Source organism: Aythya fuligula, chromosome 23, assembly GCF_009819795.1.
Source record: "Aythya fuligula isolate bAytFul2 chromosome 23, bAytFul2.pri, whole genome shotgun sequence".
NCBI lineage: Eukaryota > Metazoa > Chordata > Aves > Anseriformes > Anatidae > Aythya > Aythya fuligula.
In genome coordinates, this window is record NC_045581.1 from 5313020 (window position 1) to 5590772 (window position 277753).

The window sequence follows — 277753 nt, forward strand, 5'->3', positions numbered from 1 at the left end:
AGCACTGCAGGGAGATGCCAGCACTTCTCTCCGCATCCCAGGAGAGCCAGGCTCATGATTTAAATATCCCTGACAAAACCCCTTCATCCAGGTCATGCTTAACACCCATCTGCCATAGGAACAGCCAACTGCAAGGTTTGCTAGCCGAAATGTCAGCACTTGTTCTTCCGATGACCCCAGCCTGGGCACTGGAGGAACCGTGTAGGGTTTGTCTCTGCCCATCTTCAAGGAAAATCTGTTTACTCATAGCATGTTTGGGGCCACAGAAAGTCAGCTGGAGGAGATCTGTGGAGCCCAGACAGTGAGATTAAGAACAAAGCTGTGTGTAAGCCTCATGGAGTTCATTTCGGGGTTGTGGGATCCAAACGGCACGCTCCAGCAGCTAGAGAGGAGCTCAGTGAATCAAAACGTTTCTATTCCTATCCAGCCCTGTGATCTCCACTAAATCAATTCTCCTCTCTGCGCCTTCATTTCCTGCACCTGAAATAGCAGGGACATGGGGCTCCTTTTCTCCTCAGGAAACCTCGTCCAGGCTTTTCAGTAATTGTAGCGTCATCTTCACTAATGCCACATTGAGACAGATGATAGCAAAGGGCAAAAGCTGGTGCAAACACTGGTCAGACAATCCCTAGAAAGAAAAACACCTCCCATGCCACAGGCATGCACCACATCAGGGTCCCATGGGCTGTCTGGTGAGCTGGGGACAGCAGGGAGCAGAAGGCAGGTGCCCAGCACAGCACCCAGCTTTGGGTTTGGACACAGCAGCAGCGATGCACCCGAGTGCCCATAGGAGCTCAGGAAAGTGCTGTGCTCTTTACGAATTAGAAGCACGGCCAGTTTGCCAAGAATTAAAAGGAAAACCCTGCACTCTAGGGGAGCAACTGCACCCAGGGCAGCCAGGTGCTGAATCTGGTTGGCACAGCACAGCCTGACCAGGTACAAGCGAACTCCTAGTGTAAAGGCAAAAATAACAACGGCATTGTCTCATGGACAACGTGCAAGGGGGTAAAAAAAACAGCGGGGAAGAAAATGAGCTGCTGAAAGGTTTGCAAAGGCAGCTTATGTCTTTGTGGACACGGCCGTTTTCCAACTGTTGATGTAATGACTTGTCTGCGTTTTCTGCTCAGCTCCGGGCTCTCTGCCGCAGCAATCAGCACCTAGTAAAAAGACTGTGATGTTTTCCCCTGTAAATATCATCTTAAATTAGGAAGTACCGGTCAGCCCGTGTCACTGGAGGAGATGAGCAATTACTGTCCAGGCCAGATCCACAGCTGGTGTCAGCCCCAGCAGCTCCAGCGCCTGTTCCAAGGCCTGGTGGATTTACAGTCAGCGCCGAGCTCTGGGCTGGCATGAGGACTTTGCTAATAACTGGATTGTTTTATAGGCTTTCCCATATGGCTCACTGCATGTCTTTGTATAAAAACGTGACAGCTGTTCATCCTCACCTGCTTTCTATCCACCTTCCAGCCCTTTCATTTTTCCTGTTCTCAGCTAGCCTGTCCTGGCTGGGTTTTCATCACATGTATCTCTGCATTAGTTTGATGCAGAGCAGTCCAGGCAGTTATGATGGGTTACATAATAAATTCAGGCTGCTTTCTCTTTTGTGGATGATTTTTATTTATTTTATTTTTTTCAATTTTTGGGTTCCTTACAATATCCACCTTCCTTTTTAAGCAGGCATCAAGCTTGCAGCTAAAGCACACTTTACTTGTTAGAAACCGTGATGGAAGTGCAAGCTCCCCTCTTTCACAGCCTGTTGCTCTCTGTAAAAAAGAGCTGTAAAGGCATTCCTGGGAGACACTGTGATGTTTCAGCTCCATAACTTATCTGCACATAGAGAGAAAAGATACTCTGAGAACCACAGTCTTTGGATATCTCACTCCACACACACAGGCACACATATATGTATAAATACATATAACTACAATATTTCTCTTGTAAATAAAAAAGCAAAAGCACATTGTATTTTAAGACATCCTGTAGCTTGAACAAGTCCCCTTTAATAGTGGAAAATATTCCCTGATTTCTGCTAGCCAGAGATGTCTTGCTCTCCTTCTTACACTGTTGTAATAATGTCGGAATAGCCTTCATCCTGGGAACAGAGGGTAGGTGTGTACTGTACGTATGCGTGCTTCCTAACCAGGGAAATTCAATCTGTCAAGAAAATTCAATAACAACCTTAACATTTAATTGTACCCCAGGGCCCAATAAAAATCAACAAGGATGGTAGTTGTTGATTTTTCATTAACCTTCTCTTAAAAAGGTCTCAAAAAATAACTGCTAAGTTAGACTGGCTGGTTGTACATGTGTTGTGTGTACAGAGATCTATAGGGGAAAATATGTTTAAAACAGTAGATTGGATCCCCACAGAAAATATTTAAGCACTGGCAAAGAGCTTGGCCATTGTTAGGTAAAAGAAAACATCCTGTTTTGATTTATGCACGCAGCACTCAATTTAACAAGTGTAGCTACAGGCAATTGGAAAACAGTCAAAATGGTGAATTTGCTGCTTGCACTCATTTATACTGTTTCCTGAAGACAATTTGCTGTTGCTTTTTGGCATGTTTAGTGTTTTTTAAACCACACAAAGGTTATGCCCAGTTCTCATAATTACACAGTGACTTTCTTGGTATAGGTGCAGTTGGGCATTTGCCATCTGCTGTAGCATCCAGAGTTTTATTGCCTGGGGCTGCCTCCTTTACAGCGACCGCCGTGGGGCTTTAATGCTTCGGTGGCCCCTTTCACTAGCTTGGGGCTGGGTCTTTGTGGAACTGCACTTAGCAAATGTGTTAGATGGGCTTGGGCAGAGTCTAATCAATAAACCAAGTGCCAGTTGGAGTTACTCCACTTGTCAGGATGGTGCCTGCAGTCAGGCAATGTCCAAGCAATTAGTGTATTTGTTTTGTTTCTCTTGTTATCAATTATCTATGTTACAGCCACACCTGGAAGCTACTGGGTGCTGCACAGCCACCTAAGACAAGACTTATATATTTATTTCTTTTTTTGCACTGAGGAATTAATATAGATTGGGAGGGGGGAAAAATAAAAGAAGGAAAGAGCAGAGGATAGCATTTGCTGACCAGCAGCTGTCAGAACCCTTGTCCAGCCAGGGGATGAAATGGAGATACCACCCAAGATCCCTGAGCTGAACTCACGGAGGACTTCTGAAGCCACCAACGGATCAGAAAAGCAGCAGGCACAGCTGCAGCTCGGGAGTTTTCCCTTGGTGTTTGGCACGGACACGTCAGGGAAAAGAAAAAAAGCCTGTATTGGCTTGGTAGGTGAGTCAGGCTAGGGCTTGCCCGTGTGGCTGCAGGGGATTTTGCGTGGGCTGGGGCTGGCAGCAGGAACCAGACAGGCTGAACGCGCTCTCGGTTATCGGCTGTGCAGCACCCGGTACTCGCTGCCGACCGCAGCGGGAGCCGCAGGGAGCCCACGCTGGGGCTCGGGCTTGGCTCCACGCTTGGCACCGCTTGGCCGTTCCTGACACAGAAAGATGGGCAGCGAATAAATCACTCCCTCGCTGCTGGAAGGATTTCACCATCTTTCTTCACAGTTCAGTTCCCTTTGAGTACGCAGATCAGAGGCTGCAGGAGTGCCAGCCTTTTATTTCCGAAAGAATTTGTGCCCAAGGAACTGTTGCCTCACAGGGCAGGGTTTGGAGTGTTTTCCTTTCCTACTGGACCTCCACAGAGCTTCAATATTAAGCAGAGCCCTCTGCTCTAGCAGACACACGAGGCAAGCCAGCTTGGTTTTATTCCACAAAGCGTGCAAGGCAGAAGCAGGACGTGCATTTACAGATGTTTTCTATGCTTCTCCTTTGAGCCATTGCCATGGAAATTTGCTCTGTAACAGCGAACAAGGCACATTTTGGCCGGCAGTGGTACCACAGACCCCTATTCATCAGATTTTTGTCCCAAACCCAAAATCCAGCACATGTGCTTGAGGGGAATGCCAGATTTCCCCCCAAACCTCCATCACCCCTAGGGTGCATGACCACCACGAGACCCTGTGAGTCTCTCCTGAGTGGCGCCAGCCCTGCAACAGGGGCAGGGGCCATAAAAATGGGGGCAAGGGCTACAAAATGGGGTAAAGGCTATAAGAAGGGGGCTGGGACTACAAAACACGGGGCAAAGGCTAAAAAAAGGGGGCAAGGGCTACAAAAAAGGGGATAGGGAATATAAAAAGGGGATAGGGAATACAAAAAAGGGGATAGGGAATACAAAAAAGAGGGCAGAGGCTACAAAAGCAGAACAGGGGCTACAAAAAAGGGGTCAGAAGTTATAAAAAATGGGGCAGGGGCTACATAAAACGGGACAGAGGCTACCCAAAGTGGAGCAGGGCCTACAATAAAGGGACAGACGCCTTAAAACGGGGCAGGAGCTACAAAAAAACGGGGTAAATACTACAAAAACGGGCCAGAAGCGATAAAAAACAAACGGGCTAAGTGCCCACCCTCCGGCCCCGCTCCCCTCAGGCGGCGCGCGCACCATGTGACCAATACCCCCCCCCACACTCCTCCACAGGCGCCTGTGGAGGGCGGTGACGTCATCGCGCTGCGCCGGCGCGTGCGCAGTGAGAGGCGGCGGCGTGAGGAGGAGGAGGAGGCGGCGGCGGCGGCGGCGCTGAGCTGTGTCACGGCGGGGCCGGAGGGGCGGCCATGGAGTACCTGATCGGCATCCAGGGCCCTGACTACGTCCTGGTGGCCGCGGACACGGTGGCGGCCTCCAGCATCGTTCAGATGAAGCACGGTGAGCGGCGAGGCCCGGTACCGGGGGGAGGCCGCAGTCGGGGCCCGGCCCGGCCTCGCCTCGGGGGGGGGGGGGGGGGGGCGCGGTGGGGCTGGGTCTGGGGAGAGCCCCCGGGGGGCTGAGGTCCTGTGAGGGGTTTGTGCTTTGTGATGAGTTAACTGAGCGGTCACGTTAATTTGCGGTTCGGGGAGGTGTTAGCTCGTTATGCCAGGCCTTGTCCTGTGCCGCTGTAGTGCTGCGGGGGGGGGTTCTGAAGGAATAAGCGGGGTGGAGTTAGTGCTTGGTGCTAGCTGTGCCCCTGGTAAAAGGTATTTCATGAAAAAAATTAAAAACTGGGAGTAAAGGCACTGTGGGATTCATAGCATGAGGTATATGAGCCACTAACATCTTGTTTTCTTCTTTACATAGAGAAAGAAATCTGGGGGTTTCTCAAGCCCTTGAAATTCAGGAAAATGATTTTTTCTGCTTCTGTTTATTGCAGTCCCAATAAGCTGGGCTAGAAGCATGGTTTTAAGGTGCAGTGACCTTAATACAAACACAGTGTTTTAGAAGCACTGTTTTTAAAAAAAAAAAGTGCTAAACTGTAATAATGATAAACTTTCTCTTAAATCTTCAGTGTTAGAGTTAGCAGTGCCTTTACCCATAACTGTATTTTACTTTGGGTCTGTAGAATTAAATTGGAGTAGTAAATAGATTGCAAGGACTGATTGCCCAGACTCTGGAGATAAGCAGGTTCTGCGCAGTCGTTAGGTACTTCAGGATCCCCTCGAATCACATCAGAGGATTGTGACACCGCCTGTGTATCTTGCAGCAGGGATTATTCAGCAGTATTTAGTAAACTGAAACCGAAAGGGAAGCTCAGGCATGGAGACGCAGTGATGTTCCCTAGAACTAACTGGTACAGAGCAGTGCTTTTCCTCGCATGCCAACTGTCTCATCAGAGCAGTAGCCTCTTAATGAGGTGAGGCCACGGTGCTAGAGTGAGTGCAGAATGGGCTTCGGTGGTGTTGTCATGACAACTTGGATTTCCTGTAGTACACTCTGGCAAGTTGTTGAAACTGCAGTTAAAAGTCTAGCTTACTGTTCCTTACGTTCCAGTTATTTGTGGACTGTCTTATAATTTGTAATCAGTGTTTACATGTGGTGATTTTGTCAAAAGCAATGACAAACAGAAACTTTTTAGCTTCATTCATGTAAATAGCTGTTTTTTTGAACAATTCTTGATATCAGAAGGAAAGGATGGAATTTGGTTCTGGATTCTCTAGTATTGTTTTGTGTTGTGCTGATAATTTAGTGTTTTTTTTTCTTTATGCGGTATATTTAGATAAAATCGAATGGTCACTGAAGCAGAGTTCTTATTCCTGAGTCAGAGAGGTACCATGTATAATGTTGAATTTCATCTGAACACAATATTTTGTGTGAAGTTTGTCATTTTTTTGTGACAAAGATCATACGTTTCTGCAATGTCTCCCTTCTGAAGGAAGCACTTCAGAAAAAATTCATTTTTATTTCTCTCAGTGATGTGCTTAACAGGCCTGGTGTACTACACCATCAACTGTGAGAAGCTGAGTGCTAGTGTCTGCTCGGGAAGACTTTTTTGGTAGTTTCAGGACATAGCTGAGTTCTCAGTCTGTGACTTATGTGTTTTTTGTGAAAGAAATCACTGTGCTATTAGCAAAATAATTCTTTCTTATGACCATGGCTCTTGATGTTGTTTTTCTTTACCTAGACCATGACAAAATGTTTAAGATGAGCGAAAAGATCTTACTCCTGTGTGTTGGGGAGGCTGGAGACACTGTACAGTTTGCAGAATACATCCAGAAAAATGTTCAGCTCTACAAAATGCGAAATGGTAAGTGAAAGATAACAGTGATTCACCGAGGGTTGGGAAGCAGAGAGTTAATGATGGGTGTAGCTTAGTCGAATGTTTGGGGGAAACTTCTGTTCTCAAAGCTTCTCTAGTTGTAAGGATTTCTGTACTTTAAGTGTTAAGTAAATGTGGTAATAAAGCAGGATGAAGTAAAGTTTGGAATATATTACATCAGACATGAAGTTTTTCCAAGCTGTACTAGCCTATTTGTTATATAAATAAAAGACAATAATAGTTCAAGTAAAATATTTCCCTTGATGTCTGTGGTGTGATAACTGTCCCTGGTTTTCCTGATATACCTGGCTGAAAAATTCAGGCTATGTACCTGTGGGGTATTTTACTTTTTTGGAGCTGTTTTATTTTAGTGTGATAATGAATGTGGGTTTGCCCTGTTACCAAATACACGCTTCTTCTGCAGGTTATGAACTGTCTCCTACTGCAGCTGCAAATTTTACACGACGAAACCTAGCTGACTATCTTCGAAGTCGAGTGAGTAATAGCTGAAAGAGCTTGGCAGAGGCTTACAGGGGAAAGCTTCTATTTTTAAGTAATGGAGTCTGATGAAAAGGTGCCGGCTTCTGTCTTTACTGGTGAAGCTGCTTTGAAGTGATATGTTTTTATTAAAATCTAAATTGCTTATTCAAAAAAGTTATCACATACCAATAAGTGTTACAACTTTAGTCTTGGAATTCCAGCTTTGGGTCCAGTAAACATTTTGTCGCAAACACTGCAGACAGCTAAGTCAACTAAGCCTTTTTAACACTGAGATTAGTTTTTATGCAAATGCACTGGATCCGTTTAATCTTATTGGAAAATGATTTAATACAGCAAAGCTGTTTGATGTACTTAGCAAAATAAGTCCCTTTTGTAAACAGAAACATGAGGCTTTCAGTAAAAGAAATCCAAGTTGGAGCTGTATTTTTTCAAGTTACCAAACTGCAATGACTGCTTTTTTTTTTCTTCATGGTAATTGCTCAAAGTACTGCTAATAAATGCATCCCACAAGTCACTTCCCAGCTGTCATGCTGGGATACCCTTTGAAGCATAGTGGAGAAGTCAGGACTTCTGTTTGTCTCTCATCTTGGCTGGATACAAGGTAGTATCCATGGACTTTTGCTTTCCAGGCTGGATAAATGTGTATAATGCGTGGTTAAATAAAACTGTTTCTTCCCCAGGAAAAAGGACTTGATTCTTTTTGTAAAATCCTGGGATGTTTTCAGGAGGGGCAAACAGACTTGTAAAGATCCAAGGTTAGGAATTGCTTCATTAGCATTCTTCCCAACACATCATACAAATCAAAACAAGAGCAAAGAGGATGTTGACAGTGAAGTTGAACAAATCTGTCAGGGATTGGACAGGTGATAATAGTTTGTTCCAACGGTATACATCACAGGCCCGAAATCATGTTTTACAGTAGCACGTGCAGGCCAGTATCAACCTCAGAGTTGTGTTGCTGGGAATTACACGTGTGTGGAGTGAGGTAAAGACCGTTCCTGAAGATCTCATAATCCACAGGAACAACCTAATGTCACTGTTCTCATATCTGACGTGGATGACAACCAAATGCAGCGGGTTTTCAAATTAATGAAGTTTGTGTAGAGCGAGTCAGTGAAATAATAGTGCTGAGGATTATTTAGGATATAAAATACCCCTAACAGGAGTAATGTAACGGGCTTTTTGGCAAGCTTGCCTGGCATGATGTGGTACTGTCTTTTCTGCCTTGTCCCCTGAGGCCTGATCCTCCCTGTGTCTCCCCTGCTTCCTGAGCCCACGCTTGCCTTCCAGCTCACCTGCTCCAGATGGGCAGCACAGTGGGGAGGACACTGGCACAGGCAGATGTGTTTATTTACCGGAGACAAAACGTTGTGCTGTTGCAGATGGCAGTGCCCTGGAGCAAGTGGTGCACTCTGACACTACTGTCACACTACAGCGATCTCTGCGCTGCAGGGAGAGCTCCTTTTCTTTAAACATAGCACATCGTGGTTTGTTTGTGGATTTAGAGCTTGATGATACAAACCTTGCCATCAGATTTTTTTTTCCCTGTGGATTATCTTACCTTTTTTACTCTAATTTGTGGATTGCAAGGATTAACGCTAGCTCTCCCTATCTATTTAAATTGCGTGTTGGATTCCTGGAGGCTATTAATTATGTGGTTGATAAAAACTTACAGGTGAAACTTGCCACCAGCTCCTGTTAGGAGCAGGAAAACAAGTTTAGAAGTAGAGAGTCTTATGGGGAAAAGGCACTTGGTTTGTTGCTGTATTGCCATCTTGCCATGTAGAGCAGTCCGTTATGAAGGGCTAGAAGGTACGTGAAGGGGACTGGCCATACTGAAACAGAAACTTTTAAGGCATTATAAAATTGTCATGGCCCAGCCCAAAACAGGGTTTGTTCTGCACTGTTAACCACCGTCTGAGTTCACACAGTCAGTGGCTTTGCTTGTGAGCCCTGTGTGCTGAGGAGAAACAGGGCTTTGGATTGGCATGAAAAATCAATGGGGAAAACAAATAGTGTTAGCCAGCTGGTACAGGAAGACATCTGTGAAATACTATATTTAAATTGTAATTAGAATGGTTTCAAAATTTATCAATATGGTTGCAGCTTCAGCAAGGCATGCAAACATAGAGCTGTTGCCAGAGTATAAATATGTGATGAGGTCAATAAAATGCTGGCTTCTTTCTGTTCAAATTGACAACGACCTTTCTCTGTTCTGAGGACGTTACTTTAGGTACCAGGCATGTCTCAGACCTGTGGTGTGCTTGCTAGGACTGGAGAGTTCAGCCTTAGTGCAATTTCATCAATTTGGGCTGTGCTAAGCTTTAGGATTTACCGTTCAGGCAAGTAAAACTTGATCTGCCAGGCACGATGAGTTCAGTTTGAAGTTTCTGAACGCCTGCCAAGATTGGGACAGACCGTGTGGATCAGACTGAGTGCTGCTTGTGTCCTGGGGATGGCTTTCCTTTTTGGCATTCACATGTAATGAGGTTGGGCTTGTAACTTAAGGCTGTTACCTTACTGTGCTCTTTTCTTTTACTAAATAGCCAGCGTGTTTTTTCAGAACACTTCTTTAAAGCGTGGGTTTATTCTCCAAAATAGTGTCTGAAAAGAATCTGACCTCAATTTATATCTTTTAAACGGGGCAAACCAAGAAACTGCCTTGCAGACAGTTGGCTTTTGAATAGGTGAGTGGTGCTATAGTTCCTCTTCCCTGTTGCCTTCTCCAGCATCATGCTTGATTCACCTGATGGATCAAGTGCCAGCGTTTGAACATTCAACATATTACAGAGTGTGCGGGGGGGGGGAATAGGAAAAACACCCTCCTGCCCCCCATACCCTTTAAAGTTCAGCTTCTCGTTGTGTTGTGATGCTATGTTTAATTATAGGTGACAGAGGCTGGCCTGAGTCCAAAGGAAGACTGTCAGTTCCTCTCTCCTTGTCCACGCTTGGCAGGATGCTTCCTCACGCCCACCTTTCTCCCCCTTGCTGTGACTTTGGCTTCCGCCAGATGTCACACCGCTGCTTGTCACCGCCCAGCCTCCCGTTGCTGATCTTGTTGTTTGAGTGTATTTATCACAACTGTGCTCTTCAGCTGTAAATTCTGAAGAATTTCACACATCCCTTAATTGCTGTAGTTATTTTAAATCAAACAGCATAAAGTGCAAAGCTACTTGCAATGAGAAATATTGCCTGTAATACAGCGGCGAGTTTGGGGGGAGAAAAAAAAATGAATCTCTTGTGGAGTGATAGCCCATCTGATGAGTTTGGTGGCCCTTTAATCACAGCAGCCCTCGTTAGAGCCTGCATCTCACTACACTCTGAGGATAAGTGTCAGTGTCTGAGGGTATGAGTCAGTCCTCTTGTGTAAACCCAACTGAAAAGTTTGAGGTGTACAATACCAGTCCTGGCACGCAGGATGCAGTGAAAGTTTTCTTTGTGGTCTTTGTTTCCCCTTGTTCTCACTGGGACTGATGGGTGTTAGGGATTTGGGATGTTAAATGCTGCAATGCTAGTGTTACCATTTTCATGGCAAATGCCCTCTGCTTCCTTTGGCAGATTTTTTTTTCCTGGCTAAAGATGCAGCCAGCTACAGGGAAACAACGAAGTTGAAGGCTTTAGGACTTGCCACGCAGCCTGAGGCATTACAGGAGTAGCATTTTTCTGTAACGGGCTATTGCCTTTTGCTTCAGGTACCATAGTTACTAAGATGCTGGGAGACTAACAGGGTTAGTTCTCAAGTTGGAAAACCTGCACAATTTTCATGTTTCTAGGAAGCTGCCTTGGCTCAGAAGCGTTGTAGCCTGGATGTTCCTTTAGATTCTGACCTTGAATTTGCTCCGTTGGAACAAGTCTTGGTGTACATGAATTCTGCCAGTAAATGGAGATTGTGGTGGTCTGGGCAAAGGGGAAATGCTGTTATCTATATTAACTATTATTTGAAGGGAGACTTTTTGCACTAGTGATAAATGTTAACCCGCCCCCCCCCCCAAGTGAATTACTCCTTTACATTAAGTGCCTGTTAGAGGTGCTGAAGTTGTCTCTCTGAAACTTTGAGTTAATCCTATATTAACATATCAAATTGCCTGTGATTTTCAATTGCAATCATGGCATCAGTAAATAGATTATGTTTATCTTCTAGAGTTTAGATCCTGCCTTTCCTGAATAAGAGGATGATAGGGTGACACTTTATTTGCATTTAAGAAGTTCTCATAGCCTGTTAGTGGGAGAACTCAAGACTGAAAAATAGCTTACAGATTTCAGTCTGTATAACACCACTTGTTTATTGTTGAGTACCAGTGTTGGTAATTCAGTCACACAGTAATTTGAGTGATCTTGTGTCATGTGTCATGGCTTTTAAAGATCAACTTGTGATATTTGAGAATAAATGAAATACAGACTAATTAAATGAATACAGCTGCGTAGTAACTTGGTTTCAAATATGCTGAAATGCTTTGAAGATTAATCACACAATTTAGTGACATGTCTGGTAGAACTGTAACACTGTAACCTGCTTTATTTTTTATCTGGTGAAAGTCAAAATACAGTATCTTGTGGTTTTTGAGTGGAAATTCGCTATGCTTACTATCAAAATGACCTTATTCCTCTGCAAAAGCTAATGTTTTGGCTTTATACTGAAATCATCTGCTTGTTCTAATAATGTCCTAATTTTGTTGCTTTGTTGGTCCAGATTTTTGAGCATTTTGAGAGATATCATGTTACTATAATTAATAAGAAATATATAAAAATATGGGAAATACCAGCATTGTATAAAGGTAGTTTTTGAAAAGGTATAAGGCTCATAAAAATCTGGAATTTACATTTAAAAATAATACAATATATACATGCCTCGTGATCTTAAAGTGTTTGTATTGGAAGACATGGGGACACCTGCTTTATCCATTATGGTAAAACACAGTAAGCCTAAAACATGAAGAAAACTGCTCAGGAATTGCTAAGCTTGCAAGTAAAGAACAATAAAAAGGCATGATTACATTAATGCAGTTCCGTGGTCTTTTGGGGTTAGAGAGAGCTATTTACTAATGTTACCTGATAGGGTGTTGCTGAAGTCATAAATAAGAATCAGAAGAGAGAATCTGAAGCAGACTGAATTTCTAGTGTAAAAAGTAAACAGTTTCCAACTAAACAAAAAGCTGTTGCTAAAGTAATGTTGTCGTATCTTAAGAGTCAGTTTTAAATGGAAAGGAACCAGTTCCTTAGATCTTCATGTGATCAGCTGAGCCAAATAGTAAAGATTAAATTTGGTACATGCAGTAAAAACCTAACTGCCAATTAACAAGACAGGGTAACACTGTATACAGCTGTTCACGCTGCACTGTATATGAGCTTTCATGTGCTAAAATGGTCAATGGTTAACAGTAGTGTGACTGAGAAAAGAGCATATTAAATTAACAAAGAAGTTCTTATAAAGCGCAGAATGTTCGTGTTGTGCTGCCATGCAGACAGTAAAAATTCTCAAGTTTTATGTTCAGATGAAAGAATCTTATGTGGAGACATAATTAAAGTTTTCATTTTAAGTTTGAATGTGCCATGAAAGCTTTTTTAAAAAAAAAAAAAAAAAGTCAGGGGAGTGGTACAGTTTTTGCTTCTGCATTCCATGTTACCAAAAGATTTGATTTGCTTTTAGATAGAAGCCCGGCATCTCCTGCAGACAGTGTTGATGTAGCTGCTAGCCATTTTATCACAAAGAATTGTGAAACAGCTATGTTGCAATTCTGGATATGGCATGGGTAATTAAGATTCAAAGACTTGTGTGTGTCTGCTTTAATGAAAACCTTGTTCCTGGTTGTAGACCCCTTACCATGTCAACCTTCTCCTGGCTGGCTATGACGACCATGAAGGTCCTGCCCTTTATTACATGGATTATCTGGCAGCTCTGGCTAAAGCTCCTTTTGCAGCACACGGATATGGTGCGTTCCTCACCCTCAGCATCCTCGACCGCTATTACAAGCCAGGTAAGTGGAGCCTGTGGAGAAGAAAATTCTCCTGTTGCTGATGAATAACGCAAAGGTTTGAAGTGTGAGTTTGACATTTGCTGAGTCAGGTGGTCCCGCACAATTGCTGTGGTGCTGCGGATTTGAACTTGACTTTGTTAGACTAAATGCAGCTTTAAAGATTGCCTTCTGTTTTTGCTGAAATGGTAATGTGAAACTGGACAACTCCTTGGTGTTTTCCTGTTCGAAGCATAACAGACTGGAAGCGAAGGAAGTTCCAATTTATTCTAGAACATGACTAGACTTTCCTGGACCGCTTGCTGCTAGTAGTCTGGTTTTAATAAATAGCAATTTGATAACTTTATCTTCTACTTGCTTGTCTGTACCTATGATAAAGATTTTCCCAGAGTATCAATCTTCAAAGTGCAGTCCCAGATCTTTTTGCTTCGTATCTTGAATTGGATATATCTGTTAATGCACAGATATCAGTGTATCTGTATGATACATAAAAAATATACAGGTGAAAAGTTATTTCTTCCTAGGAAGATTACCTCACAGCTCTGAAGCATTGATGAAGATCAATTGGTTTGTTTTACAGTTTTATCCATGTGGCAGCTGTTGGTCATAATTCCTGTATATTTGTAACTGTCTGAAGTCTTAATTTTACAATTGTGATCCAGTTCTTACATTGCCAAAGAATAAACGTGGCTCCATCCCCATTTTGCAGAAGAGGAAATGTACTAAGCTGGGACTATGGTTAATCTGACATCTTTGGCTTTAGCCACAAAACTGCTTTACTCCTTACTGTGTGCAAAGCCGAGTTTAATTTCACAGCAAAGACATTTACTTAGTAATCCTTTCATCTATCCACTGCAAGAAAAGAAGCTATGAACTGGCAGCTTTATTTTAATGGGAGTTCTTCCTGAACAATGAATGTGGGTCTGGAACAAACTTTAGAAATAAATTTTGAGATCCACAGAGCTTAACTGCCTCCTAGCCATGTCTCTAGAAAATGATAGTACTTCATTTTTACAACTTTTTTGTGAAAACAAAAGCAGTGAACCGCAATAGGTTGTCATGGCTTGCCATCCTTACCCAGTGCTGGCTTTTTTATCCTAATGTGTGAGAATAGCAGGGGCATCACACACGTGCCTTTCCCATTATTAAAACTAATACCCAGCAGGGAACGTAGCACCAAAACCGATCTCCGCCTACTGTCACTGACTTGCAGCCGGCTGTGGACAGATGGAGCTGATTTAAAACTGTAATAAACTCAAGGAGAGAGAGACGGCTGGACTTCTCCAAAGCCCGGTCCCTGGCCATGGGAGGCAAAATTCCGTCATGCTTCCCATTCAGTGTAACAAATTGATTCTCAATGGCTTGTTGCAGCGTGAGTGCTTCAGCGCAGGACGTCCTCAGTACATCTGGAAATTGTTTTCTGTGAGCTGGGAAGTAGAGTTTTTGGTGCTCAGCTGAAAAGTTGTTTAAATTTAATAAAGTTTCTGGTGAGAGAGATGGCCTCTAATTAAATCAATCTGTGGATGTTTTGTTTCAGGTATCACACGTGAGGAAGCTGTGGAGCTCCTAAAGAAATGTCTAGAGGAGGTGAGTTGCCAAACTTGGGCCCTTGTGAACCCGAGAAAGGAATGTTTGTTTGCATTCATTTGCTGATATTTTCCTGTTCTTGTCGCATTTTTGGCTGTCTTTGCCGGAAGGGATAATAAATGCATATTGACCAGATGTAGAATAGCTACTGAGGAAAAGGATTTGTGGGTGCTTGCATTGTCTTAGCATGGTTCGCATCCTCCAGAACATAAACTTTAAGCTTAATTGCTTTCTTTACTTCTGCTTCTTTCATGCTTAGCATAATATTGATACAGACTGTCTTTGACTTTCTTTTATGTTGCTTCTGAATGTAATGCAAGCATCCCTCTGTTACTTGTATTACACTTAACTAGTAGATACTTCCAAGTGTACTTCTCTTCCAGCTTGTGAAGTGATATCTAAGTCTAATTGGGGTGAAGATTTGACCTTAAAGTTCATAATCAATTTTAATGTAAACATACCCTTTCAGACTCCAAGGCTTTTATTGTAGGAAAACATTCTCTGTCCTTGTCTTTGAATTTAATATAATTGGGAAGAAAGTTCTAGGGAAACATTACAAAGAAGTATTCTAAAGAGGTTCTGTTTAAAGTATCTTTTTGATACATACCCTGTGCCTGAAGTTGTAGCCCACTCTGTTTGTCTTCCTCCTTAAATGCCTGTTGTGTTAAAAGACCTTTGTATTTTGTACCTCTAGCCTAGACTGGTCTAACAGGGCTAGTATTATAACAGAAACTTGTACTAAACACTTCCTGAGTTGTGAAAAACACCTTAGTTCAGGTCACCAGGACTGTTAGAAACAAGAACCAGGATGGAGATTTTGATGAGCAACAGCATATTCCTTAAATTATGCTCTCCTCTTTTAAGCTTTGAATGAATCTCATCTCCTTTGTCTTTTTGTCTTTTGAACAGCTTAAGAAACGCTTCATCTTAAACCTGACCTCTTTCAATGCCCGGTTCATTGACAAAGATGGCATCCATGAAGTAGACAATATACTCCTTCCAAAAGCAACGTCCTAACCCCTGAGATCTTCCTTCAGCAGTCTTCTTTTTATGTTCGGTTTTGTTTTTAATATTAATTTGAAGCACCCAAGTCATGTACTATGCTGGGAGATTGAATAAAGATTGACATTTATGTAGCCAGTTCCATCTTTTGATTTCACTTTGATTCCACTGGTCCTTCATGAGAGTATTTAAGTAAATCCTTCTGCAATGAAGATGAAACATGATTTATTGGTAATGGTGGCATGTTCAGATTACTTTCTTTGCTATTCTGAGATTTTTTTTTTACTTCCCCCTCTTGAGTTTTCTTACGGGTGGGGAAAGCTAGTATTATATTTTTCTAGAAGAGAACTTGCTGTCATCTGTTCTCACACTGGGTATTAAAGCTCAGCAAACAGCAGACAAGTGCTGTATGCTAAGCATAGCAACATCTATTTCATCTTTCCAAAGACTTCGCTACTGTTTGCGTTATAAAAATCTGATTTTCAAAGACTAAACTTTGCTTTTGTTATTCTTGGTTTCAATCTAATCCAAGTGGAAAGAAAGGTTGTTAATAAATAGAATGGATTTAAAGATACGAGTGTCACTTCTTACTCATGTGGCCATAGTTCTGTTACTGGGAAAATATTCTCCTTCTGGCACCATTAGGTCATAGCTGCATTAAGTATTTTAAATATAAACTGACTTACTGTGTTATGTAATCGTTTCTACAAGTTTAATGAAAAATATAGTTCCATTGCTTTTCATAAATCTTAGGATTATTCTCATCTAGCTAGAGCTTTTTCCTTGAGAATAATCACTGATCTTGTCTGTGGTCTAGATGATGCTTCCATATTAAAACTGCAGTCAGCAAACAGCCTTAAATGATTTTCCTGTGGCTGATACTTACAATGGGCACAGAAGTGATTCTTCTGGGAAGAATTTTCATTGAGACCAATTCCCTACTTGAAACTGTATCGAGTTAACCATTTAAAATGCTTTGTTTGGGTGCTTATTTTGTTTGGAAGAAGTTTGGAAAAATAATCCTGAATGCGCACAAGATTGTATGTGGACTGTTTTTTGTGGCATGGCATAACATCCAAGTTCTCATGCTTGGGAAAGGTAATGACAGACCTAACGGTTTCTTTGTCAGAACTTTTTTGGTCTTGCTCAGTAGTGCATCTTCAGGGCACTTCCATTTTTGTTTGTACAACTGAGACTAGGTGTGGCTGAGCACCACTGCTCCTGGTGCCATAGGGGTTTACCCTGAAATCCTGGCTCACTTGAAGGCAGTAGTGAGAACTCCATGATTTCAGTGGATACAGAAAGTTGGTCCCTTCAGAAAGCTGCCCGTCTTAAACCAAGTATTCCCATGTTACTGAACATCTGAGAACTGGATTAGAGACTGCTTAATGTCACAGAATAGATTTGTGACTCCGGTGCCTTAACTCATCCTGCCCCTTAAGACTGTGCTTACTTAAATTTAATTCTGAAACGAAGTCTCATCAGGCTTTGTAGTCTTTAATTGTTTTCAGAATGAGTAATTATTGGTTCTTTCTGTTTCAGTCCTGGCTGCAATTGCTTTTATTTAAAGCTGATGGTGTAACTGAAACATTTCTCTAAATCTGACTCTTAAAACCCATCTCAAACTTTTTTTTTTTTACGCTAAGGAAGTCCCTCACATGATTTTCTCCTGGCAGGTCACATTTAACATGAGTAGTGTCTTTGAGTGTTCTAGTTCTGTGATTGAAATCTCACCCTTTCATGTTGCATTAATGTATTTATTTAGCTTAATATGCAACATCTCTAATTTATTTTACCACTCATGTTGAATGTTTTTGCAGGTTTCTTGTCTCTCTTTTCAAAGTCATCATTGCAGAGTGACTGAGCTGATGTGATATTTTTGTCACTGCATAGCAAAGTAGCAATGCCTCCTTATTGGATGCATTCATTATTTCAGACACCAAAACTGGGGTGTGGTGCTAGAAGATCATGTTAGTCTGGCAGAGGAGCTGCCTGGAGTTTTTATTGGCACCTATTTGCATGCAGGTGATTAATAAACATAAAACAATTATTCCCTTGCAAACACCCCTGTTGGATTCAGGTTGGAGAGGAACATATGTTTTGCCTGAGGGCAGGGACCAGGATCTGAATCCTCCATTGAGTGAAAGATACCAGGGGTTGCATCAGAAGCCAACAGCAGCAACCCCTAGAAAGGAATAAATACAGCAAAGTAGCAGAACAAAAGAATTGGCCCACAGTAAAATTGATCTCTAGCCTCTAAAGAAGAATTCTCTAAAGGACTTTGCAAGAATTATGCTTTTTAAGGAAAGGTTAATGCTCGTGCTGTATAACTTTGTGGAATATTTTACGCGTCTATGGTGTGGATCTAAAATTCAGAAACATTCAACTTTCCATTTTCTGGTTGTAATACATGGAATCTCGTTTGGAAAAAAATATATAAGTTCTGCACTAAGGGGAAGAGAACCTCTCACCTGCTTCACCTTTAGGGCTAAAGCTTTTGGAAACAACATTTTTTCCTAAAATCCAGGAATCCCTTCTGGGGACAATCCATCATTCCGCTTGAAAAGCATTTGTTTATCATGACAGGCCTCTCGTTCTAAGAAACCTCTGAAAGAACTGAGCACTGCAGAAAGGTACTGCTTTCTGCTAATATGTTTTTGGTTCTTTATATTATATAAAAAAAAAAAAAAGTTGTAAACCAAGGTGACATTTGCAGGGTACTGTGTCCACAGTGAGCTGGACTGCTTTGCTTTGGCTGGTAATTCTCACCATATGTTTTCCTACCAAAGCCTCAGGGCCTAAAGAGTTAACAAGGCACTTTTTCTCCTTTTGGGTTTCCTGTTTAAAGACAGTCTTTTTTTTTCCTGAGCACTGTGCATGCAGCAGATCCTTGCACCAGCTCATCCCTTGAAGAGCTGGGAGGCTGCTGTAAGATCAGTTTACAAGGGAGCAGAGCCCGTGTGCCTTAGGCCATGCTGATGTTAGGAGTGCTTTGCTGAAAGAAGTACGTGAGGTAGGTGCAGTGCTCTGGGCCTGGTCTGTGCTGCAGGAGTTGGCTTGTATTGCTCACATGAGCTTGGCTTGTATCAGCAGACCCTAGCAGAGGTGTAGTTTATGCAGTCAAAAGGTGCCTTTTTTTTTTTTTTTTTTTTTGTCTTTTCCTGGTGTCAATTCTGCCTTTTCATGGAGGAAAATCTGCATTTCCTTGTGAAGCTTCACGCATACTAGACCCATGTTAGCACTGGGAGTTCATCTGTGCTCAGACAGCAGGCTGCTGTAGTTGTATTAGCCAGAGTTTGTAATGTCCTGAGGACTGGTCTGCAGCCCTAAAGCTGGCTAGGTGGCTAGAAGCCTTCCTGAGTGATGGAGCTTCTCCCCACAGGGGGTAGGGAGTGACAGCCAAGCACAGCCAAGCAATTAAAAGTAGAAATTGTTGAGAGGCAAAACTACCGCCCCCTCTTGCTGTATTTAGCCCTTATGTAGAACAACTGCTGGCAGGGAGTGCCCTGAAGTTGTTCACCAACAGTTTCCTAGATTGCTCCACTCCCCAAAATCTGTGACCCCATCCAGTTAACCAAGCAGAGAAGCTTCAGCCCTGGGTAGGTGAGATGCTTTGTACGGGGCCTGCCTTTTCTGTGCAAAACGTGTGTATGCTCAGCAGCTGTGCTTGTAGAAGCCAGTGAAGCCAATGTAGAAACCATGCAGCAATTGTATAACCAAAAAAATTAGAGCTAGGGCATGTCTGGAGCTATTCTGTCCACTATTCCCAAGCAGTCTTCTGAGTTTGACTTTTGTCCATAGCAAAATGATGAAATGGTCACTGGCAGGAGCTGTTTGCAACAAAATGGAGCTGCCAATGTTCAGAGTGAAGATGTAGGAGCAGAAGGGAGAGATCAGTTTAAATTCCCAAGGATGTTTTAATTTGCTTTTGTCTCCAGCTTTGGCAGTAGGTTCCCATAAGAAGTATTAGCAGATGCCAAGGCTGACATTATGGATTGTGTTTGTGGTACTTAGGATTTCTTTAATTCAGTTTTCCGAGCTGAAGCAGGGACAGAATATTTATTTTGTATAAAATAGTTTGAGCTCTAAGGATGGAAAAACTTCCTCTAATTTTGCTACCTGTCAAGCACTGTGTGAGGAAAAATGAATTTATCCTACCTGTAAAAAACTTATCCTTCAAGCCATTTCAAATTCTTCCGAGGTTTAACCTCATTCAGAGGTTCCATATGTTGTTATCAGGCTGCCATCAACAGCCACTAAGTGCAGGAAATTCTCACGTGAGCACTGATCAAACTAAACAGACTTAAGTTGTTCTAACAGATTTTTAAAAAAGCAAAATGGAAGCGGTGGAATTAAAACCCGTACAGCTTCTCTATTTTCCATGATCTTGGCTACGTTGGCTTGAACCTCTGCGTACTCCCAACCTGCAGAGGGCTATGTTAAAAAATAAATTAGTTGTCTTGAAAATGTAAAGTGACATTTTAAGTGTTTTGTTTCTGTGCTAATGTGCAATTAGGTAGTTATCCAATAAGCTTATTCATGTAGCCTAACTCAAGACAGCTGTGGGAGGAATAGAGAAACCCTTTACCGTTTAGGAACGGTAAGAAGGGAAGGGACGCTGAGAAGGATCTGTTGCAGAATCTCCAGTATGTTCTTTCTGTGTAGTATGGTAAAACATTAAAAGGTTAACACGTTTTAATAAAAATTAAACTCTGCTGATCAAATCCATAGAGATGAAACTAAAATGTGGATAATCTGAAAACCAGCAAGTGTGGTATGAGTTTGGTTCTATAACTGTCACCAGTACTTTGGTGTTTATGCACACACGTGAAAATAGTGCATCTCCTTCAGTTAATTTACAGGAATATGGACAACTCAGGCTCAGTCATAATTTGTGGAGAAAACCTGTGCCTCTCAAGAGCCTCTTCCATTCAGCAGAGGGCAGTGATCTTGCATCCACACCGTCTCCTCCTCACAGACTTGTTTGGCCGCTTCATCTCTGTGCAGATCATCAGGTGGTCACAGAAACTCAGCATTATGGAGAATGGTTAATACCTTGCACAGCAGTGGCAGGTGAGATGTAGGGGTTTCTCTTCCCTCAGAAGATGCACGTCTTTCACCGTGTTGGACAGTTGTCCTGTGGGACAGATGATACCTGTGTCTTCACAAGCAGGGAAATGAAAGCTAAGAGCTGGTGACTTGCCAGAATGACCTAGAAGAGGAGCTGGAATCCATCCACTATTAATTATTCCAAGCAGCAACGAGCAGAGAAATTAAGTACATCTTCAGTATTTTTTAAGACGATGCCAGTCTCTATTGCAGACTACTCTTGACGTTTACTACTAAGTGCTTGAAGTGAGGATACTTGCAGTGTGTTATTGTCAAGAGTGTGATGAGAAGGAAAAGCTATGGCAAGAGGTGATGCTATTTTCAAAGAACCTTCTGTAGTCCCATAGCCCACCCCCCAAAAAAAAAAAAGCCTGAAATGGCTCATTGGGATGTGGAATATTGTAACATTTATCTACTTTTACCCAACAAATGTGGTGTGTTGAGGCCATGGCTGAAAGATGCCATTGTAGTGCAGAATGAGTTTAGCAGCAAATGCACGTGTTTAAATAGTTAAATGTCCACGGTTGGGTTTTATGGGAATCAGAACCTTTGAAGTACACAACTGGCCTGTGGCATCGGGGAGTTGGGAAGACATTTCCTAAGCTGTCAGATCGTTTTGTGGGTGTACATTTTTTTGAACATTTTCTTGAATCTTTGAAGCTTCTGTCACTGGGCAAAGGCAAGTACAGGATTTAGAAGGATCTCCAGGAATAACTCATTTCTAATTTCATTTTAAAAAATGAAAGTTCAAACCTGTTTTACTTTATCATCATCCTTAAACTTGTGTAGCTCTCATTGGGTACCTTCAAGAAGAAAACAATTAAAAACAGGTTCTAAATTTATTTGTCTTGCAGTATTTGCTCACAGAACATGAGAAACCTACCCAAACCAGCACACTTGGGGCTTTGGCTGGGTACATCTGATATTCCTAGGTTTGTGTATTAGTATTTACTTCAGTGTTTATTGCCCATGCTTTGATGAAACATCAGGAAAGCTGGTTGTGTGAACACTGCCAGAGGTCAGCTTGCCTTCATCTCAGATGTTTACATAAGCTGGTTAAAGATTTGAGGTTAACCTCTGCTGATGTATTTAGGAGCTGTAAAGCCATAAGTTTTTGGTTTTGGTTTCTATGCTGGCTCCAAAATTTGCAGAGAACTAAACCAAAAGGTTCTTTATGTTCAAGAGCTGTGAAAAAGCTTATTAACACATGGCATTAATAGAAAAAAAAAATCTTTCCCCTGAACTGAAGAGCTTTTTTTCCCCTCATAGCTTTTGGATGAATTACTCCTTAACTCATTAGATTCAAAGGCACAACACGTTTATGTACACTTAAAGCAGGAATGTTCCTTTATTTTCTACCTTTTTCATCAGTCTTTGGATGTTACCAAACAAGACCTAGAGCTAGACCTAGTTTAGAGATTCTCTAAACTCTTCATATTCGTCTTTCTTCCTAATTTTGTGGAAGTTGCTCTGTAGGTTTCCTACCTCTTTTGCGATGCCCAGGCTGTGATGGGCTGCCTGTCCCATCAGGGTACAGATGTGCTTTGCTCCCATTTTGGCTCCAAAGATCAGTCCCAAACTGCCTCCTCTCAGGGAGATCCTGAATGTGGCGCAGTGGAAGTTATCTGTGCTGGAAGCCCAGGCTCATTTAGCATAGTAATTAGTGTTCTTTGGGAGGCTCTCAATGAGGACCGAATGAGCAGGAAATTTGGAGAGGTGTAATATGGTGTGTGACGAGGCTGGGGGGAGGAAATGAAATGAAAATGGGTCAGGAGTGGGAGGCCTGGACGGAAGCAATTCCCGGTGGTGCCAGGATCCATTTAAGATTCAAAGCAGCAGCACATTACAAGGAGGGAGTAAGAAAGGCTGGTTTCGTTGTCCGAACTAAGCAAACTGGCCTTTCCACTAGGCTCCTTGGCAGAGCCTATAGCACCTGCAGCACAGGAGCATTTGATATGTATTGCCTCCCTAGCTGGAATGCTTTTCTGCCTTTGTTTTTGCCATGAGCCAACAGACAGCAAAGTAGAATGGGGATTCCTAAAAGAGGCTTTTAAAATATAATTGGAAATAAAATAAGAAATGTAAAGTCTGTCTTTGAACCGCCGTTGAAATGTTTTTGTCGTTATGATGTTAGACTTGAATTAGCTTGAGTTTGGATCCCAGCTTTACCCCAGGCTCCCTGTGTCTCCCTCTGCAAATCACTTTAAGTGCACATCAGATCGCTGTTCTGTAAGGTGCAGGTAACCCCTTCTCTTTCAGTAGACAAGGTGACAAAGGAAATTTGGGGGTAAGATCTCATTGTACAGGACTTAATACAATGTGGATTTGCTTTCTGGTGGCACAGCAAGGTGCTACTGGAGCACAAATGTAAGCCTCCTGAAATATAAGTAGCCAGATATGCTGGTTGTATGAGATTGAATGAAACTCTTTCATAGGAGATGCTCCTTTTTGAAAATATTTACTGCATGCTGAGATGTAAAGCTGGGAGAAAAGAAATGTACCTGTGCAATGCAACCTGCATGGGAAATAGAGAAGTCCTCTCTTTACAGTTCCACATAAGTTTAAGAATGAGTGGGATCTCTAAGGTCTGATAAAAGTCTTGTGAAATACAGAATAAGAGCATACAATATTTCAGCCACTGGTGGTCTGCAGCTCATCCAGTAAAAAACAAACAAAAACAACAACAAAAATGATGATAATTAATAGAAAAAAGAAAAAAAAAAACTCCATTGATCCACTTTGACTAGGTCTGTAACAGAGTGCAAGTTTGCCTGTGGAAGAACATGGCTCGCTTCTTACAGCGCGTACTTGAGAATAAATAAATCCAAAATGACATTGCAGAATTAGCAGAAATTTATCTATTCTGTGAGATAAGGTGGAATCACACAGAATACAAGAAAACTTGAACACGGACAGAGGAGGATGGTGACTGGTTATCTTCTATGTTGAGTGCAGGTCATTCAGGAATGGAGTCATACCAAGAAAATGCTGCCTTGTGGGGATTCTTTAACCAATTTCAGGCTCTGTGTAGTGGAAAACCTCAGGAGGGGAACCCAAGACTGCACTGTCAGTCCAATCATCAGGTGAGAAGAATAGCATCCAGACACAGCTCGATGCTCAATGTGCTGCAGAACTTCTGAACTTGGAACAGGAGCTTGATCTTTCTCTGAATTCATTTCACACCTTAAAAAAGTTGAATTGTCTTCATTTAACAAATCTTTGGCTATAACCTTTGCTACTAAAATGAAGCTAACCCTAAGGGAAATACTTCTGAGTTTCAGGATACAATTTCAACCTTTTATTTTCTGAGAAGAATCAAATAGGAAGCACCTGAAGGTGTCAGGATAAAGCATACGGAGGAGCCATCCACAATAACACTCTCACCATTTTTCCCTGCCTGCTTCTGAGAGAGGTTACTGGGACACTTCAGCACTGCGATTATGGGGTCAAAGCTTGGGTGTGCATTCAATGTCAGGAATTATTATTGCTATTTATGATATCCTACTGAAAATGCAGTGATGCTCAGGTGGCCACAGTGGGAATTCTTTGCACTGCGAAGGAGGTCAGGCAGGAAGACCAAAATGATACCTTCTGGCTCAGCGTGTTTGGATTCTGTGTAATCACTGGGCTTAGACTGTTTCTCCTAAAGTCTGTTAGGATAATTAAAGCAATAGTGGTATGCTGCGCACAACATTGTCTAGGCTGCTAAATCAATAATCTCTAAAGCGAGCACTTTGTCTCCCTTGCAGATAGCATTTGTTTTACTGCCTGATTTGAAAACAGTCTCTCTCATTTTGGATGTCTCGATTCAATTGCATTCGTAGGAAAAACTTCCCTTGCTCACCGTGTGGATCCTTGGACTCTGTAAGTAAAGCTCAGAATCTAATGGACTCTCTCATATATGAAAGAATGCATTAACTACAGGTCAGCAAAATCTGTTTATTGTGTTGTTTTAGTATGGAGAGCTATTATTATTCTGTTGCTTTTAAGGCAGCCTGCTTAAAGGTAATTTAGCCTGTCCAAAGCCATGCAGAATGCCAACACGTAACTTCTGCTTGTTTACGTTAATGATACAGTACAGAGTCACAGTTCAGTGTTAACCTCAGTTTACCCTTGGGATAGCTGACTAGTAGGGAATGAAGAGTTTTTGTAAATGTTCTTTCTCTTTTTCACTTGTCAAGGATTGTCATGTGGTTTTCCTGGACTTGTCATCCATTCAAAATTAATTCAAAATAATCTTTTTTCTCAATTCCCCTTTAGGATTGAAATTCCACAGTGTTCTATAACGAGGGTAGAAACCATGAGCCCGAATCTATTTTTACTCCTTGACATAATCCTACGTCTTTTCCCACGATGATATTTGTAATCAGTGTGGGAATTTATACCAGGGTGGAGCCCTGAATTGTGTAAAAAGCCTTTTTCTCTTTTAGGATGGAAAGGCAAAGAACGCACCAGGGGATGGCTTTGTTTGACAGTGTCCCCAGGAGGGGAACTCCAGCACTAACATTTTACAAACAGGAATTGGACTGGCACAACCTCTGAATGTTATGCTCTTCTCAGGTGTCTCTGTGGGCATAAAAAGTCCAAGATTTCTAGTCCTTTGGGGAAGTGGAAGCCTCAGTGCCTTCAGAAAGGTGACCTCACATGGCATTTCTCCACTGTCAGTCTTGAGCATCTGTGGCAGAATCACCAAGTGAATCCAAATCATCAAACTTCCTCACAATTAAAAGGTAATTGGTGGCATCCCGGCCTTTCAGGCACCAGACTGTTAAACACCTCATAAAACATTCAGAAGACTTGCAGAACCCAAAGAGGAAAATGAGGAGGGAGGTATTTTTTCCACCTGATGGACATGGTATGTAATTACCTTAGGCATATCCTGATTCTCTCTCTCTATTGCTCATCGCTGCTATGTCTAAGAATTACTTGATATTCAAAGAGTGCCCTAACCAAGTCAGGTTTTCATAACATGATTACATTATGAAACATTTTGCTCCTGTATATTACAGTGTGCACACATACACTTTCATCATGTATTGGACTGCAGTTTGTTCTCTGATACCATGCACCACAGGATGTCTACAAATTGAATTATTTCAGGATAGTTATGCTAAGTAGCTCCATGCAGGGAAACCTGTATTCTAGCACAAAAGCACCTTGTTCTCCTTTATCGTAATCCACCTTTAAAATGGGTTATGATGCAGAACAGGCCACTCCTATTTTGGAATAATTTTATATAGGAAGAGCTTTTGTGCTTTTGGCTCACACCCTGCATTAGCCAACAGAGCTTTGAAGTGTAGACAAGCCTCTAATGTGTCTCTAGTATTTCCATCCTGCTCCCTGGCTCCTGCCTGTTCTTTGGCTCTTCCTTTGGGAAGGTCCAGAGCAAAACCAAACCTGCAGAGCCCGTCATTTAAGTCTTTGTTTTTATAAGCTTCATACCAAGGGACGTTTCCAATCTGATTCCCAATTTACGTGCATCCTTAAGCATTTGAAAGGAGTATTTAGACGCAAGCTTCTGACTCTGAGCCATCCCCACAAATTATGTTAGTACATAAAATGTTTCCTTTCACACTTGGCTGAAAGAGAGGTCCCTCTGGAAGCCTGCGGTTCCTTTGGGGACCATTTGGTTATTTCTCTATTACAATTTCTTCTAAAACCACCCATCTTCCATTTTGTCAAATGCCATTTATATGTTTGCTTTCATGGATTGCCATGGCTGCTTGCTTGTCCTCTCTTCATTTATTTGAGCCAGCTGCCTGTTTCGTTGGGTGTCCTGTCTCTAGTTTTATGTGGCTATTCCCTGTTTGTATTCTTCCAATCGTTTTCCATGCCTGTCCCTTACTGCTCTTGTCCTCTATAAGCAGCACAGCTCTGACCCATTTGATTTGTTCTTTCCTCCTGCAGGAGTCTGCTCCCATCTGCGATCACCCTGGCTGCTTTTCTCCATGGCTGGCCAGATGTGCAAATGGCATTCGAGACAGAGGACTACCGTGCAAGCACAGGTATGTGATGCAGTATCCATTTCCTGGCTTAGTAAACCTTCTCTAACAGTTCCCCTCATTTTATTTGTATTTCTGACCTCCTGTGAGTACATGACGTGGCTGCTTTTGGAGTCCTACCCATCATAACACAACAAACATGGAAGCTAATTTAGAGAGCTTGATCACATATAGATTAGGAGGGTTAGTTTATCTGCTAATTTATCACTCACTTTCTTGATACTATGAGGTCCTTCTATAGACAGGTTTAGATTTGACTATCCTGAGTAGTTCTGAAGTATCTGTAAACTCATCATTTCACTGCTCATCTCCAGCCCTACAGAGGCGCCAGTCTGCTCAGCTGCCGTGACTTGTGAGGTCAGGGCATGAACGCCAGCTCCTGTCATTCCCTGAACTTTCTATTTGTTGACTGCACAGCTCAGTCAAACATCAGCCATGGAACTGAAGGAATAGTTAAACAGATTTAAGAAACAATATCAAGTACAACCGCAGAGGCAAAAGGATCCTTGTTGACAAAAACGATGGAGGTGTTTTCTTCAAATAAAAAGAGGTTTATTAAGATAATGAGAATGACATTGTGGTGTGGGTGTTGTACATCTATTGCAGCATTAAGAGAAACAACAGCAAGTACAAAATCCTGCAGAACTTCTATAGTCATTATTATCACAGCCTATCTTGTCCATGCTACAGTTTTGTGTATCCAAAACTTCATTCCCATTTCTAATGGCAGAAAAACCAGAGACTTTCATCTTTCAAAAACAAAACAAAAATGAAACAAAATAAAACAACAAAAAAAAAAGATTCAATTCGATATAAATAACTCGCACTGGACATCTTAAAACTTTCAGATTTAATTACACATAAATAAATATATACAGATTTAGAACAGTTCAGTTTGGCCTGGTTCAAGTTCTGCTCCTTGTGCTTTATTAATTATAATTATTATTATTATTAATTTTAGAAACTTCTGTGCTGTTATCTGTAGGTTGTGGAGTTGTAATAAGTCCCGGGTATGACTTAACCTGCTTTATCCCCTGCAGTAGCAGTCGGAAGCTCTCCGTGGTCGGTTCCTGCCCTGGGAAGGACCAGGGTGAGGTTTGTTCTTCCCCTCGTGGCACAGCCCTGGGAAACCCACGTGGAGTCTGTCTGAAAACTGTAAACGAAGTCTGAAACTGCTTCAAATCCAAAGCAGTTCTGCTGGCAATTTTCTCCTGGCCTGGCTTTAGGGCTGGTGGGGAAATAGGAAGTTTTCCTCCATGTCTGCCTGTTGAAACCAGCTGATAAATCCAGGTAAAGCCAGCGACCCAACTCCCTGCCCTCTTCTGCTCGTTCCTCTGCTTCTTGCACTGAGGAGGCCTCTTCTCGCTCTTCTCAGAACAAATTCCTGGAGCATGTCAGGATTTCGTTATGGGCTTTCAAAAAAATAAAATAAAAAATGAAAAATTGCACATGACTTGGCTTCCTGCATCCACGATTTAAAAGAAAAAAAAAAAAAGGCAAAACCCAAAAGCCATAAAGCTGGCTTATTTTCTCATTCTCACTACGTCCATTAGAGTTGGTTTCTTCGTCTTAAATTCTTTAAATCTTTTCTCTCTTCTCTTTGTTCGCTTTACGAGTTTCATCCCGAGTTCAAATGTAGCAGTTCAGAAAAACGCTGCCCTGGGTCTTCGTCCCCCCGAGCAGCGTTTAACCTTCCTTTTGCTCCCAGGGAACGCTCCCGCCGGGCAGAGGGAGGGAGTCAGCGCGTTATTTCCGATGCTTCACTTCCTTTTCTGACGCTTTGGAGTCTCCAGCCGTGTGCCCGTTCCCCGTGCTGTTCATGAACATTTTATCCAGCCCCTTGAGGGACTCCACCAGGTAGTTCTGGAAGGCTGTGAGCGCCGCACAGATGGCCGGACCCCCAAAGCCGTGGGTTATCAAGCTGAAATGAGTCAAACAGCTCTGGACACCCGGCTCTAGGATGAGGGAGGGGCGGCTGTTCCCCAGCGGTGAGCGGTCCTGGGCTATCAAGTCTGCAAACTCTTTACAAATTTGCCTGCAAGAGAAAGGTTTGTGTTACTATAAATGCTGCTGGAAAGCTGCGGGGGTGTTTGGGGCTTCTTTTTCTGCTCCTTGCACAAGCTCCAGCCTGCAGAAAGCCCCTGCGTGCAGCCCAAAGGGCACGTCCAGCAGTGCCACGAGGTTCCCTGGGGTTAGGTTAACCTCTCCCGTGTAGGAACAAGCCCTTCAATCCATGCTAATTATTCATCTTTCTGCACGTTCTCCAGGTGTGGCTGTGCGCAGTTTATGAGGCCAGAAAAGGAAGCTTTCGGGGCAGAAGAGGAAGTTTTTGGGGCTAACGCCGCCCTTCCCTTGCAGGCTGCGTGTACCTGCCACGCCGTGGCCGGGTAAGTACTCACTTGGTAGCCAGCAGCATGTTTTTCCTGGTGTGGAGCTCGGTGGGGTCAGAGTGCTGTCGGCACAGGTACTCTGCTGCTGCTTTGGCTGGGAACTCCGTTTCGCACACGTAGCCGAAATCCCGGGCCAGGTGGACGGCTTCACCTACAAGCAGGACAGATTGACAAGCTGCATCAACACCTGTGTGAAAGGGAACATTTTTTATAGCAGCTTCAGACATCTCACTGACATGGCTCACGGGACTGCAGTGCTCTCCTTTCTCAATCACCACCCAAGAGCCCTCTCCACCTTTGGCTCTCGAGCTGGTGCAGAGACACCACTAAGAGTTTCTTGCACCCATCCGTAAAACAGGGAGTCCACACAGGTCCGACTGAACCATCACCACCTCTAAACAGAAGCTGGTCCCTTCTTTTGATAACTTAAAAGGCATCAAGCAGGTGGTGGCTGGCGTTGGGTTAGGATGTGTGGCTCACTAAGCTGCTCTCCTCCAAAAGAAAGAACAGCAGAGGTGGTTCTGACTTGGCCCCTTCCCTTGCTGTATCTCTCTCCCCACTTCTTCCAAAATTTCCTGCTGCCCTCTCCAAACTGAGCAAATCGTAGACTAGTCCTAGAATTTTAAACAGGCTGGAGGGTGCAAAGCAACCTTAGCCCTGTTACTGCCAGAAAAAAAACAAGGGTGTGAGGATGGAAGGAGCCGAAGGAAGGTGTTTACGTCCTCCCACAGCGAGCAGGGCCCTCGGGCTGGACGTGCAGGCAGCATATCCATCACCCCCTGGAAATGCCCACCCATTGATGAAATTGATCCATCTCCAGGCGTCCCCCTGGAAGTAATCAGAGCTGATGGCAATTGATCATGCCCAGCACCCGAAATCCTGGTCGGGCAGGCAGAGCTAATTTGACTTGCCCCCTGCTGCTCGCATGTATTAGGCCATCCATCCTGATAGCATTAACCTAGATCCCACCACAGCTTTCCCAGCTCCCAGAGCTGGCTCTGTGAAGCCGTGTCACGAGGAAAGTGTCTGTGCTTTCTACATACAGCTGATGCTTTCCACTTTCTTCTTCCAAAGAAGCGACGGATAAGGTAAACCTAGAGAATTGGAGCTGCAGTTGTTTGTATGTTAGGAAACAATCAAAACACACTGGCTGCTGAAAAACAGCTATTGTGGCAATAAAAAAGGACTGGATGTCCTCGTGGTGAGAGCCAAGGCTGGAGCCTGGATTTATTTCCTCCTATGAGTGTGTGGGAATGGCTCAATGTTTTAAAGGCAATTTTGATGCTGGCTTAGAGAGGCTTCAGCAGAGGGGACAAGTGGGCTTGGAGACAGGAGCCTGCATCCTGCCTGAACACATGCCTCTTTCTGAGAACTTGGGCATGCTTCTGAAGTTGAGATACAGCCTTACTGCCTGTCCAGACCCATGCTGGAGCTACCTGATGAGGCAGAGGCTCAAGAGAAGGCAAGAGTTCCCGAAGGAAGCTGTGCTACCTGCATGCTGCCCTTGTATTGCTCCCTGGAATCCCAAGACCCCACCCTCCCCCATCTATATGAACAGTTTTGGGTCTTCTGTGTAACAAAAAGTATATTATTAGCACTCAAAAAAAAAAAAAAAAAACACCTAGTATTTTTTAAAAATGAACAGACATTTGGGAAAACAGAGGGGAGAAAATATTAAAGCAAGGCAGCAAGCATCCAAGAAAATAAGTGCCTGGTGCATGGAGGGACAAGCCAGTTTCTGTGTGCTGGGTAATGACAAAGCACTGACACCTTCCTCTGCATGAAACATCTTCCAGTACCATAACACTTACGTGCAGGAGGAAATTATATCCATCAAGCACACATGGCGCCACTCTTTTATTTACTATGAGCTGGTAAGCAGCAACCAAAACATCGGCAGCCACCTGAAACCAAAATGTACATTTCTTCCTTCCTTTCTTTCTTTCACTCTTTTCTTTCTCCTCTTTTAATGGAAATCAGCCTTTCATTCAGCACAAACCAACTGCCCCCAGTAACAACCTCCGCCTAATGAAGCGGGTCATTTAATTTGCTGCCAACAATGGAAATGATTTTCTATTCAGAAACTGCAGGCAGCTGCCTCCAACACGCTGGGCTCGAGCACAATGGATTCCGGAGCTGGAAGGGAGTCGTAGCTGTCACTGCATTTGTTTGTGTCCCGTGCCCTTTTCTCCAAAGACCACATCGTCATTTCCATAGTGCGAAAAGTAGGAGGGGAGCAAACGACCAGGCGGCTCCGAGCACCTCAAGCTGCACAGCACCTTTGCTATAGCTGCTCTCAGCCCTTAGCACCATGGGCTGAGCCACCGCAAACTTTATCTCCACCTGCAAGCCCTCAGAGCCGCGTGGCATCTCCTCCGTGTCTCGTTTGTCCCCTGCTGTGCCAGCAGAGGAGAACCTGGCTCCCATATGGGGCATCTTTTAGGGGACACAAGGCATCAACCTGTGCTGTGCAGCCCCAACAGAACAGGTCGGTGCTGCCCAGGGACAGCCCAGCCCTTGGGCACGATCACAGCAGGCGATTTAGTGGCCCGAGAGGGCACGTGGTGCTACAGGACGACTGCCAGGCTGAAACCCCAGCAGCTTTATTCAGGCCTGTTTGAGTTTGGTTCCTCTGATCTTGATTAAGTTTTACCAAAACTAGTTCCCAGAAGTGGCTGGGAAATTTAGGCAGGGCCAAAAGGGAGCTTGCAGCTCTGATGTTCCACCCAGTTCAGGTCCTGTACACCTTTTCCAGCATGGGCTATGACTGGTCCGACAGAAATGTCTCAGTTTCAGAGGACAGACGTGTTTGAATCAGCAGGGAGACTTCCACAGGGATATTTCCAGTCTCGGTCGCAGTTAGTGGTGACCACTGCATACTTTGTTTTAAGTGTTCTCGGTTGTGGAAAGCTGCAAATGAAGGGTGTTGAAGTTTCGGCACTCCCGTCTTACGAGGGAGCGAAGAGGCTCTTACCTTCCACCAGCGAGGTCAGCAGGGTGACGTTTGCAGCTTTGCGCCTTCCCGCGGGTAGGTTTAGTCCGATTTTCTCTAGCCTTTCCCTTAAACACCGACCCCCGTTTTTTGATTTTGCCCTGAAGAGAAAGGAGGAAAAACAACTGTGATGTAATTAAGGTTTAAAATGATCATTATTCCAGTTTAAGCTTGTAGGTTGGAAGGGAAAGCAACAAAATCCTGTTCTCGGTAAGCCACACACCCCCAATTTCTCTTCTCCACTAACATGGGATGTAAACCCCGGTGCAGGACACCCAGCTGGCTTCGGAGGCATCCCCTGCACACAGCAGGGAGCTCCCGGGAGCGCCGTGCCCCTTACCTGCGCAGGACCCCGCCGAGGAGGGAGGCGTTGAGACACTCGGGGGGCGAGAGCCGTCTCTGCACCTCCCCGACCGTCACCTTGTACTTGGAGGTGGAGCTGAGCAGGGAGAGGCGGCCAGGCACCGAGCAGAAGACCTCGTTGGGATTCGTCACCCCTCCGATCAGGCCGTCTTTGTTCATGGACAGGGTGGGGATGGTGGTGCCGTTCGCCTTCGAGGGGATGGGCACTGGGAGACAAGGAGGGGAGAAAAGGGGAGACGGGGGCTGAGATGCCAGAGCTCGGGAAGCAGCTCGGTGGCTGCCGGCAGCTTTCTAGCAGCCAGCACGAGCGCTGCTAGCCGGAGGTGTAAGCGTGGCTGCCGGCGATAGCTCGGGTTCGTGTTCTCTTCAATGAAGGAAAAGAGAGAGGTGGGGTTGATGAAACTGAACTAAAAAAAAAAAAGAAAAAGAATGGAAGGAGCCCAGGCTCTGCTCTCGCCTGCTTTCCCACACCTCCCAGCTCTAGCGGAATTAATCCCGGGGTTTCGGGTTGGTCTCCTGGAAGGCTGAGGTCTGCCCACAGCATCGGGCTGTGCCTGCTGCCGTGTCCCCTGGTGTGGGTGGCAGCGAAGCGCTGGCCCTTCGCAGGGGTGCACGTTCCTCTCTCCTGGCCTGGGAAGCTGCTGCATCCCTCCAGCCTCCATCCCCAGGGCTCAGCTCCCACCTTCCTGCCCTGCAGAAAGCCAGGGAGGTGCCGGGAGGGCTGAGCACCGTGCCCGCAAACACCTGCCCGTAGGAACAGGGGAAAGGCTGCAGCTTTGGGATTAGCCCCACAACAAGCCGCAGCCCTAAAATCACATCAGGCCGGGCTGAAAGGAAGCTTGAGCCGATCGAATGCGATTAATCCAGCACAAACTTCCTTTTGCTCAATGGACAGGAGTCGGTTAGCAAAGAAATGAGGCAGGCAGTGGTGAACACAGCACCACGCTGGGCCCTGGCATGGCACCAGGCTGACACGGGCACGGTTTTCCCATACGTCACCCCACTGAGAAATGTTCTGAGACGCAGTAAAGGTTTATAGGTTCAAACTACAGCTGTTGCCCGTGCCAAATCTCTTCTGGCTTTTATGTTCTGAAATTAATCACCAATTTACCTCTGGAAAAAAAAAGCAAGTTTTCAAAGAATCCAAAGGGGACTGCAAACGCCGTCGCTCCAGATCATTTCAGCCCTGGCATTGCTTGTGGTGCCTTGGTAATGGAACAGCTCGCATTCGAGTAACGCAGCAGCGAATGCCAGGGTGAGATGTGGGTTTAATAAAGGAAATATGCATGCCCAAAATGAAACAGAAAACCCCCAAATTAATTGGGAAGGCTACGTAGACTGGACCTGTTAGTGGACTCTTACAATCAGCATATTGTAAATAGAGCTCAACAACTTGTTAGCGTGGCAATAAAAAGCAGCACATGGTACATAAAAATGGCTAATGTTGTAGGGCTGAGAGATGGATGGAAATGAGCTAAGGTACATTAAGTTCCCTCTAGCATGAAACGTGGGTAAAGTCAGGGGATTGAAGGGCAAGGTGCTGGAGTCGGTAACTGCGGGGCTGGCATGTGCCACGACTGTGGCTGGCTGAGGGATGTCAAGGGAGGAACAAACACAGGAACATCACCGCTGACGGAGGAAACCAGAGACATTTCCAGGAAGCAGTGACTTCAAAGTTTTCTCTCCCAGGCCCAGAACAGGTTATATTTGTCTCTAAATTACCCTTGAAATAAAAAGTCAGAGCATGTTTTACAAATACCCATGCAGTGCTGCGAAGGCGTGTGTCACGGTAGGGCCAGGCACCCCAGCACGTGTGGCTCCTGCTGCAGTGGAGCCACTCCATAACCAGACCCGTGGGGACCCCTGGGTTGCTTGCTGCACCAGGTATTTATCAGTGCCTGCAGTGCTCTGCATCCTTTATACACTCACACATCTGTGCATGCTTGGAGTCATGCAGTGGTGTTACCCGAGCCTGCATGCATGGCCGGGGACCTGCGGGCACACAGCGGGGACTGAGCAGTCATGCAGGAGAGGGGCTCATGCTGCACCACACGTTCCCATGAAATGTGGCAGCTGGGGAAGGAGGCAAACCTCGCTGGCACCAGCAGCAAACACCCGAACCTACGGAAAATTGGCCTGGAGATCAGCCAGGTGGCACAGCAGGCACGTGCTGCGAGAGGGTGGCCACGGGGACGGGACACCAGGCAGCACGGATGGGTTCTGGTGCACAGCAGGGTGATGGCAGGGGGACACGACACTTTGGAAACATACTGGCCTTTTTGGGGATGACCCTATGGTCAGACACAAATCCCCCTGGAGAGCTGTAACCCAGAGCCCTCCGTGGTGCAGGTGATGCCCTGAGCAGCCGGACCACCCTTGCTGTGTGCACCACGGAGCCACAGGAGCACCGGCACCGAGGCGCCCAGGCTGGACCGTGCGTATCAGCATCTCTCTTCTGCCTCGAGGCCAAGCTGAGAGCACGGCCCCATCGCCTTTGGCACGAGCATGCATGGATGGGACAAGGGCAGAGCTGGCAGCACGGCACACCAAATGGCAAGGGGGAACGGGGCGGGTGGCAGCCCAGCATCACGCAGGCGTTAGCAGCAGTGCTGGAAACCGAGCCCGGCCTCTTGAGTCCTGTAACAGTGCTTCAGCCATTAGACAGTGTTGCCTCAATACAACAAGAATAAACATAGCCACGTTCGCCATTAATTATTAATTATTGTTATTTGGCCTCACCTGCTGTTTGCCTGGTCTGATCTGCAGCTTGTTTGCCCATAAACATGCTGCAGGAGGGAGACAAGCTACCATTAAAGCCTGACAGCTTTGTTTCCTTGGCTTTGGGGGAACCAAAATTGTCTCTTGTCATCTGAGTAAACCAAAAGTCCCCCTCGATCTTCAGTTGCTGCTTTCCCGTTCCCGCAAGCAGCAGGTGATCGGAGCACCTGAGCCAGCCTGCAGACAAGAAGGAAGCATGAGACCGGTGCAGGCGCAGCACCCGGCGCAGCGCCCGAGCGCGCCTCCTGCCCCGGCGTCCTGCGGCTTCGGGCAGGAGCAGGGGACGCATCCAACCCACGGCGGGTGCATGCGGGAGGCTGAGCCCTGCGGGCAGCACCCCAGGGTGCCCGGCACGGCATCACCCCTAAGCTACGGTGCAGAAAAAGACACGGCTGGGGCAGGGAGGGGGTGCTCACCACTGTTTCTGGGCACCGCGCAGGCGGGATGTGAGGGGAAGCGCTCGGTGGTGCCGCCGTCTCCGAGAGGGGTCGCGGGGCAAAGCAAGGAGCTGAGCCCCCCGGGGGGTTTGCAGGCGGCACAGCTGGGAGCAGAAATGTCACATTGGTGTCACCGCACTGGATGCCCCCTCTAAGGTCTCCTGGGGTTGGGCCATGGAGATACCTGCCCTGGGCTCCAGGGACATCGCTCTTCCCTCTGGTCCCCATCACCACATGTGACCGGTCCCTGAAGCAGGCAGGTACCAGCTTCTGGCTCGGGCAGGCTGAGAGCACACCCACAGCCACAGAGGATGGAGTTTGGGACAGAAACGTGCCCCACAGGCTGCTCGATCCTACAGGGACGGGCCCACGCATCACACACAGACCAGCAAGGGAGGACTTGGGTGCTTGTGCCCCATCCATGGGAGTGCCACATGCTTGGCCCCCTCCAAGGGGCAGCTTGGGCACAGCTGAGCCCACCCCATCCCACCCGGGGCTTGGTTTTCAACAAGAAATGTTCAAATGTGTTGGGTTTTTGATAAAACGAGCCGCTGACTTGCCAGCGGGGTTGTTGCAGCCCAGGGAGCTGGGGAAGAAACCGAGAGCCAGGGGTGAGTTACGAGAGAGCCACAGGGACTTGTCTGCATGGGAGAAAGGAGGAAAAAATCCTTCTGCTCCCCAAAACCCCTGGGTCATTGAGGCTGGGCTGCTGCCCTGCATCCCCTTAAGCTTTGCTCGTCCTTTCCTGTAGCCACAGGTCTCTCCGCTCTCCATGGGAGGGTTTTTATTCTGCGTGTTGCTTAGCTCAGATTTAGGCTGTTCCTTCTAACCCAACAAATCCAAAAGGTCTTGCCCCCTGCTGCTGACCCTCAGCTCCTTACACGGAGGGGAGCTCAGCTGCTGGGGTCCCCCGACAAAGCCCCAGCGCCGCGCTTCACCCCAGTGAGCGCCCCGGACTGGGAATGCTGCTGCCGGGCTGGGGAGTGACAGAGCTGCAAGAAAACACTGCTGGGCTGTGCAGGAGCATCCCAGGGATCCAACCAGGAGGGAAAAACTGAGTTTGAAACACGGCTGTGCTGACAGGACCCTTTCCCCAAGACCTCAAAGAGTTTCCCGCGGCTAATCCCCAGCCCGGCGCTGATCCAGGACCTGCTGCTTGAGTCATTGCCTCGCTCCCGGTGCCTCGGTGAGCTGGCTAATTACTGCAGCCGGGGAAAACTGAGGCACAGAACAAGTTAAATCATTTACCAAAGAGCAGGCATACGAGCACGATCTGAATGCACGCATTTCTGGTCTGTGGGAATGCTTTTATAAGCAATCCGGGCTTTATGACACTTCCTAAAAGTTGGGCAATAGCTACAGAAAGCTGATTAGGTATGTCCCGGTATGTCCCCTGCTTCCATAGCACCCAAATCTTTTAAATGCCCTGGAATAATGCTGTGTTTGCCACTGCATCCTCTTGTCTCACGGTGCCCTCGCATTTTGAAGTCTGCTGTTGAGGACGTCCCAGTGCCAATAAAAGGTGTAGGAGTTCTTGCCGAACGTGGGAAGGGAAACGATCCTAATTTCTTCTGTGGATGGCCACAAGAAGCATTCCCACGAGGCTCACCACCTCGCTGCCTCCTTTCAGGTTGCAGGGGAGGTGCCACTTGCTCTGCATTGCGTGCACATCGCAGCGTGGCACTGGCCCTGCCGCAGCTCCGTGGGTAGACACGGCTTTGTCTTCCCTTCAAGCCCAAACAGCTTCTGATCTCCTGTCAGAGAGGCTTTTTTTATTTTTGTGCTGACTTGTTTCTAGTTTGTCTTTTAAGCACCCTTTGGGTGTAGCAGGCAGCGGCGATGAAACTCACACAGCTCAATTTGCTGTGGCGTGAAAACTCCTGATTCAGAGAGAGCGATTTCAGGGTAGCTCCTGGTTTCCAAGCACAGGGAAGGCTTCGTCCCTTCTCTTGCTGGGTGCATCCCGCTGCCCTGCAGTTGCCCTCCAGCCTCCTCTGCAGCCAAGGAGTCTCTCTGTGGCACCCACGGGTCACCTCCACAGCTGGGGCTCCACCGTCTCCATGAGCAAAAAGGAGATACCAACATCTACCTGGGACGGATGCTGGGATACACAATTAACACTGGCCAAGTGACCCCTGGGTGGAAGATTTCTCCTGACAAGAAGCCCTGGGGTGGGAAATGCAGCCAGCAAGAGGTGGTCCAGTGCCTGAGCACAGGACGTGGTGATGCTTCTTGGAGTAGGAAGGCAAGCACTATGGGCACAAGGCCCCAGCAGCTCCAGGGATGTAACTGGGGGCCAGCTCTGGCTGAGGTGTCCTGGGAGGAAGTTTCTGACAGTTCTGGTCTGGTTTGCAGAGGTGGGTCCTGTGGCTTTATCATTCCAGGTACAAAGAGGAAGGAGCAAAAGCAGCACGCTCTTCAGGGGCTTTTACCCAAGGAGCCCGAATTCCCTGCCTTTCCCTGGGGAGTTTGTGCCCAGCCAGACCCACAGCCTCATGTTCTGCTGCCTGCTCACCCCTCTCCTTCCCATCCACATTAACAAACTGAAACTACATCCCAACTCCTGAAAATGGCCACTTTTACCTGCAGACAGCCCCTTCCCACCCCATGCAGGGTCTGTGCCCGTGGGGACATCACCGGTCCCGCGGCTGCTCCGTGCCCCTACACCGATGCTGACTGCACCCCGCCAGCTTTTTTTGTTTTAAGGGAAAAGAGATTTTACCCACAAAAAGAGAAAAAAAAAAATGAAATACTGACTCATTCCCATTTGAGAAATGTGCTGTCTGCTTGCGAAATAGTTTGTAAGCAGGAGAATTTGTGGCGCTTGGAAATCAGATTGCTTTTCGCGCTATTATTTGCCCGGTTCCATTTCCAGCCAAAGCTCGGGGTGCTGTGAGGGGAAAAACAAGTCCAGAGGGAACATGCAAATCGCTGCCGTCTGACAAGGCTGTTGTCTTCCTTCCCGGGGTACATTACAGGTAAATCCTCCTCCTGAATCCCTGGATGTTGGCGCTTTTGTTGCGACACCTCTTTTAAAGGCGGGAGCGTGCTGGAGCTTAGATCTCATTTTAAAGCGCTATCAGGTAATGTCTCGGGAGCCCACCTTGTAACTCAATTTCACATCTCCAGCCCCAAAAGCATCTCAGCACCGCAGGACAGCTCCGTGCCAGGGACGCCAGCACCCCACGAACCAATTTTGGCTGCTCCTCGTTGCAGTTTCTGGCGTTTTGCCTCCCTGCCTCTCGCCGGCAGCAGGCGAGCCACGGGCATCGGTGCCCGGGGATGGCACTGAGAGCCCAGCCCAAATTTCAGTTCCCTGCGGCTCTGCCCAGCTCCAGGCGGTGTGGGGAAGCCTTGGCTGGCTGGGAAGCTGTGCTGGTGGGCAGCCCCTGATGAAAGGTGCTTCAAAAAAGGCACAGGGTTAGCGCCGTCTTTCAGGAAGAGCGCTCGGCGAACTCATCTAGCCTTACTTTGAATGTCTCTGATGTAAATTATCCGACCGAGATACATACATAAAGAAGTGGCTGCGTGTGGGTGTGAGCCAGAGGCGACTGCTCCTGCCGTGGCTTTAAAAGCCCTGTTTCGGCGAGGAGGTGCTGCAGAGTTCAGCTTCTTCAATTTCCTGGTGCTTCAGCGCAGAGGTATTTATTGATGGTCCGGGGAAGGAGGTCAGTGCCATCAGCTATATTTCAAGCCCGCAGTCTGTAATTATCCTTTCTTCCCAGAGGGGATTATACAGGTATTTTCTTTATCTTGAATGCACAACCCGAATCGAGTCCCCATGTCAAAGGGAGCCTCTCTAGGAAACGCTGTAATCGGCTCAAAGGCCTTTTCAAATGGAAGGATGGAAAGAATCTTGTTTTTTATCTCGGGGCTTTGCAGATTGCTCGGCCCCGATAGGGAAATGGGGCTGGGACCCTCGAGAGGTGAGGGAGCAGAGGTGCAAGTCAGCAGCCCCAAACCATTCCCACGAGAAAGGTAATCAGGAGAGGTCCCATGCCTATGCAAAGCTGCCCCACTTAACATTTTGTTTCCAATGCAAATCAATACATTAAGTTACGAACTAAATTTTAAGGTGCCGTGTGATATAAACTGCGATTTTTCTTTCTGTTACAGCCACTGAAGTGCCTGCTGTCTCTCACCGGGCACTTGTCTGTTTCTGGGGAGTTTCAGGCTGGATTGAGGAGGTTCAGCCTCCCTGGGGCTGGTTCAGCATCTCCATTAAAGACAGCACCTGGTTACACATCTTTAAAGAAACAGCCAATCCACAGAATAACCAAAATTATTCACACACACCTTTGCAAAAGCACCTTCAGGACTGGGGAGGGGATTAGTAACCGATTTGCAATTAATTATTCCAGCTCTTGCATTTCCCTGCTTTGCCATTTAGGCACAACTCAAGCTCAGATGCACTTGTTCAGAATCTTTCATGAATTTGGGAAGAGATCACAGTTTGTTGGGAGTGCCACAAGTTTCCCTGCTGGGCTTGGATTTGGGGACTGCGTCGTGCTGTCGGGGGAGCCCCAGCAAGCACCTGAGGAAGCAGCCTGGATAAAAACCTCAGGAAGCAGCATTAAAGATTAAAAATCCTCCTAACTCATCAAATCCAAGTGCCCCAAGCTTCCCAGAAATTAATGAAAAAGGATTTGGATGCTGCTTCTGAATGCTGAAACTTACTTGCAGATATTTTCTGCCCATGTTTTCTGTTGTTCACCGGCAGAAGTGCTCTGGCAGTGCCATGCCCTGACCCCTCCTGCACCTCTCCCTGCCACATTTACAACATGAAAAGTCAGTGCAGGGATTCAGATTATTTCACTTCCCCTCCCAATTCCGTATTTTTTTTCTGAATTTCCAGCTAAGCTCTTTGCCACCTGAGCAAGAAAAACAACTATTTAAAATTTGGTTCAATTATTAACTGCTCTGGCCAGATCTAAGACTCTGCCTCTTTTTGTATAGAAAAAGCACGTTTCACATCACAGAAATTACAAAGGTATCGGGTAGGCAGGAAAAAGAACTGGGAGGCTGGAGAGCTGTAGGATTTAAGTGAGAGGAACTGGAAATCTGCACGGCTCCATGCAGCCGACAAAGAAAGTTTCTCATCAAACGTCGCCCCAGCAGCGATCGCTCCCGCCTGCGCCCACTGCACCGCTCTGCCCCATAGCGTTCGGCATCACAGGTTTATTCATTTAGCTGCACAAACTCCCATTACATTTTGGCAACCGGTATATGGGATCTTTATGTGTTTAAACAGTATAATCCATTTTACAGTAACATGCTTGAGAGGTTTTCCCTGTATTCCCTATAGGAGCGCCTGAATTTGTGTGGCTTGGATCTACATAATCTAAAAAGGGAGAACAAAGATGCTGTGTCTCTTGCAAACGGCGGTGGATCCTGCGTAAGCCATGGTAATGTTGCTATCAATTTGTTAAAATGTATTTAGATTATTGAGGGGCATAAGACCCTTCAGCAAAGATTAGACATGAATAATAATAGGAAAATACTTCTCATACGGAACTCGCTGCCAATCCGCGGAGCATTTGGGGAGGTTTCCATTTGATTCCCAGAGCGCAGCAGCGCACAGAGGTCAGTTCACCTGCCCTTTTGGAGTCACCGGCTCACCTGGGGAGAGCTTTTGGGGGAGACACCACTTTGTGGTGTCACAGTGAAGCTGCTTTTACCTGCCCTGCTCAGGGATGCCCTGGGATCTGTAAAGCCATGCACTGGTGGCAGGTTGGGCCAAGTGACCGCATTGCAGCAACGTCGCTCCCGGGTGCCAGGACACGGCGTGGGGACACGTGTGTCAAGAGCCCTCTGCAGCAGTACGGGGACTACGACAGTGCCAGGGGGACCCAGGGGAAGGAGCAACACCAGAATCCTGCAGGGAAAACAGCTTCTGGCCACAGAAACGGCAGCAGGAGGAATCGAGCTGGCCATCGGGACGGCACACATCCATACCCAGGCTGCTGCAGTGCAGCCTTACGGTGCCTGCAAAGCCTCTGATGTTTCTCCAACAATTGCCCCAACCCTTGCTAGCCTGGATCTGCTTGAGCTGGGTGCTTGGAGCAACCTGGACACCTGTGCTCAGATCCCCCACTCACACCCCATCAGCCCCAAGACTTCAGCCCCACTCTGTCCCGGTGCGCGCCCCGGGGATGCGCCATCCCCACGCAGCCACCTTGAAGGGGACAGCACCAGGGACACGGCTCCTGTCCAACCAGTCCGGAGGGAACAGGGCCTGACCCGACCCCTCGCTGCCTGGCGCCTCGGCACTCGGGTGACTGATGCCAGATAAATGCCTGAGATAGAGGGCGGGGAGCCTTGGCCCCACTGGAATCCCAAGCACGCACCACGGACACTGCGGGAGCTGGGGAAGGTGAACCCGCACGCAGCTCCCCTCGTCCAGCTCCGGAGCCGCTGGCACAACCAAACGCTGCTGTATTTGATTGCAGAGGGTGGTTTGGGCTCATTTCTAGCAATTCTTCCTCATTCCCTACTGCTTCTCTGCTCTTCTCCTAGGAGCCCCAACATTTAACCTCTCCCTGAACCAAAGGCGATACCTGGACAGGGCAGAACTGGGCATGGAACAGGGCACGGAGCTGAGAGCCGAGCATGCAGCAGCTCCAAGCATTATATCCACACTTGCTAATTAGTTCCTCCATTAAGAATTAAAATAAACAAACACATGGAAGGACAGCAAGAATGAGTAATTCCCTAGGATCACACAGGAAAGGGTGGGATGATTTAGTGGTTACGGCACTAGTCTGGGACTTCAGAGAACCTCGTTTAGGCTCTTTAACTAATTAAGGCAGATTGCGCGCATTTTTTTTCCTGAGATCACATATCTCAGAACATTACTAAACAGGGAGGAATGGGCTGCCTTGGCCTCTGCTCCACCGTGGTTGTGGCGTGACCCCAGGCACGTCCCCGGCTGGCGGCACGGAGCCGGTCCCATGGGTCTGTGGCACCGTGGGTCTGTCCCACCGTGCCCCGTGGGCCGGTGTCCCGTGGGTGCTGGCCGGGCGCGTGCCTCCTGCACGGCCCCGGCTGCAGACCGAGGATCTCAGCACCACCTCCTCCGTGGGGTGTGCGTCACCGGGCCTGGCTTCCCAGCCAAGCAGCGCCCGGGCGGTGGCTTTTTGGAGCACGTTGCGAGCTGGAGGCATCTGCACCGTGGCTGGAGGGCTACGGGAATGGGAGCTGCTGAGCCCAGCAGCCAAAATGGGTGTTGGGGGGTCTTTGCCTGTCTCCCCCCAGAGTCTCATTGCTGTGGGACTGGGGGGACGCCCTGCTCTGGCCTCAGGCAGCATGCACAGCAGGCAGGAAGAGAAGATCCATAGGGTGAGACAAGCAGAAAGGGCTGGATCGCGATATTTGGGGTGCTGGGCACAAACCGGAGCACAGGAAGAGGTCGCCTTGGTCTTGGCTAGGACCAGCAACCTGAGCAAGGAGCAGAAAATCTTGATATTGCACTAAAACACCCCCGGGGAAGACCTTCCCAGAGGCACTGAGTTTTCCCCAGCGAAGCAGCTGGCGACTGACCGCGTCCCTGCCCAAAAGCAGCTCATGCGTGACCGACTACTGCCGTGTGCCACCGGCTCCCGAGGGCCCCTTGGCCCCTGAGCATGCCCGGCGGCTGCATCCTGCCCACCCTGACAAGCAGGGGCTGCAGCACCCGAGCTCGAGGCAAGCACTCGGGCTGCCAAAACATCCCGCAGCCCCCACAGCCGAGGCGTGCAGGAATCGCTCCTCCAGGGCCAGCCCAGCGCGGCGCCGTCCCATGGGGAAACCGCACCTGGAGTCCGGCTCCTCTTGGTTTGACTCCCCAGCCACATGCCAATAAAGCAACCCAAGCTGGCTTTTCTGAACCTACCCTTTCAGAGCTGCTCTTTACTTCCAACAAAGAAAAAAAAAAAAAAAAAAACTCATTTAGAAGCATCTAATTAAACAGTAAGTCATGACAAGGTACATGAAACTTGGAGATAACGCATGCCTGGGAGGCACCGGGAAGGTTGAGACAAAGCCCAGCGCCTCCACCGGTACCCGAGCGTGTTATCTCGCATGAACACACACCTGGTTTTATCCTGGTGCAATTATAGGACATTAAAAATATAATTTTAATGGAGGAACGGTGATCTGGCCGCAGTTCAGAGTGAAAACTTTCTTTCAAGTTTCTCTGTTTGATTAGCCGGGGCTCCTGCAGCGCGCGCATGTGTGCGCGAGGGAGCAGAGCCCGTGTCTGGGGGTGCGGCGGCGTTTTGATGAGCACCGCACCGCGCCGGCTGCGCGAGGGCTTGTCGAAACTTTAAAGCCTTTGCGAGCGGAGCTGAGGAAGGCAGCAAAGCCTCCCTCAAGCCCCGGCTTGTCCCGGGTGAGCCCCTTTTCCCACTCAGGACAACTCCCCCAGCAGATAAAGCTGCGGCGAGCAGGGGAGCTCTGCCAGCTCGGCGGGAGAAGCCCGAGCTCAGCACCGTACGTCTGACTGCCGTCCAAGCGCCTCCACCCACATTTTGTGGACAGCCTTATAAAAGACAAGTCTTCGCAGCCCCAGGTGTTTTATAGGATGACCTCATTTATTACCTTTCTCATCGCAGGAAATGATGTTTATCTAATCTGCTGCAAGTATCGTTCTTTGGGGAGGTTTTGTGTTGTTTTTTTTTTTTTTTTTTTCCCCTGCCACATCTGGCTTCACGCGACATTTCTTACAGCTCGGTTCTGCCCCGTGCCGAAGCGGAGGAGAAGCAGCATCGGTCCCACCAGCCCTGAGCCCACACCAAACCCCGTCCCTCTGGCAGCCCCACGGCGAGACCTGGCTTCAAAACCTGCCATAGCGAGTGGATCTAAGGAGCTCGGCCTTAGTCTCCCTCCTCTGCTGCATTCTTTAGGAGTGACAGCCACTTCTTGCAGTATTTCTAAATGTGGGCTCGGAGCACTCCGAGGCACAGCTTTCCATCTGTCCGTCCAGCATCCAGCCAAACAGGTCCGCATTCCTGAGCAGAAACGCTAGCACTGCCACTCCGGAGCAGCTAAAAAGCCTCGGATGGAAATTTAAACGAGTCACAAACACGAGGGAGAGCGCGGCGGCCAAACCCTGCTGCTTCAAAGAGAAGCCAGAGGAGCCAGGTCCCCATCGGCCAGGCAGCACCCGTGGGTGCCCGCACGTGCCCGTGTTGGCTGCGCCCTGCTCCGTTGGTGCTCCGGGAGCAGTTTCCCTGCGAGCAGGGTGCAGGGCGTTGGGATTTTCTCTGCTCCCACTGCTCGCAGGGCCCCGTCTTGCCCCAGACCACCGGTCTCCATGCTCTGGCATCATCACTAGCAGGACCCAGGGTGCGCTTTGGTGCTGGGGAGAGGGATTTTTGTTTTCCTTCCCAAAAGGAGGCTCTTCTGCTGAGCCTGGAAGGATGTCAAAGCGATGAAATCCCTCTTTATTTTATGACCAAGCTGCGGGGTTGGTTTCTTTTTTTTTTTTCGCTAAGAAGCGCAGTGGCGTAATGCTTGATTTCATAAATGGAAAATCCCTCTCTGCTCTCTCACACCAGGGCAGAAGCTGCACCAGGAGCTCCGGCGGCGGCTGGGGGCTTGCGGGTGGGTTCTCCCGTGCTGCAGTTTGTCTGTGGGGTTTTGCACCGGGACATGAGCAGCTGGCCCGGGCCTCTAACCACAGGGGCAGCAGGTGAACGCAGCAGAAAACGCCTCCAGCAGCCAGAGCCCGCAGCAGCCGGAGCCCCGGACCAAACTTTTTTCCGAGCTCGTTATAATGTTTTCAAGCCCAGGATAGTCCTGCTCTTACATAAATGCTTGGGGGGGGTGGGGGGAAGGAAAACCAAAACAAACCAACACCCACCAAAAAAAAAAAAAAAAAAAGAAAAAAGAAGAAAAAGGCAGAAAAACATTTCTGAAATACTTTTAAAAAAAGAGGGAGAAAAAACAAATGCACACACAAAAGATAATCAAAAAATCTCCACCGCCCCACGCAGGATTTTACCCAATTAATTCCCAAACCAAACTATGGGTTTGCCGTTTGCTGTCCCAGTGCTGGGGGCAGCTCACCCCATATTTTTTAGGATCCCAAAGCCCCCACTGTGGGGCTCCTGTCCCAGTGGCAGTGCTTGGTTTTTGCCGGCATCGCCAGATCTCTCCCCGTGCCCCCAGTGTCCCCTGCAGGAGGCCGGGGGGCACAAATCGGGTCCCCGGGCACCGAGCGCTCCCCACTCGCCCACGGGCACTGCCCCCGGTAATGGGGCCACCAGGGGGGCTTCAGGGACCGGGGGCAGGGGGGGACACATTTCGTTGAAGCAGGACCATGGCAGCTCGGCAGCTCGTTACGGCGAGATTTATCTGCCTGCACACGCACGGCTTTAGGTCGGGTTTCTGTCCCAGGGCCGTACGGGGAGGAATTCAAGGATTAAGCAGCCCGGGATTTGAGATCTCGGCGTGATTTATGATAAAAACGTCTTTTTTTTTCCACCATTCCCCCAGCTTGGGAAAGGGAGAAGTGTACCGAGAGGTGCCCGCTGTCCTCCCTGCCTGCCCAGCTGCGAGGCTCGGGCTTTGCCCCTGGTTTATTTTTTTTTATTTTCTTAATTTATTTATTTTTTTCCAAGGGGGCAATTCCCGATGGCCACGGTGCCCGGGGCCACAGCTCGGGGCAGACACAGCCAGCCCAAACAGCCCCGCTCTTCACTCAAAACTAAATTAAAGAAATCAGGCTGAGGATTAATTAATCCTCCCGCTCCGAGCACGGGGCTGCGGCGCTCGCAGCTCCTGAGCGCGGCTCCTGCGCGCAGCGGTGCCCTGGAAAACGGAGCAAAACCCCCGGTCCTGGGGGGGCCGAGGCGCTCAGCACCACTCCCGACCCCTCCCGGACCCCTCTACGGCTGCAGCCGCCGTTATTCCCGAGCTTTCCTTCGGGCTCCTCACTCACTCCTCACTCCAGTTTTTGGGACATCGCTCCCAGAGCAGCCTGGCTGGGGAAGGGGGGGTGCAGACATCGAAATTTCAGCCGGGGGAGGCACGGGGAGGCCGGGCAGGGCTCGCTCCGGGGGGGTTGTGGAGCGTGGTCCCGGGCACCGGTGCAGGATGCGGCCCCGCACCGGGCCGGGGGTCCCCGCGCTGCCGCCCCGCTGCGGGACCCCCCCCGCTCGCCACCGCCTCCCCGACCGTGCCGTGGCTCTGTCGGGGTCGCCGCTGGAGGCTGCGGGGAAAAGGAGCCGGGATCCCAAAAAATAATTCGGTTTTTGATGCGCTGAGCTCCCGTGGAGAGACGGGGAAACCCTGGCGGGACATGGCCCGAAGGCTGCAACCGAAATCTGATTGTTCTCCAAAACGCGCTTTATGTTTTGATTCAAACACGGCAGGCAGAAAAAAATAAAATAATAATAATAATTAAAAAAAAAAAAAAAAAAAAAAAGACCGGGAAAGACGAAGTATCCGCAGGCACAGAAGCTGCAGACGGCTGTACCACAACGCCCTACTTTTCAGCCGGGGTTATTTTCTATTTTCTATTTTCTTTTGTTGTTTTTTCTTTCGAAAGAGGGAGCCTACAGGACCTTTAGGTACAAATCTGGCACAACAGATTCCCCGCAACAACAATTCCTCCCGACGAAAGAGGGAAAATTTCTAATTAATCGCACGTTTCGAAAAACGGCTGGGTAATAAAATAATATTAAAACGAGACTATAATTTCAGCCGGACCCGCAGCCAAAGGCTCCCACCGAGACGCGTTTCTAAACGGGAATTTAATGCTGCCGGCACCCCAAAAAGCAGCCGCCCGGCGAGCACATCGGCGGCACGGCAGAGCACGCTGCAGCTTGTTGCGACCATCCCTCCTGCGAGGAGATTTGTTGAAATGCCTCTCGTGTGCTCTAATTAAAGCGCAAATAATTACCGCCCTGAACGCTCCGCCGAAACGCCGTGGGATGGAGCTGGGCGCACGGACCGGCAGCTCTCACCCAAACGGGGCCGCAACGCACCGGGAGAGCTTCTCCCCCGGTCCCAGGCCGGTCCCGGGAAATCTGCAGCCACCGGGCAAGGGGAAACGTCCCCGAGCCGAGCCGAGCCGGGCCGGGTCCCCCTGCCCCGGGCCACTCGCCCCCGGCACCCGGCGACCCCGCACCGCGCCGGGGCGAGCGGCTGCGGCTCCGTTTGCCCGCCCGTGCTCGGGTCCTGAGCAGGGGGGCAGCCGCTGAACCCGTCCCTTTCACCCCCCTAATTTTGTAAAAAAATCCCCGAGAGCGTTTCCCGATGGCTTTGCCCCACTTATTTGCCCTGCCCGTTCCATTCGCCGCACGAATCGCTCGTGTCCCCCTCCTGCTCCCAGCAACTCCCCGGCGGAATTTTTGTTAGAAAATAAAATATATCGGGCGGAGGGGAGCTTATAAAATACATCGGGAGGGGAGGAAGGAGCTGGTTCCGACCGTGGGGTTTCGCGTGGAAGCCCCGGAACACGTCGGGGAGAAGAAGCGATAAATTCGGGGAGGTTGGCACCGGGGGGAGCCTGTCCGCGGAGCCGCTTCCCCGCTCCGGTCCCGGAGCCTCGGCAGCACAAAACCGACCTCGGCCCCGTTTTGTCCTTCCCGGGTCGAGCCCCGCTCCGCCGTGCCCGCGCTGCGCGGCCTCGGGGCGCCGGAGCTGCCGTCGAGCCCCTTTGAGACCCCCTCGGGGCTTCCCCCGCCAACCACCCTCGTCCCCCTGGGGCTCTCCCGTAGCTGGGGCTGCCCGGCCGAGCCCCTCGGTTTCCCGGTACCGGGAGGGAGAAGCGGCCCCGGTTCGGCCCGACGGATCGCGGCCAGCCCCGGACAAACGGCCAGAGCCACCCGCCGGGCCCCACCGCTTTCGTTTCGCCCCCGCCGAGGCTCCGAGCGGCACCGGAGCCGGGCACGGCAGGGACCCCGCGCCCGTTCCTCGCCGCCCCGGAGCTGCCCGGTCCCGGCACCGTCCCGGGGGAAAAAAAAAATAAATAAAAAAAATAAAATAAAACCGACGTTGGGGAGCCCCGAGGGCAGGAGCAGGGCCCGGGGGCGCGTCCCGCGGTGCCGCCGCGCTCTTACCTTTCTTGATCACGGACTGATCGAGCAGGTTCATCCCGCCGTCGTCCACGGCCTGAAAGCACCAAACCAGAGCCGTCAGCCGAGGGGGGGAGAGCGGCGGGACCCGGTACTCCCGGTGCTCCCGGTGCTCCCGGTGTTCCCGGGGCCGGCGGCGAGCAGGAACCGCTGGGACACGGACGGGCGGCCCCGGGAGCGCAGCGGAGCCGCGGCCTCACCCTCTCCATCGCCGCGTCCCGGTGGCTCCTTCCCGGGAACGGGGCGCCCCGGGGGGACGAACGCCCCGCGGCACCCCAAAGCGCCCCGTGCGCCCCCTTTCCCCAAACCACCCCGGCCTCCCCCCTTTGCCCGGCCTCCCCCCGGTCGCCCCGGTACCTGGATATCCTCGAGGCCGTGGTGGCCGAGGCCGTGGAGGCCCAGCGGGCCGTCGGGGAGGCCGTGGCCGCCGTCGGGGAGGCCGTGGAGAAGCCGGGGCACGGCGGGGTACTCCCGGCGGGGGTCGAGCCCCAGAGCCCGGTGGGTTTGAGCCAAAAGCCCGGCGTCGTCTTGCCGGGAGCGCTGGGGGGGCCAGGCGGGCTGTTGGTGCTGGTGCAGGGGGCTGAGAGCCGCGTAGGGGTCGGCGAGGTGCGGGTAGCCGGGCTCCTGGCCCTGCGGGTAGGGCAGCGGAGGCTGCGGGTACGGCGGGGGGAAATAGGGCGGCTGGAAATCGGCGGCGGGCGTGTGGCAGAGCGGCGGAGCCGAGCCGTAGGGAGCTTGGTTGAGAGCGGGGAGCTGCGGCAGGCGGGCCCCGGCCGGTGCCCCGGGGAGCCCCTCGGCGCGGTCCTGCGGCGGCGGAGACAGCGGCGGTGAGGACGGTGCCGACCCCCCCCGTCGGGTGCGGATCCCCCCCCCACCACCTCCCGGCCCCGAATCCCGACCCCGGCCCCGGTTTGCGGCCCCGTCCCGCACTCACCATGCCCGGGTAGCTGTGCACCAGCATCTGTGCGGGCCCGCGGCGAGCCCCGGGCGGGCCGGGCCCCGGGGGCGCCCCCGTCTCCGCCCCTCTTTTACCCCGCCGGAGCGGCGGCTCCCATCGCCCGCCCGCTCCTCTGCGCCGGCCCCGACTCCATGCACGCCAGTTATAGCGGCGGGGGCGCGCCCGCCGCGCCGGGGGCGCGCGTCAGCGAGAGGGGCCGGGGACGCGCCGCCCGCTCCCGAGGGGCCCCGACGGCTCCCGACGGGCGGAGGGGGCGAGGGGCGGCCGGGGCTGCTCCAGAGCCGTCGGGCGGCCCCGGGGACGAGGCTCCCGTGTTCCCCCCCTCCTCCGTGTCACCCCCTTCTTAGGTCCCCCCCACCGCCCCCCCGGGCTCCCTCCGACGTCCCCTGCGAGCCCCCTCGGGGAGTGCCCCCGGCACGGAGCGGGACCGAGCCCCGAGGGCTGGGGGTGGGCTGGGGGTGAGGGCGGAGAGGCTGCGTTTTATTAGCCCGAGCGCGGTGTTAGGGCCTCGGTGAGACAGCGGCGGGGCCTCCGGTGGAGGCCGGGACCTCCGCCCGACGGCAGGGCCCGGGGCCGGTCCCGCCGGAGAGAGCCCGGGGCTCCCCGCGGGGCGCTTCCCTCGCCTGCCCGGCGGGGACCGGGGAACCCCAGCGAGGGCCTGGGGCGAGGGAGAGAAATTTGGGGGCGCCCCGGGCCTGGCTGCTGCCCGAGGGGACGGGAAGGAGAGAGCCGGGATGCGACAGAGCAAGGGAAAACCGGGGAGCAACGACAGCAGCGTGCGCCCCCTCCTCCGTCCCTCCCCTCCGCCCTCCCTCCCTCTTCCTCTTCATCCCTCCCTCCTCCTCCCCATCCCTCCCTCTTCCTCTCCATCCCTCCCTCTTCCTCTTCATCCCTCCCTCCTTCTCTCCATCCCTCCCCATCCCTCCCCATCCCTCCCTCCTCCTCCATTCGGGCCCTCCCTGCGGTGCAGGGCGAGGCAGGACCACAGCATCGGGTCCCTGCGCATGGCACCGGGCACCGAGCACCAAGCTGCAGGCACCGAGCACCACAACTGCTGCCCTGTCTGCAGCCGAGAACAACCCACAGCGATGCACGCACACCAGCAACACGCACAGGGCAGGCACACACACCCCCTGATGCTCTGGGGCACACCAACCCACGCTGGTGCACGCTCACCCTTGCACGCACCCCACGCGTGGCACACGCTCGCACACCCCTGGTGACACACGGCTCCGTGGCAGGGCCCTGCTCCCGCTGTCCCCATCCCCTCTGTCCTCACCGTGCCTTTGCCGTGCTGGAGTTTCCATCCATGGCAGCGTGTAATTTGTGTGCAGGCAGAGAACAAACACTTTATCCTAAACTGTAACACACTGTGATGTGTGATAGACATTAACAAACACAATCCCACATTACATTTAATTTAATTCCACTCTTCCTGCCCCGAGCTACAGCTCCCTTCATTTTCATTTTTTCCTCTGAATTCCCACAACTCAGACCTCTTTGATTTCCAGGTTTAATTAACAATGCTCATTAAATGAATTTTTATTCATTTCTTTTAATATTACCCTGCCACCTGTCTTTAGGAGGCAGAGGCTGATCATTTATTCTAATTTATTTCTATTAAAGATGGCATTTAGGGGAGGGAGGAGGGCCGTGCAGGGGTGTCAGGGACTGATCCATTCCAATCTCCGCACCCCCCCTCGAACGCTTTTCAGGGACGCCGCTCCTGAAAGTCCGTGTTTATTCTCCGCCAGATCCGTTTCATTTGCTAGGAAAAATCGGATTGGACATGCTGCATTTCGCAGCTATGTTCCAGTTCATTCTGAAAGTCCCTCGCTCGTCTGGCCCGCACAATGCCGAGCCTTTCTCCGTCTCAAAGAGGTGAAACGGCGCAAAGCCCTCGTGGTGCGCGCGGCGAGCCGGCCTGCCCGCGGCAGCTCGGGGGGGAAGCCGTGTTTCCATCCCAAAATGAGGCAAGGCAAAGGAAAGCTGCAAAACTGATGGATGAAGAGAGGGGAAACCAGCAGGAAAAGCTGCCCCGATGCCTCTTGGTGCAGCTTGGTGGCTCGGCACGGTGCTGGCACCGGTGGCCCCAGTCCTGGCCACCCCAGCCCTGCGCCCTTACAGTGGCTTTCTGCAGGCAGAAGGCAGCCTGGGAAGCACCAGTGGTGATGCCAAATCATTGTTTGCTGTCGCCTGCTGCCCCAAGGTCCCTGGTGGGGCTGCTGGTGCCACGCACGCCCTGTCCCAGCAGCTGCCTGGTGGCGTTGCTGGCTCAGAGTGGCCACAGCGACTGCTGGGGGTCTCCAAAAGCCCCGTGCAGCTCCCACTGCTCTCTGCTCCTCAGCTTCCAGGCTTAAAGACCATGTGCACGTCCAGCTGGGCTCACGTTTTGCTCTGCTCGGTGTCCTCCATAATTGCTAAGAGGGATGTGACCCAGGTGGAGACCTGTCCCCTCTGCCCCAGGCTACAGGAAGCTTTTGGCACCAGCCTGGGCCCCGTCCCCAGCCCCAGGGGCCCACCGGTTGCGTTTGCACCCAAGCCAGAAAACTCTGAAAAACTGGTTTTGTGATGAAGGTCCCGGTTCTCCTTCCCAGGCAGGTCAATGTGTGCTTCCAGGAGCGTGCAAGGGGCTTGAGGGAGCCACCTTTGCTTCCAGGGGTCAGCAGTAAAAAAGAAATATGATGAAACAGGGTGCTAGGGGCACGGGAACAGAAATATGTGCTCGCGTCTTACTGCCCCAGCCAAGCTGGACTGGTTCTTCCCCAAAATCTGGCTCCCATGGGCAGCTCAGAGAAATGTGGGCTGCTTCTGCCCCTTCCTGCATCCATTCCTAGGGAATTCAGGTGGGGAATAAAGCTCCTTGCCCCAGGATGGGACAGTCACTGCCCCCATTACGTCCTGCAGCTCGTGGGAGGGAGCTGCTCCCATATCCCTCCATGCAGCGACCTGAAAGATTTCATTTTATTGCCAGTGCTTTTGGGATGCTACGGATACACACAGCAAGATAACGCATGCCACAGGAGGGCTCGCAAAGGCATTATGACATTTAAGCTGTCACAGCAAAGCGGAGCGTGCATCAGCTCCTCGGGGGCCTTATCCTGCTTGGCCAAGGCAGGGTGAAAAATTGGCTGCTTCCCGGCGAGCTGTGTCCCAGAGTGGCAAATGCACCGGGAGATAAAGCAGAGCTTGCTCTGGGTGTCGCCAGCTGCCATCCTGCTCCCTGCTGGGATCTCAAAGCGCCGCGGTGGAGAGGGGTCCGTGGGCAGCGGGTACCATCGCCCACCTCTGGCACTGGAAGGTGGACCCCTGAAGGTGCCAGGTCCTGGTGGCAGGACCCCCAGCTGGGCTTGCAGAGCTTGGGGTGGCCCAGGAGTCCCCCCCCGCAGCCTTTGAAGCCTCGGCCAAGCTGCTGGCAGCCGGGGCACCGAGCTGGGGCACGCCGGGACCTGCAGCCGGGCACAAACCCAGGCGGTGGAGAGGCCTCTGCCTGCTGTGCCCAGACCTGCTGCCGGCTGCCAGGGCTCAGGGAAGGGAAATCAGCCTTTCAGGGGTGCTCTGTCCCAGCAAGGGGTTAAGAAAGTGGTGGCCTGGGACAAGAGGGCACTCGTCATTCTCAAGGCATCAGCACAGTGCTTCTGCTCCCATGTCCAGCCTGGGAGAGCTTCCCGGAGCAGCACCGATTTCTTTTCCTGTCCTCTGCCAGCTTGTGGCAGCCATGGGGTTGGTGTTTCATGGCATGGAGAGAAACAAGCATCCCGAGGGACATCGAGAGCCTCAAAAGGGCTCTGGCATGGACTTTCTCACACCTGGTGGGACTTTCCCTTGAACAGAGTGAGGTGTGGGACAAGCACAGGGTCCTCTCCAGGATCCTGCCCGTGCCTGAAGCCTGCTGCTGCCCAGCACGTGCTGAAGGATGACCTGGAGGACATCTCTTGGTCTGATCCCAGGGAGTGGAGCTGTACCATTAGCAGGTGGCCTAATTGGGAATTAAAGGCAGCAGCGAAAGGCCTCCAGGTTTAGGGCTGCTCTGGTCTGGGATGGGATCTCTGCTGGGTGTCAGAGGGGCTCCTAGGACAGCCCACAGGGACTGATGCCAGCCAGGCCAGCACTGCTAACTTAGGGAGCTGGGGGGCATGGGGAGCACCCTCCTGCTGATACAGGTGCCTGCCTCTCGTTAACACTAATGGTAGCCTTTGATTAATTGGAAGCCCACACCCTTTGACCAGAGGCAGAACAGCATGAGGGATGGGGGAACAGTTGAAGGTAAAGTGTTTGAATTTTTTTTTCTTACAATCTGAAGTGTATTTCTGACTGTTCCAAGCACTGAAGCTCCCCGTGTTGCAGGGATGAGCTGTTCTTGGCAGCACAGGGAGGCTTCCAGCCCACGCGTGCTCAGAGTTACGCTCTTTTCCAAGTCCAGGAGCCTCATTTGCTTGTTTGGCTTGCTCTGCTTTCTGCTGGTAGCACCTACCTTTGTTTCAACTTGCATTAACTTTTCGGGGCTGAGCTGGAAAGATCAGAAAGATATTTTTCCCGAGCAACAGCAGACAGCAGACGCCTCCTCTCCGGTTATGTAAGGCATTCACTTTCATGAAACGGTGAGTAAAAAATACGGTGTTAAGCAGGAATGCTCCCAGTGGCAGCTCTCTTTTCGAGACAGCTCCTCGCTTGTTTTTTCCCTCTATCAGGCGATTCCTCGGGTCCCCCCTCCCCGTGGCTTTGCAGGCAGTCGGGGTCAGTGCCGTGGGTCTGTCCTGCCTGCCTAGAGCCGGTCTCCGCTCACGATGCGTCTCCCAAATTGCTCTTAGGGTGACACCTGGTGGAAACGCCTCGAAGTGGCCGGCTGCAGCCCGAGCAGGGAGCTCTGCGCAGGGCTGAATCAGCCCAGCTCGAACCACCTCTCCATCCAGGCTGCTATTTCTGGTTTTTGTTTGTTTGTTTTTTATGCTTTCAGGCTCACAGGGCACCCTAGGGCTAACAGCCTGGGCTGCAAAGCCAGTGGTGCAAGTACATCATACATCATATACTTTTTTTACATCTGGCCTTCCTCTTCTGCAAAGTCTGCGGGGAGACAGGGAGGTGCAATTCGTCCATTTCTGTTTTCCTAATTCCTGTCTGAGGCTCTAAAGTGAGTCAAGGTCTTTGCAGGTCGAAGAACTTCTCCCTGCATGACCAGAAAGCTCTCCCTGCACATCCCATCCCTGCTGCAAGAGGGAGTGCGAGCAACCACCACAAATTAGGGCTGGGTTTTGTGCAGGTGTTTTACGGGGCAGCAAGTGGTGCTGTAAGGGCTTTCTTTCTAGGCATGAATATGGGGTGATGGCACTAGTTGCAGCTGTGAACACTTAAAGATCCTTTGGGCACCCCCAAACCAGGAGAGAGCTGTGCTAAATTATGGAATTATTCTCACTGGTATATTTTAAAGCTCTTTGTGTTCCTGCTTTTTGCAGACTTGTAGTGCCCAGCACCAACACGCAGGCCTGTGACAGAAGGTGACATTCTGAAGGGATCTCTCCCAGGGCCCTGAGCAGAAATAAATCCCAGCACTTCATGAGTTGGAAAAATGACGCAATAGAAAACCTCTTTAATAATAAAATGGGCTGTTTTTAAAGCAAAGTACAGACAGAAGGTCAAGCAGGGACACCTTGAAATGTTCTGAGGCAGCAACAATTCTTCGTGTCAGGTTCTGGACAGAACAAATCCTGTTGAGCTCTGCTGCATCGCAGCGGCTCTACTGCTCGGACAGACACTGTTCCAAAGCTGCCATGCCGTACAGGTTGGCCCACTCCTCCCCGTGGTGGGACAAAATCACTTCCCTGCACGGCTTGCTGGCTCTGGCCAGCTCCACCAGCACGCCCTGGAAAGCAGCAACGAGTTCAAAATCCACCGAGGCCGGAGCAACGCGTGCCAGAACCTCCGAGAGAGCTTCCAGCCACCGCGCCTGGAGGACAGCTTGAGGCAGCCAGGGGAAGAGCGGCACGCAGCCGGCCAAGGCCTGCATCCCCAGGAACCAGAGCTCCCCGATGTCACCCCAGGCACTGGCGTAGGCAGGGGACACGGCCAGGGCCAGCTGGTGGCTGCTGGGGTCTGCTTGGGCCGTGTGGGCCTCTGACAGGAAGCGAATGGTGGCTCCAAAAAACTCCTTGGTGGACTGGGTTTCCTGGAGAGCTGGAAGGAAAAGGAAAAGAAGGAGCTGGTACAATGCTTACAGGGCTAAAGGAGGGATGCTTCAGTGCATCTGCCTGCAGCAGAGCTCTCAGGGAGCAGAATACCAGGCTCCTGCTGTAGAAATCTCTTAACCCGTGCTGCTTCCCAGCCCCTCAGCCTGCTGAATTTTCTACATATTCCACATTTCCTTTGTCATGTTTTTAGAAATCTCACATGAAACTGGACCTGTTTCCCCTGTGTTTATTTTCACCCAGTCCCCAGCTTCTGCCCGTGCAGAGCGATGAGCAGCTCTGCCAGTGGGAACACTTCTCACCTGCTGAACTTGCAAGGACCCTGGCCATCATCAAGCCCAAAGTGGCAACGTTGGCTGCTAGAACCAGGTGATCCTTCTGAGGTAGCAGAAATGGAAGAGCCTTCAGCAACGTGTCCATCAAGGAGCAAAAGGTTTTCTCTTGCCTAGAGAGAAAGGAAACCCTGAGTCACTCCCTGGTCTGAGCCAGACACACCTCAAAACTTCAAAGGGAAATGCAGCATCAGAAAGGTAATGCGATGGGCACTGAGAAAAGGAACATCCCTTTTTCAGTACAGTGTCTTAAAAGATCCTGCAAGCACCTTTCACGTTGCACCCTCTGACTGACAACCTTAAAACAAGCTTCTGAGGCTCTGCTACCTGATGAGGTTGGGTGCAGTCACGACCAGGTTAAGGAAAATCCCACACGCAGTCTGTAGGCTCATTTCAGTGCTCGTCAGGGGTGTCACGGACTCAGGCTCAGAGGTCAGCACCTTCCACTGATGCAGGAAGTAGTCACACAGCAGCGCCGGTGCCCCTTCGGAGATGAGGATTTCCCTGGGCCTGTCCTCGGCTGTTAAATGGCAAAAGCCTGGCAGCAGGAATCTAGAAGGGGAAAGAAATTGAAAACACAAGGTAGAATGCAGAGAGCGGGATCTAAGCCCTGCATTTGCATCCAACCAGGAGAAAAAAGGGGCCGTAGAATCGGTACTGCAGGGAGAACAGAAGAGAGAAATGACTCTCAAAATCAGCTCAACCAGCAACACAGTGCTGAGTTCCTCACGCCTGAGGGGAAGTATTGAAACCTCAAAGAAGGGACCATGTAGGCTGATCTGCTTCCATAAAGGCCCTATTCTTTCCTCTGCTTGCTACAGCTAAAGCCCTGATGCACAGCTTCCACAAGTCCTTCCCTGCCTCTTAGTCTTTGTAAGCAGCTGCCATCTCACATTAGTCATACGCAGAGGGCTTGGACAGCTGCATCGCACTGCGGCACTTCCAGTCGCCTCTTTCACAGGAAAGGATCAACAAGAACTTGACCTAAATGCAGGATGCGTTTCTCTGGACCCAGGAAAAAAAAGAGTTGAGCTCTCTTGTGCTAAAACTTATCAGATCTACGTTTAAAATACAAACCTCAGAGCATCCTGGGGTAGGACAGAGCCTTCAGTGCTGGCCAGCCCAGCCTGCACCCCATCCGCCTGGGGAAGACCCTCAGCTGTGCCACTGTGGAAAAGCTGCTTGGCGTAACGAACAAGGAAAGGCAGCAGCTCGCAGATCTCCTGCTTGAGGGCAGACGTCTCTTCTGCCAGCCAGGCTCCAAGGATTCGAACAGAAGCAAATACGAAAGGGTCCTGCAGCTCCTCCTCTGTAACCTGTGTGAAGAAGCAGACAGAAAATTACATGTCAGAGCCCCTGTCCTCACAAATTACCTCAGTCAGGAAAACCACAATGTGCCAAGATGCCTATTTTGGTCTATGCAGCTACATCCATGAGCTGCTGAGGTGACGGAGCCAGTCTGGACTTCTGCAGCTATTATTAGCATATGCTAATTCTCTTTATTATTTAGAGGTAGGAAAGGGATGGAATAAAAAAACAAGAATCACAGTGATCACGGAGTTATTCATTTGCTATCTTGTGGTCTATCAAGCTGGCCACATCATCCTGTACCTGCACATAGTTTTGAGACCAGTAAGAACCATTTTTAAGTGTTCCAGTGTTTTTATCTTGACCCAGGAATCCCCTCACTTTTACCTTTCTAATTCTCTCCCCCATTCCCCCTGGGAAGCACAAGCGAGAGGCTGTGTGGCACTTCACTGCCTGCCAGGGTTAAACCACAACAAAGGGACATCAAACGTGCCCTTTGCCTGAAAGCTCTGCCTTACCTGCCTCAAGTAATATATTATAGCTCCAAATGCTTCCTCCATGATCCTTATGAGCTGCATTTTCTGTGCTTCTTCCAGCAGCGATTCCTCCTCTTTCAGACACTCCTGGATGCCCATCTCCATGAGGACATAGCAGGCTGTTACCATTTCTTTTTTCCTCTCCGTCTCCATGGGATCTGGCTCCTCTAAGGTCAGGCGGACCTCCACACAAGCCAAGTTCACCAGCAAGGCCAGGAACTTGCTACCAGTACTCCCTGCTGGAATCCACTCTGGCCCACAGGCCTGCATGAGGCAGGCAGCAAGCTTCAGAGCAGGGTCCCGCTGTGAATGGCTGAGTTTACTGCCCAAAATTTTGGCCAGCCCTTCGTAAATTCTATGGAGGCACTCAGAGCCCTTTGAGTCCCGTGTGAGCGGTGAGGAGAGGGGGATAAAGTGAGGCAAAAGCTCGCAGAGCTCAAATTTGGTCATGTCTTCAGCATTGAGAAACTCTTCAGTGAGCTTGCTTAGCACGGCCAGGAGGTGCTGAGCATCTCTCTGCCAGCACTTTGCCTCTGCTACAGCCAGCAGCCCCAAAAGCAGTGTCAAGGCACGGTCAGAGCCATAACTGCTATTCACATAGGCATGGCAGAGGGCAGCCACCGTTCCTTTGGTCACCAGCTCCCTGGGACCCCTGGGAGTGGCCATGACAGCAGTCAGGCACTGGTATGCATCATCGATCATGGATTTGCTGTCCGGATCGCAGGGGGAAACCAGGACATCATTGAAGGTTGGGATTTTGTTCAGGATCTGCGAGTGGCCAGCTAACTCCGGATCGGTGCAGAAACATGCCAACAGAGTGAGGCCAAGTGCCCTGAAGGTGTGCTCGGGGCAGCCCGACGGGGGCTCCCTGGAGGTCAGCAGGCGATTTGGAAACGTGAATCCAATTGCGTCAAAGATCTGGCGACGGGTCTTTGAGTCCACTTCTCCAGCTTTGACCGCTTTGGTCACCTGTAAGGCAAACCAGGGGTGAGGGCACAGAGTAACAAGAAGCATTGCTAGGGCTTTAGCAACTTTAAAGAACTGAACTGTCAAATAAGAAGCAAAATTGTACTTCATGGGCGCAGAAAAGTGAACCCCTGACCACTGAGTTGGTCGCTAGTCATAGCTCTAATCCCAAGCTTTACCAGAGGGTTTCAAGAGCTGTAGCAATGTTGATTAACCATCACCACACCCAAACGAAGGAGTTAATGCCCACTGCTGGTGGGAACGTCCAACTATCCACTTGAAGCATCTCGCCCTTACCAGAAGCAAGGCAGCAAACTGCTCGCTGTCGTTGCTGGCGTCTCGCAGCACATCGAGGCACCTCTTCAGCGTGGCGCTCCTGGCTCCTGCAGCACCCTTGGGTGCAGCTCCGGAGCCTGAGGCCATGGCGATGGGGCCGGCGGTGCAGGAACTGAGGGGAAACGACGAGGAGCTGAGGGGAAAAAGGACAAGGAGCTGAGTGGGGAATGCTGGAGGGGGGCACCCCCAACCCCACCCCCAAAATTAGGCCGTAAACAAACTAAGAAACGCCGCCAGACCCCCTCACTGCCGAGAAACCCACCCCAGCAGCCCGATTTTCCCCGAATTACTCTATTTTAGGGGCAGCACCCGACCCCTCACGCCATCCCCTCCATCCCCAGCCCGGCCTCACGGCCCGCGGCCCCGCTCCGCCTCGCAGCCAAACAACGCGCTCCCTCCGCCCCGCCAACCAATCAGCGGGCACCTTATTGAGCAGTGCCCGAAGCCAACCGCCTCCTCGCGGGGGACTGTGGGCAAACCACCCGTGACGGCCAGGCCGGCGGGTGGCAGCGGGAGGGGGGCGGGCCGCGCACCGAGCCGGGCCCAGCCGGTAGCGAGGGCCCGGTACCGGCGAGGCGGTGCCCTCACGGGTCGCCCCGGTGTCGATTCCGGTTCCGGGAGGTGTGGGCGAGCTTCCGGGTGAGGGGAGGGGAGGGGGCGCCCGCCCGCTGCTCCTGAGGCGCCGCCGCCGCTGCCGCCATGGCCGCGGGGCAGGAGGAGGAGGCGGCCCCGGCGCCCCCCGCCCCGCCGCGCTCCGGGCCCCGCCGCCCTCCTGAGGCCGCCGAGGAGCAGCGGAGCTCGCCTCGCCTCGCCGTGAGCCGCTGGTACGTGCCCGGGGCACCGGGAGGTGGGGAGAGAACGAGGGGACCCCCCCCGGTGTGTGGGGACCCCCCCCGGTTTGTGGGGACCCCCCCGGTTTGTGGGGACCCCCCAGTTTGTGGGGACCCCCCTCGGGCCCCTCAGCCCTCGTCCCGTAGTCCCCCGGGGTTGTCCCTCAGAACCCGGGACCCCCGGGACCGCTTCCCTCCCACCCCCTGTGCGCCTCTCGGTGCCCACGTTGGAGCCAAATTTCTCCTAAATTTAGCAAATAACGAGTTTTTAATTGTTAAGCTTTTCGGGGCTGTGCTGGTGCTCTTTTTTGAGCCTTCGGTGCTGACAGGTTGAGCTCCCGGTGCCTAATAACGCTTTATTTCTCTTAGGAAATAGATATCGGTTATCGCTTGTGAGCTAGATAGTTAATATAAAGAGGTACAAATACATATATAGAATATACTATATAGGTTTCTATATAGATATATACATATATAGAATATACTATATAGGTTTCTATATAGATACATAGAGTATTTTAAAGGTGGATTTCTCCACAGCACACATCCCCCAGTGCTGATGTGGGTTTCAGGGACAGGTGAGGCAGCCTTCCTCCCTAAAAAGGCAGAGGAGCTTCGATGCTTTCATTTTTTGTGTCCCGCCGAGCAAAACATGAGGCAAATCGGGTCTTTAGCTCGGCGCCGTTGTGCTCTCGTCTCTGTTTGTTGGTGGCTGGCACCAGGCAGCACCGACGTGCAGGCGATGACGGTGCCGAGCAGCTGTGTGGGTTTTATTAAGGTCCCTGTTCCCCCAGTGGGGCTGGATGGGTTGCCTGTGGTATTTCTGAACCCAAACGTTCTTAAACGTGTCTCGGGAATCCAGCAGGCTTCACTATTAGATCTTTTGGTGCTCAAAGTGGTGGAGTATGAAAGGGGAAATCACAGGGGTGATGAGAAGGTGAACTGCTGCGGTTCCCAACTGGAAATTCTGCTGCTAAAGTTCTTGGTTTAGCCTGGTGACACTGATAAGTACTTAGCAGCAGTTGGACAAAGTCACAGCAATTAAGATTAGATGTTCCTTTTCCTCCACAACTGCTCCATGCTCTTCATTACGTTGACTGGGTCTTTGTGACAATATTCCAGTTGCCAGTAGATGTTTTCTCTTTCTCATATGTTTCTAGAACCCTGTTGCTGCCCGCAAAGGCCATGGAGAAGAGGCTGGGAGCCAAGATCAGCATCAGCGCTCTGTTTCTGTCGCGATATTGCCTGGAAAGACCTGCAAGGGAGCTGAGAAGTCTGCAGCTGTTCTACCTGTGTGCTTGCCTGTGTGCCTTGTGCTCCTCGACAGGTGATTCTTCTGCTCTGTCTGGGGTCGTGTCTCCATTCTTGATTGTATTGATCCTATCACTTGTTTAAAATATCCTGAGAGGAAGGTGAAATTATTAGCCACTAGACTTTGTAGCAGATTAATAACAAACTTGGTAGCTGCTAAATGATCTGTCAAAGTCCTAGGATAACCAAAACTCTGGAGAGGTGTGGGGCGTGAGGGGGGGATAATAATTTAATCTAAGCAATACCCAAAAGAGGTTGGAAAGAGAAGAACGCTTTTTTTTTTTTTTTTTTTAGCCCTCTTATATTTAAGACTCCCCCAAACCCAGTGTCAATAGTCTGTATTTGCCTACTGGTGATTATTGTTTGGCTTTTATTTCCTGTTCAAACCCGAGTAACCAACTGACTGCTCAAGTAAATAACCAAATCGGCGGCTTGTATGGCTGCTTTCATGTAATGGCCTGGAAGGGATTTTTTTCTTGTATCTAAAAAAGCTCAGATTCTCTCTTTGCAGAGAGATGGGTTAAGTTCCTGTGAGTATTTTGAAGACACATCTTCACCCAGAGGTGGTAGTATACCATGTGTGCACGTAGCATTTATCAGATCTTTGTGAAGAAAGCTTGTTCTGTGGCTGTTTTCTTCCATTTGCAGTGAATTAGAGGCTGAAGGCAGTGGTGTCTTCAGTATTTATGAACCCATGTTACAGCTCCTGTTTGCAGGAAAGTTGCTGTGTCTTAATGGCAACAAGAGAGGAAAAGGGGGGTTGTTTTGCTCTGCTTCTTGCATTCCTGGATATGTTCCGTAGGGTGCCACAATGTCTATTGTTTCACTGGGCATTCCTTGACACCTACCAATAGGTTTGATTGACCTAACGAGCTGTGAGATCTTAATCTGCTAATTTAGAACCTGGAAAAACATAGTTGTATTCCTGTTCCTAGTAAAGTGTTCTCAGCACTTTGTGTTTCTTTGCTGTGTCACACGGATTGTGTTTCCTTGTAGACCGGACTTCATACTTAACGTTTCCTGTCTCTAGCGATATCCTAGGAGCTAGAGCTCTGAATCATATGTTGATCTTGCCTGGTGTTCTGGCCGGTGCTGTGGCTTTGAGTGTTTACCTGCTTGGGAGAGTTTAAAAAACCATGAAAACTGATGCTTGTATGAAAACAGAAGTGATTATGGATAGAGCATTTCTGTTCTTTTGGCTTTGTGTGTGTCACTTCAGCGGCAGATTTGGTAAACTGAAGAGGAATCGTGTTTGCTTGGAAACTTCTGTGATCGCGTGGCGTTACCTAAGAGGAATTACGTTGACATACTTGGCTACATGTGACAGATTTAAAAAAAAAAAAAAAAGTCTGTGCAGTTGAGTCTTTAATCATTAATCTGGTATCGTTAGGGATTAACTGCCCGAGTAAGTCTGTGAACCTGAGCTTATTAATAGAAACTGTTCCTACCCATTTCATTCTCCTGCTGCTCAGCTGTGAGCTGCACCACAGGGACAGGAACTCCATGGATTGAGGACCGTGTTTTTTTAATGATCCTAGAGAAGAAAATGACAGAAATTGTGTCTGGCACAAAGAACTGGAAGGGGCTGAACAGACAGCTTCTGTCTTAATAAACTGAAGTTGCTAACTCTGCCTGTGCTCACAGCTGCCTCCTGTTTGGTACAGACTCACGTCCATTTAGAGCAGGCACTGCAGCCAATTCTGGGGATATCCCCGTTTGTAAGGCTGCAGAGAGCAGCGTGGGGCTCCCATCACTGCTCTTTGGGCCCTTAGGGTGCTGCTGTAGGACTGCAGGGAGGCAGCATTTCGTGAAGAGGCTGCGTGAATTTTCCTGGCAGACCAGAGATGAAATGCAAATGTGGCTTGAGGAGCTCTGCTTTCTGCCATCGTGCTTCAGTAAAGTTGTGTGAATCTGCGCTGCTTGCCAAACGCCGTAGGAATTGCACAGCTGAAAATCAGCATGGCTCTGTGAGAAATGCACATCCAGAATGCTGTCACAGCGTATTGCAGGTTGCCTCTTCACTTCTGGTGTTTCTCGGAGTTAACTGAGCTTTAAGCTGTCTGTGTACAGCGATATGGAAACCGTGTTGGCTAATTTCAGATAAACATGTCCTAGGTGGGCATTAGCAGAGCGCTGGAGATGAAATCTGGCCAAAACATAATTCCAATTCTGCGTCTTGACTTCTCAGTTAAAAGAGAAGCAGAATGCTCTCAGCATGGTGGTGGTTTGTCATCTGGGTTCAGTCATGGCTCTGGCATACCTAGGAGATGTTCGTGGGGATTCAGGTTTTAAATTTTAAATGAATAAATACAATTCTTGTGTATGTGGCAGCTCCTCACATGGAGTATCTGGGATCCATTCTCTTAAATGTGCCATGTTCTGTTTGTGCTTAGTTCCGGGCTGACGCTGGAAAGCCCCTGATGAGCTTCATGGGGTTCTGTATTTAGTTAATTTGTGTGGTGTGTGTGAGCCAGAGCTCATACTTGAGGTGGAGGAGCAGGGCTTTTAGGGATGTGGCAAGCATCACATTTCCCTTTTGCACAGGATATATTAGGGACAGTGCTTCACCTTTAACAGGCAGTGATTTTTTTTTTTTTTTTCTAGACCAGCTTGAGTCTTTACAGGTAAGATCCTCTCGAAATTCACAGCACGAGCATCTTCCTTCCATTTGCTACTTCTTTCTCCAAGTCCAGCGTGCATGTGGCGCATATCCACGTGTGCCTTCTGTGTGTACAGCCCCCTCCTTGGACTCTGCCCTCATTCCAGGCCCGTCAGGCTGGTGCCAGGTGCTCGGCCCTGCCTGTGCACGCAGCCTCGTGGCAGGGTGGCTGTCAGTCTGAGCACCTCGCAGCGGAACGAGGTCAGATGCCTGCCCCAGGCAGGCTGCCGTCTGTTTCCCCTCGAAGGATGATGAGGAGTGACAAGGATGGCGCTGATCTGAAAGGTGCTGTTGTCAACGTCTCTTTCTGTTGAACATATGCAATCTCTCACTTACGCGTTGCAGTTGGACGTTTCTCAAGAGAAGAGCTTCCCCTCCTTCCTTGCAGCTCTGGGTTCAGACACCTGCAGAGAGCTCTGGTCCCCCGTGGCTTGGGCACAGATCTCGAGCGCCTTCTGTTGCAGCTGATGCCAGCTTTCTGGAGCCTCGTCTTTGCTGAGCTGGCCTCACAAATCAGCTATAAATAACGCTTCTGCTTTTTCCTTTCTGATGTCTCAAAAAGAAACTTTCCATGTGGTGCAAGTTCCCATTTTGGGTTAAGATTCTCAGTGTTGCAAGAGATTGCACAAGGGAGGAGTGTGGATATGGCTGGCACCCGTTACTTTAAACAATTGTCTGCTCCCTTCTGGGTGAGAAGGTCACTGATACTATGGACATTAATGACCAGTAGTAGAAGAGCTCTTATACCTACTGTGGTGTTTGGGTAACTGAATTACAATGAAACGCATCTTCCATCATCCCTGCTTGCTTTCTGTGCCCATTGAGGTTATGCAGGAGATGCTGGGGGTTAGTGCAGGAGGAGGGAGAAAGTCACGGTGCATTTGTATCACTGCCTTTGGGTATTAGCTGTGATTTTAGGGGCAGAGTTCAGTGCCACATCATTGGTATGAGGTAAGTGTCTGTGGCAGGGATTTAAAGTCCTTAAATCAAACGTAACCTAAAATGTCCAGGGTGGAAGACTCTTGCCTGTGTCGCTGTATGCTCAGAGTTTTCCAAGTCTGGTGTTCCAGGAGGTCGATCACTGCTTGTCAGCTCCAGATTTGATCAGAAAAGTATCTCCTTGCTCCACTTCTGTCTGTGCAGTGTCTGGCACTTGGAAAGCTTCCCGCAACCTGAGCCTGCCCTGGTCAGCAGGGGGTCACAGTAGTGTTGGCAGGGGAACCTTGCATGATAAAGCCTGATAAAACACTGCAGCCATCACCAAATTACTTCTGTTTGATGGATAACAACATGGAGATTTGCATGGCTTTTCTCCTGGGCCTCAACATATTCTATTTTCATGTGTTTGTGACTTGGAAGTGCCAGGAGAAGTGGGATGAGAATTCTTTTCAGTGGAGACAGACAGATGGATCAGCAGCCTGACTTACATGCCCCTTAGTTTTAGTCCTACTGTAGTGAACGTGAGTATAATTCAACATAAACTCTGTATTCATTCAGAGTTACAAACAGAATAATGTATTACTGAACTCTGCTTTAAATGCTGTCAAGAAATGTCTATCAGGGTATTGTAATTTAAATCCAGGCTTCTTGTTTATAACAGAAAAAGGTTTTTCCCATTTGTGTTGTGTTCAAGAGCTCCCTTCCTGACAGGGAGCCAGATCTGGAGCACAGTGTCCAGCTGCACAACTCAGAGTCCAGTGACATAGTTTGTAAAGTAATCTTCTAGTGACCTATTATCCCTTGGATGCTGAACACAGCACAGTGTAGCAGTCCCAGAGGTCATTAGTCTATTTTTAGGGAGCCCTTAATCTGTAGAGCTCTGAATTTTGGAAGCCTTTAATCCATTGATCCCTGCAAGCACTCCAGTTTTTCATGCTAAAAAGAAAAATCCGTATGCAAAGCAGTTGCTGCTTTACCCCTGATCTGAGGTCTGGAGTAATTTGACTCTGAAATGACGTCAAATGGCTTGTGGTTTGTTTGACAGAAGACTTGCAGATAGCAGATTAATGTCTAAAACCTGATGCAAAGACACTTAAGGCCAGGGCTGGATTCCAGGAAGCCCTTGTCGAGCTGCTCTGTACCCTGTCTCCCACATTACTTCAGTACTCTGAATTCATCTTGGCAATAGCAATGAGGTTTTATTGTCCACTGCTTTGAAAAACTGAGAATTGTTTTTTGTCTTCCCTTTCCCAGATGCAAACTGGACCAGATCTAAGTGTGAACCAGGGACGATCCTGCTCGGTGGACATTTGAGATCGTGGGAGGATCATCACTTAGAGCTTCTGGAAGGATTTCACACTGTACAGTCCTGTCAGACTGCTTGCTGCCAGCGCCCCACCTGTGATGCCTTTTGGTTCTTGGAAAATATGTGCATCCAGGTGAACTGCACTCTGCCTGCCATGTGTCAGGCGAACAGGACTGGCTCTCCTGATTCCATTTTGGTGTTTTTAAAGAAATCCAAAAGCACAGAGCACTTAAAGCTTCAGACAGGAAGCGAGGCAAAGACCTGGCTTCGCAGGTGGTTGGACTGGGGCATCCCTGTCCAAGGGAAAAAAAGACTGCGGAGGTCCTTCCAGAAATGGAGCCTGGCAAATAACAGGGAGGAACTCCTGCAAGGGGATGCAGCAGCAAGCCCCAGTGGTGAGGCTGCAGCCAGAGCATCACCCAGCAGATCTAGAAACAGCCGAAGTGAAACGGAGCGCTTGAAGGATCAAGTGCTGAGGTACTTAGTGGAGGACAGGCCTGGTCCTGAAACCCATCCGAATCAAAAGAAAGACTCACTGAAACATGGGCAGGATCCAGACGATGAGAAAACCAAAAGCCCGTTCCCTCCTAAAAGCAATGTTGTGAACGGATCGAGTGATGCAGACAGTGTTGGCTTGCCGCAGGTAAGGGGGAGTTCTGGGATGGCCGTCACCCTCCAGCTCTTGCTCTGTGCAGACTTGGACTGGAAAATTTTTAGGTGATAGGATAACTTTCTGGAGGTCTGTTCTCAACCTTCTGGCCTTCTGTCAACAGAGCAAGGGCAGGTGGGTTTTGTTTTGTCAGGGATAGGTTTATTTTCCCCCTTCCTATGTGGGATAAACTGTCTTTGAGAAGACGAGGAGAGATGGAAGTCCTGATAGGGCTTATTTATCCATTGTGTAATCTCAGAGCGTACACAAGAGATGAGGTGCAAAGGTGAGATGTGATAGGATGCCCATGGGAAGCGCTTGTGAGTTGAAGACTTACCTATAAAAGTACCTCTTTAGATCCACAGAAGTCATAAACTGTTTTCTTGGGTAAACTGTTTTCTTTCGAGTGCTGGATTGAGGCAGTTAAGTACGTTATTTATAGACATGCGTTGGGTTTCCCGTGTCAGCCTGCTTGCTTGAGTTGGCGTCTTATTTTTTCCTTCTGTTTTTGAAGACAGTTTCAGTTTCTCAAATCCACAAAAGCTTACATTGGCACTGGTTGAATGAAGCCAGTTTAGTGCCTATTCCAAGCATATACGATGTTAATCTAGTAAATCCAGATGTTACTCTCAAGAGGAAGCACGTTTTAATAGTTAAAAGATATTTGTATGCTCAAATCTGCAAATTGTTTTTTGAACATCATACAGAAAAAGCCCAGACCGATGATGGTGAAACAGGAAGAATCCTGCTCCATGAAACTGTTTGTAAATCCTTGAAACCTGCTGCCTTTTCCTGTTGTTACACTCTTGTTCTGCACACTTGACAGAATTTATTTCTCTCCCTTGTATGCAAATCTTGGTTCCAGGTACGGCTGTGACTGGTGTGAGCCACCACCCTGCAGAGCAGGATGTGGAGAGCAGCCAAAGGACACCGCTGAGAGCTCCAGGGCAGCCCGGGTGGCATGTGAAATCATGCACTAATACTTTACAAATGTTTGATTTTCCAGAACCTCGCAGCGTTTGGGGCTGCCATAACATCTCGGCTTTCTCTCTCCCCTGCAGTACTGCAGCATTTCTACCCTGCCTGTTCTTTCTTCCTCCTAATATTTGCGATTTCCTCGGTGACCCCATTCTCTCACATACGTAATGCCTGGTGAGGCTTCTTGACAGTCAGCCTGAAGTGTTTTCTTTTGCTCTTGGGTAATAGTTGCTGTCTCCCTACTTGTTCAAGTTTGTTCATGTTATTGCAGTTTGCCTTCTCAGTAAGCTGGCTGCAAACATTACATTTCATGCATTAATCAGCTGCTGAATAGTTCCAAGTATCCAAGGTTTCCCATCCTTAGGAAGTGCTCTCCTTTGTCATCATGGTGCACCTCTGGATGTGTGCAGGGGGAGGGGGTTTTCTTACAGTCTCAATAAAAACTTCTTCCTGAAAAGTATTGACTGTGGTGAAATCAGTGGCAATCACACTTCTGAGGCTTAGGATTGAGTTCTCAAGGAGGAGAAAGAATTAAAAAATAAAAATCCACCTTACCAGGAGTATCGAGTTGAAGCTAATCCTACCCAGCCCTGGGCTAATTCCTCGATTATCGAACCATCCAACTTTCACAGGTGAAATGTAAGTCAAGTTATGCAGCTGTCCTTGCATTTCTGGTGTGAGAGCAGTTTAATTTAGGCCAAGGATGTAACATTTGAGGTTGTGTACTTGGGACCTGGCCAGCCTGTGCAGGAGGGAGATGCTAAAGCAGGGAGTCCTCCTACTTGGGTTGGTTATAGGCCAAAATAAGTGAAGTTACAGTTACACGCATACTAAAATCAATAAAATTCCATCTGGGATAGATTTGGTCAAGCACTACACTGCTTCAGCAGGTGGATGCAGGGTATTTAATACTGTTTGTAACAAAGGTTTGGCAGGTAGGCTGGAAGGTGAGGAGAATGCTGGATCATTACTGCATGCCAGAGCATCAGACATTTGAAGTAGGAGAGGACAGGTGAGGTCAAAGTGGCTCAACTCCTCTCTAAAAGGCAAGAAAGAAAGCAATGTGCATGTTTTCCCCCTCTGTTACAAAGATTGAATGCATGGCAAGTAAATCTTTTCCTTTTCTCCTAGAGACACAGGGAAAACTCGAGTGACTTTTTTAGCACAACGTTGCCTCACTGAGTTTTAATTTTCCTATTGGAGTTATGAGGGCTCCGTAGCCACCTGCAATGCCACTTGCTAATGTGCAGCAAGCATGAATTTGTGGATTTACTGTATCCATGTTACACTGCTCTGATGTCCCAGGATAAACTGCAGTGCACCCTGCTCATCTCTCCTTCTCTAAGGAAGAGAAATGTGTGCTTTTCCGTTACTGGGTGACATTTGCCAAGCACTGAAGTCTTCTGCCCTGTTGCAGAAATACTTGCCAATTAAAAAACCTAGTGAGGAATATAATAAAACCTAGCAATGCATTTAATGGCCACTCAGGAGAAGCGTGCAAGTGCAGCACTGCTGATGAGAAGGGCTCCTGCAGCACTGCAGCAGTCCTGCAGGCAGGCTGTAGGAAAAGGCTGCAGCCTTTACAGTGGAGTTGTTAGAGCAGAGCCAGTGAGCTCACTGCTGCGTTCACAACTTGGGCTGTTGCTGGTGCTAGCAAGTCTTGTCTACTCTGTGAGGAAGGAGGAAAGGTCTCTCTTCACACCCAGCACTAGTTCTGTGATGCTTTGTGAGGTTACTAAAAATTTTGAGGGTCTCTGCAGATACTACACCTGGTGCAAACAATCAGAGATGCAACCTGAGCTGCAGAGAACCTATTCTGTAAATTCAGACAAGACTCGCCAGGAAAAGACCCATTTTAAATTAATCAGTGGAATAAAATTCCTGAACGTGGGTGTTTCTCTTTCAAGTAACTTAGGTTCAGTGCAGATTCTGATGCACGTAGCCTGCTTTATTTGAAATTTGCAGACCCTCAGAGAGGGGGAGAGGTCACTTGTCCCAGGACAAAGGCGGTTAGGGGTTGGAATAAATGCCTGACACATGTTTTCTCAGGCCAGTATGTCACTTCTCTCTATTTGGTAAGCTAATAAGATAGGACAGCTGGCAAACTTCTCGTCTCCCCCTCATTTATCCCCAAGAATGAAGTCTTCTGTTCTTTGCTTTAAAGAATTCGGGTTTATGGAGTAAAGATAAGGAATGCCTCAGCTTGCAAGCATTAGAGGCATTTGGGACTGCTACATTGCTCCAGGCAAAGCTTATCTAACTCGAGCTGTCCGCAGACATTTGGCGGCCGATTCATCCCGAAGACTTCTGGGAGGAAGAGGATCTCTCTTAACTGTAGAGTATTTTAGGCATTAAAAAGTGAGGCGAGGAAGCATCCAGCTCACTGGAAATATTATTGAGCAAAGTGGAGCTGCAGCTGCTGTGCAGAGCAGGAGGATGCTGGTCTCCCTGCCTTGGTTGGGAGAGCTGTTGTTGCACCAGCGTGGGTTGGTTCTTAGCAAGCAAAAAGTGGTTCCCTGTTGTGGTCTGAAGCCACGGAGACTTTCTGCTTCCGTGCCTTTCCTGAGCAGTCTGTCTCAAGTGTCTTTGAGCTCGTGCCTGGCTGTTCAGCTCTTGTCATGCTGGCATTTCTGACTATTTCACTCTAATACTTGGCAGAAATGTGTCAGCATCTCCAGTTGCTAAAGCTGGGGGTTGCTGTAGGATGGTGCTGGCTGGGACACCTACCAGTCCCAGGGCTGCTGCATCAGACTTTGCTGCATCTCTGTTCCAAACAACCTGCTGTTCCAGGACGTGCAGGATGGCTTTGCTTTTACAACTGGCATTTAATGGTTAGAAGCCCAGCCCAACGGTAACAGATTGTTTCCCACCGTGGTCTAAAACATTTTTACAGTCCCCGTTTCCTGGACTGGATGCCAGTAGCATGGCACAGTGTGCAAACTTGAGAATTTTTCCTTCAATATGAGCTTTTAATCAGTTCCTGTGGTGGGCAATCCAGTTCCAAAACGCTTCCCAAGTCAAAAATGGGAAGTTGTTTCATTTTAAATATTTAGCAGATGTTCCCAGAATAGATTAGCTCAAGAAAACATGCTACACACATGCACTTTAAGGTAAAAGGTAAATTGTTGAGAGTACTGCCTGGCAGACTAAGAAATGGGATAGGGCTAGGTACCGCAGAAGGAATTTTGTGATCAAGGAAAGGAAATTGTTCCTGCCACTTTGATTATTTTCAATAAAGTGGTTCATCCTCTATGGATGTGAGCAACTTTTCTGCCCGTAAGCTCAGCTCCCTGCCCCAAAAGCATCTCCTCTGGCATGCACTGAGGGAGTTGTTTGTGTCAGGTCACTTTGCTTTGAAGAATGGCTCTGAAATAAACTTCATCTTGCTGAAAAGAATTGGTTATTAAATAAAAATGCCACTGCAGTCCTCCTCCTTCCTGCTTGCCAACTACACATTTTTAGAAAAAGGAGTACGTGGCCTAGGTAACATTTTAGAAGTGGAAGCAGTGAAACTTCCCTCTTAGGGGGAAAACAAACCAGGGCATTTCCAGCTTTCTGCAGACTGAAGAAGTGCAACTTCTGGTGGAGTCCAGTGTACAGCGTGACCCAAAGGAGTTTGGGTCCAGTGTGAAACAAACACAGTCAAACAAAACCGACAGTCAGAGCTCAATCAAACTAACACTGCTCTTTTCTTTCCAGACCCACACAGGAACACCCGCACCAGAGCTGTCAGTGTTGACTACTTTCTCCAGTCCCGTAGCACTGAGCTTGACAGCCACTGGAAAGACCGAGAAGCCTGAGCAGCCAGATGATGCTTTCATCCATCCCCACTCCTCAGATACGCTGCCCACCATCAGCCCTGTGCAGGGGAAAAGCACAACGAAGCTGCAGACTGCTACTTCTGTGCCAAGCGATGTTCCCACAAACACGAGTGCTTCTACGGTCCAGACCAACACTGCTGCATCACCCAGTACTACTGCCACTACCCCAGGTGAAAACATGCAGTGCTGCTGCAGAGGTCGTCTGGTTAGGTTTCGTTAAGCCATCACAGCACTGAAAAACACAAATTAGTTTCAAAAATGATGCTTGAAAGAGTGCTGAGCTGTGTGTCAGCACTTGGGGTGCTTGGTCCCTGTTAACTAACGAGGTCCTGGAATGGGACTTCGGCATCACAAATCTGCACGTGACCCTTGGGTCTGTTTCCAAGAACAGCTTGGAAGTAACTGATATCTTCGTTCCCAAAGTGCAAGTTGAGATGGGGTGCAAGGCACAGCCATGTGAAGCATTCTTTCAGCAGTCACGACACGTTGCTCTCTCTCGAGTTCAGTGATAGAGATGGGGTGTATCTGATTCTCTTCTCTTCCATCCCTGACACGTCAATGCACAGTTCAGCCACAGAGCAGCGTACTTGGCCGTTAGCCCACATGTTGCTTTGCAGCAAAATGACATTTGTGTTCACACTGGTATTTCTTAAAGCAAACATTTGAGAATGTATAAAAACAAAAATGCACTTTTGGACAGTTCTGTTAACCCGCCGAGGCCATTAGCTCATCCTATAAGGATGCGTGCTTACATCGAATGATGTTTACTGGTCGTGTGATAGCTCAGAATTCAGTTAATCCAGTTTGCTGAATTTCTTTTGAATTTAGGGTTTCTTTTCCCTTACAAGGGAACGAATGGAAAGTATAAAGGAAATGTTGCATCCAAAGACGTTTTTGGCAGGAAGCTGATTGGATGCCTGTGCTAGCAAGTTAGTATTCTTTTTAAGGACTTACCCCAGCTAAAACTGGGAAACTTATTTTAAACAGCTTCAGTGGCTTGCGTTGGAAATGTAATGTAGCCAGGGCCTCCTTGTTTTGCTAAATAATGCAGAGAAGATGATGTGAAGGGTATTTTTTTCTAAGAGGAGTTTTGGGGTTTTGTCTGTTTGTTTGTTTTGTTTTGTTTTCTACTGAGGTCACATTTCTTTTTGCCTTGGAATTCTTTGCAGCTGAAAGACTGCTGGAGTTATAAAATCCCAGGAGATGGAGTAATTGAGAAGGGGGGAAAAAGGACCTGAAAAAATTGTTTTCTTTTAGTTAACTGGTTAATTCCAATAGCTATTAAATGGAAAAAAGGCTAAATGTTTACTGACATTTTCCCTGTCTATCTTTACTTGGATTTTTGATGCATATCTCTGAAACATTGTCTTTGATGGGGTCAGACTAGGAAATAGCAAACTTGTAATTCTTGTTTTCTGTGCATATTCCCAGGCCCAATAATAAAAAAGACAAAAATAAACGGGAAGGGGAGGAGGCTGAGAGGTACTCTTAAGAAATGCAGTGAACTTTCTGATCATTTTAATGCTAACAAGCAGAAAAAAAATCAGCAGCCATAATTTTCTGGTCTTTCCCTAGTAGTCTTTAAAAACAAGCTACCTGTTAATTTATTTGAAATAGGATTGCAGGAAAAGTCTTGAGAAACGCTACAGGCCTTTCCTATTTGGATAAGAAGTAGCTGAAAACAAAATGTAAATAAAAGGAAAAGGTTTGTGTTTTGAGTTCCCACACGCAGTGTGGTAGCTATGCAGATTTTAGAAAATCTCTGAGCCCCCAGGCAGTCTTTCAACTAAGAAATGCCTTGGATTCTTCGTATATTTGTAAAGAACTGAAATTGCAGTTTGGTAAATAGCAGTGTTTGTCTTGCTCTGCCATGAGACTGCAGCTGGGTTCTCTGCCAAAAACCTGTCAGCTGAAACCCTTCCCGTCCTGCTGGACCTGGCTGAATAGAGGCCCCTGTGCAGGGCCCAGGGGTCACATTTCAGCTCTTTAAAAAAGGAGCAGGAGCTGCACAGTGTCTGTGAAGAGCTGGAGGTGACTGAGTAATTTTGGGTTTGCCTCGTAAGTGTAAAACCCCATTAGTGCTTGTGCTTTAACAATGAGGCTGAAACCTGAAGCAGGAGCTATACTGAGTGATGGGGATGTTTACAAAATACAGCCAGTTGTGGCTGATTTTTATTTCACAGACTGTGAAGCCAGGGTGTGTGTTTTTATGTACGTACCTAATTTTTCTGTTCCTCTTTTAATTCTGTGTTTCTCCCTCTCAGTTGTGAAGGAGCTGGTGGTTTCTGCTGGAGACAGCGTTGAAGTGACCCTGCCAGAGAATGAAGTTCAGCTGAATGCGTTTGTGCTTCCTGAACCACCACCTCGTAAGGCTTCCCTGGGAATTCTGCTAAGGGCTTGTGATGCTGAAATGACAAACAGGCGTTATGTAAAGCATTGAATAAGGGCAGTCTTGAAAACATCTTTTGTCAGAGAAGAGTTTCCTGTAAAATTTTTTCCTCTCGTGCTATTGCCTCTCACAGAAAATAGAAAGAGACTAAAAGCATAGAAAATTCCACAAAATCATTGGGTTAGGTTTGGGAGGCAGCATATTCTCAGTGACACGTGAAGAAGCAGCTCTTCAGCACATATTAGTGATATTTGCTGGTACATGACAACCTCTCTTAGCACATATTCTCTCATTTGGTGGATTTAAATCTGATTCAGTGGGCTCGACAAACTGAAGGATATTTTCCTATGCACTTTCCATATCATCATACAAATTATTCATGGGTATTTGTGAAGTTCATCTTTATAGCTCTGTCCACAATAGCAGTGTGAGACTGTAAAGGGGAGGCGAGCAAGTTACGTGTTGCACAGCAACAGGGGTAGATGAGATGTATTCCTGTTCAAAAACCAGCATTATGTTGTGCCTGCAGGATTTGAGGGCACAATAAGGCTTTTCTCTCTTATCATTCTGGAGCTGTGATTGTTCCAAACCTCTTTAATGCCTTAGAGGCAGAATGATGGGTTTTGGCTCCTGAGTAAATGTGTTTAGAAGCACAGATTGTTTCTTTTCCTGGGTATATTCCCAAAACCTACAGTCCAAACTCCAAGCTGTCTCATTTCTCTGTAGTGCAGCAGAATGAGCCTTGTAAATGTTTAATACCTTTGCTTTTTTTCAGCATGGCAGAAAGGCAGCCTTTTAAAAACTAACTTCTGGATTCTTATTTTTATTTTTTTTTAAGGAACCACTTATTCCTATGAGTGGGAACTGATTACTCATCCGAAAGACTACAGTGGAGAAATGGAAGGGAAGCACTCCCAGACCCTGAAGTTATCTAAGGTAAAGCTTATTTTGCTGCTCAGTATCCTATTGTACGGAATGCCTAATGGAGAAGACGGGGACCCTGGTAGTCAGGAAAGACTTGTTTGTGATTTCAGGATGAATAGGGAATTGCGTGATGGGCAGGCAGCCAACACTTGACTACAAGCTCTTCTAAGTCTCTTATAAAAAAAGAGATTGCTCTGGCATGAGGGAAAGAAAGAAATTGATTTCAGGATCTAAAGGTTGCCTACAAGCAGTGTGTCAAACTGTAAAAATGGCACAATTTAACATTAACAAAGGATTGTGAATATTTCTACTGCTGAAACAATGTAGTGGTCTGTTTAGGTCAGAAACCTTGTACTACCCTCTGAAAAATGATTTGCTGGCTCCATTAGCTTAGAGCGATGGAAGACCTCATACCTGGCTGCTACTTTTAGCTCTAACAGAGTGAAAGGATCGTTAGTTTCTGCACACGGGTTTTCTTTACAAGGGAATGACTTTAATTATTGCATGAATGTACAGTTCTGATTTTATGAGACATTCCTTTAAGTGTCATGGATTCTACTGCACTCATAAAAAAAATCTGCAGGCTTTAATTGTGATACTATGCAGAGAAAAGCCCTTCAAAAGGAGCACGTCTGTTTCTGTCAGGGTTTCAGCCTTCTGGATACCATAATTGTTGTCCAGCACCCAGTCCTTCTCCATCTCATTCAACAGTGAATGATGAAGGGGTGACTGCCTCACTCACATCACCTAGAAGAAAGAGAAAAAATACCTTCCTTCGTAAAGACACACAAGAAGAGAATTTCTTTTCTTACGTGCAGGCTTTTTTTATCTCAAATGCAATCTGCTAGTGTGAATTCCTGTGCCCAGACAACCTGAACTAATCTCTTAGAGCTCTTCTGTTTGCCTGTTGTTGCTAGAAAGTCAAGCTTGACTGACAACCCTGTCACCTGTAGCAAGAAGAAATATTACTCTTTGGTTGCTGCGTAGTCATTGTAAACTAAAATACATGTAATAACACCTGGGCTTGGAAGCCATCCTTTGCCTTGTGTGCCTAGATTGGAGCAGAATTGCCTGTTCCATGCTGCTAATACAGTGCTGTGCCAAAGCTTGCTAACTTGACCTTTCAGTATCTCGAATCAAGGTGCTACCATCTCGAAGGTTAATCGTTGTGTTTACTTTTCAGCTTACTGTTGGTCTGTACGAATTCAAAGTTGTTGTTGATGGCGAAAATGCACACGGAGAAGGTTATGTGAACGTGACAGTGAATCCAAGTGAGTTCAGTGGGGTTGTATCTTTCCTTAACTTCATCTGTCTCTGTTTTGCTTATTTGACTAGACCCTAGTTTAACATCATGAAAATTCATTGTGCAGTGAACTCAGTATATACGTATGTGTGTTAAGTCATTTCCTGAAATGTGAAGCCATGCTAATACACGTAGCTATTTGCTATACAGCACCCAGGCCAAACACTCCATGCAAGAGCTGGAGTACTGATACAAAAGCATGTAAATGCCTCATGCTGGAAGACCACTGCAGCAACAGAAACTAGCTGTAACCGGGTAAAAAGCTTATAGCAGCAGGAGCAGAAAATGAAAGGAAGCCAGAGCTTTGAAGCTCTTTTGGAGGTTCTTTTTTTCCCTGTCCAGTAAAGAATATCATTCCCAACCACAGGCAGGTTGAGTCAAATCTCATTCCTCACTATTTTTAAAAGCATAGTTTGCAGATGAGCTGGTATAAATACAGTAGCTTATGCGTTCACTAGCTCTTACTTTTTAGATGGGCTGCGTAAAGAGGGAACCACATGTTCCGTATCTCCTTTTATGCAAAAGAACTTTATTTTGCACACTTCAGCAAGACTTCTTCCAGAACTTTTGTGGGCAAGGAATTGCTCTTGCACTCCCTAAATGAGCAAGTGTGTGTGGCTGCTCTTTGGATGCTGTTGCTGATCATTTCCTTATAAGCAGTGAATCTGCAGCTGGCAGCATGCATCAAAATCATTCATTTTTCAGAGCAGCAGCCAAACTTTGGCAAGAAGCTGTAGGTACTGCTCTGTTAGAATAGTCTGTGCTTGAATGCTTGTCTCGGAACAGGAGGACAGATGCACTGCGGCCCTTTCCAGAGTACTAGCCTGGTAGCAGTTCACCTTCCTTTTTAAAAACCCTTCTGCTAGCACTGTTTCCCTTCACTGGTTCATAACTTGCTGGCAGCAAGAATCGTTATGTTGGTGATTATGCAGTTCTCCGCAGTCAGTCTGATCAGTGGCTGTCTCGAAGCTGCATATAGCACATCAACTGCACACTTGGACTCCCTTCCTGGACTTGCTGAGCTGTCACTTAAATGACTGCAGGGACTGAAGGGGTAGATAGAGCTGGGAAGGGAGAAGGTGATGTGCAACATGTATTCTGCTGCCACTCCTAGTGCCCAAAGGCAAAGCAGTTTTGTAGAGTTCCTTAGTCAGGGTTTTTTATCGTGGTCTGCCTGTAGATGTCATTGTAACAGCTTGGTTGTTGTTGTTGCAGAGCCTCGGGTGAATCGGCCTCCAGTTGCCATTGTCTCTCCACAGTTCCAGGAAATTTCACTGCCAACCATTTCAACTGTTATTGATGGCAGCCGTGAGTACCTGCTGTTTTAAATGCCTTAGTCTAGCAAGCCTGGTTTCTTTGTGTGTGGTTCTAGGCTGGCCCTTTGGGTAAAGTTTAGTGAAAAGAATCAGCTTCTCCTGCCAGGAGAGGGGAATGCACACACCAGCACTGCTCCGTGTTTCCTCTTGAAGGGACTCTGAGTGAATCTCTTAGAAAAGGAAAGCTCTAGAGATTACTGCTTAGAATTGAATTTAAAACAAACAAACAAACCTTCTTGTGTTAAGCTTCAAACGTATTGGTTAGCTATCACACGTTCAGGAATTTCTTTAAATATATTCAGGTTTTCTTGTCCATCACTGGTACTATTTTGTTAGTGGTTTTTGTTTACTTCTTCCCCCAACACACACACAAACCTGGGATTAAGAATGTTCAAGTGTACCTGTGAAACAGGGCAGAGGAGAATATACTGTTTGGGTATCTGAGTGTAAGAGAGACCATGGGGATTGTACCAGAACTGCCTTTGTCCGCTAAGCCCATCACCAAAGCTGGGAACTGAACATCTGGATTTTGTGAAGCATTATTTTCCAACTCTTTATATGTCCATTTTCTTTCCTAATTGAAACAGAAAGCACTGATGATGATAAAATTGTCAGTTACCACTGGGAAGAACTGAAGGGTCCTTTGCGGGAGGAAAAGGTTTCTAGCGATACTGCCATACTGACACTGACAAACCTGGTACCTGGGAATTACACGTTCAGGTAGGTTTTACCTGGACCTGTTGGCCAGCTCTCATCCCTTAAGAATAAAAGAACAAAATGTACAAGATCCCTGAAGTGTTAACCTGGTTTCCAAAAAAAATAAAAGAAGACTATCCTGTCCTTAAGTGTCTTAAGTTTCTATCTCTTTTGCATTTCATTAAATTCCAGCCAGTGTTTTGTGTTCTGTTCTGATAATTATGACTCTTCACTGCTTTCATGATTTATTTTTTCTCCTCAGTCTAACAGTAGTGGACTCAGATGGTGCCAGCAACTCTACCACTGCCAATCTGACTGTGAACAAAGCAGTGGATTATCCTCCGGTGGCAAATGCAGGCCCAAACCAAGTGATCACCCTGCCTCAGAATTCCATCACCCTCTATGGGAACCAGAGCACCGATGATCACAGCATTGTCAGCTACGAGTGGCTGCTCAGCCCTAACAGCAAAGGGAAGGTGATGGAGATGCAGGTCAGTGCAGGTTTCCTGTGCTCATCCTGGATTACTCATTGGCTGTTTTTTTTTTAATAACCAACCCATTTTAAGTGGCTGTTATCAAATATTTCTTAGAATCCTACAGAGCACGCACATGATGGTTAAATAAACACTTAAAACCACGTGAAGATGGTATTGGCTGATGGCTGAGCCAGTACCAGCACCAGTCTAGTCACGTGTTTTTGACGGCATCCTATTTCCTTTCTTGAGCAATGCAGTTTCAAATACTTCTTGAGAATACCTCATGGCATTTAGACTCACAGAATAACCCTTTGTGCCAAGTCATGGGCAAACACAGTGAAATGAACCTTTTGAATTCAACTTTGGAGTATCAACTTTGCTGATACTAACCAGCCACTCCTCAGTCCCAAACAGTACAAAGCAGGAACTTGTTTCCATATCATCATTTTGATCATTATGAAGGTCACATTTATGGAATAAGGAAGTCCACTAATTAGGTTCACAAAATCAGTGGTTTGACCAGTGTTCCATAGGGTGTTGCTTGGGTTGCTAACTATTGAATCTCACAGGGTCTGTATACCTGTGTGGCATTACTGTTATTTTGTTCCACAAGAGTGTCCTTGATGCTGTGCATAAATTTGTATGTGAGTGTCACACATGCTTAAGTGGCCCAGACTTCTGGTCCCACAGCAGGGGTTAATAATAAGCCCCTAGAATCTGCTGATAATGGTTGTTTTAAAAACATTCTTCAGATCTGTAATGATTGGTGTAAGGAATCTTCTCAGTACATTACTGTGTTTTCTCACAGGGGGTGAGGACACCGGTCTTACAGCTCTCTGCAATGCAAGAAGGTGATTACACTTACCAGCTAATAGTGACTGATTCTGCTGGGCACCAGTCCACTGCAGAGGTCACTGTGATAGTCCAGCCAGGTAAGCTGCCCTTCGCTGTTTTTGCCACTTCAATTCCAGCGTTTAGAGGTGAGCATCATTCTGTCAGCGTATTCTAGATCTTGTATCTTTGTGTTTCTTTCAGAAGAGCTTCTGTAATAATGTCAATAGAACTGATCTGAACTCCTAACTGCTTTTTAACTCATTTTTTTCTGAGTATTCTGAGAAATAATGGACAAAAAGTATACTAGGGATCTTGGAGAAGCTTCTTAATGCTGGGGGAGTAAGCTCCACCTTTTTGGCGTATGTGTAAAAAGGTATTGCAATCCTTTTTCAGAGAACAATAAGCCTCCAAAGGCGGATGCTGGTCCAGATAAAGAATTAACTCTGCCTGTGGACAGCACCACTCTAGATGGCAGCAAGAGCTCAGATGACCAGAAAATAGTCTCCTTTCTTTGGGAAAAAACACGGTGTGTATCATCTTCCAGACCGTTCTTCTGCAAGTATCTGGGTCTTTAATTTCAAACAAGACACACCACACGTACCCCTCTTTTGTTAAATCCTGGTCTCATCGGGCTGACAAGCTTCACCACTGACTTGAATGAGACAAGGATTTATGTTTAACTGGAGAGAGGTGGAGTTTTTTCTCAAGCATTAGGCCTGATTCCCATTCTCAGTGTGGTTGTGACGTGTAAAGGAGACCGGCTGTGTTTGAATTGCAGTGGTGTAATGTGGTCTTGATCTTACGAAGAGGCTGACTCTTGTAATCAAATAACAGCAGGGCTTTCTGACTTAATACTTTTGCAATATATTTGAAAGAGGCAGTGTTCTGCTGCTCAGACTCTAAATTCCATGGAGGTGCTTTAGGGAATTCAGGAAAGAGCCTAGGAGCAACTTGCAGTAGCTTTTCCTATTTGCTAATGCAAAAGTTTGTGTAAAGCTCCTATAAATGCAGGAACTATTTTTGCTCTGTACCTTTTCTTAAAAGAAAAAGTTGGCTTATTACACAGTTCACATGAACCAATTTTGCTGAGAATTCTGATTTTTTAAACACTACTTAAATGCAGATATCCGTGTTACCCTGGTTTAAAACAAACAAACAAAAAAACGCTAAATCACCAAATAGTGTAGTCCTTGTTCTGAATGCTGCACTTTTTTATTTTCTTGCTGTAACTGAAGAAAATAATTTTGCTTTTTGTCATGGACATTTTATTTCCAGGCAGCTGTCTGCTTGCATCTCCATAAATTCTGCTTGAGCCTCGTGTTTGTTGTGAGGCTATCTCCAACGATCTGTACAAAGTTTAAACTGATCCTTGTGTACTTTGTTTAGGGGCCCAGATGGTGTCAAGCTGGAGAATGCAAACAGCAGCATTGCCACTGTAACAGGCCTTCAAGTTGGGACATATGAGTTTACTCTGACAGTTAAAGATGAGAGGAACTTGCAGAGCCAAAGCTCGGTCAACGTTATTGTCAAAGAAGGTATGTCCAGCCACACGCAGAGCTGCCTAAAACCCAGGTTCTGTTTGAGTAGAGGTGAGCTTAGCAGGAATGGGTGAAGAATAATGCGTAGAGCACTGAAACAGCCTTCTGTAAGCTGGGGTCTACCTTTCTCTGGAGGAATAGTGTCTTCAGCTAAATCCCACAGCATGTAATTGCCCTTCTCTCCCCCAGGGTTAGAGAAGTATTTCTGGGTTGCAGTAGAGGTCTAAGGCAGCAGTTTTTTCATTGGGCATTACCAGATTTTCCTCCAACTGCTTTATTTCTGTTGCTTAGAGATAAACAAGCCACCTGTTGCAAAGATTGCAGGAAATGTTGTCATCACCTTGCCTACAAATACAGCTGAACTGGATGGATCAAAATCCTCTGATGATAAGGGAATTGTCAGCTACCTGTGGACCCGGGATGAGGGGAGCCCTGCAGCTGGGGTGAGTTTTCTTTTTTAAATGTCAGTCTGCAGCATCATAGAAGTCAGTGAGAGGCAACTTCTGAGGAAATAAGAAGGTGATCGATTCACCCATTACCTTTTAGTGATATCCTTAAATATGGTGATATATCATGCTAGTTTGTGGCTTGGTTTCCTAATCTTTTTTTTTTTGCTCTGCCTTCCAGGAAGTCTTAAATAATTCAGACCATCATCCCATCCTTCTTCTGTCCAATCTGGTAGAAGGGACCTACACATTCCATCTCAGAGTAACAGATGCCAAAGGAGAGAGTGATGTAGAACGGACCACAGTGGAAGTCAAACCTGGTGAGTCAGTCAGTTTCTGTGCTGTACCACATTTGCCTACAGTGTATGAGCCAGCCCTCTGTTTTTCTGGAGACAGTGTATCATAGAACCATATCGTAGATATGATTACACAGTTAGTGTACTGTGCTAAGTATGTACTGTAGACACAGCTCAAAAATGTCAAACATCAGTAGTTCTGGGGGAAATAATCATATTTTTATGTGGTTCTTGGAGGCTGGCGCTTGCCATTTAGAATTAGCTGTGACGGTCACAGACCTGTATCCCTTCCTACAGCAAGATTCTGTACTTTTGTGTTCAAAGCAGAAACCTTTTGGAAAGATGCTAGAAGCCTGACTTGTACCCAGACTGTTAATACAGATCTTTAGAACTTCTATTTATCTCATCTATTTCTCACTAGATCCTAGGAAAAATAACCTTGTGGAGATCATTCTGGATGTTAACGTCAGCCAGCTGACTGAGAGGCAGAAGGGGATGTTCATCCGACAAATAGGGGTTCTGCTGGGGGTCCTCGACTCAGACATCACCGTACAAAAGATCCAGCCATACACTGAGCAAAGGTAGGGTTTGTCTGTGAATGTACAAGGAGGGGGAATGCTTAAGGGTTCAGTAAACAAAGGGCTGTTTTCTCTTGGGAAGCAGATTGGATAATCAGAACATGCAAAGATGTTGCTTGAAATTGATATTCCTGCTTGCTTAGGTCAGAGGAGGCATGTTGCCAAGCAGGTCTTGGCTATCTTTTCCATCTGGAGATGGTGCATTGTCCTCAGAGCTCTTCTCTGCTGTTAATGCCTTTGCCTCACAGATCTGTAAAATAAGAACTAATCTCCTTTGTTTATGAGGATTGTGAGGGCTGTCTGAAGGAGGTTCTACAACTGATTTATAACTGGACAAATAATGGGGCTTGATAAAGGAGTAGCTCAGTGAAAAGCTGATGCCACACGAGAGCAGTGCACAGTGCTGGTGCAGCAATGCCCTTAGCAGTAGCTTTGCATGCCAGCTTTGTAGTTTTATATTGGCTTTACTGCCTGCACAACTCAAATGTAAAATGAAACGTTGGAAACCACTGTAATTGTTGTTTGAACAGAAAACAAAAACTTGGTTTGGGTTGTGATGTAGCTTAAAATAAACTACAGCTGGTCTCTTCTAAACAACTGGAAATCTGCATATAGACAGGGCTGTAGGCCAGGGTCCTGTTGCCTGCCTGGACCTGCTCAACTTCAAGCAGAGTAACCAGCAAGGCATACAGAGGATGGTTCAGCCCAGCTGGATCCTGTTCATGCTGCTTTGGCATTAAAGTACCTGGTTAAATTCAGCTTTTCACCTCTGTAGAAATGATTGGTCTGGGAAATTCACAATTTTGCAGGAAACTTAAGCAACTAGTTCTGAAATGTCTTTTTAGTACATATCTATGTATTTAAAGCAGTTCACCATTACCATAGGTATGTTTGAGGATGCCTGAATGTGAATTTGAGTGGCATGGCAACTAAGTTATCAAGGACAGGGTGATAATCTGTTGAAATAAGCGTAGTATTACACTTAAAACTACTCCATTTTTACTAAAAATTAAGGTAAATGAAGCACGGAGGAAAAAAGAAATGTGACATGTTTAAAATCATGCAGCAAGCCAGAAATAAGTCCGCAGTTATGCTTCAGACTTTCCTGAGTTCAATAATGTATTGATTCCTTCATGCCCGTGTTGCCTGCTGTAGCAGTAAAATCAGAATTCATTGTCCGTGCAAACCTAAAGAGCTCAGAACAGAAGAGCCAGCACTTTCTGTTTTCAGTATTACCTTTCTGTCTCTGCCATGACCAGACCAGTTGCCACTGTTCTTCCACTGAAAAAGACAAGTAAGGGATTCTTGCAATTAACACTTCATCTATGTTTATTAAGTAGGCAAAAGAGTGGGAAGTGTGATAAAAGAGCAGAGGTTATTTTCTGACAGATGGCTTTAACATCACATTTTTGCCTCAACTATCAAAGTAACTTGTACTTTTTAAAAAGATCTTTTTCCCCCAGCTGCTGTTGACTCACTCACAAGATCAGTGGTAATAATAAACCTAAAACATTCAGTTATCCCTTTGTGAATCTGAAGGATACCCAGAGCTCTGCAAGGCTTGCAAGCCTAGGGGAGCAAGTTCTTCTATTATAAAATTCATGCATTTAAAGATGGAGAGCGCAGCAACCTCTGTACCAGTACTGCAGTGTTTTTGTTTTTTTCTGTCTCTAACCCTGCATTTAAAGTAAGTTTTGCAAAAGATTGTAAATCTTTGTTATTTTCTCTGTTGTTGGAGCTCTGTGCAGAACAGTTAAATGAGCCCATGACTTCCATGGGTCATAAGGTCTAAGGATCCCAGAGTGAGGGAGGAGATTATGAAAATGGGAAGACCAGAAAGTTTGGGTAATTCCATATTTAGTGTGAACCTGCAAAGATATGCTTGGAGACGTTTGAAACTAGGCTTGACAAAACCATTATCAAACTAAAGAACAGTCCAGTCCTAGCTTTCAAAGTTTGTTCAGATCCAATGTCCTAAAGGTACACCTACTGTGTGACCAGGCTTACCATTATTGCTTTCAAGAGGGAGCCAAAAGTTTGACTTTGAGGTAAATTTGAGATTCTGAGCAAGCCCCTCTAAAGACAGAGGGGAGAATGGTTCTCTGCCTGATGTTTGGAGAAGTAGCAGATAATCATTTTTTTTTGTCTGACTTCCAGCACGAAGATGGTGTTTTTTGTACAGAACCAGCCTCCCCACCAGATATTCAAAGGACGAGAGGTAGCCTGGACACTAAAAAATGAACTACGGAAACAGCAGTCAGACTTCCTCATCTTCCGGGCACTAGAAATTAACACAGTCAGTAAGTAAGAGTTGCTGTTGTATGAGCTAATGTCTTTTCCCCTTGTCTTAGACATTTGCAAGAATATGGGCCTTCATCTGTGCTAAACACACCTCTGTGTGCATACACACACACTCTGGTAGCTTTTGTATCTTATTAAATTGGAAGCAGTAAAGTAAATTCATTAGACTGCGAATTAATCAATCAATTATTTACCAGTTGCTTACGACTAGTCACTATTTATCTTGTGTAACGTACAAATGTCACTTGGGATGTTGCTGGGAAGATGGGAATTCAGAAAATCAAAAGCAGATTGTTACTTTTGAAACTAAACTTCAGTGTTAATGGAATAACACCTTTATTGGCTTTTGAAGGTCACAAAACTGTAAGTTCTTAAAGTCCAGTTCTGTTTTCATGCTGTGATTTGTGATCACTTTAAAGAATCTGTTTCTTGTAGTCTGTCTCACAGACTGGCTTTGAGTTTGAAAGTCAGAACCTTTTTTAAAAACATTTGCTTAACAAATATACAAATTCTGAGACTTTTACATCACAATCATGATCTTATCAGGCAAAATTTTCTTAGCATGTTACATGTGGTGTGCTACGTTGCTTGTGAAGCAGGAGTTCTCAAACTTCCCTGAGAGTGGTCATATTGAACTCTGTTATCCCATTTTGGCCTCATGTGTGAGTCATTTAGTTCACCTTGCTGGTTTTGGTCCCTAGCATGTCAGCTGAATTGCTCCGAGCATGGCCGCTGTGACTCCTTCACCAAGCGCTGCGTCTGCGACCCGTTCTGGATGGAGAACCTCATCAGGGTGCAGATGGGGGATGGCGAAAGCAACTGTGGTACGTCAAATCTCCCTGGTGTTGTTCACCTTTAGGAGGCAAAAAGTGAAGCCCAAGGTGTGCTGAGTAACAGCTGCCTGCTTTCTCCCAGCGTCTCTGACATTATGCTCACACGAGGAGATGGTTCCTGTCCTGGTCTCACTAACCTTATCTTTGAGGCAGGAAATATTTGATAGGGAAGTGTCTCCTCTTCAGAATCTTTTGGTGAGCATTCACTAAGAGTTGAGTCCATTCTCAGTGTATAAATCGTGCCCCTTTTCTATTGTGACCCTGTAAGGGCTTTCCTGTCCCAGAAAAGCAAATTCTGAAAAACAACACGCATTGAAAAAAGCCTTTTAGGAAAAAAAAATAGAAAAACAAAACAAAACACCTTGTGCAGTGAAGCTGCACACTGGATCTTAAGCCTTTGGCTTCTGTAGGTGAGTTAGCGATCCCGCCAGTGATAGATAGTAACTTCTGCAAAGGGTCAGGCCTTTCTTTTTTTCTTTCTTGAGAGTAGCCAGCTAAAGAGCGTGCTCTCAACTGCATGAGTTGCCAAATCGTCTTTATCTCTGTGGTGTTTTGCTTTCAGAGTGGAGTGTGCTGTATGTGATCATTGCATCGTTCCTCATTGTGGTTGCCTTTGGAATCTTATCCTGGATGGTGATCTGCTGTTGCAAGAGGTGGGACTGAGGTTATAACCTTCTCCGTGTCCGTGCTTCAGAGCCAAGTAGCTGCATTAGGAGGTGAAAGAGATTCAAACCCATAGTCCCAGCAGGTTGGCTGCTTAGCCCAAGTGATGTTAGTTTTTGTCACTTGGTGTTTGAAGTGAAACACAGAAGTCCTAAAACTCTGGGTTCAGTTAAGAAGTGAGACTTGGATTAGCCTGTAAATGTGCAACTAAAAGCAGTGTTTTTAATCGTTTGCTTTCTGTTATTAACATAATCGGAAATAAGTACTTTGAAGATCGGTGTTTTTTTTCTTATGCCTTTTTTTGAAATGAACTGCCTCTTAATTCTTTTTCTTCCTTTTTCTTCTTAGACGAAAAGGAAAATCCAAAAGAAAAAGCAAATATAAGATTTTGGATGCGACGGATCAAGAAAGTCTGGAGTTAAAACCAAATCCCAAAGCAGGTAAAACATGAGAGGGAAGAGCTCAGCATTTCCAGAATGCTGACTAAGAACACTCTTCCTCAGTGGAATTAAAAATCACAGAGTGAAACAAACATGATGTTAGGTACTGACAGACGAGTCTCAGAAGATCTAAGAGCTTGTTTCTGATCAGTAGACAGGGTATTTAGTCGTTATCTAACTCCTTGGTTTAAAAATTGGGGCTGAAATTGGTATAGTCTTGATGTTTCCACTTTCTGTCACAAAGCAGATAAATGTAAGCAGTTCAGAGACCAGCCTGATCCAAGAAGTCCAAAACAGAGCGTTGACAGTAGCTTCTCTTGCTCTGAAGTTTTTCACTGAGTCCTGGTACTCTGTTTTAGTCAGTTTGCTTCCTGCCAGTATGCAATTCCTTGGCAAGGCTTTTCAGCTAAGCATGAGTTTAGTGTCATTAAGCATTTCACCAAACTGATTGACTTTCCCTGGAAACAAAGGGATGCCAAGCAACATGAAAATTCTTGGTGGCCTGAAGAGACTGATGTTCATTTCTGCCCCAATATTCTCCCGCCCCAAATTACTTGTTCTTAAACGTGTCCATTTTTGTCCTTGTGGGCACAAGGCTCTGAAATTTTCACATTTTAGCTCATCCTTTAATTTTTCATAGAAACAGATGCCTATCTCAGGGGAGAGACCAACAAAGTCCCCAGTTCTCTATGTGGTTACCAGCCCATCGGCCCATTCCAGAAAGGCAATTGCTTGTCTTCAGTGTTCTTAGCCAGCACTTTCGTGCTGCATTGCTGTCCTAGAGAGTGCTTGTCAGGTGCTTTGCAAAGATCACGGAGTTATTTCAGGCTGGAGTGTTTTTGCTGCGATTGTATCTGATACCTGAACTGAGCCATTGTCACCTGCTGATTGACCAGGAGAGGAGGGAGAAGTGGGAGAGTATACACAAAGCACAGCCCCACCAAATGCTTGGGCAGTGCTTCAGCTGCTGAAATAAGCCTTTAGAGTAAGAGTTTAGTCCTGTTTTTAAGAGGAGGGGTTGTAGGGAGGGGAGAGGGTTTTGTAGCCATTCTAATTAACTGCACGTGGAAAATAGTCCCTGGTCCTTGTTTGCTAGAGGAAAATAATCGCTTATCCTAGTATTATCCCATTTAGTGGTGTTCCAGGAAGGTGAACAGTGCCTAACGACAGCAGTGGAGGGCATTGCAGTGACAGAGCTGAGCAGATAATTCCTCTGAGAACTGGGGCATCCCAACTGCATGATAGCCGTGAAGAAAAAACGGGTGGATTTCCCTCCCTTTGCACCCAACTGCTTTAATCTGACCATCTGTCACCCCGCACAGAAGAGCCCCACTGTTAAATAAAGGGCTCATTGTTCTGCAGTCGGTAGCAAATGTGCCTCCACCATTTGCTCTCTGGTAACTAAACTCATCCTGCCTCTTCCAAGGCTGGCTGCTGACTAAAGTCTTTTTCCCTGCTAGGTACATCCAGGGAGCGTTCTGATAACAGGGGAAATGTTGCATTTCTCCATTAAGGAAAAGCTAAATTGAAATATTTCCACAGCTGACAATATCAGTAAACGTCTCTCTCCTGTCCTTGTGCATTAATCTAAATTCAGCCCGTTAATTTATTTCCCTCCCTTTGCAGGAAAGAGGAGCGAGATGAGAGTAGGGAGGGTGGTAAGAATGCAGCAATCTTTTCTTGCACACCTGCGTGTTCTCTTTACCAGAGCCATTAGCCCTCAGAGAGCTTTCTAGACAATGCCCTCAAGCAAGGTCAGGGAGACAGAGATCCCACGAGTTCTCCTCGCTGCCCCTTCTGGTAATGTTATTTGTTTCCCTACCCATTTGTTGTGCTGTGCACTCTCTGGAAATGTCTGCGTGACCTCTGTCACGCCAGGGTATCTGAAGCAGGATTGCTTCATCTTTGGGTTCAGCATTTGAGGGAATAGTGACAGACACAGGGAAGTCTGATCAAGCTGCCCCCTTGACGTGACAGGAACGTGACTCTTAGAGGGGGAATGGAGTTAAATTGTGGTGTTTGACCAGTGGTAAAGGTCATTTTAACCTGGGAATCTCTCTCCTTCAAAGGTGGCAGACAGAAAGCCCAGGTCCTCAACACTAGCCTGATGCACTCCGAGTCTGAACTGGACAGCGATGAAGCCATCTTCACGTGGCCTGACCGTGAGAAAGGGAAGCTGCTCCGTAGCCAGAACGGCTCCTTGCGCAATGGACAAGTGACACTAAAACCCAAGAACCAGAGGGAGGAAATCCTATAGCTCCCTTTAGGTGGCCTTTTGCTGGAGCTCAGTGGGAAAGAGAAGGCCACTCCCATCCCTATTCTGGGAGGGCCTTTGGAGGCCAGTTTGGTTAGGACAACAGCTGCTAACTTGTTTCACAAAAAATAACTCTGTTTTTGCGGGTTTCTTTTCATTCAGTTAAAACTGGTTGTACTTGAATTTGAACTCCAAGGGAAATCAAAGGGAGAAGACAACTGTGAACTGCAGATGAAGCGTCAGAAAAGACAGAGCTGGCATCTGGAGCACGGCAGGACAGAACCACTTGGAGCAACTGTGAATGTGCAGGACCCTCCTCGCCCACCTCAGACTGCAGCAGAGAGACACCTGTGGACTTCCAGGTCACCTGCCTTGGAAGCTCTTTGAAGAAGGAAGGTCAAGGCTGTGCTCTGAGCTCCCTCCCGGCTCCAATAGCCCGCCACAAACTACTCCTGCTGTCAGACAGTTCTGTTTTCTTTTACTCCCACCTTCCCTAATGGTTTAAGCACTATTTTAATTTAGATTTGTCCTTTCACATACACTGGCTGCTTTTGGAGCGTAGAGTAGGAGGAACCTAAACGCTACGGTCACAATCCATCAGCTTGCAGTAGGGGAGAGGGTTTTGTAGCCCTTCTAAATAACTGGTAGGCTTTTCTCCCTGGGAGTGTTGATGACACAGTGGCTGTTCAGAGGTGGAAAAGCTGACCTGCCTGTGGTAATTAGCTAGGCTGGGAGCCCCGCTCCTGCAGCAAGCTGTCCTGTTGGATACCAGAGCAGGGGTGGGACACTCGCCTTTGGTACACTTGCTTAATGGCTGACTTAATCCCAAAGCCACGAGGTGTAGTTCAGCAGCATTTTCTGTTGGTCCCTAAGCCCTCCATGAGTCTGGACAACAACTGTATCTCAGTTACGAAATGCCACGCGGGGTTTTTTTTCCTTAAAACTTGCACAACCCAGGCAAACGGGGTTTGGTGTCTTCAGTTCCAAGCAGCTGGCTCTTCCCTCTGGCCGGCAGCTTAGTGGCCTCGTGTCACTACAGCTGAACAGCCCTGTGTGCTCCCGGTACAGCGCGCAGTGCGTTTGGTGTCCTGTAGTCAGTGGAAAAGGGAATTCTCAGTACCCAGGGGCACCGCACGGTGAGTGTCAGCAGCCGGTGGCTGTATTTCTCTGCTGCTTGAACTCTGGGAAAGGCTTTGCTGGGAGCCAGGTGTCGGTGGTCCTTTCCCATACCTGCTTCTTTATCTCACTGTGCTGCTTTCATGAGTTGCACCCCTGTCCTCGGGCAGAAATCAACCTCTTACTGGCATGAAGGATGCCGCTGCTCCTCCACGGATGGGTGGGCAGTTTATTGCCTTTCTTTGTGTTTAATTTAAAAACTGGAAACTCATTTCATTGGCTTTTTTTTTTTTTTTGAGCTATGAAAGCCAAAAGGCTTTAAACTTCCTCAGTTGTATTTATATTGCTGCACTACTGATTTGTGTTGAGCAAGATGAAGATTAAACACTATTGAACGCGAGGGAACGTCCCCTCGCTGAATGTAGTCGTGGCTGCTGCTAAGTTTATTTTGCTGGGCAATCAGCTCTCCTCAGGCACCAGAGCTGGAGCCAGGCACTCTCCCGAGGAGTCCTAAGTGGGGCAACAGCCTCGTGCCCTCTTGCCTGCACCGGGATGGGGTTTGCCTCCTGCTTGCCTGCGTCACAGCCGAGGCCACCCTCTGGTTTGTGTCTCTCTGGCGTGCAGCTGGTGCTCAGCACCAAGCATTCCCTGCCCGTGCTGCTCCTCCTGCACCCACTCTCACAACTGCTCCTTCCCCAGGAGCCTTCCCCAGACCACACACGGGGATGTCCTGAGAGCAGGACGCTGCTCTCCTTGCTGTGCTTTGAAGGGTCGCAGCCCAGTGCTTGGCTGGAGCCCTCGCTGCCAGCCCGCTCCCGGCCAAACACTCAACCCTTGGGTGACGCCACCCTCTGAGGCATCGCCCTGCGTTTGGACGTGAGACGAGCAGGCTGCAAGAAAACGAGGTTGGGAGGCTGCAGGGATTAACCAGATGTGGTCCTGGGACCGTGCCTGAAATCTTTCCACTCCGTTGGACTTGGCTGTTTCTGGGGCACGTGCGTCTCATGTCTCTTTCTCCTGTCTGTCCTGGGGAAATCCCCTCTGCAGGGAGCCAGCGCTGCTTGCAGTGGTTGGGGCGTTCCGTGCTGCAGAGATCAGAAACCCTCGCAGGAGATGCAGTGCGTGCATTCAAGCAAGCCTGGCTTCCTATTACGGAAGAGGGAAGAATTAAAGGCTGTGCAGCTGCTACTCGCCAGCACCTTTGTTTAGCCGAGGTTGGCTTTGTTCTCACACTTCGTGCGGAGACACCTTCGGGTTGAGGAGCTTTAGGCAGCTGCCAGCACCACCCTGTGCAGGAGGGCCGTTGTCTGCCTCCGTGAAGGTTTTGCAGTGGGCTGTGGCATCCCCCCTGCTCCGAGCCCTTTGGTTAGGACAGGCTCCCTCCCTCCTTAACCATTTGTCACCACCAAGTGCAGGCTGGTGACGGGGCACTGCCTGAGCTCCCCTTTATAATTCCGGCTCGGTGCCACCCCTCCCCGAGCCCTCTTCCCCTTGTTAACCCCTGGTGCTTCTGAGCATCCCTCTGCAGCACCACGAGGACTTGCAGAGGACGAGGGGGGACCCTCCGGAGCTGCAGGCAGCAACTTCTGGCACAGGAGACGGGGCAGGCTGCTTCGGTGCCCCATTAACGCAGCCCTTCCAAGGTGTGTGCACGTAAAGCAAACGTGTTCCAAACCCTTCGCCCCCGTAGCATCACCGATCTCATCGCTCATTTGTTACCCAAGCACCGTGGTCCCGCTCTGACCTTGCACGGGGAAGGTTTCTGCATTGCTATGCATTTTGATTTCACAATTAGAGACGCTGGCTACAAGTCACCCATGTGTGGAAGTTAAAAGCTGAGACATCTGTTAGATGAACCGGCGGAGTCGCTTGATTTTATTTTCTTCTTTAACACGAATGAACTTCAAACACTTGCGAAGATGTTTGAGGCAAACGTCGCGGTCTAGTTTTAAAATAGTTTGCTCTTAAATCTTTTCTTCATTCCTCCGCGTAGCGGCGGGCTGCCCAACCTGTCTGAACTTTGGTTTAACGGCGTTTGGTTGCAGTGTTACTTGGATCAAGACTAAAAAGTTCCTTTTTTTAAACAAAACGTTTCTTGCAAATAAACGGGGAAGATGTTTTGCTGCTGCTCACCTTGCTTCTTTCTCCAGTTTCAGCTGTGGGATGGGTCCTAATGCAACCACTGCTCTCCCTGGGCAGGAGCTGGGAGTTCCCTCCTCATCCTCAGGGGCTGGGTGATGCTTTAGGGGCCGTGGGTGCAGTGCCACAGCTCTGCCCGGGGCTGTTCTCCAACATCCAGAGGGGTGTGGGTCTGTTACTGGAAACTTTTATTAATTAGTGGAGTCCTTGAAGGAGATACCAAGGCTGCTCCTTCCTACACCAGCCTCTGGCCTCCAGCAGCACCTTCCCTGGTGGGATGCAGCCGTGGTGCTTGGGGAAGAGCGGGTGCTGAGCACCATGGGGAGCTCAGGATGGGGGATCCAGGGTTGGAGCTGCTGGTGTAATCCCAAAGGGACTCACCCTGGGAGATGGCACCCACCATGGGGGGCTCCGGGGTGCTGGGACCCCTCCAGGGTGCCCCAGGGGGCTCTGCTTGTGCCCCTTCCCTGCTGTCTCCGTCCTCACACGGAGCTTCAGAGTAGCCCCAGGTCTGTTATTGGGGCCTTGCAGGCACAACCCAGGGCTCCCTGGCCCTGCTCATCCCTCCCCATGCAGCACCTTGCCTAGGAGGAGTTAAAAGAAGAAAAAAAAAAAAAAAAGAAGAAAAGCCCTTTATGGAGCTCAGGGGGAGAGCACGGTGTTTTTTTTTTTTTCTCTCCGCGCATATTCTCACCCCTCTGCCCGTGCTGTCCTTGTTATGACCATGTGAATTTGGCACCGCTCCTCCGTGCCTTCCTGCCATCAGGATTCCCCGAATTGCTGCTGCTTTCCCTCCTCCAGCCGGGCTCTCCCAGGGCAAGGTCAGCGCCTGGCCCAGCCTGGGGCTCCCAGAGGTCCCAGAGGTGGCAGCGGGGCTTGAAGGCACGTCCCTGCTGCCAGGCACCGAGCCTGGGGTGCTGCTGGCCCCGTGGGTTCATTATGGGACCTTTCATTGCGTGTTTTGGGGAAAATTCGGCCGGCTCAGTGCGGGACCTCCCGCAGCATCCCCGCCGCAGGCACGTCCCCCTGCTCCCGCTGCCGTCCTGCAGAAGCAGAGTCCCCGGGGGCACCGGGGGCTGCAGCCCCAGGCCTGGCCAGCCCCACGGGCACCATCCCTGCGTCCATCTGTCCATCCGTCCCCTCCGTCCGTCCGCACGGGGCCCTGTGCTCCGAGTGAGTCCGTCTTTCCATTGTTCAAACAATCCCTTTTCCACACTCGCTGCCAAAGCCTCCCCGCTCGCTCCCGCACGCGCCAGTATATTTAGCTGCCTCTAAGCCTCTACCTTTCCTTATATAGGAGAGGCCAAACGAATTTCGCACTCTCATTATTAATAGCCTGAGAGGAGCTCTTAGGAGGCTGCCAAAAATAGCAGGCAAACAGAGCGCACCCGGGCCGGGGAGGGCGCTGGGGCAGGCGGGGAGCCGCCGGGGAGCGCCGCGGGAGGGATGCCGTGGGTCTGCCTTCGCCCTTTGGTGGCCAGGACGAGGTGTGTGTCCCCGCGTCCCCCCCCCTGCTCCAGGGACCAGCTGCACACAGAGGTAGGGTGGGGGGACGCGGGGGCGCAGGGTCCCGGGGTGGGCAGCACCTCTGCACTGCTCCGGACCCTATAAACCTCCTACGTGGGGTGTGGGTGGGTGGCACAGGGTAGCTGGGTGTCCCTGTGCCCGTGGGGTCCCCGGGGAGCTGTGTGGCTGCAGCAGTGACAGGTTTCACCCTCTGAGCCCCCCCAGCTGCTGGTGGGCCCAGGAGAGGCGTTGCGGGTGCTCCGGGACCCCCGCTGTGTGCCCAGGGGATGCGGGGCAGGAGGTGGAGGTGGTCGGTGCCCCGCACGCCGATGGTGCCCGGACCAGGAGGGAGAGGTTTGGCAGCAGGGAGCACCCCCGGTGCCTCCCTGCATCCATCAGCCACGTGCTGGGGGCACCGAGCCCAGGAGAGGGCACGCGAGGAGGGGGCTGCGGGGCCGAGGGGCTTCACCTGCACCCGGAGGCATCCGCAGCCCGGGCAGGGGCTGCCTTAAATCCCTCCCTTCCTCCCTCCCTCCCCGGCGAGGAACTTCTCCTGCTGAACTGGAGGATGCTGCAAGCTCCTGCGGACGAGCTGGAGGAGTCCTGTGGCAAAGTCAAGGCGAGCTGGGAAGCGGCGTGCTCCTGCCGGGGGACGCGGCACCCCGCTGCCACCGGAGCCCAGCCCCGGCCGGTGTCACCTCCAGGACTGTAAGTGGCCGCAGGGAGCTGGCGGGCGCGGGGGCTGCGGGAGGCAGCGGGGGTCTCCCCGCCGCCAGCGTTTAACCTTCAGCGAGCTCAGCTGGAGCTGAGCCCCGCTCGGGCTGGGGATGCCGCTGCTGCTCGCGGCCCCTGCGCTCGGCTGCTCGCAGCAGCTCGGGCAGGGAGGGAGGGCAGAGGCTGAGGGAGGGCAGAGGCTGTGGGGTTGGGGGTCCCCACGGCCCCCCATGCCTTGGAGCAGGTGGAGGTGGAGGCACGGGGATGGCAGCGAGCTCGTGGTGGGGTTGAGGGGGGCGGTGGGGCACCCTCTGGCCATGCGTCCGGATGGGATGGGATGGGATGGGATGGGATGGGATGGGATGGGATGGGATGGGATGGGATGGGATGGGATGGGATGGGATGGGATGGGATGTGAAGGAAGGGATCCCCACCTCACAGCCCCGTGTGCAGGGTGCTGGGCACACCGGGGCACCACGAGCCATGCGGCCGCAACCCCGAAGCGTGCGGTGCCCACGAGTGAAGCTGGGGACCGGGGGAGCTCCCCAAAGCCCCCCTCTGGCAGCTCGCCCACCTCCTGCTCGGCTGCAGAAGCCGAGGGGGGGGCTCGCCCCGTGCTGGCTGAGCTGGGGCAGATGCTGAGCGCTGAAACTTGGCCAGGCCACCGCCAGCGAGCGGCTGCAGAGCGCGGCCGGGCACGCGGCTGGGGCAGAGCGTGGAATAAAGTCGCTTCCTTTTATAGCCAGGCTGGGGCTGTTCGGTGCCGTGCGAGCGCCTGAGCCACCACGGCCACCCCGGCACCCCCCCAGCTCCGCTGCCAACCCCTGCGGGGCCGTTCGTCCCCGTGCCTGGGGCTGGGAGCTGCTCCCGGAGGGGTGCAGGGCCTGGGGGCTCCAGGCAGGATGGTTTTTGAGCTGCCCGAGGGGCTGCGTGCGGCCCTCCAAGGTCACCGGCAGAGCCCCGGTGAGGGCTGCGGGGCTGTGCCGTGGGCTGGAGCCGGGAAGGTTCCCCCGGGGCTGGGGCACCTCAACGCCGCAGTGCTGGGAGAAATGCCCAAGGGCAGCCCAGGCGGCTGGAGCCGAGATGGGACGGGATGCGAGAGCCCTGAGCCTGCAGCCTGGGTGCAGGGGGCTCAGCGCCGGGCAAAGCCACGGGCTGAGAGCTCCCACTGCACCCCAAGAGCCCTGCGGGAGCCCCAACATCCCAAAGGTGCAGGGCAGGTGGAGCCCGAGGGGTTAAGCGGGGACATCTCTGCAGTGTCCAGCCGTGGGACACCCGCTCTGTCTAATTTTTGAGGGAAAAGGGGTGCTGCTGCAGCCGGACATGCTCTGCCCCAGCATTGCCGTGAGGCTGGGGACGGGGATCCCAAAAGCCGTGTCCCTGAGGTTCCCCAAGACCAGGGGACAGCCACGGGGCAGCCCCAGGACAGCAGCAGAGCATCGGGGGGGGCACCACGGCCGTGCTGGCAGCTGCCCCCCACCCCGCAGCGAGGGCTGGAGGCTCCGGGGGCCACCGAGCAGCCTCGTCTCTGCCTGCGGGTGTCGCGAGCGGGGCCGGCGCCTGCTTGGCACCCACTGGCTCCTTGCAGAGCTGCGGCGGTCACGGCGCTGAGTCACGGCCCTGCTGGGCCCCCCCCCCAGCCCCTGCACCCCTCGTTTGCCCTCCCCAGTTGAGCCACCCCCCTCCTGGGACTGGTCCCAGCGTTTGCACCGCTCCAGCTCCCAGTTTAGGGGTAGGAAGGTCGCCGGGGTCAAGGTGCGGACGGGCTGCTCTGACACTCGTCCCCTCCATCGCCCTGCCCTGGCCATGCTGTGTGGGGGCCACTGAGCCCCCCCAGGACCCCTTCGATGGTCTCTAACCCCAGGGACCTCCACCAACCCCCCCCACCAGTTATTTCCTCTCGGCCCTCCCCTGCCTGCTGTGCCGGGCTGTGGTTTGGAGGCACAGAGCACCAGGACCCTGCAACCTTCTCCTGGCCTTGCAAGGAGCTGGGCAATGAAAGGGGGGGTGCAGGGAGGTGCAGTGCCCCCCGACCTGGCCATAAATTGCAGAGGGAGGGGGCCAAAAATACTGCTTTGACACCCAGGGCTGCAGCAGGGTGGGCAGCGGGGAGGGGGCCGGGGCAGCGCAGGGTGCTGGGGTGCTGTAGGGGGGTGCAGGGTGCTGGGGAGGTGCAGCTGGTCCATCCTGACCCAGCACAGCAGCAGCAAGGAGGAGGGGGGGCTGCCAAGTCCCAAAGCTGATGGGGGGGGGTCCCCTGAAGCACCCTGGGCACTCTGGGCACCCTCACCCCACGTCCCCGGCTTCCCCAGAGGGTTGGAGCTGGCCCCAAGCTCTGCAGAGCAGGGGGGATGCCGGGGTTGGGGGCTTCTCCCTGCTGCCTCTCCCTCCCAACCCTACATACTTCTTCATATGCCCATATGGAGTCGGCCGGCGTTATGGAATGTTAAGAAGTATGTATTTTTGGGCTGGGACCCCCACGCCGGGATCCCGGTGTTGGCGCCGGCCCCGGTGGCACCTCCGGAGAGAAAAGTGCGTCCCCGGGGCTGGTAAAAAGGAACCAGATCAACTTGCAACTGGATTTGGTCCCCTTCAACCAGCTGCGGTGGCGCATGGGCTGCGTAACTTGCTTCGTCCCCGTGGACCGGTGGCACAAGCAGCGTCCTGGGGGGCAGCCGGACCCGCAGTGCTGGGGTAAGGAGTGGGGAAGGGGCTCGTGGAGGAGCGTGTGTGGGGGGGTGGTGGTGAAAAAAGGTGGCTTTGGGGCCTTTTTTGAGCACGTGGGTGCCGCGAGAGCTGGGTACAGCAAGGGTTAAGCAGCGGGACTAACCCAGGGAAACTCGGGGAAAATAAACCAAAGGGACCGATTTCCTAGAAATCCACTTCCCCTACGTCACCGCTGCCTCCCCGGACAGGCAGCGAGGCGCAGCCCAGTGCCGGGCACCCTCAGAGCAGATCGGGGGAGCAGGGAGGGGAACCCCACCGTGGGTTTTTGGGGCTGAACCCTTTTTAGATGGGGGAGGAAAATCAGGGCAGAAAGCGAGGGCTGCCGTCCCCACTGGGCTGGGAGAAAATGCAGGGTCCCCATGCGCAGCCTCCCGGCACCGTAGGGGATGCCCAAGGGGAAGGCAAGATCTGGGGGGGCTGCTCGCCCTCAGGGTGCCCTAAGGGTGATGCTCGCCCAGGCAATGGGGCACACGGGGGAGCTGGGCTGGGGCTGACTTCTCCTCCTCTTCCTCAGGAGCATCAGGAACCCTCACGGCTCTCAGGGTTGTGTCTCAGCTGCCGGGGCTGCCATCGGGTCCCTCCTTCACCTTCCCCTGCCCAGTTTTGTTGCTGAGCACAGTGACATAGGAAAAGGGGCTCTCCCTTTGGCAGCCGGGGTCAGCTCTGCTGCCCGGGTCCCCTCCACGCTGCGTGAGCTCCCCCGGCTCCTCGCAGAGTGAGAACTGAGGACGTCCTGGCCTGCCCGAGCACCTCAGCAGCTGCCCTCAACCTGCTGCGTCACGCGTGTGGCTTTCCTACTGAAACCGAAACCATGTCAGCTCCTCAGACAAAGCTGAAAATTAACCAAGAGGAAAACAAACCGGCCTCCTCCTCCTGGGCCGAGATGTGACGAATGTGGTGCGGCCCCGGGGCGGTGCTGGGTAGGACGGGACGCTCCCTGCGCCATCTTTTATCTGTGTTATTGGTGTGCTGAGGGCAGACGGGCACTGCAAGCACAGCAGCAGGTACAGCGGGTCCTAGGGGTGGAGGGAAGCCTGCAGGAGGTGGTGGAACGGGGCAGCCATCGGTCCTGCAGCATCTTCTCTGCCTGGGGGTGAGCTCTGCCCACTCTCAGTGACTTTTTCTTTTCTTTCTTCCTTCTTAGCCATGATAAGTATAATTCGAAGAGTGATTTTTGGAGCCACCGCTGGAGTAGGTAAGTTTCTGGCCCCCGGCTTGGCCACGGCGCACCCGTGTCATGGGGTGGGTGAGCAGAGCTCACGGGCGAGGGCTGCCCCGTGCCTGGGCTGGGCACCCAGCGAGGATTCAGCCGGGCTCTGGTGTGCTGGGGAACCCATCACCAGCCACTGCTGAAGCCCTGCACGCCTTTCCCCTTCTCCCTGGGGATGGTGTGTTCCCGACTCTGTGCCCCACAGCCCCCGCTCTTTGCTCTGACACCCCGTCCCCTTGGGATGGGACCTGGCATGCGGGTAGCAGATGTGTCGGTGTCCCTCCTGCAGGACTGGCGCTCTTTGGTGCCCCGGCAATCGTCTCTGTGCTGGGGTTTAAGGCGGGCGGCATCGCTGCGGGGTCCATAGCTGCCAAGATGATGTCGGCGGCTGCCATAGCCAACAACGGAGGAGTGGCTGCCGGCAGCACAGTGGCCGTGCTGCAGTCGATCGGTGAGTGGTGGGGTGCTGAGCTGCGCTGGGACCGTGCCCAGGGTTGCACATGCAGGAGCAACAGGGTTGTGAGCTCGGCTCGCTGCAGAGCCTGTGCCCTTCAGTGCATCCTTGGTTTTATTCACCCAAACCCATGGGGAGGGGATAAATCCTTGGTGTGTTAGGAAGACTCAGGGCTTGCTGCGATATGGGACCCCATGCCCAAGACGTGGGCCTGTGCAAACATTTGTTTCCTCTTCTGCCGGGAGTGCTTATGCACTTGGTAGCTCTGGCCATTACCAGAAGGGAGAGCTGGAAGGGCTTGGTCATGCTGAGAAAACAAAGCCCCTGCATGGTGGTGAACTGGCATGGCTCAGGAGAAGCCCTCAGTTCTCACTGTCCTGTGCTCTGTCCCTCAGCAGTGAGCACCCACGGGCCCAAGCATCATGCCTCTTTCTGTCCTTGCAGGAGCCGCAGGACTCGCTGCTACTGCCAAAATTTGGCTGTCATCAGCCCTGGGGACACTCGGTGGAATAATTGGTGCCAAGTGTTTTTAGGGGAGCACAGCTCCAGGTGGCAAACCCAAGGAATGCCAGGAGGCAGCGGACGGCGCAAGGAAGAGCCCCGCCAGCCCAGCAGCTCCTCTGCAGCCGCGCAGGGAGCTGCCAACACGCTAGAGCACTGAGCATATGGAAAATAATAAAAATGGCTTTGCAGGCGATGTGTCGTGGTGGCTCATGTGTGTCTGTGTCAGAGGATGTGGTGGTTTTACATGGATAGGCAGCTGAGCTCCACCACAGCCACTCCCCCTCCTCAAAGGGAAAGGGAACAGAAACTATGGCAGAAAGGCTCAAAGGTTGAGATAATGACAGGGAAACCACTCAACACTTACCGTGACAGGCAAAACAGACTTAGCCTAGGGAAATTAGAGATATTTATTGCTTATTACTAACAATGCAGAGAAGCAAGAAACAAAATATATTAAAACATACTTCCCCCATCCATCGTTTTCCACCTCCTCCCCTGTGCGGCACAGAGGAATGGGGGCTGCTGTCAATCTATGGCATGACTCCCCTGCTGCTCCCTCACGGTCACTCCCTGGCCCTGTGCTGTGGGGTCTGTCCCACGGGATGCCGTCCTTCCCGAACTGAGCCTGCGGGGCCTGCCCACAGGCAGCAGCTCCTCCAGAACTGCTCCCACACGGCTCCGTCCCATGGGGTCCATCCCCCAGGAGCAAACGGCTCCAGCACGGGTCCCCCATGGGAGGCAGCTCCCCCCAGCCCCCTGCTCCTGCGTGGGCTCCTCTCTGTGCCTGCAGCTCTGACCCGGGGCCTGCTCCTGCAGGGGCTCTCCACAGGCTGCGGCCTCCTCCAGGCCACATCCCCCTGCTCCACCGGGGGCTCCTCCGGCCATGGGGGGGCTGCAGCGTGGAGATCTGCTCCACGGGGGACCCATGGGTGCAGGGGAACAGCCTGCTCCACCAGGGGCCTCTCCCTGCACAGGCCACAGGGGAACTGCTGCCGCCTGCCTGGAGCACCTCCTGCCTCCTGCTGCACGGACGCTGGGGGCCACAGGGCTGGCCCTCACCCCTCTCTCTCCCGCAGCTGCTGTTCCCCATCAATGTTTTTGTTTTGTTTTGTTTTGTTTTGTTTTCCTTTCTTAAATCTGCTCTCACAGAGGTGCAAACAACACCACTTCTTGGCCCAGCTCTGTCCAGGGAGGACACATGGAGGGTCTGGGCTGGGGCTGACTTCTCTTCCTCAGGGGGATCAGGAACCCCCATGGCTCTGAAGGTTGTGTGTCAGCTGCCGGGGCTGTCATCAGGTCCCTGCTGTGACCCCGTGGATTCCCCACCAGGACCCCGCTGGTGCCTGCGTCCACTGCCCTGGATCCCCCCACAGGCCCCTGGGTCTCTCCTGTGACCCCCCTGTATCTGAGCCTCTGGATAAAGGTGTTGGATCCTGGTGTGGTTTAACCCGAGCCCCGCACAGCTGCTTGCTGACTGCCCGCGGGGGGTGAGGCAGAGAATCAGGAAGGTACATGCGTCGCACATGTGTTTCTTCCTACACAAACCCAAACCATGGGAGTTCCAGTGAACATTAACCGAGAGGAAAACAAACCGGCCTCCTCCTCCTGGGCAGAGTGTGGGGCGGCCCCAGGGCGGTGCTGGGTGAGATGGGGCGCTCCCTGCGCCATCCTTTATCTGTGTTATCTGTGTGCTGAGAGCAAATGGGCACTGCAAGCACAGGAGAAGGTACAGTTGGTCGTACGGGTATAGGGAAGCCAGCAGGAGGTGGTGGACGCCGGCAGCCATCGGTCCTGCAGCATCTTCTCTGCCTGGGGGTGAGCTCTGCCCACTCTCAGTGACTTTTTCTCAACTTTCATCCTAGCGATGCCAATTGAAATCACAAAAGCGGTTATTGGGGCCACCGCTGGAGTAGGTAAGTTTCTGGCCCCTGGCTTGGCCACAGAGCACCCGTGTCATGGGGTGGGTGCGCAGAGGTCAGGGGCGAGGGCTGCCCCGTGCCTGGGCTGGGCACCCAGCGAGGCTTCAGCCGGGCTCTGGTGTGCTGGGGAACTCATCACCAGCCACTGCTGAAGCCCTGCACGCCTTTCCCCTTCTCCCTGGGGATGGTGCGTCCCCGACCCTGTGCCCCACAGCCCCCGCTCTTTGCTCTGACACCCCGTCCCCTTGGGATGGGACCTGGCATGCGGGTAGCAGATGTGTCGGTGTCCCTCCTGCAGGACTGGCGCTCTACGGTGTACCGGTGGGCATCTCTGCGATGGGTTTCAAGGCCGCCGGCATCGCCGCGGGGTCCATGGCTGCCAAGATGATGTCGGCGGCTGCCATAGCCAACAACGGAGGAGTGGCTGCCGGCAGCACAGTGGCCGTGCTGCAGTCGATCGGTGAGTGGTGGGGTGCTGAGCTGCACCACACATGCAGGAGCGACAGGGTTGTGAGCTCAGCTTGCTGCAGAGCCTGTGCCCTTTAGTGCATCCTTAGCTTTATTCACCCAAACCCACGGGGAGGGGATAAATCCTTGGTGTGCTAGGAAGACTCAGGGTTTGCTGGGATATGGGACTCGGTGCTGAAGACGTGGGCCTGTGCAGATATTTGTTTCCTCTTCTGCCAGGAGCGTTTGTGCCCTTGGTAGCTCTGGCCATTGCCAGAAGGGAGAGCTGGAAGGGCTCGGCCATGCTGAGGGAGCTGAGCCCCTGTATAGTGGTGAACTGGCATGGGTCAGGAGAAGTCCTCAATTCTCTCTGTCCCGTGCTCTGTCCCTCAGCATTGAGCACCCAGAAGCCCAGGCATCATGCCTCTTTCTGTCCTTGCAGGAGCTGCAGGACTCTCTGCTGGTGCCAAAATTGGGCTGTCATCAACCCTGGGGTGGCTCGGTGGAATAGTTGGTGCCAAGTGGTTTTAGGGGAGCACAGCTCCAGGTGGCAAACCCAAGGAATGCCAGGAGGCAGCGGACGGCGCAAGGAAGAGCCCCGCCAGCCCAGCAGCTCCTCAGCAGCCACGCAGGGAGCTGCCAACACGCTTGAGCATTGAGCACATGGAAAATAATAAAAATAGCTTTGCAGGTGATGTGTCGTGGTGGCTCGTGTGTGTCTCTGTCAGGGGATGTGGTGGTTTTACAGGTGGGCAGCCAAGCTCCACCACAGCCACTCCCCTTCCTCAAAGGGAAAGGGGAGAGAAACTATGGCAGAAAGGGCTCAAAGGTTGAGATAATGACAGGGAAACCACTCAACACTTACCGTGACAGGCAAAACAGACTTAGCCTAGGGAAATTAGAGAAATTTATTGCCTATTACTAACAATGCAGAGAAGCAAGAAACAAAATATATTAAAACATACTTCCCCCATCCATCCTTTTCCACCTCCTTCCCCTCTGCGGCACAGAGGAATGGGGGCTGGGGTCAATCTATGGCATGACTCCCCTGCTGCTCCCTCACGGTCACTCCCTGGCCCTGTGCTGTGGGGTCTGTCCCACGGGATGCCGTCCTTCCTGAACTGAGCCTGCGGGGCCTGCCCACAGGCAGCAGCTCCTCCAGAACTGCTCCCACACGGCTCCGTCCCATGGGGTCCATCCCCCAGGAGCAAACGGCTCCAGCACGGGTCCCCCATGGGAGGCAGCTCCCCCCAGCCCCCTGCTCCTGCGTGGGCTCCTCTCCGTGCCTGCAGCTCCGGCCCGGGGCCTGCTCCTGTGGGGGCTCTTCATGGGCCACAGCCTCCTCCAGGCCACATCCCCCTGCTCCACTGGGTGCTCCTCCAGCCATGGTATTGCTGTGCTGACACACCAGGGAGAATCTCAGTTTCCCCGTGCCTGAATTAGAGGGTTGTGTGACTGACCTGCTGTGCCCAGGGGGGCTCTGCTTGTCTGACCTAGGAACAGCGGCAAGAACCCCACTATTTAAAGAGCACGGCACAGCCCAGGCAGAGCCTCAGAGCATGGCGAGGGACTTCATTCAGAAATCCAGCATTTCTGGATCCAGCATTTCTGGATTTTCTCTCGCTGCCCTTGCTGGAAGCCACATCGAGCTCTGTTCAAGGAGGTTTTTCAGGTTGCTGTTTCCCTGTTAACGCATGCTCTCGGGCCAGTTCTGGGATTTTAGGACAGCCGAGAAGATGGGATACCCAGTGCTAAGGAGTCCTCCTGCCCGCGGATGTGTTGGGCAGCACCAGCCCTGCCCAGTTCCCTGCCGGCACGTCCTGGCACTTGGTTTCCTCGCTGGGCAGGAGCAGGTGGCTGCTTTATTTCTCTCTCTGCTTGTATAAAAATGCATTGATAAAGAAAAGATACGTTGCAGAAGAATAAGCAATAGCATGGAAATCGACTGAAAAGCGGGGAAAGCTTGACATTTGAGCGCTGAGCGGTTGCCAAGTTGGAGGACACGCCACCACTGCCCCTCCTTTTGGTTTCGGGGAAGGGGTGCGTGTGACAAATGTGGTGGTTGATCTAATTACAGCCAATCCCAAAGGCTTCAAAAAGGAGCAAAACTCAGTGTGAGCTGCTGTGCAGCCATGCGGGAAAGACCAAGCCTTGCTGTGAAGATATTAAGCTGCTATTTCAATGCTGGCTTAGAAACAACTAAACCCTCCCCCCTTAAAACATGCAAGATTCTGCTTTTAAACTTAGATTCCAACATAATACAGGAAACGAGGATGTACTCTTTTATTAAGGTTAAAGGTTTTTAATCACTTTTCCAGAATACAGATACGATTCAAACAAAAACTATTTCTGGGGTCTCAGTAATTCACTTATTAATACCATACATTGAACTCTATAAATTCTCATATAAGAAAAAAGTCTTTTTAATATAGGTTATGATGCACTGGTGACCTATTTAAATCTTTTGAAGTAACACTTTGCAGCTATATAGCACCTTTCATCACGGGGCTGCAAAGCATCCTACAGAATTTAGCCTCATAATGCCCAAACGAGGTAGGAAAGTCTGGCCAATTTACAGATGGGTACAACCGAGGTACGGATTGGCAAGGGACCAAACATGAGGCTTCAGCTATACAACAGTAGTTACACCTTCACCAGGTCCTGGGCTATAGGACGAGTCCGTGGCTCACCTGGGGATCAAGTCAAGAGCAGTCACTCACACCCTTTTCCTAGACGGAGAATCCTGGCTCCAGCCCTAAAAGACCTTTTCCAAGCATTCTTTTTAAGTTACAAACGTAGAGAGAGTAAAAAGGTCAAAGACTTGTAGACCAAAGGCCCTAGGGATGCTGCTCATCGGTGTATCAAAGCATCGAATATAAGCCACAAAGTTTACCAAGCTGTACTTACTGTGGGCATCGCAGCCTGCATCAATTAAGGCTGAACACGAGGAAGCGGGACTGGAATTTTGTTAATTAAAATCGTGCACTTGGGAGGCATTTTGAGATTCGGTGTTTGATGCTTTGTTTGGCTTGACAGTTTCTTGTAATAAATTCCATTTTTCCCTCCAAGCAAGTGATAATCTAAGATACTCCAGTTTTTGTGTCTTTATTAAAGAACAAATCTTTGCTGAAAAACCATTAGCTTAGTGACTGCTATTGTCCAAAGGAAATTTAAGTACTGGGACTAGAAGAATCCAAGATGTCTGGGTTCCTTAAAGCCTTTACAGCTTATGCAAAAGAAAGGGGAAAAAGAAAAAGAAAAAAGAAAAGCAGAGAAATATTCAATAGATTTCAGTCATTGTAATTGTGCATTACAGTTCACTGCCCTGCAGAACACTGCAGCCTCTGCAGCGACTGGTGGTAAACATCCTTGCAGAAACAGGGAATCTAAGTTGATTGCAAAAGCTTGTTATTTCTTCAAATCTTGTAAGGCAAATCTTGCAATCTTGTCCCTTCTACTTGGGAGATAGTGTAGGTTAGCAGCAACTTAATACAAGAGAGCAAATCTTTTGCCTCTGCTCTGTCTGTTAGGACTGTTTCAAATGGATGGCTGCTGAAAGACAAAGAAAAGCAGGGGGAACACCTGTTTGCTGATATTAGCAAAACTCGAAATTCCAATTTGCACAGAGAGCGTGGTGACTGGAGGTTGAAAAGAGCACGTTAAGACTTTATCCGATAGCATTTGTTGTTTTCTTTTCGAAGGCAGCAGCAAAACTATTGCTCGAGGGACTGAAAGGAGTTATTGAGATTGTTACCAAAACCCAAAGACTTTACTGCACATTCAGCAGCACTTCTGTAACCCCAGCACTAAAACTTCGTCAGTGGTGCCTCGCCATTGTGTGAGCATACCCTTAGGAAGCATGAAACAAATGACTTTGCTGCCCTTTCATTTCAAGTCTCGGAGGGGATAGCACTTGGCTGGAGACTACTGCCAGAGAAGTCCAGGGTTTTCTTTCAGATCAGTCATTAATCAGGTTGACAGAATAATTCCTATGATAATTTAGCTTCTTTTTGCACCTAACTGTGACTTTCAAAGTGCCTCCAGGTTCCTTCTGTAGTCAGCTGAAGCCAGGAAGCACCTCGCAGAATGAAAGCGGCCAGGAAAACGCCAGCGCTGCATAGGCAGCAGCTGCACTCCAGGAAGCATTTTAAATAAAAATCTCTGCAAAACCCCAAGACTTGCATTACCGGCCAGAACTGCAATTCTCTACAGGAGTATCCTCGGTAACGAGGACACTCTCACTTCCAAACTCTCCAGCTAGACAGCCTGTACAGCTGTGCTGTCATCTCTGCACACTGAGAATTAGATGGCTAAACAACGTGTTTCTAGCAGTGGAAAGGCACACAGATAGGTAAGAAACCCTGTCAACAGGAAGCATTACCTTCTACTTGTCTGTCTCGCTCTCATCTTTGTCGTTTCTCTGTCCACACTGAGACTACCACATGATTTTTCTCCTTAAAAGAATGTTTCAAGTAACAAACAGCGTTGCGTGGCTAGCGAGTGATTCAGCTACTTTTTATTATAAACAACTGTGTCAGAACTTCAATACTGTGTATATAACCCACAAATATACTTCAATCCTTGGAGATAATGAGTTGACCTTGCAAGTCAGCATGAACTCTAGCCAGACTGACTAGGAATGGCTCAGGAAGTGTCTCGCTCCAGAAATGGAAACTGAAACTATTTGTTCTGTTAAATTACATCACCAAAAGATGCTGCATTGAACCCCTTCTCATCTCAGAGCTATGAAATAAAAGGAGTTAGTACCATGTTTAACAGCGTTGCTTACAGCCAGTCAAGCTTAAAGGGATTTAACTCTCCTTGCTGAGAGAACGCGAGGGGCGAAAATCTTTCGTTCCATGTACCTGGAAAAAAATCAACATATGTGAAAGTGTTCATAAAAAACAGAAAGTGAGGGTCTTCAGAGAAGCAAAATGAGTACATTACTCGTAATATACAAATACACTACTTTATTCTATGGGAATACTTCCTGTCTGTTAAGGGGAAACTCAGCTGTGATATCACTCTGCTGACAGCCTCTGCTCCACCCAGCTGAAAGCTGCCCTCCCAGCGCCTGTCCTGCCTCCTGCCCTTGCTCGTTTCCCAGGTAGAGATGTCAGGGGAAGGAAAGGAAAGGGCAAAGGTAACCTGATAAGGACATAAACTGCTGCACTCGTACGTGGGATGCCCAGAAAATACGGTAATTCCTGGATCCTTCCTGCCTCCTACTAACAGTGAGGTTCTGGGCACACCTGTGTGCAACTAACACAGCTCAGGCTTTTTGTTTTTATCCCTTATACACTAATCTCTCCAGAATGATTTTTTTTTTTTCCCCTGAAACATTCTCTGAACCATTCCAATACAAAATACTGTGCCTGCTATTCAACTATTTTAATGTAGCTATGGGGAGGGACAGGTTAGTGTTCACAGAACATGAAAATAACCTACAGGATCACCACTGAACCTCCGAGTGCTGCCACGGTAGGTTACTGAAGGGTACATATTACAGCCAAAATATCTTCCCCCCAGGAGTGCCAAGCCAGGATATGGAGAAAGCAGCATCTTTGATCAGAAAAGACAGACACAGATGGGCTTTGATCAGACAGAATCAGGGGCAGGTTTACTTTTCACATAGTTTTCTGTATTAAAAAATACATCAGTGAAATCTGTTACAGGCAGGGACAGGACTACCGAGTACACAACGTCAATAGACTACTTTCTGATTTTATTTTTGTTAAATTACTTTTGTTACTGCTAAAAAAATAATTAAAAAAAAAAAAAAAGAAAGGAAATATAATTCAAGGCTGCTGATTTTCATCTCTTGAAATTTTAGTGACAAGATCAAATATCAGACCCCTGTTACAGAAGATGGATAACTGACCAGAGCTAGGTAAAACCCATACAATTCTCTTCTTTAAAAATAGTTTGGGTTTCCAACAAATTTGTGGTAACTCGTCATCAGAAACACACATCTATAGCTTGAGAAAATGGAGGTACAGACAGTATCTGATAATGTCCTGTCCTCTAAACACAACGTGGGAGCTTTTCTCTTCAGAAAGATGCAGTAACAGCCGAGCCTCAAAAAAGTCTCTTTTGCTTTCCAACACTATGACTAAATCTCTTTGGGTGGGGTGGGAAAAAGACACACATGGTAATTTTCTACCACAGTTCTGTTGTCAGAAGTAATACTGCATCCTTTGTACAACACGGCGCGTGTCGCAAAGGTGGAAAGAGAAAGAGTGCGTGTAACTTTCGTTTGAAATGACAAGGCCCTCCAGATTTGCCTTACAAAATAACCAAAAACATAGGAGTAGGGGAAAGAGGAGAAAGGAAAGCTGCCTTAAGGGAAAAAAAAATTTCCGCGCACCACAGTATTTGCTAGATTATAATCAACAGACTGCAGAGCTACTGGGCTAGTAAAGGGATTTTCTGCACATACCCCAGGACAGTCACTCTCCTGTACATAACCCAAAAATGTTCGTCCCGTAACATGATCACTCTGAAGTTTGACCTACAGCACCTCTTCCACATCGAAGACCAAACAGGTAGAGTTAGCTATTAGCCTGGACCGAGAGCTAGACTCTGGCATCGTGTGACCATTGAACAGCAGCCAGACAGTTGTCCGTTTAGACAGCTTCCCCGGCAGATACGCCAGCGGCTTCTGCCTTGCTAACATTTGATCCCAGTTTTAAAAAATATTATAAAAGCGTATGTGTACGTGTATTTATAACGGAAGGTGTCTGCCTGTCTAAATACCACCGCTTTCCTGTCCTCGTGAAGAGCTCCCAGATCTCCACGTGTTCTTTGGCAGCGAGGACTGCCAGCCAGCAGGCTGCGAGGTCACGAGAGCCATGGTCTAGCTCTCCATGCCCGATATCGTCATGGTAGATTTTACACAACCATTTTCCTTAAAAATATCTCACAATTTTTTAAAACCCTAAACAGATGAAGGATTTATGCACCACTCAAATAGGTTAGTTCATCTTGAATTTGTTCAGAGGATTTATCGCTGCCTGCCACAGGACGTTGTTTCTTGCAGCCTACATAGCTTGCCTCCTTCCAGTTCCAGTTTGTACATCCGCTGTGGTTCAAAATATGCCTGTAGGTGACATTATCTTGGCTTATTTAATACATATTTTTCCAAAGGCTGGACGTATTCACAGTTTGGTGCTTCTGATGTGTATACAAAGGAAAATACCCCACTTCAGTTAGTCTGATAACTCAATATCAGAGTCCTCTGATTTGACTTTGGCAAGTTCTTCGTGTACCTCCCTCACCATAAGAATACGTGTTAACATGATGTCCAAAGTTCCTGGGTCTATTGGCAATGTGGAATACCACATGGGGCTATTGGGTACACAGGAGCGCTCAGGTTGAAGGTAAAATACATCACTTCTCTGCTTCACACTTTCAGAACTGTCAACGTAAAGAAAGGAAGAAAACATTACAGAAGGCGGCTTTAAAAGTCCTAGTCACAAAAACTGTGATGGAGAAACAAAGAAAATGAAAGTTACATTGAGACTACAACACCATGGTTGAAGCATATAATTTAAATCTTTTTCTTTGTGATTTGGTTTCCCCCCTTCATCTAGTGAGCATTTAAGTTGTTTCCAGGTTCTCTAAGTTGTTTACAAAGAAAATCTGCGTGACTTCTTTATAGACATGGTTCTTCAATCATATTATCATCCAATTAACAATACTAGAGTCCTGGTATGACTGACAGATGCATCTGACATTTAATCTCTGAATAAAACAGCTTCTAACATTCCAGAATTGCTGTGTACTTTGAGGTAATGAATGTTCAAGTACTAGCAAAACTAAATCCTAGCTTGCCTGCTCATGCTGCAGAATTGTGAGCCCATCTGCTTCCAAGACTGACCATCAGACTCTGAGGCAGCTTTCGGGTGCTGGTAGGAAGAGACCAAGTCCTCCAGAGCAGGAATTCCTCCTGCTTGGCTTTGGAGTATTCACATTAAAACAGCAAAGTGAATTTTTACTGCTGCTTGCACCACTGCAGGGGCTCTGCAGGAGCTATGATATACGATGAGGAGCATGGAAACGTTTTCACAGCCCAAGGACAACTACCAGCTTCTAATGATATGCAAGTGAGTACAATAAAGATAAGAAGAGGGAGACAAAGAGTCAGGACAGCTGCTAGGCATGCCTTTGCCTAAGTAATGGGACTATTTGTAGTATGCTCAGTAGGTGCATTTTTGAGGGTGATTTATTTGAGTTGCAGCTGACACTAATGAGATCCTGTTTACTTTTTTTGGGTGTATTTTCTTTGAAAAGAGAACACCATACCTGCTCAGTGATCTACCTAAAATTTATACAAAATGGGAAAGACAAAATGATTGATATCTATGTCCTTGCTATATAGCCTCATTTCTAACTCCTAAATAAAGTAAATCTCCCATTTCAGCAGGCAAAAGCCACCAGCTTTCACAAGGAACATGATGTCTGAGGGGGGATACTTGCCCAAATACCTGTTCTAGTCTACATACAGATCAAAAATCAAGTTCCATCACTTACCATTTTGACAAGTAAAATTCATAAAGTCGGACCGGACACCGCAGGGGATTATCTGTATTTTCAGCCATTTCCACTGCTGTTGAAACCTCCTCATCTTCATTGCGTTTCCTTTTGCCTACAGATAATTTATCTGGACACACAAAAATGGCATCACTGAAGTTCAGTGAAGAACAGCACGTTAAGAATAAGATCTAATCCCTTAGCCTAGCACCAGCCTGATGCAACTGTGCAACACACAGATGCATGCTACTTGTAGGGATTATCTGTCATTCAAAACCAAATACAAGTCAACTGCTTTGATCTGCTGGATGGGTAAAAGATTACAAGCTATAGGGTGTCCGTAGCCTATTCCTCTTCTAGAACTAGCATCTAGCAGAACAATACGGGGAATATATTTTTTTTCTTAATAAAGGACAATTAATGTAACATATTGGAACGATTAACTGAAGAAGCTAATAGTTTCATGATCCCACTTGATACCCTTACAAAGTCACTTCACAATGGCAAACAGCATAACTTACAGGTTTTCAGTTAGAAGTTGAACACAACAATCTTTCTAATAGATCCTACCAAAATACTCTCTGCTACCCCTCTCAGGATCGAACACTTCCCTTTTCAAAACAGCAAAAAATAACTGCAAATGAAGAACAGTATTTCTTGGCAAACATTGGCACCTATTTTGTAAGTTTTTACTGGATGCATTTGGTCCATCAGAATTTATCTTTAAACCATCCTAGAGTGAAAAAATTTAAAAATGTGCAGGGTGATAGCAGAAATCAAACTATCCACAGCTCTTCCTACTCCATAACACGTTTTTCTCCCCAGCCCTTTTTAAAGTAAGGAGTAGACAACACAAAAACAAATGCAGAAATTCAAAAGCATTCATTTACCTGATTCTACCTCTTGTTTTTGAAAGGGTGGGAAAAAACGTAAATATGTCATCTTAGTATTATACTTCAGAGTCCGGGTGCGTCTCATAACATGGGCAAAGGATAGTTTCAGGTGCTCACTGACATTCTTTAGTTGGAAGTATTTGGTGTTGAAGAATAGAAGTGTGTTCAGCAAAACTATAGGGGAATATGCACCCAGCTGTTTACATTCCCATAGGTGTTCCTCTTCAATTCGCGAGAACATATAACCTAGAGACAATGGGCAAAAAAAAAAAGAAGAGGGATATTTACGCAAGTTTAGGGCAGTTTCTCATATTCAGTTACAAATAAGCAGTTTTTAAGGACCACTGGCAATCTAGCAGATTTTGAGAATCTTCCCAAAGGAAGTGAAAGCATCATACACGAGCAGGGTAGGAAGGCAGAAATGAGGTAAATTATATAGGCAGATTCTGTCAAAGATGCATATAAGTCCCCTTTCAGCTCACCTTGTATGTGAACGACCTGCATATCAGATCAAATTCAGACCTATCATAAGCAATTGTAACATAAAATCAAGAGCACTGCATGCATGAACCTAAGAGGGAGCGTGGAGAACCAAGCTGTGGAACAGCATGATCTTCCAATACCTGAAGAATGGAGAGAAGGATATAAAGGAAGATTGCACACATCAACAGAATCTCACTAAGTTTTAATTTCACTGTATTAAACCAGTCAGCCAACTGCAAAAATGTCTAATTCCTAAGGCATGGAGCACGAGTTTAAAATGTACCATCCATATTCAAATAGACCATTTTGATTGTTGTAAGTTAGTTAGGAAAGGAGAAATGGAGCCTTACGAGAGATTTATTGTGAAAGAAAACTCCACTATATATCATATTACATTGTCTATATTACACTATATATTATATACTGTCTAATATTATACTATATATTATACTATCTATAAGTAACTGGGTTATTTCTGTACTGATAGAAAGTTCAATTTCTAAACGAAAAGTCAGTTGTTTGGAGTTGCCAACATCACTTAAGTTTTGGTGGTACTCTGAAAAAGATCTTGCATACTTATATTACCAGTGTCTGGCTTTATAAACAGCATGATCATATTTGAAGACTGATTAAAAATACCTGCAGAATTTGGGAACTCTTACTGTGGAAGTGAGCAAGTTGAGAAGAACTTGGAATTGAGGAGTTTAGACAAGTCTCCAATGATTTTTTAATGTGGTCCTCTGATTTATCAGAAGTTTTTCCTATACTGATATGATATATACAACTAGTGCAACTCTACATGGAACTTGAGGTGAGTAACTCATCTCAAAAAGTACACACAGTTCTGGCTACCTGTATTCAAAAAGATTAGCTAAAACTTGAGGGAAAATAACTCGTGTTTTGACCACAGGAATAGGAAGCCTTTCTTTCAAAGGAGCTGAGAGACTGATCGGAGGCAAAGACATATTTAAGTGTAACCCATAACTGGAGACAGACACAAAAGCCATGATTCTAGTCTACTATAAACAACTGCATGGTGGAGAAAGAGGAGACTAATGTGAATGTCTCAGACCACATGCTTCTTCATGGCATTGAGAAATATTAATTTCAAATAAGGTTTTGTCATGCAGCTACACAAAATAAAATAATTGTCCTACCATTTGGAAGAATTGTAGGTTCCCAGATTTTCAAAAGTTTTGTAAGTTCAATCATAAACCTGGAATAGGGCTCGGTAAAAATGTTATCTATTCTACCATTCTCAAACAGGTACTACGAGAGAAAAAAAGGAAGACATACAATTTATGATTACATAACATTGCAGAGAAGATACAGGACATCAGATTCTCTTCTTTTCTCATGTCCAAGTGTCTTATGGTCCAAAATGCTTTGTTGAAACCTTTATTAAGATATTAAATAAGATTTTCTACAGGGACTGGGACCTCCCTGGTATGAAACAAGAGGTCTAAGCAAAAATTGTTGTTACTATTTCAAGCTTTAGAGTTCTTTTCTGAAAAAAATCATCATCTAGGTATTAACTATTCTTGAAAAGTCTGCATATACAGCAGAAGAGGTACTGAATACCCTTCTATTGAAAAGAACTTCACATGCTAATACTTTCTGACAATAGATATAGGCCCAGTGCTAGGCTGCTGAAACAGCTCAACTTACAGCATCAACATAAAAGTCCCTTAAACTTTTGTCAAGCAGCAAACAAACTAAAAAGTTTTCTAGAGACCACAAGTATGTATCAATAAATAAGTCAGAACTGGAACACAAAAAATGCTGATAGACCTTATCAATGGTACTTTGAATTCTAACTCCTACATTTTTTCATGTGTAGCCAGGAAACAAAAAAAAAAAGTAATTCCTTGCCTAATCAAGTGGTAGGTTTTACATTAGAAGTAGCATTTGATTCTTTATCTCCAAATGATTGTTTAAGGAAAGGAACAAACAGGCTATTCTAACAACAACAAAATGACCCTAACAGTAGTTTAATGAACTGGGAGTTTTCAAGAGAAGATAATATTATCCTGGATTTGTTCTGCAGCTGTTTCAAACTGACCTCTGCAGGCAGGTAGCAAGGACTCTTTACATTGCTCTCAGTATTCATTAAGTACAATGCTATTATTCCCACTGAAGGAGCCACTGAAAGAGCACAGCCTTTGCTGGGTATCTCTTCCAAGTAAACTTGTGTATTGGAAGAGCATTGTGCAGCTATTTTAGATCTAAACCGATTAATTACATAGCTAATTCTTCTGTGGAACCTCAGGTTTCTACAAATCTGTCCTATATATGAAAAGGATAAACAAGGTACCAAACCAAAAGATTTGTATCTAAATAGAAACACCTTGCCCTCCAAACCATATTCCTCCCAAGTACACAAGAGGCCTATTTACTCCGATCAAAACAAGGTCCAGACTAATTAGCCAAATAAGAGATTAAGACAAACTAAGAATGAAGCACAAAACAGATACATATTTGCCTCTACAAAAAACAAGCAGCTACTTGGGACTGTGGATACAAAGCATAAAAAAAAAAAAAACAAACACCAAAAGTTTTGATGTTCTCAGCAATATCCCAGTTCTCTGAGTTACCTGCTGAATTCCAAGGCACAGGTATAAGATACTATCAGGATCATATTTTTCTCCATTTGGTCTCCGCACCTCTTGAATAAACTGGCACAAGCCAAAACTCAGTTCAGCAAAAGTGCATGAGAGAATGTCCTCCTTGACTTTCACAGGACGAACTGTGGTGAAGAAAATTATTATGAAAATTAACTTAATTCAACGGATTAAATCTTTACATAACCTATCTCAAACACAATGTTCCCCGTCTGACTAAACGTGTGAACTATTTCCTATCTGCTGGCTAACAACTGAATGTCTGTTTGGCCAATAAAAAAAAAATCAGCAGTCTGTATAGCCAGTAACTGAGTAGTAAGTCTACTACAAAAGCCGTAACTGAGTAGTAAGATTGCGGGTATTTAAAGTTAAGACATTTAAATTTTCAGTTAAGTTCATTGAACCCAAAGATATGGCATGGCAATGGTAACATGTACTCAGGCTGGAGATGTGGGGTTGATAAACTCAGCATCACCTTTATAGCTGGACTCAGGGGAATCCTGAGTCAGAAAAAGATCTTGAGTATTTCCTAGTAGTTCTGGATATGAGTTGAGAGCAGCATATTCGACTCCTTAAAGGGAGAAGGAATGAAGAGTTTAAAGGGCCATGGGATTCAGAAAGGGAAGCAGAGCAAGCAGAGAATCGATCAAAGAATCCACAGTGAAATTACTCGGCTTGGCTGCTCCACACCTCACACGAGTGACTGCTTGGGACTGAACAGGAAACCTCTCTGTGGGGGTTGACAGAGATTCCTGGAACTGTCTGTAATCTCTCTTTCATTAGCCAGGAGAAAAAGATAGTAATTCATATGATTGCTCTTCTTCTGGGAAACAAAAACCAGCTGTTCTCATGTAATGACAACAAAAATTCCAAACAAGAGAGGAAAATGCAGAGCTCGTTTCCCCTTTGGGATCTTTCTTATATAAGCTTTGCCACGCTTAGTTCTTTACATTGCAGGGGTATTGGATATTATTTGCTCTCTTCCAAACTGTCCCCAGAAAGCTCAGTTATAATCCTAACTCAAATTCTCTGCTGTACTCTGAAAACTTGCCCACAAACCTCTCAGTGCAAACATGTAAGACACATCTGAGACCAGGGAAAAGGGGAGTTAGACAATGCCAAGCCCCAGGACTGCTGCACTTTTGTAAAAATAAATAAATAAATAAAAAATCCATAATTAGAAGAACAAACAAAAGTGACATTTATATTGTCAGTATTAGCTATAATCCCTTTGAGACACTAGAAACAATTAATCCCTTCTAAAGTTATTTGTAAGCAGCGTGCAACAAAGAATGGGTACACCTCTGGAAGGTTTGTTTCCATCTGCGAACCTGGAAATAAAGTATTAGACTTTAAGAGTGGCATACAGTTTTTTAAAGCAAACAGTTACGCTGACAAACAAATACTTTGTGAATGTGTTAGGTACAGATGAAAAAGATGGGGCCAGGTTCGTGTAGTCAGCTTAGAAGTATGGCCTGGTAATAGATCAGTAAAGGCTTAGCAGCTGCATAAAACATCTGTTCTAGAAATGAGGAATATCTGCATGCAAATGAACAGAAAGGGCAGGTTGAAAGGCTAGCATTTATAATGTTGAAAAGAAATCTGATACTTTAAAGCCTTTTTTAAGAGGAAACAGAGCAATTTAGAATTTAATAGCTGAGATTTTTAAACACGTGAAAAGGCAGACATAACATGATACGCTGTAAAATCTTTTCTCCACTCGTGGTCATTTCAAAACTCGCTAACTAATCCTAATTTTTTCTTGAGAAACATGTGATACCAAGAGCTGCTCAACTAATTATTTCTGTTTCCACAGATGGAGAAAAAGTTTACCTGAAAACTTCAGGTCCCCTTGTTCCTCCTGTGCGTTTTTCCATTGGACCCAGTTCTTCCAGGCATTTACCCCATACATATACTTTAGGGTCATCCCAGAAACAGAGCAACCTGGGTAGGAGCCCTGCATCAGATTGCGGGGCTCTACAGAAACTACAGACTTCTTCCGTCCCTACGGGAAAACAAACAAAGCAAAGCAAATAAAAGCTCATTAAGTATTTCATCTATGGACGCTTAATTTGGTATCACATAAAAAAAGCAGTGCACTGACATAACAAAATCCTGCTGACAGAAGGAGAAGGTATATATATATGTATTTTTTAATATCTGGACAAGCATTAGCAACACTGTACAGAAAAGGTGCAACAAATTATAGTAATTCTCACTGTGATAAATATGCACAGAAATACATTCCGCTACACAAGAAAAATTACTTCTTTGCTGTAGATTATTACACTCCTTAAAAACAAGTATTTTGCAGTTGCTGAAACGATAAATATTCTTTAAATGTTCTTTTAAATGTTCTGCACCAAAAAGAAAAACAAAAAAAACATTTATTCTACCTAATTGTAGAGAAGAAAAGAAAACGTTGTATAATGTAGCAAAACAGGACAAAAAATATACAGCAGTTAAACTGAATTCTCATTTTCACCCTAGAGCGTATTTTTTACTCCTGAGAATAAACATGCACATAATGTTATTACTTTAAATGCAAGGAACTAATGTTCCACAAGTACTTTCTTACCCGTCTTTTTGGCTGTGGGAAGCCATCTCTGTGTCTCCGTCTTGCTCGTGAACGTGACTGCAAACCCAGTCCTTTACTGAGAGGGTCAAATGAGTCTGAAGTCAAATCAACACCATTAAGAATTTAATTGTATGATTTAACATACCCAAGTAGAAGCGTCACTTAAATACTACTGAATATCCTAAAGATGCCAATTACGTATTCAAAATAATGCTTTTTTTAGGCAACAAACCTACTTTCTGTATAAAGAAATTTTCAGAAGAGGAAAGAAGTCCTCCCCCAAGTAGTGGATGTACTTATTCAGGCAAACTTACATTCTTCTGCACCACTAATACGGATTATACCCAGGGACACAGAAGTGATAATTCAAAGAAGTCAAGCAAAACTACCTGCTAATCCTGTCGGTGGTTCTGTAGAATGCTGTCTTTAAAAATACCAGCAATATTTAAAAATCACAGTAACTTTTAGGAGAGCTGATATATTACTGCTGCTTCAAATACCCAGTTTTACTAAATGACAGAAACAGACTACTGACACAATGCTTACTCAGAAAGTTGTGTGTACTTTTATACACTGATGCATTTTTCTTTACATTATACAGACCTGATGGAAAATCTGCCTCCAGGTCCTGTTCCACATCACCTTTGGAGAACTGCTTCACTTCTGGATCTGGTTCTGGCAGGGCATTTGATCGTAAGGCATAGTGATTTAACTCATCCTCCCAGCTGTGTGGAGTGGACACTGCTTCTGATTCTAGATCTCCACTGTAAGTGCTACCTTGGTCTGTAAATGAGAGTGATCAGATAAACCACATGCTGTAAGAAAGGATAGGCAAAAAGAAGAGTTTAAAGAGAAGCTACAGCAGGATCAAAGTGCTTTTGCAAAAAAATCCAACTGACCTTTCTCAAATATCTTGGGGTCCAAGAAGAGCTCATGCTCAGACGTTTGAGATCCTTTAGAAAAAGAAGGAAATATGTATCTACAAATGACTGACAGCTTACATAACTAATACAAAATTTTGAATGCCAAAAAATAACATATTAAGTCATAGTACTTCCAAAAATGGTACAACTTCTCCTTTAATACCATTCTTCTACCAATTCCCTACCTAGGTCATGGTGTTCTAGAAAAACAGAAATACAGAATTAACCCATATTTGCTTTTCTAAATGCTTCCATCCCTCCACGTTTGTTATTGGAGTCATCTGTAGGCAAACAGGGTATTTTGTTCATTTCTTTTTTATCTTGCTCCACTTTTATTACACAGGATGATCACTATCCAACACATTCTAACCTGCATCACCCTCCAAGAATCCACTATAAAAAGCTTGATAGGAAAATACTCTTGTAAAGCAGCTGCTCTGCCTTCTTGCTTTTGACTCCTTCTTCTCCTAGCGCATGATGTACTTATCTGGAGATTACTACTGCTAGCAACCTGCTACTGTCAACGTAAGTCAAATCAGCACCTAGGATCAGGGAAAGGGAATGCAAAGACATTTAAAGTACTGCTCAGTATCTGATTTGGGTTCTATGCTAAGCATAGCTCTATTGGAAGTTGAATGAGAAACCTCTCTGGAATTACAAAAGCTTCAGAGATGTGCAAGCATAACCAGCACTTGTGGTGGAACTACCAAAGAAGAGTAAATTATTCTTAAAAGAAAAAAGTAATAGAATATTTATATAGATTATCTCCAAATTATCTCCAAATAGGCAGTTTAGCTATTAAAATAATAAATAATAAAAATCACCAAGTCATGACATAAGAATTGCAGCCTTTTCTAGCTTGGAACTTTACCTGCATGAAACAGTCATTGTGAAAATAAATGTTGGTAGGACAACAGGACCATGCAACATGGCATGAACACTTGGGAAGCAGCCAGTATAGTCTCTACATCTATTTCTCTGTTTTTCGTGATGAGAGGACATCCATCACATTTAGTTTCCTTTTAAAAACACCACATACCACCATGAGAATGTGTTTTTTCTTTCTCCTCATCTTCTGCAATCATTTCTGCCATCTGAAGGAGATCAGCTTCAAATGGATTTGTGGGAATCTTATCCTTGATATCCTGAATAGTTTCAATGATCTTATCAGCATTATCCAGGGTAGTTGGGAAAAGCATTGGAACTGGTACCTACACAGACATGCAGAAATTATTAGACCTTGTTTGGGGATGAAGGGAAACAACAAACACCAAGGGAAGTTCTTCTCATTTAATCTTACTTATATTTTAGGACTATATGTAATTTTAAATAAATCCAAACTGGACAACCTTCTTCCTTTCCACAATAACCCTACAAATTGGTGGTTTTGTTTGATAATGCTTAATTAAGCATGATGTGATAAGGAAAGAAATTGCTTCAAGGACTCCAAATACCACTTGAATGCCTGATCACAAAATCCAACAGCACTGCTTTATGCCCTGTTCAGAACCAAGACTGTAAAACCAGTTCTCCAGTGAACGTGAGTGTAACTTACAGGTACTGGCATCCCAAGCGGAACTGGTGTGTACTGAGTGTAGAGGTGAAGGGGTACTGGCACAAACACTGGTACAGGAACAGGTACCACAATGATTTGGGGTTGAACTTCTTCTTCTTCTTCTGTTATGTTAAAAACAAAACAAAAATGGTTTGACCATATGACCATCCCGTACACTTCAGAGTGTCCAGTTTAATTGTTTGGAGTTCCACTACGGGTGACTTCTGCTTGTAACTCAGTGGGCACAGTACCACATCTCTGTTCAGTCATCTTTCACTTTAGCACTGTTGTAACAAGTATTAATACTAGAGTTTGGAAATAAACAGCACTCTGACCATATACATGAATGCTGGAAGGGAAGAGAGAGGAAATAAATACTAAGGTCTGCATCCAAGTAAATGGTGTGCTATTGCAATTATCTCGCAACTAACTAGAAGACCACACAAAGGTACCATTAAAAAACAACAACAATCTTCCCACTTAGCTTCATCTCTCCCACTGAGATGTTTACATCAAGACTCTATACTCCGAGCTCCTTCTACACTGGCAATGATGACAAAAGCACTCCTCAATTGCAGTCTTGACTACATAATAGCCTTTGAAAGTGCTTCAGTTTTCTCCTGGCCACAGAGAGATCTTAGGGTAAATATAAATCTAATCAAATGCTCTTAGAACTAGTGAATTAATTTCAGAAGTTCTTATTATCTGTATCTAATAATTAAAAGAAAGTGAGAATTACAACAATCTTTCAGACATCACACACTTCATGAAAATGAGTCTGCTCTTGTGGCTTGAGCTGGAAGAGCTAAGAACTCACAAATTCTGTCCTGAGAAAAACAAGTTCCCTCCATAGCCTTTTGCACATCATTTAACCATCACCCTTCATTCTCCACAGTTAAGATGACTGCAGAATACTAAAGATGAGTTAAAGCCAATCTCAAGATTCATCACTAGAGCAAGTCCAGAGGAGGGCTACAAAGATGACCAAGGGGCTGGAACACCTCTCCTGGGAAGAGAGGCTGAGGGAGTTGGGGTTGTTCAGCCTGGAGAAGAGAAGGCTCCGAGGAGACCTTACAGTGGCTTTCCTGTACCTAAAGGGGACCTACAGGAAAACTGGGGAGGGACTGTTTGTCAGGGGGTGTGGTGATAGGACAAAGGGGAATGGCTTCAAATTAAAAGAGGGTAGGTTTAGATTAGATTTAAGGAGGAAATTCTTCAATATGAGGGTGATGAGGCACTGGAACAAGTTTGCTCAGAGAAGTTGTGGATGCCTCATCCCCAGAAGTGTTCAAGGCCAGGTTGGGTAGAGCTTTGAGCAAAGTCCCTTCCAATCCAAACCATTCTGTCATTCTGTGATTCTTTGATCACACATGAAGCTTTCAGCATTTCAAAGACCAAATACTTTACATCTGTAAGGCAAACTGCAACTTGCAAAGACCATACAATAACCTGAAAACTATTTAAAGTTTTAAAGCATATTTAAAAATATTTTTGTTATATAAATCATTTACTTTCACAACTGCAATACAGACTTATATAAAATGGGTTGGAGATTAAATACATACCTGTCTGGCATTCTTTGTTTTGTGTATGAGGTTTGCACGAGGTGGCCTTAGTCTGTGTGATTGGCTTGCACAACAATGCTTTGTTTTTTAGAAGCCTAGGTGGTTGTGATGATGGTAGTTTTAGGGCATCTGTTTGAGTACTAGCCTGTTTGGAAAAATATAAATGAGAGCAGAGTCAGCACTGGTTGTAGTAGGATATCGTAAGATTCGTATTTTCATAAGATTAATATTTGTTCTCTACTATGAAAGGTCAAACGATTTAAAACTGTCTTTGTTGATAAAAAAGATCATTTAAAACTATTGTAAAAAGAGCTTTTTTGTTGTTGTTGTTGTTAACACTGCAGAGAAGAGATCTACAAGAATGTTTGGTTTCTGTATTCAAATAACTTCTATAAACTTTTCATCTTAGAATTTTACTGATGGTAAAGACCTAAAAAAAGCCTTAAGATACTTTTGATGACTAAAATATTGGGTGATAGAAATACGCAAAAAAAAACTCTTAGTAAATCTATACAAATCCACTGAAAAAGAATACAAATAAAAGATGAACACAAATGCTGGCAATATCAGTGTCACCTCCTGATTATACACAGACTGACTACTCATGCTTGTACTAATTTCATGTCCTGCAAACTGTAATTTTCAGTTGTGCATTCATGTAACAGAATCAGTTTCATTAGGGAAATGCATACTCTAATCCATAAATGACTTTTCAGCTAAAGTAAGGGTGTCCATCTCCCAGAAACAAAGAGCTATATAATAAAAAAAATATTATATATTCCAAAAGAGTTGCAAAATCTCTCAAGAATTGGAACTCCAGGAGTCATTCACAGATAAGAAATGACAGTGATTCCCCATAGCTCCGCTACCAGGCTGACAGGGAGTGGGGAAGAACAGCTAAACTGCAAGAGCTTGGTAATGTCAGCCCCAGCAGCCCGTGCTGGTTCCCTTCTGCTTGTGGCAGCCCTTCCTGTGGCATCACATCCCACTTCTGGCCACAAAAGGTAGCCTCAAGCACATTGCTCGAGAGCTAGTCATCTGAAGAGCCACGGTTTGACAACCTGTGTCTTAAAACATCAAATCATTCCGTCAATGGACACAAGAAGACTTTTATACCATACAAGTCCATTTAAAAAAAAAATACATCTGCAAATTGGATAAATTTTAAATCTCAATCACAACCAGGAAAAGCAGTTACAAAATTAAGGTGCTAAATTATTGGATACTTTACTTGTTATTGATACAATCTGGACGAAAGTGAGAAAAAGAGTCTCTTGTAAAACTTACATCTCCTATTATTTTTGCTGTCACAGTAGGGACTGCACCTGTGAAGAAGAAAACCATGAAGGATTAGCTTGTGTACTTATCATCAAGGACCACAACGTATACTCTGCCAAGGTCCAGAAAAAGAATTCCCCTTAAGCCTTATTCCCCAGTCTATGTAAATAAATTTAAGTCCTTAATTATACGTAGGGAAAGGAAGGACAAAACCACAACCTTCTGTATCAATGTGAAGCATAATGAAGAAGTGGCTGGTGTCCTCAGTGGAAAAGATCCCTGAACAACTACAAACATCCAGGAATAGAGATTTAAAAATAGAGAAATCACGTTCAGTAGTCCTACCCTGTAAAACATTGTTGGAGTTAACCGTAGGCTGGGCAGCAGGGGTACTTGCAAGGGACACCACATTTGCTATGACAGGGGTTGAGTCCTTCCTCAAAGAAGGTGGGCCTGACGAGGAAGCTGGTGCCATAGAAAGGTTTGCTGGGTAGAATGAACAGAAGAAAACTAAAATAAGCAACCACATAATTTACCAAGCAGCATTTTAGAAACAATACCCACCCTCCAACTTTATCTCCAGATGAAAAAGCCTGCTTTATGAGAAGTGTACATAGCTGCCGAACTGCAGGTTTTCAGTTTAAATAGGACTTGGCGCCATAAGCAAACTTAAGCTGTTTTCCAGTCACTGAAACATTTCAGAAGTTCATCACAGCATGAAAGTGGTTTTCTATCTCTAATAGTATGTGTATTACAGCAGCACTCATGAGACAACAGAAGTGGATGCCTCACTGTGCTCAGCACCATACATCTGTAGTATAGGACACAGCCAAGATCCTAACACATAATGAATGAGGTCATTTTTATGAGACTCTCAGGTAGAGGAATTCTCAGGTTCTTTCCATGTGAAAGCACCATAATCACATTTCACCAAAAATAGTGTTCTGAGGCACTTTATTATCCTGGCAGCCTCCCGTTCAGAGAGATGCCCAGTTTTACAAAGGTGTGGAAAGTGATTGAAAAGTTAGTCCTTATACATAATCTTGAAAATCAAAGCATAGGTTTTCTTTATGGGCAATCTCATTTAATATCTGTGGAAGTTTGAAACTACTTGAAGAAAGCGAGATACCTAAAACTGAGCCTGTTCAACAACAACAGGTATGTACCCCAGTAGAGGATGTCTCTTAAAAATTTCAGTGAATTGAGTTTCTAAATAAATACTCCTATCACTGTCACACACACCAAGAGGTAATACCATTCACGTCCTGTTTTACCTGTGTTGTTTGGGGGTGGAGGGTCAGAAGCATTTTGCTGATTACAGAACATCAGAATACAAAGCAGATTGCAAAAATGCTTGATCTCCCCTTGCCATTTCATGGACTCACTGAGTTTACCTTGCCTCTTACAACCATCACACTTTGCCATCTAGGAAAACAGAGGGAGGGAGAAATCAAACACATGTAAAGAGCAACAAAGAGTATCTGCATACAGACCTCTCCATATCCTGCTCAGCAAATAAATAGGGTAAAGAAATCTGTAAGAGTGCATCATTTTCATAGCATAACACAAAGCAGCAGAACACTGAGTGTTTCTTTTTCCCACAAACAATATTAGGTTTTCTTTATATAGTGAACTGGTACTTAGAAATTAAGAAGGATTTACTCATCTCTCACATGTATGTAACATATGCATGTTTCATGGACTTACAGGTCAACTACAGGCAGTTCACACAGCTCCTAACGTTCAAAGATTCTTTTGCCAACAATTTTATATTCCAGAGGATGCTATGTGAGAATATTACTTACCTGGTAAAACAGAACTGTGAATTTAGACATGCACTCCTCTGAGCAGAAATCTTCCATTTTCCCCCCAAAGTGATTCTGGACCAGTTTGGGGGAAGTCTGTAAACAGTAACTGCACATTTTACAGTGGGTTCCCCAGCGTTTCCCCAAGTCATGTTTATAGAGCAGTTTACAACCTAGAAGAAAAACCAGCAAAACAACAAAAGCAGCCTTCAGTATCAAAATGATATTTGTTGGTCATTTCTAGTTCTGAAATTCAGTTATATATGTAATCATTGGTTGAAACATACCATTAAAACGAAGTCTGAATGAAGTTACAGGTTTCCAGACTTAAAATCCATTTTTAAACCTAAATGATTTGTTTTTTTTTAGTATCACCAGACATTTTTGACTTGGTTTATCTGAGAGACAGTCTTACCCTTTCTTACCTTCACTACAGAATGTCTTATCTATGCCTGAGAATCGCACTGTCTCCTTGATAATCTTCTCAATTCTGCAGTATTCACACAATGCTATTACACTGCTCCTCTTCTTATATTCATCACAGCAGGTCTTCCCACAAAACTGAAACATTTTACCCTGCAACACAGCCAGAATGTTTTGGTTTCAATGTTTTAGTGTTTCAAAACCTGGATATTACATTTAAATAGTTAATAAAAACCCAGAAGCGTATTTATGCCCTTGGAAATTAACAATTGACAGCACTAGCAAGTAAGTTTATTTAGCTTTTCAGCAAGAGCAGCACCATTTTCTGCAGAAAGCCCTCACTGGTGTGCTTTCTCCAGGAATTATAAGAATCACCTCTTGGACCAGAATCAGTAATGTGCTTATCTAGCCAAGCAATGGTGTGGTGGTTCTTTGTTTGTTTTGTTTCTGTTTTTTAAGATCAAAGTGTAAATATCAATATTCATTTTGATAATGGTTAAATGATACTAAAATCAGTATCAAATTCCTCTGTAGCGGGTTACAGCAAGCAGTAGAGCAGCACTGACAGACCACAGCACAAAAATTACAATTTATTGTGTTTCTGATTGAGAAAGATGAGCTTGAAAAGCCCTAGTCTTTATTACCTTGTAGTCAAGCAGTTCTGGTTTGGTTGCAAACAACCTGTTACAGTGCTGACACCTGAGTTTTACAACAGTGCGGGCAAAAGTGACTTGCTGGGACTGGGCAGCCAGCCTCTGTAGACCAGCTGCAGCTGAACTGCTCACGGAGCTGGGAGACACAGTGGAGGTGGTGCCACCTGCTGATACTGTTGCCCCCGACGGAATGCTTACAATGACTTGACCTTGCGATAGGGGTACAACTGAGGAGTTCATCCCTGCAGGCTTGTTGAATAAATTCTGCAGGAAAGCAAAGGGAGAAAGAAACCTTATTTTACAGTATTACATAATTTACCCAGCATCCCAGATACTTATACCACCGATTTATGATTCTATTAAGCTAAGAAGAAATCCTAAATGTCACACCTGAAAAGCTACTACACAACTGTAGCTGCAAAAATTGCGTATGCTCCCATCTGACATAGCCAAGTGATACTGAGGGTTTGCTGAAGTTTTACAGCTGTTGCACTGAACTTGAACACCTGAGAGTGAAACAGAGAAGAAAAAGTGGTTTATGCAACACTGAGTCATATTGCAGATAATTTTGCACTGTGCATACAAAAACAGAGATTCTGAATGACAAGTTGAGGTACACACAGAAGCACAAGACAACGTTTCTTCAGATTCAGAAGCAGACACTGCAGCTGCAGTGCCTGTTGCTTACCAGATCCTTTAATTAATCTCTCAGTATCCCTAGAATGTCAGTATGCATTTTTCTATTTTACAAGAAAAACAGCTGAGAACACGTTTGCCTAGCTCAAAGCAAAATTAGGCAGAGATAGCTAAGCTAATCACCCTGGAAAACGGGGGCAGAAGAGTCACAGTGATGGTATGGCTTATGCCCACACAAGTGGATTTATCTAGCTGGTAAACCCCCCAGCTTCACTTACAAGAGCAGAAAATAGGTTAAGATTTATTGTCATGTTTAAGTGCTATAAAAACAAAGCTAAAATGGCTACGCTGTCACTGTAAGGTTTATCTATGTTAGCAAGTCCTTATGTTTCCATCTCAGCACCTTTCCTTAAACAAACAAACAAAAAAAAACACAACAAAACCACTTTCCATACCCCAAAAAAGAATATAAGCCTTACTTTTAAGACAAATTAACTTTGGATATAAGCTATGTGACATTATGCTTCTAACAGAGTAAAAGAATAAAGTTACCTGCAGAAGTAACCATTTTCACTCTGTATGCTGACAAGCAGTTAATAGAGCAAAACAGTTCAGTTTTTCCTAAGTTATTTGTGCTCTCTATCATCTCGGCCGAAGATCTCAAAGATTTACACAGTGTGCAAGGTGTAATTTTAGCCGACTTCTGTGGAAACAGGAAAGTTGGTCATTCATTTGAAGTTTATTATTTTTATTAACCAGGAAAATAATCATGAACACATAAAACGTCTATAAAAATGAGAGCTAGCATACTTGCAACAGCACGTATGTTACAGCTGTATTATTTTTGATGCATATACACTTATTTGAGTTCTGCTTGTTATATTTACACTTTGATCATCTGAGATGTGGACACTGTCATTCAGGGTTAAGTGCTACTTATGCAGGCCAGTTTGAGCAGTACCAAGGCTGTTAAGACAAAGGCCTCCAAGTACAAAATACAATGCGTGTTGTAAGAGCAAGTATCAACCTTTAACATTTTCACTGAAAAGCAACATTTTGCTTGTGACTTAACATATCAGCTATGTATGTAAGTGATATTACTGCTGAGCAGATGAGAAAACAAAAAACACAGATAAGCAGGTTCCTTGAAGACACATTTGGTGGCAGAATGGGGAACAGATGTATCTCATAATAATCACAGTTTTCAATCTGCGGTCTACAGAGTACTTTTAAGAAGAGACAAAAAGCAGCTTACCTTTCACAAACATTTTTTCTGTGTTTACACCACTGAAAGGTTTTTAAGATCTTTAAGTGTGGAAAAAAGCTTTGAGATCTATTGCCCTAGATTGTTTCTCTATTACAGCCTTAGAAATGCACTTTGTTCTATAAACAGCTATTTCAGTCCTTCACAGAAGGATAGAACAGGGTATAAATTTCTAAAGGATTTTAAAAAACACAAAACCCCATAAATGATCGGAATGTATCTGACAACCGAGTTGAATGCTGGTTAAAAAAAAATCAATAAAAAATAGATTACACTTATTCTAATAGGTTCTGAACGCACTGGATTCCCAAGAAGACTAACATATATGGGGTTTTGATGTAACATGCAAAAGCAGCAAGAAATCCCTCTCCTTTCCAGCTTAATTTAATTTCTATATTTGCTTCAGATGATAACTAATGTTGTAGGTAGTTTTCTGGATGAAAAATTTTTATCAGATTTTTTTTTTTTTATTCACTACGCCCTTCTTGGCCTAAGTGCTCTGAATAATGGGGCAGCAGAGTCAAGTCACAGAATGTACAGTTACAGCATCTTATCAAAAGGCAATTTTTTCCTAATGTAATTGCATTAAAACAAGTCAGTCAAAAATAAACGAGCTATCACAATAAAGGTTCTTTCAACTGCTCAGTTCTTTAAGAGGCACCATTAAAATCAAAATTATAATATTAAAAATTTAAAAACGAACATCAAAATGATCAACTAATTATTACTTTTCCTATCCACTTCGTTCAAATGCCACAATTTCAATAGCTGAAATGAGTCAAAAATGAAGTGTCCTCTCTTGTCTTATTATTATTTAACGTACCCACATAAGGTTGTGGAGCATGTCTGAGACAACATACTTAGAAAGCTGGAATTTTTGGAAATAATCTCTTCTTCAGTGTCAAGAAGGATCTGTCATAGTGCGAGATACCCTACAGTTAAATTACTCTTAGTTTTTAAGGATCCTTGGGCAGCTCATGAGAAACTACACTACTGTAGTACAGCACAGAGAATATTCAGAGAGCATCTCAACGAACATCCCAAAAGAGCTGTGCTCATGAGGTTTGTGTGCTTTGTCAGATGATGGTCATCTCCTGAGAGGTTGGCCTAAATGTGTCACAGTCAGTTGTTGCTGAGTGGTCCCACTGTATCTTCTCTCATACTGGAGTACTCTGGTAGCCTTTTCAGTGGTAAGGGAAACAGAGCAATGTATCTGGGCAAAAATTAAGCAGCAAGCAGCAAAACGAGTATCTCAGACCAAGTTTGCAACTGAAATAATCACCTAATAAACCAAAACCTATTTCTTAAAACACCCAAAATCTAACCTAAGATGTACTTTTAATATTGGGTCAAAATATACCTGCTTGTACGCTGTCACACACGTTGAACTGCAAAACTTTTTTGACTGTCCCTCTATTTGAAGCATGTGACATTGGCCAGACCCACTGTAGCAGTAGCCTCCACAATTCTCACAACAGTTCATGGTCAAGTTATTAGCTGAGCGGAACTTGGAGAAGCAGGCATCACTGCAGAGCTTGTGCACGACATTCTGGTAATTCACTTCATGTCTAATCTGGAAGAAAAGAAAGAAAATATAACAAGAGTAGAAACATTATCTAAGTTCATCCCTAAGATAGCGAGTTCCCTGATTTAAAGGGAATTTAAATGAAAAATAAGTTTGTAATTACCACTGCATTCTTCTGGCACATGCTGCACTTGGTTGAAATGCTGTTAGTGTGAATAGTAACAACAGGTTTCCTTTTGAGTTCATATGTAGAAAGACACGACTGGCTGCAGAAATCCTTACTGGAATTTGTACTGTCAAACTGGGCAGTGATCACATCCTTTGGATTTAGAATGTCTCTACAGAAAAAAGAAAAACAAGCATGCAAAAAGATAAACATTGGTTTCATGTCAACTTGTTCTCCTTTCTATTTTTGCAAACTAAACATTCTCTGGAAAGGGTGAATTTATTTATTTAATTTAAAGCTTTTATTTTTGCCAATCTAAGTACTTGTCTTTTCTTTTCCTGTTAGGAAAGTAGTTAAGAAGTACAATTCTCAAGTGGATATATTGTGAAACATTTTCTACCTGGAATTAGGAGTGGACTACAAGCACATCTGGTTGTATCATTTAATCCTTTTAAAAGACACTGGTAAAAGGTAACCATTTTGTACAGTACTTACTAAAAAAAATAGAAAGCAGGATATGTAGATTAATTCCTTTTAACAATGAAACCATCAGTAATAATGGAATAGGGAAAAAAGGGAAAAAATGAAAGGTCAGAATTTCTAATTACTACGTAGTTCAGTCCTAAATGGTCTGATTTGTATTGTACCTTTCGTCCTTTTACCTCTAATCTGCCATTGTGTCTGCCACTGGATTCAATAAAGTGAACTTTTCCCTTACTTCTCTCTTTTGAAACTGTCATTCACAGAAAATTTTCAAAGACCTTATGTCAAAAAGTTAGGAGCAAATCTTTGTATCACTTCCTTGGATGGAAGGATGCCTCCTTTTTTCTTGTCTTGTCACAAATAGATCACTTTTCAACTTAATAAAAACAAATGACAGCCAAGACTGCTAAACTTTATTACAAGGTCTTTTCACGCTGAGACTGCAAGTAAAAAGAATAATTAATTGAAGTCTCAAGTTTAAGTTCTGTTGACCTTGTAAAACTGAAAGTAATAAATCTACTGTTGAAGAAGCGATGCATGAACAAAGCAGCATTCACTTTGCAAAATAACTTCCATTACTAAAAATAATGCATAAGAATAACTGTCCTCTCTAAACAGACCCTAGCACAAACACTCTGTGAGGTTATTTATTAGCCTCAAGTTCTGTTATAGTAATATGACAGCTTAAAGAGCTGGCCACAGAAGTCTCCTTTTGCTAATAAACTCCTTTTGCTGGAGATAATATAAATGAAAACAACATTTTAATACTTATAATGTTGGTTGTTGTTTTTTTTAGAGCTCAAGATTCACACTGGTGTTTCCAACAGGACTGTGAAAAATGTAGGTTTCTTTTCACAATCTTAAGATTTTTTTCAAAGTAGGCTCAGAAAAGCAAACCTTGCCCTTCTACTCTAGGCCTAGGTAGAAAGTAACTGACTTGGGTACTGAAATCCCAACTACTTGAAACACTCAATTCTTACCATATTTAACCTCTGTACGTATTATGAAGGTTTAACCATGACTAAATAATAGCAGCAGTAACATATCTTGAAGAGCTAAAACCTACAGAAGTCTGAGCTCACAGAAGGGAGCCAGATCGGAAAGCTATTTTTTGTGTAGAACCTAAGGAAATATCTTGCATGGAATGTATTAATTTACCCATATTTCATTTTATGGATTCAGTAAATCTATTTTCATCTAGAAGAAATAATACATGACATATTTTTTGAAAATGTACTTGTTTAGCGAGTGCAATGACATTTTAAATCAGAAGGGAAGTGGAGTACCTTTTGAAACAGACGTAATATTTGGCTCTTTTAAATTAAAAAAAGACAAAGCGTACACTTCACAGCAGAGGCTTTTAAATCTATCTGTATGCAAAACACAACTAACTAAATGGAATTGAAAGCAGACAGACCAATTAACAAATAACAGGATCAGCCACGATTTATTGAAGGGAAACATAACAGAAGTGGGCATTAGAGAAACAGCATGTCGCTTAAGAAGTGAACTGAAGCCTTTTCATTATCTGCTTGAATATCAATTATTACTCAAACAAATTAAAACGCTGTCCTACTTTGAGCAGCTTGAGCAGGTTTTCTTGGTAGAAGCTGGTGGGCGAGAAGCTGGAACAGTGTATCCAGTGAGGCACAGTGTGGAGCAGAAGAGCTGGGTAGAGCCTTTCCTCTGGTATGCGGTTTGCCCCTTCTGCAGGATTTTTTTACAGCCAGAACAGGAAACCCGAACAGCTGTGGTTGGAACTGAAGGAAGCATTTTACTCATGCCAGAGGATGCCACAGCAGGCTGGAAACCTGATGACAGCTGTGGAGCTAAAAAAAAAAACACGACAGAGAAAACATAGAGTAATTGTTCTAGATGTATTACACGTAATTCACTTTTGTGCAGGGGGCAAGAGCAAAGCTTATGACTTCACTGGGATTGTCAAGGTCTAAGGGAGAATTAAATCGCAGATGAACTCTAAAAATACATGCCCTGCACTGGTTTTCTGCAGAGCAGATTGTTTCAACTGCTCTTAAGATCGAGAGTGCACTTTTAACATCCCTTTCACATTCAATTGTCCTTTGCCTCAAAAATACAATTATTTTTCAAAATCTCTGATTTTGATCGTCTTTAAAACAAAAACAGCTTTTTTTTTTTTTTTTTATCTTACTGGGGTTAGACCTAGCAATTGAAATGCAGCATAAACTGCAACACCGTTTGGGAAGGGGATGTATTGTATAGATTTAAATAAAGTTAGTCTTGCCTATTCCTTACCAAGAGGACTGCCACTGACTGAAAATACAGCACTGATTTTCAGCTCCCCTTCCTGAGTTTTTGGCTGTTGGCCGTACTCCTAAAACAAAAGGGAAAGGAAAAGGAGAACAAATACACACATGTGATAACAGGTTACAAGACTTCCATTCTTTCATAACGCTGTATTGAATCATAAGGCCCAGGAAGGAAAGAGAGAATCTCCTAAGCCTGTTCCAAAGGCTAGGCTCACAGACAGTGCTGTACAAGCAGCACACGCAGAAATCTGCTCAGAGGTTCACAGCAAAAGTGTACAACTAGAGCATCACGTAGAAATGGGAAAGTGACTGCTTGGTGCCTTCCCTTTTCCAGCTGTATTCTCAGACAACTTAGAATTTAGCATTAACAAAGCTTAAGAGAGGTCTCCACTTTCCAGTTACACAGACTTTCCATCTAGAAGCGTTCTGCAGTCCTCGCTCTTGGAAACAAGCTCGATTTTCAAATTCACAGATAACAATAACAGAGCACAGACTGAGACCTAGATGGTGAGAAGCATTCTGCACTTCACTGGGAGGTCGAGGACCTAGGAGGAGCCCAAGGTCAAGCTTCACAGCACATTAAGAAATTTTAAACTGGGACAACCTCGTTCGGCCTCACCTCCCATCCTGGAGCAGGACTGAGAGATGCTGAGTCAAAAATTAACTACTAATTATAGTAAAAACTTAATTTTTTTTTTCTTTTTTGTCAGCTTAGCTCCACAAACCAGCTGTGTGAAGCTGGCAGCACTACAGGCAGACCATCACAATCCCTACTTAGACTGGCTTTGGCGAAAAGGGAATAACCTCCCATTTTCTCCAGGATGAGAAAATCCCTGCAGACAGTTGCTCGTGGAGTAGCTGACATAGTGTAAATGCCTAGCTTACCTCACAGCAGCTATTCATACTTTGTCACCACGTCTCCTGCCCGTGCTCTAACTAGAAATTTGAACTGTAAAGCAGCTTGTAACGCTCTGCATGTAAATCTTAATAGGCTGAAAAGAATAATCTCTTGGAACTACAGAGATGATAAGATTTAGCCTACTTACAGTCATTTGAGAATAGCGAGGCCGTGATGTCATATTATGACTGAGCTAAATTAACAGTTGCTGTCTGACTGCAAGGTAAGCCAATCCGAAATCACTGGGCAAAAATGAGCTCTCAATTTTCAGTGGCACTGAACCGCTCCCTCAGCTTCATCCACCTCCTAAAAATCACACCCTGGCATCCACATGATGTACGTTAAAACTTAACACTTCTCTTACTCGTGGGAAAATTGTTTCTAGACTAAGATGACCAAACTATTTCTCACCAGTTTCCCAGGAGAATATTCAGCAGCATTAGTTTATCAGATCAGTTTATCTATCAGACTGAAACATTCAAATCCACACCATTTTTTTTTCAATATTACAATTTTAAAACTAGCTATTTATAGGAATGCAATTTTTTAAAGCATTTTAACTGCAGTTTTATCCCGAGTCAATACTAGTAAGAGAAACAGAAGCAAATCCTAGTATCAACTGTGCATGATCAAGAATAGTTTCACAGCAGTTTAACTGTTGGAAGCCAAAAACCTTCAGCTCCAACTATCGGTTACAGCAAGAAACACTCTTCTCTTTCAGGATGCATGGGGAAAAAAAATTAAAACATATTACTTTTTATCTAAAGGAAAACAAAAAAACTGTCATCAGTTCTCATATTTTTCCAGTATGAGGCAAAGGATTTTACTCCAGGAATTAGTATTTTGATCAATAAGATAGTTCAAATTCTTCACATCTTCACTTTTACTCGTTAATTTGACCTTTGATAACCACGGACATCTTGCACTACATTCCACACAAATCCACACAGCAGCTGCCATCTTGGGAGGACAAACGAACAGACAGATTTAACTAATCTACACATGGCTTGACGTTGGTTATGCTTAAGGGAAAATAAAAATGAACAATCTCATAGACACTGAACAAATCAGAAGGGCAGGGAAATCTGAAGAGGTTCGAGTACAGTTTACTTCTTTACTTTATTTAGCCAAGAGTAGCATGGGAAGAGAAGAAAAAACATTGGGAAGACAGGCCCAGAAAAAAGATGAGGTATAGCAGGAGTACACAGAATGATACTAGAAAAACTAATGCCTGAACAAGAACACCAGAGCTACCATCAATGCAAGGGGGATGAATTACCCTGGGAAGTTCTGCGCACCTTTAATGCATGTAAAGTTTGGCATGTAACCCAAATATCAGCAGTGAGGAGACAAGAATTGCAACATGGATCATTTCCTTGGTGTCGCATTGCAAACCAGTGGCAAAGAGACAGGTGAGAGCTCAGCAATCCTTGCCCCAGCACCGTACAATCCATAGGTCAGCCTTTTCTCCATTTTGCAATTATTGAACTCTTACCTATATCATCATAAAAGATGTCAGTCTCAAACGAGAAAATCACTTGACTTCACTGACCTGTATGTATTCAAATATTTTTGTAAGGTAAGACCTCTAAGTATTAATTGAACAACAACAAACACAGAACCATTGTGCTCGCAAAGACAACCGTTAAGAGGGAAGTAGCAGGAATAGCACTATTTAAACTACACAGCTCTAACTCTTGACAGTTCACAAAATATTCAATAAAAACACGATCTGTCATTTATTTTCTAGGGAGATCAAGTTGAGCTGAAGCGTCTATATTGCCACAGATTTCATCACGCAAGTTTTACAGCACTTTGCTTCGTCTCTAACCGACAAGCATCACATTTTCAGCGACATGGTAACATGACATCAAAGAGTTGGGGGGGGTTGGGTTTCATGGTGCTATAAGAGGGAAAAATCCTTCTACTAAACTATGTTCTTCAAGTTAAATTTCGGTCAACAAACCAAATAAACTGCTGAACTTATGTCCAGCTTATGCGGTCAGTTGTCAGACCAAAATGAGAAATGCAATGGGAAACTTACCTCAGAATTATCAGGTTCATCTTTAATTTTGTCTAATAGTCCCTGCTGTGGGGCCATAGCTTTATCATATTCGTCATCCAAAGGCTCCTCCTTAATTCTAATATTTGGTGCAAAGGAATTCCCCAGCTCTTGTCCAATAGATTCCTTACTAGAAAATAGGTAGCTAGACTCCTGAAACAATAATATGAAAAAGAATTCACCCTCCTGCATCTGCCATGAGGAGTTGGGCTGCTGCCAAGGGGAGTTTCTGTTGCAGACCAAGAGAAATGGGTCCTGCCACTGGAAGGTGGGAGAAATGAAAGGCAGCAGCTGCTGCCTCTACCTCCCTGCAGCACCCTCTGTCATCCCACCCCCAATTCTTTTCACTCCTCTGGACAAAGCAGAAGCCACCCAGCTCTCTAAGTTGGTTGTCAGTAAGGGCATTTCGTTGTTTGGGCAGTGTCTCGTGTTGATAGAGCTGTTCCCTGTCTCATCTGGAAAAAAGGCAGCAGGTCAGATGGATGCATCCAGGTCTAGAATCGGCTCACCAGTCACAGTCAGACCATGCTGAACATCAAAGTGGCTATCAAAAGAAGCCTCACTTCAAAGAGAGGGTCAGCAAAATTTTACAAAATTATACGCAGACTTTTTTTAAGTAGCAAAGATGTCTACGAGTCAGAAGGTCAGTTTTCTTGACACTCAAATTTACACTCAAATATAAAATAAGTACTTCGAATTATTCCAGTATATTGCTGCACTTGCAAAAGTGTTTGAAAGATCTATAGCTTACCCTGAAGTTAGTTTCTGGAGTTTGTGGCGCTAACTGCGTCCGTAATGTTTCTTCTACTTGATTATGAACTGAGGAAAACATATACATTAAATATAAATGAATACAGATTCCAATGCATTTCCTTTAAAACTATCTAGAGTCTCATACTGATCCCCAACCCCGTAGTCTGACAGCACCTCAGAAGTATTAAACTACTCCCTCGTTCTTCCCTGCAAATAAGACGGTGATCCTTAAAGAGAATTGACATTTTTTATTATTCTACTGGGTCATTATTTTCCCATTCCAGCAGAATAGTTGGAAAATTCTGAGGCAGAGTTGTTCATTCAGATCTTCTACACCCCAGTGACTTCTGAATTCTGTCACATTTCTACTTTTAAATCAGAAAAATACTTTTTTCAGAGCAACAACTTCCATCTTTTTCTTTGCAGGTCTTTTGCCTCTTCCCCTTTTCTCAGGAAACAGCAGCGTATACATTTTTAGCACGTATCTTTTTAAAGATACTGAATTTGCCTGGATACTGGGTGCTGCCTTTGAGCATTTACTAAAGCTGTTCCAATTACTGGCTACTCTACCTGAGGCTGCACGGCTTTCAGCCACAATCTTGTAACGGTAGGTATTTACAATTTTCTGAAATACGTCTTTTGCACAGAAATATTCTTTACTTGATTTCTACCTGAAGGCAAGAGTAAAAAGACAACTTTAACTCTTCTTTGTTTAAAAAAAAAATGTATTGTTTCTCTATCATTTGTGGAACCTGGAAGCACTGATTAAGACGCTGTTATTATGTGTACAAAGCTTAAGTATCAGAATTGTAAGCTGTAAATCTCAACGAGTAGTCAGGAGGCTCTCACTTGTTGGCCAACCCTCTCTCCACACAGTCTTCTGAATGAAATTAAACCCCATGTTCCAGCCTGGTTATTCTTAACTCCTTCATTCACTGTTCTAACGTAACTTTCAGAGCTTGGGAAATCAAAGCCAGGTGTGCGGGCAGCAAGACTACTGGTGACTTTCAGGCTCCCTCAAATGAGAAATGGATTACAGACATTACAGACATCTTTGGTTCTCTCCATGTTGGCTGGACCAAGTCCAAGACATAAGTATCTGAAGAAAAAGGAGAGCAGTCTCCCAGGAAAAGCAGATCTCAAGTTACTCCCTGGCTGACTTCCTGCAGGCACTAATGTATTTCTAGCAAGCCTTTCTGTGATGTTACTATGAAAAGCATGCTGCTTTAAGCATATGCACTAATGAAGAATTGGCACTTTGCACAAAAATATCTTTCCAGCTTAACCTAAATTTCATCATCTATTCTGTAAAGGAGTTCCAAGGGCTAGAGATGACAGTAAAACAAGAGGAAGCTTAAGGTGTCACCCAGCTTGGTTTAGTAAACCGTAACAACAAAGGATATGATGAGGCTCCAAAACAAGCTGTGGATGATGAGATGCCCCCTAATGCTGCCAGGCCCCTAGTCCTACCACAGAGTTCATTGTATTTCAGGGTTCTTTATAATATGCTTCCCTCCATATAACTAGGCATGTTATCTTCACCAAGATGATGTTTTTAGTAACTAGCCCTAGTGCTAATCTCTGTCTAGTTCTTTCTTCCTCCTTGCTGGGTAGTCAGGTCTACGATGCCAACAGTTACCTGCTTTGTCAAGAAAACTGCTTTTCAATCTAGAATCCATATCTTTAGGGATTTTTTCCAACCGTTTTTCACGTTCTTGAAAATGTCCTTCTCTATTCTTGTCCTTTGTTGAAAAAGTCTCTTTGCCATTATCTCTCGTTATGCTAAAATCTTTTCGCATTGATTTAAATACAGGGCCCTGCTCGAAGGGTGAAGTGAGATCCTTTTGGATTGCATTTTGAATCTGAATATCTTTTTCACTGTCCAGCTCATGCTCTGTAACCCTCTTGCCCTCTTCTAGATGGTCTTCAGCATGAATTGTGGAAGGGAGAGTGTCTTTTGGAGTGAAGTTTTGATCATCTTCGTTGTCACTCCCAACAACAGGTATGCCTGCCAGATCCCCCGAGTTCAGAAAATAATCATCATCATCATCATCATCCAGCAGTGAGTTTTCAGATCCTGTTCGATTCTGTATTCCATACGATACGCTGTCGAGGGCGGTTGTTAAGTTGTGGTCAGTGTCCTCAGACATTTCTGCATCCAGGATTTCACCACCTAGGGAGAAGAAAATAACAAACAGTCAGAAAATTCACCAACTTTACATGTAACAAAGGACGACTCTAAGTGCCCTTTGCTAATCTAATGTTGCAATTTCTTGAAGCCATTAAGTATTCTTGGACCAACATTACTGATAAAACACTGCTGACAAAGGAACAGTTCTGTCCCACTCACTAGATAGTGAAATACTAGCTGAACTGAGTAAAACTCATCAAAGAAAGAAAAAACATTAATTCATATAATTTGTAGCGTTTGTGCAGAAGGCAGTGCAGGGAGGGAACAAGTAGCAAGGGCTAAGAGAAGGGCAAGAGAGCTTTTTTTTTTTGGCAGCAGCAACACTTCTAAGAAGCATTTTGTTGAACTACGGCCTTATGTAAATAAATAAAAATACTTACATTTTTCTGTAATATCAAATACCGCATCAGATTTATCTTCAAACTGTAAAAAGGAAAGCACTATATCATTATCTCGGTCAACCCGGATGCACTTTGCTAAAACGTACCCAACCAAAAACCAAAGCGACACAAAGAATCACAACTCCTTCCCCTTCCTTTCCTGCCCCAAGCAAAGTTCGATTTAAAACTGTTGCATTACCAAGAAGTCACGGTTACCAGAAGTTCAGAAGCACACACAAAAAATGACAGAGGAAAAACTGAGAATGAGCTTTGCTCAACTGAGGAGGTGCAGGAGAGACGGGAGGGAAGGGAAGGTCAGAATTTTCACTCCTACATGAGATATTTGTATCAGGACAAGACTATGGATGATGTACTGACACTACAACCCTTCGTTTCAAATAAATGTTGTTAACAAATCAATAGCAGCATTTACAGCTTGCACTAATGGGAGTACACAGATCCAGAGGCTCAGTCCTTTTAACAGGGACTGTCTCCTTTCCAGGAACTGGGAAGCAGAACTCTTACTTCCTAACAGTAATGAGACAACGAGTACCAGTAGGAGCAACTGACGAAGACCCAGATGATGACTGAGCACTGCACACAACATCTGCTTTCATTAAACATTCTCTGACAGATGTTAAAGTTGACAGCATGTCTGGGGAAGCGTGAGCACTGAGAATAATTAAAGTTCTCTTTTGGATGTCCAACTCTCACTAGCGTTCCTCATTTCTGCCTACAAGATAACAGCGATTAAGTCAGCTCTCCTTTCCCTGCATCTCCGGCTCTGCGCTTTCTTTCCTGGTAGATCCCACTCACACTTCAATCCTTAAGCCACCTTAAGGAGAGTAATGGGATTTGATAGCAGAGGGATGAGCTCTAATTTCACTGAACTCGAGTCGATAAACTGGAGATTCCACAGGGCTGTGGTGGGAAACTACCAGCTTGGCAAAAATCAGCTCCAGGAAAGGATGACAACACATTGTCATGGGTGGCAAGGGGTCCATCAGCCTCCTCCTGATATCGCCTGCAGGTCTACAAAGAGGAGTTAGCTCTTCCAGCTCAGTTGACACACAGGGAATAGCAAGGACGTGTCCAAATTGTCTTGGAATACCAAGACCATTTGAGACTGCGCCAAAACTTTTCAGCTTCTCTGAGCAGTGAGAGTTGAGGCTGGAAAAGTGAAATATGGAAACAAAAGAGAAATTAATGTTATATTCCTCGAGACTGATGCAAGTCTGTTCGTCACAATTAACTAGAAGAATAAAAAAAATGAGCAAACACCTTCCAGGAAGGTTTGCAAGGCCTGAGTTACTGCTAAAATGATCCCACAAGGAGGTGGAGGTTTAGCACTGATCCGTGAGTCCACTTGTAGTCATCTAAGTTTACACTAGTGGAAAATTAATCCCCATAAATACTGGATATACTCAGTTCTAATACCAGATGCTGAGGACAAAGAGAGCAGCGGTGCATTGTGTTTGCAGAACAGAGAAGGGAACTTGTTGCCATTCAGTAATAACATCAGAGCATGAAGCCTTGGGACACAAAACCATTTAGCGCAGGTCCTTTTCTCCACGCTGATCCTCCTTGATCCCCTTCTTGCTTCCCAGCAGCAACGCCGTTATTTCTTCAGAAAAGTCTCAGCCAATTTGCTGGTAGGATGAGAAAAGTTCTCAGTTGAGATGAAGCACTAGATCATTTTGTTCTTGAAGCAGATTTATATCAAAGCAGCTCCTTGCCTCTTTTGAGATGCCATGTACCTGTGGGGAAGCATTCCAAGCTCTACCACCATCTCATTCGCTTTACAAGCAACAGTCCGGGCCTCCCTAATTAACGATTTAATTCCAAGAAATGACGAGGTACAACTTGGCACGTGTGGGCCACCTGCAAGCGCAAGGTGCTACCATAAATATTTTGAACAAGTTTGACAACATTCGCAATCTATTTGGAAAGAGTCCGAGACATTTCCCAACCACGAGGTCATCCTACAAAAAACCCACGCTATGCTGGATGTCCTTCCTCTTCCCATAGTAGGGCTCTCAAAGTAAGAGGTCACCTCGAAGATCATCTTCTTTAAGATGCTTTGGGATGCAGAGGAAGGTTTGTGTCAGAAGCTTACATTAGAAATATTTATAAAACTGAATTTCAGCAGTCTTATCTGAGCCACTATCTGATGGTAACAGCACCGAGACTCTCACAAGGTGTAAATCCCAAGACCAGCAAGCAGGGCAAGCTTTTGTACACCTGTGTGAGTGGACACATGTATTTACACACACAAATATATTTATATCCCCAATAAATGACTTATTCCATAACTGGACTATGCCCTGCAATGGGCTCATATGTTTTTCTGAATTACTGCCAGGTATTCTCTCAATTCTCTCAATTATATTGACTCCTATTCCAATCCTGAGTCCTCTTACAATCTTGTTTAATGCCCTATCAGAAGGAAATTTTGTGTATCAACAAAGAGGTACCTAAAATACATGTATCACCTTGTATCAGTTTTAAATGAGTTGCCTTTCATTGGATTATGCTCTTGCATTACACAGAAATCCACGTAATAACGCCCAACTTACCACTACCACGTTATTCCACTACATCTCTGCCAGACAACTCCCCTCTCCACTCCTCACACCTCCTCCTTCGATGGCTGCCATTCACTCCCAGTTCCCTTCATTTCTTCTGCTCAGATTTTTTTAAGATTCACTGCTTGAAACGGAACAAAAGGACTCCTGAGGTAAACACAAAACTGATTCATCCGATGGCATTTCCTACGGGTCATCTGAGGCAGGCCTAGAAAGAGGCACCTCGATTTCCCTCATTAAGTCTCCGATAACTGCAGAAGGGAAAGTATCCAGAACGGAAAGGTTTCGGTTCCTACACGCCAGGCTTCAGGTTCCCAACACAGCCCTCACGACGCGTTTCCAGCTTTAAAACTAAACTCAAGACTGTCGTACTTCAGAACACCTTCATTTAATCACCGCGGATAAGATTTTGCCAGGGAATAGCTCAGTGACACTTAGTGCTGTTAAGGTAGTGAGCGTTCCCTAAGAGTGTAAAACTGAACAGCTCAAGCATGCTAGAAGGAAAATTAAATGTTTTAAGATATATTCTTCTTAGTGACTCTGCCGCACTAGCTAGCATTGTACACAAAGCCATGCTCTGCCCAGGCAGGCCGGAATAAATAAATAATACACAAAAGGATGACAAAATAATTAGGTATTCCTGGAAGCTGTGTGTTTTTGTTAAATTAACTATTCTTCACGGCCAGAAAACGCACTGCTTTTACAAAGAGATGTTCCACTAAGTATGTCTTTCTAATCCTTTTTAATTGTACACCAGGCTCAGCATTAACCCCTCCTTGCTTTGAGCGGGTGGCAGAAGGGCACTGCTTACAGTTTCATACAAAGTGCTCGTCTGAAATAACTAAAAACCTGCTCAATTCTTTAACAGCATTCGAAGTTGCCATAGCATCCATAAATCAGACAATTAATAGATGGTTTTTGTGTGCAATGTAAAGAGAGAAGCTGCCTATGGCTCCAACCTTGTTTTGTATGCAAAATAATGTATATAAACAATAACCCAAACCCCACGGCAACTTTACAGACCTAGCACACATCTTTCTAACAAGCCTGCTGAAGTTTGAGCTTAGGTTTCACTGCATCCATAAGCACACTGTGGAAAGGAAGCAGACGTTAAGGAAAGTGCAATTAAAAAGAGTCAGAGGTCTTTCAATTCCTTGCCCTTCCAGCTGCCCTGCACTACACACTGCAGCACCGCCCCCCCCCAGCTTCACAATTCAACAAACTGATAAGGAAGGTGCAGGTTTTTCAAAGAAGATGATTTAAAAATTGAATTGCTCTTCTTGAACCGGCTGCGGGGAACCCAGGAAGCATCCCCTGACCTTTTCCACATGACACCCCTAGGAAGGGATGCCGAGCAGGCAGGCAGCCAGCCGCGCTGCACCTCTCCTGCGGGAGGGAAAAAAAAAAAAAAACCCTGCGGCACGAGAGCAGAATTCAGCAGCAGGTCTTTCCCAGAGCTGCTTTTTGCCGAAACGCAGACAGACCAAGCGAGCCATACCTTCACGGCACCTAGGGAGGGAAGAGCAGAGGGTAACAAAGAGCCAGGCTGCTGCAGATACCTGCTACAGGAAAAGAACGGCTGCGGCAGGAAGAGAACCCGGCGGGGTCAGGCGAGCCATAGAGCTGGGCGCTCGGCGCAGGCCTGCAGAGCCCCCTAGCCGCCCCGGCTCCACGCTGGACACTCGCCGGCCACCACCCAAGGTATGGGGGCTCCAGCACCCCAAAAGCAGCCCCGCATTGGGGTGCCGGGAGGCTCGGCGCGGGCTTTGCTGCGAGAGCGCGGCTCAGAGCCCGCAGTTCGGGAGTGGAGCCAGGAGGATGTGAACTTTGCAGATTCTGCAAGGTTTGTGCTCAGGCTTGAGCAGGCATTTGAGCCAAGCTCGAGACTTCAAAAGACTTAAATCAGCGACTAAAAACGATCTAAGAGTCAGGAGATGGATGCTACGAGAGGTATTTTAAAGGCAGAATTCAAAGCAGCATCTATACACGCAAAAAGACAAAGGCAGACATGTTTCTGTGTCTTCTGGCTCCTTACCTTCCTGGTCAAGAGCTGCAGTTTTGCTTTGCATCCCACCTCCTGATGCATCTGAAATTTTTGCGACTGAAGTTTTATGCATCTAAACAAGAAAGTTTCAGCACACAGCACTCAGGCGTGTGCTGCAGGCGTTTCTGGCTCAAGTTTTTCAGAATTGGGAATGAATCACCAGGACTCATGGGGAGCCGCTGGGCACAAAAGTGCATCAGCCCTTTCTATCCCCAGACTTTGCTGAGATTCCTGAGAGTCCTGAATATTCATGGGCCGACTCTACACAAAGCCTCTGTCGACCTTATGGTCTGCATCTCCCCCAAACACACACAAACGAGCTGCAAACTGTTCCCAGCCTATCCGGGGCCAAGCAGATGAGCCTGCCAAGTAACAGAAGGTTACCTGATAATGCCTTATCTTTTCCCAATGATCAAAGTTTTTATCTACACCTGTACAGAACAGAGGGAGATTTGAGTCTTTGTCCCACTCCCTTCCTCGAAAACCCCACAGCTCCCTGCAGGAAGCCTTCACCTTGCAACTGTTTTTGCAGAGGCACCAGACACGACGTGCTGATCTACAGCCCGCTGGATGCTCAGGCTTTGAAAATTAAGAAACACACACACCACAAATCAAGCAAACAAACCGAGGCATCCACAAGAAAGGCTTTCTTTTAAAAACAGAGAATTTCTCTCCTCAAACCCTCGCCCCAGCTACCTGCTGAGCTTTCCTACCGCAGGTGAAGACGCTCTACGACCAACCGGTGGCGCTGCCATTTGGGTTAACCTCAATCTCTCCGTGACATTAAATTAGGACAACTCCTACTTCTCACAGCATACGCTAGAAAAACTGAAATATTCAAAACGTTACGTGGATGTAAAAAATCTCCAAAAACAGACCTGGGTATCCATTATAACAACACCCGTTTCTGCGCTGTGGTGCTAGGCGAGCAATTACTCCAAACCAAATATTTCACATCAGCCGTGTATTTTAGCATCCCACAAGACAGCACTTCCCAGACAACAAGTGTTTACTTACATAGTTTGGCCACATCTTTCAAAAGCATATAGCTATTTGGAAGATGAAGTTCTGCAAAGCACACAGCCCCCTTTATTCCACTTAGCCTAGAAGCTGATATCTCATTAATCGCGAGCCATCACCACATCTTTTAAGGGAAAGCCAGTCCTTGTTTCACAAGGAAGAAACAACAAGGATAACACCTGGGGCGTGAGGACCAGCACTACAACCCAGTAAAAATCCCTCTACTCAATGTCTCCCCCAAGAGGACAATTAATACGTTAGGAATTATTTGCTACTGGTTATGGTAGTAATAAAAAAAAACCTCTGTAAATGAAATAAAGTGATATAAAACCCAAGTCATCTGCTTTTCATTATCATCTGCCCTCAAATATGAAGCCCACAAGCTGGCTTTGCATGCAAACCAGGCCAATGTAGAAATGTAGCAGCTTCTGCTTGTTGATAAACACAGCGGGGATTATCAGCCCTCCTTCCCAGGATGGTTTGTATCTTAATGGGCCCACACTGGTGAATCATCTCATCTACCATTAGGTACCACAAGTCTTTTCCCTTCTTGCAAGAGCTTGGTGCCAACGACAACAAGTGGTGGTGAACCGGAGAGCCTCTAAGTGTGTGCAGTTTTCCCCTACTTCATTATTTATTTCAACGACAACTCCTAGCAGGCAACATTGAACCTACTGAAGAGAAGTCTGAATTCTTGAGCACATAGCATCTCTCTGAATGAAGCTGAAATCTGTTTACTTTTCAGACTGATATTTTTTAAATCAATGTACAGAAGAGGAGGAAGCCATCAAAAATTAATGAAATAAAGTAAGTACTCCAAAATTTCTCCTGTAGGAATAACTAAGTCCAGTTATCCTAATTCTGCCTCAGGTCCTTCTCACCTAAATTTAGACAACTAAACATTAGTTTATCAGGCTACTGCTTCAGGTTTTCTCTCTTTCCAGTGGAAATGAAGATGCAATCCAGAAGCAATTCCTCCTGTGCTGGGACTTTGAGAGATCCCCATCTCGTTCACTGATGGCAGAAAGAGTCCAGAGAACCTTGGCAAAGCTACACAGCTAACTATTGTACGGATACAGCTTACAAACAATGATTGCCAGTGGAAAATATACTTATTTCTACAATCTAGAGATTTCAAACACACTTTTCTACCGAAGCATTACTAAGTTAATGCCAGTATTGTCAGAGGACAGAAAAGACTCACAAGTAGATCTCTTCATCTTCTGTCTAGGACTGTTCAACAATTTAAACCATTCCAATACCCACCGAGTACGATTTGGTTTCTCTTTTTTATAAGAACACTACAGATAATTTATAGAGAAATCCTCCCAGAACTTCAAACTACTTCCAAAATTATACACATGCATCTAAAGTAAATAGCAAATATGGTAACCAAAACGAGATACATAGCATTGTTCCTCAGTTAGCCTTTACAAAAAGGCCAGGATATAGCATGGATCAACGTACAGTTGGATATGTAGAATATAGTTGGGTCAATACTAGTTTGGGAAAGTAAAATTTAGTCTAGGAAAGTACAGCCTAACATTTTTACTTCCCATGAATTTCTGAGTAGCACTTCCAGAGAGTCAGAGTTATGGGAAAAGAGTGTGACAGCAAAGGTCATCCACTCCAGGTCTAGAGGTTACCGATCTGCAGCATGCTTAGCACTTAAATCCGTCTCCTTTTTCCTGATATGGCTAAACCACAGCTCATGCTAGCAGATTTCAACTTTTTTCAGACTCAGCTGTGATGTGACTTTTGCTTCAGCTTGGCACGAGCTTCTACAAATAATGTAACTGCTCCGGCAATCAGCAGCATGCAAGGATTATTTTATCACGGCCTCACACCTACAGAGTTCATGAAGCTTCTTTCATGACCTTTCCGTAACAGAGTTCTTTATATCCCTTACTTATTTTCCCAGATTGAGTCTTACTCACTCTTGTTTTTCTTTTTTCACTGGACAACTAATTAAAAAAAACAACCTTGAGGGTGTACTGTAGCTATCTCCCTCTTCTGTCCCAGTGGAAACACTTTTTTTTCTATTAAAACATGCAAGGCAGAACGCAAGCTAAGATGATAGACACGGAGAGCACACAATGCTGCTGACATGCCCTTGATGAAATACGCTCTGCTGGAGAAACCTTGTTTTGAGGAATTTGGCTGATCACAGAGAATAAATGTTACGAGCAAAAGCAGGAGCAAGTGCTGCTTTCATGCAGTTACCACGCCGTTAGAAAATGGATGATGGAAGTCACCTGAACAGAGTTAGTCACTGACAGAAAGCCTTGAAGAGAATTCACTACGTGAAATTTGCTGCAAGGCATTTATGGAAAAGCCGACGTGAACGGGAATGTCTGGAAGAAATGATGGGATCCAACGACGGTAGATTAAAAAAAAGTTGAGCTAACTGCTTGAAGAATGTTGGGGGTGATTTCAAAATGAATTTCCAGCATCCTAACCATGCAAGTGGCCTTCAAGTGGGCATAAACGGCTTACTTTATTTTTCCTTATTTTATACCATGTGAAGAGCCCTAACATAAAACACTGAGATCATTTATGCTTCTTTGACGCGGCAAATTCAAGGCATCCTTTGAGAGCTGCACAAATCCATTTCCATCGTCTTTGTCCCATTTAAGAGGAGTCTAGGAGCAAAACCTTCTGAATGAGATGATCTCCTCCAATCTTTGAATAAAGCCATGAGAAACTTAAAATCTTTTGCAAGACGCAGACATGCAGGTGCCCACCTATCTGCACCAAGTTGACTTCCAAGAGCCCAGGGGTCAAATTCAGCAGCGTGTACTGTACACCACAAATTGTCCTGTCTCGTTCAATGCATTGACCAAGTATTGCGGTAAATAAACGATCATTCTACTCAGAATGCAAACTGTTCAAGACAGCGAGATTATATACTAATTATAGTTGAAGTGCCACAAATGTTTTAATTAAAAAAATATATAAAATTAATCTTGGTATTATTCAAAAAGTTGAATATGTTGATATATTTTCTTTAGAATATGTTATATAAAATATATATTTATCTATATAGGTAATTTATTTAGAAATTAATGATTAGAAATTAGGTTAAAGTAGAAATTAACCTCTAAAACTACAGCTTAGCCACAAGAACTTTAAGGACGCTATCTTACACTGGCAAAAGCCTCGTTTTTCAGTTTGTTGCCCCATGCTTTGGCTTGAACTAAAGGATGGCACCTGCTTGTTGATGCATTCTGCAAAACACCACTCTTGGTGCATGCACTTGTGGAATAATAACCTTTGCAAAAGACTTTAATATTGAAAAGGACACCAGCACTTGCTAAGTTTCTCTCTGAAGAAATTATTACATCAATCTTTTTTTCCCCTACAAAGGAACATTATTTAAGAAATGCTCGTTATTCCTTGGGCACAGCATTTGAAAGAGTCTGTCACCTTAATTTCCTGTAGCATGGGAACTGAACCACTCGGGAAGAGAAATGGGATATGCAGCTTTTCCAAGCCCTCATCACTTACTGTTTTAATGGAAGCCATGTAAGCGCACTGTGTGTACAGCATACTCATCTAATTCTTCGCCGTCTCCATCAGTCATTTGAGCAGCCTGGAAGAATTCACTTCTCCCTATGTTCCTCAAGAACATCTTAGTGCATAAGCTGGTTTTGAGATGGGGAGAGATGAAGAAATTCACCTCTCAGACTCTGAAGATTAAACATTGACAGGATGTGGTGCATTGGTGCTACTATTTACATTAAAATCTCACAGAAGCCTTTCTGGTATAGTTCAGACCAACCTTGCTGTCAAACTTGGGACCAGAAAGGTCTTTTCCTTCAGGCTAGATTGGCAAACTGTTCCTTACTTATTGCTTGCAAAAAGTGCCACTTTCCTCGATCATCTGTAAATTTTACCACGCAGTCTCTGCTTCTGCAGGAACCTAGAATGTTGTCAGTGCCAACAGCACGTAAGAGGTTTTCCGTAATGTCCCCAAAGGACACGTGGAGTAATAATGGATGGAGACTTTGGGACTTACTACTTAGCAAATGATTATCTAACCAACACAAAACCAGTTTTTCCTGAGACCAATGACGACGATACTGACTCAAAGGTGCTTTTCTTTGGTATTTCTTAGCTGACAGTCGGCAACCTTAAGAAGAATAAAGGTTGTTTTTTTTTTTTTCCATTGGGCAATGCCAGGTGACTTGTCAACAGGTAAGACGAGAGTATCAAGGCAATGGGCATGCTGAGACCACTAGATGCTAAGATGGAGACTGCACAACATCTCCAAGCAACCTGTTCCAATGCTTGGCTGTCGTCATGGCATAAAAGTTTCTCTTTAGTCCACTAACATCTCAACGACTAGGAATGAAGTTTTATTTAAGATTTCTTAAGTTACTGTCTTACATCCAGCTACTTCCCTTTAAACTTCTTGCAGACAGCCAAAATCTTGATCTTCCAGCGATACGTAGTTCTTGTGAGCAATCCACAAAATTCTTTGAGTTTGCTCATGAACGAGTGCAACTGGTGAAAGACACGGCTTTAAGACAGTTCAGCTGTGAAGTTCACTTCCATGACTGCAGCGTAGCCAAACGCCTGTGCAACTCCTTCAATTGTACCCTGGAAGGTCACCCGTTCTGCTTAGCAGCAAGTAGTTTCACTGCGATCACAAGTTTCATGTTCCCTGCAATAAATTCACTAAGCAACTCATCTCAAGCACAGGAATGGGAAACGTTAGATAGCGTTCTTGCTTTTGCAAGGCTAGAGAATGGGAAAACTTCCTCATCTTTGGGAAAAGGGATCTGGACGGCTCAGAGACTTGTAGTAACCTAAAGACCCTTCCATACAAACTGAAATGCCCGCTAGCAGTGACTTAACCTCAATTCTATCAAAAGTTTTCAATCAAAAATTACAATGCGTGCATGAAGTTGGCCTTCACGTGTTGCAAGACTACCGTGAGCACTGCTTAGAAAGTTATTTTCCCTCGGTTGCTTCACGGGCTACAAGACACGGGCAATAACGAACCTTCTACTTGGTTAAAGGATGAAGTATTTCTTCAAGCAGGGTCAGACGCCCGCTATACTTACAGACCAAACCGCGGTAATGAAGGGCCAAGGCTCAGGACCAGCACTAATAATGGTGCTGAGATGCTTGCAGTCCACGATGCTTGCCGTCCACGCACCTAACCATGGGATGGAAGTGCCACCTTGACGGCGAGCTACGGTTTGACGTTGATGAGTGAAAAACATCAACAAAAAGCACCAAGAACATTGTGGTTTGACTGAGTTGGCCGGCCGGCCGGTGGTGACAGATCCTCGTTAGCCGTCAACTTTATGCCAGATCCTCGTTAGCCGTTAAGTTTATTAGCTCAGCGACGCCACGACGCCGATCGAAACGATGCCTACACACATCTCCTGGGGGGGGGGGCAACTGCGAGAAAACTACACAAACCTTGGGGACAGCTGGATGGGAGGCCCGGAGGGACGACACCCCTCCATGCACCCACCACGGCAGCCCACCCCCAAGCCGGGAGGACCCGAAACCCACCGCCCCCCACCTGCCCAGCCCTCCCTTCATGGCTCTGGACAGCAGCAGGGTGCCCAGCGGGGGTGCACCCCTCACCCCACCCCCTCCCACCCTCAGCCCCCCCCCCTTGACGCCCCCCACTCACCCTGGCGCAGGGGCCGGGCCCCTCCTCCTTGGCCTCCGCCATGTCGCGCCCCCCCCCTCAGCTGTCCGGGCCCGGGGGGGCTCCTCGCTCCCTTTCAACCTCGCGTGTGTGCGTCCCCCCCCCCCTTCTTCCTCCTCTTCCTCCTCCTCCTCCTCCTCCTCCTCCTCCCCCCTTCCTTCTCCTACGGGGGGGAGGCTCCGCGAGGTGCCGGGGCCAGCCCCGAGCTGTTGCCGTGGGCTGGAGGCGGGGGGGGGTCCCGGCGGCTCCCTCAGGGCTGAGGAAGAGGAGGAGGAGGAGGAGGAAGATGAGGAGGAGGAGGGGAAGGGGAGGGGGGGGGGGGGGTCGGAGCCGCCAGGCCGCGAGCCCGCTGCCAGCTGCACCGCCCAGCCCAGCGCGGGGCCACAGCGCGCATGCGCCGCGCGCCTGCGCGCCCCCGCCCGGGCCCGCCTCCCCGGGGCAGCCCCGCGCATGCGCGGTGGGGGCGCCTCAGGGATGAGGGGGGATGGAGGGGGAATAGGGGGGGCATGGAGGACCTGAGGTGGGGATGGGGATGGGGAGTGAGGTGGTGGCTGGGCAGGTGGGCAAGGGTTGGAGGGCTTCGAGTGGTAGTATGGTGGCCAAGTGGCCTATGAGGTTGTGGTATGGCCGCCTGGTGTCGCCTGGCCTCGTGTCACTGAGATTTGCCTCACCACACTGAGTGTCACCTGGAATCACTCTGGTGTCACTTCAGCTGGCCTCGTGTCACCCGGAATCACCTCACCACACATGGCTTCCCCTCACACAGCCTCACCTCACCTCACCCCGCCTCACCTCTCACCCCGCCAGAGGTTGAGCTCCCCCATATTTCCCATCACACCGTGTCCGTCCCACCTCAGAGCAGCACCCAGCACCCACCCGCCACCCACCACCCACCCCTGGGCACTATGAGGCTGTGGGGATCGGTCCCGTGGTGCAGGGTGAAGCAGGATCCCCACACCTCCCGTTATGGAGCACTCCAGAGGCTGGCGGTTTGGACCTGTTGGAGAGAGTATATATTTTATCTATTATTGCAAATAAGTAGTGATAGGACCAGAGGGAACGGCCTCGAGTTGTGCCAGGGGAGGTTCAGGCTGGAAATGAGGAGACATTTCTCCTCAGCAAGAGCGCTCAGGCGTTGGGACGGGTTGCCCAGGGAGGTGGTGGAGTCCCCGTCCCTGGGGGTGTTCAGGGAGAGGTTGGACGTGGTGCTGGGGGACAGGGTCACTGGGTGACGCTGGTAGTAGGGTGATGGTTGGACCAGATGATCTTGGAAGTGTTTTCCAACCTTACTGATTCTATTTATTCGCTGGGCGGGATGCTCCACACACTACAAAGTGTCATTTTACAACGGTAGCGCATCACGAGCCAACTGCAGTGAGGATGTAACGCGCCTCTGAGCCCACGTCGGCTCACTCTGAATTTTGTACTGCTGTGGAGTCTAGAGCTCTTCCTTCCTGTGCCGAAACGCCTGCACGGCGGTTTCGAGAACTGCATGGAGTATTTGCAGGACATTTGTTTTTTTTTCACTTCACTGGAATCAGCCTATGAGTATAGACAGACCTGTTTTGTATTTATTGTGCCTCTACTGTATCACTCATGAATGAACCATTATGTAATTTTTTAGCTAATTTAACATTTGTTGGTACAACTGTAAACCAGACATGCTTTTAATGTTGGGATGGATGTTTTATATTTGACCGCATTTCTCCTCATCTGGCATCAATCAAAAGTTCATGTGAGGGTTGTTTCTACCAACTCGGAGGACGTAATCCCAGGAAGATTTGTGTATCCCTTTAACCTGAAATACCTGCAAGGTCACGTTTTGGTTTCAAAAATCAATATAACTTTTCAAGGTTAAAGCCTAAATATTTAAACCTTTGTAACGTTGCCTGTCATTTTAATGCTTTCCAATACTTAAGGCACTCAAAATGTTAGCAAGACATTAGTCTATTATGAAAAAATATGAAATTACAAGTGAGATACTGATTGTTGACTGTGAACAGTCAAACATTACCAGCACCTACAAGTAGTTGATAAGAACAATGTGTTCCTTTCTCCTTGCTATTTAAATAATCTAAATGCTAATTAAAACTTTGTCTTAAAGAGAAATCTCCACTTCCTAGCTTTATCTGATTTGCACAATTAAAGGGTGGTATTAAGCAGCAGCAGCTCCATTTCAGCAGTGAATGGAATAAATCTTATGTAAACTCTGACCTAAAACGTAGATACATCATATTGGGATTCGTTTAGGAAATCCTGTCAAGTCTTTCTTTAGAAGTGGCAGCATTCCACTGGCAGTGAAATAATTAATGAAAGTAATAATTTAATAAGTTATGAATAATGTTTTTCACATCCTCAGATCGGAAGTAACTCCAGTTGATACATCATTTTGTGAGATATCTTAAGGAACTGGGGATTCTGTATGTTAGAGGATGTCACAGGTAAACCGTGAGCTTGATGTGAAATTAAGTAATTGTTCAAAAATTACATTTATCCTTGGATAGCTGCAGATGAAAAGAGTGAATATTTTAATCAAATTAATGTGCACGAGATATAGTAGCAATCAAAGCTTTTTATATGGCAATATTTACATTAGTTTTGATTCTCAAACAGCTAGAAATTCACAGTACAGGGCTGCCACATGTTAATTTTCCATCGGAGATGTATTGAACATGCACAGATTTCTCAAAGCATGTGTGTAGCAGCACAGATGTGTTGTACATGTGTAGATGATATAAACACTGGAAATGCACCTATTTTCGAAACAGATCTTCTAGAATGGCAGAAAATACAAAGAAAGAAGGAAAAAAGAACCCAGTTAGAATATAAGTATTTATAAATTATCTAAACAATTAGTAACAATGTTGAAAAATCCAAGTATTCAGAAGTCAGGAGAAAGACCTTAAAAGATGAGATTAGTTTACGAATTAAGAGTTTAAGAATAACAAACTTGTTTTTTTCTTTTTGACCTCTGATTTCTGAGACTTTATAGTGCACTGCCCGCACATTTTCAGGATTAACTTTAGGAAGTGGCAGAGGGTGGGAGGGAAGAAGTGGTATGCGTGTTTATTTGTTTGTTTGTTTTAACTAAACATTTATTTTCATGTAAGCACAGCTCCAAAAGCTCAGGCATTCAGAATAACCTCAACCACCATGGGACTTCCAGTAACATCAGAAGATCTGACAAAACTATTATTATAATTTCTTTGGGCTATATTTTAAATTCCTATAGTATTTTATAAAATGAGAATTTCATATAATTTGCTCTGAGCAGGCTAACATGAACAAACATCTTTATTTCATTGCGTGTTTCTCATAAGTAAATGAGGGAGCTGGTGGAAATATTTTGAGTTTTCAGTATTCAACTCACAACGCTTTCAGACCGCTATAAACAAAATATGTTGTTAAAAACAGATCCTGCCATTAACGTGGAACACAATAAAACCAGATGCTATGGAAATCTATGCCTGACGGAAGGTTTGCTTGAACTGGTGCTGTGGACAGACGAGAGGGTGACAATAAGCACGGAGCATTTAAAACTCTCTCGTCACTGGTATGTATGCTGTGTAGGCATCTCTCAGGCCTTTGAATAGGGCACTTGAACTACTGCAGCATGTTTTCCAGCTTGTTCAGGCCTGACTTAATTTTGACTCTAAATGAGCTGTGTGTGTATTAATGTGGCTAAAAAAGACACTGCATAATATGTAGATAATGTGGTGATGACTAGTGTAGAACAGACCCAGATAAATGCCTGGATAAGACAGGGAAAAGATAAGATTTTTCCACAGAGTATTGTTTCTGAATTGCTTTTTAATTTACCCCCGGAGTGCCCATATTATAATCTGCTGTACAATTCCACATGCGACTATTTGTCTTTAAAACAGCGACATTTAAAAAAGAAACCATGGAACTCCTTTCACATGCAGGCTGCAGCTCAATGAACTGGATGAATGATCTTTCCACATCCCCACGGGCATGTACAGCTGAAGATAGATCACCCAGAAAACCTGCCAGCCCTACATATTGAGGTCGAGACACTCCCTCCGTGCGAGCTCAGGTTCTGTTCAGAGAATTGCAGGTGCTGCATGGTGTTGGCCAGATGGAAAACTAACGATGGAAAATCTTGTTTCCTGCTCGGTCAGCTCAGTGAGTATCCTAATAGGACAGGCTTTGTAGGGTGGGCTGAGAAACATGGCTGGGGCACATGTTGCACCCATCTTTGGGGTCAAGAAGAGCCTCAAAAGCACAATGTGGGATTGCTGCAATGGACAGCGCCCGTTGGCTCGAAGCATCACAGCCCTGTGTGGTTGTGGGATGGGATGTCCTGAGAGCAGGGACAGCAGTGAGCAGGAGGCTGAGGGAGCAGAACTGGGAGAACTGAGGGAACAGGAGAGATGAAGGCAAGGCGGCCTTGGGGTTGAAATATGTTGCTTTGGGTACATCTTTGTGCATGGTGTTGGGAGGGACTGAGACCAGAGGCAATGTGAGGCTAAATCTGCATCGAATATGAAGAGAGGCGCTGGCAGTGCTAGGCCAGGGAGCAGCAGCTTCCCTAAATCTCCGTCCACAACCAGAGGAGGCTGCCTGGAGCTCCGATGATGCAATGCTGGGGAGGAGGCAACGCTGGGGAGCGAGGTTAAGAGTCAGCCCTGGGTGAGGGAACCCACAGCTGGCAGCTGTGTGCGTGGTGCACTCTGCCCTCAGCCTGGAGGCATCCCCTCAGCGCTGCCAGCTCTGGAGGCTGAGCTGCCAGCACCTTTTTCTGTCCCGGAGATGGGCAGAACTGCCAAAAATGCTTCGTTTTGGAAGGCACCTCTGCAGACACGAGCAGCTTCCAAGGCAGGGCTGCAATCACTCGAGCAAAACCAGGGGATATTTCAGGGGGAAAAAATATCTAGTGGAGTCTCCTCTTGGTGCACAGCAAAGCAGTGCTCCGGGTGGGTTTGTCTCCCAGCACCAGGGTGCTCTGGCTTTGTCCCCCAACGCCCTGATGCACGGGGCCAAGTGGGATTTGCATTTCCATGGCACTGGTGATGTCAGGGGCCTGCACAGCGAGGTCCCCCGAGGCTGCGAGGACAAAGGGGATCCAGAGGCTTGGAAACAACAAAGATCAGGGAAAGAGAGAAAGCAAGTTTTTAAAAAGCAACGCATGCAGAGTGCTTAGTCATAGATTCACGAACACAGGAGGGGTGGCAGAGGCCTATTTTCATCCTGAAGCTCCCCCTCACGTCCCAGACTTGCTCGGCTGTGTTTGCTGTTGAGATAACATCCCCTTCCCCCACCACCCACAGATTGCTGGAGGAACAGCCGTTGAAAAAAAAAAAAAAAAAAAAAAAAAGGCAGTTGCCTTACTCTGCCTGCAGGAGAAATGTCAGGAAGTGTCTGATGGTGGGTGGGATGAAAGGAGGAAGCTGAACTCAAAAGAGAATATTCTAGCTTAGCTCTGCTCGTGCAAACAAATGCCCCTCTGTATTTTGCTTGATAAGAACGTGCAGTGGCAGGGTCTTCCCGTGTGCAGGCTGGACAAGCGTGGAGCAGTTGCTTACACACCTCCCAGGGATTTGATTTGTACTTGCTGCATTACCCAGAGCACTCTGTGAACTGGAGGGTGAAAAGACGTAAACAACTCGGCAGAGAGACGAGCATCATCAATAATTAATAGTGTCTTTTTGTGATGGGGATGGTCCAGTATTAATTATGAAGTTAATTTCGATTTGGATGAATTTGTGGGCGTGTATGAAATTTGGACCAGAGTTTAAGTTCAGTGCAATCACGCTGTTATTCTAATTACAATCATTATAAATCCATTCTGCATCTTCTTTTTAAGTCTCAATAACACAGACTTCTGTTTTCAAACACGCCAGGCGTCAGCTTTTGCACACCGGCTATGGCAGTTCTCAGGTCCCCTAAGTGAATCCGGTTGTAAATACAAAGGAAATTGTTTTCATTCGTTGCCACTCTGCAGCCCCAAAGAAATGCGAAATTATGCCAAGAATGTAGGTAGTCATAAATACATCGGGCTTCTAAAATCATACAGTCAACAATGATGAAGAAACTTAACCGCATACATCACGAAATATTTAAATAGATGGTGACCAACATGTGCAAATCTGGTAGCTAGACTTTTACGGCTATTTCTGTACCATAAACAGCTGATGCTGCTCTGTGCCAGACTCCCCATCTTTTTCACTCCGTAGCCTTGAGAATTGTCAGGATGCCATCCACTACTCACCAGTTCTTGCAGTAGTTTTTGAAGCCAGTTTTTGCACTGGGTGTTCCGTTGTGAAAAAGTATGGCAGACGTACAAAATGCAGGGGGAGAAGAGGACTGGGCCTCTTAGTTAACTGGAAAGAACTAAGAGTTAGGAGTATCTTCAAGGCTTTGATGCACTCAGGCCTTGTTTATGTTGTGCCCAGTTGTGCCGGTACTTGAGACCCCAAAATCTTCTTCTCGCCTTCTTATGGGCTGTGTGGTCTTGGACAGGACTTCCCAATCTTGGAGCTCTCTATTTTTAAGTCAGGGAATGACGTTAAAAATGTGGAAGGTGGTGAGATGGGCACATACAATGGCAGTGGGAACTGCGTGATTACGAATAATAAATAGCTGTGCTTGCTTCTTGGGTTGTAAGAGCAGGGATTAATGTTTCCTTCGTGGGTTCAGTGATGGGTTCATGGTTCTTTTTTCAGGCCCTGTGCTCGTCTTACCCATCCAGTCTCACCAACCAAACCGTCCCTCACAAACACGGGAGCACACAGCACTGTTGAGGAGAGCAGGAATGTCCTTGGATCTGCTAAACACTCCTACAAACCTCCCACACTGGCTACATCGCCCATCCTGGGAAGAAGAGTGAAAGGTAAAAGGAAGGGAGAGGAAAAGAGGAAAGGGAAAAGGAAAGGGAAAGGAGGCAAAATTCCTCTTGCACTTTCTCGTGAGTGTACTGAATGTTTCTTCTGCAGAAGACCTCATTTATGTGACTTTGATGCTGGCTTGGATTTTGATAGAGGACTCGGAACTTCTGCTGCTTAAGACATTTCAGGAATTTTAATTAGTTCTGAGACATTAGAAATGGAAAATCCTGAACTTTAACCCTTTCAGGTTGAGAGAACACAGTCTCCAGCAGGATTGTGAACTGTGGGTGTGCATAGAGGTCAGACAGCAGACTTCCCTGCAGATCCTGTATTATCTTTTTTGTAGACTCTTCAACCTGATTCAGATCTCATTTATTCCACTATAAATCAAGATTATATCCAATGAAATCAATGATGTTACTGTGCAAAAACAATCAACCCTTGCAGTTGTTCTCTGCGTTTGCTTTGCTATCACTGTAATCTCTTATCTGGCCCTGCATTACTTTCACTCATCTGGGTTAAAAAATGGCCTGCGGGCATATTTGTCATAGTGTACAGGAAAAAGCTCTCAGAGAGCAGATTTAATCAGTACTCAAGCAGGGAGTGAAAACAGTGGAGGAGGGAGGGAGAGAACTCTCATCATCAAGTGCCACAGGAAAGTTGCTGAGCATTCTGCTGAGGGGCTGAATGGCTACTGCAGCTATTAGCCACTCCTTTCATCCCCCCTCTGAGCTTTATGCACCAGAGGTTGCTGTAGGCATTTTACTTTCTCCTTTATTCTTTAAAGGTGACGCTGTTATTCACAAAACTGTTGAGCCCTGGAATAATGAAACCGTTCTGCAGAAATCCCTGCTGTTCCAGACAGGTTTATCAGAAAGCACCACAGATTTGACTAGCAGAGCCTTTAGCAGGCTCCAGGTTTCTGGGTGTCTCACTGCTGTGATCTCTCTGTCTGCTCCTGTCTTTTGCTTCATGATTTATATTTTTTTTAATTGCTGAGCATCTCTCGTTCAGAGATACTACTTGAATTTTTGCAAACAGCCATTAAACGTTCCTCCTAGATCAAAAATGCCCAGGGAATGCCAAGGGAATGCAGACACAGCGCCTCCTCACAACATTTAATTGCTTCTTTTGGTGGTGTACATTACTGTGACTCGTGCAATTTTAGTATTTGCAGTATTTTGGACACAGAACCTCATGGGGTAATTATTCTTACTTAGCAGGTTAGACACATGCAGCTCTTCCCTCCTGCAATTAATAGTATAGAGATAAAGCAGATTTCTTCATGTCAGTTTTTTGTTTATGTTTACAGGAGGAGGAAATGGTTTAGGGAAAAATTATCTAAATGAACTACCTGCTGAGATCCATGCATTTCTTACCTGAAGATTACCGTTTGCTTGATGGCAACTGATCTCTTCCTAACTTCAGACCTCTGTGTCAGCCTCATTTCTTCCTTCAAATATTTCTTCCAAAACCTGCTACAAATCTTTTTCTCTCTTCAGCTGCAGACCACTGAAGTTGTCCGGATGAGTTTCCAGTCTCAGGCACAATGTTTATTTGGAGTGGGCCATACTGTGGAGAACATCCTCGGTGTTTGTTTTTGTATTAGAACAGCAAGCTGCCTAGTGTGAATATTTACAAAATCAGGTGATTGTTAGCCAAAGCCATTTTTATTTTAAGTCTCTGAACCTATATTGGTGTTTGTTTGATTTCAGTGCCAGGGTAAATATTCACATTGCAGTTACAGTGTTACAAAAGCAGGTACTCATATCCTGGCTGCTACTAGACACACGGAAGTTCAAAGCTACTTTGTAGACTTCAGCTGAGTTGTCCATGTCTATGCAGGTCAAGGACTGGAATTATACTCCCTATTTCTTTCAAAGGATGATAAAAATTAAGACCTCCCTAAAATATAGTTCACTTGTACTTAGGACCCAACAAAGGTGAAAACAACTCTTTTATACTCAGTATTTTTGTTGCTTTCTGAACAGAAACAACCAAGTGTTGCAATGAGGCCATGCCAGTTTTTGTGCAGTAGGAGCCAGTCCCAAATTTCTTCTTCCAGTGCTTTAACCTCTGAGACACCTCGTGGTGGAAGCGTTTACTGCTGGCACTGCGGGACTGACATCGCAGGGAGAATCCATTTTAGAACAGAACTTGGGGCTTGCTTTCTGCTGCAGTTGGAAGCGGCTGAAGTCCTAAAGCTGGTGTAATACTGATTTGGGTAAAGGATAGATCTCCAGCAAATTTTTGTTTTAAAACTTTAAAGCCCCAGGGAAATTCATTTTGTTTGAAGCAATGAAGTCTGCCTTTGCCCAGGGCTTCACAAATATTTTTGAGATAGCTTGGTAATATTTTATCACAGCAACGCAACAGTTACAGGTTCTGTCCACCTAAGGCAAGCATGTGGCTTTCACTTGGGCTTCACACAAAGTTTGTTACTGTGATCTGAAACTGAATGTGAAACATCAGTGGGAGCCTGGGAGCCTGGTTGGATGAAAACCTTCATTGAAAATGTCACGTTGTTCTGACGCTAGCACACTAACTGCGTCTCCAGTGCAACACCACTGAAACCAATGATGCTAAATACACGGAAAGTACTTGTGGTCAGCTTTCTGTATTAGAATGTGTAATTTTGTCACCGTAACAGCTACGAGTTTTTACAGCATCTTTGTTTTTCTACTCAGAAATCACAGACCCTGAAAGAAGCAGTTTACATGGTTGTAAATTTGGGGGGATCGACCTCCAGTCTCTTATCAGCGAAGGTGCTAAGCACAGAGCCCTGTCCTTTGTTTGCAAGGCGCTTGCAAATCGCAATGGCTTTAATCAGTTGAAATATCCATTTCTGCTACTTCCCTGTTAGGTTTTTCAAACAAAACTGGGTGAAAGCTCTCCCAGCCGCGACCCCCTGAGGGGAGTTGTGCAACACCGCCAGCCTCCACTGAATAAATAGAAACTAGCATGGCAAATGTGCGCTCAAAGTAGGAGGGAAAGGCGCCAGCCGTGCTGGAAGGAGCCAGAAGCATTTTGAAAAGAGAGCTGAGACCCAGATTTTATTTTATTTTATATTTATTTTATTTTATATTTTATATTTTATTTTATTTTTTAATTTACTTATTTTATTTTTATTTCATTTTACTTTATTTCACTTTATTTTATTTCACTTTATTTTATTTTTTTCTCTCAGCTAAAGCCTGCGGCTGCTGTGCCAGCAGCACCCCAAGGCCCCGTTCCCCCGCTGAGGGGCTGCTGAGGCGAGGCCGAGCCCCCCGGGGTTGCCCGGGCCCCGTTGCCCCGGCGGTTTCGCGCCCGACTGACTCCGCGGGCAGCCAATCAGAAGCCGCGCTTCCTACCTAAGCTCGCCTCCCGCCGCTCAAACTGCCCAATCAGCGCGCGGGAGGTTAACGGATCATCCTGTCCCCCATGTCGGCGGTCAAATGAACCAATCGGCTGAGGGCAGGCTCTTCGCCAATAAGATCAAAGAGTTAGGGGAAGAGCGGCACGCGATTGGCCATTGGGCCTATCGGTCTTCACCGCCGCGGCGGGCGATTGGCTATTGGGGGCTAGGGGGCGGTTTCCGGGGGCGGGGAAGGTATATTAGAGGCGGACAAAGGCGGCGGCGAGGCCGTTTCGCTCGCCGCCATTTTGCGCAGCGGGCTCTGAGGAGCAGCAGCCGGGGCGCCTCTCCTCCTCCTCCTCCTCACCACCACCATGTCGCGGGATCGGTTCCGTAGCCGTGGCGGCGGCGGCGGCGGCTTCCACCGGCGAGGCGGCGGCGGTGGCCGCGGCGGCCCCAACCACGATTTCCGCTCCCCGCCGCCCGGCATGGGGATGGGCCAGAACCGCGGGCCCATGGGGGGCGGCCCGCAAGGCCCGGGCGGCCCGCCGGGCGGCGGCCCGAAGCCCGAACCCCCGAAGCCTCCCGCGTCGACCTCGGCTCCGCCGCCTTCGTCCTCTTCGTCCGCTTCCACCACGGCGGGGCCCGCCGGCAGCCAGCCCGGCCCTGGGGCTCCTCCGCCGGCCGCTCTGCCCGCGGGGCAGCCTCCGCAGCAGCAGGCGCAGGGCTCCGCGCCCGCCTCGGCTCCCCCCGGCCCCGGGGGGCAGCCTCAACCGCAGCCCAAGCCCAGCCCCAGCCCCACGCCGGCCGGAGGCCCTAAGAAAGGCCAAGGACAATCGCCCGGCGGCGGGCCCAAGGGGCCTGGCGGGCCCCAGCAGGGTCCAGGCGGGCCTCATAAAGGCGGACCGGGCCACCGCGGCGGGCCGGGCGGAGAGCCGCGGGGCCGCGGGCAGCAGCACCAGGGACAGCAGAGCCTCTCGTCGCAGCAGCAGGGCCCGGCTGGAGGCGGCGGAGGCGAGAAGCTTTCGGACGAGGTGAGTCATGGCGCCCTCCCCCCCCCCTTCCCTTTCCTTCCTTTCCCTTCCCCTCCCCGAGCCACAAGATGGCGGCGGCCGCCATGGGGGCCCCGCGCGCCGCGGCCGCCATTTTGAGGGGAGGAGCGCGGGGCCGGGGGGCGCAGCGGGGCCGGGGGGCGCCGGGCCGCGGGGCGAGGCCCCCGGAGGGGATTTGGGGCCACAACGGGGTCGTCTCGGCCTCCCCCGCCGTCTGGGGAGCCGCGAAGGGCTGGCTCCGACCCGCTTTGCTTCTTCGTAGGGTTTTAAAGCGAATCTGTCGCTTCTGAGGCGGCCCGGGGAGAAGACCTATACGCAGCGCTGCCGTTTGTTTGTGGGGAATTTGCCTGCCGATATAACGGATGAAGACTTTAAGAGGTTGTTTGCCAAGTATGGGGAGCCAGGAGAGGTTTTTATCAACAAAGGGAAAGGCTTTGGATTCATTAAACTGGTAGGCTTTCATACTCTATGTCCACCTCCTTAAAATTCTCCCGAAATAGTAATTTGTAGCATGATTTTTCTAAAACCGGGTCTTAAATTCCCTCAGGAATCCAGAGCTCTTGCAGAAATCGCAAAGGCAGAATTGGATGATACCCCTATGAGGGGTCGACAGCTTCGTGTTCGGTTTGCCACACATGCTGCTGCTCTTTCAGTGCGTAATCTGTCACCTTATGTCTCCAACGAGTTACTCGAGGAAGCGTTTTCCCAGTTTGGTCCAGTGGAAAGAGCTGTTGTGATTGTAGATGATCGAGGTAGATCAACAGGAAAAGGCATTGTTGAATTTGCATCAAAGCCAGCTGCTCGAAAAGCATTTGAACGGTGTACTGAAGGAGTGTTTTTGTTGACAACGTAAGTGTTTTGCTGCTTAGGATTTCTAGTTTTAAGCTGCACAGAGTTGTCAGTTGTTGCTAGCTTTTCAGAGTGGAGATTGCTATGGAAATGTAAAATGTGTATTTTGTATTCAGAACTCCTAGGCCGGTTATTGTGGAACCACTGGAACAGCTGGATGATGAAGATGGTCTTCCAGAAAAGCTTGCTCAGAAGAATCCAATGTATCAAAAGTAGGCACTATCTTTTGTTATAAACAGTATATAGATAACGTAGTGTGATCCCAAACTCTGAAGGAGTTAGGTTTTCAAATCTGGCTTTGAATATCCCAAAGAAACAGTGCATAAATACCAGCCTTTTAACATTTTTTTGGTAAGGGTGCTTGCACAGCTCTGAAATCAGACTTTGTTTGCTCGTATTGTTGTTGAAAATTGTCATCTTATTTAAGGCACATAGCATGTTGATACCAAAGGGAACAATAAACTGTTTATTACTAAAAGTAATAAACTAAAATTTTGATTTGTTTCATAACAAAGTTCCCCATGGATTTGCCTTATCAGGCTGACCACTGCACATGAAAGATGCAGTGATAGCTGAGTCTTTTCTTTAGTAACGTTAGGTTAAGATTTGTGTAGTGAGCCTGTTAATTATAGAAACGTGTTTTTCAGATCACCAAAGGGAGTGGAGGGGGAAGATCTTGTGGGTCTCAAAACAAGTGTGTTCAAAATGGCTTGTTAGGATCAAAAGCTATAAACAGCTTAGCAACGATGTCTTTGGAAAGAATGCAGATCAGTGTTTTTCTTGAAATCTTACTTTAAATTGCTAATGCATGAAAAGTTCTTACATTTCTCTAGTTTTGTTCCATTAATTACTGAATTTTTAACTCTAGTTACTTTATATGACTGAATGAGATGTCAGGTGTTTTGGGGACTAAGTTAAAATAAATACTACAGTTCTTTAACCACTAAGTCAGCACTGAAAACTCCATCTCTCTGTATCCTGGTGTTCTGAAAGCTGGTTAGGCAAAGGTCTTGTCCTTGAGGATTTTGCAGCTGACAGATACCAGCAGTGGAGTGTTTTGAGGAGGAAGTTAAGAACAGGATAAAGCAGTAGAACTTGAAGCAGAAAGATTTGCTTGGTTATAGTGTGGGAGTCCCTTCATTTGCATTTGGTAGTCTGTGGATGAAATGCTGTTCTGTAAATCTGTAAGACACTGTACTGTTCTCATCTTTCTGTCAAAACAAGCTGTATATTACATCATTGAGGTAGTAGTTTGATGTTTTGAGGTTTTTTGATGTTCCCTAGTTCTTTGGCTGTTCTGCCTGTGGTCTTTTATTGACCTTCAGTTTCCAGGCTTATGCGGCCTGACCGAGTATCTTCCTTTCTGCAGGGAAAGAGAGACTCCTCCCCGTTTTGCTCAGCCTGGCAGTTTTGAATTTGAGTATTCCCAGAGGTGGAAATCTTTAGATGAAATGGAAAAACAGCAGAGAGAGCAAGTGGCAAAAAACATGAAAGATGCCAAGGACAAACTTGAAAGTGAGATGGAAGATGCTTATCATGAGCATCAGGCAAACCTCTTGCGTCAAGGTAATTGGCTCTGAGTTGTGTTTTTCTAAATGCTTTTTGCTCTGAATGCTGGCTTAGATGTATGACTGTTTAATGGTTTTATGAATAAATTCATGCTTCCTGTTGTGAACCTGAGGCTGATGGTTTCAGTCTTAGAAAAGAGAACGGTGGTTTCTCAGTTTTAACTTAAATGAAGTATAGCTAAAAATAGGGTTGTGCAGTGTCTGCTGTAGTATAAACAAGGTTGATCTAATTGAAATCTGAATTGAAGTCTGAGGTTGTGGAACCGCTGCTGACAAGCTTGGTTTCTGCAGATCTTATGAGGCGTCAGGAGGAACTGAGACGTATGGAAGAACTCCATAATCAAGAAATGCAGAAACGCAAGGAAATTCAGCTGAGGTTGGTCTGGCTTTTACAGGATTTTTCAGTTGTACATTTGCTTCTTTTCAACTAAATGTGAAAACTTTTATTTTGTCAAGAACCTCCATTGCGGCTTCAGTTTGCATATGAGAAATTGAACTGCAGTGTAAGTTTTTTTTTTTTTCCTTGAGTACTTAAGCATCATATGGTATGTCTTCTGCTGAAGTGTTACTGCTCATACATGTGATGTTGATGGGATGTTGAAGTGTTACTCCTGTAGTTTAACGGTCTGCTTTGGGATGATCAGGCAGGAGGAGGAGCGTCGCAGGCGGGAAGAAGAAATGATGATACGCCAGCGAGAGATGGAAGAACAGATGAGAAGACAGAGGGAAGAGAATTATAGTAGAATGGGTTACATGGATCCAGTAAGTGAAAACATGATATTTTCTGGATGTTACCGTGTCTGGGGATTTCTGGAATTTGTTGGATGCTTTTGAGATTGATGCGTTTTGCTTCCTTTAGGTTAGCTGATGTGATGTCTTAGTGTAAGTGAAGTGATAGTTGTTGGCCGTACGCGTGCTTTATCTCCTGAAAGGTAGAGATTTCAGTAAGATTCTGTGCTAAAAGTTGTTTCTTCTACGCAGAGGGAGAGAGACATGAGAATGGGTGGTGCCACCACAATGAACATGGGAGGTAAAGGATTTTTAAATAATTGCTTTCTGTGGTTACCTTAGAAAGTGCCAGAATATGATTCTATGTTTCTCTTCCTTAGATCCTTATGCTTCTGCAGCCCAGAAATTTCCACCTCTCGGAGGTGGTGGCGGCATAGGTTATGAAGCTAATCCAGGAGTTGGCCAAGCAGCCATGAGTGGTTCTATGATGGGAAGTGACATGGTAATGTATCCTGTGGTGGCTTTAGTTTAGCACAAGGGAAATGTTGCAGTTGGGAATTGAGTTCTGTGCTCGGATGGTTGTGTAAATTTCACTGTTAACTGCTGACTTTTCTTGTCAGGTGTTTAACATGGAAGACTAGTTTGGCAGTATGTAGTACTAGTTTAGTTAACCATTATGGTAGCTTACACAGTTGGAAGTTGTTTGTAAGTGAATTCAAATGTGCTGTGAAGCATATTTGCAATTAACTCTGACTTTATTGGACTTCAGAAATTCTGCATCACAGTTAGGCTTGGAAGGATTCTTACAAGTTCTAGATAATCTGATGATTTTCAGAGTTTAAATAACATACCAGCTGTTCAGTAATTTGCATTTTGTATGGACAAGTGAGATCTTGGTTCTCCTTTCCGAAGTTTAATGCTGTGTTTCTTTTGGCCCTTCCAAGCCTAGTTAGAATTGATGCATGTTGGTATGGATATGCTGTTAATTCAAAAATCTGTGCTCACGTTTCTTTAAGCAGCAGATTAACTTAAGTAATGGTGAACAGCATATCGCTTACTCTGTATGCTGAAGTTTGCCATAGAAAAGCAGAAATGCTGTTTTTTTAGGTTTTAGACATGTTCCAGTGATCCTTGACTGTAGCCATTTTTGTGGTTCCTGACTCACACAGGAATGATAGCCTGTTCTGGTTGTTTTCTTTGTTGGGTATGACTACAGGTAGAGTTTATTAAAGCTACTGCATATCTCATGTTCTGAGGTATGTTTCCAAATGACTATTTTTGGCACACTATATGTGTGGATGGGCTTGGAGCCTGCTTGGTGTTATCACACTGAAGCAATACTGATATAGATTAAAGAAATGCTTAATGAGTATAATGGAAATCTGTTGGTTTAGGCGGTGATGCTAGTGTGCTTTCACCCTCCTCGTAAAGGGTGTACAATGTTGCACAAGCTGTAAACGATTTTTGGGCGGGCTTAGGCCTCTGACTTAACTTGGTGAGCTACCATAGTAGCTTGTCAAAAATCTTCTGTTTTTATGGGAACTGTATCTTTGGAATCATAACTTTGCAGAGCCTCATTGATTCAGTAGACAGTGCTGGTGGCCTTAACGTATCTATAATCTACTGATATATTTAGGCAGTTCCTAAGTTCACAGTGAACAGTTAGGCAGTCTGTGGTCAATGCTGTGCATATTTTTCTCCTCCTGAAATTCCTGGTACAGGTGCATGCTGAGCTTGTGGAATACTTGAAAACATGATCTGGTCAAAATGTGTGACAGTAAGATGGTTTTAACTGCCTTGAGTTTCTTAGGATTGGGGATCTCTGCCACACAGTGCTGTCACAGTTACTGGGCTGCTCTCTTTATAAACAGAACTGGAGGTAGGCTTAAGCTGCTGTGATTTAGGCAGAAAGACCCCAGGTAGTAGTTCTGAAATACCTTTCTGGGAAGGATTGAAACAAACTTTCAGAAGTCAAGAACTTGAAGTAAAAGTTTTCAGTTGCAGGTACCTTTTGTAACAAGCAACCTACCATTGTTCTGTTACTGGGTAGTGGAAAACTTGCTTGAAATGAAGTTTAAAGCTCTCTTTGACTTTATAATTTGTCAGTTCTGTAGATTGAATGCTGATCACACCTACTGATACAGTATCTGAACGAAGTACATGCAACTAGAGGTACTGGCAAAAAATACCTGAAGCCTCTGCTTTATTGCAGGGCAATTTAGCTTTTATATCCTGGTGTGGAGGCTTTCAAGACTGAAGTTGTGAATTTTCCAAGAGCTTGTGGTGAAGGTGGGGTGGGAGGGGTCCACTGACTGGATGCACAGAACCCTTTGTGCATAGCTCTAACCTGAAACACTGAATAAATTGTAGCTCTCTGAACACATTTTGCATATACAGCAGCAGTTCCGGAGTACGTGGGATTTAATAAAAGCAAGTCTCTTGATGGAGCAGTTGCGTTGGTTAGGTAAATCACTGGTCATGAGCTTTTTCACATTTTTTTTTTCTTCTTGTGATCCAGTAGTGCTCACTATCAGTTTTGATCACTGCCTAAGGCCTCTGCAGTTTAGTCAGCAGACCGTAGTCTTAACCCCATCTTGAAAAGCACATGGTCTCTATTGCAGCACATGCCATTAACTGGTGAGTAGGCATTCTGTTTACAATGACATTTTATGAATGTCAGCTTGTACTTCAGTGAACTGAAGATACTCTCTCTGGCTAGGCTTATTGGAAATGACAGTGATGTAATCTAAGCTTTTACTGCACGAAAGGTGAGAAGTTTGCAAGCTATTTGCATTAACTTGGTTGAAAATTGCTAGAGCTCATTTGGAAAAGTTGTTAATTCACATCTGCACTAATGCTTACATTTCTAGCACTGCAGGGAGGATCTGTTCTTTGTAACAGATGTATGAGAATGCATCAAGTGGGAACATACCTCAAGGCATGTATTACAATAAACTAATTTTTAAATTACCCTTTTTTCCTTTCTATGTTCCCGGTACCTGTGGATCGGCTCAATGGTGATTGTATCGACGAACCTTGACTACGGAACCTTCTAAAAATATATACTTAACACACATGGACATCAACTACATATAATGAACTGTTAATTCTGTTCCAATAGCGTCCTGAACGCTTTGGGCAGGGAGGTGCGGGGCCTGTGGGTGGCCAGGGTCCTAGAGGAATGGGGCCTGGAACGCCAACAGGATATGGTAGAGGGAGAGAAGAATATGAAGGCCCAAACAAAAAGCCCCGATTTTAGATGTGACCTGTAGTTTCATTCCAGTTTGTTTTGTCTGTCTTGTTTAGACACCAACTTTTTAATTCTTGCATTTTAGTAAGAAAGCTACGTTTTTATGGATGTTAGAAACTTACTGACCTAATATTTGTAAGTGGTCTGTTTGGGCGAGTACAATTTAATTATGTAATGCAGTGTTTCAAAGCAAATTTAGCTGTTTTTTTGATGTATAACGTCCCTAACTTGATGGCAGTGTACCTTGTGCCACTGAATTCCCAAAGTGTACCAACTTTTTTTTACTGTGCTTCAAATAAATAGAAAACTAAATGTAGTAACTTTTCTTGCCATTCATGGTTAAATTAAGAGGCTAAATACCACACCTTCAGCAGTAAACCAAGAGTCTTGCCACAGAGGTCAAACCAGACCAGGGTGTGGAACTGTAGTGAAGAGCTGAGATCTCTTCCTATAACGCCTCTAGCTTAAGATTGGGTCAAACAGTAGCTTAACTTTCTAGTAGGTGCAGATTTTTTAAGCATTAATTGTGCTGCAATAAGGAAGCAAATGGAAATCTTGCAGGTGCTGTAAGATAATGGTCATGAAAGCTACACTGCAAGTAATGCAGTATGCAACGAATTTCATATTATAGCTATGGATAATGGGTGGTGGGATGATAGCACTTACCACCTCGGCAGTTACTGCTTGGAATTTTTTAAAGTCTTTAAGCAGAAGACTTAGCAATGGTTATTTTAAAAATAAATCCATAGAAAGACTTGTATTGACTGACTTCCTATCTTACGGATTATTATTGAGTTATTTATATGCTCTTAAGCTGTTTGAGATTCCAGGATCTGGCCTTGCTCCGTATTGTATATCTGCCTGAAATTGCTTGGCAAAAAGACCAGAAGTGCTACTTGAGTGATGAGGGGAGAACCTGCTAATTCATACTTGTAACTTGCTTATGTCCTCATGCTAATTGAGTGGACTAATTTGCATAGTTCAGAATTCAATTGTATTATGGGGGCTGCAGCAACTAGTCTTTAAGTCTTGTAGCTGGTGGGTAAATCCTAAATGCCTGTATGTAAAATACAGAGAAACGAGCATTCTTGCACGATGGTTATTGCTATTATTGATGTGGGGAGGTAATGCATCAAAAGCAGTATCTAAATCTGGAGCTAACAGTTAATACCGCACAGTACAAATAAACTCCCTTCAAGGCTGTTTTGTAGGTCTGATGAATTCATTAGCTTGCTGATAACTTCGTTAAGCCCCAGAAGAATTTCAAAGCATTCTGGACTCATAAGGTAGCTGCTTTGCTTATTATGACACTGTACCAGATGAGCTGGGAACGTGACTTCCCAGCATAAAATGCCTTGGTGTTAATGCAGGATACATCAACCTGCTTGGCACAAAGTAGGTAAACTTTGGCTGTACCTTCACGCCACTCCCCAACTCCCGAGCATTCTGTGAGTAGCTTTAATCTTACCAAGATCTTTCCACTCCTTGTGCGAAGCATTGGCTAATTCTAAATTCTATGCTAAATTTTCTCTGTGGTTAAAAGTTGTCAGTCTGCAGTATCTTAGAGTGCGGATGATCGCTCTTGAAGTACTCACTGTAAGTGCTGTTACTCCTCAAATGAAAAAAAAAAATAGCAGGTTGTGAAATGTTGATAACAGGTAACACTGACTTGGGAATATTCAGTGCACTAAATAGTGACTCAGCTGGTTTGGTGAATGCTTCTTATTTTCACAGAGAAGTGTGGAGGTTGATAACATGCTAAGACAATGAATTGCTATTCAGGAAATTGCGAATTGGCAGTTCCTAAACTGCAGACCAGGTATTTGGGAGTACTGGTATTGGATACTTAGCCTAAAAAATCAGCAGTCCCACTGCAATTCGCTTTAAGTAGTCCTAAATAATGCTTATGTTTTCTGCAGGGTGTTCATGGGACACCCACGAAAAGTGAAGGTGTCTGAGATGGGGAATTCTGAACGTAAACATTTAAATTAATTTTTTCAGTTTATTTTTCAGATTACATGTCATTCTTTATTAAAGAGATGCCGGTGCATATCCTAAAGTATGTTCTCTTGTAGCTCTGTAACTTTGAAGAGTGAAGGATGCTGATGTCCTTGTACCTTACAGAGGTTCTCTCTTGGTACCCCTGTTTTGTATGTAAGCTCCTGTTGCTAGGTACTAAAAATCGATGAGTTGCAAAACCATGACCAGTAAATACATAGAAGAATCGGCAGTTTTCAAAACACCTGAAAGTTTGGTTAAATGTGGCTTTGTTGTAGCTGCATAAGCAGAATTCCTAAAACTCTAAAGTTCTGCTTTGAGTTGCATGTATTCAACAGGCATACAAGTAAATAGCCAACTCGATTTCAAGACCTTTTAAAGGTGGTGTCTTAAAAGCTGGCAAACAATTTAAAACTGATAAAGTTACTAAATGTGGGAGGTGAGACGGTTATGTTCCTTTGATCTGTTCCTATGAGGTTTTGGACTTTTTTCATAAAATCAGATTGATGTAATTGAATCCTTAAAACAATTTAGAAAAGTGCTTGGTTGGTCAGACCTATTTTTGGATGGTCTGGCTCACAACACCTTTTTGTACTGGACTTGGAGGACATTGGCTGTTGCAATTTAGCTCGCTTTAACAAAATCGAGCCCATTTTGACATTTAGATATCTAAAAACTGCAGCATGTAGAAACTGGTATCGTTATTCATATCTTCACGCTTCCTCAGAAACGAATACAGAATAATCTTATCTTCTGGTGTAGACACATTACACTAATCATTTATACAGCTGACGAGAAACTGAAACTGCTTCTGAGATTTTGTGGTATTTTTGTGGTAGAAAAATTCTTGGCTTCTCCTTGGCAACCATTTGCTGTGGCAGCAAGTTTTTGCTGGAGTTTTTGAGACTGCAATTTACACTTAAAACTAGTGGCCTGCTACATAACTGCACTTAGCCAGCATTTCTGCAGTTCATAACTGTGAGGAACGTAGTACCACAAATGGCAATGGACATTAGGACCCGGATGTAGTATTCCTGCTTGCTCCAAGATTCTCATTGCCGACTGCGTACAGGTAGGTAACAAGCAATATAATATAACTTGGTGACTTTCTATGTAATCTTATACTGTGGGTATTCTGACATCACACTTCTGACTGTGGAATTACAGTGCAGCACTCCTCATACCTGTATGCTAAACTTGCATCAAAGCTGCGTGGTTTTCGGTTTTAAGCTTTGTCTTGTTCAGAGTCAATAAGCAACTTACTGTGATTCTTAGATAAGTATTTCCAGACCCGATTCCTTTGTACATACGACTCGGCTTGTGTGAATTTTTCTCAGCTACGATGTAACGAAGATGTTCTTAGACGAGCTCTGTGGGGAAGAGGGGATGTGACCTTACACTCAGTTAACTAGTCAACTAGGTGCTATCAGTGCCTAGAAAAGCATCGTTTAAACTTCCTGTAGTGACCAAGTGGCCCATCTGCAGTGCATCCCTTTGTAGAGTCTTGGCTCGGTAGGAAATGTGTTAGTAATCACTGCTCTAGCCCTCTGTGAACTGATAGTCAAAGCTCACTAATACAGCCAGCTTTAAGACTGATTGGGAATATTTCTCAGGACAAACAAATGAGTGCTTGAATGAATATCCCTGTAAAAAGTTCGGTAGAGCTTATTGGAAATCTCAGTTGTCTTTATTTTAATTAATCCTTGATTGACAAGCATATCACATTTCTCTGCCTTTAATTGCTAGTGGTGAGATTCTGTGTTTCTGCCTCTTAGTCATCTTGGTAGTGTAACGCTCAATTTCATTTTTCATCAGTCTCGAGGATGTAATTCTAAACTCTTCACTGCTAAAAATGCTGAATGTAGTGTTTCAGGATAAACATGCTTACGTTTCCAGACATCCAGACATGCTGATCTCCAGCTCTTTTGCATTAGTTCTTGAACCTGAATTTCAAGGTCCCTCGTTTCAGCACATGATCCAGCCTCTTGTCTGATCAGTTTATTTCAGAGGTGTTGTAATGTGTTTTCCCCTTTGTTCTGCAAAGGTCTACTTTGCAATCATTGTTTCTGGTATTTTGGACCATTCTGTGTTACCTTCCACAAAAGACTTGCTGGTGAACAGGTGATCTGCTGGCCAGCCTTGCCCTCTGTCTGCTGTAGTTAGCTTTTCAGTGTTCCATTGAAAGCAGCTGCACCTTAAACTTAAGATCATAATACCAGGTCTTTGGTTACACCACAGTGAGTGTAGCTGAACACTAGCTAGTCAAGCAGTGGCACCACTTGTCACATCCAGTTCGGCTTTTTGGTGATGGCTTACTCTTAATCTGCGACTAGAATTTAGTAGCAAAACTGCTGACAGTACGCATCGCATGCTGTCGTGTAGCAAACCTGAACTGCTAATCCTGAAACCAGTGCTCAGCTCTAACTTAGTATGTCCAGTGTGCTCTGGATACCTGACTTGACCTGTAGGAATGTCGTGGAGGGGTTATTGGCACATCTGCTTTGTTCTACATACTTAAACTAGTAGGATTTTGACACTCTTGGAGCAAGCAATCTGTGACTGAACCATGGGTCTCATACTAGCTCTGACTGTCTGCAGTAATGAAACTTGGTGTGGTAGATAACTTAAAAGCCAGTCTGTAACAAGTGGGTACCAAGAAATGACATTAAAGTGCTTGCATTGTGTTTCATCTTGAATTTCTACCTGTGTGTGAAATACACTTTTTCCTCAAAAAAAAAAAAAAAAGCTTATCTAAAGCTTATCTGAAGCTCAGAAGTGTGGTGTCAGAATACATATGCGTACCTGTTAGGCCCTCAGATCCAGAATCTGGTGCTGTCAGGAGAGAGCACAGCATAGCGTGTATGGGGGCTTTACTGTAACATTAAGCATACAAAGTGTTGATTTGCTTGCAGTTTTCCCCATAGCTAAACACCAAGGCCTGTGAGTAGTTCTAGGACTTCAGCAGTAATGGGGTTGCATGTCTCTGTTAATCATTGCCAGCTGCAGTGACACGATCAGGAAGGCCAGCGTTTTGTTCCATTCTCTTAAATAAGGCTAAGCATGTTGGAAAGGATGCATTAAAAAGTTATGCTGTTCTGGGTAAATACTTGGCTTCTTCCACTACTAGCAAGTTTGGAATCTGCTAATTAGCTTCAGATTTTTCTCTCCATGCCAGCTAGTGGGGCTCTTAAATAGCTGCTTACTGGAAAAGGAAAAAATAAAACGGGAGGATTGGCCTTCTCCCACTTCTGTCATTGCTGCTAGATAATGATTGACATGTTAGGACTTGGCTGTGCAATCCCGCAGTGGTCTGTGAATACCCCATCTCTATAAATGTTGCTTTTGAACACCAGTACTGAAGAGCTAACTGGGGAGGGTTGGGAGGAGTGTGCCTCTAAGTGAATCTGGAGTGTTAAAAGGATGCACAAAGATATAGTATCCCTTATGCATGGTGTTTGTTGCTATGGCATAGAAAACAAAATGTGCATACTATACTTCTGCTCCTGAGGGCCATGATAAAACCCAGGTGGTGGGTTTGAGACTAAACTTGAACTTGTCCCTACCTGGTCAAATCACATTGTGACCGTAGTGTGATTTGCCTCCCAACGAGAGGTGTGCACAGAACGTTGTACTACTACATCCCCTAGTTGCTAACTATTGTAGCTTGCCCTCAACTTAGCTACAGTAAAAGGGTGGGTCTTCAGAAGGGAAGAATCTCTTGCTTAGAATAAAAGCAGTCGACTGACGATGCTAATCAATAGTGTCTTCCTTTTGGCTTTTGAAGCACTCCTAGGACTATTGAACCGAGGGCTACTAGGAATTAGGGACACTGCACTCCTTCACGAAGCAGAAGGAAGAGGGCATTGTACAGGAATCAAACTAGGTTAAAATAGTTGAAGTAGCTTGATAAAATTAATGCCTTCACATAAGGGATAGTATACCTCTGGCTGCAATCAAACTTCATTGTACTCAGACTGGTGATTTACGGTTTGTGCTCAGACAAGGTGCAGTTCTTCAGGCAACTACATGCATATTCCTTCACCTCTTTACAAATGTTTAGGCTAGTCTGTTTCTGCCCCTTATTCTTCCACTTAATATTTTGGAATAATTTGTAAATTCCCCCTCATAACTAATCAGTCCACGTATCTTAAAACTTTGCTTTTAAGTTAGTTTTGAAATGGCCATAACTTGCTGTGTATTATAATAATAACTTCAATTGTTATCCTTTAGGTGAAGATGCAAGCTGAGTGAAACTGGAGTGCTCATCCATTTGAAGTAAGCATGTCTTTCTTGTTCTGTGGGGGTGAAATAATAAAGGCCTCTGGACACTTGATGTTCAGTGAGGAAGTAAACTTTGAATTAGTGAATGTGTGAGATGTATAAGGTACAACTTAGTACCCTGCTCTCAAACTGTGGGGTTCAGTACCTGGGCTCCATCTGGGCTTGATATCTTGAGAGCAGTGGTTAAAACCCCCTTCCTAGATGGGGGTTTGTTCTAAAGGTTTAAAAATCATTGTCAATAAAACTTGTGAATATTTTTCTAGTTCAGGAGCTGAGCATGAGCACATCCAGCACGATGTCCAGTGATATGTGAATGGACCGAGAAAACAAGTGAACAAGTAAGTAGATGCTGTCCTTAGGCTACTGCTCTGTTAAAGCAGTGCATCACTGTGATGTCAGGTAGTTCCTGCCTGGAATTTGCCTCTGATGAATCTCAATTTTACATGAAAATGATGAATCTTTCTTTTGTAGAGCCAAGATCTAACCATTCTTTGAGGCTTTTCAGCCCTGCAGCATCAAATAAACTGTCATCTGAACACTGTAGGTGGTCAAACAAGAAATAAGCATTTTTATGTCAAAGTTCAAATGGAAGGGATGCAAATAGGATGGAGTGATTTTGTCAGCAAGGAAAACAGGAATAAAGCAGCTACTTATTTGTTAATCTAGCTAAAAGTTGTTAAAAGTGCTACTTATCTGAAATAGTGAGCATTGAACTTTCAAAATTACCTGCAAGATAAGTTAGTGTGTACAAGAACGTCAGCCAATAGTGGTTTAGGGAAATAAACTAATCTGCACAGCTGGAATTAATGAAATTTTCCCTCTAATTTGTTACTTAAACTACAAGGGGGAGCTTCAGATATTTTAAATCTTGTGTGAGGAGCAACATGCAAAAGTACCTTAACACATGAGAGGGGTAAGTAATGCTTAGTCATGCCACAGCTGAACCTGTAAGATGTGAAACCAGTGAGATTCAATTGGTGAACTCCTATTGAATCCTGTGTGACTTGTCACCACTGCCCTTGTTTCTGGGGTAGTAAAACAAAGCCACTTGATCTTTAGAGGTAGATGAAAACATGAATGCTATTTGTTTTATCTCCAGTCTGATGTAAGATCTTATGATCCTAGAGAGTATTTTATAGGTGCATGGCCTTTGTGATAACTGATTCCCTTTCCATGTCATTGTGTGTGGTTTCTGGTGGAATTTTAAAGTTCTTGCTAACTATGTGTTTCTTATTTGCAGAAGAAGTCCAAATGCAGTGAAGAGGAGCCAGGAACATGCCAATTTTTACAAATAAAATATTTAATTTTTCTTAATGACTTCTGTTTTTTTTCTGGAGTGTGTTCAGTAAGTTGTTGAGCATAATGCAGTATTTATGCATCCAAGAAACTGCCACAAATGAGGGAGGCTGTAGAACAAGGTGATGCAGAGTGTGCTTGGAGCAGTGGAGTGAGGATGGCTTTGGGTCATTGAATCCTGCTCTAAAAACTAAAAGGAAACAACCTTTTAGCTCTAAAAGCAAAGGAAACAACCACACTTAACAAATATATAATACATTTTTTTTTTTTTTTCTGCTGGGAATATGCTGTGGGCTTATTCTTGTAGTTGGACTTCTCCAGTTTGGGGGTCAGATATATTCCTGAGCAGTGTGTAGCCATATATACTTTTGCTAAAAATGACTTAACCATTTTTTTTTATAAACTACTCTTACCCCTAAAGCACTGTAGGAGGTTTTAGAAGTTTCACCCACTCTATCCCCCATCTCCAGAGTTCTGTGTAGTGCTTTTTGCATTAGATTCGAGTGTTTACACATACTTGATTGGTTTGTAGTAGTTTACTTAGTGACTAGTAATTAAGCCTGAGATGCCAGTGTTGGAATTCCTTGCAAGGCAGAGAAGTGCTGTTTTTAGCACTTGAAGCACAGATTTCCATGGTTCAAATTGCTTTACTCAAACAAGACAGCTGTAAAGCCACTCTGTGCACATGCATAATTCCTGCTGTCATTTATTAAATGTAATCCTTTGTTTAAATATCAAGTAGTTTTTGCTAATGTGTTTAAAATAGGCCAACAGTAGGCTTTGGTAATACGGTTGCATTACAACAGAGTTACCCCCTACAGCACACGAAGTCACAAACATTTGGCTAGGAACTGTTGCAAGACTACCATGATCAAAATTAACTGTATGAAATGTGGCAAGGCTGCAGCACTTGAGCTGTGTCTGCCTGGGAACAAGTTCACCTGTGCTTCAACTGCCAGTCCAAAATATATTCTGGTTTGTCTTAAATACAGCTTGCTTGCATCCTACTGAGGAGGTTTCATTATTTAATGATGTCGGTCTGAGCTACTGCATCATTCCTGACTCACAATATTGCTTTGTAGCAGCGTGTAGATGAGTAGTCCTGGTGCCCACCTCTTATCAGGCATTCAGAGTTGGTGAGATGAGAGCAGCTGCTGCTGGACTGCCAGCCCTGTGGCTCCTTGCCAGTCATGAGTGTGTCTCTGAGCGTGGTTAGAGGGAAACAAATGGAGCTGCAGGCAGCTGCAAGCTGCTGTGTGTGGGTGAGCAGCAGCAGGGGGTGCCTTGGTATTTCACTGAGCCTGAGTTTTACAGCACAGAAGGATGATGCTGCATTAAAAGCTTTTATCTGCTGGTTTTCCCCTTTTCATGCAATCAGATACAGGATAGTCTGAGAGAATTCATTCATTGATTTGACATCTTCATGCTATTGTCCAGATTTTGAAGAGGTTCTGTGGTTCCTCAGCCATGCTGCAGGTGCGATGGGAAAGGTGCTTGTTAGCAAGCTGACAGGCTCAATCTTAATTAGGTTCCACTGCAGGATTCATTAAGTACTGCACACAGTTCAGAAATTAAGTTATTCACCTGTTAATTCAGACCTCGGTTGTAACCGAGGAGGAGCCTTGAGGGCAGGAATTGAAGAGCTGTGTGGTCAGTTACCTGCAGAAATGACGCACTGGGGTGTGCGTAGTGCTGGAGCTGCCGCAGAGGCTGAGCAGCCCTCTGACCTCGTGCTGGGAAGGGCCAAGCACTGCGATGCTTTTGGGAACGCTGCTTTGAGGAAGGAATCATAGAATCATAGGACTTGAAAAAGCAGGAGCCCCCCTGCCTTCTGTGCCTTTGGGAGGTGTCTCGCTGGTGAGGGAAGTGCTGCCTCAAAGCAGTGGAGGCCCGTGGTGGCAGGAACGTGGGTGGGTTTCACTGTCTTGTCTCCACAGCTACTGCAGCCTTTTTTTTTTTTTTTCCTCAAATTCTGTTATTTTCCAGTAACTTGTCCTGATTTAGTTTCCCCTGTTGCAGCAGCTTCTTATGTGAAACTTTCAACCTAAAAGCGGTACCGGCACTCTAAATGAACTTCACCTCCTACAACTCCTTTTATAAGCAAACCGTGTTCTGCTTTTTGTATTGAAATTGCGCGTGTTTTGGAGAAATGCAGAAAGCCCTTGCTTTTTTCATCAGTGTGTAGGCCATCGTGTCATCACCTGATAGATGACTAGCACAGAGTGTTTTTTTTTTTTTTCCTTAACATCTGGGCAGCCTGCCAGCAGGTTATTGTTTGCTGGCTGTTAAAGCTGATTACCTGGTTCTGCTGCGTGTTTCATTAGTCTAAGTAGCTCCCCTAATAAACATCAGAGGCTGAGAGCCGGGATGGATGGTGGTGGAGCCCTGTCACAGCCACTGTATTTATCTATTTCAACCCCAGACACCTTGGAGAGGCACCAGGACTGCGATTCCTGGGGATACAAGGAGGGGGAATAAAGCTGGGGGTGTGTGAGTGCCCCAGGGGCCAGCTGTAAGGCTGCTTTAGAGCTGGGGTGGACGGAAAGCTTGGCATCATCCTGCTGAATTTATGAAACAAATGGGTGGACCTGTGGCAGATCGCTGTAGTCCATCCTTACGTGGTGGGGGGACAGCTTCTGCCACCCAGGAGGACGTTTTATTATTTAAGGCCTGACAACTGATGAATGACTCATAGGAGGAGCTTGGGCTCGTAAATCTAAAGATAGCAGGGTCCCAGCTGGGGCTGGAGGCTTTGGGGAAAGAGGGAGCTCTATTTTGTCTGCAGATGTTTTTCCCGTTGGGGTAGGATTGCAGCGAGGCAGGGCGAGTTATTTATTCCTCCTGCACGGAGATAGCTGGGTGAGAGCGGCAGCCGGCTCTGAGTCACTGCTGTGACGTGCAGCAGAGGGCTCCTGGGGCTGTTAATGGTCCGTGAGCCAGGCCCGGCTCTTCCAGCACCCCTGGGTGTCGGATGGGTGGCCCTGGGGGCGAGGATGGGTGCCCTGGGGACACCGACTGCTCCAGGCCTGGCTCCTCCAGCACCGCTGCCTGTAGGACGGGTGTCCCCACAGGCAGGGGCTGTGTCCCTAAAGACAGCACAGCCGTGGTGCCACCCATGGGTGCTGTGACCCCCCCCAGAGTCGGACTGTGGCATGGGTGCCCTGTGCTCGGTGCTGGCTGCCTGGGAAAGGCAAACGTAGCGGGTCCAGGAGGGGAAGCAAACAGATGATGCAACGGTGCTGCCCTTTTGCACAAAAACCACAGCCAGTGTCTGAGCGGGCTCTGCTCTGCCTCGGGGGGTGGGGGAGACCTTGCTATGGCAGGAAAAGAGCAAATTTTCCCGAAGCTAACAGAAAATGGGTTCTTCGGGAGGTGCCTCGCTGCGCTGCTCTCCCCCCCTGCACGCTAACAATGGGCCTGGAGAAACGCTGAGCGCTTCGTGCAGCAACGAGACAACCCCGCACGCCACATGCCGTGGCCTTCAGCGCCTCGATCCATTATTCAGTCAGGGCCTGGGCTCTTTTATTTTTCTCATTTTTTCCCCCAAGAGGCTCTCCTAGACAATAGGGCTGCCCGCTCGTGCTCCCACAGCGCCGGGCACAGCTCCGCACCGACATCTGCTGCGCCCCAAGGGAGCCGAGCGAGAGCGTGGGGTCAGGGCAGGCGATGTCCCCCCGCCATCCCTCTCCTTCCCCACACCAGCTTTTAACACTTTTGGCTTTCGGGCTTTGAAAATTAAACAATTTGTGGTTTACCACAGCGGCACCACGCAGCAGCGTGGCCCCGGGGTATGAGGGAGGCTCTGCTGAGGAGGAGGAGGAGGAGGAAGAGGAAGGGGGGGGGGGGAGCAAACCGGGCCCCCCAACAACCCCCAGCCTCGCTCCGAGCCCCCCTCACGCCCCCCAGTCCTTCTCCGAGCCCCGTGTGGAGCCGAGCACCGGGGCCGAGGCCGTGAGGCGGCTCCCGGGGCCGGGCAGGGCCGAGCCGAGCCGCGCCGCCCCCATGGCCGTCCCCGCCCCGTAGCCGCCATGGCGGCGGTGTTCGCCGCCCTGCGAGTCCTCCTCGGGCTCTTCTTCCTCCTGGCCGGCGCCGTGAAGCTCACGGACCGGCTCTCGGCCGAAGTGCACCGGCACATGGTGAGGGGGAGCCGGGGGCTGGGGGCTTCGGAGGCGTAGGGAGGGGTTTGGGACTCGAGGGAGGCGTCGGAGACATAGGGGGGGCGCTTCGGGGCTTCAGGGGCTGAGGGGGGCTTTGGAGCCTGAGGGGGGGCTTCGTGGGCGGCCTGAGGGGGGCTTTGGGGTTTGAGGGGGGTGTTTGGAGTCTTAGGGGGGTGTTTGGAGTCCTAGGGGGGGCTTTGGAGACTGGGGGGGGGTTTTGGAGATGGTGGGGGGCTTCAGAGTCTGAGGGGGGCTCTGGAGCCATAAGGGGGGCTTCGGAGCCTCAGGGGGGCTTTGTGGGCGGCCTGAGGGGGGATTTGGGGTTTGAGGGGGGGTTCAGCGTCCTAGGGAGGGCTTTGGAGACTGTGGGGGGCTTCAGAGCCCTAGGTGGGCTTCAGAGTCTGAGGGTGGTTTTGGAGCCATAGTGGGGGCTTCAGAGCCATAAGGGGGGCTTTGGAGCCTGAGGGGGACTTCATGGGTGGCCTGAGGGGGGATTTTGGGGCTCAAAGGGGGCTTCAGAGTCCTAGGGGGGGCTTCAGAGACTGTAGGGAACTTCAGAGCCCATGCAGGGCTTCAGAGTCTGAGGGCGGTTTCAGAGCCATAAGGGGGGCTTTGGAGCCTGAGGGGGGCTTCAGAGCTGGAGCTGGGCCCCTCTGGCCGTCCCCAGCAGGCGCAGTTCGTCCGCTTCGCCGAGGTCTTTCCCCTCAAGGACTTTGGCTTCGCCCCCGATCCTGACCCGTACCTGGCGGCCGTCGGCTGGGTGGAGGCGGTGGCCGGGCTGCTGCTGGCCGTCGGCCCCCAGCTGCTGCAGGAGATCAGCAACTTCGTGCTCAGCATCGTCATGATGGGTGAGAGACGGCGGGGCAGGGGGGCTCGTGGCCCCCGGTACCCCCCTTGACACCTCCCGCGCCCCCTTTTCCAGGTGCCATCTACACGCTGCTGGTGCTGCGCGAGCCCCTGGCCATGTGCGCCCCCGCCACGCTCTGCCTCGGCCTCCTGCTGCTGCTCAACATCCGCGGCTACGGAGCCCCCGTCAAGCCCAAATTCGAGTGACCGGAGGAAGGAAGGACGGATGGACAGACAGATGGAGGGAGGCCAGACCCCTGGGGTGTTTTGGGGGGCTGCGAGGTAATGTGGCGCTGCTGGGTGGTGCAGCACTGATGCTGCCAGGGCACTGCAGGATGGAGGCTGTGGCACCGCCGCCGCTCTGGTGCTGAACCAGCACGAGGTGGTCGGGTCCTCCCATGCCGGGCTGGCGCTGGCTCTCACGGGGGCTTTCATATTTTGGAATAAAGCCTCTGTTTTTTCACGTTTTGCCTCCGCTGGTTGTTTCTGCCTCCCCCGGTGCTGAGCTGCAGGGGATGTCGTGAGGCTGGGAGGTCCCTGAGTCCTGGGAGGGGAGGCTGGTGGGGTGCTGGGGCAGCAAATATGGGAAATATGTGGGCAGCGCACTGGGGTGGACAGCCAGCAATGGGAGCCCATGTGGAGCAGGAGCCCTGTGGCTGTCTGGAGCCACCCTGCAACGTGCCAGGCCACCCAGCGGGGTGACAGCAGCCCCACGGTGCCCCAACCCCTGTGCCTGGATGGGCTCAGGCAGGTGCTTTCCGGGGGTCTTGCTCCATTGGGGCAGGGTCTTTAGGGACTCATCTGTTCTCCAGGACATATCGAGTCCCCTGGGGATGGGCACTGCACGGTGGCAGCTTGGCTGAAGCCCAGGATCACATCTGAACCTTGTGCATCTTCCAGCGAAGCAACTGGGACAGATTTGGGGTGAGATGAGGCTCTCAGAGAGGTGCAGCACCACCGGGACCTGAGCCACCAACCAAGGGGACAGGCTCCCTGTCCCAAGGCAGCAGGGAGGGGGGAGCTTCCCCTTTGCAGGGCTGGGGGGGGACACCCGGGGGCTGTGCTCCCGCTGAATCCCCCTTTGAAGCAAACAAAAGCCTGAGGAGGCAGATTCCTGCTTTGATCCCTTTCGCCTTGCCCCCCTTTCTCCCAGCTGCTGAGTGCAGAAACTTGACCTCTGCTGCTTTCATGCGGGGCCTGGGAAATGGCCCTGGAAGGGGATGGGGGCACTGGGGAGGGGGGGCACAGCAACCACCACCCCCATGCCCCCAGCCAGTGTGCTGGTGGCGGGGGTCTTAGCGTGGCTCCAGCGTGGCCGCCCCCATTACAAACACACGCAGGTGCCTCCCTGCTCCAGCTGCCCCCCCCGTGTGCTCTCACCCCCACATGGGCTGGGGGGGGGGGCTGGAATCAGGCGTCCCCTGCCTCCCCCAGCCCTCCCCGAGCATTTAAAGCTTCCAGCAGCTCGGCCAGGCAGCGAGGAGCAGCCGGAGGGGACACGGGGTAAGCGAGCTCAGTGTGGTGGGAGGGAGCTGGGGGCGACCCCCTGGTTATGGGGTGCGGCGTGGGCGGGTGCATCCCTGCGCCAATTCCTCCAAAAAGGAAAGGGAAGAGGGAAGCGTTGAGGGAGCTGGAGGGGTTTTTAGGGGTCTGCGAAATAATTCAAGCCCCCTGGGATGAGCCCACCCGCTCAGCAGCCCGAGCTCTCCGTGCCTTGGTGTGGGGTTGGGTGCTGCGCGCACCGGATCTGGCCCTGCTGCGCTGGAAGACGCCTGCGGGGTGACTCAGAGCCGTTGGCAAGGTGTGGGCAGGCCGTGCTGCGAGGTGAGATTGCTGCAGCCCTGGGCTACAGGAATCACACCAGAGAGAGGTTTTTCCACGTCCAGGGCTTGGGGAACAACGGGGTGTCTGCCCCGTGCTGGTGCCCCCTTCCCCATCCCCATCATCTCTACGCCCCGACGCGCCCCGAGCCGCTGGGGGACTTTCCCCACGGGGATTTTGGGGCGCTGGGAGCGAGAAGAAGCAGAAGACGGAGCAACAGCAGCAGGGCTGGAGGGCGTTCGTGCAGCCCCCGGCGAGCTCAGGGCTGCGAGGGCGGCGTCAGGCGGCGTTAAGCCCCGCAGCTGCGAGCTGGAGCCAGCTCAGCACCTCCGGGTGCCGCCGTCTGCGCCTCTGCCCCTGGGCCGTGGCGCAGCTGCGCCTGCCGGTCCCCGGGGAGCGCCGGGCTGGCGGAGCCCCCGGCTGCCTGGCGGCGTGGGGACATGCGGCTGGGGGGGCTGGGATGGCTCCCGGAGCCCGTCAGCTCCCTCGGGATGAGGCGGAGCGGAGCCTTTTTGCTAGCAACCCCACGGGGCAGCTCGTGTCCGGTGCTGAGCAGTTGTAGGCGCCAAGCTGGGGTTGTTCCACCCGGTTCAACGCCCCCGCCACGTGCCGTAGGTCCCTGATTGTCCTCTGCTCTTTGCAGGAGCCCGGGATGAACGGCTCGGCACCGGGGCTGCTGCCGGCGGAGCTCCCCGGCGCGTGCGTGCCCCGCGACCCGGTGCAGTTCGTGCTGGTGCCGGCCGTCTACTGCCTGGTGCTGTGCGTGGGGCTGCCGGGCAACCTGGTGGCCTTGCTGGTGTTCCTGCAGAGCGGCAAGGTGAGGAAGGCCATCCGCATCTACCTCATCAACCTCACGCTGGCCGACATCCTCTTCAACCTCACCCTGCCCCTCTGGATCCCCTATTACCTGGCCGGGGGCAACTGGCTGCTCTCCGAGGCCGCTTGCCACCTGGCCGGGGCCACCTACTACGTGGCCACCTACAGCGCCGTCACCTTCATGGCTCTCATCAGCTTCAACCGCTACTGCGCCGTGCGGGCGGCGCGGCCGGTGCTGCCTCTGACCGGGCGCCGCGGCGCCGCGTTGGCCTGCGCCCTGGCGTGGCTACTGGGGCTGGGCTGCGCCGTGCCCACCCTGGCCGCCCGGCAAACCTTCCCGGCCCGCGCCGGGGCCACCAGCTGCTTCGAGCAGCACGCGCGGCACCGAGCCTACGCCTACGCCATGGTGGGTTTCTTCGCCGCCGCCTTCCTGGTGGTGCTGGGCACCTACGTCTCCGTCGCCCGCTCGCTCTCGGCGCCCGCTGTCACCGCCGCCTCGCCGGGCTCGCACCGGCAGCAGGCGCGCGCCATGGTGCTGGGGATGCTGCTGGTGTTCGTGGTGTGCGTGGCCCCCTACCACCTGACGCTGGCCCCCTGGGTGGGCAGCCGGCCCCCCGTGCCTCCCTGCGGGCCCCCGGCCGTCCTGGACGTGCTGCACGCGCTGAGCGTGGCCCTGCTCAGCCTCAACAGCTGCCTCGACCCCCTCGTCTACTGCTTCTGCATCCGCCGCTTCAGGGCTGACCTGGGCCGGACCCTGCGCAAAGCCACCCGGTGCCTCCCTCTCTCCCCTCAAGCCCCCGATGCGCCCGTGCCCAGCATCCGTGCGTCCTCCTTCACCTCCTCGTAGCGGCTGCGGGGTGCTGGGGTCCTGCCCCCCTCCCGGTGCAGCGGTCCCAAAGGGTTGGGGTCCCCAGCAGGGCGATGGGCGCAGCTCCCGAAGCAGGGAGTGATGAGGGGGGAGCTGTTGCCTTGCACGCCCCCACTCCATCCACCCCCGCTCTGCTCCTGGCGCATCCCCACGCGCTCACAGCCCACGGTTTCCACCCTCGCACGGATCCTGCACCCAGCGCTCGCACGCGCCAGGAGGGCGCCTTCCCCGGCGAGGGTGGGGAGAGGGTGGGACAGGGCAGGGGGTGGCGTGCGGGGTCCTGTCCCCTCCTGGGGGGCTCCATCCCGCGGGGATATGCGTAAAGACACCGACGCTTTGAGCTGGGCTGCCTGGGGGGGGGCTTTTTGGGGTCCCATCCCACGGCGTTGCCATCCTCACTCCTGCATCCTGCCTGCTCCCTGCCAGGATTAAAAATGAACGAGCCAACGGCTGCCGAGTCTCCTTGCCGCGCTGCACGCCGAGCAGCACCGGCCGCTCCTGCAGACGGGACAGAGCCGGGCACGGGGAGACCCCCCCCGGCACCCCCATCCCCATGCACCCTGCTCCTGCCCCAGGACCCACGGGGGGGAACCCAGAAGCCCCCGATCCCCCACCCCAGCTGCGTGCAGGCCTCCCGGGGTGCCGGTGCCTTGCTCATGGGCAGCGCAGCCCCCAGCCCCGCTCACGCCGCCGCTGCCTCCCCGGAGAGCCCTCGCGCTCAGCGGGGGCGGCGGAGCCGGCGCAGGGCCGTGGGCGTCTGCAGGGGCGGAAGATGGTGTTTTCCCAGCCCTGTCTCGTTCCTGCTGCTGCCTCAGCTCTGCCTCCCCGGCACGGTGCGAAGGTGAGCGGTGGGCGCTGCGCAGCCGGGTGGGATTCAGGGTGGCGCGGGGCACGGGGTGCTGGTGGGGATGGGGGGGACGCGGGGGCTTCAGGTGCCCCCCTCTTGGGGGTGTCACCCCCCAGCACGGCGCTCTCAGTGCTTTGGAAGGAACGAAGAGGCATCAGGCAGGGGGAAAAGGGGTTTTGGGGGGGGTCCTGCTGGCACCGCACGGCCTCAGACCCCCCCACCACACCCCCAGCACCCCAAATCCTGTGTCCCAGTCGCTGTGTTCTTCACGGAGCTGTGCCCACTGATTGTGCTGCTCCTGCTGCGGGATGGATGCACCCCTCTGGGTGTGCTCCCCCCTGGGCAGAGCGGCTGCACCCCAACCAGTTGGGCACCCAGGTGGGGGCCCTGCCCCATGGGTGCTGCCGGGTGATGGCTGCGCTTGGGGGGTCACGGCTCAGCGGTGATTTATTCAGGGCTGCAGGGGAGCAAAGCTGGGGGAGTGGGGTCTCTGCGTGCCACAGGGAAATACGCACAATCTCGAGGCTGGGAGACCCACACACGGATATTTTCAGGGTGCTGGGGTGCACCTGGGTGCTCAGCTCTGCTTCGGCACAGCCAAACCCCGTGGCCAGGCTGGATGGAGCAGCTCTCCACGTGCCGCGGTGCCCTGTCTCAGCAGAGCCGTGCTGGTGCTCCACGCCGAGCCCACCCCGTTGTTCTCCTTGTGGAGCAGGGGCTGTCCCAGCCACGCTCGACTCCCCCCGTTCTTCTCCTTTTGGAGCACGCATTAAATATTAATCCTTTTATGTAACTTCTCAGGGAGGTGGGCAGAGCTCTGCTCCCCCTCTGCGTGCACGCAGGAGCTCCCGTGCCAGGTGGAAGCGCCGCGGGGCCGGACGAGGGCTGGGGCTCACCCACACGGGGTGCAACGGGATTACCGGGGGGGTGTCCTTGACTCCCAGGAGCTGGACAGCCCCAATTTGGGCTCTGGTGACCCCCAAGGGTTTGCTCAGCGGGGTGGGACAGCGATGGGGACCACGGGGCTGCTGAGCTGCTGTGCCCACCTGCCTGGTGACACGGCCGTCCTGGGACACGGCCACGGCCATGGCTGCTTCAAACCGAGCTTCAGGAGCTCCCCTGAGCCGTGTTCTTGCCCCGGCACAGCGGGTGGCTTCGGGGAGGGCACGATGCCAGGGCCGGGCACGTGCCGCCGTGGTGCCGCTGCCGCCACCGCGCGCAGCGAGGCGTTAACCGGCTCATTGTTCCGCTGCACTTGTAACCCGCACGCGCCTTAATTATTATTATTAGCAAATTACACCGCCCGGTGCGAGGGGCTCTGCGGGCGGGCGGCTGCTGACGGCCCCGTGGCTGCCCCGGGGGAGGCTGAGCCCCTCGTGGGCAGCCCCAAGACCCCGGAGCGAGACCCGGGCAGGCAAGCGGGGTCCCGGGGGAGGTGTTGGGGGGTGGGATGCCCATGGTCTGGGGGGGATGCCTACAGGCTGGGGGCTTATCTACAGGCTGGGGGGATGCCCATGGGCTGGGGGGGATGCCCATGGGATGGAGGGATGCCTATGGACTGGGGGATGCCCATGGGCAGGGGGGGATGCTCATGGTTTGGGGGGGATGCTCATGGGCTGGAGAGGATGTCAAGGGGCTGGGGGAGATCTCAAGGGACTGGGGAGATGCCCACATGCTGTGGGGATGTACAGGAGCTAGGGGGATGCCCATGGGCTGGGGGGATGCTCAGGGTCTGGGGGGGATGCTCATGGGCTGGGGGCAATGCTTACGGTCTGGGGGGGATGCCCAGGGTCTGGGGGGGATGCTCACACCCTCGGGGGGATGCCCAGGCTCCGGGGAGGATGCCCAAGATCTGAGGGATACCCCTCGGCCGGCATCCCCCCCCCCCAGGTCCCCACGCGTGGCACCGCGGCTTCCCCCGGCTCCTCCACCTCCTCCCCCCGGCCTCGCCGAGCCCCGGCGGGCGGGGAGCTTTGTGGGGGGGGGGTCTCGGGGCGCCGGGAGGCGGCGGCAGAGCCGCACCGGAGCCATTTTGCGCCGCCGCCGCCTCCCGCTCTGCCTCCCGGGGAAAATCCATCGCCGCGTCTTGTGGCTGCGCCGCTCGGCGCTGCACTGCGGGGCCGCCGCCACTCGCATGCTGCCGCCCGCCGCGCTCCCACGCGTGGGGCACCGGCCCGGACCGAGCCGTGCCCAACCGTGCCCGAAAAAGCTGCGGGGGGGCCGCCGGGGAAGCCGCCGGGCACCGGCACCGGCCCCGCTCCCGGTCCCGGCCGGAGGATGTAGGCACCGGGTAAGAGCCGCGGGCGCGGCGCACGGCGGGGGGCAGCGGGCACCGGGGGGGGAAAAAGATGATGGATGCTCGGGGGTGGTGCTGGGTTTTTGGGGTATGGGCACCGGGGATGCTCCTCCCGGTCCTCCCGTGCCTCTCCCGGGGAAGCCGCGGTCTATCTGCCGCCCCCGCCGGGCGTTCCGTGCCCTCCCTGCCGCTCCCCGGGGCTGCTCCACGCGGGATGGTGCCACGAGAGGTGCCCGGCCCCGCAGGGTCTCCTCTCGGCCCCACCGGGCTGGAGGGGAGCTATGGGGTGCGGGGGGCGGACTAAGGGCATTTACTGGCCCCCTGGGGAGGGCGGGGGGCACCCGGCATCTCCCACTGCCCGGTGCCCCCCGGGCAGGGTAGGATTTGGAAGCACCTCAGTGGGGTGATGCCGGCCATCCCGCTGCTCTCCCCGCTGCAGAGGGCTTGGGGATGGGCTGCAAAGGCCCAGACCCCCCCCCCAGCCCCTTGGTCTCCTTTCTCAGCAGCCCCTGGAGCTGTGGGGTGGGAGGGAAGCGGTGTGGGGTGATGGAGCCGGGTCCCAACTGGGTGGGTGCCATGGGGCACGAGCCACCCCGTGGCTCTCACTGCGCGCCCAGGCTTCGTGGTGCAAGCCAGCCCCGTTGGCAAGGAATGGGGAGATTTTGGGTGCATGGGGTCTGGGTGCCACGCTCTTCTCATCGCCTTCCTTCCCCTTGGATGATCGGATTTGGTTCCTCCACCCGGTGCCAATCCTGCAGAGCGAGTTGGCGCCGGGACCGCTCGCCGCTCTCCATCCCGTGACGCCCCGCACGTCACCTCCCTGCCGGGGCCCAGCTCGAAGCCCCCAGCGTGCAGGAAGGGACAGAGCTGGGCACGGGCACCAGCAGCCCCCGTGGGAGCTCGGGCTGAGAGCAGGAGGCCTCCCTTGGTGTAAATTTGGGCAGAATGCGGCCGGTTCTCCTTTAGGAAATGGATGTCATTTCCTGTCCATCGCAGTCCCTCGCCTCCCTGCTCCGAGCATCCTCACGCACACGGCTGTGGCCCCCGGCCCTTGAGGACACCCGGCCGTGCACGACCACATTTGGAGGGCAGAGGAGGGAAAAAATAGCCACCAAAGTGCAGAGCATCCCAGTTAGGGGGGCAGTGAGAGCACCAGCAAGGGGAAGGCAGAGGCGTGAGCTGCGTTTTGGGCTGCGTTACCCCACCGAGCCCTGGAGGAGAGGGCAGGGGGGTGCCAGGCTGGGTGCACGGGGGGTCCTGCTCTGCATCCCCGTCGCCAGCTCGGGGCTGAGCTATGCCAGGACCAGCAGGAGCTGCGTGGCTGCTGTGGGGTCCCCAGGGCTCTGCCCGGCAGCGTGGGCAGGATCAGGCCCTGTGTTGGGGTTCAGTGCCCAGGTGCTGCGGTGGCGGCGGGGGCTCCAGCTCCAGGTTTTGCAGGCACTCGCGTCTCTCCCATCAGCTGAACTGAAACCCTGGATCCCACCGAGCCACGAACTGGGATCTGGAGCCAAAGGTGACTCTTGGCCCTCGTTTCCATCACGGGCGAAGCTAAAATCTGGATGCGAGCGAGGCGAGGAGCCTGGATGCGGCTCAGAACGCGCGCCCTGTGCTCCTCCTGACCATAAAATTGGATTTCCTGAAATAGCCTGTTGAAGACCAAACCCCAACAGGGACCGAATGACAGGTCAACAGGGGTGTGGAAGCCCCACCACGATCCTGGCTGCCTGCTTCGAGGCGTTGGCAGCCGGCAATAATAGTAATATACGGGGCCACTGCCTGCGAGGGCGCAGAGCCGGGGAGCTAAGAATAGCACCGAGCCGTGCCGGGGAAACTGGGGGGGCCGGGGGGGCCAGGGCACGTGGCCGGCGGTCGGATGGATCCCGGGGATGGGTGGATGGAGGCGGCTGCCTGCATCCCTCCTACACCCCATGGCGCAGGTGATGTGGGGATGGCGAGGAAGGGAAGGGGACGGGGACACGCGGAGAGGTGCCCGGGCTCATGGAGCTGCGTAGCGCCCATCGGCGTGGCCTCGGGGCTCTGCGGTGTCAGCCGTGGGGTGCCGAGGGGGGGCTCAGCCTCACGGGGTCGGCCGCTCGCTGCCAGCTGCAGCGGCAGCACGTGGCAGCAGAGCCAGTGCCCGTCAGATTAAGGAGAATTAATTTGTGCTTTCCACCTTTCCGCAGGGCCGGGGGCGCTCCAGGCACCTGGTGTCCCCCCACCCCACGAGCAGATGTGCTCCAGCCTCTCCCTGTGTCAGCGCCTCTAAAACCTTCCCCAAATCCTAATTAAATTTTTCACGTTTCCCCCCCACCCCCCCCACCCCCCGCCAGCTCACTCCTCCCCAAATGCTGGAGTTGGAACGAGCCATGACATGGTTTCTAATCAGCTTCTGAATTCATATTTCTCTTGGCTCTCTTTGGAGGAGGCTTTTCAAAGCCTTTGTCTGATGCTGCCCGAGCAGAGAGCTGCTCTGCAGTTCTCCCTCAAAGCCTCGCTAGCAGCCGGTGCCCGAGCAGCTCGGCGCTGCTCACGGGAGCAGGCAGGAGACCCTACCCAAACAAAGCGCTCTTCGTGGCAGGGAGCTCGCAGGGATGCACCAGCAGCACCCAGGGCTGCTGCCAAGAGCAGCCGGGTGGGAGCCGAGGCAGCAGCCTCCCCACCACAACCCGGGGGCCGCAGCCCCCCTGGGGACCACTGCCCGTGGTGCTGGGCTCCTGGCGAGCCCTGGGTGCTGCTGCAGGCGTTGTGCTGGCTCTGGCTCTGCGCTGCTCCCCGCACCCAGCTCCCGGCTGGGCACCCGGCCCCGCATGCCCGTCCTGGCTCGGCTCCTCTGCGGCCGGTGCATTGCTGCTTTTGGCTCCATCTCTGGCACCCGAAGCTTGTCGGCAGCGAGTTGTGGCTCCGAGCGAAGCCAGGGGATGCAAACACAAATCCCGGCACTGCCAAGCCCCAATTAATAACCTGTGAATCATGAGGCCGCTGGAAGAGCAGATGTTTGCGGCGCGGGTGCCAGTGCTCGGCGCTTCACCCGGGGTCTGCCCGGCCCTGAGTAGCAGCTTGGGGAGCCGGGCAGGGTAGAGGGGCTGCGCTCCCCGCCTGGCCCCTCTCCTGGTGGGGCCAGGAGCCATTTGGGCTGGAATCAGATGAAGTTTGAGGTGGGCAGAGCGGAGCTGGAGAACAGCCTGGCCGTGGGAGTGCGGGGGTGCCGCGTCGGGAAACTGAGAGGTACCGAATGCCGGCGCGATGCCTGGCGGGGGACCTGCCGCTGCCCCGGCCCCGCTGCTGCAGCTGTGGGGGGCTACGGGGCTCTGCTGGGGACCCCTCCGTTTGGGGACACGATGGGGAAACGCTGCGTGTCCTGGCTGTGGCTGGCCTCGCCGTGCTCGTGTGATGGGGCTGCCGGCATTGGTGCAGCGGGGCCGCAGGCAGGGCTCGGTGCTCCCCGGCTCGCTTCTGCTCCGAGCACCCTAGGACCCCAAGGGGCTGGGGGAGAGGGGAACCATCCCCATGGTGCGTGCGGGTGGATTTGGGGAGCCGTGGGTGCGCAGTGGGGCCGGCGGGGGCGAGGGCTGCGTGGGGGGAGGCACGGGGTAGCAGCGCCGGGGCGTGCGCGGGGGGCGCACGGCGGGTGCGGGAGCGGCTGCGTGGCCGTCCAGGTGCAGAGAGCGCTGCAGCAGCGGTGCCCGCGTGCCTTGTGCAGCCGTGCGTGCGCACGGCGGGGCCGCGTGGCCGTCCGTGCGCAGCCATGCACGGCGCGGGGGCGTGCGGGCGCTGCTCGGCGTGGGCAGCCCCTTCCCGGGGCGCGGGGGCGGCTGGAGCGCGTGGGGACGCGGGGGTGTGTCTCGAGAGCGGGGACGCCGGCTCTGCCGCTGCCTCTCGCCGGCTTGGAAGGTGGCGGTGGCGGCCGGGAGCGTGGTCAAGGCACTGCCTCGGGTGGCCGTGACCCTTGGGGACAGCGCCGGGGCATGGGCAGCCTGTGGGGATTTGGCAGGGAGAGAGCGAAGCTGGCCGCCGCCGCTCCGACGTCCTCCGGCTCCCAGCGGGCGTGGATGGGCGACTGCACGGCTTAGGGGCTGGGGAAGGGTGAGTGGGGCGCAGGGGAGGAGAAAGGGGGCACCGGGTGGGGTGGGGGGCTGAGCGGGACCCCGCTTTGGGGCTGATTCCCTCACCGCTGTGGTGCCAGTCCTAACCCTTTCCTGGCCGAGCCCTCCTCGCTGGCAGCCACCTCCTCGTCTCGGTGTGCAGCGTATGGCTCCCGGCCAGCCCTCGCCCAGACAAGCCCCGGCGCAGCTCGGAGCTCGCCCGGCCGGGATGGGGAGCTCCCAGCCCAGCCCCAAGATCTCTCCTCCCTTCCCCACAGCCCCGTGCTGTTCGTGCTGGGGCCGGGGGCTGCGCACGGTGGCAGGCGGTGCTGTGCCCGAGCTGGGCTCGCCCTTGGGGACGCGCCGCGCTCGCCCCTGTGGACCCGGTGGTCTCTGTGAGGGCTTTCGGTTAGGATGCAGGTGAGTGCCCCCTGCTCCAGGCCCCCCTGCACTGTGACACAGGGTGCTGGGGGTCCCTGTCGTGGTGGAGGGGCAGGAGGGAGCGGGGCTGTGAGCGTGCCGGAGGTTTCGTCCTGTGCTCGGGGGTGCGGGGGGAGCGGTGGCTCAGCGCCGGAGAGATCAGAGCCCAGGGCTTGGGGCTGTGAGAACAGGGGCTGGGGAGCTGGGGGATCCTTCCCCAAGCCCCCCATGGGATAGGGTGGGTTGGGGAGGGTGATTTTTACCCACAAGTTGCATTCTAGAGGGATTTTCCTGCTCCATGGCAGGGCAGTGAGCAGATTCCTGGTGGGGATGGAGCGAGTGCGCCGTGGTGGCACGGGGAGGGCAGGGCTGCACCCCGGTGCGAGCGCCAGCGATGGGGGCCCCCCGGGGTCTGCTCTCAGCCCCTGCTGGAGCCGGGGAGCCCCAGGTCTGTCTGCCTGCCAGACGGCCCCGCTGCCGGGGAGCAGCACAGCCGGTGCCGACATCTGTGCCTCCAGCCCTGCCTGGCTCCGCTCCGCTCCTCGGCACGGTGCTGGTGCTGGTGGCAGCCCGGCTGGGTCCCTCTGCGTGGCTGTCCCCTGCCACCAACCCCCTTGTGATGAGCCGGCATCACCGGTGTGTGTTCTGGGAGGGGAAACTGAGGCAGCAGGGAGGGAAGCGGCGGAACTCTCCCTTGATCCTCACCATCCTCATCATCCTCATCATCCCACGCCTCGCCCCGGGGTTGTTTTGTCTTGCCGAGCGCTCACCTCGTGGTGCCAAGAGCCGGAGGGAGGCGAGGGCGGCCTGGGACAGGGCCTGGGGCAGCGCTGGCACCGGCTCCCACCCGTGTGCCCGGGGCTTTGGGGCTGCCTGGCTCCTCCTGCAGCTGCCTCCCAGGCCTGGGGCTGCGAGAGGGGCTCTGGGGTGGCCTGGTGGTGGCCCTGGTGGTGGCCCTGGTGGTGGCCAGAAGCCACCCGTGGTGCTGTGCACCCCGGCACCCCGTGGCCGTGCTGGGTCCAGCTGCTCCCACCGCTGCTCCAGCTCCACGTGGCCACCCTGTGGCCTGTCCCCGTGTCCCCTGGGTCCCTCCTGAGGATGCGGATGGGTGCGCTGAGGTTTAGGAACCCCCCCCCCTCACCCCGTCTCCTTGGGGACGTCCCAACCCTCACATCCCAGCCTGCCACCGGCCTTTGATGTGCAGCAGCTCCAGACGGGCTGGCAGGACGAGCAGCCAACCCGCCGATGTGCCTGACATCCCCACACCCTGCCCTGCTGCCGGCGCTGCTAATTACCCCACCGGGCAGGTAATTACCCCGCCGGGCAGATAATTACCCCGCTGGGCAGGTTGGACGGGGCCGGGGTGCGGGTCGGGCTGGGAAGTGACGACGCAGGCCACCTGGGGACACGGGTACCCAAAGCTCCCTCATCTCCACAGGGTTTTGGGGATGTTGGAGGGGTGCTGGGGGCTCTACCCGGTGCTTGACCCCCCCAAGGGGGTGCAGAGAAGCCGATGTGGGGTGCTGGGGGCTGCACCATGAGCTGGGGAGCTGGGACCCTCCCCGAGCCACGTCCCCATCGCCCGGTGGCGGTGTCAGCGCTCCCGGCACAAAATGTCAACCCATGCAAATGAGGCTGCGGGAGCGGCTGATTGAAGGGCCCTGCCCCGCCTCGGAGTTGCAATCAAATATGCAAATGGCCTCCCAGGGAGGCTAGCGAGGGCTATTAATAGCGGGGGATGAGGCTGTGAGGTGGTGTTATGGGGTAGGGGAGGCTGGGGGCTGCGTTGCCTCAGCTCAACCTTCTGCCCTGCCTGGGCCACCCGGTGGCACCCACCACCCACGTCCCAGGAGGGGTGGCAGGAGGTCCCTGCGTCCCCATGGGCACCAGTACCACCAGTACTGGTGGGCACTAGTATGGCTGTGGCCTTTTTTAGGGTGGGTGCCTGCCCTCCTGCCTGGATGGAGCGCGTTTCCATGTCAAATAGTCGGAAACATGGTGGGGAAATGCCAATTCCTGAAAGCACAGGGCTGGGATTTTACCAGGGGAGCCTGACCTGAGCTAAGGAGCACTCGGATGCCCGGAGGGGACCAGTGCGAGCCCTTGGGGGAATTTACTGTGAGTGGTTTGTGAGTGGGAAGCTCCTAAAGTGGGGGGAGCTCGGGTTAGGGCAGCATCCCCATATGCTGTAGGATGGAGCAGGCAGCACCAGCAGCCTGGCCCCACGCTTGGGTGCCTGGGGGATTTGGGGGCATTTCCCCTCTTCTCTCCTCTCTCCCCTTCTCTCCTGCTTTCCTCCTGTCCCCAGTGAGGGCTGTCACCCTCTGGGACCCCGCCGCAGCCCCCTGCCCTCTCCGGCACCCCCCTTGTTCCAGAAGCCTGCAAAGCTCCTGCCCTTTTTAGAGAGCTGTGGAAGTAAGGCTGGAGACAACAGTAACTAATTATTCAAAATCTGAACCTGGAATAATTAGCCCAATTAACAGTCTCAGGTGATGTTCTCTTCCAGCTGATAACGGCCCGAGGAAGGAGGAAATTAATTAACCCATCAGCCTGACGTTTGTAGGTCACCGTGCCCTCTGGATGGCAGCGGGGCTGTTTTTGGGGTGCCCATCCTGCAGGGCGCAAAGCTCCCCCAAATTCCCCGCATCTCTGGGGTCTGAGTGCGGGGTCTGGGGGGGGAGACGGGTTTGGGGTGGGCTCAGGGAGGGGGTGCCGTGACCCAAGGCCGGGGTGATGGGCTCGGCGTCCCCCGGGAACATCACCGGCGCGGGTTCGTTAGCGAGGTGGAAGCTGTAGGGCTTTAAGGTTGCTGTGGAAACGGTGGTGTTCGGTACGGCGAGGAGCCTGCTGCTTCCCAGGCTGCCCCCCTCCATCCTACAGGGAGGGGACCCCCGCCCAGACACCCTGAGCCCCCTGCCCGGGGGTCCCCCTCCGGAGAGGGGCACTCAGGGGGGTGACGGCACGGTCGTGGCGAGGGGTGCTGAGCTACAGGCTGGGTCCCATCCCCATCTGCTCCAGCACAGCCCCCCCAGACCCCCAGCTTGCCCTCAGTGCATGTTGTGGGACCCCACAACCACCCCACAGCCACCCCATAGCCCTGGCACGCGTGGCCCGGCCCCGCTGGGGCGCATGGGGCCAGCAGCAGCCACCCCCCACCCCGGTGTCCTGTCCTCGCACCTCCACCGCCACGTGGTGCACGGCGTGGCCTCGGCGCCCCTCTGAGCTTTTGGAGGTTTTTAATGAGGAAAATGGCACAAAAAGCTCCGTTTGCCCTAAATGCCCATCCCTGCGTGAAGCTGCTGCGGCGCAGCCCGGGCCCACTCGGGGAGCTGGTGCAGGGGGTGGGTGCCAGGGGGGGCTGTGGGGTCCCCAAGAGGAGGAGGAGGAGGTGGGGGAAACATTTTTTTCGTTGCATTTCCAATCGTTTTCCTCCCCCTCCCCAAGTTTACAGCTCACCTCGGCGGCGTATCGGCCTCCAATCTCATTAAATCAGGCAAATTGTAGCATCTGATATTTTATGGAGATGAAGGTGTGCACCCAGACTCTATAATTATCGGCAAAGATGTATTTACAATACCTTGTTGCCAGTAAACAAAAAATAACTTCAGATCAAAGCACTTTTAGAGGGAAATAAATCTGCCCGGCGCGATCGGCGGGGAGAGGAGCGGAGGAGCGCGGGGATCGGGGGCGCACGGGGGTGGCTTGGGGACGGCCCTGGTCCCACCTGGCTGCTGTAAATCCCAAACCTCAAGGGGTCAGGATGTGGCTGGGCACCTGCTGGGGGTGCTCGTCCAGGGGGGTGCCCTCTGCCAGGATTTACACCCTGAATTTCACCCCAGCTGGTGTGGGGCCGGGATTTATCCATGCAGCCCCCGGAGCAGGTGGGTTACCGGTGAGGTGATTTTGGTTTATCGCTGCCTCGAGTGGATTTATCCACGCAGCAGAGCCTGGGCTCGCCACCTGTGTTAATCACCGAGGGCTGTTCGGTCCCCATTTATTTGGCCACGCTTCTCATGGGGTGGCTTTGGGGTCCTCGCTCCCCATGGGGCCGGGTGGTGGGGCACGGCCGCCCCTTCCCTCCCTGCCTCGCTCTCCCGCCCGCCGAAAGGCTAATAAAATGGTGATAATGCCGCAGACGTCCTCTGGAAAGGGCTTTGAGACAGATGAAAAGCCCTACTTAAGAGTGAGGCCATTATTATTAATAACTTGGAGCGAGGCTGTAAATTCAGCCGACACAGCTATTATGGGAAACCAACCCGCTCCCGCGCCGGCCCCGCACACCGGAGGCTGCCCGGGTGTGGGATGGGGACAGGTGAGTGTGGGCTGGGGGTTGGGGGGGTGTCCGCAGCCCTCGGGGTGGGGGAAATTCAGGGGAAAAGGGTAAAAACCCCTGGGCAGGCTCCAGCCAGGAGCTCGGGGATGGTTCCTTTGGTTTATGGGAAGCGTGCGGGTGTGAACGAGGGAGCTGGTGTGGAGCAGGGCCGGTACCCACAGCAGAGCCGGGTTGGGGTCGATGCTTTGTTTGTGGGGCATCCGGAGGAAGGGATGTGGCTGGGGAAGGCTGAGACCTCGGGATGGGGGTGTGCGGGCTGCGAGATCCCACCACGACCTTCCCCGTGCTGTCTGCCCGTCTGGGGAGCATCAGGGACCTTTGGCACGTTACCAAAAGCCGCGTTATGAATAACCCCAAGAGGTTCCTCGCGTGGTGCCCGCAGCCATCAGCAAGGTCAGCGAGAGGCACGGAGCCGCCGTGGCTCCATCGTGCTCAGGATAATTTGACTTCTATAATTTCCACCCCGAGAGTGGCACGGCCGGGGCACCGGGAGATCCCAACCAGGGCCACAGCGGGTGCCAACCCCTGGCCGGGGCTTTGGGGTCGGGGTATGGGGTGCCACGGGGTGCAGGGTGCCACCCGCACGGGGCTGAGGCCGTGGCCGTGGGCTCGTGGCGCTGCCTGAGCCTTGCTCGGGAGCTTCTGCGGGGGACCGAGCTTTGATATAAATATCTTTTTGCTCAGCACACGACCTACTTTCCAGACAATGCCATTAGCCTCTCGACTCCCTCATTCATCTTGCGCCGTCCTCCCCCCTGCCCGCCCCGCGGCGGGACCTGCGCCGGTGCTGTGCACCCGAGGGGAGGTGAAGCAGGATGGGGCCCAGCTGGGTGGCACCGTGGGGACCCCGTGGGGACCCTGTCCATCGCTGTCCCCAAGGCAGGAGGGGGGGCAGGTCCCCTTTGGGGCTTCTCCATCCCATCCCGGAGGGTGCTCGGCTCCGGTTGTCCCTTCCTGCTGTCCCCAGCCCATCAGCCTGTGCTCCTGTGGCAAAGCAGGAGGCAGCCAAGTGACACCTCCAGGATGGAAAGTGGGGGCCAGGGACCCTCCTGGGCACCCCTCCTGGGGTTTTCCTGGCACTGGGGCCATGCATGGACGGCACTGGGGATGATCCCCAGGGATCCCCAGGCTGTGCCGTGCAGTCAGCAAGTGGATGCTAGGATTAGGGGCAGGCTGGGGCAGGGGGGGTCTGGCCCCACCAGCACAGGGCTGCCTGCCCCCCCCCCAGGCTCCTGGTGATGATCTTTTTCTGATTTTTTTCTCCTGAGCACTGGAGACGAGTCCCCAGGAGGCCGGGAGGCCCCGTGCCTGCCGCCTGCGCCCCTCCGCGCGCCGCTGGGGCTGAGCCCCGGCTCGTCCCCCGCAGCTAAAATTAAAAATTCAATTTGTATTGCTGGTAAATCCTGCAAATCTCTTTTATCTCTAAGCTCTTGTAGCAGGACTATCAGGGGTGTAATCTCCGCGGGGGCCCGTCCTGCTGCCCTTTGCAGCTCCCTGTCTTGGGGCCGTGCTCCCCCTTCCCGTGTGGCTCCTGTGGGATGCTCGGGGGGCGGGTGGGGAGCAGGACCCGGGATGCCTCCAGCAGAGCACCCATGGCACTGCCCAGCCTGGGGACAAGGGGCTGTGCCACCCCCGTGCCCTGTGTGATGGGGACACCGGTGCCAACGGGGTCCTGACAGTGTCCCCAGCCCCGCTGTGCCCTCGCGTCCCCCTCACCCGCACGCTCTGGGCCCACGCCGAGAGCACGGTGCCGAATTATGTAGTTAAATATTTAGCTTTTCATCAGCTTTGCAAATTAAGCCCATCGATTAAAGCGGCAGTTTGGGTCCTCCACTGGCGAGCTCTGCTCCATGGGCTCGTGGTGCCCGTTCCCAGCCCTTGGCCCCGGGATTGGGGGCTGCAGCCTGGCAGGGGGGGCTCGGTGGCTTTGGGCATCCCTCCTGGTGGGGACCAGGGGCTCTGCTGTGGCACCGTGCCTGGAGTCTCCTTGCTAAAAGGTGGCCTGCTGCAGGGAGAGAGGCAGAACGGGGCTGGTGCTGCGAAGGGAACTGGTTTTACTGGGCGGCGTTTGAGTTCCAGGCATGGGGTGGCACGGAGGGGGGGAATTCAGGGCGCAGAGCAGCGCTGGTGGCCCCTCAGAGCCTTTCGGCACGGCCGCGTGCCCTGAGCTCCCGAAAGCAGCTTTGCAACGATCCCAGGCTTAAGTCATTACACCGCGGGGCCGGGAGCTAAGTGGCTTTTGGAGCAGCCGCGGCGCTTCAGCACTTCCCCGTGGTGGGAACGGAGCCGGCTGCGGCGGGGATGTGGAGGGTGAAATGGGAACTTTGATGGCTGGGAGTGGGGACAAGGGGTTTGTCCGGCACCACCGCAAGCTCGGGGGCTGTGGCACAGCTGGCAGCAGCCTTGAGGTCCCCGCTGGGGCTGCCACATCCCAGGTGCCTGGAAAGGCTCCATGGGGCGCTTCCAGAGGTGCTGTTGGCTCTCCGTCCCGCTGGGACCCCGGTGTCACCTCTGCCGAGCTGCTGTGGGGGCAGTGGGGCTGCGTGCCGGTTGTTTCTGCCCCGGGCAGTGCAGCCAGATGCTGGGTGTGCGTGCGAGGGGAGCTGCCCGTGGGCATCACCGGCGATGGGCACGCGTTGGGGCACACTGAGCCCCGCGCCAGCTGCTCAGCGGTGACACCGGGGGGCGGTGGCAGCCCCCGTGGGGACACAAATCCTTCTCGGGTGGCGGGGAGGTTGGGGAAGGGGTTTGCTGGGGAGGGCGCCGGCACGCAGCGCTTTGCTGCCCAGGTGCGTTTCCTTCCCAGCTGCCCCTGTCCTAATTATTCACTCATCCCTAATTACTCGCTCCTCCCAGCACCCTGCGGCCACCGGTGCTGTGCGTTAATCCAGCTCTGAGCTTCCCTGACTGCCCCATCGGGGAGCAGGAGGTGGCCTTGTGACCCTGCCCATCCCTTCCCCGTGCCCACCGCAGGATGCTCACACCAGCCCCTTCCTCCTGCCCCTTTCTTTCCCACCCAATTTCTTCCTGGGCTGTGGCTGCCGACCCCAAACCCTCCCGTTTGTGAAGGGTTTTGCTGCTCTTCCACGCACTAGGGCTCCACGGGGACAGGGTGCTGGGGTCCCCTCTCCGCTGGCTTTGCCTCTGCAGCACCGGGATGCTCCAGCTTGGGACAGAGCCCGGCTGCTGCCCCCAGGAATCGGCTCCAGCACCAGGCTGTGGCAGCAGCGGGGGCCCCGGGCCCTGCTCCCCCCCTGGCACCGGTGGCAGCAGCAGCCGGAGGCAGCGGCGCTGCGGCGGGGAGTCCCGGTGCTGGCGGCCGTGCGGGATCCCCAGCAGCTGGGGCATGGTGTGGCAGTATTTCCTCGCTCTGCTCGAGGAGTAATTGCTCAGATGGGGACTTGGGGCAACTCCCATCCCTCTCCCGGCATGGTAATGAGTCAAGAAGACTCAAAGACAAATGGCTCATTAAGAAGCAGTGCTGCATTGCAGGATTTTTCATCCCACCAACCGCTGCATCAGCAGAGGCAGTACCTCTCGCGCGCTCACTCTCCCCAGCTCTGGGAGAAGGAGCTGTCAGGCAGCCGGTGCCGGTGCCAAAATTAATCATGTGCTTAATAAACTACTCCCATCAAACAACCTGTCCTCGGAGTCCCCTCGTGCGGAGCAGGGCAGATGGGAAGAGCGACGCTCGGTGCCCTTCCCCGGGGACGGCGGGGTCTTGCTGTCCCCAGCCGGGGTCACCCCAGCGGTGCTGAGCCCTGCCGGGTCCTGCTCGTGGCCCTGCACGGGGCGGAAACTGCTCCTGCGATTAATGGCATCAGTGAAGGGGAATAATTCAGGCTCTGCTGCCTGCAGCTGCGCTGGGGCTGCACGAAGGCAGCGGGAGCTGGCTCAGGGTGTCCGGCCGTGGTGCTCGAGGCTCTGCTGCCCTGGCCCCTCTCAGCAGGCTCGGTGACTCTCGCTTGCACTGCCCACATTCGGAATTTTTCAGCTGGCATTTGTCCTTCATGACTTTTTAAAAAATATCCTCATCCCTTATTTATCCCAGCCTGCCTCTGCTTGGGTTCTGCCCCTTCTTTCTGCTTGGTTTCTTCCCCGGCAGGGCCCGTCTCAGCCCTCTATTTTTGTCCCGCTCTCAGTAACTGCCTTTGATTTCCTGAGCACACCGAGCACGCTGGCTGTGATCTTTGCATCCTGCTCGCTTGGTGTCCCACTTTGCCTTCTCCTGGGGCTCCTTCGGCTGCCTGTCCGAGGCCTGGCGGGGCAGCACGTGGGCTGGGTCCCGTCCCTCTGCGCTAGTGCCGCTGGAAGCCCCGCTCTGCGCCCTGCTCGGGGCGAAGCCGCCTTTGTTCTCCCTGAATTCTCTGCTCCTGCCTGAGCTCGGTGCCGCGGCGTTCGGCTGCTCAGGAGCTCCTGACCTACCTTCCCTGCTCGTGGCTGCGCTCCATCCCTGCCTGCTGCATCATAAATATTGCACGGGAGCGCGCTCTCGGAGCGCTGCCGCTGGCACGGCACCCACGGCATCCTCTGCGCAAACGGGGCTGAGGGTGGGGGGCCAGGGCCAGGGGAGAGGGACCCCAGGAGGGGTCGGGATGAGGGGACAGCACCAGGGATCGCTTTGGGAAGGGGATGATCCCGTAGCTGGCTCCTCCAGGGGAGCACGGTGCTTCCACTCATCCTCCCCGTGGTTTTGGGGATGTTTCCCCGGCCCCTGGTGGGCTCCATCCAGCGAGCGCGCAGCCAAACGGGGCTGCCCTCACCCTTCCCTGAAAAGTAATTACTTACAGGAATGACGAACTTCTGACTAATTACACTATCTCTTTCCTGCCTGACACAACTAATGAAATATCCATGAGCTGCTTTCAGCTAATTCAACTTTTAAGAAAATAATTACTCGACGCAGAATTATGTACTAAATTAGGTGATTCCTTTACTAAGCCCCCATTTTTTTTTTTTTCAGGCTGAGTAAATTTTACTAATACAGCCTAATAAAATAACAGAGTAATTAGTAATAAAATAAAATGTTTGCTTTCTACAATCCTTCTCGCTTACAACTAGTTGGGAAAAAGTAAATAGATTAAAAGCACGGTGGAACCGACCTGGCGGTATCCCGTATTTATTTTCATCCAGCGACTGTAGATCAAATTTGCTCAGCTCCTAAGCGGGAAGACCATATTTTTTTTATTTTTTTTCCAGACTCCAGCTCGCACGCGGTGCCGGGAGCTCAAGCTGCGTGTTTGTTCTCTCTTGCTTTCATCACGAGCCATAAAGATCCCCAGCAGGATCCGCGCTGCCAAACTTGTCGCTAATTTGCAAAGCAGAATGGACCGGGCTCGCGCCATCCTCACTGCGCGCCTCCGCCGGGCGAGCGGCTGTAAAAAATCACTTTGCTCGCGCTGGAAAGCCGAGGTGGCAGGAGGAGCCTTTGTGGAGCATATGGCCGGATCCAGAGCAAATCAAAGTCAACGGCGAGGCAGCCGCTGGGCCGGCTCCGGCGCCCGCTGGCAGGGAATTGCATAAGAGGATGTGGCTGGGGATGGTTTTGGGGCGTAGCCGGGCGAAACACGTGCGGGGCTGCGCTGGCCATGGGACTGCCTCGGTCGGAGGAGGGAAGGAGGCATTGCTCAAAATCCACAGGGATTTGGGTCAGGCTCTTTTTTGGGGACAACCACTCTTGCTCTTCTTCCCTGTGCTTCCTCTCCCTGCAGACCCTGGTGCCCCCGGGACACCCTGCGCGGAGGAGCCAGCGGCCGGGCCATGAGGACAGCATCCCCCTGAGCGCCGGGCGGTGAGTGCACAGCCGGGTCCTGCCTCTCTGGGTGTGACCTGGAAACCTTGCAAAGCCTCATTTTGCGCTGTAACATCTCACCAGACCCAGGTTTTGCAGCAGGATTTGCAATCCCATTTGCTCTCCATCGCATGTCCAGGGGTGCTGGGTGGCACTGGGGTGTCAGGGGCGTGCCGGGGCTGCACCAGGTACCTGCTGCCGAGGCTGAGGTCTCCCCAGGTGGTTTAAGGAAGCAAAATCACCTCTACTAAAGGCCCCTGTGGGAAATGAAGCAGGGAGATGGGTTTGGGTGAGCCCTGCAGCACCCTGGGGTTATGAGCCTCTGTCCTCCCCCCCCGATCCTGGGGTGGGCAGGAGAGCCGCAGAAGCAAAAGTCGGTGGCGAGGGGATTGCTGCTGGGAGTTTCTCCGGGCTTTGGATGCAATAAAGGCAAGAAGTGAGTTATTTGTAATGGTAATTATGCTCTTCCAGTTTATCCTAGCACATAATTGTGTGGGTGGTAGGTTCCCAATGGTGGTAATTACCCTGGTGTTAAATGGCACGAAATTCAGCCGGTGCTGGGTTTCTTCCCCCTTTTCCAGTCTGTGATTTTGTGGGACGTGGGGGACAGGAGGGCTCCCACGGGTCTCTGAAGGGGACCTCCCAACCACGCTGCCCATGCAGAGCCCCCCAGGAGTGCTCCCGGCCCCATCCCGCTGCCAGCAGCCGTGGGGGAGCCGCGGCGCTGCCTCGCCGGAGCTCTGGCTTTGTTTAATTCCTCCCATTCCCGAGCACAAAAGCCCGCCCGGCTCCTAATAACGGGCTGCGTGGCTGTTGTGACTCCTTCTGCCTGATGTGGTGGCAATATTTGGATCAGCTGAGCACTTCCCTCCGGGAGAAGGAGATGATAGCTCAGCCCGCGGAGGCAGAGCTGGGGCTGGGAGGGAGCCTGTGGTCACCACGATCCATCCATCCCTCCATCCATCCATCCGTCCATCTGTCCATCCATCCATCCATCCATCTGTCCGTCCATCCGTCCTGCTGCTGACTGCCCGTGTCACCACAGCTCCCCCGGGAGGGCAGTGGCTTTTTTTTTTTTTTTTTTTTTTTTGTAGCAGGCTGCAGCTTCCTTCGTCTTAAGAGGCAGCAATTAGCGAGCCTCGTTAGAGCAGGAGCGGGATTACGAGGGAGGGAGGATGATGAGCGGGACTGAGTGATCCAGCCTTGAAGCTGGGAAAAAAGGCAAAGGGAGAGGCTTGCCGGGGGGGGCACGCTCCCCAGCTGCTGCCAACGCTGGCAGCTCCCCCACACCGTGCTGTGGTTGGAGGCGTCAAGTCCCTGTCCCCTCCCAGAGCTCTCCCCCTCCGTCCCTGCCCATCCTTGTCCATCCTGGGGGTCCCTCATCCTCTCATCCTTCCCCCCCCCCAGCTCCTCATCCAACAGCTCCGTTCCCAAGCTCTACCCGGGCTGGATGTGGCCCCCAGGGCTGCTCGTCCCCGCTGCGTCCCCTGGGGGCTGTCCCCAGACGCGTCACCGTGGCCAGGGGCTGATCCGGCTCCGTGTGAAGCCACCTCGCCTCTGATCCCAGAGACAAAGTGCCCAAGTCGCCCTCGCTAAATATGATAACGAGCATTAATTGATGCCTGTTAATTAGCCAAGCTATGCTGGAGAATAAGCACTTTCCTCATTTAGAGTCATACCCAAGGCAGGGCCTTGGAGGGGCTGTAGGAAGACAAACCCCCCTGGGGTGCATATAGGGCTGGGCATCCCCACGGCCCCGTGGCGCAGCTGGGGACATGGTGGGGACAGAGCCAGCCCCGGAGCCACCAGGCAGAGGCACTTTGGTAGCAGCCGGGCTGATGCGAGGCTCCTGCTTAAGGAAATGGTTAAACGAGAGCGACACGAGCGCGGTGGCGCTGCCCGGGCACGTGGTGGCACAGGATGGAGGCACTGGGGGAACACGAGGTGTCGAGGGGGCTGCTGTCGATGCGGGGGGGGTGGCTGGGTGTGAGGATGGGCAGGATGGAGATGTCAGCGCCGTGGCAGCCCCCCCCCCCCCGGTCCTGCTCCCCGCTCCAGCTCATTAGCGGCTCTGTGAATCGCGACGGCTGGAAAACTCAGCCAGAACCGTTTTCCTAATGGAAAAACACTTCATAATATTTGGTGTCGGGGAAGAAAACAAGTTTCTGATGATGTCGAAATGTCCTCCCTCACCGTCTGCAAGCTATCTGCTTTGAATGCTTCGTAGCCGGCTGCTGCTTCTCCTTAGAAATCCCCATGTTTTGACATCCCCCCAGCCAGCCCCGTATGTGCTTGGCACCGCTGCCTGCCCATGCCCTGGGTTGTCCGGGTCCCCAGCACCCCAGGTGGGATTTTAGGGGCTCAGCTGGGGCCAGATCCTGCCCCAGGAGCTTCCTCCCCGTCTCGGTTTGTTCACACAGCGCAGCCCAAACACTTCACCTGTACAGGAACGGGGGTTTTAGGATGGTGGAGGGGATTGTGACAGTGTGCCTGTGCATGTCCCCGCAGGTGAGCCCGCAGGGAAAACCCTGCAGGATGCCGAGGCTACGGGGCGGGTGCTGACACCATGAAGGGCTACCATGGGGAGCGTAGCCAGGCACAGCACTCCACCGGCCACCGCTGCCGCTGCATCCCAGAGGACTGCGAGCATCCCGCGGACTACGTCGCGCACGGCCCCGAGGGTCGGCAGCCGTACCTCCTCAGCCCCAGCGAGCCCTGTTCCCTGGAGCATCCCTTCTGCCCGGCGCGGAGCCCCGGAGCGACCGGCGAGTGCCCGGGCGGTGCTTTGAGCGAGCCGCCCTCCGGCAGCGCCAGCAGCACCTTCCCGAGGATGCACCACGCACAGCAGCAGCCCTACGACTCCTGCGACGAATGCATGGCGACCGCCCACCCCGCCGGCAAGATCAACCGCCTGCCGCCGACGCTGCTGGACCAGTTCGAGAAGCAGCTGCCGCTGCACCACGACGGCTTCCACACCCTGCAGTACCCGCGGGCCGGCGGCGCCGAGCCGCGCAGCGAGAGCCCCAGCCGCATCCGCCACCTCGTCCACTCCGTCCAGAAGCTCTTCGCCAAGTCGCACTCCCTGGAGGCGCCGGCCAAGCGGGACTACAACGGCACCAAGATGGACGGCCGCGGGGACGGCTACCACCACCACCACCACCACCACCACCACCACCACCACCAGTCCCGCCACGGCAAGCGCAGCAAGAGCAAGGACCGCAAGGTGGACTCCCGGCACCGGTCCAAGATGATGGGCTGGTGGAGCTCCGACGACAACCTGGACAGCGACAGCAGCTACATGGTGTCCGGCCGGCACGCCGTGGACCAGGGCACCCAGTACTGCGTGGACGCTCCCGAAAGTGCCTTCAGAGACTTGACCTTGAAGAGTCTAAAGAGCGGTGGGGAAGGAAAATGCCTGGCCTGCGCCGGCATGTCCATGTCTCTGGACGGCCAGACGCTCAAGAGGAGTGCCTGGCACACCATGACTGTCAGCCAAGCCCGCGAAGCCTACCCCAGCGCCGGCGGCACGGAGAAAACCTTGATGCTTCAGGAGGCAAAGGCCAAAGACAGAGCCTACCAGTACCTGCAGGTGAGGGGGCCGGGCAGGGCTGCCCCACAGGACCACTGCTGGTGATGCTGTGGGATGAGCTGGGGCTGGGTCCTTCCATCATGGCCAGCCCTGGCGGTGTGGGGCCACGCAATGCCAGCTCTGCTCCCTGTCCCCAGCACAGCTCCATCCTGTCCTGCTGCGGCTGTCCCGTCTCCTTGAGGGTCTCCTCGCAGAGCCCCTCTGTGGTCTCTTGCCCTGTAGTCCTCTGGGTTGGGGTCGAAGCAGCGCTGCCTGCGCAGGCTCCTGGCAGCCCTGTGCCCTCTCCCTCATCTGGGCTTTTATCCCTCTAGTGCCTGGCCCAGTGCCACCGCCTGGCCCGTCACGTCACCAGGCTCCCTTCTAGGTCACCCCCCTTCCAATTAAAAGCTAATTAACTCTTCGCTCCCTTTCCCGGGGGAAGGAGACAGTGAGTGGCAATCTGAGGGCGGGCGGCGGCGGGGGGATCAGGGCAGGGTGCCGGCCCCATCGCCCTCCCCGCATGGCCCAGGGACACCATCCTGCCACCGCAGCCTGGTAAGGACCCCGTGGTGCCGGTGGCACGGCCACCAGCCGGCTGGCCGCGCTGGCATGGGGGGGATTTGGCCCAGCCGCGCCTGCTGGGGGGGCTGCGAGGTGGGAGCAGGTTTTGGGAAACAACCCCACACGGGGCAAGCAGGGAACGCAGCCGGGGCTGCCAGGAAGGAGCAGCCCTCCGGGATTTGGGGCAGGGAGGGCAGAGGAGCGGTGCCGCACGCGCCGCACGCCGGGCTCGGGCTGGCTCGTGGCACCACGCGCGCCCACGCTCGCCTCCTGCCCCAGGTGCCGCAGGATGAGTGGAGCGGGTACCCGGCGGTGGGCAAGGACGGGGAGATCCCCTGCCGGAGGATGCGCAGCGGCAGCTACATCAAGGCCATGGGCGACGAGGACAGCGCCGACTCGGACGCCAGCGCCAAAATACCGCCCCGGGCGGCCACGCGGCGGGACAGCTACCGCCGCTCCTCCAGCGCCGACCAGGCCAGGAGCAAGTAAGGGCTGGTGCCGGGCTCTGGGGAGGGATCCTGGGCCGCAGCCACGTGCGAAGGCTGGGAGAAGAGGTGAAACCGCAAGGCGGCTGCAAAATATCCAGATCCAGGGGGAAAACGGGCTGGGTCCTTGTCCCTGTCCCTGCTGCCCGTCGCGCGGAATTGCGCCTCTCCCGATGGCTCTGTACCGGTGGGGTTCCGGGATGGTTTTTTGGGGTGGTGAGGATGCCCTGCTGGGGACCCCCCCCGATTTTGCAAGGCTGCCAGGAGCGCTCGCTGCAGCTTCTCGCTGCGTGCATGGGTGCAGAGCTGCAGCGGGGACCTTGCATGCGCTGCTGCCACCGCTTGTGCCCAGAGCCCACAGCCACGCACAGCGACACCGTGCCGGGGGCAGCTCCACCTGGGGGGGACTGCCACGGGGACCCCACTCTGAGCTTCTCTGTGCCAGAGAGCAAAGCACCGGACAGGCATGGTGTAGCATGGTTTTGGAGACCTGCATCCAGCCTCGACCTCTGGTAGGCGCTGGAAAGCCCCCCGGGAGGTTGGGGAGGTGGGAAGGGGTCTTCACAAGAGCTCGGGGGGCAAGTGGTGGCCTGCGGGGGCATTGCTGCGGCTGCATTTCCAAACGCTCGGCTGGAATGTGTTGCTTGTGGTGCGATCCCTTCTATTCCCACTGTCTCTCATTAGGTTTGCAAGTAGGCACTATTCTGATTCATATATCTGTAACTGTCCCAGCTGCGGCACGCCACCTCGAATGCTCCCTCGGGGACAGGGCTACGGGCGCTCCTTCACCACCGGCCAGGTAGGGCCCCCTGTCCCGGCTGGGACGTGTCCCCAAGGTGGGGACCGAGGGCGGATGCTGCAGATGTTCCCCCGAGCATCTCCTGCCCCGCCGGGCTCCGTCCCATCCCTCGCCACCCCAAGCATCACCCGCCGCTCTCCCCAGATCAACGACGAGCTCAACCACCAGTTCGAGGCCGTGTGCGAGTCCGTTTTCGGCGAGGTGGAGTCGCAGGCGGTGGAGGCGCTGGATCTGCCCGGCTGCTTCCGCATGCGGAGCCACAGCTACCTGCGGGCCATCCAGGCGGGCTGCTCCCAGGACGACGACTGCCTCTCGCTCTTCTCCATGTCGGCCCCCCCGGGGCCGCCCATCACCAGCAGCATCCTGAAGCCCAGCACCTGTGAGTCCCGGGGGTGGCAGGGCACCGCAGCGCGAGGGTCCCCGCGTCTCCCCAACCTGCTCGCCCCAGGGCTGCTGCTCCCCTTTTGCCCCCCGTGCAGCCCCCGGCATGGGGTGCGAGCACCCTGCTCACGGCTCAGCCCCTCGTTTGGGGTCTGCTGCGTGTCCCCAGCGCCCATCTGCTGTCCTTCACCCTTCTTCTTTCCCCTTTCTTTCTGCATGCTGCGGTAATTTATCCAGCACGGGTTGGGGAAGGTTCCCATCCCTTTTTGGGGATAAGCTGGCCAAATGGCCACTTGGGGTCCCGAAATGCTGGCCCGAGCTGGTGTCTGCGTCCCGCTGGTCTGTGCCAGCCGAGGTGCAAACCCAGCCGGGCCGTGGGCCCTTCGCTGCGGGAGGAGGTGGGCGCCGCTCCCCGGGACCCTCGCTCGCGGTCAGAAATGAGAAAGTGTCTGTGTTTTCACGCGCCTTTTCATCCTGCGCCTCTCCCACAACAGCTTTCAGTTACAGAAAAGCTCCACCTCCCATCCCTCCAGGAACCAAAGCCAAGCCCCTCATCTCCGTCACGGCGCAGAGCAGCACCGAATCTGCCCACGAGAGCTACCTGCCCGGCGAGGTCGCCCGCAGCCCCGCCTGGTCCAAAGACGCCGCGGCCCGCTGCAACTCGGCCGAGAGCCTGGAGAGCTCCAAGGTGACGGCCGTGTCCCTCGACCTGCCGCCCGTCCAGCCCCGCGCCGCCCCCAAACCCTCCACGCTCATCATCAAGGCCATCCCCGGCCGGGAGGAGCTGCGGAGCTTGGCTCGGCAGAGGAAGTGGCGTCCCTCCATCGGCGTCCAGGTGGGCTTCTCTCCTCTCTCCGGGTTTGAGCCCCTCGTCCCAAGTCTGCCCAAGCCGTGCGGGTGATGCTGAGCGGCTGCTGCAAGTCCCCTGGCTGCTGGTGGCCCCACGGTGGCCCTAACGCCACCCCTGTGCCCGCCAGCTCGCCCTTGCTCACCCAAGGGTGCATCCTTCTCCTCCTGGTGCTGCACACCGAAGTGCCCGAGGTGTGGGGCTGCCCTCCTGCTCATTTTCCCTCTGTCCCCGGCAGGTTGAGGCCATCTCCGACTCGGACACGGAGAGCCGGAGCCAGAGGGAATTCCACTCCATCGGGGTGCAGGTGGAGGAAGACAAAAGGTACCGAGGGGCCAGGCTGTGCCGTGCCCCAAGTACTGTGCCAAACCCTGCCAAGCTCTCCTGACCGTGGCTTTCCCCAGTTAACAAAGCTTTGTGTCCCCCTGGTTCCTGCCCGCAGCATCTTCTCCCTCTCTCCTCCCAGCTGATTCCCCCAGGGCTCAGCACCATTCCCATCCCAGGCAGGATCTCGCCTTCGCACTCACACCCCATTGCTGCAAAGGGACAGCCTGGGGAAGGGGCTCTCCTGCTCCCACAGTGTGCTGGGGGCTCCTTTGCTGGGGTTCAGCCCTGGGCTTGGAACCCAGGTGAAATCTCTGCGTTTTTCTGCAAAAAAAAATGTGATTTTTTTGCCCGGGGTGGGAGTGCTGTGAGCCTCACAGCCTGTGAACCTGCACAGCCCGCAGGAAGCCAGCTCTGGGTCCGTGCCCACCCACCCCGCTGCATGCTCCTCGGCATCCTCCAGCACCGTCCAGCACTGGTAGCCATGGAAACGGGCTAAGAGCGCAGGAAATGAGGGCCTGGCAAGATGCAGCCGCTCAGGGCTGTCCCCGCAGATAGCGTGCATCCCCAGCCCCACCTGCGAGCCACCCTCACCCCACACACACCCACGATGGCACTAACGGGGGGACAGGGGTGGCAGGAACATCCTGGCCGGCTCGGGACCCTCGGAATCCTTGGTGTATGCACCCAAAGGGTCCCCACGCGCCCTCTTTCCCCCCAGGCGAGCCCGCTTCAAGCGCTCCAACAGCGTGACGGCGGGCGTGCAGGCGGACCTGGAGCTGGAGGGTTTCGCCGGCCTGGCCGTGGCCACCGAGGACAAAGCCCTGCAGTTCGGGCGCCCCTTCCAGCGGCACTCCTCGGAGCCCGAATCCGGCCGGCAGTATGCGGTGTACAAGACGGTGCACACGCAGGGCCAGTGGGCGTACCGGGAGGACTACCAGATGCAGTACGACGCGGTGGAGGTGCCCCGCCGCGACGCCTGGGTGGAGCGGGGCTCCCGCAGCCTCCCCGACTCCGGCCGTGCCTCCCCGTGCCACCGCGACGGCGAGTGGTTCATCAAACTGCTGCAGGCCGAGGTGGAGAAGATGGAGGGCTGGTGCCAGCAGATGGAGCGGGAGGCTGAGGACTACGACCTGCCGGAGGAGAGTGAGTGGGGCTGTTTATGGGGTCGGGGTCCCCTAGGGCTGTTTTGGCACGGTTCTCACCTGTAGAGCACCTTGGGGCACCCCCCTGTGATGCCACTTGGCTGAAGAGGTTGGGGTCAGGATTTGGGGACCCCAAATGATGGAGCAGGGTCCTCGCCAAGCGATGGGGAAGGGATTCTCATGTCCCCGTGGGAGAACTGACCGTCTGCTTTCTCCTGTGCCCTGCCTTAGTCCTGGAGAAGATCCGGAGCGCCGTGGGCAGCGCCCAGCTCCTCATGTCCCAGAAGGTGCAGCAGTTCTACCGACTCTGCCAGCAGAACATGGTGAGTGCCCGTCCACCCTCCTGGGGCAGGTTGAGGCTCAGCCTGGTGGGCTGGGGGGCAGCAGAGCCGATGCTCTGTGGGATGACGTGGCCCTTTTTGTCCCCGCAGGATCCCAACGCCTTCCCAGTGCCCACCTTCCAAGACCTGGCTGGCTTCTGGGACCTGCTGCAGCTCTCCATCGAGGACGTCAGCATGAAGTTCGCGGAGCTCCAGCAGCTCAAGGCCAACGGGTGGAAGATCATCGAGCCCAAGGTAAGGGCAGGGGGGTACGGGGCTGGTGCTGCTGCGCGTCCCTCCCTTCTCCTTCCCCCAACACATCTGTGGCCAAACCGCTGCTGCCGCCGGCAGAAAGCACCAGCGGGTGCTTTCAGCAACCACTTGAAAAACAAAGAACAGGAAAAAAAAACGAGGCCATTCCTCGTTGCAGCGATGTTGCAGCCGGATTCTGGGCAGCGCTGCCTGCAAAGGGCCAGGCACAATCCCGTGCACGTGCACGCTGCGGGCACGCAGCCCTGCGGAGATGTAGGAAGGGACACGTGGCCTCATCTCACCTCTCCATCACATGCAGGGGGGGATAAAGGGGACAAAAGGCCGTCCCCGCGCCCACCCTGAGCCTTCCCCATTGTCCGTGCAGGAGGAGAAGAAGGTGCCTCCCCCGATACCAAAGAAGCCGCCGCGCTCCAAGGTGCACCCGGTGAAGGAGCGCTCGCTGGACTCGGTGGACCGGCAGCGGCAGGAGGCTCGCAAGCGGCTCCTGGCAGCCAAACGCGCCGCCTCCTTCCGCCAAAACTCGGCCACCGAGAGCGCGGACAGCATCGAGATCTACATCCCCGAGGCGCAGACCCGGCTGTGACAGGGGGGAGCCTCGGCTTTTCTACCCGGACTGGACGGCGCGTCCATCGCTCACTGTGATCGGGGGACCGCGGGGACACCCTGGGGGCAGCGCTTGGCCCACTCACAGCTTCTCTCTTTTTCTATCCTAGACGTTTCATGGATCCGACGGTGAATGAACACCAACCCGGTTCGGCCCCATCCCGTAGCCCCCCCCCCCTCCCACCCCGCCCGCATGCCCCTGCCCGCCTCTGCCAGGGTCCAGGGCTCTTCCTTCCCCCCTGCCCTTTTTGGGGCCGTGTCTCAGCTCTTCTGTCCCTCGGCCCCCCTCGGTCCCTGTCCCGTCCGAAGGAGAGGTGACCCCAGCCGCCAGCCCTGCTGGGTGGGAGGGGAGGGGGCTGCAGGCAGGCCCCCCCCCAGCCTCTCTGTAACTCAGTGCAATCCCACGGCCGTGGGGACGGGCCCCCCCCGAGCCCCCCAGCCCCGTGCCCAGCCGGAGCCCCCGCTCCGCTCCCCACCTCCTGCCCCGGTGCGTGGGGAACCCAGGGGTCCCTGACCTATACACGTATATAAATATAACCTAAGGAATAAAACAGAAACTACACACGACCAGAGCTGTGTCCTGGCGGGCGGGACGGATCAGATCAGCAGAACCCCCCCCCCCCGCCAGCCCCGCTCCCCGAGCATCAGCACCGGCGTCCTGCCCTATTCCCCTGTCTGTCCATCCATCTGTCTGCCCACACATTTGGGAGCACCTCGGGGACAGGGCAGACGGCTCCCCCTCGGCTCCCTGAGCTGGTGCAGGGCGTGCGAGCGAGGTGGTAGTGTCGGGGAGACTTCCCCACGCTCACGCAGGACCCCCCCGGTGCTGTGCAGTGCCCTGGTTTGGGGACACCACAGCGGGCACGCCGGGCACTGAGCTGCCGGCCGGGGCTGGCCTCGGCGTCCCCCACACACGGGGACAGGGCTGTCGGTGTGGGGTTGATGGAAATTCCCTGCAGGGTGCCCCCTTTCTCCCCAAGCCACCGGTGCTCGGCGGGGATGGGACACCCCAAATGGGGTTATCATGTCCCCAGTGCCCCGTGGGGACAGGGGACATCCTGGGGTACAGCCCTCATGCTCCAGCTCTGTTTCCTCCGTGCGCAGAGCCGGGAGATCCCCGAGAGCAGCTTCCCGGGGGGGAATTCAGGGATGCTGCTGCATCTGTCCCCATCCCTGGGCACGTTCGTGGTGTCCCCACCCCGAGCACAGCCCGCAGAGGGCAGGGACGCGGTGTATCCACGCTGCCAGCCCTCAGAGAGCAGCTGCCAAGGGGCACGGCCCCCGCTGCCTGCTCCCAAAGCCTCTGCCCCAAAAGGACGCCTGCCTGCACTGTGACCCCTTCAAGGGCTGCCCCCCCCAAGCCCCCTTCTCCCCTTCTGGTGGGTGGCAGGAGGGGAGGACACCACCCACGCCAGTACCCTGCCCACAAGCTCCCAAGGGTGCCGGGCACCTCCCCAAACCTGTGGCCAGCCTTGGCCTGGGGCAACCCCACAGGATTTTGGGGTGGCGTAAGGCTCAGCTTGTGCCCCCCACCCTGCAGCGGGGTGGGGTGTGGGTGGCTCGGTGGCAGGGCGCTGCTTTTGGGGGGGCTGCTTTGTACCCTGGGGGGAAGACGGTGCTAAAGCCCCGGGTGTCACTTACTGGGGGGGGGGACAGGGGACACAGAAGCCACATCGAGGGCGGTAGAAGCCAGGCTGCAGCTTGCAAGGGACACGCTAGTGACAAAAAGGGGGGGGTCTACCCCGGGACGGAGCCCCCCTCAACCCTCCACGCCGTAGCTTTTAGCGATGTGCCTGCAAAGGGACGCCCCCAAGCCCCCCCGAGCCTCCCCCTGGCCCTGCCAGCACTGTACAGTGACCGTGACACGTGGCTCCGTTTTTATTGTAACAAAACCGCCGGAATTAATAAAAGACCACTTTGGTTACTCCGGGGCCAGTGGCCACCTTCCCCACGGGGACGTGGCTGGTGCCCGGCTTGCCTTTCCCCCGTCTGTGTGCCCGTCGTGGCTGTGGGGTGGTTGGGGGGGGGGGGTTGTGGGGTGGGAGAGGGGTCTGTAGGTTGTGAGAAGGGTCTGTGGGGTGGGAGAGGGGTCCATGGAATGGGAGAGGGGTCTATAGGGTGGGAGAGGGGTTTGTGGGGTGAGACAGGGGTCTGTGGAGTGGGAGAATGGTCTGTGGGGTGGGAGAGGGGTCTGTGGGGAAAGAGAGGGGTCCATGGAGTGGGAGAGGGGTTTGTGGAGCGTAAGAAGGGTCTGTGGTGAAGAAAAGGGGTCCATGGGGTGGGAGAAGGGTCCTTGGAGCAGGAGAGGGGTTTGTGGGGTGGGAGAAGGGTCTGTGGAGAATGAGAGGGGTCTGCAAGGTGTGAGAGGGGTCTGTAGGGAAGGAGTCCACGGAAAGGGAGAGGGGCCTTTAGGGTGGGAGAAGGGTTTGATGGGTATGAGAGGGGTCTGTGGGGTGGGAGAGGGGTTTGTAGGTTACTAGAGGTGTCTGTAGGGTGTGAGGTGCCCACAGTGTGGAAGAGCAGCCCGCGGGTCACGATTAGGGTCTGCGGGCTGCGAGCCGGGCTCTGTCTGAGGCACGAGCAGATCCCCCTGAACTTGTGGGACCAGCACAGCGCTGCCCCCGAGCCTCCTTTAACACATCTCCCCTCACGGGCCGGCCATGGCGACCCCCTAAAACCTCCCCTCAGCCCTTCCCGGCCCTCCCCGGCTGCTCCTCCAGAGCCGCGGCTCCTCGGGAGGCCGCCGGGGGGCAGCACGGCCCCGCCGGGCCCCGCTCCTCCGGCAGCGGAAGGGGAGGTGGCGGCGGCCGGGCCCTGCCGAGAAGGGCCCCGGTCCCGGTTGCCCGACCCCGGGGGACACCGTTTGGGGGGGTCCCGGTGGTCGTTGGGTCGCGATCGGGTCCGGTTGGGGCTCGGTGCGGTTCTAAACGGGAGCCCCCCGGGAGGTGGTGTCCAAAGAGGGGGGTGGTGGTGGTGGGGGGGTGGGTAGCGCCGTGGTGGTTTTGGGTTTATTTTGGGGGGGGTTCGGTGGGGAGCTTCGTGTCCGTGGTGCCAGGCGCCGTGCCCCGTGCCCCGTGTCGCCATGTGGTCCGTGCTGTGGACGGCCCTGCGCACCCACGCGCCCTCCGTCACCTTCCCGGTGGCTTTCGTGGTGGGGGCCGTGGGTTACCACCTCGAGCGGCTCCTCCGCGGCCGCCCCCCGCCGCCCCCCGAGGAAGAGGAGAAGAGCATCGCCGAGCGGCGCGAGGACCGCAAGCTGCAGGAGATCGCCGGCCAGGACCTCACCAAGGTGGTGAGCCTCAAGGACAAGCTGGAGTTTGCTCCCCGGGCGGTGCTCAACAGGAACCGACCCGAGAAGAGTTAACGGAGGTGTTCGTCCCCACCGTGGGGGGCTCGCTGAGGACCCCCGGCTGGATGGGGGACGCGTCCCTCAAGTGTGGTGCTTGGGGGGTTTCTCTGTCACCCACATGGCTTTCACCAGCCCCTCTGCATCTGCACAGCCCCCACCGCTGCATTTCACCCTCTCTGGGCTCCTCGGTGGGCTTGGGGTCTGCCAGACCCCCATCCCACATCGCCTGCGGGGATGGGGGGGATGCTTTGGAGGTGTGGAGCCCGGCAGCCCTCAGCCTGGCCTGGTCCCTGATGCACGAAACCCTCCTGGCCTGGTTCCACCCACGTCGCTTTCGGTTCGGTTTCTTCGTGGGCATGAAAATAGAAGGGAATTGCTCTCAGAAGGAGACTTGGACCTGAGTGACGTGGGGTCGGGGGCGGACTATGGGGGGCGAGGAGGGCCTGCCGTCCTGCCTCCAGCTCTCCGTGCTCTTTGTGAACCCAGACTGGCTTGCTAGAGACCGCGGCACCGAGCTGTCACCACGAGCCTGAGCATTGAAGGAGATCTGGGAGCTCTTCGCAGGACTTTGCAGCAGGAAAGGGGGCCAGGGGAGGTGGGCGTCCTGGCGCTGCACCCGACGTGAAGCTCAGATGTGTAGAGGACGAGGAGCTCCCTTGCCCTGTACTTAGCCAGATTAAACTTCTGTGAGTTCTGGGCCTCTGTGTCTTCTTCTGCATCGCCACCAGGCCAAAACCCTGCCTCAGATCCCGGTGTTTTCAGAAAACCCCCTTCTATAAAGAGATGTCCTGGCTGTAGCTGGGCTGTGCCTGGCACAGCCAGGGAGGGGTGGTGGGCAGGAAGGAGGGGAGGGCACCAAAACACCAGCCCACGCTGCTGCTGTGCCTCCCTCCTGGCTCCCCCGGTCACGTCTCTGCTTCCCCTCAGCCTCCTTATCTCGACCAGAAGGGTGGTGGCAGCGCTGGGTGGGGGCCCGAGGGACAAGGGGGAGGAACGTGCTGTGCTGAGGAGCGAGCACTGGGGACCTGCAGCCAGCACGGGGCTGGCGGTGTCCCCTCGAGCCTCGGGAGCCTTCCCAGCACGGTGCCACCAAGCCCCCGTGCTGCCCCTCCGTGCTGCAGCGTGCCGGGCCCTCGATGAGGTTATCGCTCCCTCCCGGCTTTGTTTTTTCCCTGGTCCCGCAGCGAGGCCTCGCTCGCTGCCCCAGCCTGGCCTTCCCCTCCCGAGGCCGATAAATCTGTTGTGTCTCGCACAAAGCCCTGATGTCAGCAGCCAGTTCAGCGTTTTGCCGTGCTCCGGCCTGCCCCGCTGACAGCTTTACTGCCTGCGCTCCCCGGCTGTTTACCTCCGGACCCGCTCTCCTCGGGGCTGGCTCGCTGCCCCCTGGCCGAGCTCGCCGCCAGGAACTCGTGGCCGGAGCTGTTTGCGAGGGAGCTGAGGCAGAGCCAGGAGGAGCTGGGTGTCTGCTGCCTGGTTGACAAGTGCTCGGTGCTACCCGGACCAGAAGGTGCAGGAGGATTTGGGGCTGCTCCAAACCTGCCCCGTGCCCTGCTGCCACCCCGTTCTGGGGTTCAAATGCATCGCTGTCCCTTCACTCAGCAGCCCCTGGCCTCTGCATTTCCCAGCCCTGCTGGGGTGATGCTGGGCCCTGCTGCGCTCAGGGGTGGGAACGGTCCCCTCGCCCCCCTCCCAGCTGGGACCAGCTCGGAAACTTCTTCCGAAATCCCTTTGTTCACCCCGCGACAGCGCGGCTCCCTCGACTGTTTATAGCCGATTGATCTGCCCGTTCTCAGGCTCGGCTCCGCAGGGCACAATCGAGCTTTGTTGGGGCCTCGCTGGCCCATTTCCTTTCCCGAGCCCACTCAGCTCGCTGAAACAATGCTGGGAGATGACGGGGCCCCCCCCAACAGCAGCTCTGCAGGTACCGAGGACCCCGGCTGGGCAGCCCCAATCTCTGCTGCTCCCTGCGCCCACCGTGCTGCCTTGCCAGTGCTTCCACATTTCCAGCTGGTTTCTGCAGTGGGGATGAGCCACAGCCTCCCTGTAGGTGCTGGGGCTTCCCCAAGAGCAGCCACGGTTTGGGAAGGTGCCCCAGCTCTCCTAAATTCTCGGTACCGCACACCCACCCTTCCTCCCATTGAATCCCAACAATGTGCTGCCCGGGAAGCGCTCGCTGGACAAGAATAGGAGCCGGCGAGCACCGAGGGACGGGGCAGGCAGACACAGGGGCTCTCTAGGAGCGAGAGGAAGCGTTGTTGAATAAACCATTACGGCAAAAGTTGGCCACGGGAGCTCGTGCACAGCCGCTCACGTGCAAGGCGCTGCTGTGGACCAGGGGCTGGAGCTTTGCGGGAGGATGCTGCGCTGTCAGCAGCCCAGGAGTCTGAATTCAGGGAGTTGTGTGGCAGCAGCCTGGCTGCCAAAATACCACCGCCGAAATAGCCAGCAGCTGCCAGGATACCACGTACCCGGCAGGAATGGCACCGGCTGGTTTGGGGCTCCCTGTCCCTGCCTGGTCCACATTTTCCTCCCCATCAGCTCCGAGAGCAGCTGAGCTTGGCCAGGGCTGTGTTTGCTCCCGGGGGTCCATCGGCAGCAAGGAGCAGGTTGTGTTTTCCGGAGGCAGGATGCAGACGGGGAGCCGGGCAGCTCTCCTGCCCTCCCCACGCTGCTCCCCAGCTGTGTGTGCAGGCAGGGGGGGGAGAATGGGGACCCCAGAGCCCCCCCCCAGCTGCTCGGCAGGGTTCAACACCTGGGCAGCCTCAGCGGATGTCCGCTTAGATCAGCGTGGGGATGCGCCAGCTGCACGGGGCTGGGGATGCCGTGACCGTGCGGTGGCACGGGGGGTGCTCAGCACCTCGCTCCCCGTCCAGCAAGGCCCTGAGCAAGCCGTGTGGCTTTGTGAGATGAGACAGGACAAGAGGGAGCCCTCAGGGACTCTCACTGCTGTGTCCCGTCCTGGAGCAGCACTGTCACCCCAGGGCACCTGGTACGTGCCGGCAGCCCCGAGATTCAGAGGTGTGCTCTCCCCAGGGGCATTGGCTAGCAAATGGCTTGTCCCTCCCCGGCGTGTCCCTGCAGTCCCTGGGGATGGCTGCTCTCTGTCCCAGTAAGCCCAGGCTGTGTTCCCAGGCTCTGTTTTTGTCCTTTCCCAGCATCCCAGCTCGCTGCAGGGCCCACGGTCCCACAAATCGCCACTGCCGGCTCTTTTCTTACAGCCAGCAAAAGCTCTGAAGTGCTTTTGGAGAGGCGCAGCTCTGGTTTAAATCAAGCTGCCTCCCCAGAGCCCTGGCCTGGGACAGCTCTGGTGGACACAACCCTCTCTGTGTCGCCTCTTTGTGTGCCCACAGCTCGGGGCTGGATCCCAGACCCCATCCTGGGGTGGGCACGGGGTCTGGGTGCTGCCAGCCGTGCTGGTGCTGCTGTTTGAGCACCAGGAGGTGGCCAGAGGGAAGGGACAATGTCAGGATGCCTGAACTCGCTGGGGCTGTCGAATGCATTTCCTCTCACCCGCGGTTCTCACACGGGGCGAGGGGGCCGCATTGTCTGCCGTGCCCATGCGTGGAGGGCTAAATTTAGCCCCGCGCCAGGGGAAGGAAGGGAGTGGGTCTGGGGGCTGCTTTGCTTTCATTGTGCATTGTTGGTGGCGGGGCCGACAAGGGCAGGATGGTGCCCGGCTTTGGTGCTGCCTCCGTGGTGGGCGCTGGGGGCTCCGGGGTGCTTCAGGAGGGTGCTTCCAGCTGAGCTGAGCCCCCACTGAGCACCCCAGGGGCCCGATTGCTCCTGCCCTGACCATCTCCAGGTCCCCATGGGCCGGGGGTGCTGTGCTGTGGCCCCAGTTGGCATCACCTTGCCCAGCCTCTGCCCTTCCTCCCTTCCCAGCTGCAATTTTGCTCCCGCCGCCGCCGCTCTTCCTGTGAGCAAGTCGGATTTAGAAGCTTGATCTTTTCTCTATGCTGGGAAAGCTTAAAAATAAACTCCTTGGTGCTCAGCCAGCTCCTCAGGCAGATCCTTGCAGCGGGACGTGCTGCGGCAGCCCTCGCACTGCTCCTCTCCCTGGTCCGAGGCTGGGCTGTGCGGGGAAACCCAGCCTGGCCCCAAGCAGAGGGCAGGACGCTCCCTGCAAACCCGTGCTCCTGGGGCTGTCACAGGTACAGTGCTTCTGGGGGCTGGGGCTGGCATTGGAGCAATGGCCCCAGCAGGAACTGGGGTCCCCAGAGCTGGAAAGCTGCCCCTAAATTATTCCTGGATTAGGAGGTGCTCTGAGTGGCCACCCAAAACCTGCCAGCGCGGCACTGGGAGGTGCGTGGCCACGTGCCCGAGGGATACCCATGTCTGTGCACCCCGAGCTTCAGGTTGTTGGAGGTCAGTTCAGGTGCACGTCCCGCTGCCAGTCCCCTCTCCCCCTGTCTCCTGTCCTTGAGCACCTCACATCGCTCTCTGGGCACTCACTTTTCTTTCAGTGTGTGCAGAAACAGCCCCACGCTGCTGCCTGCGCCCATGGAGCAAAGCGTGCACGTTGGGCACAGCACGGGCAGGTCTCCCTCTGTTAGTTCTTGGGGTTGTACCTCTGAAAATCCCTCCAGCCTCGGATTGGGATAACCCCCAGGCTCCTAGATGAGGGTACAAAGGCAGCTTGGTGAAAGCTGTACCTGTCCTAGTGGCAGCAGCCCCAGGGGAGGTGCTGGGTGCGAGCACCCTAAAAAAGCGGCCACACCAGGGGTGCCCACGGGGAGCTGCTCACCCACTGCCCCCCACCTGCCCTTACCCCTGCAGGGCTCAGCATCATGGCACGGGGCCGGGCTTTGGGCCAGCGAGTGCAGTTCCCAGAAAGGGACCGGAGGAGCCTGTTTACTCAGGAGGCAGCGCGGAGGTGTGAGAAAGGCCGCGCGCGTCCGTCCCGCCGCTATCTGTCCCCGGGCTCTGCGAAAGGGCTCCTCCGGGCCAGCCAGCGCTCTTATCAGCTCCAAACTTTTATTTGCCTTAGGGCCGCCTGCCCACCTTCGGGGGGGTCTCGTGCCTACCCCGGCCCCGTGGCCGCCCCGGCCCCGCGCTGCAGGTGAGCCCTGGCTGTTGTTGTTGGCGTGCGCCGAGGGCAGGTCCCGGCGGCGCGGGGTCACCGCGGCTGCCCCCGTCCCAACACGGGAACAATAGCGGCGTGCGGGGCTGTGTTGTTGCAGCCCCCAAGGCCAGGCACGAGCTGCCCCGCTGGCTGCTGCCTCCAGGCAAGGGGGCTCGCGGCCGTCTTGTTTTCCACCTTGCGGGGTTGTTTGGAAAAGCGAGCTGCGCTCCTGGTGCCAACAAAAATATCAGCCCGGGACAGGCGAGGGGAGAAAACAGAGGCTGCCCGGCGGGTAAACAGGCTGCGGGGCTGCAGCACGGCTGCGCCGTTACCTTTCACACTGGCATTTCCTCCCCGCTGAGCACGGGGAGCTGTGGGGTTTTGTGGCTCTGCTGATGCCTGGTGGGAGCCAGCCCAGGGGGTCCCCACGTGGGAAGGTCCCCATTTGGGGGTCTGCCCTGGTGTCAGGATGGAGGGTGCAGGGAGAAGCGTGCCTAGGATTTTGGCACCCCATGGATGGGGTTTTGGCACCCTCTGGGGATGTGCCCCCATCCCAGTGTGGGGTGGGAAGCCAGGGAGAGGCTTGGGCACAGCGGGGCAGGGTGCCTCCCTCTCCGCTTCCTCTGGTGGCCGATGGCAGCGATATCTCCCCGTATCACCCATATTTCATTTACTCCAGGGTATTTTTAGTCTGTCCCACCCTCTCTGAAGAGGCCCTCAGCAGAAAGCAGGCTCTGCCCTGGGCTTACTTGGCCAGGGAAACTAAACACAGCCCCAGCGCACGTTGCGTGCCTTTATCTGCAGCTCATTTCCACCTATTATTCAGCAGCCCCGCAGCCTCAGCGAGGTTTATCTGCAGCAGAGCTGGGGCAGGGGGGCGAGAGGCCTTTGCTATGGGGTTAAGCTCCGAATTGGGCCACCCAAAACCCCTCTGCTTCACCCAGAACCTGCACTGCCCACACAGAGGCTCAGGGTGATGTAGCAGGGAAGGTTTTGGCTCTCAGTGATGAGCAATCAGCAGAGCTCACCTGGCACATCCTCACCCCCATCCCGTTATCCTGGGGACAGCAGCATCCCTGCCCCAGCCACCAAGCACAGGCACAGCACTCTCCAGGTTTTCATTCATCCAACTTTATTCAGCAAAACGCAACACTCCGAGCTGGGCAGGGGGGGGAAAAAGGAAAGAGAACAGAGGAGCGATGCCCACGTCCTGGTCCTGAGCACCAGGAGGGGCAGGAGCCCGCAGCACCTGCTCGTGTCACAGCTTTGTCAGGCTGGGAGAGCCGGGACAAGCGCTCAGCCCCTCTGCCCCCGCCAGCCCACAGCAGGAGATGACTAGTGCAAAGTAATTAAAACAGGAACCCCCCCCTAAAGCAGCCACTGCCAGGCTAATTATTCCTCCCCCAGTTCCACCGGGCTGGACGCGGCTCCCCTGCACCCGTCAGGCAGAAAGCTCCATGCTGGGGCCAGCGGGTTAAAAATAACTTAGAGACATCACGTGGGAAAGGGTCCGGGGACAGGACACGGGGGGGTTTCACGCTCCTGGGGTGCACAGGGTGAAAACACGGAGCTGCACGGGGTTAATCCCACCAAGATCCATGGGGACGGGGGCAGCTCCTGCAGCAAAACCCCCCCACAAGGCACTGGCAGCTCCAGATTTCTGCCAGGGGTCACAGGAAGAGGACACGGCTGACGGCCAGCACGAGCGGCTTCCCACGGCTGTGCACTCACTCCCGCACTGGCAGGGGGTCCGTCGAGTCCCACGGGGCAGTTTAGGGGCAGGAGACCCCAAGGAACAGCCCTGGGGGCAGCCCGTGGCCCCCATCTCATCCCATCCCCAGGGATTTGCTCCCTTTCCCACGGCAGGAGCTGGCCCCTCCACCCGGGACGCGCCGTCCCAGCACAGCCCAAAAATTTCCGCGTGGTTTCCTTCCTCGCAGCCTACATGGGGAAAACAGAGAGCAGAGGCTCTGCTCCGGGGCCGGGGAGCACCCGGCTGAGTTCGTGAGCATCAGGTCCCAAAGGTGGGCAGCCACATCCTCCGGAGCAGGGCTCAGCTGGGGGAAAACTGGTGGTCCCCAGCCCGCCGGGACCAGCCCGGCACTACACGTACTGCTTTTTGGAGGCTGAGCTCCCGGGCCGGCTGCACAGCTTCTCCTCCAGGGCTGGAGCTTCGGGAATTTTGGGGACGTAGGGGTCCGAGAGGGGCCTGGGGCCGCCGAGAGCCAGGTTCTCCTCGTTGTGGAAGTTGGCCCAGTTCTGCTCGCTGGAGAGCTTGTTGTAGGCCTGGAAGGGCGGCGTGTGGCTGTCGGCCACGGGCAGGAACGGGTAGTGCTTGGGTGGGTACGGACCCGACACCAGGTCGTCGGCAAAGGTGTCCCGGCTGGGGCCGGCCGGCGCCGAAACCTTCTTGATGGTGCTGAAGAGGTGCTTGCAGCACAGGTGGAAGAGCTCCAGGAGGTTGAGGACCAAGGAGACCAGGCCCATCACCAGCATGAAGATGATGAAGATGCTCTTCTCGGTGGGGCGGGAGATGAAGCAGTCGACCTGGTGCGGGCAGGGGTCCCTCTTGCACACGTAGCGGGGCACCATGGAGAAGCCGTAGAGGTACCACTGCCCCACAAGGAAGCCGGCCTCGAAGATGCTCTTGCAGATGACGCTGACGATGTACGTCCACATCAGCGCCCCTTGGATCTTGAGCCGCCCGTCCTCGGTCACGTAGATCTTGGACATCTTCTTCTCCACGGCTGCCAGAGCCTGCTCGATTTTCGGGTCCTTGCTGTGGATTGCCCGCAGCTCGCTCTCCTGCTGCTTCAGCTTCTCCTCCTTTCGGGACAGATAAACGACGTGGCCGAGGTAGATGAGGGTCGGGGTGCTGACGAAGAGGAACTGGAGCACCCAGTAGCGGATGTGGGAGATGGGGAAGGCTTTGTCGTAGCAGACGTTGGTGCAGCCGGGCTGCTTGGTGTTACACACGAAATCCGACTGCTCGTCCCCCCACACAGACTCGCCGGCCAAGCCCAGGATGAGGATGCGGAAGATGAAGAGCACGGTGAGCCAGATCTTCCCGATCACCGTCGAGTGCTCCTGGACTTGGTCCAGCAGCTTCTCCAGGAACCCCCAGTCACCCATCTTCTAGGGAGCCTCGTGCTTCTGGCGGAAGAAGGGACAGAAGAGGGAAAAAAAAGTTAAAAATCCCCTTTTTCACACTGGGCAGCTCAGGCTGCACAAACCCAAAGCTTTCTTGGGATCCTGGGACACAGCCACTCCTCAGTGTCCCGGCCAGCCCACTACAGAGCATCCCACATGGGGCACACCACAGGGAGGAGCCCAGTAGGATTTCTCCTCCCAGGAGGGGCACTGGGACACCTCCACGGGGCTGCACCAGCCCTGGTGCCCCTAATCTCACCTCCCCCTGCTGCACAAGGGACCGGGGGGTCCCTCGCTGCCCTACAGCCTTCTGCTAAAAGCCAGCAAGCAGCACAGCTGTAGGGTCAGGAACACGAACCCCTGGGGTACAGCAGCCACCCCACCACCCAGGGGGCTGCCCCCCAGACCTAGGGAACAGCCCCCAGCCAGCTCCCTTTCTATGGGACGATGCACCCCAGCCCCAAATTGCTCCCCCCATACCCACCAGCCCGAGCACCCCAAAACCACTCACCGTGCACAGACCCAGCCCCGCTCTGGGACCCCCGGTTGTCCCAGTGTCACCCCCGTCCACCAGCCAGCCCGTCCCGCATCGCCCCACAGGAGCCCAGCCCTACAGCCCAGCTGGGAGAGAGGAAGAGGCCCCAGCGCTGACTCCTAATTAACCCCTGCCAATTAAGCACCCAGAGGTGCCAGCTGGGCAGTTAAAGGGACATCCCCCCGGGCGGCACCGGGGGAAGCCAAGCAGAAAAAGGGCTGCAAGCAGAAAGGGGGTGACCCCAGACCCCAAAGCAGGGAGCGGGTGGGAAGGCAAGGGTGACCCTAAATAGGGTGCAATGCCCGGGAAGGGGGTCGGGGGCTCGGGGGGGCCGCTCACCCACGTACCCCCCAGGCACCCACCCGCTCACCCTCGCAGCTCCGCGCTCGTCCCGCCTGTCCCGGGACCGGGCGGTTGTGGCCGTGTAGGGCCGGGGGGGGACCGGGGGGAGCCGGAGGAGGAGCACGGGCAGGAAACCGGGGGCCGGGGCTTAGCGCAGAGCCGCAGGTGTGGGCAGCGGGGCAGGGACGGGGGAGCAGGATTTTTTTTTTTGGGTGGGGGGACCGCCAGCACCTCCCTGGGGAGCTTCAGGGGGGAGAAGAGGTTGGGGGGGGGGAGCGAAAACCTCCCCGTGGTCGTGGGGAGCCAAAACCTGAGGGGGGCAAAGCGGGGGTCCGGCTGTCTCAGCGGGGGTAGGGGGAGAGGTGGGCGGTGGGATCGGCCGTGCCAGGGTGTCCCCAGCCCCGTTGTGCCCCCAAAATCCTGGGGGGGGGGAGCGGGGAGGGCGAGTGCCCTGTGCCCGGCTGGGCTCTGAGCATCCCCCCGGGGGCAGCACCGGGAGGCGGCGGAGGGCGCAGGGCGCGGGGCCGGGGGACCCCTGGGGATGCTCAAAGCCGAGGGGTGTCCGGGGGGGGCCCGTGTCCGAGGGATTTGGCTTCGTGGGGCACTGTGGCCGTGCTCTGCGTGGGCACTGGGTGGTGCTGGAGCCACGCCGCAGCTCCAGCCCCGAGGTTCAGCGAGCTCCTGCCTGGTGCTGAGCAAACCCAGGGAGGGTGCACGGGTTTTAGGCAAAGGTTGGGCTCGATGGAGGATTTGGGATGGGGCATCCAGGGTGCGGAGCGGGGCTGGAGCTGGGGGATGTGGTGGCACCGGTGTGGGGATGGGGACAGCGGGTGGCCGGGGAGCCCCTGGGGTGGCAGCGGGGACTTTGTTCCGAGCAAGGGGACCCGAGTGGGGCTGGCGTGGAGCCTCTGCTTCAGGAAAGCAGCGAGTGGAAGCTGGAATTTTATGCACTGATTGATGTCCTGTGGGTCTGGGGACCCCATTTGTGCCCCTGCAGCAGCGGTGATGGGCTGGCGCGATCACCACAGGCTGCACGGGGCCAGCCGGAGGTGGCAGGATTTGGGCTTGGGCAATGCCAGCGGAAACTAGGCCAGGGAGCTGCTGCGGGACGTGGCATTTCCTCCTGCAGACAGGTCTGAGCAGAGGGCGGTGGAGCCGGAACAGCATCGTTATGTTTAATAGGACATAATTGCCCTGCCTCGGGTAACACCCACGTGCTGCCCCGAGGCACCGGGGTGCTTTGAAGCCCAGCCAGCCCGCCAGGTTTACCGCTAACCCCTTCCCACTGCCCCTGCTGTGACGTGTCCCTGCTTGGCTCCTGTCCCCGGGGACGCTCCGCACCCTGCCAGCCCCCAGTGGGAGGAAATGATCCCCTCTGGTTGCTCCAGAACCACCGAGGAAATGGAGCTGCCCCCACCTCTGGGTGCACCGGCTCCCACGTTGCTTTACCCACCGTGCCCGGCACGTGCTTCAGCCACGCCAGCCGCAGGGAGGACGCCCCAAAACAGACCCCACAACTGGTTCCTGTGCCTCCCAGTCACACACCCCACGCCATCCATCCTCCCGGAGCACCCATCCTCTGGTGCTGGGCGCCCCGTGCCCAAGGCTGGCACCGCGGGTGCCAAAAGTGACACAGCACCAAGCAGCCTGTGCTGGGGGCACTTGCCCCGTGTCCCAGCACGGAGACACGTCACCCTGCCACCAGCACGAGCCCCAGCCGTGGTGGCACACGCCACAAGACGTTTGTGGAGCTGGGGCTGAGAAACGCCAGCAGCCCCTCCGCACAGAGCTGCTTAAGGAGAGATTAAGCAGAAATCATTGCTATTTATTTTAATATTTATCGAGGTTTAGTAAATAATTGATGCTGATCCCTCCTTGATTTCCTTGGGGGCCGGCATGCAGTTCTGGTGAATTTGAGTGTAACAAGGTGTGACAAGAGGAGCTGGGGGAGCAGGCGGCCACCAGGCCACCAGCCCTGGCCGTGGGGAACCTCTGCAAATCCATTTCTTCAGCCCTCACCTTTCCCCCCCTGCAACCTCTGGCACGCAGAGCAGATCCCAATGTCCACAAACAGCATTGGATTCACACAGCTAATGCCGTGAGTGACACATCTATCGAGCCGAGGGCTGGGTACAAAGGCACCGAGGGAAGCAGCAGAGCCAGAAAAGCCACTTGGGCAGGACGTCAGCAGGGCGCTTGCATGAGCAGACAGAGGGAAGCTGCTCCTGCCCCGGTAAAGGCAAACGGGGCCGAATGAGCAGTTGGCAGCAGCCCGGAGCCCTGCCCGTCGGGGATTTCTTCGGGTGCGCCGAGAGCTCCCAGCAAGGCTCGCAGCTTCACGCTGACAGCACGAAGGAGGCAGCGAGCGGGGACAGCCCTACTGCTGCTGGAGGATGCAGGCTCTGGCCGTGGAGCTGAGCCCAGGGTTTTCTTGGTTTCTTGGTACAAAAAAAAAGGAGGATGGATGGAACAGCTCTTGGGACTGTGTGTATGCAAGGCACAGCAAGCCAGGACTGTCACCATGGGAGGACCCAAGAGAAGCTCTTGGACACGGGAGCCCCCGGCTGCTCCCCGCTGCTGGCCCCAGTCTCCCGTGTCCTCCCAGTGCAAAGTCTTCGTCCCCACTGGGGACAGCTTGGGGGCTGTTTTTTGGAGCTCGTGGCCCGTGTCCATGTGTCGGTGTGGTGTCCGAGCCCTGTAACACTGCGGCGTGCAGCCAGCAGAGCTCAGGGGTTGCCCTCACCTTACCTGCATCTTCTCGGCACCCCATGCTCCTCTCTTGGGGAACCTTCTTGGGGTCAGTCACTTTTCAAAAATGGTCAAATCTCCAGGGTTTGGGAAATGTGTAGGCTTGAAAAACTCATGGTCCAAGGGAAGGCGAGCTGGCTGGGGCAGGGGAGATCAGAGCTCCTCTCCTCTGTGGAAAAAACAGACACTCTCAGGTGTGCCCGAGGGCAGCAGGCACCCGGCCACCACCATGCACACCCTCGCTGCTGGGGCATCTATGGTCATGAGTCCTGGTGGTGTCTGTCCTGTCCAGTGGGTGACAGGGAACCCTTCATCCACTGCCTGTGTCACTGTGTGTCCCAGCTCCTCCTAAGCCCATCTGAGTACCTGCCCTGTGCCCCCGATGGCCTCACACCAGTCCTGTTCCCATGGGGCCACCGAGCAGGAGAGATCCCATGAACGTGCCACCCTCCCCTATAGAGCCACCAAGCTGTAAAGTCTGGTGGTGGCATTGCTGGTGGCCACCCGTCACCCCCGGCAGACATCAGGACACTTCTCCCTCCCTCTTCCCCTTCCACGACCCCCTCAGATGGAGGTCAGGTTGGGAGCCGAGGCCCGCAGGGCTGCCACACACCTATTCTGGGACTTGTTTTCCTTCTCCTCCATCTTGAGGTGGCACTGGCAGGTGGAGGCCTTGCTGTAGCTGACGGAGCGCTTGGTGGCCTTCTTCCACTTGCGCACCCTCTGCACGACCCGCTTGAAGATGAGGTAGAAGATCTCACAGACGGTGAGGACAATGCAGATGGAGGAGGCCCCGACCATGAAATAGGTGAAGACTCTCTTCTCTGTGGGCCGAGCGATGTAGCAGTCCACGGTGTTGGGGCAGGGCTCCAGGTTGGAGCACTTGACCAGCCGCGGCAGGTCGAAGCTGTCCCACATCTTGTGCAGGAGGTAGAGGAAGAGGATCTCTATGACAAGCTTGAAGAAGAGGCTCAGCAGGTAGGTCCACCACAGCCCGCCGTGCTTCTTGCCCGTGTTGCTGTAAAGCTTGGGGCAGTTCTCCCCGTTCTTCTCCCGGTTCTTCTTTTCCCGGTCCTCCCGGTAGGCCACGTGCATGATGACCAGCAGGGAGGGACAAGTGACGAAGATGAGCTGCAGGGCCCACAGGCGGATGTGGGAGATGGGGAAGAAGTGGTCATAGCAGACGTTGGTGCAGCCGGGCTGCCGCGTGTTGCAGTCAAAGTCCTTCTGCTCGTCCCCCCAGACGCGCTCGGCCGCCACCACGTAGACCAGCACGCGGAAGACGAAGACCACGGAGAGCCAGATGCGGCCGAAGGCCGTGGAGTACTTGTTGACCCCGCTGAGGAGAGCCTGCAGCGTTTTCCAATCCATGGGGACCGGCACTGGTGGTAGCCAGGGTCAGGAACCTGGAGAAAGAGCAGCTGGAGGACGCAGCAGGGCCCGGACCCTCGTAACCCCACTGACCTCCCAAATTCTCCCCCATCCATTACTGTAGATGTTGCACGACCCCACTCGTGTACTCGTGGCCAACCCCACGGTCTCATGGTGATGCTCAGATGTGACTCAAGCTCTCTGCACTTCCCTCTGATAGAGGCTTTGCCGTAAGAAATGCTCAACCTGGTAAAGTCCCTGCCACCCGCTGACCCCGACTGCGTGTGTTGGTATAAATTGGCAACAAAATCCCCCGGAATGGGCCAGGATAAATAAGGAGAGGCCGTGCCCTGGGAGGATGACGGGGCTGTGTGTGGTGCTGGGTGTTTCAGTGGAATAAAGTCTTAAGTAGAAAGCAGCCCTGTGAGCTGGCAGATCCCTCGGGATGGGGGCAGGCGGGGACCCTGCCTTGCATTTCCAACCCCCATCCACAATGTCCTTCGCTGCACCAGCCCTGCAGAGCCTTGCCAGCCCCTGTCCTGGCTGTGGGACACCCAGACACCGAGTGGTGTGGGTGATCACCCAGGGCACGTCACTGCGTGTGCCTGAGACACATCAGAGCCCTGGTATGAAGGAGGGGAGGCTTCGGGGAGCCCCACGGGTGCCGTTAGTCACTTAGCGGGGGAAGCTCCCTGGCAGGAGAGGGGCTGAGCTGGCAGGGCTCTCCATGGGGCACAGCAGGGAGGCACAGCCCTTCCCAAGGGGATGTCAGGCTCTGACCCTGCTGATCTCAGCCCCACTCAGGCCAGTTTCCACCTGGGGGAATTGGGCTAAATGGCTGCTGTGCCCTGCTAAAGCTGAAAGCCCCAAGGGGAAGCAGCAGCAGCAGAGCTGGGGATGGCAGGACACGCGAGTTTTCTTCTTGTAGGCGATGTGCAAGGGAACCCAAGCCTGGGAGGGAGCAAAGCTGCTGAAAGCGAGAGCCTATATACGTCAGCCCGGCTGTCACCCCGCTCCTGGGACAGGCAGGGGCCTGATGGCACTGCCGGCAGCCCTGAGGCTCTGTACTGGCTGAAATGGCTCCATGGCAGAGCCTGGGGCTGCCCTGGGTCCCCTGCCAGCCCTACTGGGGTCAGCCCCACTGCTGCGAGCCACGGTAGCCCCCCAAGATTGGCAACGGTCGCTGCCTGTGTGGCTGGCACAGGGGCGAGCTCAGCCCTGCAGGAGCCATGGCTCCAGTAGAGACGCTTCCCAGTATCACCTCCCCAACATTTCCACACTCCACACCCCAAAGAAGCGCTGCCCTTGCCAACCCAGCACCCTCCGAGACGTACCTGCAAGAGAATCCGGCTCCTTCCCCGCTTACCGGGGGCTGGGGGTCAGGAACTGCCCAGCTCGGGGCATGGCTGGTGGCGCGATCACAGACGGGTTTTCGGGGTCCCCTCACCACTGTCTTACATCCAGGCAGGGCTGCACAGCGTGGCACGATGTCCTGGGGCTGTGGGGAAGGATTAGAGCCTCGAGTGCTGCCCGGAGCCCGTGGGGCTGCCGAGAGCCCAGCCCTGAGGGTGTGCGTGGCCAACCTGTGCTGCTGGTGCTGGGACGCCCCAAGGAGCACGGCCTGGGGTGCACGGTGCTGTGCCGGGGGTCCTGCAGCGGGGCAGTGCTTCTGCTCATCCCTGCATACCTCAGCACCACGTCTGAGCCCCGCAGAGCCTCCACCCCCAGCAGCACACACCACCGGGGTGGGGGCAAGCCCAGCTCTTCCTCCACATCAGCTGTAAGACCGGGAGCAGGGAGCTGCCACTTTCCCCTCCGCACCCAAAAGCTGCCGAGCGCAAGCTGGAGCCCGTCACCCCTGCACACCCCACAAGGACCAGAGCGCCGTCGCCAGCCCCCCGGATGGCCACCTGCAAATTCCCCAAATTCCTGGGGCTCCATGGGTGACACCGCCCGGCACCCACCCACCCAGCACCCACCCACCCAGCACCCACCTTCCCGGCTCAGCCCGGTGCCAGCTCCAGCCATGGGTCCGCAGCAAGGGGCAGGAGGGAGAGGGCAGGGAGCTGAGCCCCGCGGGGCGTGGTGCTGAGCGTTGTGCAAGCCCCACGGCTCGGCCGGCGCTGGCTGGAGGCCAGGAGGAGCAGGGGCTGCTCTCCAGGTGTGCTGGGCTCTGCCCGACGTCCTGGTTTGCCTCCCCCAGAGCCCGGCTCCCTCGGCAGCACCCAGCGCCGCTGCGTGCCTGCCCGCTGCGTCACCGCCGGGTGCTGCCCCGCGTGGGTGCAGGGCGTTGGGCCCGAAAGTGCCTGGCTTCTGCCTGGGGTGCGAATGCATCGGAGAGGGGCTCTGCATCTTTCGGTCCCCGGGGAAGGAGGCAGGATGGAGAAGCAGGGATGGGGTGGCCTTTGCTGCTCCGTAGGGTGCCGTGCCCCCTTGCATCGCTCCCCTGGGTGCATGCGCTCGGCTGTGGGTGCAGCACCATACACAGGCCCGTGGGGCAGGGTCCCCAGCACTGCTTGTGGGGTCTTGGCATGGCTCAAAATCCCCATCTTGAGCCACCACATCACTGCATCCCCAGCCACGGCTGTAACACACCTCCCACCTGCGTTCCCTTAGCATGGATAGGTTCATGTCCCCCCAAAACCTCCTCCCCGGCTATGGTAGAGGTACCTGCCCTGCGGGTACGTGGCCAGAGGGAGCAGGACTTCCTTTTGGAGCGGGGAAACCCTTTCCTGGTTGCGTGTTCTGCAGCCTCCCTGCGTGCTCGGGTCTCCTCCGCAGCGCTGAGCGTGTGTGTCGGGAGGAGACGGGTGAGTTGTTCTGCTCCTAGCACCTGGGTGAGTCTGGCAAACAGCTCCGCGGAGCTGATTGTCTGCGCACATGCACACACACGCTCGGGTTGAACAACAAAGGCAGGTCAAATCCTGCAGAGAGAGTGACAGGGCCGGATTCCTCCCCCGGTGACACCCGTGGCTCCTTCCAGGTGATGCCCCTTCCCTGGGGGCTCTGAGCACAGCGAACCCGCAGCAGTCCCGCATTGAGCAGGGGGCTGGGAGCCAGCACTGGGCTCTCACCGTATCCTGGCCCCAGCCGCACCCGCTGTGAGTGGGGCAACAGCAGCGGTTGCTAAGAATCACAAATTATGCAACTCTAACCTATTTTTAAAACGCTTTTGCCTTACTAATACCGAGAACATCGGTATCTCCCACCTACGGCATCCTACGGCCACCGCCCTGCTCCACGTGCTGCCAGCCGGGACCTTTCCCAAAGGCTGGCACAAACCCGAGGGCAGCGACCAGCTGCAGAGAGACCCTGCCCTGCTGACCACGACCCGTCCCATCCTTCGGGGACCTGGGACATGTCCCTAAGGGGAACTCAGCACCGGGGGGCTCCTAGGAGGCCAGACCTCCATGTCCAGGCAGCCAAGTGCCACCGAGCGTCCCCACTGCACCTCTCCCCGCTGAGCAGCCCCATTTCACATCTCTGCTAATGTGGCCCGGGCAGGAATGTATTTCCTCTCATCTGCTTTTTACCTGGCCTTGTGGCTGGCCCAAGGCTCCTGCTGGCATCGCTCTGGCACGCCCCGGGCTGGGCACCCTGTGGCGATGGAGCCCCGTGGGTGCTTGATGCTCTGAGAGGTTTGCTCAGGGCACTCATGGCAGATAAGGAGCTGCTCCCTGAGATGCCAGAGCCCTGTGGCTTTTTTTTTTTTTTGCACCAGGAGGTCAAACAAAGCTGTAGGAGGAGGGCAGGCTGGGGACATGGTGGGGAGCAGGAGGCCAGGGAACCCCAAAAAAACCCCAGTGGGGTTCCAGGGCACCTCTCCCCGTCCTGTTGGCTCACTCCTGCGCCTGCACAGCCGCAGCACCACGGCACCTGCCTGCAGTCCCTGTGCCAAATCTGCAACCCCGAACTCTTCCTTTATTTTTTCCTTCTTCTCTCAAAGGCAGAGGGGAAATGGCACTGGGGTGCTAGGTGGGAGTCTGGGGGCGCACAGCCCAGAGGGGCAGCCGCAGGCACCCGTTTCCCCACTTTTCCTGGAGCAGCCAGGAACCCACCCAGCCCTGGGCACCTCTCGGCAGGATCAGGAATTTGAGCTATTTTGTAGCGAGCCACAAGCCGGGGCAGGAATTTGGGGGCTGTGGCCTGAGAGACGGAAGAAGCAAGGAGCTGAGAGCCACCCAGCAGGTCTGGTGCCTTCCTGGGGCAGCCCCTGCCTCCCTCAACCAGACCCCATAGATCCTGGCAGCCCCTCGGCTGCAATTTGGGTATTTCAGGAGGGGCTGCATGCCCCGGGGCTCCCAGCCTGGCCGGTGATGTGCCACAGTGAGAAAGTTCAGCGCCTTTTGACACAGACAGAAGATTTCCCCCACGGCGCTTGGGTGGGGAAGGAAAACACCCCGTGTTTTGCAGCGCTCAGCCGGGTATTTGGGCGGCCCTGCTGTGAGCAAGTCTCCCATCCGTGGCCAGGCTTTGCCATGGTCTGAGCAGCAGCATTGCTTCTAGTCCCTGCAGGAGGGTTCCCTTCCCCTCCTTGCCCGTCGGTGCCACACGTGAACGCTGAAAGCCCCCAGTGACTTCCCGTGGCCTGACCTCGGGTCCTCCATAAAGGAAATAATCGAGCGGCGGAGCACGCAGCCTCCGAACGCCGTCGGAAAAAACCCTCAAGGTCTCTTTGAAAGGGTCTTGAATTTGCGAGATGGAAGCGTTCGGTTGCCTGCCAGGGCTGGGACCTGGCCCGGTTTTTGATCCGTGCCCCGGCCGCGTCCCCGGGGCCCCGACCTTCCCCACGGGTGCTGGGGGCGCGGGAGTCACCGGGAGCGTGGGAGCGGGTTGGCCGCTCACTCCAGCAATTTGGCCATAAATCAGACGATTTCTCCTCAATTCCCAGCAAGCAGGAGGATTTCAGACCGTGAAGAAACACGACCCTGATGGGAAGGACAGGCTGCCCTGCCTGGCACCGCGGGGCGTGTGAGCCCCTCTGTGTTTCTGGTTCAGCTGGGGTTAGCAAAGCTTTTGTTTTAAATCTTCCCTCCCCAAAAAATCATGGGACTTCTGGGCATCCCTCCCAAGCAAAACCAGTCCCCTGGATGATGATGCAAAGAGTAGAAAACATTCAGCTTTTATTCTAACATCCCCCAGCTTATTTATCGTGCCACCAACATGGGTCCTGCCCATCGCCACGCGCTCTGCGCCCCACCGAGGTGCCACAGTCCCCAGCTCCTGCAGCGTGATCTCAGCTCCCTTTGGTGTAGAAACACACCTGAGATAACAAAATCAGTGCCTGTGCTGGTAGCCTGGCTGATGCCAGCCACTGCTGAGCCTAATTCTGGATGGCGCAAGGCACCCGGAGCTTTGCAGAGCTGCTGCAACGCTTGCTCGGGGCGAGATAACGCGGCCCAGCAAGTGGCACCCGGACGGTCAGGTCTCGTCTGTGATGTCTGGAAGTGGGGCAGGGGTGTTTGGAGCTGGGCTGAGCTGGATGCGTCCCATTCCTGCAGCGATTATCGCTTCCAGCTGGGGAACACCTCTGGGTTTTGCCGTTGGACGACAGCCTCGATCAGCAGCAAGTCAGCCCTGCGTGAAAACAAACAGCCCAGCCCCAGCTCTTCAAACGAGAGGCGAGGGCTCTCACACAAAGAACGGCTTCAGTTCTCTGACACTGAAGGAAAATTTTCCGGTGGATGATCTGGCAAGGAGAGAGGGCAGAGGGAAGCCAGAGATCAGAACAAATTCCCTTAAAAGAGGTGGAAGAAACCCACCTGTACTCACTGCATTCATTACCCCGAGGGTCTCCAAACTCACCGCTGTTGGTGCAAGGAGCTGCTGGGTGCTCAGGGGGTCCCAGGCTGGTGGCAGAGCCCCCCCCATGCTTCCCTACCCTGTGTGTGGCCAGGCTGGTGGCCCTCTGTGGCTCCTGGCCATGGGGGTCCCTCCACGTCCCCCCAGCACACAGGGGCTCAGCTTTGCAGAGGCAGGGGCTCGGGTGAGATCGGTTTCGGGGCTCAGACAAGACCAGGGTCAGGGGCTCGGAGGTGCTGCAAAGTGCAGGAGCTGCTACGGGGGGGCTGCTGAGCAAAGACCCGCTCTGAAGGGCCGGGTGCTGGCATCCCCCCCGTGCCTTTTCTTGGCAGCAAACACAGCGAGCACTGGGGCTTTCTGTGCACATGGCAAAAATAATAATTGCACCCTCTAAATACAGTGAAACCAGTAACAGATCGAGCTGCTTGTTCGATGTTAATGTTACTTATGAGTGCATTCGCCATGAAATTATTGTTAATTATTCATTCCAGCTAATGTTCAGTTACTGTTGATGGCCTTAGAAATTGCAGAGCAGCCTGAGTCACGGCAGAACGCGACATATTACAGCAATAAACGAGATCATATTCTGCCATTTAATGTTATTGTTTAATCAATGGCTGGGGTGTTTTTCCTCTCCTTTATTTGCCTGTTTCGCTCGGGTGTTTTTCTCTGGCTTTGCAGGAAGAGCCAGCAGCCCACAGCGGGCTCTCCCCACCCAGCTCCTTGCCCCACGCTGCCTTGCCGAGCACACGCTCTTGTCCCACTTGGTCATCAAGAATTTATTAATTTTTTATAGGGACTGTGATTAGAGGGGGGTAAAGAAGCTGTCCACCTTGCTCAGTGCTGTGGCCCGCATCTGGGTCCTGGACACGAGGACGAGCCCTTTGCTGGCAGTGGGGACAATGAGTTTCAGGGGGTGACACGGTCCTTGCGCCCCTCTCGGCACAAGATCTCCCATGCAGTTTTGTGCCCCAAAAGCAGGAAAACCACCAATTTGACTGTCATGTCATAGAGACAGAAAGTTTTATTCACTGCAGGGATACACTCAGGATTGGCTATGCCAGCCCCAGCTGGGACAAGCTCAGGCTCAGCGCTCGGTGCTGGCTCCCAGCTGCCATGGAGCTGCTCGTCCCTCACCTCGTAGCACCTGCTGGCTCCCAGAGAGCACCCACACGTCCTGCAGCACCTCCTTTTACCCTAAATTCATCAGAATAACGCAAAGCGCCTTGCCCCTAGGAGGGAAGAGGCTGACCCCAGCTCCATGGTGCAGTCCCACGACCAGGACTTTGAAGGGTCCCTCCTGGAGGAGCAGGGGCTGGGGCAGGCACGTGGCTATGGGCGGCCCTAGGGAGGAACCTGCTCCTGCTCGGGCTTGGGGACGGAGGCTGTGGGGATGGGGGCTGTGGGGATGGAAGTTGTGGAGATGGAGGTTGTGGGGATGGAGGTTGTGGAGATAGAGGTCGTGGGGACGGAGGCTGTGGGGATGGGGGCTGTGGGAATGGGGGCTGTGGGGATGGAGGTCGTGGGGACGGAGGTCGTGGGGACGGAGGTCGTGGGGACGGAGGCTGTGGGGATGGAGGTCGTGGGGATGGAGGTCGTGGGGACAGAGGCTGTGGGGATGGGGGCTGTGGGGATGGAGGTCATGGGAATGGGGGCGGTGGGGATGGAGGTTTTGGGGATGGAGGCTGTGGGGATGGAGGCTGTGGGGATGGAGGTTGTGGAGATGGAGGTCGTGGAGATGGAGGTCGTGGGGATGGGAGCTGTGGGGATGGAGGTTTTGGGGATGGAGGCCGTGGGGATGGAGGTCGTGGGGGGCTTGCAGTCCACCGGGGGGAAACCCTGCCCCTCTGTGTCCTCAGGCTCGGCGCAGGACAGCGCGCAGTCCCGGCTGTGCTGGCAGCTCTCCCCGCTGCGGGCCTGGAGGCACTCACAGCACCGCTTGCCGATCAGGTAGGTGGCCTCGACCAGGCTGAGCGCGATGCAGATGCAGGTGGTGACCACCATGAAGATGGTGAAGATGTTCTTCTCGGTGGGCCGGGAGATGAAGCAGTCCACGATGTTGGGGCACGGGCGCAGCTCGCACTTCACCACGGAGGGCAGGGTGTAGTTCCTGTACAAGCGGTAGAAGATGTAGAGGAAGATTATGTCCACGCCGGCCTTGAAGATGAGGCTGAGCAGGTAGGTCCACCACAGCCCACCCCGTTTCTTGCCGGGGTTGGGGTAGAGGCAGCGGTAGTCGCTCCCCGCGGCGGCGTGGCGCCTCTGCTGCTTGGCTTCGCGGTAGGCCACGTGCATGATGACCAGCAGGGAGGGACAGGTCACCAGGATGAGCTGCAGGGCCCAGAGGCGGATGTGTGAGACGGGGAAGAAGTGGTCGAAGCAGACGTTGGTGCAGCCGGGCTGCCGCGTGTTGCAGTCGAAGTCCTTGTGGTCGTCGCTCCAGACGCGCTCGGCCGCCACCACGTAGACCAGCAGGCGGAAGATGAAGACGAGGGAGAGCCAGATGCGGCCGAAGGCCGTGGAGTACTTGTTGACCCCGCTGAGGAGCCCCTCGAATACCCCCCAGTTCATGGTCCCCTGGTCCTGTTAGCTAATCTAGGAAGAGAGAGGACACGGTGACAGCGGCTGTCCCTAAAAACAGCAGGACGTCCCCATTTGAGCAACTGCATGCCCCAAGGCACCAAAACATGCACCAAGGCACCAAAACATGCACCAAGGCACCAAAATGTGCCCCAAGACACCGAAACATGCCCAGCACTGACCTAAGGCTGAGGAATCCCCCTGCAGGGCTCTGTCCCCATCTGTAGGGACTCGGGGACCATGAAAAGTCCTTTAGCCACATCCCGCCATGGTCCATACCCAGCTCAGCCCCCCCCCGTCCCATGCCATCCTCCCCATCTCTCGCCTGGCTGCCCAGCTATTTGTTATTTCTTTTTTCTTACGTTGCCGGGCTCGGCACAACAAACAGGAGCAGGCCAGGGCGTGACTCACCCGGCAGCACCGCACCGCCACGTCGTCCTCTCCCATCGCTGGAATCTGACAGCTCCTCCGCTCCCCCCACCCCGCAGCACAGCACCAGCCCAGCACCAACCCTGCACTATCACCGAATTTCATCAGCTCAGATAATCTCAGTCCATAGGAGCCCCAGGACCCCGAACAGTTTGACCCTGGCTTGCATCGACCCTGATTAAACCCACTGCACATGGAGTGGGTCTCTGGCCAAACAGGTCTCCTGGGGCTGTTTGGCACCAAGTCTCCTTAAACAACTTCTCTATCAATAAAATAACAGGATTCGCCCTTGCTGGCAGTGCCACACGGATCCTGCTGCTCTGCACAGCCCATGCCACCCAATACCCGTGCTTGTGGGACTGGCCCATAAGGTGGGCCCCCCCCCCCAAAATGATCCCATGCACGTACCTGGAGCTCGCTGCCTCGATCCACGGGGCTGAACAGAGCCAGGGACTGGGGACACAAAATCCAGCTTTCACCTTTCCCGTGCAAGCTCGCGGCAGCAGCCCAGGGAGCGCCAGTCGCCCTGCGGCACATCGAGCTCAGCCATGCGCACCCACGGTGGGAGACCCCCCCCAGCCCACCCTGCCTGCCAGGGATGGGGGCTGCTGCAGGGGAGGGCATCCCCCAGCCCCCGGGGCTGTCCCTTACCTGGGGATGTCCCAGCAGAGGCCAGGCCACCGCTCGCTCGGTGCTCGCCCGCGGCAGGAGCGCATCGCCCGGTGCCGAGGTGCCGCGTGAGTCACCCTGGGGCTCCTGGGAGCAAGGAGGAGATTCCCGGGGGAAGGGAATCTCCTCCTCGCCCTTCGAGGCAGATCCCTGCATGTCCCGTCAGGCCAAGCACTGCCCCGCTGCGTGGGACCCAATCCTGCACCACCACGGGGAAGGGCAGGGGCTTGGGGACGCCTGTCCCCGGCTGCCCTGGGGACACCAGGGTCCCCCAGCCCGGTGGCAGCCTGGGTGTCACTTCCCCGTCCCCATCTTCACTCGCTTGGACCCCCAGGGGGGTGACGTGGCCAAAGCCCCCGGAGCCAAGCCCCACCCTTCGTAATCCCCTTTTACTCAGACTTTGCACCGTGCCAACGCTTTAATAAGAGCGTTTTTTCCCTCCCTGCCTTCTGATGTGTAGGTGGCAGCTGATTATTTCGCTGGGAATTAATTAACCACCTTCTCCACGCTCCCTATACCTGTGCTGCAAGCCGGTGCAAGTCCCCTTCCCGTCACCCCCATCCCAGAGCCCAGGACCCTCCCGGGACGGGGACCCCCTCCCACAGGAGCCAATTTCTAAGGCCTGACCCCCCCGGGGCACTGTGGGTGCAGGGATCGGGTGGGTGGGGATCCAGGGAGCGGCTGCTGCTTGTGTGGGGTGCGAGAGCTCACGTAGAGCCCGAGCCATCTGAGGAGCAAACACACGTTTCATTTACAATTCCGCTGGGTTTTACAAAAAAAATGAGAGAAACAAATCTAAACAGCTGTAAAGTAAATTACCACTGTTTGCCGATGGCTCCAGGGAAGAGTTCTGCAGTTTCAAATCAAACAAGCCCCTTTTTTTTCTTATTTTACTTTTTTTTTTTTTTTTTTTTTTTTTTTTTTTTTAACCCGCCGGTGCAGTGGCTGTGATGGGAAGGGGGCTCCCAGCCCCCCTGGGAGTGGGATCCCGGGGCAGCCCCCTCGTCCCACAGCACCCAGCAGGGACCCTGTGCCCCAGGCTTGCAGGTATCCAAAGGGACTCTCACAGTTTGCTGCTTTCTGGGTTAAAACCCTCTCTTTTGGGCAGTCACAGCCACGTCAGGTGGATGTCCTGTGGAAGCAGGGAAGGGATGGGACTGTTGCATCGTCCCCAGACAGGACAGAAGGATGCCCATTAGGGATGGTGGCATCCCACAGCTGCCTCTCCCACTCCAGTTTGCTGCAGATTTGTTTTTTAGGGGCGCGGAGCTGCCCCAGGCTGCACCCTCTGCTGGAGGAAAGCAGCTCGGGGCCGAGGAGGTGGCACGCCGACGGCAGCACTTCGTCTTGCAGGAACGAGCCCCAGTTGTGCACTTTCACTACCGCATGAAATATTAACAACGCTTTGCATTTATATAGCGTCATTCATCCCGCAGCCACCCAACGAGCTCCTGACATGAATCACACGGCGGAGGGAGCTCTGCGAGGCGGTGGGTGAGCGGTTCTGCCCATCTTCCTGCCGCACACACCGAGGCACGGCGCTGTCCTCTGCCATAGGTGAGGCCGCCGGAGCTCCTTTCCCCCTGAGCAAGCAGCACCAGTGCTGCCAGCACAGTTTTGGGAGCTGTTTTGCCTGGATTAGAAATGATATTCAAGGAAGGAAAAGCATTTGGTGATGGTGCTGTGAAGGGCAAGCACCTCCTGTTTGGCAAGGTCCCCGAACCCCAGGGACTCCACAGGGCACCCAGCAAAGGTGGGTCCTGAGCCCCCTGCTTCACTTTTACCCATCTGAAACCACCCGTGATTTTTTTTTTTTATTTTATTTTATTTTATTTTATTTTATTTTATTTTATTTTATTTTATTTTATTTTATTTTATTTTATTTTATTTTATTTTATTTTATTTATTTTATTTTATTTTTTTATTTTTTAAAGAAGCCAAGCTAAGGAAGTCTGAAGGGATACAGCCCAAATACCTGCAGCCAGCAGCTCCTCCTGGGCGGGCTGGGGGCTGGCACAGAGCTGCTGCCCCCTCTCCGGTGCTGTGCTGATGGTGCAGGACACGGTGGGACACCAGGGAAACCCCTCAGCACACCAGCAGCTGTCCCAGCATTGACCAGAGGATTCCCACAGCATGAAAAAGCAGGCAGAGTACCGGTGGGGAAAGGCAGTTTTCATCTTATTAAAGAGCCTTGTATTTAAACCGTCCTTCAGGTCTGCAGCACGAGATGATTGCAAGGGCTTTTACACACCAACTCAGCGGGAATCGCTTCTGCTTTCAGCGCTGGTGCACACAGATGCTTTTTAGTAGGGCAGAATCCCATTATTGATGCTGGATAAATCCAGCAAAACAGGCTGGGGGTGAAATTATGGAGTGTAAGCGGTGCCAGGCTCCAAGTTCGTGGTGCTCTCTGGACCCTGGCGGCCATCCGTCAGCATGGTGGGGAGAGGCAGGTGGGGAGAAATGATAGAAAATGGGGACTTCCCGAGGAAATCCAGGTCCTGAGAGCAGAAATGGGCACGGTCCCACACCAGCCTGCGAGCGGGGTCACTGGGTGCATGGGGTGGCATCACCCAATGCGTTTGTTATGCACAGAAGGCGGCACCTTGTTTGCAGACAATTAAAAAAAAGCAAACAGATTAGTGAAAGGCAAACATGTGGAGCTGGCTGGATGTTGCCTAAACCCCTAGGAAAGCCGGTGAGCATCCAGAGCTGGTGCAGCCGAAGCGAGCGGCGAGGCGCTCTGTGCCTAGCCCAGCCCTGCTGCTGCTGCCCCCAGTGCTGCCCTGCAGGAGGCTTTCACCTACCCTGGGGCCCCAATGGGTGGTCAGGACCTCAGCTCGCTGGGTACACCTTAAGATCCTTGCAAAAAGCCCAGGGCCACCTGGGAACCCCAGTGGGAACCCCAAAGCAGTGGCAATAGGGCTTCAGCCCCATTTTAATGGATCCCAGAGGGCCCTGGGAGGTTCTCACCCAACGCGCTCCACGCAGCGCTCCAGGGGCTGGGGAAGGAGGGAGCCCACGATTAAAGGGAATGGTGAGGAGGTGGCACTGCTAATGAGGCTGACGGCAATTAAAGACCTGGCTGAAGGAGCAGCAGGGTGAGGGCAGTGTGCTAATGAGGAGGGAGCTGCAGCACGAAGGCGCTGAGGTTCGGTAAGCAGAGGGTTTGCAGCAGCCCCATTCCTGGCAACCTCTCCACGGCACGGCCTGGTTGCAGCCATCTCACACGGCCAGGCCCCCTTCACCTGCTAATATTTATAAGCGTGTTTAGAAGGAGCAACCTCATCTCTAGTGAGAGCTTAATTAATCACGGAATCAAACGGACTGGGTGAGGCGGTTTGCTACCAAAGAGATAAATTCGCACGGTCACTGGTGGCCGAGGATGGAAGCGAGGTCAGTGCTGCCCTAAATCACTGCAGCTGATGGAGAGAAGGGCACGAGGCCAGCAGGGTGCTGAGGAATGCTGTCCTGTGGAAGCTTGCTGTGTGCTGGAAGCACATCAGGGGCACAGAGGGGGATGCTGCTGGGGCACATCGCCCCTGCCAGGGTAGATCTACGAGCTCCCAGTCTGTCCAGACAGGTCCCTGCAGTGATGGCAAGCGAAGCTCAGGGCCACGGGCAGTTATCGGATCCTAAAACTCAGGTAGAGAGGGGTGGGCATCCAGGGATGCTTTCAAAACATGAATAACCCAGCCTTCAGACCCTGCTGGTTGTCGCAAAGGGGCCGGGTTATTTCTGTATTGGGCCGTTTGGCAAAATAATCGTCGTGCGAGCAACATCTTTGCCCTTGCTGCTGACCTTGGCAGCGTCCGAATGGCCAACCCGTGGGTCAAAGTCTTTATATCCTATTACCAGCCTCCTGAGTCATGCCTGTCCCCTGGCAAGTCGTATTATTCGGAAATGGCAGCTAAATGGGAAGGAGGTCGTGCTCCCAATATGGTGACGATAAGGCATGACAGCACTTTCCTGAGTGATTAAGCCCCAGGTGATGTTGGGGCTACAACACAAATGGTGGAAGGCTGCGAGGCTTTAATCACCCCAGGCACGCCGTCGGATCCTCGCCATCCATCCTGCTGGGGTGAGCTTTTATTGCAAAACGGAAGCGATAGGAAAAAAATAATAATCAAACCCAACCTGTGCACCCACCAGTTAGTTATCCAGGCTGCAGGCACTGCTTTTAATAACCAGCCGGAGCAGCCCGTTGGCCCTCAAAGCTCCTTCTGCCATAAATAAGGGTTGGTGCCACCACGCAGCCGGCCGGGGCTGCGGCCAGACACTAGATGGCATTGGAAGAACGCGCCGTGCGGCGCCCGCACCTTCCCCGGCTTCCCCTGGAACAATCTGGCAAAGCAGAGCAGAAAACTCAGGATGACGGAGCAGAAAATGTCTGTGCCTGGGCGAGGACGCGAGCTCACCTTCAGCCCTCGCTCCAACCTTGCGCTGCAGCCCCGGGGGGGAGCGCGGCGGCCAGGCAGCGCTGCGGGAGCTCACGGCGCGTGGCCTCCGAGCCGAGCTCACGCAGAGCTTGGCGTGGGCTTATTTATTTTCTGAGGAGCTGCAGGCTGGACCTTGCACGGCCGCTCACGGCTCCCTGCAGCTCAGCTGCCCCTGGCCGCAGCAGGAGCGCTGCAGCTGCCTGTCCTGGGGGAATTTTGCCCCCGACATCTCTGCTCCAGGAGCACCGCAGCACCAAGTCAGGTCTGGCTTGCCCTGGGAGCCTCCTTTCACCTCCCAAATTTGTGCTGCAGGAAGGTGAAGGATCAGTGCTGGGTTTGGAGGAGGCTTTCTGGAAGCAGCTGCTCTCGGGCTCTGCTCGGTTCACATAAACCCAGGTGCCCTGCCCGAGCCATGGCGAGGAGGAGCAGGGCTTTAAAGCAAGCTCAAAGCCCAAAGCTGCTGCTGGCCCGTCCCTGCCCTGCTGACCCCTGAAGCTGCAGCTCCATCACGTGGAGTGGAAAGCTTTTCTCCTGCAGCCGGGGCAGGCTGCTCATGGGATGATTTGCCTTGAAATGCCCCCACCAGGGCATCCCAGTGCTCCCATCCCAGTGCCAGCGTTTTGCCCCAGGGCAGTGCTTGCAGCCATCCTGCTGTTTCATTCCAGTTGTTGACCACCCTGCCCCAATCAATCCCCCCTCCCCAGCAGCCCACCAAGCTCTAGGTGCCCCCCGTGCCTCCCTCTCCCCCTCGCCTGGCTGTTTATTGAGCACATCACCATTTATTCATCTCTCTGCAGCATCCCCGAGGCCACCACAGGAGGGGTCCCTCCTGGGAAGAGCCTGGGGAAATGCTGAACGTCCCAGCACCAAAAAGCCAGCTGGCAGCAGTGCCCCATGAACTGACATCGCCAGCCGGAGCTGGAGCCTGCCTAAAAGCACCAGGATGAGCCAGGATCGTTCCTCTTCCGACTGCTCCCCATCACCTGTCAGCCTCCTCCCGCACCGAGCGATCACAGGGACGGCGTCTCCTCTCCTACACTCCCCCAAATCAACTCCCGAATCCCCGCTGAGCCGAGCTGACTTTTGCATTTTGTCTCCTAAATTATGCATCGCGCAGGAAGTCAAACAGCCACAATATGTCTCTTGATTGCAGCTCGCTCTCTTCCAGCCAGCCCCGTGCTCGCAGCCCGCGTCTCCCCTCCGCGGTGTCAGCAGGCAGATGGCACGGCACCGCTCGCAGCCCCCCGCTGCCTTCAGATCCCCCCAAAAGCCCCTCCAGCCTTCTGGAAATGAGGCTGCTTCAAAGCAGCATGGCCAGGCTTCACCTTGCTCTGCTCGCACAGGTGAGAGGTGCTGGGGAGCGTTGCAGCATTCTTCCAAAGGCTAAAAGCTTGCTCGCACCCTAGGAAAAAAAACACCAGACCAAAAATCCCTCTCAGCCTGCTTGGCTTGCTCGTGCCACTCCCGGGCCCTCTGGGCAGCAAATTGATGAACTGAACTCTGAAAAGGGCCCAGACTTGGCTTGCAGCAAGAGACTTTGCATCGTTGTGTCTGAAAATGTCAGCACTTTAATTAGCCGCCATCTGAATCTGGAGCGGCTTTGCCTGGCAAATCGGCGAGCAAACTGGTTTGCCCCTTTCCGATTTTAGTTCGGGCTGAGAAATTTGTCCAAGCTGACTTTTTGCCTCTGAGACCCTTCCCAAATTCCCATCCCATATTGGGATTTCCTAAAAACAGGAGAAAACCTGCAGAGCTCATTCCCCAGCCTGGCATTTCTGGGGAACATTTACGCATTTTCACTCCGGCAAATGCCCTTTGGAGGGTTCTTGAGTGTCTGCCTCCTCCCCTGCCTGCTCCCACTCTCTTCCTGACGTTTCAGGCCCCTTCTCCTTGCTCACTTGCCTTTTCTGGCACTTGTTGGCTCTTCCAAACCCCGTGGCTGTAGGTTTTGCCTTTCATCTCCTTTGGACACCGCTGCCAGGTCACCTTCACGTAAAGGGAAAAGGCACAGCTGAAGTTCTCCCAGATTGAGGTGTTTCCTGCTCACAGGTTTTTAGTGCACCCGTTAAATCTCCTGCCTTAACCACCCTTTATATTTTGGATTTTTTTTCTGTATCTGTAAGGCTGCCAGAGCCATAACTTCCACTCCAGGATAATTTCTTGCTCTGAAGGATGCAGTGAATTTCTCCACAATTTGCTGGCCGTCGGAGCACGCTCTCCAGGTGGGTTCTGCTGGGCAAGTATTGGATTGCCGCGGCTGGAGATGAAGCTTCGAGCCTCCTTATGCTGTGTGTGTGGCAAATTAATGAAAGCAAAGGCAGAAAAGCACCTGAAAAAAAACAACACAGGGAAGTCAGAGGCCACGGCACCCTGCCACAGCTGCTGGTTTTGGAAATCTCGGTGCTAGGGCACCACAACGCCTCGCAGGGCCCCAATAATCCAGGATGTCTGTGAGCAGAAGCCACCAGAAGCCACTCAGCCCTTCCAAGGATGCTCTTAAAGCTGAGTTTAATGTGAGAAATGCCACCAGGATGGTCTGCAGATGTGAGCAGTGACGGCTGTGCTGTGCCTAGCTCCTGGAGGACTCGCACCACCAGAGCCAGGACGTCCAGCACCGTCTGCTCCGCCAGCCCTGCTGCCCTGCCTCCTGGTGCCCAGCAGCCTGGAGAAGGGTTCAAAGCAGATACGGAGCCAGCAGCTCCGAGCCATCCCTAATTACTGATCTAATTACCGCCTGCACACGGAGTAGCTCAGCCCTCGCAGCGTTATCGGTGACTGCTATCACAAAGAGCCACGCGGCTGGGGGCTGCAACGTGCTCGGGGACGTTGGCTTTGTGATTTGGGGCAGTGCCTCCTGCGAGAGCGGCTGGCTGAGCACCACCACCCAGCACCACACCGCCCAGAGCCCTCCCGAAACGGCAGAGCAGCAGCCGGTCCCCAAAAAGCCGGAGTACCAAGCGCCGCGTTCCTCGCAGCCTCGCAACTCCTCGGCGCCTCGGAGGAAGAAGAGCGGGATCAAAGCGTCCTCCCCGCCTCCCCGCTCATTGACGGAGAGCCCGGAGCCTTGGCCTCGCCGTGCCCTGGGCTTTGGTGGAGTGCGACACTCATTGGCAGGCAATTACGGCTGGAAGAAAGCGGGGGCAGCTCGCCCCGGCCGTGGGAAGAATGCGAGCCGGCCGCCTTTCATCTGCACCCCACCGGCCGCCGCCTGCCGCTCGCTATTCTTATCCCTCCGGATCAAGGCGAAGCCTTTCCTCCGCCTGCCCTTGATGCCGGCAGCCCCGGCGTCGCGCGGGCATGGTGGTGCAGCTGCGGGGCACGACCCCGCCGTGGTGGATTTCAGGTTCGGGGAGCCTGGAATTGTACGGGCAGGTGTGGAGTCGTGGCAGGTCTCGCACGCCGAGGAAGATCAGCGTTGGTTCACGCTTGGTGTGGGAATCAGAAATCCCCTCAGACGGCCACGGGCAGTGGAGATGTGTCTGTGTTGGCACCGGAGGTTGTGCTCGAGGAAGAGGGGTTCTGGGAGGAAATTTTGGTCACTGGGGTTTAAAAATCTCCCCCAATTTGTTCTCCTGAGAGAGACTGAGTCCCTTTAGTCCTCAGGCAACTCTGCCCCAGGCTCTAGTCCTTGTGAGAGAAGTGAGACCCCGTGGGTTATGGTGGCACGATGTCCCCCGGGGCTGCCGCCTGCTGTCCTTCGGTACCGACAAAGCCAAGCGAGCAGAGCTGGGACCCACGAAAGCCTGGGAGTGACCAACCTCACCTGGTGGTGCTCACTCCTCCCGTCTGTGACCAGAAGGCTCCATCTCAGGCTTGGCTCTCTCCAGTCCTTACAAACCTGCAGGAATTAACCAGATCCCAGCTCCGCACAAACTCAACGTGACCACCGCTAATTTCGGACAGGAGGAAGAACCGGGCGGGTGCAGCCAATCCCCACCGCGTCGGTGGGTGCAGGACCCATCCCAGAAGCAGTCCCAAAGGTTCCTGCAGAGAAACACAAACCCAGTAAAAGTTCATTGCTGGCTTCATTCCCTGGTATTTTCTCAGTGCTGACCCCTGAGCGAGGCTCTGCTCTCCTGCTGATGGATGCGCTGTGTTTGGGGAGCCGGCGTCGATCTCTCCCTGGCACCAGGGACTGTGTGCTCCATCCTCTCACTCGCCTCTTTCCCTTTAGGGTTTTAGAGCATGCGGACACCCAGCTCGTGGCATGCTGGGGATGCTTCAGCCTCTGGGGGAGATGCTGAAGGGGAAACGGGCCCGTGGAGAGCAGGGTGGCTCGCTGCCCCGTCTTGCTGCAATCAGTGCAGCCTTGGACACTTAACCTGCTTCCACCTCTCCTGCGCACAAATACAGTTGTTGAAATTCTTCCATTTCCATGACATCTGAGAGAAAAAAAAATAAAAATCTGCCTCCTTGGAAGGTTCCCTTACTCTACATTACGTTAGGGGGAAATTAAAGCAAAGGCTATTTTTTACCTATGACATTGGGAAATAAAGGTTGCTGGGCATCCGCCGCACACAGCCTGGAGAGGGGGTACTGCTGAACTGGAGCTGGCGGACTGCTGAGGAAAGGATGAAAGCCCAATTTATGCATCACTCTGTATTTTTGCTTGAAAAAATGGGGTTTCTTCCCTCTTTCCCAAAAGCAATGCCCATGTCCAAGGAGCAGGGAGCAAGCTCGGTGCTGCATTCACCAGGGGAAGGCTCGGGATAGTGAAATGAAGGGACACTGTGACATCTGGCTCATCTCCATGTGCACATGGGTGAAATAACCGTGTCCTTACACACACGGATAGGACAGATGATGCAGGACATTGTGGCATGACTCCGACCCACTGCGGTCTGAGCTGTCCCCAGGCGTGCGGTGGCCTCCCCACATAGTGGCCTCCATCGGAGCCTGCTGCTCTCAGCATTTTGGTTTCTTCCATCTGTAAAACTGCAGTTAATGTGGTTTTCAGTGTAGAAAAAATGTGGTTTTCATCGTGGGATGGCAGGAGCAGGGGACCTGGGCACGTGCAGGACAGCGCCACCGCCGCCTCCCGACGTCCCCGGCTGCGCAGCGCAGGGCTGGACGCCTGGCACGGCCCCAGCAGCCTGCTCCTTTTCTTTTCCTGGCTATTTTTATCCTCCTCCCAGTGACAGATTGAGGGCTTCAAGAACAGCCCCGTGAACTCTCTCCTGCTTCCCCGCCATGGAAATTACTGCACAGCGGTTCAAAATGGGAGAGCAATTTGCAAAACAAATAAGTCTCCGATTAGCTAACAAGCGGCAGGCTGACCTTACAGGGACCCTTTCATTAGGAGACACTTATTCCCTGATACTTCTCTATAGAGCACCGATTAACTGCGTTGGGATGGAGGGAGCTACTTCACACTGTTTTAATGAATTAAATATACGCCCTTATTTGGCTCTTAATGTTAAAAAATATTAAGTACGGTAATTGTCACAATCCCGAAGCCAGTCATCTCTCCACCCAGCAGTTCATCTCCGCTTCCCCCTTCCCACCACAAAGTTTAATCTCTTAATGTGCTGCTCGTGTCACAGCGCTTCCCTCCGTTAATGCCAGCCCATTAAAACGCACGGCTCTGTCCAGCTGGGTGAAAGAGGACGGCTGCAGCGGAGCAAAGGAGAGGCGCAGATGATCACAAGTTGTCCGGGAGCTCGGCAGCTCTCTGGCTCCAGTTTGCTGAAAGTAACGCAGGACACGGGGCTGTGCTCCAGGTCCTGCCCCAGCCCTTAGCTGGTGCTGGGGCTTTTTCTTCTCCTCCCTTGCGTTTCCTCTTCCTTCAGAGTCTGTGAACAAGGAAAGTGAGAGCTGTGCCTCCACCATGAGGAAGGAACCTGCTGGAGCTCGGCCAGCCCCTGCTCCTGCCCGGGGCGATGCTGCTGGATCCGGGTGCCCAGCCCTCCTCAGCTGTCTGGGAGCTCAACCCCTCCCTGCAGCTCAAAGCAGTGGGAAAAGCAAACAGGGAAACACTACCAAGGAAATGATGGTTAAGGCCTCAGGAATGGCCACCCAGATGTCACAGGGCTCCTTCCCGAAGCTCTCCCCACTGCCCCTGGGGCCGCGAACCTCACGCGTTACGTTGGTGTGGCTCCGGCTGGCGCGTAATTTAATTACTGCGTGCTTAAGAGATTAAATCCGCGATTAAAAGAATTTATATGGATTAGCCCAGGATGATTTTAAATCACTGCCAGCTCACGGCAAAGCGCACCAGAGATCTGCAGCAAAAGTGGCGGCGATGCGAAGGGCTCGGCGGTGGCTTTAGCCCCGATCCGTGTGCCAGGGAAGGGAGCGGGGTCGGTGCTGCAAATCCTGCCCGGATCGCGGTCCCTCTGCAGAGGAAGGGGACAAGGGGTCAGTGCTGTCCTTTTGCAGACCCTGCTGCAGCTGCCTGCAGGCAGCATGGGGCTGGTGATACCAAGGAGCAGGAATTTGGCCACGCACGGGGAGCCCCAAACCACCCAGCCTGGTGAAAGCTGGGGCTGAAGGAGCCAAGGCATGGCCACAACGACATCGGTGGTTTTACCTCCCCTGTCTGCTCTTCTCCATCCATCCATCACTCGATCGCACACATCGCTGTGTACCAGCAGTCCTCTCTGGAGTCTCCAGGAATGAATTTGAGTCCGTTGGTTAAGCCCGCCTGTTATTTTTCTTAAGTCACTTACTGGATGTCCCTTTATGGGGGAAAGAAAGGAGCTGGATGGGAGGAAAAAGGGAAGCATGCAAACGTGGAATATTTATGAAATAAACTGGTTTAAATCAAATTCACAAGTCTTCAGCTAAAGCTGTGTTCCAGAAAGCATTATTGTTTCCCTCTTGGGGGTGAGAAGGAGAATGCGAAATTCATTTTCCTGAGCTGCGAGGGGAAACAAAGATCAAGGGCAGCGTTTCATCAAACCGCCTCTTCCAAAAAGGCCATTTTCAACCTCCCAGCCCTTTCCCTGAGCAGCCACCTCACTCGGCCATCCCTGGGCATGGGGGGACCCGTGTGGCTCCAGGGCGCGCCCAGCCAAGTGGCTCCAGCGACTATCCTGCAGCATTTTTAAAATATTCTGGCTTTCTAAAGAGCGACCACGTATTTGCTGTCTTGCCTACCACCACAGAGCCTGGCATGGATGCGTCCTCGCTCCTCCAGTGCAGCCGGTGCCGTGCTGGGCTCCCAGACTAGAGGACAGCACCGGTGTGCGCAGCCCCGGCGCTGCCTCCCACAGACCCAAAAGGGTCACAAGGGGGCTGCAGCTCGGCTCTGCGCACACCCAGCCACCTGCCAAGAGCTCTGCCCTGCTGGCAGCAGCCTCCTGGCCACCACCAGGGCACCGTGAGGCTGCTGCTGCTGCGCGGGGCCGGTGCCGGTGCCGCTGTTTGCAGGATTGCGGCGCGGGCCCCGTGCAATCTGTTTGATTTGAAATATTAGCGAAGAGATTAAAAACAGTGCTCATGATTTTGTAATGCATATGGTAATTAAAGTGTTACATTGCAATTATGATGTAATTAAACTGTGGGATGCTCTTCAAGATGCAATTGCCACTCATTTGCATAACTGACGGATTTGCTTATTATCACCCTTTTAATATATGTATTAAAAAGAGCATCAAGAGTGCTGGCTAAGGAGGCTTGCGGCAGCTCTACCCAGCATCCAGCCTTCTCCACGTGCCGTGCTTGTTCACCCTTTCAAGGCTGTTTTCTGGGGGTCCCAGCCTGGATACCCCAGCCCCCAACCAGCTCTGACCTTTCCAGGCAATTAATATGAATTCCTGCATCCTGCTCTCCCCACCAGCTGCACACATCTGTCACGGAGCAGCGCCAGGAGCCGTGCCCTACGTGCAGCAATTATCCTCAGCCGTGCCAAGACCTCTCTGGTTCAGCAAATTACTACAGGTACTGAAAAAAAAATCACCTTATGAAACAAAGCTGATTTTTGCCCTTTTCAACTCGCCAAAACATCCTTGGAGGAGCTAAAACAAAAGCACGCTCAGCACTGGGCTGCCCGTTCCTTCTCCTCATCCCCATCAGCTGGCACAATGCGGGGCACGGACATGGGAACACGCTGGGGGAACAGCTCAGGAACAGAAATCTTCACTGAAAGCCAAAGCCTCTGCCTGGACTTTGCTTTTATCCGGAGAAGGCCAGGCCTTAAAACACCTCTGACAGCTGGTAATGCCTCAGTCTGACTCACCGAAGAGCGCACAAGAAAAGGAGAAAGGACTTTTCAAATGGCTCCTTTTATCTGCTGTTTTAACCCGCGCCGAGAAACATGAGATTCCTGAAAACGTGATGTCTGGTGTGCTGCAGAAATAGATCTATCAGGAAAATAACGGCGCTGCTTTGAGAGGACCAGGGGCTCAGCTCTGCACGGAGCAGTCTTTCATCCCCTGCCTGGCAAGACCCCAGAGAACATTCCTGGGCTGGATGCTTCATGGCACGGCTGGGCACAGGGCACGCTGCAGGGATGGCACACACAGGCAGGGCACGGAGCAGCTCACACCCTCAAACTGTGGGGAGACACATCGCTGTGAGCAGGTGAGCTGCCAGCACTGCTGCTCAAAATTCTCTGCATTGTCTTAAAAATACACTTGCATTTGCGTAATTGCGTTTCCAAACTAGCTTCGCTTTCGTGATGGATGCTGTTAGCCTGCCCAGAGGAAGAAGAGCATTGGTTTGGGCAGATAACAGGGCTCAGCTCTGAGCACGCCTGTGTGGCTGCAGCCAGCACCAGGACCCCTGGGTGCCCAGCACCTTTCTCAGCAGAAAACGCTCGTCGGTGGAAACGGGATGCGTTGTGCTGCGTGCGCTGCTGGAACTCCAGCTGGGCGGCCTGGGGGCATCTCAGCAGCTGGTAAATCATATAAAACAGGCACAAAACTGACGAGCTATGAGAAGTTTAATTTCACCTCTGCTTTTTGCTCCCACCTAAGAAGAGCCAGCCTGAAGGATCACGGGGTGACCCCAGGCCGGGAGGTGCTGAGAGGAGCGGGCCTGGGGCGCTGGCGGCTCAGGCGCACGGGGACACTCATTAAATCTTCAAGGGAATAGGATAACTGCAGGCCTAACTCACTGAAGATTTAATACAGCTGAAGCTTAATTTCGGTTATATAAGGACTTGTCAAAGTTAGGAGCATAAGTCATAAGTGAAAAGATTTAGGTGCATGACTCCTTGCTTCTGCTTTTTCTTTGCCTTAAGATGGAGGTGGGCATGCAGCAGCAGGGGTACCTGTGGGGTACTTTCCCTCTGCCCCGCAGCCCCTTTCCCTCTGTACGTTGGCTTAGTTAGGAAACCGTGGAAGCTCGTTAATTAAAATTGATGTCATGTTCACCAGAGTCCAATTCCGCATCGAGCTCCTGTTGTTCCCTCTCCACGAGAGCAGGCCTGCCATATTTAGCCAACTTTTAAACTCATTAGCAAAAGCAGATGCTTAGATCCACAGTCCCTAATGACTGTAAATGGGAGAATTAGTTTATTGATTGATGGCCTAATTGTTGCCACCACGGCCACGAGCGAGAGCTCGGAGCCTGGGTGCGCTGTGCCGCAGGACACCTGGCCTGCCGGAGGGGACAGGGACAAAGAAAATTCCCCCGAGGCTCTTAGCCAGGCAGGACAGGCATCCAGCAAGCACCTGGGAGGTGACCCACATGCAGATTTCCAAATTATTCCAGCGTTTGAACAGTCAGGCAAAAGTTAATTAAATTACACTTTGCACAACAGAGGTCGGAGCCTTCGAATGCGTCTCGATGCGTAACCTTTAGTGGGGTGCGTTGACTCGCCCCTGCTCTCTGCATGGTAATGAAGAGGCTGCTGGGGCCTGTAAACAACAGCAAATGCTGCTGTTCCTCCCCTCCCCTCTTCCTCCTTCATTTGTCCATGAACATTTAAATAAACAGGAGGAGGGGAAGGTCAGATGCTCGGTCTCTGTGCAGCCCTGCATCTGCTGAGAGCGGTGCCGGGGTGACCCCTCTCCATGAAGGTGCTGCTGACGCCTCCTGCTTCTCCCTAAAAGTGCTGAGCAAAGCTACGGGGTGATGCCCGACATCTCCTGGGGCCACAGCTCTCTGCCCCATGGGACAGCCCATGCATGGCCAGCAGTGTCCAGCTCCCACGGGAAGGTAGAAGGAGCTGTGCTGAGGAGCCTGCCTGCCTGATTAAACCCGTCCCTTTTAATGAAAGCACCTAAAAACGGGCCCTGGTCCAGAAGGGCACCGAAAAAAAACACAACCCAAAACCTGAAATGAAGCAGTCTTGAGCATGTGCCCAAATGGTTTATTGAGCAGGGACAGGTTTAATCACGGGCTTTGCCTGGGCTTTCTGGTAGCATGCTGGCAGCAAGCCGCAGGCTCCCAGGTGGCTTTCACCCAGGTTTCTGCACACCCAGAGCTGCCAAGCCCCCAAGAGCCAAATTCCCACTGGTCATTGCCTTGGGATGCTGCTTGGCCACCAAGATGCAGTGCTGACAGGAGCTGGGTTTGGCTGGAACCTTACTGGAAACGGGGCTGAGTGCACCCAGGCACGAGCTCAGCTCCCTGCCCTGCTGGGGCTGCCGCACCATGAACCCCAGCCCCGAGACATTGACGTGACATGGTGCCCAGCCAGGAGGTCTGGGGAAGGAAAGCAGCAAGGAAAAAAGCTTTAAGAATATGGCTGATGTTTTTCCATCACCTTAAAATCAACAGAAAAAAAAACAAACCCGCAAACAAACCAACAAACAGATTTGCAAGAGGATTTAGGAGGCATCAAGTTGCCTGGATACCGGATCCTGTAAGTACCCAAAAAGTAATTATAAAGCAAGAAATCTGTCTCAGCTAAGCAGGTGGACGGGAAATTGGAAATCCATTTGTGAGAGGCGTTCTGCTTTCTAACAAGATGGGTCGCAGCTCCCCCGTGCTCTGAGCAGCCCCACATCTGCACTCTGCAGGCGACGCGGTCCCACCGGCACCCTTGGCACTGGGCAGCTCCCCCTGCTCATCGTGATGCTCAGCAAGAGAAAAATATGTCACCCCAACAGGATTTCAGGGTGCTTTTAATGGGAAGGCCCCAAACACTGACCTAAGTGTGAATAAATCTACACGCACAGCCGAAGCACGGGGGGATCAGTCCCTTACCCGCAAGGACACTCGGGTTCAAGGGAGCATCGCTTTTAGAGACCAATTTCCGCGCTCTGCCACAAACATTTCCATTTTAATAATCTCCAAAGTAATAATTTCTCAAATCCCATTTGCTTCTTAGTGCTCGTTCCCACTTTTTGCATTTCACTCAATAAAACGTAACTGCTCCATTTCCCTTCGCTTTCCTGCCACCTCTCGTCTCTCCCACCTTTCAGCCCCAGCTCCCCCCGATGCCGCGGTCTCTGCTCAAGGACAGGTCTCTTTTCCCACCCCAGCCTTCTTCTAGATGCCCCTGCATCTTCTATCCTTAATGCCAGGGGCAGCACTGCACGAGGTGCAGGGAGGGCTCAATGCCCACTCGGATGAGCACCCACCCGGAGCCGCTCCTCGCCAAAGAGCAGCAGCCAAAGCCCAGACCTTCCCAGGGCACAGCCTGCTGCTGCATGGCAAGGACACCTAATTACAGCTGTATAAAGCTTTTGCTGCTGTAATTGTTTTCGTGCGGCCTGGGAGGAGATGGATTGTGCTGGATGCAGGGGATTTTGCTGAGGCATGGAAAGCGAAGCCGTTTAGTTGGTAATAGCTCCGAAGCTTCAGGGGTCAACACGCTGCGAACTCCAGGAAAATGCTTTTCAGGGCAGGGCAGTTTGAAGAAGGAGAGGAGGAAGGAGAAACAAATGGAGACGATGTGCTTGGTGAGCAGCCAGTTTGCTTCCTCCCAGTCCATGTCTGCTCCTTTCCAGCACCAAAATAGGAACCACGAAGGAGAATTAGTGGCAGCACCGCGAGGTTCCCTGTGCCTGTCCTGCTCCTACACAGACACACGTGCACACAGACACGCTCCTTCTCCCTCCCATGCCCTCAGAAAACTCCCCTTTGGGGATTCCTTCTTTCAGGCAGTATTTCTTCCCACAATAAGCCTCATAATTCCACGTTTCTGCAGCCAATAGCTTCTGACAAGACAGAGGGCAGGCTGGGGAGGCTTCCTGTACAAACCGGCACACTCCTGGTGAGACACGTAGGGCCTCGCTGGCTTACACCAGTGGAGGAACAGCAGGCAAAGGCACGTGAATTATCTGCACTTTGCAATTAAAGGCAGCACTGTTTTTTGCAGCTGGGGCTATGGGAGGCATCAGGGAGGATGCCAGGGATGCAGCAGGTGCGGGGCTGCTCCTGCTGCAAGGCACCGACCTTGACCCAGCACGATTGCTCGTGCTTTGTTCTCTTTTTTTCACCTCTCCACTGTACAGGACACATTTCTGTTTTTCAAAGGCAAATTCCAGCTCCAAAGAAATGAATCGGCAAACATTGATCACAACTTGCCTGGAGGTATGTAAAATACAAGAGGAAATCTCTCCCCTTCGCGCCTCCCCCTCTGCCTCCCCCTGCACCCTACCCTGAGCGCAGGAAGAAAAGTCATTTGAGTGATCTTAGCAGAATCAGAACAAGCATTTAGTGGTCTTTAAGGACCCATAAAACACTTCAGTAGTTTGCTGTTTTATATCTGACTATCTTCTACATTAGCCATTTAAATTAAAACATTTATAATTAATTGAACAAATCATTTCCTCTCGCCCCCTTTGGGGACTGGAGCGCATAAGTCTTCAGTAAATTTTAGTCTCTTAAGCAATGGGGGTATCCATTTCTTTTATAGGGCTTATTTTCCTGGAGGGTGTGAATCAAGGGCAGGCAGAGAGCAGTTTTAACTGGAAAATCAATTGATTGAAAAGACAAATTAACGCGTATTTTTTCAAAAGGGGAAATGAAGAAGAGAGCTGGGCACCAGGCACCGGCCCCACGGGCAGATGGCTCCCCATGCTGGGGCGATGTTGATGCTGCTGCAGCAGCACCAAGCATGGGAGGTGCCGGGAGAAGTGCCCTGAGTTTGGGAGCAGTGGGACAGGGGCAACGGGGTCTGTCTGGGGCAGAGGGAGGGGAACAGGGGCCATGGCCCAAGGCTCGAGCTGGGACAGCCCAGGTGTGGTGCCCGAGGCGAAGCCCCAGCTGGGAAGGGGCACGCAGGGGCACCGGGACCCCATACCTGGTGCAGGAGGGTGCTGCTGGGGATCAAGAATCAGGGCAAACGATGCCCTCAAAAAAAAAAAAAAAGTGAAACAACCCCCCCCCCCAAAAAAAAAAAAAAAAAAGCAAAGTGAAAGCCAGCAAAGGGAATCAGAGGAATGCGCCGGGATAAAAGAAATCAGAAATTAAACCAGACCAAAGCTTAGGAGCAAAGGTAACTGAGCCGAGATGCACCACACATGGGATGGCTCCGCATGGGTGAAAGCTTGGGGTAACCCCTGGTTGGGATCAGGAGCCAGGTCCCAGCCTCCAGGGGCTGCCTGTGGCTGAGCTGCCTGCAGAGGTGAAGGAGCCCTGGAGGAGCCCTTGCCTTTGCAAAAAATACAGTTTATTTTGATGCCCTGGCAATGCCTTTGTCAGCAGATCTATTCTTTTATTGTGAAAGAGCCTATTAGCTTCTGCTTCCTACTTCTATGGGAATTTATTCCTCCATCAGATCTTCAATATAAAAGTGCTTCCCTCGCGGAGATTGATACCGCGGGTATGAAAAGCTCCGCGCGCCGCTGGGCGAGGCGGCGCCTTCCCTTAGGAAGGATGAAGGATGGCTTTGAGAGCAAAGCATCGAACGGCTCGAGAAGATGAAATCTCAATTCCAAGGTCTGCCGTGACCTTCCCCGTGGCCTTGGGCTGTCACCGGGGTCTCCGATCCCTGCGCAGCGCGGGACTTGGTGAGGTTTTCAGCATGGGAGCAGCCCGTGGGCTTTGCTGGGACCCCACCACCAGGCACACGCGTGCCCTGCGTGCATCCGTGTGAGGACAAATCTGGGGGCATCCTCCAGGTGCTGAGGTAAGCATGCAATGACACTGAAGCATCCAGGGCTTCGTGTGCCCGTGCCTCTGAATGCATCGTGCTGCCTGTGAGTGCTCTGCTGCCCGGGCAGGAACAGCGGCAGGAGCAACGCGCTCCACCAGCTGCGTGCTGCTCCTGAGCTGACCGAGCAGCAGCTGCAGGCAGAAGCAGTCCCACGCACACAGACAAATAATGTCATAGCCTGAATCACCGATGGAGGCAGTCCTGACTTCCCTCCTGCACCTCTCTGTGCTGGGCAGTGCTGGCACGGCACACAGGGGTCCCTGGAGCACCCAGAGGCCAGGGTGGCATCACTGCCCCACTCCCCATCACAGGGCCCTTGTGCTGCCCGAAGGAGAAGGGCTCATCCTGGCTTTATAGAAGGGAAAATGCAGCTCGTCCATCCAGAGCCCCATCCCCAGGACTTGCTTTTGTCAGATAAAGTTCAGCAGCGATTAATTAAAAACTTCAACTTGGAAAGGTTGAGAAGAAAATGGGAAGAGGAGAGAGGCAAAGGGATGGTGCAGGCGGCAGAGCCATGGTGCTGCTGTGTGGGAGCAGGGAGGGGACAGCCACCAGCTCCCCTGTGCTCAGATGATGTGAGGATGGGCGAGACAACCTCAGCATCCTGCACCACGAGGTCCCAGCCCAGCCTGGTCCCCGTCCCTGGGAGGCAGGGGCATGGGGTGCCCCAAACCGGGACCCTCTTTCCTGGGCTGCACGGTGGGTGCGGGCCCTCTCCAACCCTCCCAGACCAAAGAACTGGTGTGGACATCACCCTCCGCCCTCCCGAGTGGGCAAGCATCCCAGTCCACCTCCAGCAGCGGGAACTGGGGCCAGATTAAAATAATAAATAACAATAATCGCCCGCTCGGGCCTCTGCAGAAACAAATCGCCATGGCAACCACGTGCTGGCAGCGATGCTGCCTTCATCCTGGTGGGATGTGTCCCCACCACCATCACCACCACCACCACCACCACCTGGTGTGGTGCCAGCCGTGCTCTGCACCCCCAACGCTTCCACTGGGCACCAAACAAATTCCCCAGCTTTGGAGAAATTCCCCCAAAGCCACCACTTTCGCTGTCCCAAGGGGACACGGCGCTGTCCCCATCCTCCTGCCCGTGCCCAGGACCATGTCACCGACTGGGTGACGCAGCGAGGGGCTCCCCGGGTTCAACCTCTCCATTCAGGAGCTGCCCTGGAGGCAGCAGTGACCTGGAGGCAGCCCTTGGGGAGCCCCCAAAGCCCACCCTGTCCCCTGCACCCCAGCTCCTGCTGCTCGGGGACAGGCAGGGACAGGGTGACAAGGACAGGCGGTGCCAGGGGCACTGGCACAGGGGGCCAGCAGCCACGCTCGCTGCCTCTGCAAGGCTCTGAGTGGCGAGGGGAGGGTTTTGCCCCCCAGCCCGACAGGGGCAGACACCCAGCCCGACCCCAGCAGCTCCGAGCACGGCCCTGGCACCGCCGCCTGACGCTTCCTGGCAAGGGGGATTCTCTACGGCCAAGTGACAGAATAAATTCTCACCAGCAAGGAGCCATCACTTGGCTTTTAATTATCGGGAAAGGTCCTGAAGCATCAAATTCTGTTTAACTCGGGCTGATGGAAACATATTTGTCACAGCTCTGCTTTTTTTTCTGAGTGTTTTTTTTTTTTTTTTTACAGAGCAAACCATCTGGAAAGACAAACCCATGCGGGGCAGGAGGGAAGGGGACAGGGCGTGCAGCTGCAGGGGGCTGCTCCGAGACCCCCTGGGATAACAGCTCCCTCCTTGGGCTCAGGGATGGGGACACAACCTGCTCACCAGCACTTGTGAAGCCGTTTGGCTCCAGGGATGTGACAAGACCGGGGATGTGACAAGGACCCTGTGCTAATGCTGCAGCAAAACCTGGGCTGTCCCCAAGGGATGGGACCGGTGTTGGGGCTGCAAATCCGCTGTCCGGGTCCCATCCCCGAGCCAGGAGCGAGGCAGGTTCTCAGCTGAGCAAGGTGACAAAATGCCAAGTGGGAAACTCTCCCGGCTCTGCCTCTACCTGCATAGAACAAAGGATTCAAAATAAATAAATAATAATAATAAAAAAAACCAACCCAATTATTTAAACGAGAAGATGCCCAGGCTGAGAGCGCTCCTCCGCAAGGCGCCGTGCCGGCCGGGAGGGTCATCCAGCCGCTGCCTCCTGTTTGATCTGCCCAGAGTCAAATTTAATATGCCACAGCTTTACACCAGGCACTCGCAATTTAATCATCAAAATACCTTGCAGGGGATTAACTGCCAGTTTCCTCTCTTAATCACTATTGATATAATGAGATGACAGCCAGCTTTGCGAGGAGAGGGGACGGATTTGTCAGGAGGGCTCCTGCTGCTCCCGGGGCTCGCTCTCTCTTGGGCAGGGGCTTAGGGGCTGCTCTGGGGTGGATGCACCCAAAGGTGATGGGGATGGAGGCAGGGGAAGGCTTCCAAGCACCCACAAGTAGTGGGATCAATGCTGTCACACCGGCAGCACATGCGTGCCCACGAGGAGCGGGATTTGTAACCTGAGGGTTGGAGAGAGGAAGGTACAAAGAAATCTTTGAAAAACTGCTGGAAAACTTCGCTGGGCTGTGGGAGCACCTGCTGAGTGCAGGGACAAGGGGCAGGTCTACTAGGTACACAGAAAGGGGTTTGGGACTTAGGGTTACCTCAAATTGGGGTTTTTCAGGAGCGCACTCTTGGGAAGGATGTGGGCATCCCAAGCCCAGGAGCTCTCCCCCCAGCTGCCACCCCCTGAGCCCTGCTCCCACGGGGCTGATGGAGGAGACCAAAAGCCTGGCACCAGCGCTGCCCTCCCTGCTCCCGTTCAGCTTCCCCAATAAAAAAAATAGGAAATTAAAAATTTATTTCATTGAGCAATAAATCCCCTTGCTAAAAGAAACTCTAAGGCGGCGGGAGAGAGCCAGACTTCATCCGCAGCCAGCCTCGCTCCCTTTGTCCCGGCAGGAGGATTTGTCCCAGCACAGCCAGACGCTGCCCTGCTCCTGCCCTACAACCACCAGCACCTTCCTGCCCCTACTGAGCCTGTGCCCATCACCCCAAGGTGTGCCCCGGAGCAGTTTTTGCCCCGGAGCAGTTTTTGCCCCAGCACAAAGGGGGAGCAGAGGCTGGCAGCGCCGCGCAGCGTTCACCCTGTCCCACTGGTGGAGCCGTGAGGCTGGCACAGTGATGACGGCGCTGCCCATAAATCATATTTTGCCCAGATTTAGGGGAGAAAGGAACTATTATGAGGAATAGATCAGAAGTGACACCACTCATTACTGCGAGGTGAGTCCAAGTTGGAGACAAGGGCAAAGTTAATAGAAACCGTACCCAATCCACAATGGTAACTTTAATTGTTACTACTAATGAAGCCTATTTAGGATGTATTATGTAGCTGGCACTTCAGATGCACTCCTCAATTCATCTTCTGCATCAGACGTCTCATCGCATCAAATCCACGGGCAGAGGGAGGTTTTCCCCTTCCTCTGGAACAACCGGGGCTGAAAAACAAACTCTGAGCGATCCATCAGCCGCAGGGACGGGTTGGTCAGTCCCAGACACCCTACAGGGACAGGCACAGAGGGACAATTCCCCCCTGGCATAGGCAGGTGGCCAAGCACTACGGCATTGGCACTGCAGGGTCCCCAGGGCCACCCCTGACCCCTGTCCCCCTCTATTTTGGGGGACATCTGGCACCAAGGCGGCTGCCGAGGACAGAGGGAGGTGGCTCTGCCCCAGCCCTGCCCTCCAGCGGCCCCCTCCCCACCGTTTTCCTCGGCACACTTGTGGAATTAAGGACAAATTGTAATTACTTTCTTCGGTAAGAAAACCTTTGGAGGAAAGGGCCGGTGATGGATTTCAGGCGTTATGGGAGCTGACAAGGAGCATTACTCGCACTGCGCCACAACCGGCACCGTGGCAGCCCCCGGGTCCGTGCTGACCATCCCCTGGGGCACCAACAGGCGCTGGGATTTTTTTTTTCTTAATGTGGGAATTAAGCACTTTGTCTGCTTCGGTTCCCTCTGCGCTGCTGAGCGATGAGCCCAGCCCTGGAGCCACTGGGGAACCCCCAGCTCCATCCCAGCAGGGGGAAGGCACGGCCAGGAGGGACAGGGCACCTTCCCAAAGCACACCCAAAGATTTCCAGCATTTCTGTCTCTGCAGCCTGATCTCATTTCGGGGCAAAGACAATGAATTTCTGGATTCCATCTCCCCTGACTTCCTCTGGCCACATCAGCAAAGCTCCCCCCGAGCTGCCCAGAACCACAGCCCCCATCCCTGCTGCGGGGCACAAGTAGCACACCCGATCGGCTGTGCATGGTCAGCACCATGTAACTCCAATTGATTAACATTATAATCAATCAATGGCTAATTGAGCGTGCTTGGTTTGGTCTCCTAGGCCAGCTTTAAAGATCCTCTCTTCCCCGGTGTGACCTCACACCTTAACCTCTGCTTTTCTTGCTCAGGCAGTGTTTTTGGTCCATCTTTTCTCTTTTTCCCCCCCCATGGGGCACTGCTCAGCCAAGCCTGAGCCACCCCCAGCTTCCTCCTTGTGTCCCCCACGTTCTGGCCCAGATCCCGGGGACACAGAGGGAACCGCAGCATTTGGATGCTCTCAGACGTGGCAACGTCAGTGTCACCTGCCCTTAAAGGAGAGAGCAACCCTGCCAGCAGCGAGCTCCTGTTTACCGCTGGTTTCGCAGGAGGCCATGCCTCAAGTGTCAGCGTTGTGCTGCTATTTAGTCTCGGCTGAGCTGGAGGGAGCCATTCATTATCGTGACTCCGTCATGAATTATAATCGCTGCCGCAGCCTCCCCCAGAGCGCGGAGCAGTCAGTCACCGCGTCCCAAATGGGATCATTCTCCCTTTTGTCCCCATTTTCCCGTCTCAGCGCTGCTGCACAAATGGGCAGCAAATCTCCTTTCAGCACGCTCAGGATTCTCCGCAAGGCAAATCAGGGCAGGGGAATTAATTGTGACGACGGCTCCTCGCCGTTCAGGTGGGCACCACGACCGTGCCCCGAGGAATTACTGCACTGCTTTTAGCAGAACGAGGCTGAGCTGCCCAGGGGGAGGCTGCTGGTGGAGGGGCTGCCTTGGAGATGGGGGCTGGCAGCTCCAAGGACCCCCCCGGCAGCCCCTTCCCCAAGTAGGAGCGGGGATAGGGACACTGCACATCCCACACCACGCAGGAACCTGAGCATCCCGCTGTCCTTCGGGTATGTTCACCCTAAAAGTGAACTTAAAATCTGAAATCAAGGTTACCAGGGTCTTGCCCAGGCTGCTGTCCCTTCCAGGGGATGCTCATGTGAAGGTCTCCACGAGCAGATGGGGAGCCCGGAGCCTCTGAGATTAAAGACCAAGGTGCTTTTGGATATTACCAATGTTATGGTAATGGGAGCCATTGAAAGCCGAAGATGGATGGATCCATCTACTTTTCCATCCGTTGTATCCATCATACCCCTGTATTTTATCCCAATGTCCTGTTAAATAATGCTGCTTGCTCTCCACTGGGGAGGGAAAAGAAAAAAAAAAATGATTAAAAAGAAAAGGAAGTGAGGGGGGGAAAGGATGATTATGTTCCACAAAAATTAAGGATAAGAAAAATGATGTAAAGAAATTACTTCTCATATAAAAGGGCGCTTTATAATGGACCTTTAAAGCATTCCATCAAGTAAAACCAACACATTTATTTGAAGTGTTAAAGAGGAACCTTCAATCAATCCAAGAACTTCATTTTTACACTGTAATGAATTCGATTGACCTTTGTGTGGCAAAGATACGGCGGTGGAGGCGAGGAGGGGGGGGAACCTTCCCTGAGACCCCACGGCACTGCCGGGGTGCCCACCGGCCACTCACCCCCTCGCCATCCCCCCCTCGGGGACAGGGGCTGCAGCCGTGTCCCATGGGTCTCTTTTGGGGCAGTCTTTAAGGAAATTTCAATTGTAGCACTCAGGGAAGGAGCCAGCCATGACCCAGCACCATTTCGAGGACATTTTCTGCCTGGACGTCGCTGGAAGCTCGCTCAGATTTCACAGAGGGGGGAGGCTCCTCTATGAAATCCTGCGATTAAACCTCTGCTCCCAAAGCAATTATTACCAGCTAATGGGAGCTGGGAAATTGCCGCTCCCTTTTCACTGATTGAAATCCCATTTTTGTCCCCCCCCCCCCATTGTAAATGGAAGGGCATTCACTGAGTAACCCACGGAAATTAGAGATGAAGTCTGCGTCCCAAGTTTCCCCGTTTCTGAGCATTTTGTGTGCACCTCAGGCCCGTGCAGAAACAGAGCAGGAGGATTTGGGCCACGCATCAAGGACAGAAAGACCTCAGGTCTGCGAGCTTTTAGGGCCACTGCCCCCTACCAACAGGCAAAGCACCCCCAGCCCTGGCCATTAGGGCAAACCATGCTCCCTGCTTCCCACATCAGACACCCAAATCCCCCCGTGACACCCCACCACCACCAGCTGCCACTTTGGGGGTCCCTTGGTGCCTCTCCACTGACCCCAACCCAGCCGTAGGATGATGCTGAGCCCCCCAAAATACCCAAATCTCTGCTGTGTGCATGGGGAACTGCAGCCCCCACCAGCCACGTCCCTCCAGTTCTTGCCTAGACAAACAACGGAGCAGGTACTAATAAAAACGGTGCCTAAAAATACAGAAAAAGCATTTATTACTGAGGAAATAATCCCTTGAATTAGCACCAGGGCTAATTAACATTTATAAAAAGTACACTTGTCATAAACATATATTAACCTTTGAAGCATATATAACAGCAATTGCAAGGTATATAATGAGAGCAGGGAGAGGCACAGAGCACTAGACTTTCTCCCTGAAAATGCCACTCTGCCTTCTTTCGGCGGAGTTTTGAAGCCGTTTCCCCACAATTAGCAGCGTTTCCAGGCTCCTGCGGTCTGCCCTCGCTGACACACCAAGATCACCCACAGGAGCTGCTGCTGCAGCCTCACGCCGCCCAGTTCCCTCCTGCCCCTGTGCCACGGCACGCCAGGGCTGCAGAAATCCCAAAGAAAACCGATTTTGGAAATCGCCATCACCATAACCCAACGCATCTTTCTCCTTTATCCCAGCCACAGCTCTTGCTCTTGGCCCCTGACCCACCGCCAGGAGCCAGGTGAGCCCCTGGAATTGCCCAAGAAACATCAAACTGTTCCCACTGCTGGCTGTGCTAAGGAGAAACATAAAGGATTTTGTCCAAGACACTAATTAAAGACAGCAATCCACATTTCCCCTGAAAGCAGGGAGAGGAGCAACCATGATTCAACAGTCGTTAGTGAAGTGAGTTCCCTATTTATTTATTTTTTTTAATGGGAATGGTGTGAAAGAGACCCAGCAGCCACAAGTGAAGTGAGAGAAACTTCAAAGACACCTGGGCAGCTCTCGAGCTGAAAAGCTGGGGGTGTGGTGCTGAGCTCTGCCTGCCAGTTGGGCTGGGGGGGGAAAGAGAAGGGAAAAAATAAAATAAACGGAGAGAAAAATTCTGTACTTCTTCACTGCACTCGCCCGTTTCATCACCAGGCAGCCAAGTGGTCAATGTCACATCTCGTTTAACAAGAAACTCATCAGGATCGATACCCGCTCCTTAGCCTCGCCTGCCCCCACTTAATTACTGGGCTGGCACCTTCCCAGGGCAGGTCCTTCACACACACCCCACGAGGCCAAGCCACGGGTGGCTGCTTGTGTTCAGAGAGCACCTTCAGGCTGTGGTAAGTGCTGTCCTTGGGACAAACCACGAGCCAGGTCCCCAGACAGCCTCAGCACACACATATACACACCCACAGCTCTGACCCCAGCATTCATCCGTTCTTATGGCCAGGTACCTTTGCAACTCCTGCTACAGCTCCCAAACCCAAGCTCCTGCAGCATCTCGCTGTGCCAGGGGGCTCCTCTGTTCCCCCAAATATTTTTCTTCGTTTCCGAGCAAAAAGGGGCAAGCACATCAGCTGGAGGTGCTGCTCACACAGCCCCGGGAGTCCGCAGGGAGCAGCAGCGCCTCTCCTGCACCCTGCAGGACGGTGTCCCCCGGTCTGGGCACAGCAGTGCCACCAGTACCGGTGACAATACAGGGGACCCTCTGCTCCATGTGGCTTTGGAGGGTTTGGGAAGCAGGGACCGAGTCACCTGCTGTGCACCCAGGAGCTCTGCCCGCTCCCAAATCCAGCGAGGGGCCAGGGAAGGATTTGTTTCAAGAGCCATCCCCAAACCCAGGGCTTTTGTTCGCTCGGCAATCAAGGAGCGCTTCTGCTTTCCGTTGTGTGCAGCTCCTCATAAATCCTCCCCGAGTCAACAAAAGGCAAAGCCATTTAACTCAGCACTAATATAAAAGCAAGCAGGAAGGAGAGCACGCATGGCAGCGAGCACAAGACTTTCCAGAGGAACAATGAGGAGCAATTATGCTTATCGGGAGTGCTGGGGTGGAATCCGGCACGTCTGCAGGCTGGTGCCAGTAATCACAGTTAATTTTACAAAGTCTGGATGACATATAGGGAAGATTTAGATGTTCTAATTACTCCGCTGAATACCAGGGGTGCTGCTGATGAGGGAGGCAGGCGCATGCACATCCACACATCCACACTCCAAGCCAATTAAGAAAGAAAAACAGCAATGAGGAGCCTGCAGGCTCACAAGCTCTTTGCAAAAAAAAAAATTAAAAAAAAAAAATAGGTCCATGCTGACCTCCCCTCGCTGCACAGCACAGCCACCACAAACAAGCCAGGAGGCTTCTGATGGCCGCTTCCCAGCAGCGAGGACCTGAAAAAACGGAATTCAAGCCCTCGACCAAGCTTAATGAGTACATTAATGAGTACATCCCCTTATACTTATGGAAATTCAGGACCACAACAGCTCCACAGAACCCCCAGTTTGGGGTCTGCGTATTTCTGGGTCAGTTGGACTCTGCTCTCAGCATCCCCACACCCCTGGGCTATATCAGCGCTGCTCGTGGCCAGCTCCCCCCTACCCACCAGCCCTGTGAGCCCCCTGGCAGCCACAACATCATTAAGCACCAGGTGGAAAGATTCATTTGCTTGTGATTAGAGCCTCGAACCAGATGGAGCTCCTGATTTAATCACAACCTGTTCCCCTGACCAGCCTGAAACCCATGTACCGGCTCCGTGGCAGGGTCTGTCCTTGAGCCTCTGCTGGTGGTGGAACAGGAGGCTCCTGCAGAGGAAAGTGGAATAAAAAAGGGAAACCCAGAAATGTGCAGAGGCCCTTTAGCCTTAGCTGGAGGCACGGGAATTATACAGGCCAGCAGAAATTCAGTGCTGTGAGCAGTGACGTGCTCTACCTGAGCATCCTCCGCAAAAGGAGACCCCTTAGCAGCCTGGAGGGGGGCACTGGCTGGACAAAACGTGCAAGAAGCAGAAGTTGCAAACAACCCCAGAAAAGCAGTGCTAGTTTCAATGCTATTTATCGCAGAAAGCAGCATTAATATTACTACACTTATTAATATATAAAGCTGTAGTGTTATTACTAAAACAGTTGCAAAACTGCATTACTATTAATGCTGACATGAAAATATTAATAATACATTATTACGGGGTTGTTTTGTAGCTGAGACTTTCCTGAAATATTTTTTTTGCTTTAAGTTTTGCTCATGTTTGCTCAATATTTCTGCGAGTAGCTAAGTCTAATCAGTAATTGTGGTTCCATTTTCATAAAACAGACGCCAGACAGAAAGGGTTTGCCCCCCAAAAGTCTCATGTAGCTGAAAATTCAGGGGTGGGAGAGGGGCTGGATGGTGAGGCCAGATCCTGATGCTCAGAAATGGGGGAAAAAAAGGGAGATTTCAGAGGATCCTCGCAGAGCAGGGTGCAGGGGATGCTGCCACCCCCAGCCTCTGCTCAGGGACGGAGCCTGGCGAAAGAAGGGTGCAGGGACACGGGCTGTGAGAGAAGAGCACCGTAAATCCTGGCAGGTAAGTTACGTTCTGCTGGGCTTCCTCCCAGATCGCACTCATTCTTCACGCCGAATCCTTCCCTGCTTGGCAGGAAGCGTGCGGGAGCGAGCCGGCACGGCTCCGCGTGTTTGTGCAGCAGGGAGCCGGCGTGACAGAGAGCAAATGAGGCAGCACCGGGCTTTCAAAGCATCGCAAGGTTTCTTTGCAAGCAAAGTCAGGCATGGTTGAGCTTAGAGTTACCTACGGAGGAACCGGACCCTTTGAAGTGGAGGTGGTGCAGACTTTGTTTTTTACGTGGTGCTTTGTGTGGGGGTGAGTGCTGGACAGTCTGAAAGACTCCAGAAGAAGACAAACACGAACAGCACAATTTCCTTTATCATCTCATGAGTTCCAACTCAAGCTGCTGATTTATTTGGGGGCAAGGGAGGGCTGCTGGTCCTGCAGCCGTGCCACCCTCCCTGGAGGTTATGGTGCAGAAAGGGAGACGTCGACACAGGAAAAGGACTTGGTCGTGCAGGAAACGGCCTCTTCAAAACACCGACTTAATTCATCAGAGCAGACCTCCAACTCCCCTCTCCTTGTCTTCTGGTATTTAGAAAATGTTATTTTAAAGCAGATAAATACATAATGGAGAGGCTTTTCATTTCCTCTGTGGTCAAGAGCGAATATTGGCCTTAACGGAGATAAGAATTTGATGTTCTGCATAAGTGCAGGCTTCTGCTGGCCAGAAAGGAGGCATAAATGCAAATTCCTGGCCACTTTCAGGTTTAATAAAAGTATCTCTGCTTTCATCTTGTTCCAAACATCAGTGCAGTGAGACAGAGCTGACCCTGTGCCTCTCCATCCGGCAGGACAGACGGACAGACAGCCTGGAGGGGTGCTCAGCCACCAGGCCACGCTCGGGGGTACCAGCTCCAGGCTGGACCGACCCCGATCCCCATCCTCACACTGCTCTAGGTGTGTTACGAGGGGAAGCTCACAGCTCCACGAGCCACTCAGGAACCATTTTCTGCTTGCAGATTCGGGTGGGAAGCAGGGGCAGGTCGTGGGCTCGGAGGGACAGACAGACCCCAGCACACCCAGCACCAGGGCAGCGCTGCAGAGCCTGGCCGTGGGGCTGCTAGCCCCCAGATCCTTGCTGCACTGCTTCTCCTTTCCTCCTTTCCTCTCCTTTCCTGCTCCCCTTTCCTATTTAGCACCTACTGCTAAGTGCTTTGAAGATACCTGATAGCAAACTCCAGCCAGTAAGGTAATTCGCAGATCTTAAATATAAACGATCAAAAAGCTCCCCAGAAAAATCCTAAAAAAAAAATGTAAAGAAAAATCTGGAAGTACACAGCTGAGTTTTAACCTTGATGCCACAAAGTCTATGAAGAAACCTCAGTTGCTACTGATTTACGTGGCAAAAGCTCCGGTATGCTGCTGGTGGGCAGCGGGATGAAACACTGAGATAAGAGATGGAGCTCATGACCCCGCAGCCTTCCACCTTTCCCGAAGGGCCAAGCAAAAGCGAGCAGAGTGGGAGTTGTTTGAGGTTCATTTTGGCCTCAGACTAGCCCTGGACCCAGGGTTCTGCTTCTCATGGCTCCTTTGATTCCTCTTTTTGTGGAGCGGGGAAGAGGCAGAGGATGAGCGGCGCGGCGGCAGCAGCGGCTGAGCCTTCCTCCGCTGCAGGCTCAGAGGGACCCGGCTCCTCGCAGCTGGCCAAGTGTAGATACTGCAAGTTTCCAACAAAACCCTTCCTTATCTTGCTGGGGAGAAAGTGCTGGCTTTTATACGCTACGTGTTTAAACAGAAAACATTCATCTGAGCCTCTGAAGAGCTTTATACAGAACACAGCCTCCTTTTTTTCTTAGGGTGTTTTTCCCCCTCGTAATAAAAAAGCGGCCGCTGTCAATATTCTTTCAGGATTTTCTTCTCCTAAGGTACACACACGCTTTCCTCTTTCTCTCCCCTCGGTAGCTGTGCTGCTCGCTGAAGCTTTGCCCTTTCAGAGCCGGCTGGGGCTGGGCAGCCGGGAGGCTGGGACTTGGGATGCTGCCGTCCATGGGGGCAAAAGCCAAAATTGCTTCTGTTTGTGCAGCTAAATGCAACCTCATCGGCCGCTCACAACTGCTCCACTTGGGCTCTGCTGCTCCTGGTGCTCCCTGGGGACGGCCGGGATCTGGAGTGATGGGATTAACACAGGAGGGCACTGGTGGGTGCTGCAAGCGTGGGATGCTGAAGGATTGGATCCAGTTTGCCTTCCTGCATCAGCCACGGGGTCACTGAGGACAGGTAAAACGATTTTGCCATGCAAGTGGTCAGTCCGTATCCAGCAGTGGTCGGACACCGATGGCCCCGCAGGTCCCAGCTGCAGTGAGGTGGGTGCAGGGAGCTGCCAGCTCTGTGCTGGGCCCGGCAGCTCAACAGCTGTGAACAGAAGGTGCTTAATTTCTCCTGCATGTCTCTATTTATGGGGATGTTTTATTTATTTCTGTATTCACTCGGTAATTGCCCAGTGGGTAGGAAGAGAAAGTGGTTAAGCTGTGTTTTTTTTTTTTTCCCCCATTTGTTTTTAATGCATTTGTAGCATTCCTACAGGCCTTGAACCGGCAAAGCATGACTTTAGCTTCGAACACACTGAGGTGACATTTTCTAAGGCAGGGGGAGGCTGAGGACCCGAATCCTTCAGACCCCGACCTGCAAAGCCTCTCGGTTCCACAAGCATCGCCCCTGCTGGGCCATGTGCAGGGCAGCGTAGGGACAGGCTGCGTCCTTCCCCTGTTCCCAGGAGGAAGCAGTCGCTGTGCCCCGAGCAAATCTGCAATTTTTCCTTCTGAAAAAAAACAAAAACGCTGAGCTGTCTTTTCCCAAAGAGTTCAGGGGAGAAAGAAATAACACAACTGTAAAATGATAGGGGTTAAGAAATCAAACTCCAGTACTGAATACAAGGAGAATCCAGTCACTGATGGCTTGTCAAAGCCTGGGGCCAGCACTGAAGGTGTGAGGGGCAGGCAGCCTGCACCTCCTGGAAGCCAGGTCCCCACCTCGCAGGCACATCTGCATCCACTCCCCTCCCCGAAGCACACTCAGCTCCTTCTGTTTTTACCCTCTTTTCAGTGCACCTCCCCACCTGTGCCACAAAGGAAGAAAGAGGAAAGAAAGTTCATCACCCATCGAGAGTCAAAGGGAGAATAAATAAAAGCTCCTTTTGCTCTGAGGCAGCCCTTCAGGGTCTCCAAAGCTGGTTTGCCTCTTGCTCTGCTGGTCCTGAGCAGCTCTGGCACATCTTTGTCATCTCTCTGGCCCCGAAGGCAAGAATCAATCCCTGCATTCCCAGGCAGTGGCAGCCTCTTCCAGTGATCAGCAGATGGGATTTTGTCCAGTTTGTAGGTTGTGATGCTTCTCTTTTCCCTTCCTTTGACTCTCTTCCTATGGTGCTGGGCTGCAGCCATCAACCAGCACTGAACTCAGAGCAGGGAGTGGGGGAAGGAGGAAAGAAAGGGGTGAGAGGTGTTAACAGAAGGGACCAAAGTGAAGATAATAGCTGAAAATGCTTAAACTTGCATCGAAATTAATGGGAGTTAGATGACAGAAATACCTTTGTATATCTGGCCCTATAGGTCTTTATCTTGATTCAATATTCTCTGGGAAGTCAGTGTAGAGTGAAGGATAGGTTTTCCTCCACGGTTTTGCTGACTGGAAGTCATGGGCTGTAGGTAAATCTCACCTGGTAATATCTTACCCTTCAGAGCCCTTTCAAAACTCCAGGTAGCACAAGCATCTATCAGGGCTGACACATTAATTCAAACAGCGTTATTTTCACATCATTTAAGGCCTCTCTTCCCACTTTTGTTTTGCAATTGAAAATATTTTCGAGGCACACCACCACTGCCATCCTCACCCTGCTGTCGGGAGCCGCTGCCGCAGCTCCGCAGGGACTATTTGCATTCCAGTCAGAATTAAATGTTTGAAGGGGCTTAGATTTAATCCCATTCGAATGCGCGTTTTGCTTGGGATAAAAGAAAAAATAGCGCTCTCTCGCCGAAACAAATCAAGCCCAGGTGATGCTGACGGTGGCAGGGGTTGCTTTACGCCTCATTGCATATGCAGGGAATAAACACAAATCACACGGGCTGGGAGCAGAATTAGGCGCTGGTTACAAGGAGCGCAGCCTCGGCTGGGGCTGCCACAGCAGGATTAATGCAGCCATTTGAAAGAGATCACAGCGCGTGTGTTCACACAGGGGTGGGGACTGGGAGGAGGCAGATTCTGCTCCTCACGAGGAGGAGATTTGCTCTGGAGGCGCATGAGATGTAGGGGAAAAGCTGGGGCCGGGGCACGCAGCTGCTCCCCCAAATCGGATCCCGAACACGAGGCCCTGCAGAGACCCCGCTGCCAGCCCCGGCGTGGGGAGTGGACGCTGGCTTCTCCATCCCTCGTCTCTTTGAGTAGCAATCCCTCGGCACGAAGCACGACTTCGCCAAGTGCCAAAAGCAAAGAGGATGCATGGTCGCTGCTCGCCAGCTGCAGCCCCGCTGCCCCGTTGTGCTGGCAGGAGCTGCAGCTGCCTGCCTGCGGGCTGAAACGCGGCTGCAGCTCGTGCTGGGAACCCATTAACCTTCAAGGGCCGCAGGGAGACCTCAAAGCCAGGCGCCGTTAAAAATGCAAATTGGCCTCTGCCTCCCTCTCTTCCCCTGTAATTACTTTGGAGAGGGTTTCACGGGATCGGCTGGACTTCAAGGGGACCTCGAGCCAGTGGCTGCTCAGCCTCCTCCCCGCTGCCCCCAGGCACGCAGAGCACCCAGCGAGGTCCCCAGCCTCGCAAAAACACTGGGATGGCTGCGAAATCCCAGCAGAAGACTGCTGCCAGCCCTCCAGGTGACATTGCAGGGGACAGCGATGGGGCTCGGGGGCTGCCCCTGTCCCCACCAGGCCATTCCTGGGGGGCCCAGCTGGCAGCACTCGTGTGCCCTTGGGGTTAAAAGGCTTATTCAAAACCCAGCCTCACTTTCTGTGCTTGTCATGAGCCATATCCTTGCCCTCCTCTGAAGTTCAATTCATTTTTCCTCCATTTCAGCCAGATTTGGAATATCCTAAATAACAATGTCCTTGAGGATGCCTTTCCCTATCCCAAATTCAAGAGGAAAGACAGAAAATGGACCCTCAGGGGAAATTTGGGGGTGCTCTGTACAAAAGGCTGGTTCCCTTGTGGGGAGAAGATGTGGGGTGCTGCAGCCACGGGCTGAGGTTTTCTTATTTGCTGTCTCCTGGTGGAAGTTGGAAATATCCTGCTCTGGAGCTGCTGTGTTCTTCCCAGCACAGAGAGAGACACAGACACCAGCACGGGCTTCCCAGCCAGAGACAGGCTGATACAGCTTGTTTGTGACAGGCAGAAAAGTCAAATTACTGAAAATGGAACCTGGAAGATTAAAAACGAGGACATGTGAAATGAGTTCAGCATTTGCTTTTCTAACATTGATTTTTCATCAGTTTTAAAAATGTTCGTTTTGAACATTTTTCTTTCCAAAGGGAAAAAAAAAGAAAGGAATTGCACAGTATATAATAAATATTTCCCCGTTAAAAAAAAGTTTATTTTGATGCAGCTCTACGTTACATTTGTTCAATAGCAACTGCTTTGCCATATATTTGGAGGAACATTTAAGGAAAAAATAGTTCGCTGAGCTTTTTCTACTCTCATGCAGGGTCACATCCAGGCAGTATTTTGGCAAGGTGCAGGACAGATTTGCCTCCACGCAAATCTCCCATTTGGCACAGAGCGTGCTCCTCCTAACAGCCACCAGCAGCTCGGCATCAGCACTGCTTCATCTGCTCGCCGCCCGGTAACGAGACTCGATTTACAGCTGCGTGATCGTCCCCAGCTGCAAACGGCCATCAGGCAGAAGCACTTCTGGCCACCGATTATAAAATTACCTTAAACAAGCATAAAATCAAGGCTATCAAGCCGAGCTCTTGGACAAATAGGTTAGATGGAATTAAGGCACAGACAGGACTTTGGGGTGTGCAGCCCTGATGTGGAAGATGGGTGACTGTGCTCAGAGGCTTCTGGTGTGGGAAAACTCCTCAACCGTGCCTCGGTTTCCCCTTAGGTGAGAAAAACCTTCTGCAAACCCAAGCTCACAGTGCCCACAGAGCAAGGCTCCCACTCCAAGCCCTCCGAGATGATTACAGCTCCCTGGTCGATGCTGCTCTTGGGCAGATCAGAGGCATCCCCAGGACCCCATCATGTAGACTCCTGCGTATTTTGGCTGAGCTGGGAAGCACCACCCCAGAAGCATTCAGTTCAGGTGTGCGTAACCAGCATTGAGCAGTGCAGAAATGTTCTTACAGGCTCAGGAAGGTGGCTCCTTTCCTGCACCATGGCCTTGGCTTTTGCACTTGCCTGTTCACGGAAGGGCACACGTCGCCGCTCAACAAATACGTGCCTGCAAATAGACACTTTATTAAGGGCTTTTTGCTTATACATTGTAATTCAATACAAAGCATCTTTTGTCCTAAGCACCAGAAAGGAGCTCGCGGATCCACTCACTTTCTCATCCCTTTATGCGATAAATCATGGCAGCATTATTCTGTCCTCAAACGTTTCCAATGAGAGGGGATATCAAAGTCAGGTTGGTTTCCTGCGTTAGCTTTTAAACGCCTTGTGGTTTCGCAGCACATTTTCTTCTCTTTGTGTGGCGCATCTACCTCCCTCCCCTTCTTTTCTTCTCTCCAGGAAGGCTGAGATTTCTTTTTAAGCAAAGAAAAAAAAAAAAAAAAGATTTCTTTCTTCTTCATTCTGCGGCTACCTCTTAAACGATTCCTCCTTCCTCTCCTGGGCCCCTGCTGCCCTCTCCCCGAGGCAGCACGAGGGTGAAACCTCCCGCAGCCCCTGGGGATGGCAGGCGGTGGGCTGGAGGCAGGGCTGGCGCAGAGGCGAGCAGCTCGGTCCAGCACGAGGGTGTCTGCAGGCAGAGACCTGGGAATGGGCTGGGAGGCAATGGCAGGAGCTCCCGGACTCCCAGCTCATGGCAAAACAGCTGAAGGTCTCCTGTTAGCTCTCAGCAAAACTGCTTCCCTGCTGGTAGTGCCTATGTGCTGCTATCCGGAGGAGGAGATGCCAGCTTGCCACCAAGCTGGCCCATGGGCACCGGGCATCAGAGGCTCCTGGCCATGAGCTCTGCAACAGCTCTGCCACGTCACCCAGCACCGAAATCTCGGCGCTGATCTCGGCCAGCTACTATAAAGCAATTAAGAAACAATTTCCAAGAGCACGGTGTCATTAACATCTCGTACTTGGTAACCCCAGCAGCAACTAGAGCCTGAGTGCGTTGTCTCAAGCTGAGCTGATTTACTCTGACAGTGATCAAATGATCTTAATGATTTGTCAGGCAGCCGTCATATCCAAATCTGTTTGTGATGAGGACCAGGAAGCAAAAGCAATTTATTTAGTTTGTTTACCATCAGGATGGGCCTGGACACCCCAGAGTCATTAAAAGAAGAGGAGGCATCTCAGCAAAGCTCGAGCTATTTGATTACAACAGGCACCACGAGCGGGCTTTCTCCAGCATAGCAAAAGACCTTCAAAGCGCATAAATCAAAAACTACAGCAGCGTGAAATTTGACCAAAGCAAGCCAAATTAGGTGTCCAAAGCCCTGAGCACAAGGGTTTTCCTTTAATAGCTTTGGTGACCTTTAGGGATGGGTAACCTCTTGGCATGAAACGAGGATTGCTCAGGTTTGCATGATAGATGAGCTGCATGTGTAAGGGGCTGGGGATTGGGGGAATGGGACACAGGACACACTTCAAATTAAAATGTGTCCCCAGAAGAACAGGAGTGCCATGGACACGCTGAAAATGCCAGCACCCTTCAACCTACCCTGCAGATCCTTGGACCTTGACAAGTCCAGGGGCTCTGCTCCTTCCAGACTGGCACCGTCACACAGACACACCAGGCAATGCATCCAGCCTCGTGCAGTCATCCCAAGAGAAGGGTTGGTGTCACGTTCCCACGAGCAGCTCCCTTCCTAGCACGCTGCCATTTCCCGAGGAAACTCGCTTTTGTTGGAGGACTCCCAGGCAGCTCTCTACGAGAGCAAAAGCAGTTTGCAAATCCGCACCTCATCGTCTATTCCATTTAAATGATCTACCATCTTTAGCAGGGCTGAGCCTCTCCAGAGCCTGTATCCAAGGCAACAAGAGCTACCAGGGAAAAAACGGATCCAAGAAGTTATTAAAACCACAATATCCTTTCTGAGCAAGGCAGAGATAATGAGCACGCGTTCCACTGGTTCCCTGCACCATGGGCTGGCTACAAGCCACCTGCTGGGTGAAGTTCACTGGCTGGTTACCAAACACCAGCTTTGTGAAGGCATTTAAGGTCCTAAAGATACAGAGCAGTGGCTCGGTACCTTCAAACCTCAGCCCAACCTCATAAAAACCCACAGGTTATTCACTACCTCTGCAGTCAGCCTCCAGCTCAGGACAGCAGCAGCAGGGAGGGGGCCGTATTTCAGATCTACAGACATCTGGGGGATTTCAGTATGTTGAAGAACGGTGAATTTTGCAAAGAGGAAAATGTGAAACTCTGCCCGAGCTTCTGTGCAGTGCTCGTGGCACCACAGCACCCACGTGCCATGGATGAGGCCAGGACCCCAGGGCTTGTCCTGGGTGCCTCGGCGCCGTTCTTCCCTTTTCCATGCAGAAGGAGAGAGCAATGGGATGTGTTATGAGCTCGAACCAGGATGTCCTGATGTTCCTGAAGCTTCTGCACCAGGCGATCTCCTGAACAGCCTCCAGGAACAGCCACAAAAGCGGTGGCTTTGCGCTGGCTGGGCTGTGCCAGGTGAGGGCCGTGGCAGATCGCTCTCGCTGCTTTGCATACGAGGCTCCGCCGCGCTGCTGCAGTAATGAATCACTTCTGTGTGTGTCGCTAAGTGCTTTATAAATCCCAGGATTAGGAGAACATGTCAAAACGCTCACGCTCTGCGTGTGCCTGGCACGAGGCGAAGCCTCCTGGAGTCAGACTGAGGGAAAGATCGCAGCGTGATTTGTTTTGATGTCTCAGGACTCCAGATCCTCCGGTTCCCTCGCAGGACAAGCTCCCACTGATTTTACAACGAAGGACGGCTTTGCCTTGAAAGTCCAAAGTCAAAATGTGGGCTTATGTCTCCTTTGTGCCTCTCCAGAGCAATGCACGACGTTAGAGATTTGATTTGCAAAGAGACTGTGCAAACATTTCCCTTTATCCATCCCTCTGTTTGAGCTGCTCAAAGATTTTAGAGCAAAACGCTGATCTCTCCTGGGATTTATACCGAAACCAAAGGAATCAGCTGAGAATCAGTTCCATAAACTGCATCTGTATCTGCTCAGAAACGGAGCGGATTTACTTCAAAATAAGCCCAAGAGCAGCACGCAGCCAGCGAATGGAGCAGGGCGCTGGAAAGGCTGCCAGAGACTCCAGTGGTCCCATGGCAGGTCTCAGGGTCTGAATCCCTGCTTCCACCAAACCCAAGGATCGGGAGGTTTTTGTGCATGGTGCACCCATGCACCAGAACAACTGCATCTGCACAGCAGCACACTCGTGCAATCGTGGCAGCAAAACATTTAAAACATTTTATGGCATCCCTCAGCAAGCAGAATTATACCCAGACAGTGATGATTAACCAGAATTCACAGCTTCAATCGCTGCATCATTTATTCAGTGGCTTTTAGTGTATTTTTCAAATGAAAAGTTCAGCAAAGAGTATTTATTCATTCTTCACTGCTTTCTGGCTGTAGAAAATAATCAAAATAAATTTTTCTCTCAAATTTAAACAAGACTTCAGAGGTAGAGGCTGACAAAACAAACAAAGGAGAACGGCAAAAATTGTCCATGACAGTTGCCTGCCCTTTTTGGATCTAAATTCAAGGCACTGATCGCTGCTTTAGTTTGGCAAATCCGAGCTGAATAGTAGGAGTGAAAAACCTACATTAGAACCATTTGGCCTTTTCTCTTGATTTTCCTTCTCTCCAAAATAAAAAGATGGAAATATATGTCAGAAAATGAACCAAAGGGGTTAAGGTAGTTATTTTTTTTTTTTTGTCTCTTTCTGCTCCAAATGACCCCGTTACCTATGGCTACTTTATGTCAGCACCCTGGTGAGGCGGGAGGTGAATGCACTCCTGCTATGAGCTGAGATCGAGGCTTTCTCACCATGCCCTGCTCGGCGAGGTGGCTGCCACAGCCCTGCCCGACCCACTTTGGGAAGACTTGGAGATGGTTCAGCCGGGGAAAAGCTGGTGCAGCGCACGTCCCTGGGTCTGTTGAGATTTCCCAGGGGTGTCTGGGCTTGGAAAAGAGGCAGCAGGCAGGCACAGATTTCCCTAGGAAGCGAAGGAGCACCCCCATGCACACTGTGCTCCCAGCACTTCTGGCTTTCTGCCTCAAAGCCTGACCCGATGCTGAATTTATTGGGAAGTGAATACAGAAACAGAGAAATAAAGCACAGCAACAAGTCCCCAACCTGCTCACTGCCTGCCCTGGCACAGGGGAGCAGCATTCACAGCCCAAGTTTTGCAGAGAGGACGCGGCTCTGGGCTGCTCGGCGATGTGACTGTCCAGCCTGGCACACACAAAGCATCGGAGGCGAGTCCTGAGCAATGAAAGTGGCTCAAGTGAGTGATTGAAGCAATTTCCTCTGCCCTCAGACACTGACAAAGCTCTCAAGGAATCAGGAGAGATGCGAGGAGCAGGAAGGAGGCTTTTCTTTTTCCTTTTCCTTTTTTTTTTAAGGGGATGTGAATAAGGAAAGCAGCAGCAATCAGGCTGCCAGCCCTAGGACAGCATCTCTGGAGCTTATTCTCTTCACCACGGGGGTTTGATGAAGGCAAACTTTCCTGACTCACTGCAGCACATGCAGAAAGAACCAGTTTCCAAGGAAACAGGGATCTTTTGCATGTCCAGCATGTGGTCAGGGATGGGGAAAGGTTGTGAAGATTAAGCCTGCCTTGCTGTATGGCTGCTGCCGCCCTCCCCGCTCCTTGCAGGCAGGCAGGGAGCATCCCCAGCTCACAGCACCGCATCCCAAACAGGCGGCACCTCTGTGCATGGCAGCGCTGCTGCACCCACCTGCAAACACCAGCTGGGGCCCTCGCTTTCATTTGGAGAAGCAGGAGAGGGGCGGTTTTCATCTCTGCGTCGCCTGGAAATTTTAGGGACCACAGCATCCCTCAGAAGAGGAACAAAAACAAACATGTGGAAGATGATAATCCAGGCAGGACTTGGTTACTCACTTTCTGTATTGCCCAGCCACAGAAAATTGCCCAAGACCAGGAGCTGAACCCCAGAGCTCATCGCCTCTCCAGCCAGGAACAGGACGCAGGTAGCTCTTATTGCCGAGGGCTGAAATGTAGATGCCAACCTCACCTTTTTGCCACACAGAGGTTGGGGCACGAAGGAACGTGCTGCCTGGTGCCCACCCCACAACACGACTTGTCTCCAGCCTCCCCAGAGCCGGGGAGATGGCAGCGAACTGGCTTGAGGCTCCTGGCCAAGAGCTGCGCCTGGCCCTAGAGCAAACCCCAGCAACTGCAGCAATACGTTTGCAGACGCTGTCTGTGTCTGTAATTAATTAGTGTTTGTACAGCGCTTTGGGGATAAAGTGGCATATAAGTACCTGGTATTATTATCGGACACATTCTTATTTAAACCCACGAAAAGGCAGGAAATTGGGGGTTTAAGAGGCTGGCAGCCCGGTCACCCACTGCTGCCGGAGCTCACGTCTTTCCGCTCTGCGTTTTGCTCAGCGGAGTGAGTTAAGGTTCAAGTGTCAGCTGGGGATTTGCAGACTTAGCCCACAATTTACGGGCTTTTTTATCTTGGAGGGAGAAATCTCTCATAAAGGGAGTCAGAAAAAAACACCATAAATCAATGCATCAATTGAAGGGACCTTCATGGCCCCCTCCCAGGTTTTTAGGAGATGAACCAGGGTACCACAGCCTGCAGGTATTGCTGGAGCGATGCCTCCCGGCTTGGGGCAGCGGGGATGGAGCAAGCACCGTGACTTCCCTGGTTGCCCTCTACGTCAGGGCTTTCCCCCCCTCCCCTCTTTTTTCCTATTATGAGCACTGAAAAACCCCGGTTACAAAAATACTCATTTTAGCTGGCTTCATTTTAAATGTCAGCCTCTGAGAGTTGGGGAGGGCTAATTAGTAAGGGGGAAGGGGAACGGGGATGTCGGGAACTTTAATTTCACTCAGTGCAGCCAACCCTGAAGAGAATTCAGAATTCAGATATTAGCTACATGCCTTTAATTTGACTCCAAATGTTAGTCAATAACACTAACGAACACGAAGAAGTTGCAGCACAGCAAACACCAATGCCAGGAGGCCCTGAGCAAGGTGCTAACGGGGACTAAGTGGTGGCTCCAGACCTGCTTTTTCCCCTTTTCCTCATCTTTTCATTATTATCTTTTCCATTTCCATTCTGCAGAACACTGAGCTGGCACACGCACCGGACCTTCTCCCCTTTCCTGCTCGCAAAATCTTGGTCCAAATCAACATCTCCTTGAGCAGATGCAACAGAGCCCTGCTGGTAACCCCTGCAGTCCCCTGCTCCGTCTCTTCCATCCCACAAGCTATTGCCAACCTCAGGTCTACAAAACCTGCTCCCCTCTCCCTAATACCAGCGTGTAAACGGGGCTGTGAGTTCACCAGGGGCTCGGAGAAGGCAAGGGCTTTCCTGTGAAGCCCAGATCTGTCCTGCAGGATGCTGGCCATCACGCCAAGCAGCCGGCTGCTCCTGTAATGCTGTCCCCTGGCAGTCCTGGCACTCGACAGCCACCGAGCTGCCACCAGGAGGGAAGAAGCAAAGCAAGGTGGTGGTGGTGGCAAGTCCGGGGGCTCCCTGCTTGTCTCAGCCCTGGGTTTTCTCTCCCAAAACACTTTCCATAAAGAGTATTTCCATAAAAATTCCCAAAATAATTTTTTCATTTATTAGATTTCTGTGGCACACCGTGACACCTCAAGGGGTCCTGAGCCCCTTCTGAGCCCAGTCTCAAAGGCAACCAGAGCCCAGCCCAGAAGTCCAGCAGCACCTGCACACTGCCACAGAGCTTTGCTGGGTCCCTGGGAGCAGGCTGGGTCCCGTGGGACAAGGCAGGGAGAGCAGGACACAAGCAGAGCCTCACAGGAGCCTCTGCAGCCTCGGGATGGGCTAATCCCCAAATTCAGGGGTGCCTGCTCCTTGCTCGCAGCCTGGATGCTCGCTGCAGCATCCTCCACAAAGCCTGCGCTCATCTTCAAAACCTTCCCAGGGAGGAAGGGATCAATCACAGCTCCCTCTGAAATGCCCAACAGTTACTTGCTTTCTCTGTCTAAAAAGTCAGCGTTATGACTTGGGTTAG

The 277753-nt window shown here is 51.3% G+C and overlaps 14 protein-coding genes across 24 annotated transcripts; 8 read left to right on the forward strand and 6 right to left on the reverse strand.

The window, feature by feature from the left end:
* Positions 1 to 4601: 4601 nt before the first annotated feature.
* Positions 4602 to 15815, forward strand: PSMB2 (proteasome 20S subunit beta 2). Its single transcript, XM_032202390.1, has 6 exons — positions 4602 to 4751; positions 6481 to 6603; positions 7040 to 7110; positions 12929 to 13091; positions 14626 to 14675; positions 15585 to 15815. Exons 1-6 carry the CDS (start codon positions 4661 to 4663, stop codon positions 15690 to 15692), a joined length of 606 nt encoding a protein of 201 aa, XP_032058281.1. The 5' UTR covers positions 4602 to 4660; the 3' UTR covers positions 15693 to 15815.
* A 12719-nt stretch (positions 15816 to 28534) lies between these two features.
* TFAP2E (transcription factor AP-2 epsilon) lies at positions 28535 to 49770 on the reverse strand. The gene is made up of 7 exons (XM_032202379.1): positions 49744 to 49770; positions 49167 to 49613; positions 48795 to 48846; positions 32511 to 32739; positions 32153 to 32271; positions 29188 to 29329; positions 28535 to 28823 (listed from the first exon to the last, which is right to left on the reverse strand). Exons 1-7 carry the CDS (start codon positions 49768 to 49770, stop codon positions 28535 to 28537), a joined length of 1305 nt encoding a protein of 434 aa, XP_032058270.1.
* A 5558-nt stretch (positions 49771 to 55328) lies between these two features.
* On the reverse strand, positions 55329 to 59874 carry NCDN (neurochondrin). 2 transcript variants are annotated; one of them, XM_032202221.1, is made up of 7 exons: positions 59852 to 59874; positions 59389 to 59560; positions 58108 to 59094; positions 57359 to 57597; positions 56609 to 56833; positions 56252 to 56394; positions 55329 to 55938 (listed from the first exon to the last, which is right to left on the reverse strand). In XM_032202221.1, exons 2-7 carry the CDS (start codon positions 59512 to 59514, stop codon positions 55502 to 55504), a joined length of 2157 nt encoding a protein of 718 aa, XP_032058112.1. In that variant the 5' UTR covers positions 59515 to 59560; positions 59852 to 59874; the 3' UTR covers positions 55329 to 55501. The 2 variants fall into 2 exon arrangements, with proteins under 2 accessions (XP_032058112.1, XP_032058111.1); XM_032202220.1 differs by lacking the exon at positions 59852 to 59874 and adding an exon at positions 59718 to 59748.
* A 311-nt stretch (positions 59875 to 60185) lies between these two features.
* On the forward strand, positions 60186 to 92452 carry KIAA0319L (KIAA0319 like). Its single transcript, XM_032202155.1, has 21 exons — positions 60186 to 60251; positions 61418 to 61584; positions 66421 to 67115; positions 71799 to 72090; positions 74185 to 74286; positions 75148 to 75245; positions 76417 to 76504; positions 77752 to 77844; positions 78440 to 78572; positions 78811 to 79039; positions 79833 to 79956; positions 80252 to 80384; positions 81245 to 81393; positions 81688 to 81839; positions 82024 to 82162; positions 82560 to 82719; positions 84874 to 85016; positions 85719 to 85841; positions 86413 to 86503; positions 86862 to 86953; positions 89023 to 92452. The coding sequence occupies exons 2-21, from the start codon at positions 61443 to 61445 to the stop codon at positions 89208 to 89210; spliced, it is 3366 nt and encodes a 1121-aa protein (XP_032058046.1). The 5' UTR covers positions 60186 to 60251; positions 61418 to 61442; the 3' UTR covers positions 89211 to 92452.
* A 5464-nt stretch (positions 92453 to 97916) lies between these two features.
* IFI27 (interferon alpha inducible protein 27) lies at positions 97917 to 102571 on the forward strand. 2 transcript variants are annotated; one of them, XM_032202264.1, is made up of 4 exons: positions 97917 to 98413; positions 98554 to 98604; positions 98909 to 99070; positions 102386 to 102571. In XM_032202264.1, the coding sequence occupies exons 2-4, from the start codon at positions 98556 to 98558 to the stop codon at positions 102472 to 102474; spliced, it is 300 nt and encodes a 99-aa protein (XP_032058155.1). In that variant the 5' UTR covers positions 97917 to 98413; positions 98554 to 98555; the 3' UTR covers positions 102475 to 102571. The 2 variants fall into 2 exon arrangements, with proteins under 2 accessions (XP_032058155.1, XP_032058153.1); XM_032202262.1 differs by lacking the exon at positions 102386 to 102571 and adding an exon at positions 99518 to 99770.
* Positions 102572 to 107541: 4970 nt separating this feature from the next.
* LOC116497982 (zinc finger MYM-type protein 4-like) lies at positions 107542 to 149448 on the reverse strand. Of its 7 annotated transcripts, XM_032202094.1 has the most exons (30): positions 149201 to 149448; positions 137899 to 137941; positions 136967 to 137500; positions 135326 to 135393; positions 134557 to 134727; positions 131601 to 131679; positions 130903 to 131155; positions 128841 to 129015; positions 128513 to 128725; positions 126441 to 126591; positions 125643 to 125758; positions 125244 to 125516; positions 124602 to 124752; positions 124177 to 124349; positions 123646 to 123796; positions 122717 to 122857; positions 122381 to 122418; positions 121094 to 121238; positions 119529 to 119647; positions 119013 to 119184; positions 117950 to 118003; positions 117654 to 117833; positions 117051 to 117145; positions 116306 to 116477; positions 114948 to 115043; positions 114446 to 114597; positions 113009 to 113120; positions 111366 to 111614; positions 110476 to 110605; positions 107542 to 109359 (listed from the first exon to the last, which is right to left on the reverse strand). In XM_032202094.1, exons 1-30 carry the CDS (start codon positions 149240 to 149242, stop codon positions 109152 to 109154), a joined length of 4656 nt encoding a protein of 1551 aa, XP_032057985.1. In that variant the 5' UTR covers positions 149243 to 149448; the 3' UTR covers positions 107542 to 109151. The 7 variants fall into 7 exon arrangements, with proteins under 7 accessions (XP_032057985.1, XP_032057981.1, XP_032057980.1 ...); XM_032202090.1 differs by lacking the exon at positions 114948 to 115043 and having other exon boundaries at positions 119529 to 119650; positions 137899 to 137904; XM_032202089.1 differs by lacking the exon at positions 114948 to 115043 and having other exon boundaries at positions 119529 to 119650; positions 126441 to 126588.
* Positions 149449 to 159708: 10260 nt separating this feature from the next.
* SFPQ (splicing factor proline and glutamine rich) lies at positions 159709 to 174444 on the forward strand. 3 transcript variants are annotated; one of them, XM_032202378.1, is made up of 12 exons: positions 159709 to 160437; positions 160718 to 160906; positions 161003 to 161304; positions 161421 to 161516; positions 162674 to 162870; positions 163164 to 163248; positions 163517 to 163634; positions 163854 to 163902; positions 163982 to 164103; positions 173080 to 173124; positions 173394 to 173468; positions 174371 to 174444. In XM_032202378.1, exons 1-10 carry the CDS (start codon positions 159778 to 159780, stop codon positions 173098 to 173100), a joined length of 1839 nt encoding a protein of 612 aa, XP_032058269.1. In that variant the 5' UTR covers positions 159709 to 159777; the 3' UTR covers positions 173101 to 173124; positions 173394 to 173468; positions 174371 to 174444. The 3 variants fall into 3 exon arrangements, with proteins under 3 accessions (XP_032058269.1, XP_032058268.1, XP_032058267.1); XM_032202376.1 differs by having other exon boundaries at positions 159710 to 160437; positions 166723 to 173124; XM_032202377.1 differs by lacking the exons at positions 173080 to 173124; positions 173394 to 173468; positions 174371 to 174444 and having other exon boundaries at positions 163982 to 166790.
* A 4010-nt stretch (positions 174445 to 178454) lies between these two features.
* On the forward strand, positions 178455 to 179892 carry TMEM35B (transmembrane protein 35B). The gene is made up of 3 exons (XM_032202344.1): positions 178455 to 178562; positions 179251 to 179431; positions 179506 to 179892. The coding sequence occupies exons 1-3, from the start codon at positions 178455 to 178457 to the stop codon at positions 179634 to 179636; spliced, it is 420 nt and encodes a 139-aa protein (XP_032058235.1). The 3' UTR covers positions 179637 to 179892.
* A 2010-nt stretch (positions 179893 to 181902) lies between these two features.
* LOC116498220 (platelet-activating factor receptor-like) lies at positions 181903 to 182913 on the forward strand. Its single transcript, XM_032202479.1, has one exon. It carries the CDS (start codon positions 181903 to 181905, stop codon positions 182911 to 182913), a length of 1011 nt encoding a protein of 336 aa, XP_032058370.1.
* Positions 182914 to 203269: 20356 nt separating this feature from the next.
* Positions 203270 to 210457, forward strand: DLGAP3 (DLG associated protein 3). The gene is made up of 10 exons (XM_032202222.1): positions 203270 to 204292; positions 205112 to 205317; positions 206002 to 206116; positions 206261 to 206495; positions 206992 to 207332; positions 207583 to 207668; positions 208390 to 208814; positions 209045 to 209136; positions 209245 to 209388; positions 209771 to 210457. The coding sequence occupies exons 1-10, from the start codon at positions 203270 to 203272 to the stop codon at positions 209987 to 209989; spliced, it is 2886 nt and encodes a 961-aa protein (XP_032058113.1). The 3' UTR covers positions 209990 to 210457.
* A 2347-nt stretch (positions 210458 to 212804) lies between these two features.
* Positions 212805 to 214056, forward strand: SMIM12 (small integral membrane protein 12). Its single transcript, XM_032202285.1, has one exon. It carries the CDS (start codon positions 213092 to 213094, stop codon positions 213371 to 213373), a length of 282 nt encoding a protein of 93 aa, XP_032058176.1. The 5' UTR covers positions 212805 to 213091; the 3' UTR covers positions 213374 to 214056.
* A 5522-nt stretch (positions 214057 to 219578) lies between these two features.
* On the reverse strand, positions 219579 to 222528 carry GJA4 (gap junction protein alpha 4). The gene is made up of 2 exons (XM_032202294.1): positions 222476 to 222528; positions 219579 to 221573 (listed from the first exon to the last, which is right to left on the reverse strand). Exon 2 carries the CDS (start codon positions 221550 to 221552, stop codon positions 220524 to 220526), a length of 1029 nt encoding a protein of 342 aa, XP_032058185.1. The 5' UTR covers positions 221553 to 221573; positions 222476 to 222528; the 3' UTR covers positions 219579 to 220523.
* Positions 222529 to 225759: 3231 nt separating this feature from the next.
* Positions 225760 to 226566, reverse strand: GJB3 (gap junction protein beta 3). Its single transcript, XM_032202380.1, has one exon. The coding sequence runs from the start codon at positions 226564 to 226566 to the stop codon at positions 225760 to 225762; it is 807 nt and encodes a 268-aa protein (XP_032058271.1).
* Positions 226567 to 233712: 7146 nt separating this feature from the next.
* LOC116498221 (gap junction beta-5 protein-like) lies at positions 233713 to 234939 on the reverse strand. The gene is made up of 2 exons (XM_032202480.1): positions 234129 to 234939; positions 233713 to 233963 (listed from the first exon to the last, which is right to left on the reverse strand). Exons 1-2 carry the CDS (start codon positions 234937 to 234939, stop codon positions 233713 to 233715), a joined length of 1062 nt encoding a protein of 353 aa, XP_032058371.1.
* Between the last annotated feature and the right edge of the window lie 42814 nt (positions 234940 to 277753).

Excerpts from the sequence above, each read along its gene's own strand:
- PSMB2 (XM_032202390.1), top strand. The coding sequence starts at position 4,661 with ATGGAGTACCTGATCGGCATCCAGGGCCCTGACTACGTCCTGGTGGCC. Across the intron at positions 13,092-14,625 it reads CGACCGCTATTACAAGCCAG|GTATCACACGTGAGGAAGCT; the intron begins GTAAGTGGAGCC and ends GTTTTGTTTCAG. Across the intron at positions 14,676-15,584 it reads TAAAGAAATGTCTAGAGGAG|CTTAAGAAACGCTTCATCTT; the intron begins GTGAGTTGCCAA and ends TCTTTTGAACAG.
- TFAP2E (XM_032202379.1), bottom strand. The coding sequence starts at position 49,770 with ATGCTGGTGCACAGCTACCCGGGCATG. Across the intron at positions 32,272-32,510 it reads CTCGGCGGGGTCCTGCGCAG|GGCAAAATCAAAAAACGGGG; the intron begins GTAAGGGGCACG and ends CTTTCTCTTCAG. Across the intron at positions 29,330-32,152 it reads GCTGACCTCGCTGGTGGAAG|GTGAAGCCGTCCACCTGGCC; the intron begins GTAAGAGCCTCT and ends TCCTGCTTGTAG.
- NCDN (XM_032202221.1), bottom strand. The coding sequence starts at position 59,514 with ATGGCCTCAGGCTCCGGAGCTGCACCCAAGGGTGCTGCAGGAGCCAGG. Across the intron at positions 59,095-59,388 it reads AGTTTGCTGCCTTGCTTCTG|GTGACCAAAGCGGTCAAAGC; the intron begins GTAAGGGCGAGA and ends TTTGCCTTACAG. Across the intron at positions 56,395-56,608 it reads ACTGCACCCAACCTCATCAG|GCAAGAGAAAACCTTTTGCT; the intron begins GTAGCAGAGCCT and ends CTTTCTCTCTAG.
- KIAA0319L (XM_032202155.1), top strand. The coding sequence starts at position 61,443 with ATGGAGAAGAGGCTGGGAGCCAAGATCAGCATCAGCGCTCTGTTTCTG. Across the intron at positions 61,585-66,420 it reads TGCCTTGTGCTCCTCGACAG|ATGCAAACTGGACCAGATCT; the intron begins GTGATTCTTCTG and ends TCCCTTTCCCAG. Across the intron at positions 77,845-78,439 it reads AACTGTTATTGATGGCAGCC|AAAGCACTGATGATGATAAA; the intron begins GTGAGTACCTGC and ends TAATTGAAACAG.
- IFI27 (XM_032202264.1), top strand. The coding sequence starts at position 98,556 with ATGATAAGTATAATTCGAAGAGTGATTTTTGGAGCCACCGCTGGAGTA. Across the intron at positions 98,605-98,908 it reads TGGAGCCACCGCTGGAGTAG|GACTGGCGCTCTTTGGTGCC; the intron begins GTAAGTTTCTGG and ends TCCCTCCTGCAG. Across the intron at positions 99,071-102,385 it reads GGCCGTGCTGCAGTCGATCG|GAGCTGCAGGACTCTCTGCT; the intron begins GTGAGTGGTGGG and ends CTGTCCTTGCAG.
- LOC116497982 (XM_032202094.1), bottom strand. The coding sequence starts at position 149,242 with ATGGCGGAGGCCAAGGAGGAGGGGCCCGGCCCCTGCGCCAGG. Across the intron at positions 128,726-128,840 it reads TGTGCCAGAAGAATGCAGTG|ATTAGACATGAAGTGAATTA; the intron begins GTAATTACAAAC and ends CTTTTCTTCCAG. Across the intron at positions 121,239-122,380 it reads CAGCAAAAATAATAGGAGAT|GCTAGTACTCAAACAGATGC; the intron begins GTAAGTTTTACA and ends TTTTCCAAACAG.
- SFPQ (XM_032202376.1), top strand. The coding sequence starts at position 159,778 with ATGTCGCGGGATCGGTTCCGTAGCCGTGGCGGCGGCGGCGGCGGCTTC. Across the intron at positions 162,871-163,163 it reads GGCAAACCTCTTGCGTCAAG|ATCTTATGAGGCGTCAGGAG; the intron begins GTAATTGGCTCT and ends TGGTTTCTGCAG. Across the intron at positions 163,635-163,853 it reads GAATGGGTTACATGGATCCA|AGGGAGAGAGACATGAGAAT; the intron begins GTAAGTGAAAAC and ends TCTTCTACGCAG.
- TMEM35B (XM_032202344.1), top strand. The coding sequence starts at position 178,455 with ATGGCGGCGGTGTTCGCCGCCCTGCGAGTCCTCCTCGGGCTCTTCTTC. Across the intron at positions 178,563-179,250 it reads CCGAAGTGCACCGGCACATG|CAGGCGCAGTTCGTCCGCTT; the intron begins GTGAGGGGGAGC and ends GGCCGTCCCCAG. Across the intron at positions 179,432-179,505 it reads GCTCAGCATCGTCATGATGG|GTGCCATCTACACGCTGCTG; the intron begins GTGAGAGACGGC and ends CCCCTTTTCCAG.
- LOC116498220 (XM_032202479.1), top strand. The coding sequence starts at position 181,903 with ATGAACGGCTCGGCACCGGGGCTGCTGCCGGCGGAGCTCCCCGGCGCG.
- DLGAP3 (XM_032202222.1), top strand. The coding sequence starts at position 203,270 with ATGAAGGGCTACCATGGGGAGCGTAGCCAGGCACAGCACTCCACCGGC. Across the intron at positions 208,815-209,044 it reads CTACGACCTGCCGGAGGAGA|TCCTGGAGAAGATCCGGAGC; the intron begins GTGAGTGGGGCT and ends GCCCTGCCTTAG. Across the intron at positions 209,137-209,244 it reads GACTCTGCCAGCAGAACATG|GATCCCAACGCCTTCCCAGT; the intron begins GTGAGTGCCCGT and ends TTGTCCCCGCAG.
- SMIM12 (XM_032202285.1), top strand. The coding sequence starts at position 213,092 with ATGTGGTCCGTGCTGTGGACGGCCCTGCGCACCCACGCGCCCTCCGTC.
- GJA4 (XM_032202294.1), bottom strand. The coding sequence starts at position 221,552 with ATGGGTGACTGGGGGTTCCTGGAGAAGCTGCTGGACCAAGTCCAGGAG.
- GJB3 (XM_032202380.1), bottom strand. The coding sequence starts at position 226,566 with ATGGATTGGAAAACGCTGCAGGCTCTCCTCAGCGGGGTCAACAAGTAC.
- LOC116498221 (XM_032202480.1), bottom strand. The coding sequence starts at position 234,939 with ATGAACTGGGGGGTATTCGAGGGGCTCCTCAGCGGGGTCAACAAGTAC. Across the intron at positions 233,964-234,128 it reads CAAAACCTCCATCCCCACAG|CCTCCATCCCCACGACCTCC; the intron begins CTCCCATCCCCA and ends CTGTCCCCACGA.